Raw genomic sequence first — 261,136 nt, forward strand, 5'->3', positions numbered from 1 at the left:
TGTGTGTGCCTATGAATTTGTTTTATTTGTTCATTTGTTGCGTTTTGTTTTATATACCACATATGAGTGAAATCATGTGGTTCTTGTCCTTTTTCATCTGATTTACTTCACTTACCATGATACTCTCAAGATCCATTCATGTTGTTGCAAATGACAGTATTTCATCTTTTTATGGCAGGGTAGTATTCCGTTGTATACATGTACCACATCTTCTTTATCCAATCATCCATCGAAGAACTCTTAGGTTGTTTCCATGTCTTGGCTATTGTGAATAATGCTGCAGTGAACATAGGGACACATATTTTTATGAATAAGCACTTTCAAATTTTTCTGATAGATACCCAGAAGAGGGATTGCCGGGTCATATGGTAGCTCCATTCTTAATTTTTTGAGGAAGTTCCATACTGTTTATCATAGAGGCTGCCCAATTTACATTCCCACCAGCAGTATACAAGGGTGCCCTTTTCTCCACATCATCTCCAACCCTTGTAATTTCTTGTCATGTTGATAATAGCCATTTTAACATGAGGTGATATCTCCTTGATAGCACACTGTCTTGATTACTGTAGCTTTATATTACGTCTTGAAGTCAGGCAGTGTTAGTCCTCTGACTTTGTTTTTCTCTTTCAATATTGTGTTGACTATTCTGGGTCTTTTGCCCCTCCATATAAACTTTAGAATCAGTTTGTCAATATCCACAAAATAACTTGCTGGAATTTTGATTGGGATTGCATTGAATCTATAGGTCATGTTGGGAAGAATTGACATCTTAATAATGTTGAATTTTCCTGTCAATAAACATAAAATAGCTCTCCATTTATTTAGATCTTCTGTGATTTCTTTTATCAGAGTTTTGTAGTTTTCCTCATATAGAGTCTTTACATATTTTGTTACATGCATACCTAGGTATTTCAGTGATTTAGGTGCTAATATAAATGGCATTATGTTTTTAATTTCAAATTCCAATTGTTCATTGCTGGTATATAGGAGAGCAATTGACTTTGTATATTAACTTTGTATCCTGCAACCACTTTGCTATCATTGCTTATTAGTTCCAGAAGTTTTTTTTGTTGTTGATTCTTTGGGGGTTTCTGCATAGACAGTCGATCATATCATCTGCAAACACAGACAGTTCTATTTCTTATTTCCAATATGTACATGTTTTATTTCCTTTCCTTGTCTTAATGCATTAGATATGATTATGATTCTGAATAGTAGTGGTGAGAGGTGACATCCTTGTCTTGTACCTAATCTTAAGGAAAAAGCATCAAGTTTCTTATCATTAAGTAAGTTAGCTGTATGCTTTTTATAGATATTGTTTAGGAAGTTGAAGGCTTCCTAGTTTGCTATTCCTAGTTTGCTAAGAGTTGTTTTTTTTTTAATCATAAATGGATGTTGGATTTTTCAAATGCTTTTTTTCTGCATCTTTTGATATGGTTATATGATTTTTCTTCTTTAGCCTATTGATCTGACAGATTACATTAATTGATTTTCAAATATTGGATCACCTTTGTATACCTGGAATAAATCCCATGGGTCATGATGTATAATTCCTTTATACATTGTTACATTTGATATGCTAATATTTTGTTGAAATTTTTACATCTATGTTCATGAAAGATAATACTCTGTAATTTTCCTTTCTTATAATATCTTTGTCTGATTTTGGTATAAGGTAGTGCTAGCCTCATAAAATTAGTTAGGACGTGTTCCTTCTGTTTCTATTTTTTTAAAAAGAAATTTGGTATCATTTCCTCTTTAAATGTTTAGTAGAATTTGAAACCATTTGGGTCTTGTGCTTTCTATTTTGGAAAGTTATTAATTGTTGATTCAATTTTGTTTAATAGATATATTAAACAAATAAATGTATTTGTTTAATGATCTATTTCTCCTTGTGTGAGTTTTGGCAGATAGTATCTTTCAAGAAATTGTACTATTTCATCTAAGTTATCAAATTTGTGGGTATAGAATTGTTCATAATATTCTTTTATTACTGTTTTAATGTTTGGGATCAGTAGTGATGGTGCCTCTTTTATTTCCAATATTAGTAATTTATGTCTTCTCTTTTCTTGGTTAGCTTGACTAGAGGTTTATCAACTTAATTCATACTTTTGAAGAACCAGATTTTAGTTTTCATTGATTTTTATCTATTGCTTTCCTATTTACAATTTTATTGACTTCTACTCTAATTTTAGTTTTAATATTCTGCTTACTTTGGATTTAATTTACTCTTTCTTTTTTCTAGTTTCCCAATGTGGAAGCTTAGATTATTGATTCTAGATCTTTTTTTCTTTTCTAATATATGTATTTAATGCTATAAATTTCCCTCTAAGCACTGCTTTTGCTGCATCCCACAAATTTTGATATGTAAGAGTTTAATTTTCATTTAGTTCAAAGTATTTTAAAATTTGTGACTTCTTTTTTTGACCTATATGTTATTTAAAGGCCTGTTGTTTAATACCCACATAATTTGGGATTTTCCCACTGTCTTTCTGTTACCAATTTTTTAATTCCATTGTGGTCTGAGGGCTTGTTATGGTGAGAACATTAAAACTGTACTGTCATAGCAGCTTTCAAATATATAATATAGTATTGTTAACTATAGTCACCTTGCTGTATGTTGGATCCCCAGAACTTATTCATCTAATAACTGAGCTTGTGCCCTTCGACTAACATCTCCCCTCTTTCCCTACCCCTTAGCCCATGGCAACCACCATTCTACTCTCTGTTTCTAAGAGTTTGATGTTTTTAGATTCCATATATAAGTGAGATAAGGCAGTATTTGTCTTTCTCTGTCTGACTTATTTCACTTAGCACGATGCCTTCAAGGTATGTGAATGTGGTTACAAATTGCAGCATTTATATTTTTATGGCTGAAATATATATACAGAGGATGCCACAAAATGTACACACATTTTAAGAAAGGAAAAACTGATTAAAATTGTAATAATATATACCGATAACAAAAGATGAATACAAATCATGTTTGCCTTCTGCAATTACAAGAGGTGCTCAAAGTGGTTACCATCAGTGTCCAGACACTTCTGATTATGGTGAACTACTGCTTGAGCAACGTTGACCAAAGTGTCCACTTATATACATTTTTTGACACCCCCTGTTCACACACACACACACACACACACACACACACACACACACACACACGGGATGCCAAAAAATGTATACACATTTTAAGAAAGGAAAAAACTGTATTAAAGTTGTACTACTCAATATATACTGATAACAAAAGATGAATACAAGTCATGTTTGACTTCTGCAGTTACAATAAGTGCTCAAAGTGGTTATCATCAGTGTAATTTTAATACAGTTTCTCCTTTCTTAAAATGTGTATACATTTTCTATCTATCTATCTATCTATCTATCTATCTATCTATCTATCTATCTATCTAGATGTTTAGGTTGTTTCCATGTCTTGGCTATTGTGAATAAGGCCGCAATGAACATGGTAATGCAGGTATCTCTTTGAGATAGTGATTTCATCTCCTTCAGAAATATACCCAGAAATGGGATTGCTGACTCATATGGTAGTTCTATTTTTAATTTTTTGAGGAACCTCCATACTGTTTTCCATAGTGGGTGTACCAATTTTCATTCCCACCAACAGTGCCCCAGAGTTTACTTTTCTCCACATCTTTGCCTGCATTTGTTATTTTGAATTCTTTGTCAAGCAGTTACTATATCTCCATTTCTTTGGAGTCAGTTACTGTGTTCCTTTGGGGGAGTCAGTTTTCCCTGATTCTTCATGGTCTCTGTAGCGTTGTGTAGGTGTCTACACATTTGAAGAAGCAAGTTCTTCTAGACTTTATGGACCTGCTTCAGTAAGGAATGACCTTCACCTGCAGGTGGGGGTATGCTGGAGCATGCTGTGGCCCTGGGTCTGGTGGTGCAGGGTGACAAGTGCAGAGGCATCTAGTGGCTCAGTGTCCGGGAGTGCCTGATTCTTTGGCTCAGGCTCAGGCTGCTTGCATCCACAGAGTCAACAGCTGTGTGGTTCTTGAAACACTGGGGTGTGTGTGTGCAGAGGTGGCAATGGCTGTTGGGGTCTTCAGTAGTACCTCCCAGTCCAGCAGGTAGGGACCAGGGTAGGCAGCATTGTTGGCTGGAGCTGTTGGTGTGCACAGTTTTTGCTGCAGGGCCAGCTCCAGATGTAGTGGCAGGGACCAGTTATAGACACACACGTAGTGGTGGGGGCCAACGCAAAGAGCAAGGGCTGGAGCCAACTGTGGACACTGGCAGTTATGGGGTCCTGGCTGTCAGTGTGCAGTGCTGTAGCTACTGGTTCTTGCCATAGGCACAAGTATGGAGCCCAGTGTTGAGAGGTTGGCCAGGGGCATGTAGGTTCACAGCTGGAGGGGCAAGCTGCAGGTGAGCCCAGTGATGTAGGCCCGTGACAGGAGACAGAGCTGGATCGAGGCCCACAAGTAGCTGTGGGGATCCTGGTGATTGGTGTGCACTCCTCCTGTGGCTGCACAGTCTCCCCCAGGGTGTGCACATGGCAGTGGAGGCCAGTGATGGGGGCTGGGCCTGGGGTGTGTGGGTGGATAGCTGGAGGGGCTGATTGCAGGTGAACCCAATTGTGAAGGCCAGTGACAGGAGCTAAGGTCAAATTCAAGCCCCCAAGCAGCTGTGTGGGCCTTGGCATGCACTTCCATTGCTGTAAGATCTTGCCATGGGTGTGCACATGGCAATGGAAGTTGGTCAAGTGTATGGGGCTAGTAGCGCGCAAGTGCACAGCTGGAGAGGCTAGCCTCAAGTGCACATAGTGGTGGGGGTCAGCTTTAGGGGTCTAGGCTGGTGTCTTTCACTTGCGCAGCTGCAGAGGCTTGGGATGGCTGCCAAGGGGGGGTCCCTGGACTCAGGCAGCTGGTGTTAGTGAATACAAATACCTGTGGGAGGATAACTGGTGAAATTTGCAGAGACTTCCATGGTAGCTGTGCTGGCTATTGGTTTCTTCAGTGGTGAAAGCTGCTGGGGTTGTGTGCGGAGCAGGTGACTGGGAACCACGGTAATTCCTGCCGAATGGCTGATATTGGTAGCCCTACTTTTCTTCCTTGTTCTGAGCCATCTATACAGCTCAGTTTTTCACCTTTGCTGGTCTCTGGGTAGGGTGAAACTGAAGTGGTTTTTTTGTGCAGTGTCCAAAAGTCTGGCGAAACTGGTCATTCACCGTTCTGCCTTTCCCAGTGAGGGAAACTTTCTAGCTGGGGAGTTTTCTCTTGGCGCTGAGCAATCCTGATAGGGCAATGGGATGATTCAGGCAAAAGGAAGCTGCTCTTTCTTCCCTTTTTGTGTGGTGATTCTTAATTTTGTTTTGTTTTGTTCTTCTCTGTTGCTGAAGTTTCTTAAGTGGAGTCCAGGGCTTTTTTTGTACATGGATAGTGTCTAATTGTTGATTTTTGTGGAGAGATGGAGGCTGGGGTCTCCTACTCCGCTATCTTCGTGACATCACCCCCCCCCACCACCACCTTAGGTGATACATGAATGCTAGACAAGCTGGATTTGGGTATTTTCTTTCCCCCATGTCAAAGGCTAGAAGGAGATGGAATGGAATATTTTTCTCTCCCCACATTGGTTAGGCTCTGGTAAAATAATTTCTTTTGAGGGCAGAACTTTGTTAAAGAGAACAGAACCCTCTGGGTATATTTCTAAATGGTCAGTTTCCCCCGCCTCCCGTAGGCAGCATGATAAGATTTTTCTGGAGTAAAACTCGGGAAATTGTGGTGGTTCCCTTAAAACGGAGGCCCCAGAGTTTTTAACTGTCAACCCAGTGCACACTGAGCCTCCAGTAATTTGTCAAACACAATTTAAGTGTTCCTACAGCTACTGGCTCCAGCAGGGGGTTTCTGCTCCAGATACTCTGTGATTCTCTGTATCCACCTCTCCAGTTTTTGGGCCAACAGCTTGCCCTGTGACCTCAATTTTCTGATAGATATGAGAAGAGTTGGTCTTTGGTTTGGTCAGCTGTGTTCTTTTCATTAGGATGGTAGCGATGTATTCCAAGCTCTTTAGATGTCAGTGCAGAAACCAGAAGTCTCTTTGTTGGTGCTACTTTTATCCCATCTTTTTACTCATACACGTTTTTCAAATAAAGAATTTGGAAGTTTACTTTTTTATGTGATCTGGAATACTTAAAAGAGGGATCTGCAGTGCCTGTGTTTGCTTTTACTCTCTGTGATTCCCTGGAACCTATCACTTTGCCTGGCACAATACAGACATTGAAATAGAATGATACTGGGCGGCGAGATGGCTCAGTTGGTTGGAGTGTGAACTCTGAACAACAGGGTTGCTGGTGCGATTCCCACATGGGCCAGTGAGCTGCGCTCTCCACAACTAGATTGAAGGACAATGACTTGGAGCTGATGGGCCCTGGAGAACACACTGTTCTCCAATATTCCCCAATTAAAAAAAAAATAGAGGCAGAAAAATTCATGCTTTCAACCATCATCTAGTCTATGGAATTTCAATGGAGAAAAATAGCCTATTATACGTACCCATATATTTACCATTTGTTTTACTTCATTTCTGATGTTCCAAATTTCTCTCTGGTATAATTTCCTTCCATCTGAAGAAATTTGTTCAGAATTTCTTTTAGAGCAGGTCTACTAGAAATGAATTGTCTTATTTTTTCCCTTCATCTGATAATGTCTTTATTTTACCTTACTTCCTGAAGAATATTTTTGCTGGATTACTGAATTCTGAATTGATAGTTTTTTTCTTACAGTGCTTTAAAAATGTTGCGTTTCTCCTGGCCTCTATTGCTTCTGATAAGAAGTACATAGTCATTTGAATAGTTGTTCACCTATGTAAAATGCGTTGTTTTCTCTGATTGCTTTCAGTTTTTTTGTTTTTGTTTGCCTTTAGTTTTCAGCAGTTTGTTAATCATGTTTCCGGGAATGTATTTCTTTGATTTTGTCTTGTTTGGGTTTTACTAAGCCTCTTCTTTTATGTAAGTTTATCTTTTGCCAAATTTGAGAAGTTTTCAGTCTTGAGTTCTTCAAATATTTTTCTGCTTCATGTTTTTTCTCTTCTTCTGGGACACTGATGACACAAATGTTAAGGCCCTTTGGTATTACCCTTCAGGTATCTGAATTTTTGTGGGTTTTTTTGGTTTGTTTGTTTTGTTTTAATTTATTGGGAAACAGTTTGTTTTTCCAGTACCTATCAGCTCCATGTCAAGTTGCTCTTTTTTCAATCTAGTTGTGGAGGGCACAGCTCACTGGCCCACGTGGGAATAGAACTGGCAACTTTGGTGTTATGAGCACTGAGCTCTAACCACTGAGCGAACCGGCCGCCCTTTTTGTTCTTTTTATCAATCTTTTTTTCTCTTTTGTTCAGATTGGATTCTTTCTCTTGGTCTATCTTCAAATTTGCTAGCTTTTTTCTCTGTCATAGCCATTCTGCTATTGAGCCATCTAATGAATTTATTTTAGTTATTATATTTCAGTCTGATATTTGCAGTTTGCATTTGGTTCTTTATATCTTCTATTTTGTTGCTGATGTTTTTTTATTTGTTACAAAATTGTTCACCCTTAATTCCTAGAGCCCAATTATAATTTCTTCCTTAATATCTTTTGATAATTCCAACATCTGAGTCATCTTGGAATTGGTGCCTATTGATTGAATTTTTCTTGTGATTTGAGAGTTTCTTGGTTTTTCACAAGAGAGTTTCTTGGTTTTTATGCCACATAATTTTAGATTTCATCCTAGACACTTTGAACATTATATTATGAGATTCTTGGTCTTGTTTATATCATAAGGAGAATGTTGTGGGTTTTTGTTTCATTTTGCTTTAGCAGGTGATTGACCAGGTTAGGTTTAGGCCTCAAGTTTTTAACCTGCCTCATGTTGACTTTGGTTCTAAAGTCAGGTATGTTTTCAAAGTGATTGAAGTACTGTTTGCAGCGGGCCTGCAGGTGCGCCACCCAGTGGTCAGTCCTGGACCTGGGCAGTGGGGTACTGTACCTCTCAGCTCTTAAAGCCTGTAGTATGCCATTTAGAGTGAGATCCACACATCTTGGAGGTGAGCCCATGAGTTTATATTCAAGTTCAGGGGAATCACTCTTCTGATCTCCATTGCCTTCCATGACTCTCTGGGGCCTTTATTTCTGGTCCTTCTGACTGAAAGCTGAGGTTTCAGTTTCCCGTCTCTACCACAAACATCCCATGATGGTGTCTGCATTCAGGACCAAGTAGATAGATGACAGAAATATATTTAAAAAACAATGGGGCTGTGTTCAGTGTTTTTAGGACTACAGATTCTCTGGTCAGAGAGAAGGCATCCCCTTCCTCAGAGTTTTAGGCACCTGTCTGGTACCTGGGGATTGGTCAGGAAAGAAGGGAAAAAAGAAAAAAAAAAGACACACATCCCACTATCTCGAAGCTCTAGTAGTCTGTTTTCTGGTTACAAGACCAGTAAGAGAAAGATTCTGTTGTAACTTTTTGTTTGCAGCTGGTGTGCACTTCTGAGTTTCAGGATGCTTTTGGGTCCAGGCTGGGCAGTATCAGAGGAGGAAGAGAGTGCTTGTTTAGCGGAACTTCAAATTTTGGTCTCCTTCACAAATCTGACTGCTACATTAACTTTTCAGAGACCTCAGATAGCTGCTCCGTGCATTCTGTCTAGCTAGCATTTATAATTGTATTCAGTGGGAGAATGCAACTAGTCAGGGTGTAGTGTAGTTACTCCATTTTCCCTGGAACCAGAACTTCTTTTTAATTTTTATGCTATCGGTTCCATCAGAATCTGCCTTTTTAAAAAAAACAGTTTGATTGCTTTAAATTGGACAAATCAAAATTGTCCCATAATTTGACAAATCACTTGTGAAACCAAGATCACAAGTGTCATATTTGAGAACAGATTTAATTTTATTAGGTATGACAATCCCATCATCAAGAAACATGAATTGTATTTCCTATGTGGAATAAATGCCTAAGATGCTCATCTAAGAATCTGGTCTGGTAACTATTCTTTTGGGCTTTTGGATCCTAGCCTTACAAAGAATAAAGAATACTACTACTTCCTGGCAGGCCAGGAATTCTAGCAAATTTTGGAAACCTAGAGGAAAGATTTCACTCACATTTACTGGAGCTGAAGACAAAACCTGATTGAGATGAATATCTTGATTTGGGTTTTCTAACATTGAAATAGTTGAGCAAACAAGAATAATGACAATATCACTGAAAGACAGAGGCTATTGAAAATTCAATCTTAAATTCCTTACGTAATATCCTGACAGCTGTTAATTCTGTGTACCTAGCAGTTGCTCATCACTGTATGTAAAAATCTAGATTTACTGACCATGAGTGTTAGTGCATTCCCTTTGTTTCATCTATGAATCTAATCAATCCATCACCACAACAAAGCCTGCATAAGACAGCCTTTTAGTGATGAAGAATAACATTTTGGAATTATTCATAATCACATTGAAGGATTAAGAAAAATCCAAAACATGGAAATGAAGCAAAAAAAGATAACTGTCTGCCCTTTCAAAATAATTTTAGGGCATTTTCTACAAGTATCTTTAAGGATCATCTGATTTTGGACAGGATGTAACTTAGTTTGCATTACTTATTAGAGGCCAGAATTTTTTCAGTTCTTCAAATCTAATTATTATATAATAATTTCTGTCAAGTAGAGCAATTAACCACCAACGTTTTGTCTTTCTGGTGGACATTAACCAGTTCGGAATTTAATTTGGCAATCTTATTTTAGCATTCTTCCCATTCCCGATTATAAAATTCACATTTATCTTCTTGTCTTTGGCCAACTTTGTCATCTTGCTGTTTCCATTAGCAATGAGTTAAACAAAATTGACCAGCTCACTATCTATTTTTATGAGAATTATTTTGAGACAAAATGCAGAAATTAACATCCTGATTTTGTATCCCTGTATGCACCTGTATGATAATTTCTTTTGGATGCAGCACTAGAATAAAACTGATGGTTTATAGAGTATTCTACTTAAGTAGCTCCAGTTGGGCTTCAGAATGGCTGCATCAGACTACACTCCCAACAGCAATGCATGAGGTTTCTTTTTTATTTCCACATTCTTTCCCACGTTGGGAATTACTAGCTTTCGTATTTTTGGCATTCTGATATAAAGCATTATATAATTTTCTTTTAATTTTCATGTATGTGATTATTAATAAATAATAATAAAGATTAACTTGTGGAGATTGTTTTTTTTTTGAGATTGTATTTTATATTACATCTTTTCTTTTGATTTTCCATTGTGGTCAGTTGACTGTCTTGTCACTGTCATTCCTGTTTTTCTTGTTGGTTTCCTTTATTTTCCAGACATTAGTTACTTGTTTTTTCAGACATTGCAACTATATTTTTTTAAAATTAAAGTTTATTGGGGTGACAATTATTAGTAAAGTTACATAGATTTCAGGTGTACAATTCTGTATTACATCATCTATAAATCCCATTGTGTGTTCACCACCCAGAGTCAGTTCTCCTTCCATCACCATATATTTGATCCCCCTTACCCTCATCTACCATCCCCTGCCCCCCTTACCCTCTGGTAACCACTAAACTATTGTCTGTGTCTATGAGTTTTTGTTTCTCATTTGTTTGTCTTGTTCTTTTGTTGTTTTTGATTCATATACCACATATCAGTGAAATCATATGGTTCTCTGCTTTTTCTGTCTGACTTATTTCGCTTAGCATTATAATCTCAAGATTCATCCATGTTGTCACAAATGGTCCTATTTCATCTTTTCTAACCGCCAAATAGTATTCCATTGTGTATATATACCACAACTTCTTTATCCATTCATCTATCGAAGGACATTTTGGTTGTTTCCATGTCTTGGCCACTGTAAACAAAGCTGCAATGAACATTGGAGCACACTTGTCTTTATGTATAAATGTTTTCAGATTTTTTGGGTAGATACCCAGGAGAGGGATTGCTGGGTCATATGGTAATTCTATTCGTAATTTTTTTAAAAAAAGATTTTATTGGGGAAGGGGAACAGGACTTTTATTGGGGAACAGTGTGTACTTCCAGGACTTTTTTTTTTTTTCCAAGTCAAGTTGTTGTCCTTTCAATCCTAGTTGTGGAGGGCGCCATTCAGCTTCAAGTTGTCCTTTCAGTCTTAGTTGTGGAGGGCGCAGCTCAGCTCCACGTCCAGTTGCCGTTTTGCAGGGGGCGCTGCTCACCATCCCTTGTGGGACTCGAGGAATGGAACCGGCAACCTTGTGGTTGAGAGCCCACTGGCCTATGTGGGAATCGAACCGGCAGCCTTCGGAGTTAGGAACACGGAGCTCCAACCACCTGAGCCACCGGGCCTGCCCCTGTTTGTAATTTTTGAGGAACCTCCACACTGCCTTCCATAGCGGCTGCACCAGTCTGCATTCCCACCAACAGTGTGTGAGGGTTCCTTTTTCTCCACAGCCTCTCCAACACTTGTTACTATTTGTCTTGTTGATGATAGCCATTCTAACTGGCTGGAGGTGATATCTCATTGTGGTTTTTATTTGCATTTCTCTGATGATTAGTGATGTTGAGCATTTTTTCATACATCTATTTGCCATTTGTATGTCCTCTTTGGAGAAATGTCTATTCAGGTCCTCTGCCCATTTTTCAATTGGGTTGTTTGTTTTTTTGTTGTTGAGTTGCATGAGTTCCTTGTATATTTTGGATATTAGCAGAGGCATTGTTTGCAAAAATCTTCTCCCATTCAGTTGGTTGCCTCTTTATTTTGTCGATGGTTTCTTTTGCTGTGCAGCTTTTAAGTTTGATATAGTCCCATTCATTTATTTAACTTTTACTTCCCTTGCCTTTGGAGTCAAATTTATGAAATGCTCTTCGAACCATAAGTTTAGTACCTATGTTTTCTTCTATGCAGTTTATTGTTTCAGGTCTTATGCTTAAGTCTTTGATCCATTTTGAATTAATTTTAGTACATGGTGACAGATAGCAATCCAGTTTCATTCTTTTGCACGTGGCTTTCCAATTCTGCCAGCACCATTTATTGAAGAGGCTGTCTTTTCTCCATTGTATGTTTTTTGCTTCTTTGTCAAAAATTATCTGTCCATATTTATGTGGTTTTATTTCTGAGTTCTCAATTCTATTCCATTGGTCCATGTGTCTGTTTTTCTGCCAATACCATGCTGTTTTGATTATTGTAGCCTTGTAGTACAAGCTAAAGTCAGTGAGTGTGATATCTCCAGTATTGTTCTTTTTTCTTAAGATTGCTTTGGCTATTCGGGGTCTTTTGTGGTTCCAAACAAATCTGATGATTTTTTGTTCTATTTCGTTAAAACATGCCATTGGGATTTTGATGGGGATTGCATTAAATCTGTATATTGCTTTGGGTAATATGGCCATTTTAACTCTGTTCATTCTTCCAATCCATGAGCATGGAATGTCTTTCCATTTCTTTGTGTCTTCTTCAATTTCTTTTAAAAATGTCTTATAGTTTTCAGCATATAGGTCTTTCACATCCTTGGTTAGTTTATTCCTAGGTATTTTGTTCTTTTTGCTGCAATTGCAAAAGGAATTATTGTTTTTATTTCTTTTTCTGAGATTTCATTGTCAGTATATAGGAATGCAATGGACTTTTGTACATTGATTTTGTAGTCGGCAACTTTACTGTATTCGTTGATTGTTTCTAATAGCTTTTTGGTGGAGTCTTTAGGGTTTTCTATATATAGCATCATGTCATCTGCAAAGAGTGACAATTTAACTTCTTCATTCTCAATTTGGATGCCTTTTATTTCTTTCTCTTGCCTTATTGCTCTGGTGAGGACTTCCAACACTATGTTGAAAAGCAGAAGTGATAGGGGACAGCCCTGTCGTGTTCCTGAATGTAGAGCAAAGGGCTTCAGTTTTTCACCGTTAATTATGAGATTAGCTGAGGGTTTGTCATATATGGCCTTTATTATGTGAAGGTATTTTCCTTCTATACCTATTTTATTAAGTGTTTTAATCATAAATGGATGTTGTATCTTGTCAAATGCTTTTTCTGCATCAATTGATATAATCATATGATTATTGTCCTTTATTTTGTTTATGTGATGTATCACATGGATGGATTTGTGTATGTTGAACCATCCTTGTGCCCCTGGGATGAATCCCACTTGGTCGTGATGAATAATCTTTTTAATGCATTGTTGCATTTGATTTGCTAGAATTTTGTTTAGGATTTGTGCGTCTGTATTCATCAGAGATATTGGTCTGTAGTTTTCTTTTTTCACCAGGTTTTGGTATCAGGGTAATGTTGGCCTCATAAAATGAGTTAGGGAGTCCTGTTTGAGCAGGATTGGTATTAGATCCTCTTTGAAGGTTTGGTAGAATTCACTAGCATCTGGTCCTGGACTTTTGCTTTTGGGAAGGTTTTGGATGACTGATTCAATTTCGTTACTGGTTACTGGTCTGTTTAGATTTTCCAATTCTTCATGGTTCAGCCTAGGAAGGCTATATGTTTCTAAGAACTTGTCCATTTCTTCTAGGTTATTGAATTTGGTGGGCAACTGTATTCTGTTTTTTATTATTATTACTGGGGAAGGGGAACAGGACTTTATTGGGGAACAGTGTGTACTTCCAGGACTTTTTTCCAAGTCAAGTTGTCCTTTCAGTCTTAGTTGTGGAGGGCGCAGCTCAGCTCCAGGTCCAGTTGCCGTTGCTAGTTGCAGGGGGCACAGCCCACCATCCCTTGTGGGAGTCGAACCAGAAACCTTGTGGTTGAGAGGACACGTTCCAACCAACTGAGCCATCCAGGAGCTCAGTGACAGCTCAGCTCAAGGTGCCGTGTTCAATCTTTAGTTGCAGGGGGCGCTGCCCACCATCCCTTGCGGGAGTCGAGGAATTGAACTGGCAACCTTGTGGTTGAGAGCCCACTGGCCCATGTGGGAATTGAACCTGCAGCCTTCGGAGTTAGGAGCATGGAGCTCTAACCTCCTGAGCCACCGGGCTGGCCCTGGGCAACTGTATTAACTGTTGTCTGTTCACTTTGCCATGTTTTTTTTTCACTGACAAAATCCTTTATTATTATTATTTTGTGTTTATTATTATTATGTGTTCCAAGACTTAGTCCTTAGCCCTGTTCTCTACTTTTATCTATACACATTCCTTTGGCAGTATCATTTAGTCTTATGATTTTAAGTAATATTTACATGCCAATGATTCCCAAACTTATTACTCCAGTCTATATATTTCTCTCAAAGTGCAGACTCATACATCTAACTGCAAACTAGATATTTCCACTAGGAATGACTGATTTACATCTATAATTTAATATATCTGGATCACACACTTGATTTTTCTCCCACAAACCTGCTCTCCTCACAGTCTTTCCTATTTGAATTGAAGGCAACTCTATTGTCTTCATTGCTGAAGCAGTAAACTGTTGAGTCATTTTTGGCTCTCTCTTTTTAAATCTCAGCCCAAAAGTAATATATAAATTTCGTTATAATAATTTGTCTTATCAATAGATATGTATTGAGCATCCGTTATGTACTAGACACCCAATTAGGCAATGGGTATATATCACTGAACAAAATAAACAAAAAGCCCAACATTTGAGGAACTTTTCTTATGAGAAGGAGAGGCAAACAATAAATAAGAAAATAACAAGCAAATTATATATGGAGAAGATAATATATGCTTTAGAACAAAGAAAGGGAAGAAGAGATTAGAAGGATCAAGAATCTGTGAGGGATGGGAGGGAGGTACACATTGTAATATTACATAGCTAAAAATGATAGTCATGGTAGGTCTCATTAGGAAGTTAAATTAAAGACTTGAAGTAGGCAAGAGAGTTAGCCAAGCGATTTTCTGGGTGAATATATTTCAGGCAGAGGGGAAAACCTAGAGGCGAAGCCCTAAGGAAGATGTGTACTTGGTGTATTTAAGGAACAGCACAGAGGTTGGTATGGTTGAAGCAGAGAAAGGATAGTCAGGACAGCAGTAGGAAATGAGGACAGGGCGGTAATGGGAGAACCAGACAATTTGGGTTTTGGTATGGTAAAGCTTTGCCTTGTACTCTGAGTGAAACAGGATGCTAGAACTTCTCTTTTCACGACAGGCGTGATATAGCTAAAGTCAGTCTGGCTGCATATTGAAAACATAATGTAGGGAGGAAATGATAAAAGCAGGAAGATACAATAAAAGCCTATTTCAGTAATCCCAATAAGAGATTTTGATGACTTTGACCGAGGTGGTAGCAGTGGGAAAAATAAGAGTCAGATTCTCAAGATTTTTCAACTGTTGAAAAACGTCAAATCTACAGAAAACTTGCAAGAATAAGACAATGAACATTCATATATCCTTCACTTAAGGATCATTAATTGTTAACACTTGCCATATTATATATAAATATACATGGAGATATATATTTATATCTATATATCTATATCTATAAAGAGAGGTTGAGTGTTAAATATTTTTTGCAATGTTACATGAATTTTACAAATGTTAAATGATTTTATGGTCAGTTAAAAACATAACACTCATATTGCAATTTTTCATGTACCTGTTTCCTAAGAACAAAGACATACTATGATGGTTAATTTTGTATGTTAACTTGCCTGGGCCATGAGGTGTCCAGGTATTTGGTTAAACATTATTCTAAGTATGTCTGTGAGAGTGTTTCTGGATGAGATTAACATTGAACTGGCAGAGTGAGTAGAGCCGATGCTTTCTCCAATGTGGAAGGTCCACAAAGAACAAAAGGCTGAGCAAGAGAGAATTTACTCTCTCTGCCTGATGGTCTTTGATGTAGGGACATTAAATTTCTAATGCTTTCAGAGTCAGACTGGAACTCACACCATCAGCAACTCTCCTGGTTCTCAGGCCTTCAGACTGTAGATTTGGGGGCTTCTCACCTCCTATTGTCATGTAAGCCAATTCCTATTTATTGTGTTGATTTAAAATTCATTGATATTTATTCTTCTGTTAAATTTTAGATTAAGGTTATCTAGTTGCCTTAAAAATCCAACTGGAATTTTGATGTCAATGATTTTTAATTTATGGATTAATTTGGGGGAGATTATATTTTATATTAATGAATGGCATCTAAGCATAGAATGTTTATTTATAATCTTCTCTGTTCTTTAAAAGTATATTATATTTTTCTTCATTGAGATCTAGTATATTCTTAGTTATTAATAATTCCTAAATGCTTTATAGCTTTTTTGAAATTGTGAATGATATATTTTTAATATTTTCTACTATTGATAATGTAGTGAAATACTATTAATATTTTAAAGTTGATCTTTATTACAGAAAATTTGCTGATATATTTTGTTAGTTCTTAGAATTTGTCTTTTGTTTACATTGGTTTTTCTAGATGATAGTTTTATCTCTTTCTTTTTATATCATTTTTCCCTTTATAGTGATATGGCCAGGACTTTCAGCACCATGTTAAACAGTAGAGGTGATGGCTAGCATCCTTATATTATTGTCAATCTTAAATAAAATACATGTAAAATTTCTATATCAAATATAATTTCTACTGTAGATTTTTTGTAGGTTTTAATATGTATTTTTCCAAGTAAAGAAATTTTCCTAAGAATTTTAAAAATCAGAATTATGTATTGAATTTTATTGAATGCTATAGTGGCCTCAAAAGATATGTCCATGTCCTAAAACTTGGCCCTTCTGAATGTTAACTTATTTTGAAAGAGTCTTAGCAGATATAATTAAATTAATGATCTTAAGATGAGAACATCCTGGGTTACCCAGGTGGATCCTAAATCCAATATCAAGTGTCCTTATAAGAGACTGAAGAAAACACAAAGAAGAGGAGACATCCATGTGAAGATGGAGGGAGAGATTGGAGTGATATAGCCACAAAGAATGCTGATAACCATCAAAAGCTGGAAGAGGTAAGGAATGGATTCTTCCCTAGAGCCTTTGGAGGGAGTGAAGTATTATTAACACCTTGATATTATAATGTGGCCTCTAGAACTGTGAGAGAATAAGTTTCTTTCTTTTTTTTTTTTTTAAACCATTTATTCCCCATTGTGTATTCTTGGTTCCTTTGTCACAAGGTTTGTTGTTTTTTATAAGTTCTTTATGTATTCTGGATTAAAGTCCTTCATAGAAATGTGATTTGCAAATATTTCTCCCAATCCGCAGCTTGTCTTTTTTTTTTTTTTTCAGCCTTTTATTTTATTTTATTTTTTACAGGACTTTATTGGGGGACAGTGTGCACTTCCAGGACTTTTTTTCTCCAAGTCAAGTTGTTGTCCTTTCAATCTTAGTTGTGGAGGGTTCTGTTCAGCTTCACGTTGTTGTTCTTTCAGTCTTAGTTGTGGAGGGCGCAGCTCAGCTCCAGGTCCAGTTGCTGTTGCTAGTTGCAGGGGGCACAGCCCACCATCCCTTGCAGGAGTCGAACCGGCAACCTTGTGGTTGAGAGGATGCGCTCCAATCAACTGAGCCCTCCGGGAGCTCAGCGGCAGCTCATCTCAAGGTGCCATGTTCAATTTTTGTTGCAGGGGGCGCTGCCCACCATCCCTTGCGGGAGTCGAGGAATTGAACTGGCAGCCTTGTGGTTGAGAGCCCACTGGCCCATGTGGGAATCGAACCGGCAGCCTTCGGAGTTAGGAGCATGGAGCTCTAACCGCCTGAGTCACCCGGCCAGCCCCAAGTTTCTTTTGTTTTAAGCCATCAAATTTGTGGTACTTGGTTACAGCAGCCCTAGGAAATCAGTACAAATGATTTTCTGCATTATTTGATTTTTTTAATCTTTTAGTTTATTTATGTAGTCAATCTAGTCAGTGTTCAAGGCCAGAATCTAACAATTACAGGTATTTTTAACTGGGAGGATATTCATATGGGAAATTGTATGATTACAAGATAATTGAAAGGTTGTAAGTAATAAGCTGCACAAAACTAGCCTACTAGTAAAACTAGTCCCTCTGAGAATGCCATTAATACCACTAGAGATGTACCAGTCTAATTCTGGAGTTTCTTCTATTGCCACAATAGCCTTTGTACTCAGAATTAAGGAGAGTGGACACTAAATATGTAATCTAGGAATTAAAGAATCAGATTAAGAAGTAATACACTTGACCTTAGGGCCTCTATTTTTAGAAAAGACTGAAAATGTGTGAAAGCATGCTTGAGAGGTGCCAGGTATCTCAAAGGATTTTTTTAACCCAAATTATTATCTACAAAAATGACCACTTATAGACATCCTCTCATTTTATAACACATAATTCGTAATAGGAACTTCATGTAAGAAATATCATAAACCCATTCTTTTTCAAAATTGAGAGAAAATTTGCTCTAATTAGAAATGGTGTGATCATAAAGAATGTGGAATTACCTTCAGTAATGAATATCAATTTACTCAACATCAGAGAACTCATACTGGTGAAAAACATAATGAACGTAAGGAATATGAAAAGATGTTTAAATTCAATACAGTCCTTACAACACCATAGAGAATTCATACTGTTGAGAAATTTTATAAATGTTAAGAATATGAGGGGCCGGCCCGGTGGCTCAGGCGGTTAGAGCTCCGTGCTCCTAACTCCGAAGGCTGCCGGTTCGATTCCCACATGGGCCAGTGGGCTCTCAACCACAAGGTTGCCAGTTCAATTCCTCGAGTCCCGCAAGGGATGGTGGGCTCTGCCCCCTGCAACTAAGATTGAACACGGCACCTTGAGCTGAGCTGCCTCCCGGATGGCTCAGTTGTTGGTTGGAGCGCGGGGCTCTCAACCACAAGGTTGCCAGTTCAATTCCTCGAGTCCCGCAAGGGATGGTGGGCTCTGCCCCCTGCAACTAAAAAAAAATTGAACATGGCACCTTGAGCTGAGCTGCCGCTGAGCTCCCGGATGGCTCAGTTGGTTGGAGCGCGTCCTCTCAACCACAAGGTTGCCGGTTCGACTCCCGCAAGGGATGGTGGGCTGTGCCCCCTGCAACTAGCAACGGCAACTGGACCTGGAGCTGAGCTGCGCCCTCCACAACTAAGACTGAAAGAACAACAACTTGAAGCCGAACAGAACCCTCCACAACTAAGATTGAAAGGACAACAATTTGACCATTGTTCCCCAATAAAGTCCTGTTCCCCTTCCCCAATAAAATCTTTAAAAAAAAAAAAAAAAAAAAAAAAGAATATGAGAAAGTCATTATTTGCATGGATAATTCAGTGAACACCAAAAAATTCATCCTGTTGAGAAATCCTGTGAGTATAAGAAATGTAGGAATGTTTTTAGAACCAATTGAGTTCTTTCTTCAAACCAGAGAATTCATACTGATAACAAACTTTATGAAATTACTAATGTAGGAAAGCCTTTATTATGTGTGGACAAGTTACTTAATATTGAGAATTTATAATGATAAGAAACTTTATGAATATTAGTAATGTAGGAAAGCTTTTATTGTGTGTGGGCAAATTATTTAGCATTGATAATTTATACTGAATTTATAATGTAAGAAATGTAGAAGGATGTTTAGACTTAATTCAGTTCTTACTACATATTAGAGAATTCATACTGGTGATGTACTTTATGAATATTAGAAATTCAATAAAGCCTTCGTTGTATGTGGACAATTTATGAACATCAGAGCATTCATACAGGTGAGAAATCATAGGAATATAAAGAGTGCAGAAAGGTCTTTAGACTTAATTGAGTTTTTTCTTCAAGCCAGAGAATTCATACTGATGATAACCTTTATGAATTTAAGGAATGTGGGAAAGCTTTTATTGTGTGTGGACAAGTTACTCAATATCAGAGAATTTATACTGGTGAGATACCTGATTAATATAAGAAATGTGGGGGAGATATTTAGACTTAATTCAGTCCTTATTATATATTAGAGAATTCATACTGCTGAGAAGATTTATGAAAATAAGAAATTCAATAAAGCATTTATTTTGTGGACAACTTATTCAATATCAGATCATTAATATTGGTGGAAAAAAATCCCTATGAATGTGTAATCAATGTGGGGAAACCATTAGTGTATATTAAGTTACTTGAGAATAGAGTATTCATATTGGTAAGAAGCTCTTTGAATGCAAGGAGTGTAGGAAGGCTTTTAGATATATTTCAAACCTTAATATATGTTGGTGACTTTATACTAGTGTGAATTATGATGGATGTAGGGAATGTGAGAACACCATTAGTCAAGGGAGATACCCTAACACGAAATAAAGAATCATACTGATGAAAACCATATAAATATAAAATATGTGGAGAGACCTGAAATAGTGGCTATCAAATTACTCAACCTCAGAGAATTCATACAGGGGAGAAACTCTATGAATGCAAGTTATGTAGGAAGACCTTTATTCATGTTACAGATCTTAATTTTCATCAAATAATTCATTCTGGTAAAAGTAAATTTAAGGAATGTAGGAAGGCCTTTCAGCACCATTTACATCTTTCTGAGCATGAGAAAATTTATAATATAATTTAATTAAGAAAGCCTTTACTTTTTTTTTTTTTTTTTTTTAAGATTTTATTGGGGAAGGGGAACAGGACTTTATTGGGGAACAGTGTGTACTTCTAGGACTTCTTTCCAAGTCAAATTGTTGTCCTTTCAATCTTAGTTGTGGAGGGTGCTGTTCAGCTTCAAGTTGTTGTCCTTTCAATCTTAGCTGTGGAGGACGCAGCTCAGCTCCAGGTCCAGTTGCCATTGCTAGTTGCAGAGGGCACAGCCCACCATACCTTGCGGGAGTCGAACTGGCAACCTTGTGGTTGAGCGGACGCGCTCCAACCAACTGAGCCATCTGGGAGCTCAGCGGCAGCTCAGTACAAGGTGCCGTGTTCAATCTTAGTTGCTGGGGGCGCTGCCCACCATCCCTTGCGGGCCTGGAGGAATTGAACTGGCAGCCTTGTGGTTGAGAGCCCACTGGCCCATGTGGGAATCGAACTGGCAGCCTTCGGAGTTAGGAGCATGGAGCTCTAACCGCCTGAGCCACTGGGCCGGCCCCAGCCTTTACTTTTTGTGTGTCTGTTTATAGAATATCAGAATATCTATCCTAGAAAAAAATTGGAAAAATGTAGAAACTCTGCATGCTAATTTAAGCTCATATCTCTGGTGCAATTTTACCAGGTACAAGTTGGAATTACATTGGTTATTTTGGAGAACATTTGATGTGGACTAGATTGTGCATTTTGAGGCATCTTAGAACAAAAAGAAATAATTTTTCTACTTCCCAATGGCATGCTTTCTTTAGTTGGTATGAGGAGTATTTCAACTTGAAATTGGACTTAAAACTATCTTACTAAGTAATTCTTTAGGAAAAGCAAATTAAAAATATGAGAAATTTAGAACTGTCTCATTTGTAGATCCCCCAAAATCCAGTTCCATTTCTTTTTCTATCTCTCTTAGTTTTCCCTTAACTCTCCTCCGTTTCGAGGACCTGTTCTACTCTCATTGATTCCTTACCTTTACTGGTCCTCCTCCTTTCACTCATACTGTATCCCAAAGTAAAAAGAGAAAAATGTCTGTCAAGATGATCACATGGTTTTTGTCTTTTATTGATATGGAGTATTACATTAATAGATTTTCAGATGATAAAACGACCTTTTGTTATCAGGATAAATCATCACTAGTCATGATTCATGATCTTTTTAAAAATACCAGTGGTATCAGTAAGTTGGGAAATATTCCATCCTCTTCTAGTCTTTGGAAGGATTTGTGATGAATTCGTATTAATTCTTCTTTAAATGACTATATGATCCTGGGCTTTTCCTTGTGGGAAGTTTTTATTATTATTAATTCAATCTCTTCATTTGGTATAGGTCTGTCCAGATTTTTACATTTCTTATTGACACAATTTTGGTAGTTTGTGTCTTTCTAGGAATTTTAAAATTTCTTCTACATTATCTAATTTGTTGGCCTACAGTTCAGAATATAACCTATTCTTTTTATTTCTATAAGATCAATAGTAATGTCTCCTCTTTCATTTCTGATTTTAGTAATTTGATTCTTGTCTTTTTTTCTTAGTCAGTCTAGCTAAAGTTTTGTGAAACTTATTGACCTTTTCAAAGAACTAACACTGGTTTCATTGATATTTACTTTATTTTTCTATAGGCTAGTTTATTAATATCCACTCTAATTCTTACTATTTTCTTCCTTCTGATTGCTTTGGTTTAGTTTGCTCTTCTTTTTTTCCTTCAGTATCTTAAGGTTTATTGATTTGAGATCACTCTTCTTTTTGAATATAATCATTTCTTTTCTAGCTATAAATTTCCCTCTAAGCACTTGTTTTCCATAAGATTTAGTATATCATTCTATATTTTTATTTAAATCAAACTATTTTCTTATTTCTTTTGGGATTTCTTCTTTTACCAATTGGTTATTTAGTAGTGTTTTATTTAATTTTTACACATTTTGGCATTTACCAAATTTCTTTCTGTTATTAATTTCCAATTTCTATTAAAGGGGAACATCCTTTTGTTACTTCAATCCTTTTAAATTTTTTGAAGCTTGCTTTATGACCTAGCATATGGTATTAGCATTCTCTATAACCTGGAAAATGTTCTATGTGCACTTGAGAAAATTTTGTATTTTGCAATTGTTAGATGGAGTTCTCTGTACAAGTTCGTTAGTTGTAGTTTGTATAGACTGTTGTTCAAGTCTATCTTGTTGATCTTGTTGATCTTCTGCATAGCTGTTTTATACACTATTGATTGCAGAGTATTGAAATCTCTCTTTATTGTTGAATTATTTCTCCCCTCAATTCTGTCAGCCTTTGCTTCATGTATTTAAGGACTCTTTTGTTAGGCAGATAAATGTTTATAATTTCAAAATGAAGTGACACTTTTATCAATATAAAATATTACTCTAGTAACAAAATATTACCTCTAATAACATTTTTGTTTTAAAGTCTATTTTGTCTGATATAAGTATAGCCACTCTAGATTTTGTTGGGTTACTGTTTGCATGATATATTTTTCCAATCCTTTACTTTCAATCTTCTTGTATCTTTGAATCTAAAGTGTATCTCCTGTAGACAGCATAGAATTGGATCATGTTTTTTTTTTAATCCATGTAACCAACCTTTGCCTTTTGAATGGACAATTTAATCCATTTACATTTAGAATAATAGTATATTGATATGGAAGTATTTACTTCTGTCCTTTTGCTGTTTGTTTTATGTGTACCTTATAGCTTTTTTGTCCCTTATTCACTCCATTACCAGCTTCTTTTGTTTAGTTTAATTTTTGTAGTCACATATATTGATTCTCTTTTCATTTCCTTTTGTGTTTTTCTATAGATAGCTTTGTGATTACCATGAAGGTTGCATATAACATCCTAAAATTATAACAGTCTTATTTGAATTGATACCAAGTTAACTTAAATCACATACAAGAATTCTACTCCTGTGCACCTCCATTCCCTTTACTTTATGTTTTGATGTCACATATTACATCTTTATACATTGTGTGCCCAATAACATAGATTTAAATTATTTTTATGCATTTGTCTTTTAAATTATGTAGCAAAAGAAAAAGTGGAGTGACTTACCCAATTAAAATAATATTGTCTTTTATATATGCCCATGCATTGACATTTTCTGGAGATCTTTATATCATCATTCAAGTTCAGGTTACTATCTAGCATCCTTTGATTCAGCTTGAAGGACTCTCTGTAGCATTTTTTTTTGTAGGACATGTCTAGTGATAATAAACTCCCCTGCTTTTGTTTATTTTGGAATGTCTTAATTTCTCCCTCATTTTGAAGAACAATTTTGCTGGGTATAGAATTCTTGATTGACAGCTTTTTGTTTCAAAATTGTAAATATAACATCTCTCTGCCTTCTGGCTTCCAAGGTTTCTGATATGAATTCAATTAATAATTTTATTGTTCATTCCTTGTACATGACGAGTAGTCTTTTTTTCTGCTTTCAAGATTTCCTCTTTGTCTTTTGTTAGTTTGATTATAATGTCTTAGTGTGGGTTTCTTTAGATTTACTCTACTTGGAGTTCCCTGATCATCTTCAATTTGTAGGTACATATATTTCATCAAATTTGGGAAGTTTTTAGCCATTATTTTTTCAAACAATTTTTCTACCCATTTGTCTTCTCCCTCTGGGAGTCCAATAATGTATATATTTGTAATCTTGATGGTATCCATAATTTCCTTAGTGTTTTATGCCTGTCTCACTCTATCAATAAATAAACTTGTGGTTGAACTGGCCCTAGTGGTTCTTATTATGATTGCAAGATGCCCTTTATCAATAGCCATCAGGAAACTTTGGAAAAATAAAGGTTTATTACATATATATAGGACCTGGAAATTATATAGCACACCTGGGGCCACACAGCAAGGTCACAAGGAGATGGAGGGAGGGAGATAGGGAGATATGGAGAGAGAGAGAGAGAGAGAGAGAGAGAGAGAGAGAGAGAGAGAGAGAGAGAGAGAACCTGGGGTTTTGCTTTTATTGGGGTCAAGGGTGGGAGCCTAAGGTTTCATGGGCTCACTCTTTACTGATGAATTTAAAACATGAGATCAGCCATTTGTGACAATATGGGTGGACCTAGAGTATATTATGCAAAATGAGATAAACCAGAGAAAAACAAATACTGTATGACTTTGCTTATATGTGGAATCTAAAAAACAAAACAAAACAGAAACAGACTCATACATACAGGAAACAGACTGATGGTTACCAGAGGGGGTAGGGATTGGGATTGGGTGAAATAGGTGAAGAGGTTTAAGAGGCACAAACTTCCAGGTATAAAATAAGTAAATCATGGGCTGTAATGTACTGTATACGGAATATAGTCAATAATATTGTAACAACTTTGTATGGTGACAGATGGTAATTAGACTTATAGTAATCATTTTATATTGTATGTACATATCAAATCATTATGATGCACACCTGAAATGAATAGGATTTTGTATGCTAATTCTACTTTAATAAAACATAAGAGCAGGAAAGTAAAGCACTGAAAGAGAGGGGAAAAAAAGTGGCCTAAATGGTCAGTTATCAAAATCAAATGCTGCTAATATTTATGTAAATGTTTTTGTATGGCCATAAGTTTTCATTTCTCTGGAATAAATGCTCCAGAGTGCAATTATAAGTTTTTGTTTATTTTTTAAAAAGAATCTGCCAAACTATTTTCCAGAATGGCTGTGGTATTTTACATTCTCACCAGCTATGCATAAATGATCTAGTTTCTCTGCTTTTTTACTCTGCTTTTTTTTGTCACAATTTTTTATTTTAGCCCATTCTGATAGATATGTAATGATATCTCACTGTAATTTTAATTTGCATTTCCCCAGTAGTTAACTGGTGTTGAAAATATTTTCATGCATTCCTTTCCCATTTGTATATATTCTTTGGTGAATATGTCTCTTCATGTGTTTTGCCTAGGTTCTAACTGAGCTGTTTGATTTTTCACTGTTGAATTTTAATTGTCCATTATACATTCTAGATATGCATACAAGTTCTTTGTCAGATATGTACTTAAAAGTTTTGTCCAAAATTTTTAACTTTTCTTCTCATACTCTTAATGATATTTCACAGAGTAAAAGTTCTTAAAATTTTCATGAAGTCCATTTTATCATTTTTCTTTTTATAGACTGTACTTTTGGTGTCAAGTCTAAGAACTCTTTGCCTACCCTAGGATCCTGAATATTTTCTCCCATATATTTTTCTATAAGTTTTAGAGTTTTATGTTTTACTTTTAATTTTGTGATCCATTTTGAATTAATTTTAATATAAGCTGTGAGATTTAAGTCAAGGCTTTGCCTAACAAAGTCCAGTTGCTCCAATGACATTTGTTGAAAATCTCTCTCCTGCATTTAATTGCTTTTGTACCTTTGTCAAAATTCTGTTAGTTCCACATATTTGCAGGGGAATATTTTTGGATTCTTTATATTGTTCCATTGATCTACAAGTCTATTCATCTGCCAATACCACAGTCTTGATTTCTGTAGCTATGTAATAAATCTTAAAATAGGGTACAGTGATTTCTTCTACTTATTTCTTGTTTTTAAAAATTGTCTTAGGTATTCTAGTTCCTTTGCCATCCCACATAATCTCATCTATGTCCACAGAAAAATCTTACTGGAATTTTGGTAAGAATTGTGTTAAATATGTATATTAATTCAGGAAAAATTGACATGGTCCCATGACACGTTGGGTCATCCAAATCAATAAATGGAGAGAACACAGTATATCTCTCCATTTATTTAGATATTCTTTGATTTTTTTCATCAGTGTTGTGTAATTTCCACAAGACAAGTCCTGTACATATTTTGTTACATACATACCTAAGTATATTTTTTGAGCTAATGTAAATGGTATTTTAAATTTAATTTTGGTATGCATATTTTCATTGAAAATATATGGAGATACAATTCATTTGTGCATGTTTATCTTGTTTTCTGTGACATGCTGAACTCACTTATTTAGGAAGTTTTTGTTTTTTTGATTCCTTGGGATTTTAATGTACATAATTGTGTCATATGTAAATAGGGACAATTTTCTTTCTTTTTTTCTCACCTGTGTGTCTCTTCTTTCATTTTCTTGCTTTATTGCACAAGGTAGAACTTCTAGAACAATGCTAAATAAGAGTAGTGAAGTCAGACATCTTTCCTTTGTTACCAGTCCTAGGGTGAAAGCATTTAATCCTTCACTATTAAGTATAATGTTCACTGTAGGTTTGTCATGGATGCTTTTTATCAAGTTGAGGAAGTTCTCATGGTTTCTGAGAAGTCAGATATAATTATTATCTTTGTTCCTCTATAGGAAAGGTGTTTTTTCCCCTTTGACTTCATTCAGGATTTTAAAAATCTTTCATTCTTTAGTTTGAAATTGATATGCCTAAGTGTAGATTTTTGGGCATTTTGCCTGCTTGGTGTTATCTGAACTTCCTGGATCTGTGATTTGGAGTCTGATATTAATTTTTGGGGAAATTCTTAGTCATTATTTCAAATATTTCTTCTGTTCCTTTCTCTCTTTCTTGACATAGTATTCCCATTACATGTATGTTATACCTTTTGTATTCCCACAGTCCTTGGATATTCTGATCTGATTTTTCAGTTTTTACTCTCCTTATTTTTTGGTTTTTGAGGAGTTGATTGATATATCCTCTAGCTCAGGGATTCTTCCCTTATCCACACCCAGTCTACTACTAATGAGCCCATCAAAGGCACCCTTCATCTCTGTTTACATTGCCCATCTGTTCTTGCATTCTGTTTACTCTATCCATTAGTGCCCCTAGCATATTAGTTATAGTTGTTTTAAATTCTTGTCTGATAATTCCAACATTTTTGTCATGTCTTATTCTGGTGTATGTTCTGTCTTTTCAAATTGTTGGGTTTTGTTTTGCTTTTTGGGATGACTCATAATTTTTTCTTGATCATTGGATCATTGGACATGATGTACATGGTACAAGGAACTTCTGTAACTAGGCCTGTAATAATGTGGTGGTGAGGTGGGAGGAAGGGAAAGCATTCTATAGTCCTATGATTGATTAAGTCTCAGTCTTTTAGTGAGCCTATGCTTTTGGACTGTGAATTTCACAGGTGTTTCTCAGTTTTTTTCTCCTCCACTAGGGGGACAGGATGTCTAGAATGCACTGGAGCTGGGTTTTTATTTTTTATTTTTTTCCCATCACTGGAGGCCAGAGCCTGCTGCTGGAGTTTGATATTTCTTTTCCTTCAAGTCAGTTAGGCTCTGATAATAACCCAACCTGTTTCTCATTAATTAGTTTCTTCTAAGGGAAAGCCTTGTCAAGAACAGAGAGTTTTGAGTATTTCAAAATGGTTTCTTTTCCCCTCCCACTGCCAGAAGCATGAAGTGATTTTTCTCTGGCATTTACTGTGGGAATCTAGTCAAGCTCCTAGAGTTAAATCTCAGTATATTGTGCCCCTCCTCCCCATAACTGCTTCTTCCTGAAGTCTTCAAGTTTCAGACTTATCCATACGGAGCCTCAAGAATTTGTCAACTACAGTTCAGATTTTATTACTCCAGCACTGGTTCCCACAGTGCTTTCTGCTCTTGAATCTCTGCATTGGCAACCTGTGACTTTCTGTATTTTCCTGGCTGCCTCTTTAATATTGGGTGGAGTCTTTGCCTTGTGTCCTTTCCTCTCTTACACATCCAAGAAGAATTGTTGATTCTTCAGTCTGTTCAGCTTTACTTTTGTTAAGATGAAGTAGTTATTTCCATACTCCTTACATTTGGAAGTGAAACTGGAAATTCTTGATAGTTTCTTTTGATGGAAAAAAATTTCAATTTTTATGAAGTCTAATTTGTCTATTTTTTTTCTTTTGTTGCCAGTGCCTTTGGTATCATATTCAGAGAATCATTGCCAAACCCACATCATGAATGTTTTCTTCTAAGAATTTTATAGTTTTAGGTCTTACATATAGGCAATGGATCCATTTTGAGTTAATTTTTATATGTGGCATTAGGTAAGGGTATGACTTATTTTTTTTGCGTGTGGACATCCTGTTTTCCCAACACCATTTGTTGAAAAGACTATATTTCCCCCCATTAAATGGTCTTGGCACACTTGTTGAAAATTATTTGACTATATATGTGAAGATTTATTTCTGGAGCCTCTATTCAATTCCATTGGCCTATCTGCCTGTCTTTGTGCCAGTACCATACTGTTTGGATTACTGTAGCTTTGTAGTAAGTTTTGAAATTATGAAGTGTGAGTCCTCCAACTTTGTTCTTCTTTTTCAGGATTGTGTCAGCTATTTAGGTTCCCTTGAGGTTCCATTTGGATTTTATAATGGATTCTTCTATTTCTACAAAAAAACTATTGTGGTAGGGATTACATTGAATCAGTAGATCAATTCGGGTATTATTGACATCATAACAATAATAAGTCTTCTAATCCATGAACATGAGATGTATTTCCACTTATTTATGTGTTCTTTAATTTCTTTCAGAAATGTTTTTGTATTTTTCTCAGTTAATTAATTCCCAAGTATTTTAATGATATTGTATATAGAATTATTTTCTTAATTTCCTGTTCAGATTGTTTATGCTTAGTGTATAGTAATGCAACTGATTTTTATGTGCTGACTTTGTTTCCTGATATTTTGTTGAATTCATTTATTAATTTTTAAATGTAATCTTTAGGGTTTTCTACATATAGGATCATGTCATCTGTGAACAGAGATCATTTTACTTCTTTCTTCTCAGTTCAGGTGCCTTTTATTTATTTTTCTTGTCTAATTGCTCCAGCTACAACTTTAATTATTATGATGAATAGAAGAGGTGAAAGCAGGCATCCTTGCCTTGTTCCTGATCTTAGAGGAAAAGCTTTCAGTTTTTCACCATTGAATATGATATTTGCTCTGGGTTTTTCATATATGGCATTTTATGATGTTGAGGTAATTTCCTTCTATTCCTAGGATTTTTAGTGTTTTTTTTTAATCACAAAGGAGTATTGAATATTGTCAAATGCTTTCTGAGCATCTATTAATATGATCATATGGGTTTCTGTTCATTCATTCTGTTAATGTAGTGTATTACATTGATTGAATTATTTGTGTTGAAACATTCTTGCATTCCAGGAATAACTCTCACTGGCTCATGGTACATAAGCCTTTAAACATGCTGCTGAACCCTGTTTTCTAATATTTGGGGGGGATTTTTAGCATCAATGCTCATAAGGGATATTGATCTGTAGTTTTATTTTCTTGTAGTGTCTTTGTCTGGCTTTGGTATCAGGGAATGCTGGCCTCACAGATTGAGTTAGAAAGTGTCCCTTCCTTTACAGTTTTTTGAAAATGTTTAAGAAGAATTGGTATTATTTGTTCTTTAAATGTTTGATAGAATTCACTAGTGAAGCCATTGGGTCAAGGACTTTGTCAGATTTATAAAATTGCTGATTTAATTTTCTTAATGGTTATAAGTGTATTTAGAGTCCATAGTTAATTTCTTTGTGGTTACCATGGAGATTACATTTAATATCTTAAGTTACAACACTCTATAATTTGGGTTTATACCAGCTTAAGTTCAATAACATACAAACATTCCTAGGATTTTATAATACTTCTTTTTCAGTATTTGATAATACTTCTTTTTCAAGGCATTATACTCTCATTTGTTTTTTTCCTTGAGGATAGTATTGTGTAGCTTTTTATCTTCATGATCACTACCATGTTAATGAAGTCCATGGTTAACTATTGTTTTGTTTCAATTAAGAGTTATCTGATCATTGTAATGAAATTTTTCTAATACTGAAAATATCTTGAAATTGAGCAATTTTCATCAAAAGAAAGACAGATGATGAAACATTATACTATGGTTTATGGTTGAATTATATTTAAAGATCATTGTAGTTCTCAATATTAATACATGATAATTATATAATTTTCAGTTAAATATAGATATGTTTTAAAGGTAAAGTAAGCTTTTAACTGTAGAAAATAAAGTATATTTCATCCAGCAGTTTTATGTTTGAAATATTTGAATGCCAGTGGATTCTGGTTAGCATTTAGTCTATATTTTCTTCATAGTAATAAAATGTATCTCAAGGAAATTTATAACATATTAAGGTACCTTGAACATTCAAATATTGACAGTATTGTTAAATCTACTGACATTTAGAAAAGTTCCAAGTTCTGAATTAGCTTCATTTTGAGAATAAGAGAATATTGATGTATCTTATATTGCTGTACCTTTTGTAATAAAGTAACTACATAAGGGGAAGGTGAGAGGTTTTGGGAACGTACAGAGGGATAGTGGATGGGGGAAGGGGGGTTCACACAGTGTGAGGGATATAAATGATAAACGTCTAATTTTTGCTTTGTCTTGTGCACCTGAAACTAATTAAAAAACAAAAAAAAATAAAAAAAAATAATAAAAAAAAGAACTGTATTATACGGCCAACCAAGATTATACATATTAAAATACTTCTTTTTCCTGGCAAAACAAAAAACAAAAAACACACACAAATAAAACACTCATAGACGGTTATCAGAGGGTAAGGGGGGTAGAGGGTGGAAGATGAGGGTAAGGGGGATCAAATGTATGGTGATGGAAGGAGAACTGACTCTGGGTGGTGAACACACAATGGGATTTATAGACGATGTAATACAGAATTGTACACCTGAAATCTATGTAATTTTACTAACAATTGTCACCCCAATAAATTTAGAAAACAACAACAACAAACTCATAGACACAAACAATTGTTTAGTGGTTACCAGAGGGTAAGAGGGGTGGGGGTGGTGGTAGATGAGGGTAAACAGGGTCAAATATATGGTGATGGAAGGAGAACTGACTCTGGGTGGTGAACACAATGTGATATATAGATGATGTATTATAGAATTGTACACCTGAAACGTATGTAACTTTACTAATCATTGTCACCCCAATAAACTTTAAAAAATAAAAAATAAAATAAAAAAAGAAGAATGCACTGATATTAAAAAAAAATAAAGTAACTACAACACTGAACTATTTAAATTATAATCTGGTTTTTGAAAAATAAAATAGCATTATATTTCCCCCATATATTAGTTATCAATTTAAACAATGATTTAGGCTTTATGATTAGGATGACATAATAGATTAATCCTTATTAATATTAATAGGAGCCAACCCAGGGGCTCAGGTGGTTGGAGCTCCGGGCTCCTAACTCCGAAGGTTGCCAGTTCGATTCCCACATGGGCCAGTGGGCTCTCAACCACAAGGTTGCCAGTGCAACTCCTCGAGTCCTACAGGGGATGCTGGGCTGCACCCCCTGCAACTAGCAACGGCAACTGGACCTGGAGCTGAGCTGTGCCCTCTACAACTTACTAATATTAATATTCTTAATATCCATAGTACTTAAAAAAGAAATGTTAAAGACATTCCTTTACAAATTAACTAGTGATAATTTATTAAGACCACATAGTCAAATTTTGATGTAGCTATGGGTTTCTGATTATGAATTGGACTAAAGTTGAAGAAGTTTATTAATATGTTATTCCCAAATAGTTTCTTCTGAAAACCTAATCACATTAAATTTATATTTAAAATGTTGACTATGGATTATTATCAAATTTTCAGACATGTGTACTTGATATTGATACAGTATTCCTATTATTTTAAATGCAACATGGTTTGTCTTAATAAGAAAAAATGATATAGCTGGAAAAATAAAGATCCAATGGATACTAAATTCAGTTTGGAATAATGACTGTTGAAGGTCAAAAGTCATAAGGTCATCACTTAGATGTTATATAACAAGGAACAAAGGGAAACGTCCCAAATATCACTATTCTAAGAGTTAAAGTATCAGAAAATGATGTCGTTGTTCATACAACATTGAAGGAATCTTAAATATATTTCATGAACATTTCATGTGTAAGTAACCGATGACATATCATTTAAAAAACAAACACTCAAACTATCCTAGAATAAGGTAATTTTAGTGGTCAAAGTGCCTTATTTTAAAACTCCAGTATTCAGTTACAAATATTTAGTAATAAAAATATATGAGCTGATAGATTGTTTGAAATAAAAAGATGTAAGGTTATTTCTGCATATCTTGATTTCCCCAAAATCCAATTGTAATATCTTTGTGAAAACATGTAAAGGAAAATACTGAATTACATACTCTCAAGTGATATTTGAATTGTCTGAGTCGTTAACAGGACCTAAAATTGAAAATGATTGCATTGAGTAAAATTGCAAATGAATATAGAGACTTTTGGAAATCAATGAATGGATCTTACACCATCAGCCACATGATGTCGCTGTACACCACAAAGTCTTGTGAATGGAAATGTACTGATCACCAAAACTAAAGGAGGGAGCTTCATTTTGTCACCGCCCCAGAGAAGACAAAAACGCTAAGGAGATAAATGATTGGAAATAGAGTTAAAAAGTATGATTTTGAAGTAAGGTGAGAGAGGTAGGATAGGTGTAGTGCTCTTGCGATGCTGTTTCCCAGGCGAGGAGGCAAGGGATCCCGGCGCCTGCTACTCCCGCTTCTGCTCTTCGCAGCCTGGGAGGCTGGGAGCGGCCAGGTCCACTACTCGGTCCCTGAAGAGGCCAAACACGGCACCTTCGTGGGCCGCATCGCGCAGGACCTGGGACTGGAGCTGGCGGAGCTGGTACCGCGCCTGTTCCGGGTGTCATCCAAAGGCCGCGGGGACCTTCTGGAGGTAAATTTGCAGAATGGCATTTTGTTTGTGAATTCTCGGATCGACCGCGAGGAGCTGTGCGGGCGGAGCCTGGAGTGCAGCATCCACCTGGAGGTGATCGTGGAGAGGCCGCCCCAGGTTTTCCATGTGGAGGTGGAGGTGAAGGACATTAACGATAATCCACCAGTCTTCAGAGAGAGAGAACAAAGGTTATTTATTCCTGAATCTAGACTGCTGGATTCGCATTTTCCGGTAGAGGGCGCTGCTGATGCGGACATCGGTACCAACGCTCTTCTAACATACACCCTTAACCCCAGTGATTATTTCTCTTTGGATGTACAGGCAAGTGATGAATTGAGTAAGTCACTTTCGCTTGAATTGAGGAAATCTTTGGATAGAGAAGAAACACCAGAACATCGTTTATTACTGACAGCCACTGATGGGGGCAAACCAGAGCTGGAAGGTACAGTTCAACTTCTGATTACGGTGCTCGACGTTAATGATAACGCCCCATTGTTTGCCCAGGCTGTGTATAGAGTCCACTTATTAGAAACTATGGCTAATGGAACATTAGTGGTCACAGTAAATGCCTCTGACGCTGATGAAGGTGTAAATGGAGAAATTATCTTTTTCTTTGGCAGTGATGTTCCTCTTAACATTAAAAAGAACTTCAAAATTGACTCCAACTCAGGAGAAATTAGGCTAATTGGTAGACTGGATTATGAAGAAACAAAATCCTACGAGATTCAGGTAAAAGCAGTTGATAAAGGAAGTCCTCCAATGTCAAATCACTGCAAGGTCTTAGTGAAAATTCTGGATGTAAATGATAACGCTCCGGAACTGGCGGTCACGTCACTGTCATTGCCGGTGAGAGAGGACGCGCCACTCAGCACCGTCATCGCCTTCATTTCCGTGTCCGACCGCGACTCGGGTGTCAACGGGCAGGTGACCTGCTCACTAACACCTCATGTCCCATTCAAGCTCGTGTCCACCTTCAAGAATTACTATTCGCTGGTGCTGGACAGCGCCCTGGACCGCGAGAGCGTGTCGGACTACGCTGTAGTAGTGACCGCGCGGGACGGGGGCTCGCCTTCGCTGTCGGCCACCGCCAGCGTGTCCGTGGAGGTGGCCGACGTGAACGACAACGCGCCGGCGTTCGCGCAGCCCGAGTACACGGTGTTCGTGAAGGAGAACAACCCGCCCGGCTGCCACATCTTCACGGTGTCTGCGCGGGATGCGGACGCGCAGGAGAACGCGCTGGTGTCCTACTCGCTGGTGGAGCGGCGGGTGGGCGAGCGTGCGCTGTCGAGCTACGTGTCTGTGCACGCGGAAAGCGGCCAGGTGTACGCGCTGCAGCCGCTGGACCACGAGGAGCTGGAGCTGCTGCAGTTCCAGGTGAGCGCGCGCGACGCGGGCGTGCCGCCTCTGGGCAGCAACGTGACGCTGCAGGTGTTCGTGCTGGACGAGAACGACAACGCGCCGGCGCTGCTGCCGCCTGGGGCGGGCGGCGTGGGCGGCGCGATGAGCCAGCTGGTGTCGCGGTCCGTGGGCGCGGGCCACGTGGTGGCGAAGGTGCGCGCGGTGGACGCGGACTCGGGCTACAACGCGTGGCTGTCTTATGAGCTGCAGCCGTCGGTGGGGAGCGCGCGCAGCCTGTTCCGCGTGGGGCTGTACACGGGCGAGATCAGCACGACTCGTGCCCTGGACGAGGCAGACGCGCCGCACCAGCGCCTGCTGGTGCTGGTGAAGGACCACGGTGAACCTGTGTTGGTGGCCACGGCCACCGTGCTGCTGTCGCTGGTGGACAGCGGCCAGGCGCCGAAGACCCCCTTGCGGATGTCTCCGGGGACCACAAGCGTGGACACGGCTCTAGTGGACGTGAACGTGTACCTGATCATCGCCATCTGCGCGGTGTCCAGCCTGTTGGTGCTCACGCTGCTGCTGTACACAGCGCTGCGGTGCTCGGCGCCGCCCACCCAGGGCGTGTGCGGGCCCGGGAAGCCCACGCTGGTGTGCTCCAGCGCCGTGGGGAGCTGGTCGTACTCGCAGCAGAGGCGGCAGAGGGTGTGCTCTGGGGAGGGCCCGCCCAAGGCCGACCTCATGGCCTTCAGTCCTAGTGTTCCTTCCGGTCCCAACATGTCAGAAGGAAACGAACATCCAGAAACAAAGTCGGACCTTTCCGGTAATGTAAGTTCAACTTTCAAGCTTTGGCTTTAATTTTTTTAAAATTTAACTTGCATAACCATCTTTTCAAATATGACTTTTAAAAACGTATTCAAAGTGTTGACTAAAATTGCAACAAATCTTACCATTTCATGTTAGTATTTATTATTTGCAGCTGCATCTTGAATAGAACATGGAAACAAACAAAAAACAAATGTGGGGACTAATTGTCGTATTCCTTGATTGAAAAAGTAGAATATTTTTTAAAAATATTGAAACACTGAGTAGTCTTAATTATATTTAACCCAGGATCTCAACGTAGTCAAATACAGTGACATTTTCAGTTTATTTATTACCTTAATCTTGTAGTGAAATGTCAAGCCCTTGACAAAAAATTACAGGCAAAGTTACAGAAACCATCTGCCTTTTTTTTTTAAGGTTTTAAGTTTCAAAGTGGCCAATAAAAATCATTTTAAGCAAATGTAATTTAAAACATATTTATTGGGTTATATTTTAATTCTTATGTTTAAAACATACAACCATTACTTCATTGTCATTATGGACAATATCCTGATGCCAATGGTCTAGAGTTCTCTTGGGTCTGGAGGGCTTAATGTAGAATGAATTTGTTAGAGAATCTGGTTAGGAAATATTTAGTGAGCTCTTTTCATTTACTTACTAATGTTCTAAAACTATATTGTTTCATCTCAACCTTTTCAATAACTTTGTGAAGTGAATACTTTAGTCTCACTTTCTTGATGAAGGTGCTGAGGCTCAGAAAAACTAAGTTCAGTACTTTTACTAAGTTTTCTCCAAATTTCCCAAGGATATCCAAAGCTTACTTGTTCTAATGCACTTTATTGCCTTTCATAAAAACATTTAAAATAGTTTACCATGGAAGAAATTTATTTGCAAGAGCAAATTTTTAAAAATCTGTTTAAAAGCCAAAGTGAAAGATCAACAGAAGGGTGGGAATAATTTATACAAAAGTAAAGCATAGGTTCAGTGCTAATCCTAATAAATACCTTCCTGAAATGAATGCAGAAATTTGAAAAATAACAATAAAAGGAAATTCTCTAAACTAATTATTCAGGAAAGAAAAAAATTCTCTTCCTGCTGTAAATTCAAGGACGATTTGATTACTGATTATTCTGTAAGGGTTTAGCAATACACTGAACAGTATATTCGATAGCAGTTTTGTAAAACCAACTGAAGCATATTTAATACAGGTATTATTGTATTTGTTAGTCATTCAGTCAAGAGCATAATGTTAAACTTTATTGCTTATGTTTAATCCTGAAGTTACATAAATATTAAAGGAATGTTTGTAAACATTCAAATAAATATACAGAAAAAGTCCCATGAAAGTCCCCTTGTGAAGACATTCCATAAAAAAGTAGTATACTTTGGTAGTTTTTTCCAGAGATTTGAATTGACACAGAGCTGTTGCTTAGTGCATTATAAGAAATAAACTGTAAGCTATTCTGTAACTTTTCAAATATTAATGATCATACCTAAACTTTTGGCAACAACCAGCAGAAAAATAATTTTAAAGTCGGGTTGCCAAGGAAACTTCCTGGTTTCTTTAATATGAGATAAACTTTTTCAGGATTATAAAATTGGGAAAGATAGATTAGGGAGTCACAAAATAATTTTTCTTGCCCAAGTCACATTACTATGTACTCACAGTTACATTTGCTAATTATATTAATGTCCAGGCTTAGGATTTCCTCTAGAGACATTCAATATTTACTTATGGATCCACTCTACAAGTACATATGGAGAGCTTTCTATATACTAAGGCCTTCTATATACCTAGGGACACAGCAACAAAATAGGCAACGTCCCTGGCTTCAAGGGGACCACCTTTTAACCTATTTAAAATAACAATGGGTTATGAAAAGTCATAACCCAATTGGATTTGGTATAACATTGCTTTTTCCATTTTCGTTGTCTAATCAGGGTATCTAGAAAGGAAGATCTTATTCTATTCATGATTTTTTAAAAAGAGGCAATAAAATGCTGACTGTGACTAGCAAGTTTTCTAGAAACAAAGCAGATGAAGGTTTTCACTCTATATGGTACTCAGAAAACTACCATGTTCCCCCAAATAAGACCTAGCAGGACCATCAGCTCTAATGTGTCTTTTGGACTAAAAATTAATACAAGACCAAGTCTTATATTATATAACACCCGGTCCTATGTTACATTAAAATAAGACTGGTCTTATATTATTAATTTTTGCTCCAAAAGACGCATTAGAGCTGATGGTCCGACTAGGTCTTATTTTCAGGGAAACACGGTATGTGCATTTCTCGTTTCCTCAGCTAAAGAAAATATAATCAACCAGAGGGAAATGCCCTGCAAAGGGGAATTAAAATGAACAAACAATTGGGATGGGGAGAGAAAACTATATTTTGAGGCCAAATTAAAAATAATAAATAGCATGGGAAAGGTAAATATATGTTTTCTTCTATCAAGCCAAACAAACTTGAATTAGAGGCTGCCAATTGAAGTTAAAATGATACAACTTGTTTCTTCAAGAATTATATAGATTGAAAAAGCAATTATTGGAGTGGCCATTAGCTCAGTTGGTTAGAGTGTCGTGCTGATAACACCAAGGTTGCCTGTTCGATCCATACATGCACTGTGAGCTGTGCCCTCCTTAAAATAAAAATAAATAAATAAATAAATAAACAAACAAACAAATAAATAGCAATTATCTAACAGTACTTTACTGAGAAGTTAACAATAAGATTATCAATACAATCGAGCATCATTTGATGAATGCCAATAGCCTCTTAAATTTGGCGTGAAGACATTCAAGCATCCCTTCGCACTACATTGGTATCACTGTCAAAACAGAGTTTTAGATTGATGCATTATGCATCTAAGAACAACCAAACAATTCTTTCTGTATTATGATTATTGTTGTAAAGGTGAAAAATTTTCTGGGTTAGTTGAAAGTATTAACTTGGAGGTGAATCTCAAATATTAGTTAATGATCACTAAACCAAAAGAAGTGGGCTTAGGACTACAAAGTTTGAAAATAGATTTTTTATGAAAAGGTAATTCTGGAGTGGATGAAAAGATTATTGTGGAGGGTATTGTTACTTAGTATTTATTTTAATATAAATATGAATGGATTTCCCATTGGTAGTTAATATTTTTGTCTCATTCAGAATCTTCGTATAGTCAACACAACTTTCAATAGTTTTGTTTTCCTTTATAAGATTTCTTCCAGGAAATGTATTGTATTACTTCCTCTCTTTATAAAGATGAACCAGTTGTTTTATTATCCTACTTTTCCACCTGTTCTTTCCTATGGTTAATATGTTATTTATTGAATATTTTAGTATTAACAAAAGCATAGAATAATATAGATTTATGGCAAAATTTATTCATTAGTATTTATTTCATGGTATGTTTATAATTCAAATTAGTCATTCACTTAGGAAATTCATTGATTAAAAAGTGGTCATATCCTCACAAAAGGAAGATATATATGCTGAGATCTTTTAACAGATTATAATTATTATTATGCAGTTGGATTAATTTTGGTTAATATTTATTATCCATTAATGTTAGTAGCTTCACGTCTTTGTTGTCTATCTGAAAATGCTAGGCAAAGATCATCATGCTGTGCATACTGAGAATAACAGAGTTAGTCTCATTTTTCTACAGAAGCTCCAATTTTCTAGCACCCCAGTGGAAACAAAAACTGTCTCTGCTTTCGGTAAAATCTTGGTAAAACATATATTATTTTTCGATTATTCAATTTCAGTTAATAGTTTCCATTTCATGACTATGATTTTAGGAATTGTAATTTTATTTTCAAGTTAACTTGGTATGATACCAATGTAGTTTAATTTGCAGGGAAATAGTATTTTTATACCCCATAAAATACAAGACAGAACACTTGGGAATACTATTTCTTGATATGTTCCTTCTCTTTCAAAAGACTTCCTTTCTAAGATTAGAATTGTAATTCTATTTTCTGGTATTAAAATAAGTAACTAGAAAAGTAAGCCATCCCTTGAGGCACCTTTGAGACTTATGGTCAGTCAAGAATACAAATAGATAAGCATTAGAAATAGTTGTTTATTTTGGTAACAATATCTCTTTTCTCCTCCTGAGACTACTGGAAGATATCACTTCCCTGTTAACTTGAGGTGTGATTTTCTTTGACCAACATAATGTGAATGATGTGTGTCACTTCCAAGCAGAAGTATATAATTTCCAGTGCTGCTTTTGCTGACTTCTGCTGTCTTTTGCTATTGCAGCAATTATGAAAGCACAGGTTGATGTTGAGGTGCTATAATATCAAAGCAGTCTGGGATGCTGAGCCAACATGTGGAGAAAAACTGACCTAGGCAGTCTCGCATAACCATAGAAGACTTTGAAGGAGCCAGAAATAAAACTGTTTATTTTAGAAGGAAAATTTAAATAGTCAATGTACAGCAACATATTCATTGGGATTCCACTGCCAAGTCACATTGGGATTCAATGTGAACAGAATGAATTTTAAGAGGAGAGTATTACAAGAGATAATATAACTGATAGAACATTATTATTGACCTTTTCACTAAGGCATCTGACCATTAAGCAGATTAATAACTTGGATCTCATGGGAAAATATATTGTGTTGTGATTTCTTTTTCTTACATATAAAAAGTAGGAGAAGAAAAACAGTAAACTGAATTAAAATGTTTTAGGCACCTCTTCTCTTTTTGTCTTGCCTAGTATTCATTCCCCCTGCTTTTTTTTTCTCCCCTTCTAGGACATTGTTGTAGTTTTGTGAAGGACTGGGATGAAGACTTTGCAAGAATAAATGCTCAGACACATAAACTTTAGGGAATTAACAGTTTGCTTTGATAAGTACGAAGGGTATAATTTCAGCAATGCATACTATATTAGTTTCATAGGGCTGCTGTAACATATTATCACAAACTTGCTGGCTTAAAACAACAGAAATTTATTCTCTCACAGTTCTAGAGGCCAGACATCCAATATCAAGGTGTTGTCGGGGCCACATTCCCTCTGAAGACTCTAGGAAAGAATTCTTCCTTGCCTCTTCCAGTTTCTGGTGATTCCTGGCAATTCTTGGCTTACGGCAACATAACTCCAATTTCTGCCTCAGTCATCACATTTCTTTGCTGTGTCTCTGTGTACCTTCTCTTTTTCTGTCTCTTCTAAGGACATCTGTCATTGGATTTATGGCCAAGCCTAATCTAGGATGACGTTAGGGTTAAGGTTACCTTAACTATATCTGTAAAGATCTTTATTCCAAATAAACTCACATTCTGGGGTTCTGGGTGGATATATCTTTTCAACCCACTACAGATACCCACTACAGATACTATTCATCTCACTACAGATACCAGGAGATGTCGAATTTGGTGGTATCTGTTGAGCATGGCTTCTCAGTTTCCTTTCCCCATTGGGGAAATGTGCTTGGATTTCTGGCAGTGGCACTCTCTCTCTCTGAGGGAAGGAGTGAGATATTCTTGGTCCTCAGAAACCCTGAATCACAGCAGAATATGCCTCGTACCCTCAGACATGTCCTTCTGAAAATCCAGCAAAATTACCTCATAGGATTGCAAAAATTGCCTTAGGCAAGCTATGTTTCCTAGAGCCAATACCTGAATTCTAGGTATTGCCAGTTGCCAACATGTTAGCTACTAATTAGTATATCAAAATTACTGGGTATTGTAAATGTGCAGTTTCATTGCAACTACGTCATGATGTAATGCCCAGTCTGTAGCTATGTGATGAATCAGTTTAAGCTTCCGGAGAAGTTGGTCACATGAGGCCTTATACTGGCCTTCACTTCACAAGAACCAACCTCCTCATTTTCAGTCTACATAATTTAGTTATGGCTGATTTCATGTCCTGGCTTCAACAATAAATAAGCGACCTGTATCAGGCCAAGTAAGAACCATCACAACTATTGACTAAAGGAAAGATATGTCATCTAAACTGGGTCAAAAGAAGTGATATTCTAGGATTTTTGCTGGGGCTGTTAGAAAAGGGCATTTTCTTTCTGTTGAGAGTTTCTAAATGTAGCCTAAAAATATGTAGCCTAAAAGCTACTTTGGCCATTTTGCCATGACATGGGGAAAGCCCACCTGAGAAGAAGGTAAGCAGAGGAAAATAAACCATAAATGTGGAAATATTTTCCTTATGGTATTATTGAAGTGTGTATACACATCTCTGCCTGAAACCAGTAAATACTTATCCATTTCAATGTATAAGACAATAAATGATGCTCTGCTTTCTTGATTAAGTCAGTTCACTAGGAGTTCATTGTTAGAGTATGATTAATATAAATATACATTTCCATAAGTGGTGTGAATAAGTATTGTAAGATATTGGACTCAAGGGAGAAATTAGTATTGGTTTTCAGTACTAGGAAAAGCTAGTTTTTCTTTAGCAAGAATTTTTCTTTTCTTTCTTGGAGACTGTAAATTTTGCAATTAATTTTGTTTTCCTCTTTGCTAACAAAAAAATTTGTGACCTCTTTAGAGTAACTGAAAATTACTATTATGTATTTTGAACACTGACCCATTCCTCAGTTCATTTTATTTCATCCATATGTTTATCTTATTTTCATATTGTTTGTGTGTTGAAAGGGCCAGCTAAGAACTACTAAAAGAAGATATCTCAAATAATTAACACTAAAAAAAGAGATAACTTGTACTATTCAACTATCCAAATGTAGTAGAAAACAGAATATTCCTAAATTAAGAACATATTATCCAAGTGAGAAACAAATTATTAACTTTCAAACATTGGCAAACAGTTCAGAAAACAAAATTAAATGAAAAACCCAACAATGGAATAAATAAATGTATTTCCAATTAACTAAAATACCCTTTGAGTCCTATTTGTTTCATTTGAAGAAATGGTAAAAAAAAAAAGAGGTGATGAAGCCAAAATAATTGAAAGCAGGATCTCACAGAGATATTTTCATAGTAACATTGTTCACCTATGTTCATAGTAACATTGTTCACAATAGCCAAGAGGTGGAAACAATCCAAATGTCCATAGACAGATGGATGAATAGATACATAAAATGTGGTATATACATATGTTAGAATATAATTCAGCCTTAAAAAGGAAGGAAAGCCAGTCACATGCTACAACATGGGTGAAACTTGAGGACGTTATACTCAGTGAAATAAGCCAATCACAGACAAAATAGTATATGATTCCATTTATATGAGGTATCTAACGTGGTTAAATTTATAGAAACAGAAGGCATAATGGTGGTTGGGGGTTGTGGTGTGGTGGTAGAAAAGCAGGAGTTGTCTAATGAGTATAGAGTTTCAAATTCACAAGATGAAAATTCTGGGTATCTGTTTCACAACAATGTGAATATACTTCACACTTCTTAACTGTATATTTAAAAATGGTTGCGATGGTAAATTTTATTATGTGTTTTTTTTTAACACAACAAGAAGGGGAAAATGATATATTTTAGAGTTTAAAAATAGGTATTTTTCCAAGATGAAAGTTATGAGTAAACTCAGGCCAGACAAATCTAGTTTTAAATCTACAGGATAAAGAGTAGAGCCTACAATTTGGCCACATGATGTCGCTGTCTACCACAGAGTGTTCTCTAAGAAGAAAACCACCCAGAGCCCCATTGTCACGCTAGAGAAGCAGAACAAATAAGAGAAGCAGCAGGACTTGAGCAGAGACAAAAGAAGAGTATTTTAAATTTTGCAAAACATGATTTTCTAATTGGATCAACTCACTGAGGATTGGTAATGGTGTCTTCTATGAGAAGGGACGGGGAGGTTGGGCGCCTGCTTCTCTCCTTTCTGTTCCTGGTAGCCTGGGAGGCCGGGAGCGGCCAGGTCCACTACACGGTCCCCGAGGAGGCCAAACACGGCACCTTCGTGGGCCGCATCGCCCAGGACCTGGGGCTGGAGCTGGCGGAATTGGTGCCGCGCCTGTTCCGGGTGGCGTCCAAAGGCCGCAGGGACCTTCTGGAGGTAAATCTGCAGAATGGCATTTTGTTTGTGAATTCTCGGATCGACCGCGAGGAGCTGTGCGGGCGGAGCCTGGAGTGCAGCATCCACCTGGAGGTGATCGTGGAGAGGCCGCTGCAGGTTTTCCATGTGGATGTGGAGGTGAAGGACATTAACGACAACCCTCCCTTATTTCCAATGGCTGTAAAGTATATCCGGTTTCACGAATCGAGGCTGCTTGATTCGCGGTTTCCTCTAGAGGGAGCATCTGATGCAGATATCGGAGTAAACGCCCTTCTCTCCTACAAGCTCAGCTCCAGTGAGTTTTTCTTTCTAGATATACAGACAAGTGACGAACTAAGCCAGTCTTTGTCTCTTGTGCTTAGGAAATCTCTGGATAGAGAGGAAACTGCTGAGGTTAATTTGTTACTGGTGGCTACTGATGGGGGCAAACCTGAGCTCACCGGCACTGTTCAATTGCTTATTAAGGTATTAGATGTGAATGACAATGAACCTACCTTTGACCAAGCAGTGTACAAAGTACAATTGTTAGAGAACACCGCAAATGGAACATTAGTGGTTAAACTAAACTCTTCTGATGCAGATGAAGGATCAAACAGCGAGATTGTGTATTCATTTAGTAGTGATGTGCCCTCCACTACAAAAACCAAATTCAAAATAAATCCCAGCACAGGGGAAATCAGAACTAATGGACAATTAGATTATGAAGAAACGAAATCCTACGAGATTCAAGTCACTGCATATGACAATGGAAGTCCGTCAATGTCTGGGCACTGTAAAATTTCAGTAAAACTTGTAGACGTCAATGATAACATACCAGAAGTCTCAATAACATCTCTCTCACTTCCGATCCGAGAGGACGCTCCGTTGGGCACAGTACTCGCCCTCATCATGGTGTCTGACCGCGACTCCGGTGCCAACGGGCGGGTGATCTGCTCACTAACACCTCATGTCCCCTTCAAACTGGTGTCCACTTTCAAGAATTACTATTCGCTGGTGCTGGACAGCGCCCTGGACCGCGAGAGCGTGTCGGACTACGCTGTAGTAGTGACCGCGCGGGACGGGGGTTCGCCTTCGCTGTCGGCCACCGCCAGCGTGTCCGTGGAGGTGGCCGACGTGAACGACAACGCGCCGGCGTTCGCGCAGCCCGAGTACACGGTGTTCGTGAAGGAGAACAACCCGCCCGGCTGCCACATCTTCACAGTGTCTGCGCGGGATGCGGACGCGCAGGAGAACGCGCTGGTGTCCTACTCGCTGGTGGAGCGGCGGGTGGGCGAGCGTGCGCTGTCGAGCTACGTGTCTGTGCACGCGGAGAGCGGCAAGGTGTACGCGCTGCAGCCGCTGGACCACGAGGAGCTGGAGCTGCTGCAGTTCCAGGTGAGCGCGCGCGACGCGGGCGTGCCGCCTCTGGGCAGCAACGTGACGCTGCAGGTGTTCGTGCTGGACGAGAACGACAACGCGCCGGCGCTGCTGCCGCCTGGGGCGGGCGGCGTGGGCGGCGCGATGAGCCAGCTGGTGTCGCGGTCGGTGGGTGCGGGCCACGTGGTGGCGAAGGTGCGCGCGGTGGACGCGGACTCGGGCTACAACGCGTGGCTGTCTTATGAGCTGCAGCCGTCGGTGGGGAGCGCGCGCAGCCTGTTCCGCGTGGGGCTGTACACGGGCGAGATCAGCACGACGCGCACCCTGGACGAGGCGGACGCGCCGCGCCAGCGCCTGCTGGTGCTGGTGAAGGACCACGGCGAGCCGGCGCTGGTGTCTACAGCCACCGTGCTGCTGTCGCTGGTGGACAGCGGCCAGGCGCCGAAGACCCCCTTGCGGATGTCGGTTGGCGCCGCGAGCGTGGACACGGCTCTAGTGGACGTGAACGTGTACCTGATCATCGCCATCTGCGCGGTGTCCAGCCTGTTGGTGCTCACGCTGCTGCTGTACACGGCGCTGCGGTGCTCGGCGCCGCCCACCCAGGGCGTGTGCGAGCCCGGGAAGCCCACGCTGGTGTGCTCCAGCGCCGTGGGGAGCTGGTCGTACTCGCAGCAGAGGCGGCAGAGGGTGTGCTCTGGGGAGGGCCCGCCCAAGGCCGACCTCATGGCCTTCAGCCCCAGTCTTCCTCAAGGTCCAGGGTTATCAGAAGAACGACAACCCTCAGAATCAGAACACTTAGGAAAGGTGAGTCTTTTAATTTTTTTCCTGTCAATTTTAGAATTGTTCTATTTCCTTTACTTACGATTCTATTAGTTATTTTGATTCAAATCTCTGCCGTTATTTTATATCATTATCCTATTGTGCAATGTTTCAGGAATGGGTTGCAGAGCAATTCCTTGAATTGAGAACAATTTCCTTAAACGATTAAAAAAATTTTTTACATTTTGGCTTTTCCATAATTAAATCTTTCCATGAATAATAGGACCTTTAAGGATTGAAAAACACTCAAGCAAAATTTGAAAACTAAGTATTACCTACAAATGTTTCTTCTCAAAATTAAAAAAAATTACAAATGCTAAAATTTATAGAGTATGATTATATAATACTTATTTTCCATTTACACCATCCTTACATTCTGTCAGAGTATTTGAAATAAGACTATATTATGTATCTGAACATGTCCTAAATTATTCTTTCATTCAAGAATTCATTATCTGTTTATACAACAGTTAAAAAGTTCATTTTCCTTTTCTTTGTGTTTGAAAGCAGCCTTAATGGATCTTTTAATGAATGCCAGGACCTCTAAAATTATCTATCACCGTGTTTCCCTGAAAATAAGACCTAGCCAGACCATCAGCTCTAATGCATTTTTTTGGAGGAAAAAATAATATAAGACCGGGTCTTATATAATATGATGTTATATAAGACCCGGTCATATATTAAAAATTGCTCCAAAAGACGCATTAGAGCTGATGGTCTGGCTAGGTCTTATTTTCGGGGAAACACAGCATATAGGTCATTACCACACATGACATCACTTTGGAATAATTGCTCATTTTAGATATGACTTTCAGTAGTAAAATAACTTATTTTAGATAGAGATTTCACACTTGCAAAATCCTAGGAATTTTAAGGCATAGTAGAGAGTTAATTGAGAAAAGAGCCCTCTCTATGTTTTGTTTAATTAAAGCATCTTAACATTTAAAAAAAATCACATAGTGGGGTGGCCAGATGGTGGGACTTTTTCTTCATATAAGTGAGAGTACTATAACCCAGTGTTTATGTTAGCTGGTTGCTGAGTCATCCTTCCAGTATCAGTATTACTGGGCTAATGTATGCAGGCCTTCCACTGTGCAGAGATTGACAGCCTTCCTCTGGCACCACACTCTATACCTAGATAACCTTTTCCGTGATGTGACTGTGAGCTCACTCAATTTCACCTGGCAACACCCATATTCCTAATGAAGTTGAGTTTTTTCAAAAGTTAAGGACTGGTATTGGATGACTACATTTTCATTGGAAATTCCCGTGTTAGATAAGTAAAACACTAAGCTTGGCAAGTAAATGTTATACTTGGAAAGAAAATTAAAAAAAAAAAAATTCAACCAAAAGAAGATGTCGTGGGGTGAAATAACTGTCTAAAACTGTCTTCTACTATTTGGTTCTTAGTTACTTGCTTTTTTCTGCTAAATGTATTTGGATATCGAGGAATCATAGAAATAGTTTCTACTAAGTGATCCTAGCCATGGCCATTTCACAGATAGGCTAGAATATCAACTTCATCTGGGATCTTCTTTTACAGGAATTGAGTTTGGTTGGGAAATCTTGAGTCCATTTAAGGGTAGTCTGTTCCTATGGGAAACTTACTAGCTCCTTAGCATTGATAAGCCTCAAAATTCAGAGTATGTATTTCCTGGGAATCAGAAAAGTTCATCTGAGGCCTTATATCTTTATAGAGAAAAACAAATAGCTTGAACAAATGCGGAATAAGCTTTTTCTTTGGAGGAGTCGTCCCAAAGAAATCATAGAGTATCATAGCTATTCACCACCTTCTTGAGACTTGTGTGCAGAATGATGAGTGGTCAGGTGAAATCCTTCACACTCGAAGTCTGGCCATTGTGTTTTTGCTGTGGTAAATGGTAAGCTTTTAAAACTATATACCCGTGTGCCTAAGTATCTTCAGGAATCACAATCTATTGCTATATAAGTTCCTAGGTTTTCTTATTCCTTATTTACATTTTTCTTATGTTGTCTTAGTACACTCTTAAATGTCATAAAATGTATATTATTACAGTAAGTTGTCAAAGGTATGTCATTAATATGAAGTCCATGCTGTTTTAAAAATCTGTTTGTCTCTCATTTTAATACTAGCTATTACCTTTCAAGATGCATCAAAGCACTAACTAGCATATTGATCTCTATAATTATTTTCTAGATCCATGCTTTTCTAAAATAATTCAAAAGTGTTTACTTACTACTTCATGAACTAGTACAATAAAATCCGTTTGAAATTATGTAAATTTGATATTAACAAATATCATGAATATAACTTACCTGTTTACTTATTACTTGAGAAAATTTATTTAAAATATTTATTCATTAAAAATTGATAATTCATTCTATTCTAAATATAAATGATAAAATATGAGTAAGTTGCAATCCCAGCTTGCATTCAATGTGTACACAGAAAAAGAAACTGGCATGAAAACTTTTCTCCTAATACTTAAATCATGTATTTGATTTCATTTAAAAGAGGTCTGACTATAAGTAAAAATGTGGACATTCTCTTACCTCTTCAAATTCAACCTCTTCCCATGGATTTTCTCTGGTTAACTTCCAAATGCTCAGAGAACTCATGCCTCACTGAGTTCACTGAGATCTTTAGAATATTTTACTGCCTCGTCTTACATATGTTGAATAGTGAAGAATGTGCTAAAGATACTTTTTCCCTCTACTGATTGATTAAATAACCAATTCTTTCAAGTAACAACTTTTTAAGAAACCAGAATCCAGAAATTCATCCAGAGAGGAGATGATTAAATACACAGTTATTTCATGTTGTGAACATTTTAGGATACACAGATAAATTAAAATGTATAAATGGCATGGATATGTTAAAAACAAATATACTCTTACTTGGTGTGATGTATGTAACAAAAATCCAAACCATATAGTATTGTCATGCAGCAAATAACAAATTTACAAAAGAACTGCACTTGCACTGTAAAAGACTGACTTTGGTATCCTTATATAAATAACAGTTAAGACAGCTAACAGGGATATAGTCGTTGGATAAAGGACATAAGACATACTACAAATAAATAAATAATAAAGTGAACATATTTTACAAATTAACAATTGCCAAAATAACATAGAATATATGGATATATATTCATACATATTTTCAATGTTTCGATATATTGATGGCCACAAATATCAAAGGCATGCTTTTTCTATAAAATGTAGATTTCGAGGCCAAGTGGTTAAAGTTTTGGCTCTTGAATCGGATTGAGATCCCATCCAACCACCACCAGTTAATAGAGTTTTTAAGTTATTTAACCTGTATATGCTTCTACTTCCTTGTTTGCAAAAAGCGAAACATTAATACTCACCTCAGAGAGTTGTGAGAATTTAATGAGGTAACCCTATTAAAACAAATAGAACTATGCTTGTCTCATGGGAAATATATCCAATAGATATCCACTGCTGTTATAACAGTAATCACTATTTTACTATATTTTACTGCATGTCATGGATTGGCAGAATTGAAAGTGATGAATTAGTATAAAAGTTTTAAAGATACATTTTGATAAAATATAAAGACTTTGAGGCGTGCTTGAAGGAAATTACAATGAAAATAGAAATTTGGGAAAGTTCAAAGTATAAGGAAAAGAAGATAATACATTTAATACTTACACATTTAGCCACATGATGTCGCTGTCCTCCACAAGGTCTTTCACCACAAAAGAAATACAGCGTGCATTACGTACTCAGATGCTGCTTTTCCTCACCATCTCTGAATGTGGGGAAGGTAAGGTTATTTAAGAAATGAAGAATAAGGAATTTAGATTATTTTTAAAATTTTGGACCAATGCAAGAGCGACCCAATATTTGGAAAAGGTTTGCAATGGTGTTTTCCTGGAGAGAAGGTCTAGGAGCCGGGCGTCTGCTGCTCTTGCTTCTTCTGCTCCTCACAATCTGGGAAGCTGGGAGCGGCCACGTCCGCTACTCGGTCCCTGAGGAGGCCAAACACGGCACCTTCGTGGGCCGCATCGCCCAGGATCTAGGGCTGGAGCTGGCGGAGCTGGTGCCGCGCCTGTTCCGGGTGGCGTCCAAAGGCCGCAGGGATCTTCTGGAGGTAAACCTGCAGAATGGCATTTTGTTTGTGAATTCTCGGATCGACCGCGAGGAGCTGTGCGGGCGGAGCCTGGAGTGCAGCATCCACCTGGAGGTGATCGTGGAGAGGCCGCTGCAGGTTTTCCATGTGGATGTGGAGGTGAAGGACATTAACGACAACCCGCCGGTTTTTCCAATGGCAGTGAAAAAATTGTTTATTTCCGAATCCCGGCCGCCTGGTTCTCGGTTTCCGCTAGAGGGCGCATCAGATGCAGATATAGGAACCAATTCGCAGTTGACTTACAGCCTTAATTCCCATGAATATTTTACCTTGGATGTTAAAAGAAATGATGAGGAAATTAAATCCCTTGGACTCGTGTTGAAAAAACTTTTAAATCGAGAGGACACTCCTGAATATCACTTACTAATAATGGCAGTTGATGGTGGGAAACCAGAGCTCACTGGCACTACTCAACTGAAGATCACCATTTTGGATGTAAACGACAACCCCCCAGAGTTTGAGAGGACGGTCTACAAAGTGAGATTATTCGAAAATGCAGCAAATGGTACCCTAGTAGTGATTGTTAACGCCTCTGATTTGGATGAAGGAGTAAATAAGGACATTGTATATTCTTTCAATACAGACACCTCAGCAGATACTCTGTCAAAATTCCACTTAGACCCGGTTAATGGATACATCAGTGTAAAGGGTGACATAGATTTCGAAGAAACTAAGTTGTATGAAATCCAGGTAGAAGCGACAGATAAAGGAACTCCTCCAATGGCAGGTCACTGCACTGTTTTAATAGAAATTTTGGACACCAATGATAATGTACCTGAGTTGGTAATCAAATCACTATCGTTACCTGTATTAGAAGACGCTCCACTTGGCACGGTCATCGCCCTGATTAGCGTGTCCGACCTCGACACCGGTGTCAACGGGCAGGTGACCTGCACCCTGACGCCCAATGCCCCATTCAAGCTGTTATCCACTTTCAGAAATTACTATTCACTGGTGCTGGACAGCGCCTTGGATCGCGAGAGTGTGTCGGACTACGCTGTAGTAGTGACTGCGCGGGACGGGGGCTCGCCTTCACTATTGGCCACCGCCAGCGTGTCCGTGGAGGTGGCCGACGTGAACGACAACGCGCCGGCGTTTGCGCAGCACGAGTACACCGTGTTTGTGAAGGAGAACAACCCGCCCGGCTGCCACATCTTCACAGTGTCTGCGCGGGATGCGGACGCGCAGGAGAACGCGCTGGTGTCCTACTCGCTGGTGGAGCGGCGGGTGGGCGAGCGTGCGCTGTCGAGCTACGTGTCTGTGCACGCGGAGAGCGGCCAGGTGTACGCGCTGCAGCCGCTGGACCACGAGGAGCTGGAGCTGCTGCAGTTCCAGGTGAGCGCGCGCGACGCGGGCGTGCCGCCTCTGGGCAGCAACGTGACGCTGCAGGTGTTCGTGCTGGACGAGAACGACAACGCGCCCGCGCTGCTGCCGCCTGGGGCGGGCGGCGTGGGCGGCGCGATGAGCCAGCTGGTGTCGCGGTCCGTGGGCGCGGGCCACGTGGTGGCGAAGGTGCGCGCGGTGGACGCGGACTCGGGCTACAACGCGTGGCTGTCTTACGAGTTGCAGCCGGCGGCGGGGGGTGACCGCAGCCCGTTCCGCGTGGGGCTGTACACGGGCGAGATCAGCACGACGCGCACCCTGGACGAGGCGGACGCGCCGCGCCAGCGCCTGCTGGTGCTGGTGAAGGACCACGGCGAGCCTGCGCTGGTGTCTACAGCCACCGTGCTGCTGTCGCTGGTGGACAGCGGCCAGGCGCCGAAGACCCCCTTGCGGATGTCGGTTGGCGCCGCGAGCGTGGACACGGCTCTAGTGGACGTGAACGTGTACCTGATCATCGCCATCTGCGCTGTGTCCAGCCTGTTGGTGCTCACGCTGCTGCTGTACACGGCGCTGCGGTGCTCGGTGCCGCCCACCCAGGACGTGTGCGGGCCCGGGAAGCCCACGCTGGTGTGCTCCAGCGCCGTGGGGAGCTGGTCGTACTCGCAGCAGAGGCGGCAGAGGGTGTGCTCTGGGGAGGGCCCGCCCAAGGCCGACCTCATGGCCTTCAGCCCCAGCCTTCCACCTGGTCCGTTTAGCCGGGATAGAGAAGAGCAACTGGATGTGGATGTTGATCTTTCTGCCAAAGTGAGTAATTTTAAAAATCTTTTCAGTGTCTTTGTTTTTTATCCCTCCATATTTCTACTGCTTTGGAAACATTTTAACAGTTAATTACTCTGTTTTTGGTAATTAGAATTTTCCATGTCCTGGTTTTATGGTTAAAATGTTTGAAAATCTTGTGACTAATGTTTTTAAACCGAATCAGCAATAAGTAGTGTCAACCAAACTTACTGTTGTTGTTGTTGTTCTTAGATGGAGTAATAGAATTATTTTATCGCTAAGGTCTGGATAGGAACGAAATATATTTTCCTGGATGAATGCACTGTTTAGAATATTGACTCCAACTGTGGTGTACTAATCCCTGCACAATGTTTTAATAGCTTTTGCCACTTTTCATTTAGTGTTCTTACTGGATTTTAGTCCAAATGTCACTGGCCCATTTTATGAATTCACCCTAAATGAATTCCTTATTTTTTTTTGCTATTATTTTATATCTTCAATTTCAAATATTAGTTTTTCAAACCTGTTATCTCTAATGGAGTCTCTATTACTCACTGATTCATTTATCTGGAGTCTCAGTTTTTCTCTCTACTTACACATGATTTGTTTCAGTCCTTGTGCTCACATTTGGCAATATGTGTATTGCTGATAATTTCCCAACTGGGTAAAAAAATATAAACAGAAAACTTTTATTGCTTTTAGAATTGTATCTTTGTCCATCTTCAGTTTCTCAGTCCTTCTATTAGTAAGCATTAAAAAAATCAATAGGAAGTGAAATTTTAATACTCTCTTTATACCATGATTTAGAAAATACTCCTTTTGAAAGAATATTATTAATCTTAATGATTATTGTTTTCCATCTGAACAATTTGTTGAAAGTAATACTTATACCTAATTTAAAAATTATTCTACTATCAAAACTTATTAATCATTAATGTCTTTTGCATACAGTATTAAGGATGCTAATGTCCAAAAAGTTCAATAAGTCAATGTCATTACTGCTAGTCTTCCTCTGAATACCAAGCTGTTTATTAATGTGCCAGGTAGTAAGTACAAAGATCTAAATAGCTTCCCCAAATAAAATTGAAGTGAGATTGTTGTTTTCAGTCAATTGCCTATTTGGTATTTGATCATTTCTCCTAGCAAGTAGTTGGGCTCCCATTCAAGTTTCCTTGCTGCTGGAAACCAAAGCTTGGGCATATTAAAGACTGTAGAACAGTCAAGTATTTCTAAACCATAAGAGAAAATGAGAATATCAGCCTTGCTCACGGGAGGTATATGGGTCCCAGTTTACGTAATTAAATGGAATGCTTTTCCACACAAGTTATAAACTATAACTTTCTACTTCCTTGTTCAAGCTTCCTTACTCAAACATGGTTAATACTCAATGACATTGTGGGGAGGCTAACATAAAAAATAGCAAGATAGTCTCCCTTTTTCCCATTTTCCTTTCCTTTTTCTGGCACCATCCTTTGCTGCTTCCTGTCTAGACAGTATTAGCCACAGCATTTCCAACCTCAGTTTACTATTTATTTTATTAGACCTCATTTTCATCCTATTGTAAATAATAGGGTCATGCAAAGTTCTTGTCTCCAAGATAAGGGACTTCAGTCTAAAAATTCCAATTTTCCTCTTCAAATTCTTGACTGAGATGATTCTGAGCTGATTCTGATAAGAAATTTTAAAGACTTTTGAGTTTTTCTCTTGGAGGTGTATTGCTGCTATACCAGATGAGTGCTGAATAGTTCCCAAATATATATCCTTTTTATTCTTTGCATTCCTCATCTGTGTTTTTAATTATTTTACAGAACAAAGTAAATGGATAGAGTCCTTTTCACTTTCTTCCAGTGTGTTTGACACCTATGATCACTTTGTACAAATCTACAGTTTGGGTCCTCAAACAGTGAAGCTGCTCTGATTTATGTTTTAATTCAGAAAAAAGCACCTGATTGTGGGTCTTCATAGAATGGAACCCTAAAGCTATTTTCACTACACTGATTTCTTTTTTGTCCTAGACAACCATGGGTGAAAGAGGTTTATGGACATAATAGGCAAAGAAAATCTGAAAATGGCTACCATCATGTCCTTCTATATTAAGTTTCTTTATGTCAGAAAAATATATCATGCTCTATTTTTTGGGACTTATTCATTACCTATTAAAACTCAGATGTCTCAAAGATCATGACTGACAAGAACTGGAATGAAAACTAAGCTAAAAATCCAGGTTTTCAAGATGGAAATTGAAATACATATTAATTAGGGCAATATCTAAGGATAATGTTTTTGTATCTCTGGAAAATTATAGAGGCTGCTGAGATATCATATTTTCCTGACTAGCTATGTGATCACCTTAATTTAATGTGTTTTATTAGTCAGTTGGAGGGAACCAAACTATTCTATTAGGTACCTATTCAGCGAATACTAGTTAAGTGTTTTGAGCTATTAAACTATTAACACAAACTATTCTTTTTAAAGTTATACATACATACCAAAATGCCTACAAAAGAGAAATTAATATAATAAATGGCCTAAGTGATTCATCTGGATTCATAGTATATAAAAGAAAGTAAAGATACCTGCCTAATTGGTTTAATCATGAAAGTCATCATTAGTCAAGGAAGTTTAAATGGTTATGAAATGGGGGAAATTGCTTTGTGAAGCATTTGGAAATGATGGATATTTTTCAGGTAGGGGACAAAATGAGTATGTTTGTTTAGTGATAGTTTTTGTTTGATACAGCAAATTGTCCACTTTGACTAAAATATATGAGCAACATAGGAGAAAATAAAGTTTAGGCATATTAGACACTGGAGAATGGGCAAGTATTCATAAATCACAAGAGACAAAATGAGAATATCAATGTTGATGAAATGAAATGAATATGTTCCAGTGAATAAAATTATTTGGAATAATTTTCCACACAAATTAAATACCACAACATCCTACTTCCCCGTTAAAGCTTCCTTGCACCTTCCGCCCATAGATGATCTAAGGAAGACTTTCAACTAAATGCTGATGGTCTGTGTTTCCTTTTTCGAACATTTTCAAAATTCCCTTTCAATGGCTTATTCTTGGAATCAGAGGTTCCCAAGAGATGGGTTCTCTGAAGTCTTCAACACCTGGATTATGAAATCCAAAGAGGAACAGTGTCTCCCCATTAATAACAACCTTCCCACATTCTTGGGAATACATGAATTTTCCTAACCATCACTTTAAAATTGTAGGTTTACAAAGTGTATATTAACTACAATTGGGTCTCTGTAAATACTTAAAAACCTGTATGAAAAAAAGGATTTCCACTGGAGTAAAAACTGCCCTTGTGGTGAAACTAAGGATCACATTCAATCAGTAGTACAAAATGTGTACCCCAGTAGTAAAATGTGATTCTATTCTCCCAACGGCATTAAAGTATGTGGAATGGCTGAAAGAATAAATGAGAGGTAGCAGTTAAGAGCATGGATTTCCAGAATCGATTACTTACTGTTTGGAGCCACATGATGTCGCTCTGTACCATAGAATGATCTGACAGAGAAAAGAAGAAAAAAACTTTTCTGTTCTTACTGTAAAGAAGCGGCATCCACCATTCAGATGCAGAAAAATGGAGGATGCAGAGGCACTGAACTGAATGGTCAGAAGATATCGCTTGATTTTGAAATAAGATTCCTTAATGAGAATAAAGCACTGCAGGCTTGCAATGGTGTTTTCCTGGAGAGAAGGTTTAGGAGCCCAGCAACTACTGCTTTCACTTCTGTTCCTCATAATCTGGGAGGCTGGGAGCGGCCACGTCCACTACACGGTCCCCGAGGAGGCCAAACACGGCACCTTCGTGGGCCGCATCGCGCAGGACCTGGGACTGGAGCTGGCGGAGCTGGTCCCGCGCCTGTTCCGGGTGGCGTCCAAAGGCCGCAGGGACCTTCTGGAGGTAAATCTGCAGAATGGCATTTTGTTTGTCAATTCTCGGATCGACCGCGAAGAGCTGTGCGGGCGGAGCCTGGAGTGCAGCATCCACCTGGAGGTGATCGTGGAGAGGCCGCTGCAGGTTTTCCATGTGGATGTGGAAGTGAAGGACATTAACGACAATCCGCCTGTGTTTCCTGGAACACAAAAGAATCTGTTTATGGCGGAATCCAGGCCGCTTGACTCTCGGTTTCCACTAGAGGGCGCATCCGATGCAGATATAGGGGCCAACGCTATCTTGTCTTACAGACTGAGCCCTAGTGAATATTTCTCGCTGGAAAAACCATCTGATGATGAGCGGGTAAAACGTCTTGGGCTAATATTAAGGAAACCTTTAGACAGGGAACAAGCTCCGGAGATTTTTTTAGTGCTCACGGCCACTGATGGAGGCAAACCTGAGCTGACTGGCACCGTTCAGTTACTCATCACAGTGCTGGACGCCAATGACAATGCCCCAACTTTCGATAGAACACTCTATGAGGTGAAATTACCGGAAAATGTTCCTAATGGAACGTTGGTAATTAAACTTAATGCCTCAGATTTAGATGAAGGTTCGAATGGGGACATTATTTATTCATTTTCCACTGATATTTTACCAAATGTGAAATCCAAGTTCCACATAGATCCGGTTACTGGAGAAATTACGTTAAAGGGATATATTGATTTTGAAGAAAGCAAATCCTATGAAATTCTTGTAGAGGGTATTGATAAGGGACAGCTTCCACTCTCTGGCCATTGTACAGTTATGGTGGAAGTTGAAGACACCAACGATAATGTTCCAATAATGGAATTCAAGTCCTTGTCTCTCCCAATCAGAGAAGACGCTCCACTGGGCACCGTCATCGCCCTGATAAGCGTGTCCGATCTCGACTCTGGTGTCAACGGGCAGGTGACTTGCACCTTGTCACCCCATGTTCCCTTCAAGCTGGTGTCCACATTCAAGAATTACTATTCGCTGGTGCTGGACAGCGCCTTAGACCGCGAGAGCGTGTCGGACTACGCTGTAGTAGTGACCGCGCGGGACGGGGGCTCGCCTTCGCTGTCGGCCACCGCCTGCGTGTCCGTGGAGGTGGCCGACGTGAACGACAACGCGCCGGCGTTCGCGCAGCACGAGTACACGGTGTTTGTGAAGGAGAACAACCCGCCCGGCTGCCACATCTTCACGGTGTCTGCGCGGGACGCCGACGCGCAGGAGAACGCGCTGGTGTCTTACTCGCTGGTGGAGCGGCGGGTGGGCGAGCGTGCGCTGTCGAGCTACGTGTCTGTGCACGCGGAGAGCGGCCAGGTGTACGCGCTGCAGCCGCTGGACCACGAGGAGCTGGAGCTGCTGCAGTTCCAGGTGAGCGCGCGCGACGCGGGCGTGCCGCCTCTGGGCAGCAACGTGACGCTGCAGGTGTTCGTGCTGGACGAGAACGACAACGCGCCGGCGCTGCTGCCGCCTGGGGCGAGCGGCGTGGGCGGCACGATGAGCCAGCCGGTGTCGCGGTCGGTGGGTGCGGGCCACGTGGTGGCGAAGGTGCGCGCGGTGGACGCGGACTCGGGCTACAACGCGTGGCTGTCTTATGAGCTGCAGCCGTCGGTGGGGAGCGCGCGCAGCCTTTTCCGCGTGGGATTGTACACGGGCGAGATCAGCACAACGCGTGCCCTGGACGAGGCGGACACGCCGCGCCAGCGCCTGCTGGTGCTGGTGAAGGACCACGGTGAGCCTGCGCTGGTGGCCACGGCCACCGTGCTGCTGTCGCTGGTGGACAGCGGCCAGGCGCCGAAGACCTCCTTGCGGATGTCGTCGGGGGCCACGGGCCCAGAAGTGGCGCTGGTGGACGTGAACGTGTACCTGATCATCGCCATCTGCGCTGTGTCCAGCCTGTTGGTGCTCACGCTGCTGCTTTACACGGCGCTGCGGTGCTCGGCGCCGCCCACCCAAGGCGTGTGCGAGCCCGGGAAGCCCACGCTGGTGTGCTCCAGCGCCGTGGGGAGCTGGTCGTACTCGCAGCAGAGGCGGCAGAAAGTGTGCTCTGGGGAGGGCCCGCCCAAGACCGACCTCATGGCTTTTAGTCCCAGTCTACCTGACTCTGGGGACAGACAGGATCAGCAGCCAGCAACTAGGGATTCTCTTTCAAAGGTTAGTTTACGTACATGCCTTATTTAATCTGAACATTTAATCTGAAGTTTTATTTTCTTTTATTCTCTTAATGTCTTCTTATTTTAAAAGATTTCTCAGAGTGAAATTTTCTGACATATTCATTTACTCTTCTTAGCCATTTTAAGTAAAATATTTTAGAATTACCGCACACCCAGGTAGTATATGTTTTGTTTTAAATCTTCATTATTAAATGCATACTTATAAGTATAATTATAAATTTTGTGTCTACTATATTCACCTATTTATTATCAATTGTAATAAACTTTTTAGAGAGCATTTGCTTGTTATTTGCCTATAATTGAAAAGTGCACAGACAGAATTATATAGATCAATCAATTATTTGAAAGTAAAAACCTCCATTCCAGAAGCCACTTAAAGGAACCTGTCAAAACACTTTCCTTTTTTTCTCCTCCAAATATAGCTACAGTTTTAGCTTTATAACTATGGTAAATTTTGACCTTTTTCTTGAACTTTATATAAATGGAATTTCAAAAAATGTGTTATGTGTGTGCATGTGTTTTGTATTCCTCTTATTTATCATTCATCGTTCTATAGGATCATCCATAGTGCCATGTTAGAATTCATTTATTTTATCTCTAATAGTTTATTTTATGAATAGAGCATGAGTTATTTATTCCACTGTTGAGGACTTCTCATTGTTTCTCCTTATGCCTATTTTAAATAATGCTACCATAAATATGTTTGTAGAATTTTCAGTGCCGTGTGCACACTTTGCTCTATTATTTAACTAGGAATGAGATTAGTGGAACATAGAATATGGACATGTCTTCATTGTTAGTAGATATTGCCAAACAGTTCTCACAAATGCATTTACCTGTTTATATAATACTTGTGCTGGAGTGTATGAGATTTCCTATTGCTCTACATATCTCCAAATTATTTACATGGTTGCCATTTAGCTAGGTGTCTTTAGTATTCCCATTTTATGTTTCCTGATTTATAAATGAGGTTGAGCCCGTTTCTGTATTATTATTGACCATTTTTATATCCTATCTGTGCAATAGTTACGCAAGCCTCCTTCCTATTTTTCCATTCTGTTGTATTTTTTCTATTACTTTTTACAATTTTCTTATGTTTTGTACATAAACCTTTTCTACTTTGTGGCTTGGGATCAAGATTGATTTTCCACCAAGGACATTCAGTTGAACCAAGACCATTCCTTAAAAATGAATTCCACATATTTTTACAAAACAACTATCCATTATGTAGGCATGGTGTTTTTATATTCTAATCTATGAGTATTTAACTTATTTTTTGTTTGTTTTTGCATTGATGCCATGTTGCTTCTTTCATTTCCACCTAAATTTGTATATAAACTTCATAAAGACAAGTTGGTGAGGTTTTTATTTGGATTGCATTGAATGTAGGATTGAGGAATGTGAACCTAGTTGATATCTTTACAATAATGAGTCATTCAACTTTGGAGCATGTGCTTTTTATCTAAATAATCTTCAATGTTTCTTAATATTTTAGAATTTTCTGTGTAGAGGTTCTACACATCTTTCTTTAGATTTAGTCTTATGTATTTGCCATTTGTAGTCATTATAAATATCAACTTTAAGTTAAAATTTATTTCTGTTTAATCATGACACATATGAATATATGTTGTATTTTTGTATTGACATGTTACTAATTCTAGTAATTTATATGTGCTTTGTATTTTTCCATATAAGCAATCATCCAGTCAGCAAATAATGTGGTTGTATTTTTTTCTTTCCAATTCTTAATACCTTTTATATCCTTTGTGTCTTATGGCATTGGGTAGAACCACTAGTACTATGTTAAATAGAATATTAATGATATTAATATTTCTGGTGGTAAAGAATTCTGTTTGTATGTCAGAAATATACTTATTTCAAAATCACTTTTGAAAAATAGTTTTGCTGAGTATCAAATTCTTGTTGGAAGTTATTTTTTCCCCAGCACTTTCAAGATGACATTCCTTAGCCTTCTTTTGAGAAGATGGCTATCAAGTTTATTGTTCAGATATTGTGCGTTTTTTTCATCCGGCTGCTTTTTATAATAGTTTTTGATTTTCAATGGCTTTATTATATGCTTAGTTTAATTTTCTTTGGCTTTTATCTTGCAGTTTTTAAAGTTTCTTGAATATGTCATTTGATGTCTTTCATCAGTGTAGGAAAAGTTTCAGCGGTCTGCCTTGAAATATTGCTTCTGCCTCATGTTTTTCCTAGTCTGTAACTCAAGGGATATGTGTATTAAATTTTTTCACCATACCTCTTGTATCTTCTGTGCCCTGTCTTTTATTTTAAATCACTTTTGATCCTTGTATTACATGCTGGATTTTTATTCTGACCAATCTTCTGCTTAACCAATTTTCTCTTCTTCTTAGTTCAACCTACTATTAAAATCATTAATTGAAGTTAAACTTCAATCATAACACTTTTTAGCTTTAGAATTGTAATTTTCTTTTGAAATAGATTACAGTTTTCTGGTGAAATTCTTTATTATGTATTTATTTCTATACATTAATCACTATTTATTTGTGATCTGCTGGATTACTGTAATAATTGGATTATCTGCATGTCTTTTTTATTTTTCATTTTTTCTCTTGCTTGGTAAACCTGATAATGTGTTGAATTCTCGATATTATGCATGGGAAGTTGCAGTTGTTCTGTATGTAGTTATATTCCACTAGAGACGGATAAGGAACTTTTAAATATCTGACATATATAGATTTAGGGCATTTATGGAAAGACATGAATTGAGATAAATTTGTTTATCTTTTCATTTTTTTAACTAGTACAATGATGTCTGACATTAAAAAATCTTCTGAACTTTTTCAATCTCTTCTCAGCCCCCCCCAGTTCTATTTTGTAGTCTCACATAAAGTTAGTACAATACAGATTTTTAACTTACTTTAAAACCTTCTTCTTCCCCACCACTGAATGATAAGAACCAAGATTTTTGAAGTTGATTGCTGTCTAATTACCCTTTTTTCTTTTTTCCCCTGGATACTGGCTAATACTATGAGAATCCTATATACCTCACCAAGTTTCCACTCACCTGATCTCGGATTTTAAAACTGATAAAATACCTACAAGATTGTCATTTCTCTCAATTTAATGATAAGTAAACTGTGCCTCAGAGACATAAAAAACTTGCCTATGGTCACATGGATATTAATGTGAATACAAAGAATAAACCCAAAGGTTCTGGATTTAGAACTTGTCCCTTTCTACCATTAAGTGAGCTCATTTGGCACTAATGAAGGCAATGGGATTCCGAATACAAACTAAACTTAATTTACTCTCAGGTACTTTAAAATTTCTCTTAGATTTTCTCTCGAGAATGCAGTATAATATGAATATTTTAGCTCAATATTTTACAGGTAAGTTGAACGTTTATAAAAGTAATGTAAATATGTGTACCATATGCACACAGTGTACTTTCATAGGATAAAGTATTTTCCATACATAATCAAATTTTTTGGTCAAATTTGGTGCAACTGTATACATTGTTTATAAATCTTTAAAACATTGCTTCAACTTCATCTGGTATTTCTCAGCAGTGGGGTAGACCTATGTAATTTTCTGCAGATAGGGGAGAAATATAACTTATTAAAATTTTAGTCTAGTTTTGTAGGAAATAAAGTACATCTAGACTCTAAGGCAAAATTAAATTTTCTAGTGTAAAATCTTCCAGAGTGCTTCCCAATAAATTAATAAACACACCTCAAAACACTGCCTGGTTTCCTTAACCTAAATACATTGTCAAGAAGAGAGTTTTATTTCTGCAATGGGAGTTAAATTTATAACTGAAATTTCCAGGGAAACTAGCTAATAAAAAGATCAATCAATAAGGTAATCTATAATATTTATTGAAAGAATGGTTTGGAAAAAGGTTTAAAGAATTTTCTCTACCTATGGAGTCATCTATGGAATTAAGACTAGAGAGTCTATAGTTGTTGAGAAGGTAACCTCCAAAAGAAGAGTTCAGCATTGAAATACAAGTGCAGGTGGTAATTTAAAAACTTAATATAATCTAACAGATATGAAGATGGGTCAAATGTCAAGAGTCTTGTTTTTTCCAAAATACCTTTATATTTACATGATGTGTCTCTATATTTACAAGTGCTATACAGCAAATCAACTGGAGTATTGAAAGAGATAAAATTCACATAGAATTAGCCTGGTTAATAATGTGATTTATTTTCAATGTTTTAATTTTTACTGGAACCCAAGCATTTTATGGAGTAGTATAGTATATCTACAGACAGCATTAGGATTTTGATTTGCTGCATAAAAGCAAAGATATGTACTTTCACAATTTATATCAACCCTGACTTATCAATAATAACAACTTGAAGAAATGCTGTCTAGATCCATCTAATTTGCAAATAGTGCCAAGATGCTCACCAAAATTGATTGACTATGATTTTGGCTTTTAGGAAATTTAAATCTCCACATTATGATTTTTCAGTCAATACTAAAGTAGGTAGGTGATATAGAGAGAAATGAAATGGATTTTCAGCAATTTGAAAATCAGACTTCCAAAATGGAACTCAGTCAAGAATGTTTTTCAAATAGTTTTACTTTGAAAATAACATCAACAAAAGCTAATATTAAATGCTGCAAATAGGAATATAAATTTGTTTTATGAGTAATGTAAAAGTAGTGTACAAACATACCATCAAAATAATAGAGAAAAACTCAAGAATCTTAATGATATATTTAAATATGGAAAGAAATGAAAAACGAAAACTTTTAAAGTCAGTAGGGAATATATAAAGCCTCTCCCTAAATGGAATAGACCAATACAAATCACTCTAGTAAAGATTGGTGTGGCATGATTTCAGTAGTATTGATTTTGTAGTATTTAATGAAAATTGATACCTTTTATTAAAATTTTAATGGTATTCTTGATTAGAGATAAGGGAAATGAAGAATACATGAGTCACTGAAATAGGGAAATATTTAAGGAATGTAAGGTAAATAAAGCATAACGAAGTAAAATACCCTTTCAGCCACATGATGGCGCTGGAAACCGCGTTTGTATTTTTTATTTAACAACAAAGGAATACAGTGAGTTTATATTTCTTTGAAAAGAAAAAGGCCACTCCATTCTTTACTCTGGTGCTGAAGCTTGAAAGGTCAGGATATTAAAAGTTATAGCAAATTGGGAATTAAATTCCCCAAAGCTATTGTGAGGTAGTGCAAAGTCATTTGAAAATTGCACCAAATTTGCGATGGTATATTCCCAGAGAAGTCTGGCAGCCCGGCGTCTGCTGCTCTCGCATCTGCTCCTTGCAATCTGGGAGGCTGGAAGCGGCCAAGTTCACTACTCGGTCCCCGAGGAGGCCAAACACGGCACCTTCGTGGGCCGCATCGCGCAGGACCTGGGACTGGAGCTGGCGGAGCTGGTGCCGCGCCTGTTCCGGGTGGCGTCCAAAGGCCGCAGGGACCTTCTGGAGGTAAATCTGCAGAATGGCATTTTGTTTGTGAATTCTCGGATCGACCGCGAGGAGCTGTGCGGGCGGAGCACGGTGTGTAGCATCCACCTGGAGGTTATCGTGGAGAGACCGCTGCAGGTTTTCCATGTGGATGTGGAGGTGAAGGACATTAACGACAATCCGCCAAGGTTCTTCCGACAAGAACAAAAATTATTTATTTTAGAGTCAAGAATAGCTGATTCCCGATTTCCGCTAGAGGGCGCATCTGATATGGATATTGGAGCAAATGCAGACTTGAGATACAAGTTAAATTCTAATGAATATTTTGATTTGGATGTTAAAAGAAATGAAGAAGAAACAAACTTTTTAGAGCTAGTATTGAAGAAGCCAGTAGATAGAGAAGAAACCCAAGAACATCATTTATTATTGATTGCAATTGATGGAGGAAAACCTGAACTAACAGGTACAGTTCAGTTATTGATCAATGTATTGGATGCAAATGATAATGCCCCGGAATTTGATAAATCAATTTACAATGTTAGATTACTGGAAAATACACCGAATGGGACGTTAGTTATTAAATTGAATGCTTCAGATGCAGATGAAGGCATTAATAAGGAAATAGTGTACCTCTTTAGTAATCTTGTTCTTGACAACGTAAAATCCAAATTTATAATCGATTCTAACAGTGGGGAAATAACAGTTAAGGGAGAACTGGATTACGAAGACTGTAATTTATATGAAATTAATGTTGATGCTGTAGATAAAAGTGCATTCCCATTAACTGGACACTGCAAAGTAATAGTGAAACTCTTGGATGAGAACGATAATACTCCGGAGATGGTCATAACCTCTCTATCTCTGCCTGTCCAAGAGGATGCTCAAGTGGGCACTGTCATTGCCCTGATCAGTCTGTCCGACCGCGACTCCGGTGCCAACGGGCAGGTGACATGCACTCTGTCAGCGTCGCACATTCCCTTCAAGCTGGTGTCTACCTTCAAGAATTACTATTCGCTGGTGCTGGACAGCGCCCTGGACCGCGAGAGCGTGTCGGACTACGCTGTAGTAGTGACCGCAAGGGACGGGGGCTCGCCTTCGCTGTCGGCCACCGCCAGCGTGTCCGTGGAGGTGGCCGACGTGAACGACAACGCACCCGCGTTCGCACAGCCGGAGTACACGGTGTTCGTGAAGGAGAACAACCCGCCCGGCTGCCACATCTTCACGGTGTCTGCGCGGGATGCGGACGCGCAGGAGAACGCGCTGGTGTCCTACTCGCTGGTGGAGCGGCGGGTGGGCGAGCGTGCGCTGTCGAGCTACGTGTCTGTGCACGCGGAGAGCGGCAAGGTGTACGCGCTGCAGCCGCTGGACCACGAGGAGCTGGAGCTGCTGCAGTTCCAGGTGAGCGCGCGCGACGCGGGCGTGCCGCCTCTGGGCAGCAACGTGACGCTGCAGGTGTTCGTGCTGGACGAGAACGACAACGCGCCGGCGCTGCTGCCGCCTGGGGCGGGCGGCGTGGGCGGCGCCGTGAGCCAGCTGGTGTCGCGGTCGGTGGGCGCGGGCCACGTGGTGGCGAAGGTGCGCGCGGTGGACGCGGACTCGGGCTACAACGCGTGGCTGTCTTATGAGCTGCAGCCGTCGGTGGGGAGCGCGCGCAGCCTGTTCCGCGTGGGGCTGTACACGGGCGAGATCAGCACAACGCGTGCCCTGGACGAGGCGGACGCATCGCGCCAGCGCCTGCTGGTGCTGGTGAAGGACCACGGCGAACCTGTGTTGGTGGCCACGGCCACCGTGCTGCTGTCCCTGGTGGACAGCGGCCAGGCGCCGAAGACCCCCTTGCGGATGTCGTCGGGGGCCACGGGCCCAGAAGTGGCGCTGGTGGACGTGAACGTGTACCTGATCATCGCCATCTGCGCGGTGTCCAGCCTGTTGGTGCTCACGCTGCTGCTGTACACCGCGTTGCGGTGCTCGGCGCCGCCCACCCAGGGCGTGTGCGAGCCCGGGAAGCCCACGCTGGTGTGCTCCAGCGCCGTGGGGAGCTGGTCGTACTCGCAGCAGAGGCGGCAGAGGGTGTGCTCTGGGGAGGGCCCGCCCAAGGCCGACCTCATGGCCTTCAGCCCCAGTCTTCCTCAGGCTCCCAGCTCATCAGACAATGTGAGTTTCAAAAATTTTATTCATAGCAATTTTTCATCATAAGTCTTTAATATTACATACTTAATATTTCCTTCCATCTCTCTTTTTACTTTAAATTCTGGCCAAATACTTAATAACTGCAGCATTCTTTTAGATGTAAATTTTCTGTTGGTAGTAATTCATTGACTTAAAATTATGCTTGAAATTCATTAGTTTGTTAGAGACAATTGCTTTACACTATAGAGTTTATTTCAGTAACATTCCCCCTTTTTATAAGGTTTTTAATATGGAATTAATGGATTTGTGTCTTTCCATGATATATAGTGTTTTCAAAATTAAATTTTAATAAGTATTTTAATTTTCAATCTTGAGGAAATGTAGGAAGGTACTTGTAAGATATATTTAAAGTTATTAGTTATTCTCAAAGTCTCATATTATGGTACATCAAAATGTTTTTATATTATTGAATCAGTTTGCCTTTTGTTCTTTATTGAATATAAAATATTTTAGTGTTGTTTTACACCAGTTTATTTCTTCAGTAATATTTGTGCACTGAATGATTATTTTCAAGTTAGTCTAAATTGTTAGTCTTTGCATACTTGTGATGAATTTAACATGAGTAGTTAAAATTTTTAGCTTGAAAGCCTTCATTTTATTCATTTTTGAATAGGAAACACATTTACATGGTTTAAAATGTTTCCCTTCTACTTCCAATAACAAGCCACTTAGTACACCTTCTTGGTTATTTCAAACGTTACAATATCTTCGTTATCTTTCTGAAGATATTTTCTTCATCTACAAATCAACTGCCCTCTCATATTTTAATGCATAATATTTGTATTTCCTTTCCTCTTGTTTTCCTTGGTCAATATATCATAACATCATTACCTAAGATTTCTCATTGTTTTCTCCAGATCTATGGTGTCCCATTTTGCAGATATATTATGATCCCACCCTTTAATGTCAACATTTAGTGGAAAAATGATTAGGTTTTGTATAATTTGCATTTTTCAATTTTCAAATTATTATGTTGGTGAGAAAAATTGTGAACTCCTACATTTTAGAAAATCCTAACATTTTCAAATTAGAAAATTTTGGATTTATTGTTGCTTTTTGGTTTTCAGATTAAAAAAATAAGTATCATGATACAAACTCCACTCTTGAGTTTGTTGTTTACCAATACAATTGTGTGTAAGAAAGCTATACAATTGAATCTACCATAGGCAAGGGTACTCTCCATCTCAAATATTACAAAGAATTGTTTTTCTGTACTTCTTGAAAAAACAGTGGTGGGTTCAGCAGGTAATAAATATTTCACATTTCATATGATAAAATATCAATTCTCCCTTTTATTGCTTTGCCTTATTTTATTGCTTTATTTTCTTGCATTCTCATATACATTTAATTTCATAAGTACACTTATATCATACTATTCAAATATTTCTAATACCCCATTACTTTGGGAGAAGTCCTAGACATTGAGAAAGGAGTTCTCACCATTGTGAAAATTATAGTTAACTGTTGTCAGATTTTAAAAATCAAGTTAATTTAGTTTTAAAATATAAACTCTTTGATTTATATTATAACTGAAATCTTTCCATGCTGGGGAAGTTGTTCATAGACTGACTAAACCTTTTTTCTCTACATATATTCTCCCTTGACCAGAATGAATTGTTTTTTGCAAATAAATGAACAAAAGTATAAGCTGTTTCTCATGAGAAGACTAATATTTTCCTTTTCCATGTTAATTTATTTTACATGAAGTATTTCAGTAACATTGTATAATTTTCTACTGGAGCCAATAAACAGAATTATTACAACTTTCCAATAAATTGGATTATTATATTACAAACCTTCTGGAAATTTCTAGGAACTGCAATGGAGTGATAGATTTGATACTTAACTTTAATTAACTAATTTGAAAGTTGAAAATTGAAGACTCTTCACTTAGGGCAAATTTTTTGAAAAACCTTAACCACTACCAGAAAATCTTCAACAATAAGACTGCAGGTCAATACATCTTTTTTCAAGGCTAATCTTCCCTCAAGCAAAGGAACCTGTTTGTTTTAGGGATTATTATTGGTTAGCAAAAGAACTCTTTGCTTACGAAAAAAACAAACCTGCAATGATAAGGACTACTACATCCTCATAGATCTAGGTTAATTATTTTAAGCTGGAACTTTTGGGGGAAGCTTTGTATTACAGTTGTCTGTGAGGATTTTACAAGTATATCCGAATTTTGAAAGAAGGTGGTGTTGACATGTGTCCATTTGAAAGTCTTTTGTGTGATTCTTATTTTCCCCTTTTGAGAAAGAGTTTAATCACCTCCAGGTGATGATGTTAAGGATGAGTTCATAGTGAAATTGACATTTTGGCTTTACTTTAATATGAGGGTAACATTTTTACAGGTAAAGATGGAGGTAATTTTATAAAACAGCTTGACCAAAAATTGTATTGAGGAAGAAGACAAGCAAGTGATGTATATTATCTGCAAAACATAATTCACACTGGAGAGTAGTTGAAAATAACACTCGAATTGTTGGCTTGTGATCACATATCAGGTCACATAGAAGTGATACTAATGTCTTAGAATTTCTGTGTTTAGTGAAATTCAGTGAAAACTAGCCATGAAGATAAATACGGTGGTGTGTGAAAAGACACATGGACTGTAGGCACACTTTGAATAGGACAGGTGAGGAAAAGGGGTATTAAAAATTCATATTGGTGACATGTAGAATGTTCATGCCATTAAAAGAAAATGAGAATTTCAAGGGTTTGAATTTGGGGGTTATTAATGATTTCTCTTCATAATCTTAAAATTGTAATTAAATTATTTTCTAGGAATCACCAACATGTATGGGTGAAAATGACAGTTATAACCATAGAAAGAAGGGAGAAGCTATAAGTTTGGGAATACTTTCAATAAAACTTATTTGAAATGTTGGAAGTGATGAGAACACTTAAAGGAAAGCATGTAAAAGGTTGAGATTAAGAGAAAAGGATGAGGTCATTCAGGAACAGCTGAAAGATCAGAGCAACAAAGAACAATGGGTAGAAACTCCACTAGAATTTGCAATGATGGAGAGGTATGTGAAGGGAAATGTTTTGAGGGGGAGGCCTAATATAAACTGCAGGGAAATTAAATGTAAAGAATATACACTAAAATTTTTATTTTCCATTATTAAATAGAAGAAACATCTGTAGGAGTATTTGATATTCATTGAACAAGAAAGAGTGGACTTCAATAATCTATAAGGTTTTTAAATTTTGGATAAAATTTGTTAATTTAAAATTACATTCTTTCCCCAGAGCAAAATATAACAGCATGTCCTGTGACAGAAATATATGTGCATGTTTTTTCTCTACATAAAGTGTGTAGGGTAGTTTGTATTTCTAATTCCCACACCTACTTCCAATCACACTTAAATTCTTTAAACTGCTCGATAACTGTTTAAATTATTGAGAGGAAAGTTGTTTCATTATGAATAATTTGATCTCTTATCCTACTCTAATAAAAGACGTCAAAAGATATTAAACTGACTCTGCAAATTACAAACATGAGTAGATTTACTATTAAAATACGGCAAAAGAATTTTTTTTTACTTTGAAGAACTACATAGCACAGCACGGTTTTGAGAATCATTTCTTGCTTACCCTTTGAAGCCGCATGATGTCGCTGTTTACCATGAAGTTACATCTAGCTGTTATCCAAACACATTCCTCCCATTACTTACTGCATCCTTCCACGAGTGCTGAATGATGGCGGGCGCAGAAGAATTGGATTAACAGACTCGGATCATACAGTATGTCATCTTAATGCCGAGAGAAGGTATTCTTATGGAAATAAAACAAGTATTTGACATGGTTATTAACCCGGAAGGCCGACTGGGATCACGGTGTTTGCTGCTCTCGCTTCTGCTCCTTGAAGTCTGGGAGGCTGGGAGCGGCCACGTCCACTACTCGGTCCCCGAGGAAGCCAAACACGGCACCTTCGTTGGCCGCATCGTCCAGGACCTGGGGCTGGAGCTGGCGGAGCTGGTGCCGCGCCTGTTCCGGGTGGCGTCCAAAGGCCACGGGGACCTTCTGGAGGTAAATCTGCAGAATGGCATTTTGTTTGTGAATTCTCGGATCGACCGTGAGGACCTGTGCGGGCGGAGCCTGGAGTGCAGCATCCACCTGGAGGTGATCGTGGAGAGGCCGCTGCAGATTTTCCATGTGGAGGTAGAAGTGAAAGATATTAATGACAATCCACCTGTGTTCCTGGTGAAGGAACAAAGAGTGCTGATTTACGAATCAAGGCTGCCAGATTCTCTGTTTCCACTAGAGGGCGCGACGGATGAGGATGTTGGCTCAAATTCCATTTTAACCTATGAATTGAGTTCCAGTGAATACTTCGTACTAGATGTGAAAACAAACAGTGATGACAGTACACAAATTGGACTCGTGTTAAGGAAGTCTTTGGACCGAGAGGAAACTCCTGAACATAATTTAGTCTTGACGGCTATTGACGGAGGCAAACCTGAGCTCACTGGCACAGTTCAGCTGCTGGTCACTGTGCTGGACGTAAATGACAATGCTCCCAGTTTCGAACAGCCTGAATACGAAGTAAGAATATTCGAAAACTCAGACAACGGAACAATAGTTATCAGATTGAATGCTTCTGATCCCGACGAAGGAGACAATCGGAAGATTTCTTACTCTTTTAATAGACTTGTTCCACCAATGGTTATTGACCAGTTTAGCATAGATACAAATAGTGGAGAAATAACAATTCGAAAGAATCTGGATTTTGAAAAAGTGAATTCCTATAAAATCCGTATTGACGCCACGGACAGAGGCCACCCACCGATGGCAGGTCATTGTACAATTTTGGTAAAAGTGTTAGATATTAATGATAATGTCCCTCAGATTTCCTTGACTTCGTTGTCCCTTCCAGTCAAGGAGGACGCTCCACTCGGTACCGTGATTGCCTTAATCAGCGTGTCCGACCAAGATGCTGGTGTCAACGGGCAGGTGACCTGCTACCTGATGCCCCACGGCCCCTTCAGGCTGGTGTCCACCTTCAAGAATTACTATTCGCTGGTGCTGGACAGCGCCCTGGACCGCGAGAGCGTGTCGGACTACGCTGTAGTAGTGACCGCAAGGGACGGGGGCTCGCCTTCGCTGTCGGCCACCGCCAGCGTGTCCGTGGAGGTGGCCGACGTGAACGACAACGCGCCGGCGTTCGCGCAGCACGAGTACACGGTGTTCGTGAAGGAGAACAACCCGCCCGGCTGCCACATCTTCACGGTGTCTGCGCGGGATGCAGACGCGCAGGAGAACGCGCTGGTGTCCTACTCGCTGGTGGAGCGGCGGGTGGGCGAGCGTGCGCTGTCGAGCTACGTGTCTGTGCACGCGGAGAGCGGCAAGGTGTACGCGCTGCAGCCGCTGGACCACGAGGAGCTGGAGCTGCTGCAGTTCCAGGTGAGCGCGCGCGACGCGGGCGTGCCGCCTCTGGGCAGCAACGTGACGCTGCAGGTGTTCGTGCTGGACGAGAACGACAACGCGCCGGCGCTGCTGCCGCCTGGGGCGGGCGGCGTGGGCGGCGCGATGAGCCAGCTGGTGTCGCGGTCGGTGGGCGCGGGCCACGTGGTGGCGAAGGTGCGCGCGGTGGACGCGGACTCGGGCTACAACGCGTGGCTGTCTTATGAGCTTCAGCCGTCAGCGGGGGGCGCGCGCAGCCCGTTCCGCGTGGGGCTGTACACGGGCGAGATCAGCACGACGCGCACCCTGGACGAGGCGGACGCGCCGCGCCAGCGCCTGCTGGTGCTTGTGAAGGACCACGGCGAGCCGGCGCTGGTGTCTACAGCCACCGTGCTGCTGTCGCTGGTGGACAGCGGCCAGGCGCCGAAGACCCCCTCGCGAATGTCGGTCGGCGTCGCGAGCGTGGACACGGCTCTAGTGGATGTGAACGTGTACCTGATCATCGCCATCTGCGCGGTGTCCAGCCTGTTGGTGCTCACGCTGCTGCTGTACACGGCGCTGCGGTGCTCGGCGCCGCCTACCCAGGGCGTGTGCGGGCCCGGGAAGCCCACGCTGGTGTGCTCCAGCGCCGTGGGGAGCTGGTCGTACTCGCAGCAGAGGCGGCAGAGGGTGTGCTCTGGGGAGGGCCCGCCCAAGGCCGACCTCATGGCCTTCAGCCCCAGTCTACCTCCCTGTCCAGTAGTGGCGGATTTGGGCGAACATCATGATTTAAATGACGATCATTATGCCAAAGTAAGTCTGAATTTTCATAATTAACAGTTATTAGTTATTTTGAAATATTATAGTTGTTTTCCAGTGTTTCTCTTTACAGTTTCCTTCTTAAATATTTGAATATTTCCACATTATATACATCTTTTTCTTTTAATTATCTTTTTGTTATTAATCTTTTTTTAAAAATTATTATTTATATTAATTTCCGGTTGGTTTGTTATCTGTCTTAGTTTATAGTAGAATTAGACATTATTAACATCATTCTACACCTTAAGATTTTTTGTCTTCAAACTCAAAATACTTGAATATATCTATTTCTTGTCTATTTTTTAATTGGCATAAATAGTATTTTTTCCAATTAATTCTGTAGAATTACAGCTTTCCATCTGAACTTCAGGAGAGTTGTCTCTCATTTTGTCATTTAAAAATAATATATTGACATTTTAACACTTTTACTTATTCTTTTACCCTTTCTATTTTTCTTTTCTTCTTTTTGGCTGGTAAATTTTACTTAGCCAACACTTCAAGTTATCCATTTTGTGTAAGGACTCTGTCCATCTTATTTTATTCTCTAGATTCCCCTTTGGACCCGGTGATTCCAAAGGCTGTAGTGGTCATTTATTGTTGGGCCTTTAAACCATTTGGGAAAAAATGACAGACATTAGTTATCAGACTGAGTACTTTTGATCTGGATGAAGGTGTGAAAGGGGAGATTTAATACTCTTAGTTACCATGTGACACCCATGTTATTGCTCAGTTTGTCAGGCATCCAAACATGGGAGAAATAGTAATTTAAGGGAATTTGGACTTTGATCAAATAAATCCACATAAAATCTGTGTTCCTGAGACACTGCAAATTTGTTGTTTGTGTTTGAGTTTTATTTGGATTTCTTTTTACGGAGAGCTATATCTTCTAACTTAATACTTTCACTTGTTCTTTCCATATTATGATTTTAACTAGTCACTATTTCTCTACACAAAAGCAGCAGATCCTAGTGTTAAGTGTCATGAGTTTTGAAGCCATCCTTCCTTGCCTAAATTCCATCCCTACCAATTTGTTTTGTGCAGCATGGATAATTGTTTAACCTCTCAGTTGGAATTGTATAATTCCAACTTTTCTACCTGTAAAGTTGGAATGATTGACAGTAGTATCTATCACAAAGAATTGTAAGTATTTAGTAAATTGATACTTATAAGGTACCATAATAGTATTAGCTAAATAGTAAATGCTGAGTAAAATTACGTATTATTTTCTGAAGAGGTATAGTAAAATCTAAAATGTCAAAGTTGTCAGTATGGCTTCCTATTATTTTAATTTTATGTAAACATTACATGTTTTGTTATTCATAGGGAGATCATAATTACCAAATTAATCCAAGATGACTCTAACGTTTTGAATGCCGAGTACTACACTGAAAAAATAATTTAATATTGGTTTTTTAAAGTTGAAAATTGAATTAAGACTTTGGCAATGGAAAAGATGCTTGGATTCAAAAAAGACTATGTTTAATTGGAATGGTGTAGTTTCCCGCATTTAAAAGTTGCCCAAGGTCCGACATCTGAGGACTTACTTGGGGTTTATGCTCCCCAATGTGCTCATTTTCCATTCTTGAAATTGCAAAAACCATTAACAATATTTTCTGTTTTTTAAAAATATGTAAGCATACAATAATTTTAAAACACATACTTAAAAGTGACAAAATAGGCTATGGTTATCAATAAAGAGTGTCATTTGTATAGCTAGTTAGATATAACAACCTTAAAAACCAAATGCTGTTTTAGGAAATAGCAAAGAACCATAACCATCACTCTTGAGTAACCATTTTTAAAAGGTTCTAGGTGGGTCTCTAAGAGCATGATAATGAGCCATGTCTCATTGAATTAACAAGACCCATTGCCTGGCTTCAAGAAGTTTGTCAAAAATTAAAGATACACATCACACATAAATATGACCATTTTAGAAGGCAGAATATTACAAGAGGTGCAAGAAATGTGAATCACTGTGATTGGAAATGAAAAGAAAGATATGCCTATTTCCTTTGTTGAAGGAGCCTTTCAAAAGTTATGATGTTTTTAGTGGTATTAAAATGGAGAAGTTTCCCCTGGGAGAGTATTGAGTGTCATAAGTATTCTTGAGAACAATGGAATTAAGTAAATGAGTACACAGAAAATACCACATGTGCCTGGAAACAGAGAATAGTTTGCTTTCGTCAAAACATGGTTTTCATAGGAAAGAGTATGAGATAAGGCAGGAAAAAACAATATGAGAAAAATATCTTGGGTAACGTTGAGTACTACCGTAAGAAAGTTTAATTCATCTCTAATGCCCATTGAAAACTTGTATCAAAAAGTGTTAAGCAATAGGAATAAAAGGTGTTTTTCAGGAAGATGACTGTCAGGATTAAGTGAAGAATAAATGAGGTTGTGACAAGATGACACAGTTAGAAGCAATTTCAATAATCCAAGATAGCAGCAATATTTAAAACTCCTTTAGTCAGGTGTCAAACTTGGAAAGCATTTGAATGCAGATGTAATTATTTTACTTACAGTTAGGAACATGAGAGTGAAACATTTTTTTAAAAAACTTGCTCTGTTAAGTACTAGAACTAAAAAGGATAAAACACCCCAGTCTTGATTAAATACTGCTCTGAGTATGACAGATGAGTACCAACATTTATCTAATGAAATAAAGTTATATTGTAAAATAAATAATCTAAATGGTATTGGAGATTGTAAAAACCGTGATTATTCATAAAAACATGAGGCTTAGAAAGGATGGAAAGAATAAAGAGATATAAGGACCATAAACTCCTGAAAAAGAATACATAAATTCTGATGAAAAGAGACTCAGAATACTTTCTGATTCTCTGAATAGTCTCTGATGAAAAGAGACTCAGAAACTCAGAATACTTTCTTCTCACAAAATTCAGTTAATATAAATTACACCTCTACAAATATCCCCAAGCCTATCATTGTGTTTTCTTAAGAAAAATAAATGAATGAATTGCTTATATTCCTTGCTTCCTAAAAACAAACAACCTTTTAAAGTTTTTCTTCCATTAGTAGATTTTTGAATCCTGGATCCCAAGAGAGACCATGAGTTTTCTTAACAGAAATCTAAGAAAATACAGTTTCCTGAATCTGAACACAGGATTTTAAAACTTAGTGTTACTAACACAATTTGCTTTATTGTCACTTAAATTTTAATCTTTATTTTAAAACTTTGTGGAAAAACATAATCAAGGCATAAGGAAACCACAATTATGGTCACACTAAACATTCAGAAGTTTCCTATGAATGCCTTCAGCAAGAATGAGAATGTTCCCTTTAACAAAAATAAAGGAAAAAATTCAGAGGTTGAAATAAAACTTTGTATCTTAATATAAAGTTGATTTTTGTACTTCGTACTTACTATTTGGGCCACATGATGTCGCTCTTTACCGCGAAATTCTCTCATCTTCAAGACAAAACTAAGTCATCCCTTTCACATTGGAACAACTCTCCACGCTGTTACACTATCCGGAAGTTTAACAATGGAGAGCAAATCAGGATGGTAAAGAAGGGATAAGAAGATTCCTATAAATTTTGAGAGAAACCATTCTGCTTAGAGTTAAAAAAAACACAAAAATTTGAAATGGTGGACTCCAATCGAGGTGACCAGGGGGACCGGCATCTACTGCTGCTGTTTACTATAATTCTCACAGCCTGGGAGGCTGGGAGCGGCCAGGTCCACTACTCGGTCCCGGAGGAAGCCAAACACGGCACCTTCGTGGGCCACATCGCCCAGGACCTGGGGCTGGAGTTGGCGGAGCTGGTGCCGCGCCTGTTCCGGGTGGCGTCCAAAGGTCGCGGGGACCTCCTGGAGGTAAATCTGAAGAATGGCATGTTGTTTGTGAATTCTCGGATCGACCGCGAGGAGCTGTGCGGGCGGAGCACGGTGTGTAGCATCCACCTGGAGGTGATCGTGGAGAGACCGCTGCAGGTTTTCCATGTGGATGTGGAAGTGAAGGACATTAACGACAATCCGCCTATGTTCCCGGGAACGCAAAAGAATCTGTTCATTGCGGAATCCAGGCCGCTTGACTCTCGGTTTCCACTAGAGGGCGCATCCGATGCAGATATCGGGGAGAATGCTTTGCTGACTTACAGACTGAGCTCCAATGAGCATTTCTCTTTGGACGTTCCGACTACCGACGAACAGGTAAAACCTCTTGGACTTGTATTACGGAAACATTTAGATAGGGAAGAAGCTCCGGAGATTTTTTTACTGCTCATAGCCACTGACAGAGGCAAACCTGAGCTGACTGGCACCGTTCAGTTGCTCGTCACTGTGCTAGATGCCAATGACAACGCCCCTGCTTTCGATAGAACATTCTATGCGGTGAAATTACCAGAAAATGTTCCTAATGGAACGTTGGTAATTAAACTTAATGCCTCGGATTTAGATGAAGACTTGAATGGGGACATTATTTACTCATTTTCCAGTGATATTTCCCCAGGTGTAAAGTCTAAGTTCTACATAGACCCCTTAAGTGGAGAAATTCTAGCAATTGGACATATCGATTTTGAAGAAAACGATGCCTACAAAATTCGAGTAGAGGCGATTGATAAAGGCTTCCTACCCTTGGCTGGTCACTGTACAGTTCTTGTGGAAGTTGTGGACGCTAATGACAATGCCCCACAGTTGACTGTCTCTTCCCTGTCTCTAGCTATATCAGAGGATGCTCAGCCGGGCACAGTCATAACCTTGATTAACGTGTCTGACAGAGATTCTGGAGCGAACGGACAGGTGACCTGCTCACTAACACCCCATGTTCCCTTCAAACTGGTATCCACCTTCAAGAATTACTATTCGCTGGTGCTGGACAGCGCCCTGGACCGCGAGAGCGTGTCGGACTATGAACTGGTGGTGACCGCGCGGGACGGGGGCTCGCCTTCGCTATTGGCCACCGCCAGCGTGTCCGTGGAGGTGGCCGACGTGAACGACAACGCGCCAGCGTTCGCGCAAACCGAGTACACCGTGTTCGTGAAGGAGAACAACCCACCCGGCTGCCACATCTTCACGGTGTCTGCGCGGGATGCAGATGCGCAGGAGAACGCGCTGGTGTCCTACTCGCTGGTGGAGCGGCGGGTGGGCGAGCGTGCGCTGTCGAGCTACGTGTCTGTGCACGCGGAGAGCGGCCAGGTGTACGCGCTGCAGCCGCTGGACCACGAGGAGCTGGAGCTGCTGCAGTTCCAGGTGAGCGCGCGCGACGCGGGCGTGCCGCCTCTGGGCAGCAACGTGACGCTGCAGGTGTTCGTGCTGGACGAGAACGACAACGCGCCGGCGCTGCTGCCGCCTGGGGCGGGCGGCGTGGGCGGGGCGATGAGCCAGCTGGTGTCGCGGTCTGTGGGCGCGGGCCACGTGGTGGCGAAGGTGCGCGCGGTGGACGCGGACTCGGGCTACAACGCGTGGCTGTCTTATGAGCTGCAGCGGTTAGCGGGGGGCGCGCTCAGTCCGTTCCGCGTGGGGCTGTACACGGGCGAGATCAGCACGACGCGCACCCTGGATGAGGCGGACGCGCCGCGCCAGCGCCTGCTGGTGCTGGTGAAGGACCACGGCGAGCCGGCGCTGGTGTCTACCGCCACCGTGCTGCTGTCGCTGGTGGACAGCGGCCAGGCGTCGAAGACCCCCTCGCGGATGTCAGTTGGCGCTGCGAGCGTGGACACGGCTCTGGTGGATGTGAACGTGTACCTGATCATCGCCATCTGCGCTGTGTCCAGCCTGTTGGTGCTCACGCTGCTGCTGTACACGGCGCTGCGGTGCTCGGCGCCGCCTACCCAGGGCGTGTGCGGGCCCGGGAAGCCAACGCTGGTGTGCTCCAGCGCCGTGGGGAGCTGGTCGTGCTCGCAGCAGAGGCGGCAGAGGGTGTGCTCTGGGGAGGGCCCGCCCAAGGCCGACCTCATGGCCTTCAGCCCCAGCCTTCCTCCCTGTCCTGGATCTATAGATGGAACGGGAGATCCACATGCTTCTTTGGAATCCTCTGGAAAGGTGGGTTGTTCCTATAGTTTATTTATTATTATACTTATTTATTTAGTCTTGAAAATATTCTTATTACCCATATGGGTATATATTAAATTATATACCCATAGGAGTTTAATTAAAATAATTTTTATTTTAGAGATATGCCAGAATTTAAAATTGTATTACCAGAAAGTGAATCTTAAGTTTATAGCTAATTTTGTGTTTCCACTTCCAAATGAGAATCATGATAAACCATACGTTGAATGGGTATTTGTTGAGTACTGAATCAACTTATTTAAAACCTGTTATGGGAGTCATGTTGAATTACTAAAGCAATGCTTTCACTGTACCTGAGAACTATTTGGTGAAAATAAATTTAGTTGTTACACATTAAGTAAACTTCAACACCATTTTATTATTTATTCATTTCTAAAGTGTGCATACTATTTTAGTCTAATTCCACTGTTTATAAGAAACCTCATAGCAGAAATAAGTAGTAACTGTTACCTTGTCAACTCTGTAGTTTTCTACTTTTCTCTGGATGGAGATGGTCTAGAGATATGGTTGGCCAGCACTACTCAGTGTCTATAATTTCAGTGACTAACTTCCAGTATACCCCAGAATACACGTGCTTTAACTTTAGGAATCTAGTTCTGACAATAAATATTACAAATATAACTCTCATTCAAACTTGTGTAAAATATGTTTTTATATGTCTAACAATGTAGATCTTAAGAAAATGTTGATTTAGAATCTTTTTACACTTAGAAAATGTCTTGAAATTAATATTTCAGGAAATATATTGGAAAAATATATTTTGGAAAAAATACTGATATTGGAAAAAATACTTGCTGACATGTACTTTCTTTCCTCAAGAAGACTTTTTTCTTTTCATTGAAATTTTCTGTTAGTGACATAATGCTTGGGCATTAAAGATCTGCCTACATTCTACCCGTTGAATTCTCTTGAAATTCATCCTCTGGAACTTAAAAAAATTACCTCTACCAGTTTAGATGAGGATGTTAAACTTATATTTCCTGAATTGTGATTTGGGACTTTCAAGTTGCTGGTTCTCCACACTCTTATATTTAGTTCATGCTTTTATTTTATTTTCTAATTTATATTTTATAAGCTTCCTTAGTCCTTATGTTGAGTTTTTGTGATATGATTTGTATTTCTATTCATGTGTTTTATTTTTTATTGTGTTAGGTATTTTACAAGGTCAGAGTGGCATTGAGAATAAAGCCACAATATAACCATAAAATGTAAGCAAAATTCACTTAAAATATCTCAGTAATTTTTTATTTTACCCTATAGGACACATGTTTGGTATATGCTACAAAACAATATCTTTTTTCATTTTATTTCTTTCAAAATTTGAATATTTTCTGAACTTCTGTGGTCAAACCTGTCTATGTCTGTCAGCACAACTCACCTTAAATCAATGACTAAATCCAGACATACTTTCAAATATCTCTGTCCTTGCACTTTGGTCAGATTCCATATGCCAGGTAAACTCGGGCCAAGGTATTTAGTTACGTTATATTGATGAAGGACTGCTAGAAATGTCATTTCCCCCCTAAACCCCACCTCTAATCTCTTAGAGTTAGTATTATTTAAGTACTTACTATGTCTTCTATAATTACAAATTGTATTATTTATTATTGATGTCTATATTGATATAATTGGTTATTTAGTCTTTTATATTAATCTTTATTATCTCCCAGATATGGGCTGTCATCATATGCAAATTTTCAAAAGATCAGTGAACATCTTAGTAATGAATTTATTTTTGGGGTCATCAGGAAGTATGAGCACACTGGGATTCAGGGAGGTTAGGATTGAAAAAGCTGGGAAGTTCAAAATGAAGCGGTGAAAGTATGGAAGACACTTAATTACTGTGCCTAATAGCTGTCCCTCTGTGCTTCAGTAGGTAACAGTCTTCAATTCAAGCCAGAATAATGAAACAAATAATGAAGCCCCTCTATGAGTATGCCAGTCTCTAAATTGTAGTTTCTAAATAAGGCTAGCTATCTAAGTTATAAGCCAATCTCAGACACATTTGCAAGTAAAACAGGCACTATAAATAAGTATACAAGACTACAGCATTAATAGAGCATATCTCAGGCAAATTGGGGTCAGCCTGTTCTTAGATCTGATAATGCCAACTGCATTAGCAATACCTCAAGTCCTGGTTCCCTGACTCCATCTCAGAATTTCTAAAATAAGTGGGACTGGCAAATTTACATATTTACAACACTCCAGGTGATTCTTATCCAACTGAAGTTTTAGTTCCAATAGCCCTATGGAGATGCTTGGCAAAGCAAATGCCTACTATACGACGGGATGTAGTTTAGCTACATCCTATTTTTTATTCAGTATTGGAGATTTACATGGGGACAGTATTCATCCCTATTTTTTATTCAGTATTGGAGATTTACATGGGGACATTTATGTTATTACCTGGTATAAAATGCACATTAACAGGAATGAAGTTTCATTTATATCATTATCTTGTGTTGAGATGATAAATCATTGATAAACTTATTTTAAGATTCCAGATAGTAGCTCAAAATGAACATTGGTATTGTGGGTAGATAGATAGCTCATTACATTTTAGTTTATGCTTATTAGAAAAGTAACCGTTAAAATCAACATTTGAATGGACTTTGACCCCAATCATTCTAAAGGAGTAGAGATGTATAAAAACAAAATTTAGTAGCACACATAAGTTAATGAACCCAGTGACCCTCATTTCTGTAAATTTTCTTCTTCATAAATGTTGCTCTAGTTTCAGCTCAAATAACAACTAAAAGAGTTCAAAAATTTCCATCTCTTAAAACTAGCTCTTTTATAAATCACAATATCATTAAAGTAAAGAAATTAACCTTTGGATAAGACCAAAGGTCCTATTAAGTTTTCCTGTTTTGGAAAAAGAGAAATTTCATGTTATTCAGTAGTATACATATATTCATGGCAAGTTTCAGTTATTGAATATTTTATTCCATGTTTTGAGAGCAAGAGAAAATATTTTTATGGGAGGTGGTGATGAAAAACTTTATTGACACTGATAAAACTATTAGATGATTCCAAAACTGCATTGGTATATTTGAAAAGCTTAAATATAACAAAGATGAAGGCAGTTGTTTCTGAAAGTGGAAATCGTGCGTTTTTGAATTAATTTATTTAGAATCATAATTAAGGTTTTTTTTGCCCATGTAAGATGTATATAAAAAAGTAAACTTCTCCCTGTATAACTGATTTTTCAATAAAAGCACCTTTCTGTTTTCTTGAAGACAGGAACCACCACTGAGCCTAAGCAGTAGCAGTAATGAAGGCATTGTAAAGTGACAATATTCTATTGGTAGTAATTTTGCTAAAGGAACCAATTTTGGTCTTGAGCATTGTGAAAATGAATGTGGCTTCATTGAGTCTTGAGAATAATTGCCATTTATGAAGCATTCACTTTCCTTAAGATGCTATCCTAAGCACTTGATTCACACAACCACCATATTATTATTATTATTATTATTATTATTATTATTATATGAAAGTTATGAAAGTGGAAACTGAGACTGAGAGAGGTTAAATTATATCCCCTAAGTCACACAACTTGTAAGTTGGAGAATAGGAATATGAATGGAGAAATTTCTGATGTTTAAGCTAGAGATCTCTTTTAGAAGTTGCAAACACCTCACAGAGAATTGATGCTTGAGATTTGTGTCTAAATAATGTTTATTTAATCTCAAAATAATGACAAAGAGGAGTTAATTAATTGTGAGAACTTGAAGATACCTAAATTTGTTACCAATGAAATACAAGTACACTCAGTATTATATAAATATTAAGGGTATTTTCAAATTTAGCTAATTAAATGATAACATCGTTAGGGGAAGAATTACTCCTCTGAGATTCTGCATTCACTAGGGATCTGCTTTAGGGATCAACTGTGATTGTTATTATTTACAAAAGAGACACGATGTGAGGCTTTGAGAGTCCATAGAGATACAAACACATAAAAATAGAATTAAAAGATACGAATAAAAGGAAAGTTGTTAAACTCATGGAATTGTACTTACACATTTAAGCCACGGGATGTCGCGGTCTTCCACAAAATAGCTTTTAGAACAAAGGCATAATCCTGGGTTTCTCAAGGAGTAGAAAGGAGCTACATTCTGAGATCTCAGGCATTTCGATAAAACTGGATGTAAGAAATCGAATAGGAAAATTCGGAGCGTGTGTGTCTTCTAGACCGCTGATTCATAGATTTGTAAAACAGGAGAAAGGTATGTATGATGTTGGTCTACAGACCCAGCGGCCTGAAAGCTGGGCGCCTGCTGCTTTCTCTTCTGCTCCTCCTAAACTGGGAGACCGGGACCTGCCAGGTCCACTACTCGGTCCCCGAGGAGGCCAAACACGGCACCTTCGTGGGCCGCATCGCCCAGGACCTGGGGCTGGAGTTGGCGGAGCTGGTACCGCGCCTGTTCCGGGTGGCGTCCAAAGGCCGCGGGGACCTTCTGGAGGTAAATCTGCAGAATGGCATTTTGTTTGTGAATTCTCGGATCGACCGCGAGGAGCTGTGCGGGCGGAGCGCGGACTGTAGCATCCACCTGGAGGTGATCGTGGAGAGGCCGCTGCAGGTTTTCCACGTGGAGGTGGAGGTGAAGGACATTAACGACAATCCGCCGGTGTTCTCTGTCTCAGAACAAAAGCTCTCAATACCCGAATCTCGACTGCTTGATTCTAGATTTCCGCTAGAAGGCGCATCGGATGTGGATGTTGGAGAGAATGCAGTGCTTACTTACAGACTCACTCCAAATGAGTTTTTCATTCTTGATATTACAAACAAAAAAGACAAAGGCAAATTCCCAGTGCTTGTTCTACGAAAACTGCTGGATCGTGAAGAAACTCCTCAATTTCAGTTGTTATTAACGGCAACTGATGGAGGGAAACCCGAACTTACCGGATCTGTTTCTCTGCTGATCTTGGTGTTGGATGCAAATGATAATGCCCCTGTATTTGACCGACCCATTTATGAAGTTAAGATGTATGAAAATTCAGCGAACCAAACGTTAGTAATATGGCTAAATGCTTCTGATGCAGATGAAGAGATAAACAAAGAAATGATATATTCATTTAGCTCTTTGGTTTTACCTAGCATAAGAAGGAAATTTCAGATAAATGAAAGGACGGGAGAAATAAGAATAAATGATGCTATTGACTTTGAGGATAGTAGCACTTACGAAATTCATGTAGATGTTACAGATAAAGGAAACCCACCTATGGTTGGTCACTGCACTGTCCTAGTGGAAATCATGGATGAAAATGATAATTCACCGGAGGTGGTTGTCACTTCGCTGTCTCTCCCTGTGCGTGAGGATGCTCAGGTGGGCAGTGTCATCGCCTTGGTCAGCGTGTCCGACCGTGACTCTGGCGCGAACGGACAGGTGACCTGCTCACTAACACCTCATGTCCCATTCAAGCTCGTGTCCACCTTCAAGAATTACTATTCGCTGGTGCTGGACAGCGCCCTGGACCGCGAGAGCGTGTCGGACTACACTGTAGTAGTGACCGCGCGGGACGGGGGTTCGCCTTCGCTGTCGGCCACCGCCAGCGTGTCCGTGGAGGTGGCCGACGTGAACGACAACGCGCCGGCGTTCGCGCAGCCCGAGTACACGGTGTTCGTGAAGGAGAACAACCCGCCCGGCTGCCACATCTTCACGGTGTCTGCGCGGGATGCGGACGCGCAGGAGAACGCGCTGGTGTCCTACTCGCTGGTGGAGCGGCGGGTGGGCGAGCGTGCGCTGTCGAGCTACGTGTCTGTGCACGCGGAAAGCGGCCAGGTGTACGCGCTGCAGCCGCTGGACCACGAGGAGCTGGAGCTGCTGCAGTTCCAGGTGAGCGCGCGCGACGCGGGCGTGCCGCCTCTGGGCAGCAACGTGACGCTGCAGGTGTTCGTGCTGGACGAGAACGACAACGCGCCGGCGCTGCTGCCGCCTGGGGCGGGCGGCGTGGGCGGCGCGATGAGCCAGCCGGTGTCGCGGTCGATGGGCGCGGGCCACGTGGTGGCGAAGGTGCGCGCGGTGGACGCGGACTCGGGCTACAACGCGTGGCTGTCTTATGAGCTGCAGCCGGCGGCGGGGAGCACGCTCAGCCTGTTCCGCGTGGGGCTGTACACGGGCGAGATCAGCACGACACGCGCCCTGGACGAGGCGGACGCGCCGCTTCAGCCCCTGTTGGTGCTGGTGAAGGACCACGGCGAGCCGGCGCTGGTGTCTACAGCCACCGTGCTGCTGTCGCTGGTGGACAGCGGCCAGGCGCCGAAGACCCCCTTGCGGATGTCGTCGGGGGCCACGGGCCCAGAGGTGGCGCTGGTGGATGTGAACGTGTACCTGATCATCGCCATCTGCGCGGTGTCCAGCCTGTTGGTGCTCACGCTGCTGCTGTACACGGCGCTGCGGTGCTCGGCGCCGCCTACCCAGGGCGTGTGCGGGCCCGGGAAGCCCACGCTGGTGTGCTCCAGCGCCGTGGGGAGCTGGTCGTACTCGCAGCAGAGGCGGCAGAGGGTGTGCTCTGGGGAGGGCCCGCCCAAGGCCGACCTCATGGCCTTCAGTCCTAGTGTTCCTCCTTGCTCGAGTTGTGGAGATAATGGAAAACAACAGGAGATTTGCGAGAATGTAAGTACAGTACTCTGGGATGTATTGCATGCCTTTAATGTCAATCGCATAGTAATTCACCAACATATTGGTTTTTGCCTTTTTTTTTTTTTTTTTTTTTTTTGCGATAGCTTATTTTAAAGCATACTGGAAGCACACTATTACTTTTCACACAGTCTTTATGAATACACCAGGAATATTATTTAGTTGGTAGAAATAATAATTGTAGTAATAGCAGTAATGAAATAGATGGCTAAAGCCTCCTGTAGATGTGGACGGTTAAGTGAGACCGGAAGGAGGCAAGGATCACTGATGAGAAATGGAGGGTGTGGGCAGGGCTTAATTCTTCTACTTCTCAATTTTTACCGCAAGTTCATTCTTCTTATTCATTTTCTTACTCTAAGTGGTATCCTCCATTTATTATATTTACATATTCAAAGTTATAATAATGCATAACTTCATAATTTAGTTAATTTGAGTTCAAACATGTTTAAGTTCTTAATTTCCTATAATCTGTAAATTTACCTGTTACTAATGGGCATGGGCGGTTGAGGTGGCCTCATTTTATAAATCACTTTGTTTATAATCGGTGGCATGTCTTTGAAATAGCGGGTGAAGTTTTACCCTATTTTTAGGGATAGCTTCACTGTCTTTTGTCTTTAATTCTCATAATTTCAAGCTCATTTTCTTCATAGTCTTCAGCTACTTCAGATAGACTTTTTTCCTTTATTCCCCAATATAAAGGAAAGTTTTGCTAATTGCCTGTTGAACCCATTGCTGCTCTCCAGATTAATTTGTTGAACTCTATTTTATTTGGAAGATTTATTTGAGCATTGATCATACTTATATTTCTTTCATTCACCGCACCTGTCATGAGGCTGTATGGAAATGATTTAGGGCAGGAAAATTCATACTTTTTTTGTGCTTTGAGTTTAAGAGAGTCTTCCCATGTATGAGGAAGTGTGATAACTGCTGCCAGTGTTCACCGAGTTGCTTGGACTTCAAAATAACATTTCTTCAAATAACTTAAGCATAACAACCACAGAGCTTCCACTTGACACTTCCACTTAGCATTAGCATTTGACAATGGTGTTGTTTATTGCATTTCAGAATTTAACCTTGTATACTTTAGATACATTTGATGCAAACAATTTTTTTGTCACAAAGTTATATTTGTGTGAATTGTTTAAAAAGGTCACAGAGAACTTGTATTTAGGGCTGTAAGGGTGTGACTCAAGTAACATGGAAGTTAATTTTTTTCTTTTTGGCTCCAGTATAAAATTAAAGACCACCTTAATTGGATTGTGTGGAGAAATAAATTATATATGATAATTTACATGTGGGAGGAGAACCATGTTATAATAGATAGGGGGAAGTTAATAGGAATGCTGAGAAGGCATTAGCAGTTATTTTCTTTAAGAATGATTTCCATGAAGATGAACATTAGGAAATCTTCAGTAAAGGAAAAGCCATACCCTAGTTATTGTACTGGAATTCTCTTCATCCTTAGCTATGGAATAACAAGAACAAACATTGGTCACTAACTGTAATAAACCACCATGATACGAGCTATTTCTATTTGTTAGACATGGTGTTAGAGGGCTTAAAATACATAATTTCATTTAATTCTTATAACAACTTGTAAATTACATGTGACTATTCAAATTTTAAAGATGAGATAAGAGACAGTACGATGTCTGTCTTGTCCACTGCCATCCAGCTAGCACATAATAGAGATGATATTCAAATGCATATCGTTTAGATTCCAGACCCATTCTTTTTATTCACTGTAGAGCTTTCTATAGTAAATCTTTTCTCTGATCAGGCATAGTTCTGGCTAGGAAAACCAAGTACAAGCTGTATATAGGTGAATCCTCCTTTCTGATTTGCTTGGAATAAAAACCTTCATGATTATCTTCATTATTAATTTTGTACAATGCCATAACTGAGATAGGAATTAAGATTTTTGTGGCTAAGTGATTTTTTTCATGAAGAGTTCATGATCATCATTATCATTTGTGTTAATGCCACATTGGGATAGATATTTGTATTATTCAGTTGGTAAATATTTAAGAGTTGTCTTATAAGGACTGTGGATCAGTTGTTTGAAAGTGATATAAATAAGAATCATTTAATATATGAGAAAATTTAGAAGACTGGGGTTTGTAATGTTCTTGCAGAACACCAAAGTCAAATGACACATACAAAAATGACCCTGTCCTTTTAATACTGTGAATAAGGATAATGTTTTGGACAAACATAAGTGGTAATATGATTATTTCTGGGATCCTGAACATCAACAAAGGATTCAATATGTGTTTGCAAAATTGCATACTTCAATACAGCTTTAATAGTATATTTTTCCCATGAAAATTTTTGCATGTGTTTAGGTCTTTTAAGATTCAGTCTTCTTCAGTCTTATTGTTGTCTGAGAGATGTGTGCCAACTGAACAAATGATCTGTGATCAAATAACTGTGTACTTGAATAAGTCATGATAGAGCAGGGTGAACATCACTGAGTATATCCTATAATTTTGTTAATGCAGTGTTGAATAATACTTCTAATCTACTGATTTTGGAGAACCTCCTGGGTTTCCAAGAATGATTTCAAGATTTATTTCTCTGTTTTATGTTTTCAATAAGTAATAGTACCAGACCTATTATGGAATATTCGTGGATGATGAGGACTAGTAGAACATTAAACCATGCACTATAATACATGACTAGCAGGACATACAGTTGGAACTTAAGAATAACCAAATTGGTTTAGTAAAGATCAGGCACAAAGTTGCTCAGTCTTTTTAATTGAGTTTACAAAATCAATGTTAACAATGATATTGATGTGACTTCTTGGCATTCGCGTATTGCCAGCTCTCAGGTCCATCACCAAAGATGAGTTCAAAAATAGCATAATCTCTTCTAAAGGGGCTAGCTGAGATGGTGAAATCTGAAACATCACAGCCAAAATGCAAAAGATGAGTCATTGTTTCATACAATATATAAAACTCTTTTAAGATTTGGTGTTTGTCCAGTGTCACTCCATTTACTCACAAAATAACCACATTACTGGAAAATAATTCTTAAATTAACATCTGATTTTAATTCAGACATGTAATATGATCATCTCTCTTGGGTAAACGCTCATGTCCATCTCTCTATCTACCTTTGAAAATTCCACATTGCATGTCACACCTCAATCCTAATTTCCATAATGAAGTGGTTGGAGGTCTGTTGCTTCCCTTTTCTCCAAAATAAATATGACAGGCTTCAAATATGTTAAATCTACTGTTATCTAGTGTAATGTTATATTTTGATTAGAGGCCCATATGACTGATTGTTTTATGTGTAACAGAATTCAGTGTCATAAAAGGTGATGAGTCTGCTTTACAAGTTTTTAAAGAAAGAATCTTGCATTTACTTTAAGAATTCTAGAAGAACAATAATATCAGTAAAAGAATAAGTTTGAAAAAAGTGGACAAGATATGAAATTAGCAATAGAATATATACATATAAGTATGTGTATATTCAAGATAAAGAAAATATTAACATAAATATACTAGTATTTTTTGCGTATGTCATTACAGTATTTTATATTGGAGATGAACCATCAAAACTATACAACAAAATACTCAAGCTAGAGTGCTATTTATTCTGAATCACTTTCTGCTCCAGTATTTCCAGTGCATTCTCTTCCCCCTCCCCCTTAAATCCCAAGGCCATATGAAAATACAAAGGACATGCAACCAAATTACAACTTCAGGCAATAAAAACTCAACAATTTCCACTTTCTACTTAGTATTTTATGAGATTGAACTTCCACAAACACTAAGGTCATTTGCCATTTGATTATTTGATTATTTTCTATGTGTTTTTTAGTGCATTATTAGGCAGAGGAGATATAATTAGAAATCATTTCCCTTGTTTTGGATAAATTATGATCTTAAACCCAAAAATTCTTTCAAAAAGAAACAGTTCAGCTATATCTTGACTAGATAAACAAAAAGCAGTGTTTGTGACTTGGAAATACCAATATGGTACAGACATTTTCATGGTGATTTTTATTTATTTCATAGTGATAATAAATTCATTTTATAATTTAAAGATAGTTATCTTTGATAGTTTAAAGATAGATATCTTTCATATCATTGACCCCATTACGTAAAGTATCATTTTAATACCTCATGCTATACTTTTAGCAATGCAACTTACATGAGAATATGAAATTTACATAAAGTAAAAATTTCCTCTACATCAGTGGATTTTTCCCTTGTGATTTCTATGTTCTAAACTACTAAATTCAAAAATATATTTTTGTTTTTCTTATTGTTTTTCAATGGATATAAAGTTGTTTGCAACAAGAACACAACTAAATGTAAATAACAATAAGGAATCAGAACTAAGGGAAATAGGAGTAGAAGGAGAGCACAAACAGATAAGAACACAATATGCAGGACTTTAAAACTAAATAGTTATTAAGACTTCAAATTTATCTTTGAGTTTCCTAGCAGCCAAAGTAACAAGAGAGACTAGAATAAAACAATTCAAATTTGGTAATATTTTATCTGAGGAACAATATCTTTAATATATGTATGTAGATAAGATAAAAATTGTATAACTAAATTGAACATAGGAACAAAAATTTAAATTTGATGCTAGTCAAGAATAAAATGACATTTCCCAAGTACCATCAGTTCTAATATGGCTTAAAATCTGAATATTCCATAAATAAGCACTTTTGAAATAATATCTTGGGGTTAAAATAGCATGAAACACGGGAAATTTTTTTTTCTCTTTAAAATTCTATGGTATTGGATGTAGTGTACAGTACTCACAATTTCAGGCACAAGGTGTCGCTCTTTGCTCGGTGGAAATAGTTTATTCAAGGGTTGGTCTGAACATCCAGGAAATCACCACAGAACGATTCCATCATGCCGGACGCTACTGTTAACGGATCCTTTGAAACTTATAAAATATTCAGCGAGATTTTAAACCCGAAACAGGAGTCTGTGGTACAGTAAGTGTAAAGACCCTTATTTTGCAAGTCAATGTCGTATGCGATGTTCCGGTCTCTAAAAGGAGGATTGAGCACTAAGCGACTGCTGCTGTCGCTTCTGCTCTTAGCATTCTGGGAAGCTGGGAGCGGCCAGGTCCACTACTCGGTCCCCGAGGAGGTCAAACACGGCACCTTCGTGGGCCGCATTGCCCAGGACCTGGGGCTAGAGCTGGCGGAGCTGGTACCGCGCCTGTTCCGGGTGTCATCCAAAGGCCACGGGGACCTTCTGGAGGTAAATCTGCAGAATGGCATTTTGTTTGTGAATTCTCGGATCGACCGCGAGGAGCTGTGCGGGCGGAGCGCGGAGTGTAGCATCCACCTGGAGGTGATCGTGGAGAGACCGCTGCAGGTTTTCCATGTGGAGGTGGAAATAAAGGATATTAATGACAATCCACCGGTGTTCTCTCTCAGAGAACAAAAGCTGCTGATTTCTGAATCTAAGCAACCTGACTCACATTTTCCTCTAGAGGGCGCTTCTGATGCGGATATAGGAGAGAATGCTCTATTGACCTACAGACTAAGTAAGAATGAGTATTTTTCTTTAGAATTACCAGCAAATAGTAAGCCGACTAACAGACTGTCACTTGCATTAAAGAAGCCTCTGGATAGAGAGAAAACTCCGGAAGTTAGTTTGCTACTGACAGCTGTAGACAGGGGGAAACCGGAGCTCACCGGCACGGTTCAGCTTTTCATCCGCGTCTTGGATATTAACGACAATGATCCAGAATTTGAGCAATCAGAATACAAGGTGAGATTAATGGAAAATGCAGCTAAAGAAACTTTTGTGATAAAGTTAAACGCTACAGATCGCGATGAAGGAGTCAATGGGGAGGTAACATACTCCTTGATGTCGATTAAGCCCAATGGAAAATCCTTATTTACAATAGATGAAAATAATGGAGAGGTGAGAGTCAATGGAACTTTAGATTATGAAGAAAACAAGTTTTATGAAATTGAAGTACGGGCCACAGATAAGGGAAATCCCCTGATGGCAGGTCATTGTACAGTCTGGGTAGAAATCTTAGATGCCAATGATAACGCTCCTGAGATCACGGTGACTTCCCTGTCTCTCACAGTAAGAGAAGACACTCAGACTAGCACGGTCATTGCGTTGATTAGTGTATCCGACCGCGACTCCGGTGCCAATGGACAGGTGACCTGTTCTCTAACGCCCAGTGTTCCCTTCAAGATCACGTCCACATTCAAGAACTATTATTCGCTGGTGCTGGACAGCGCCCTGGACCGCGAGAGCGTGTCCGTCTATGAATTGGTGGTGACCGCGCGGGACGGGGGCTCGCCTTCGCTGTCGGCCACCGCCAGCGTGTCCGTGGAGGTGGCCGACGTGAACGACAACGCGCCCGCGTTTGCACAACCCGAGTACACGGTGTTCGTGAAGGAGAACAACCCGCCCGGCTGCCACATCTTCACGGTGTCTGCGCGGGATGCGGACGCGCAGGAGAACGCGCTGGTGTCCTACTCGCTGGTGGAGCGGCGGGTGGGCGAGCGTGCGCTGTCGAGCTACGTGTCTGTGCACGCGGAGAGCGGCAAGGTGTACGCGCTGCAGCCGCTGGACCACGAGGAGCTGGAGCTGCTGCAGTTCCAGGTGAGCGCGCGCGACGCGGGCGTGCCGCCTCTGGGCAGCAACGTGACGCTGCAGGTGTTCGTGCTGGACGAGAACGACAACGCGCCGGCGCTGCTGCCGCCTGGGGCGGGCGGCATGGGCGGCGCGATGAGCCAGCTGGTGTCGCGGTCCGTGGGCGCGGGCCACGTGGTGGCGAAGGTGCGCGCGGTGGACGCGGACTCGGGCTACAACGCGTGGCTGTCTTATGAGCTGCAGCCGTCGGTGGGGAGCGCGCGCTGCCCGTTCCGCGTGGGATTGTACACGGGCGAGATCAGCACGACACGCGCCCTGGACGAGGCGGATCCGCCGCGCCAGCGCCTGCTGGTGCTGGTGAAAGACCACGGCGAGCCGGCGCTGCTGTCAACCGCCACCGTGCTGCTGTCGCTGATGGACAACGGCCAGGCGCCGAAGACCCCCTTGCGGATGTCGTCGGGGGCCACGGGCCCAGAGGTGGCGCTGGTGGACGTGAACGTGTACCTGATCATCGCCATCTGCGCTGTGTCCAGCCTGTTGGTGCTCACGCTGCTGCTGTACACGGCGCTGCGGTGCTCGGCGCCGCCCACCCAGGGCGTGTGCGGGCCCGGGAAGCCCACGCTGGTGTGCTCCAGCGCCGTGGGGAGCTGGTCGTACTCGCATCAGAGGCGGCAGAGGGTGTGCTCTGGGGAGGGCCCGCCCAAGGCCGACCTCATGGCCTTCAGCCCCAGTCTTCCTCCGGGCCTTGATAGAGAAGATGGTGGGGAAAGGCAGGAGGCAGGATCAAATCACCCTGGGCAGGTGAGTTCTATGGATTCCCTCTCTTTTGAAGTGTAAGTTTAAAATTTTTAAATCCAGTTTATTTTACTGAAAAATCTATTGAATACTATGTATTTTGAGTATTCTTTTAAAGAACAATGTCTCTTAGTGAAATGCCATATGATGCACATATCCAGTTTGGATCATATGAAGAATCAGTTATTTTTTTTTTAGCCAATAAATGTCTTATTTCTCCTAATGTTTTTTAAGAAAATGTTAAAAGAAGATGCAAGATTGACTTTCCTGTTATCACTTAATTAGAAATAACTTCTAATCATCACTGATATACTTAAGTCAGTCACTTCATTTCATCTCTAATCCTCAGGAATATTATCACTATGGATTATCTCATCCTCTTTGTCTTTTAACAGCCGTTTGCCTTGATGTTTTCATGTTATTAGATCACTTGACTTTTCTCACTTCAGACTTTTATCAAAGATAGAACACTGTCTTCATTAGGTTTGAAAGGATTTACCTTTTTTTTTCTTGTGGTGTTAAACATTCATCATACATTTATTGTCCATTAGGTAATCTTTAGTTTTGCCTCCACTGATAAGATAAAACCTGCTTTCATATTATTTGCAGTAAAAATGGAGTTTTGCATTCTAGTATGCTGCTTACATTGAAATCATATAACTAAAAGTTCTGTTTATTTTTATTTTGTTCCATGAAGTGGGTAGAGATTTATTCGTATATACTCCATAGTCAAACTGAACTCCCATATTTATGCTTCCAAAGTAAACTAGGCAAATAAAGTTATTTATATTAATCAAGTAATTCAAACTTGCTAAAGGCATGGGTATAGGCTTATATGCTATTATCTGCAACATATGCTATTTGGCATTTTTCTTAAGTGTTTTGGATTCATCTAGAAATGAAAATGATAACTACATGAAAGTGAAGCCTATTAACAAGGATCAGTTCACCCATCTCACCTTTTAAATTTCTTAAATGCTTTATCTCTAATGTTTGTGAAATTTTCTTTTCATGCTTTTAAATTACATCTGAAGATTCTAGCAAAGGTCATTTACATCCAGGTCAGTCAGTTTTCTAATGCAGTGACTCTTAACTACAGGTAGGGTGGTGGAATCACTGACTTCTTTGAGAGTCTGAGAAAAGTCATATGTAGCCATTCTCCCCTTAAACTTACACAGAATGCCTTTTGGCATATTCCAGGACCTCATTTTTGACCTCTGGTCATGAAATTATGTATCTCAATATTAATTGGCTAAAAACATTCTGTATTTCAAAGTAAGCAATCAGATTAAAATAAATACTTCAGACTCAAAAGTGATTAAACCATCACTCATATCATTTATGAAACTGTAAACACAATAAATGTAATGTTAGGTAGGGCACGCATTATTACCTCTCTCCAAATGAAGTTCTTGGAATGTCATTTAAATTTAGTAAACAAAGATATTGGAATGTTTTAAGAAGTTTAAAATTTTGCAAATCATATTTACAGTACATATGTAATCAATGCACACTTTCAATAATTTTAAACTACATGGATTAATTTCTACAAATTTAGTGTCTTTTATACTTATTGTATTTCAGGATTATAGTCTATGTTGTAAAATTATAATTTCAATCTATTTTCTAGTTTGATTGTTTAGGTGTTAAGCTAAATTTAGATGTTCCTGTGTTTAATAATTTAATTCTGCTTAACAGTGTATGAGGACTACATAACACACTACTTTTTCAGTAAAGTTCCTTAGCAATTATGGTACATTGACTAATTTTGAAAATGGAAGATAGAAAATGAAGCGTGGTCTGATTGCATCGAATTCAAAATTAATCAATGTTTTTGATTAATTAAGAGTCAGTTTTATATTTAAGTTATCTTATATTTGTAGAATCATTCTTGGTTATTATTTTCTGGTTCTGTAAATATTTTATATCTCAGTCCCCTTTATGATTATATGTGGAAGGAATGGTGACAAAGTATTGGTTTAAAGATTTTTGACTTGAATTTTAGTGAGTTTATAAAATCTGTATTTACTTGTTCACAACTAGCTATGGGATGTTATTTGTGTTTAATTTTTCCTTAAAGCTGATCTTGAATTAATGAATAAAATTATGAAAAGTTCTTTGATTTTTCCTTGCATCATAGTCACCATTCTAATTTTCTGAAGAGAGGAATTTTCTGAGTAACTATGAACTGCCCTGAAGGGAAAAATTTAGAGGGAAACCTAAAGGCCATGATGAAATTCATATTATTTTGACTTTACTCAGTGAGTTGGGGTCCGAAACATTTTATGAGATCTTTCTCATATTAGTGCTTTAGTGCTACTAGAATATTGTGAAATTTGGAGGCTTTGACTTAATATTTACATGAAAACTCTACACTTTCTAGAATAAAACTTTCCAGAACCCAAGCCTTATTTTATCTTAATATGTTATGGAAATGAGAGCAGTTGTATAAAAAGTCATCACATTTGAGCATCAAAGAACCAAAAACAATGGCATCTTCCATATTTATGATGAATTCTAATATTCATCCGGTTTTATGAATAAAATAATTTATATGAATGAACTATTTACTTTCTTTTCCTTTACTAAACGATGAAATTCTTTACTTTCTCCTAAAGTTCTGCACTGAAGTGCTTCTGTAGGATAAAAGTCATTATACGTGTGAATTGTAAGCAATATAGAGGCAGCAGTGATGTATATTATTTATTTTATTATTCATGATAGCTAAACAATAGCTTCTGACATACTGTATTTCATTATTATTTTATGATAGACTTTGAAGCAGAATGTTTTTACAAGCTGCAGTATAATAGAAGTATGTGTCCTTTGTCACTAATATATATTTAAAAATAGGCATTTACAAATAACCCATGAAAGTATTCAAAAGTCGAAACAGTTTAAAGTGACCTGGGAAGTGGTTAAACAAAAAAGAACCTCAGGATCTTTCTTGTACATACACAGTCAGTCACATGATGTCGCTGTACGCTCAAAAGGTGAAAAAGGAATCCGCGCCCAGATTCTAACAATTCACAGAATAGGGTTGACTCCATATCAACTGGAATTCTGGGTAAAATTTACTAAACATACTTACAGTAAAGGGAGACTGCTCATAAAGGTTCACAGGCAACCGATCCCTTAAAACTGACAATCCCATCTCAGAGATCTCCTTATCTGCAATGGTGTTTTCCTTGCAAGGAAAACCAGGAGCACGGCGCCTGCTGCTCTCGCTTCTGCTTTTCTCAGCCTGGGAAGCTGAGAGCGGCCAGGTCCACTACTCGGTCCCAGAGGAGGCCAAACACGGCACCTTCGTGGGCCGCATCGCGCAGGACCTGGGGCTGGAGCTGGCGGAGCTGGTGCCGCGCCTGTTCCGGGTGTCATCCAAAGGCCGCGCGGACCTTCTGGAGGTAAATCTGCAGAATGGCATTTTGTTTGTGAATTCTCGGATCGACCGCGAGGAGCTGTGCGGGCGGAGCCTGGAGTGCAGCATCCACCTGGAGGTGATCGTGGAGGGACCGCTGCAGGTTTTCCATGTGGATGTGGAGGTGAAGGACATAAACGACAACTGGCCGGTATTCAGAAAAGAACAAAAGGTACCTATTTCTGAATCTGCACCTCTGGACTCTCAGTTTCCTCTAGAGGGCGCTTCTGATGCGGATATCGGCGTAAACTCTCAGCTGACTTACAGATTAAGTCTAAATGAGTATTTCACTCTTAAAATAATAACGAAAAACGATAAAAGTATATTGCCTGAACTGGTTCTTCAAAAGTCCTTGGATAGAGAGGAAACGCCAGAACTTAATGTATTGCTGACCGCCCTCGATGGTGGTAAACCCCAGCTAACAGCCTCTGTTCAGATTCAAATAACCATCCTGGATGTGAATGATAATGCTCCAGAGTTCGATAAACCTGTCTATAAAGTCGTGCTGTTTGAAAATGTCCCAAACGACACGAGAGTGATTCAACTGAACGCTTCTGATCCAGACGAAGGACTGAATAAAGAAATTTCCTATGGAATCAGAATGGTTTTGCCAGCGAGTGAGAAATGCATGTTTTCAATAAATCCAGAAACCGGTGAAATCAGAATTTATGGGAAACTGGATTTTGAAGAGAATAATGAGTATGAAATTCATGTCAACGCCATTGATAAAGGGACTCCTTCCATGGCAGGTCACTGCATGGTCCTGGTGGAAGTTCTAGACGTGAATGACAACACACCCAAGGTAATGGTCACTTCGCTGTCCCTCCCGGTGCTAGAGGATGCTCAAGTGGGCACTGTCATTGCCGTGATCAGCGTGTCCGACCTCGACTCTGGTGTCAACGGGCAGGTGACTTGCACCTTGTCACCCGACGTTCCCTTCAAACTGGTGTCCACCTTCAAGAACTATTATTCGCTGGTGCTGGACAGCGCCCTGGACCGCGAGAGCGTGTCGGACTACGCTGTAGTAGTGACTGCGCGGGACGGGGGCTCGCCTTCGCTGTCGGCCACCGCCAGCGTGTCCGTGGAGGTGGCCGACGTGAACGACAACGCGCCGGCGTTCGCGCAGCCCGAGTACACGGTGTTCGTGAAGGAGAACAACCCGCCCGGCTGCCACATCTTCACGGTGTCTGCGCGGGATGCGGACGCGCAGGAGAACGCGCTGGTGTCCTACTCGCTGGTGGAGCGGCGGGTGGGCGAGCGTGCGCTGTCGAGCTACGTGTCTGTGCACGCGGAGAGCGGCAAGGTGTACGCGCTGCAGCCGCTGGACCACGAGGAGCTGGAGCTGCTGCAGTTCCAGGTGAGCGCGCGCGACGCGGGCGTGCCGCCTCTGGGCAGCAACGTGACGCTGCAGGTGTTCGTGCTGGACGAGAACGACAACGCGCCGGCGCTGCTGCCGCCTGGGGCGGGCGGCGTGGGCGGCGCGATGAGCCAGCTGGTGTCGCGGTCCGTGGGCGCGGGCCACGTGGTGGCGAAGGTGCGCGCGGTGGACGCGGACTCGGGCTACAACGCGTGGCTGTCTTATGAGCTGCAGCCGTCGGTGGGAAGCGCGCGCAGCCCGTTCCGCGTGGGGCTGTACACGGGCGAGATCAGCACGACACGCGCCCTGGACGAGGCGGATCCGCCGCGCCAGCGCCTGCTGGTGCTGGTGAAGGACCACGGTGAGCCTGCGCTGGTGGCCACGGCTACCGCGCTGCTGTCGCTGGTGGACAGCGGCCAGGCGCCGAAGACCCCCTTGCGGATGTCTCCAGGGGCCACGAGCGTGGACACGGCTCTAGTGGATGTGAACGTGTACCTGATCATTGCCATCTGCGCGGTGTCCAGCCTGTTGGTGCTCACGCTGCTGCTGTACATGGCGCTGCGGTGCTCGGCGCCGCCCACTCAGGGCGTGTGCGGGCCCGGGAAGCCCACGCTGGTGTGCTCCAGCGCCGTGGGGAGCTGGTCGTACTCGCAGCAGAGGCAGCAGAGGGTGTGCTCTGGGGAGGGCCCGCCCAAGGCCGACCTCATGGCCTTCAGCCCCAGCCTTCCTCAGTCACGAGAAGATTGTTTAAATACATCCAGTGAAGTAAGTCATGCATATCTATTTGTTCCCTTTAAGAACTTTCTGTTAAGGTATAAATACATCCTCTTTTTTTTTTTTCCTTCACATTATCCTTTAAACCGTCCATATGTCCTCCTCTGTGGTAGACTCAATCATTCTTAGTCATTTTGACTTTTCATGTATTTGCCCCATTTTTCATGTATTAGCGAATGAGATTACACACACACACACACACACACACACACACACACATATGAACTGCAGGCCATTGATCACCATGCTTTAAAGTTTTATAGTTCTATCATTTTCCCTATTATCTATGAATGATTAGCCTTGAAAAATATTAGTACTCCACAGTAAAATTGTATAGGTCTTTGGTAACTCTTAAATTTATTTTTAATTTCAACTTAATTTTATGATTACAGATATTTGCAAGATTAATACAAAGAGTTTCCAAATACCATTATCTGGATTCCTTTACTATTGTTTATGTGCATAGGCTTGTAAAATAGCCTCCGTGATCCCTGGTGTAATTTTAATACACTCTTCTTCCAGATATTATAACAAAATAATTGTATGTTATTAATTCTAAGATGAAATATTTTGTTGTTCATAGGCAGTGCCTTCTTTCTTTGAAGTGGGATTGACTACCACCCTTATTTACATAATATATAACAAAGTCATTTCATATTTAAAATGTTTTAATAACCACCCAAATTAGGATGCATCTTATAATTGATGGTTTGCAATAATTTACCTAGCTGTTTTCTTTCTTGGTAGCACATAAGTAATGGTGCACCTTACAATTAATAAGTTTTTTATTCAATAAAATATAAGAATAATTATTGATCCCCTATTAATTTCTAGGACCTGTGCTAAGATATTTATTATCTCATTTAATTATCAAGTCAGCCCTATATACAGGTACAATATTTATGATTGTCATTTTACTTATGAGAAACCTGAAGCTTAAGCCACATAGACAGTGAGAAGTAGCTTAAACTCAGTTTTGGAGGATCTCAAACTCTTTACGGTGTATTAACTGCTCTGAGACTATTATCAGGTGAATGTTCTAAAGTGCATTTTACATGTTGTAATTTTCTTCCAAATATTCAGAGGCTTCTCTTTGACTGGAGTGTAAAGCCTTAAATTCCTCAGCCTGGGAGCGAAGGCATTACACTTTCCTGCCCTTTACCTACTACAGTCTCACATAGCTTTAGTTTAGGACATGGAATATAGCATATGTTCAATCAATAATTTTGAAATAAATATATTCTATTGAAATAAACTGACTGGGTGAGTCCCTCCATTGTAGAAGTTGGAGTGGGCTCCAGAGGTTAAGCAGTGTTTTAGTGAAGAGAGCTTGAAGGATAGATAACATTTCAACAGGAAAGTATTACAGATGGACAGATAAGTGTGAATAAATGAGCACTTTGTTCTAGTGAATGTGTACTTGAAGGACTGGAGCAGGGGAGATTCTGAAGGTAGGAAAAGCTGGTAAAGATTCTTTGATAATACTTTAGGTATTAAGTAAGAAGAATTAAATTATGACAGTCGAAATGGATTGAGAGAAATGTATGCAAGCAGCATTGGCAAAGGGAAAGCAGCCAGATAATGACAGACTCAATATAATGACAAGAGAAATAAAAAGTGTAAGATGACACTAACTTTCTTAGTTCAGTTACCTGGGAGGATGAGATCGCCATTAATGAAGATGCAGAATAGAGTTGGAGAAACAGTTTGTGTGTGCTTGTGCAGCTAGGAGATGGAGAGGAACATACAAGAAAATATTACTCTTAAGATTCTAGGAGAATACCATTATGATTGGAATTGTGGATCTGGAACTCAGGGGAGATTACACATGTAGCTTTGTAATTCCCTTAGGGAAAAAATAAATCCATAAAAGTATAAAATTACCAAAGAGAGATTGAAAAATGAAAAGCAATGTGTCCAAATAAAGAATTTAGGTGGGTTGGTGTGTTAGTTCCTGGGGTTGCTGTAACAAATTATCAATAACTGGAAGGCTTAAGACAACAAAAATTTATTCTCCCACAGTTCTGGAGACCAGGAGTCCAAAATCAAAGTGTTGGCAAGGCTGTACCTGCTCTGGAGATCCAAGGGAGAATCTCTTTTCTCTTCCAGCTCTTGATGGCTGTCAGAGTTCCTTGGCTTGTGGCTGTACCACTCCAATCTCTGCCTCCATGGTCACATTGCCTCCTCTTGTGCTCCATATGTTTGTTTTATAAGGATACATGTGATTATACTTTAGGGCCCACATGCATAACCCAGGATAATTGCCTCCTCTCAAGATCCTTAACTTAATCATATATTTTGCCACAGAAAGTAATATTCACAGGTTTCAGGGATTAAGATGTGGGCATATCTTTATTTGGGGGCACCATTCAACCTACTATAGTACTTAAAATCGTAAGATAGTTAGACAACATACTGCTGAAATAAAACTTAAAGTGCAATGTATTGAGTAAATGTTAGATGTGAAGAGGAAGAGATAAAAGACTTTTTTTCAGAAGTAGTAAGTTTATATATTAATAGTTAAAGACACTTGACTGTTTTTGTAGTATGAGGGAAAGAAGCAAGTGAAGAAGAAGATATTGAAGATGAGACAAGCAGAGAAAGAATGAAAATGAAGATGAAAAGTATGAAGAATAAAACAGATAAAAATTTTTAAAGAGTGTAGGGTTGGCCTTAAATGTGGGGACCATTTTTCCTTAGTGGTGAATGAAAATAGAGACTAGAAAGAAAAAAGTTGATATAAGAAGAGAGTCATTATGTTCATATTGATGACTTATCTCTCTGGGTAAATCATCTGAGAACCAGGTGATTGGAATGAGGTTGGGAATTTGAGAAGAGAGGGGGAAAGAATATAGAAGACCCTCTGTAGGTATGAAGGAAAAGTTAATTATGAATTCATTTGAGGGCCCAATCAAGGTAAAGTTGAGAGTAAACTGTAGAGAATATAGTCATCAGGGTTAAGTGACTTTCTTATACTGAAGCTCAATAGGAGAAAAGAACAAAATGGATATTAGGCTGTGTGTTGGAAGCTAAAGTGTTAGAGGAGTAATATAAGTAGGTGAGTGCTTCTAGGGTGTGTGGAAGGACATGTTTTAAATGATTGACTATGTAGTCTAGATTAGGTGGAGAGGTAAGTGAGACAAAGTAGAGCCTGATAAACAAGAACAATTAGAAAGAATCAAGGGACTATTTCCCTTATAAGAGTAAAACTATGTTAATAAAAGTAATGGAGCAGGACAGGAGGATGAGGGTAAGAATACCAAACACTCTACTCAAGTTTCAGAGCAGAGCAAAGATACATAAATGAACCCAAGTATTATTTACTGCAGAGTTGTGCACAGAACAGGCAAGCGAATTATTGGAACTATGCTATATGTTTCATGGCACTATTTGGCCTTGAACTTTGGGGCCTGATAAAGACAGTTATTGCAATAGATAAAAAAGTAAGATTCCCTTCCTCTCTTCCTTGTTAAAGATGTGTTAACATCTGTGTCAACATGATGTTGGTTGGAAAAATCTGTCAATTTAAGTGATAGTAAGATTTTCCCCAGCGATAGTGTAAGATGGGGAAGGGAAGAGGGAAGTTTAACCTATTGTTTGTTGTTTAAATTCAAATACATAGGATGCTAATTCTTGGCATGTTTTATACAAAGAGAAACCAGAACTTTAAAGCATTATTATATCTAAATGGTCTAAATTATTGTGTGTTTTTGAAAATTGTGTTTAGCACGCACACACTCAACACATAAATTCATACACACATTGACTGGACACTTACCTCAAATACAAATATTTGATCCTATTTTATCCACACTTCCCAATCATATTTGGGGGTATTTATAAACATGGTGTACTTATTTGAAAGCGGGTATATCACTTACCAATATTTTCCATGTTCATCATATTATGTAATTGGTTATGTTTCCATTTGGAATCAATGGCTGTTGTGTGAACAGGTCTCAAAAAATACCACAGGAAAAGGACATTCCCACCAAAACCAACAAAGCTTTGCAGAACTAGAGGCTGATTTCCAAAAGTGAACATAGAGTATTCCCCCTCTTGAAATTCTGCACGGAAGTTTTACACATGCAGACGTGTATTTGTGGAAAAATAGGACTCATCAACCAATTTTCAACTAGCATCCAATGCTGAGAAGAATACAGTGATTTACTGTTACTGGAAAGAAAAACATTTAATTTTCAATTACGTATTTGCAGTGAAAAACGTCACGAAAAGCAAGAAAATAAACCTACATCAACAGAAAATATGAAGACGGAATCATTTTTACACTTACACATTCATGCGCATGGTGTCGCTCTTGACTGAGAACGTTTCCCCAAAGAAAGCCTCCGCTTCTTCCTTCCTGCAGAAGATTTGGCATATAGTGGAAAACCTCTAGCGAATCCTCCCGCAATAGAAGGCCGTAAACTTGGACCTTGAGAGTCAGTTTGAGGTAAGGTATTCTATATAGTACGTTAGATATCTCTGAAATTTTTTGAGTGTACCATGCTGTTTTCCTGGAGAGGAGGACCAGGAGCCCGGCGTCTGCTGCTCTCGCTTCTGCTCTTCTCAGCCTGGGAGACTGTGAGCGGCCAGGTCACCTATTCGGTCCCCGAAGAGGCCAAACACGGCACCTTCGTGGGCCGCATCGCGCAGGACCTGGGGCTGGAGCTGGCGGAGCTGGTACCGCGCCTGTTCCGGGTGGCGTCCAAAGGCCGCCGGGACCTCCTGGAGGTAAATCTGCAGAATGGCATTTTGTTTGTGAATTCTCGGATCGACCGCGAGGAGCTGTGTGAGCGGAGTCTGGAGTGCAGCATCCACTTGGAGGTGATCGTGGAGAGACCGTTGCAGGTTTTCCATGTGGAGGTGGAGGTGAAAGATATTAACGACAACCCACCTGTGTTCCCAGAGAGTAAGAAAAGAATAATCATTGCAGAAACTAGACCTCCGGAAACTCGGTTTCCACTAGATGGCGCATCCGATGCAGATATTGGAGTAAACTCGGCCTTGACTTACCGAATCGATCCCAACGATTATTTCGCTTTGGACGCACAAAACAACCGTGAACAAACGTCTTCATTAACACTTGTATTGAGGAAATCATTGGACAGAGAGGAAATTCAGGAACATAGTTTATTATTGACAGCCAATGATGGAGGTAAACCCCAGCTGACTGGCACAGTTCAGCTGCTGATCACAATTCTGGATGTGAATGACAATGCCCCAGAATTTGACCAATCCATTTACAAGGTGAGCGTTATAGAGAACCCATTTAATGGAACATTAGTGATCAAGCTAAATGCCACAGATCCTGATGATGGTATAAATGGAGACATAATCTATTCATTCAGAAGGCCTGTATCTCCTGTAGTGTTAAATGCATTTATTATAAATCCCAATAGTGGAGAAATTAGGACAAAAGGTAACCTGGATTTCGAACAAAAGAAATTGTATGAAATATCGGTGGAGGCAATTGACAAGGGAAATATTCCAATGGCCGGTCATTGTACCATTTTGGTGAAAGTACTAGATATAAATGATAACGCCCCAGAAGTTACTATCACTTCTCTGTCTCTCCCTGTGCGTGAGGATGCTCAGGTGGGCACTGTCATCGCCTTGGTCAGCGTGTCCGACCGTGACTCTGGCGCGAACGGACAGGTGACCTGCTCACTAACACCTCATGTCCCCTTCAAGCTCGTGTCCACCTTCAAGAATTACTATTCGCTGGTGCTGGACAGCGCCCTGGACCGCGAGAGCGTGTCGGACTACGCTGTAGTAGTGACCGCGCGGGACGGGGGCTCGCCTTCGCTGTCGGCCACCGCCAGCGTGTCCGTGGAGGTGGCCGACGTGAACGACAACGCGCCGGCGTTCGCGCAGCCCGAGTACACGGTGTTCGTGAAGGAGAACAACCCGCCCGGCTGCCACATCTTCACGGTGTCTGCGCGGGATGCGGACGCGCAGGAGAACGCGCTGGTGTCCTACTCGCTGGTGGAGCGGCGGGTGGGCGAGCGTGCGCTGTCGAGCTACGTGTCTGTGCACGCGGAGAGCGGCAAGGTGTACGCGCTGCAGCCGCTGGACCACGAGGAGCTGGAGCTGCTGCAGTTCCAGGTGAGCGCGCGCGACGCGGGCGTGCCGCCTCTGGGCAGCAACGTGACGCTGCAGGTGTTCGTGCTGGACGAGAACGACAACGCGCCGGCGCTGCTGCCGCCTGGGGCGGGCGGCGTGGGCGGCGCGATGAGCCAGACGGTGTCGCGGTCCGTGGGTGCGGGCCACGTGGTGGCGAAGGTGCGCGCGGTGGACGCGGATTCGGGCTACAACGCGTGGCTGTCTTATGAGCTGCAGCCGTCGGTGGGAAGCGCGCGCAGCCCGTTCCGCGTGGGGCTGTACACGGGCGAGATCAGCACGACACGCGCCCTGGACGAGGCGGATCCGCCGCGCCAGCGCCTGCTGGTGCTGGTGAAGGACCACGGCGAACCTGCGCTGGTGGCCACGGCTACCGCGCTGCTGTCGCTGGTGGACAGCGGCCAGGCGCCGAAGACCCCCTTGCGGATGTCTCCGGGGACCACAAGTGTGGACACGGCTCTAGTGGATGTGAACGTGTACCTGATCATCGCCATCTGCGCGGTGTCCAGCCTGTTGGTGCTCACGCTGCTGCTGTACACGGCGCTGCGGTGCTCGGCGCCGCCCACCCAGGGCGTGTGCGGGCCCGGGAAGCCCACGCTGGTGTGCTCCAGCGCCGTGGGGAGCTGGTCGTACTCGCAGCAGAGGCGGCAGAGGGTGTGCTCTGGGGAGGGCCCGCCCAAGGCCGACCTCATGGCCTTCAGCCCCAGTCTTCCTCCATGTCTTAGTTCTGCAGAGGGAACAAGTGAAAGAGAAGCAAATTCAGAACTTTTGAAACAGGTGAGATCGCCTTTAAAGTTGTGTTTCTATTTTAATTTGTCTTTCTAATTTTGCTTGTAGTCGTTATGACATTTAATGAGTGTTCTGATATGAGTTTATTTTTCAGATTGAAATCTTAAGTAAAAAGTCAGTATAAATTGTCAATAACACTAATCCTTTGTTACTGTTGTATTTTTTTTTTTTTTTTTAAGATTTTATTGGGGAAGGGGAACAGGACTTTATTGGGGAACAGTGTGTACTTCCAGGACTTTTTTTTCCAAGTCAAGTTGTTGTTCTTTCAGTCTTAGTTGTGGAGGGCGCAGCTCAGCTCCAGGTCCAGTTGCCGTTATTAGTTGCAGGGGGCGGAGCCCACCATCCCTTGCAGGACTGGAGGAGTTGCACTGGCAACCTTGTGGTGGAGAGTCCACTGGCCCATGTGGGAATCCAACCGGCATCCTTAGGTGTTAGGAGCATGGAGCTCTAACCGCCTGAGCCCTGTTAATAGTTTATAAGTATTTATTATGTATGTAAGCGTTTACAAGAAACCACACATTGTGAGTAGTTAAGCATTTAGAAAACGTTTGTTTCAATGAAGTTAACCATGATTTAAAAACTTTAAATCTTTTTATTAAAAAGAATTATAATATACCCACATACATGTTTTATTTTAATGAGCATCAAAGCTTTTAATATAAATGTCTATTTAAAGGTGCAATTTTCTTTATTAAAAAAAAATAGGTTGGTGCCTTCTGGTTTTTGTCAAGGTACATCAGCATTCCCCCTCTGGTATCAGATAGGAAAACCTCTTGTGATTTTCCTTTCACATTTTTTTTTTATTGGGGAATATTGGGGAACAGTGTGTTTCTCCAGGTGCTCATCAATCTTGTTGTGGAGGGCGCAGCTCAACTCAAAGTTCAGTCACTGTTTTCAGTCTTAGCCGCAAAGGGCTCAGCCCACCATCTCATGCGGGGAATCGAGCTGGCAACCTTGTTGTTGAGAGCTCACCCTCTAACCAACTGAGCCATCCGGCTGCCCCTTCTTTCACATTTTTATTTGCAGTCACATATACATGTATATACCTAGTGAGTTTTTGTTATTCTTTCTTTTTGAAAATTTATTAGCCTAGATAATGCATTTTACTTTCTTTTTAAATGGATTTCTGGGGGCAATTTTTTAAATTAAATTTATTGGAGTGACATTGGTTAGTAAAATTATATAGGTTTCAAATGTACAATTCTATAATACATCATTTATATATTGCAGTGTATTTATTGCAGTGTATTTACCAGCCAAAGTCAATTCTCCTTCAATCAGCATGTATGTGACCCCCTTTACCCTCTTCTACCACTTCCCCTCCTCCCTTACCCTCAGGTAACCACTAAACTGTTGTTTGTGTCTGTGAGTTTTTGTTTGTTTGTTTATCTTGTTTGTTTGTTGCTTTCAGTTTTATATCCCACAGGCTTTCTACCCAAAAAATATTGTGGAAATTCCTACAAATCTGTTACTTTTAATGGCCGTACAGTACTTTATAGTGTGGATGTATCATTTATATATTCAGTTATTAACCTGTTGGTGAGCACTTTTTCCAAGTGTTATTTTGCCCTGACAAACCATGCCGTATTATAATTTACATATTCCTAAAATATTGGTGCTCTTATTTCTACAGAAATTATTTTCAGATGTGGAATTGACGCATCAAAGAGTAATAATTTAATTTTAAAATGTGTTGTTAGATTACTTTCCAAGTATTTTGTAGTACTTTTAATTTGCAGCAACAAGTTGTGAGCACTCTCCCTTTTATCTCCAAAAGAAATGGTGGTCTTGCATTCTGCCACTTTGATCTCTATAAAATGATATTTCATTATTACTTTAACTTTCACTCCTATCTACCATCGGTGAGTTTGCACATATTGTCATTTGTATTTGCTTTTCTTTGATTTATTAATTAAATTATCCATTTTTTAATTGAAAAAAGTTTTAGTTTTTCAATTTGGGAAAGTTCTCTGTAAAATGCAGGTATTAACTTTCACCTCCCACCTATATCACAATATATTTTGCCCCTATATAATTTATATTGATTTATTTATAGTATATTTTGCCATTTAAAAGTATATTTAAATTTCTATATTAAAATATGTCTATTTTTGTCTTATGGATTTTAAGGTCTCCAGGTTTAGGGGAGATCTTCGCAACTCTTATATTGAACATTCATTAATGAAATTCATTTAATAAACATTTATTTTTAAAATTTAATTTAATTTTTAGATTGAGGTATAATTGATATATACCATTACTAGTTTCAGGTGTACAATGTAATGATTTGATATTTGTATATGTTCTGAAGTGATCTGTACATCAGTCTAGTTAACATCTATCACCATACATAGTTAACAATTTTTGTTCTTGTTGTGAGAACTTTTAACATCTACTCTTTTAGCAACTTTCAAATATACAGTATAATGTTAACTATAACTATGATTGCCATGCTGTACATTACATCCCCATGACTTATTTATCTTATAAGTGGAAAATTTTACCTTTTGAATACCTTCACCCATCCCCCATCTCCTGCATCTGGCAACCACAAATCTGTTCCCTGTATCTATGAGATTTTTTGTTTGCTTGTTTTAGATTCCATGTAAGTGAGACCATTTTTCTTGATGTAGACATTTATCATTATAAACTTCCCTCTTAGAGTGGCTTTTGTTGAATTGCATAAGTTTCAGTATGTTGTGTTTCCATTTTCACTTGTTTCAAGATTTTTTTTTAAATTTCTCTTTGATTTCATCTTTGATTCATTGGTTTTTGGGAGTGTGTTGTTTAACTTACACATATTTGTAAAATTTCCAGTTTTTCTCCTGTTATTGATTTCTAGTTTTGTAGTCAGAAAAGATACTTCATATGATTTCAGTCTTGAAATTTACAAAGACTTGTTTTGTGACCTACATATGATCTATCCTGGAGGATGTGTATTCTGCTGCCTTTGGATGGAATATTCTGTATATATGTCTGTTAGGTCCATTTGGTCTAAAGTATAGTTCAAGTTCAGTGTTTCCTTACTGATTTTCTGTCTGGATGATCTACCCATTAATGAAAGTGGGGTTGAAGTCCCCCACTATTGTGCTAGTGTTGCTATTACTTCCTTCAGATCTGTTAGTATTTGATTTTTATATTTATGTGCTCTGATGTTGGGTGCATATATATTTACAACTGTTATGTCCTCTTGATGAATTGATGAGTTGACCCCTTTTTCATGATAATGACCTTATTTTTCTCTTATTAAAGTTTTTTACTTAAAGTCCATTTTGTCTGATATAAGTGTAACTACCCTTGCTCTCTCTTTTGGTTTCCACTTGCATGAAATATGTATTTCTATCTCTTCACTTTGAGCCTATGTATGTTCTTGAAGCTGACATGAATGTCTCAGAGGCAGCATGTAGTTGGGTCTTTTTTTTTTTTAAATCTATTCAGTCACTCTATGCCTTTTGAATGAGAATTTAGTCCATTTACATTTAAAGTAATTACTGATTGGTAAGGACTTATTATTGCCATCTTGTTAATTATTTTCTGGCTCTTTTATAGATCCTTTGTTTCTTTCCTCCCTTCTTGCTATCTTCCTTTGTGAATTGATGATTTTCCCTAGTGGTGTACTTTGCTTCCCGTTTCTTTGTCTTGTGTGTCTCTACTATAGTTTTTGTTTGTTTGTTTGTTTGTTTGTTTGTTTTGTGGTTACCCTGTGGCTTACTTGAAACATCTTATAGATATAACAGTCTATTTTAAGCTGGTAACAGCTTGACTTTGATCACATACAAAATCTCTACTCTTTTATTCCCCCTCATTTTATACTTTTGTTGTCACAATTTACATCTTTTAATATTGTTATATTCATTAATAAATTATTGTAGCTATAGCTATTTTTAATATTTTTGTCCTTTAACTATAATAGAGTTAAGTGGTTATCACACCACCATATTACATTGTTAGTATACACCTTTACCAGTGTATTGTTTATTTTCATATGTTTTCATGTTACTAGTTAACATCCTTTCATTTCAACTTGAAGAACTGCTTTCAGCATTTCTTGTACTGCAGATCTAATGGTGATGAACTGCTTCAGCTTTTATTTGTTTGGTAAAGTCTGTATCTCACCTTCATTTCTGAAGGACAACTTTGCAGGATAAAGTATTCTTGTTTGGCAGTTATTTTCTTTCACTTCTTTGAATATATCACCCCACTCTCTCCTGGCCTGCAATGTTCCTACTGGGAGATTCACTGTTAGCTTTATAAGGGTGCTCTTGTATGAGATATTTTTTTCTCTTGTTGCTTTTAAAATTCTCTTTGTCTTTAATTTTTTACAGTTTTATTATAATTTGTCTTGGAGAAAATTGTTTTGCATTGAAATTTGTGGTGACCTCTTAGGTTCATGAACTTGGATGTCCAAATCTCTTCCCAGGTTTGGGAAGTTCTCAGTCATTATTTCTTTAAATAAGTTTTCTACCCTTTCCTGCCTGCTCTCTTCTCCTTCTGAAATTCCAATGATTGTTTCTTTTAATGATGTTCCATAAGTCCCATAGGCTTTCTTCATTCCTTTTCACTACTATTTTTTTTCTTTTGTTCCTCTTGACTGGATAATTTAAAATGATCTGTCTTGCTCCCTCTAGTGTCTGTCTGCAGCATTTTAATTTTCTGGTTCTATAGAGGCAACCTGCTCTCCCTTGTTCTCAGTGGCCACTAGGCATCCAAAGTATGCTGGTTCCCTGTCAGCATACCAAGTTATAAGTCAGCTGAGACAGATACCAGTCCCTTGAACAGCCCTCATGTAACCTGAAAGGCTGGATGCATACTCATTCCTCTTTCTCCTTTCTGAGGAAACAGGCTGCCCCCTGCTCTTCTTTTTTCGTCATGGCTTCCAGTCATCCATCAGTTCTCTGAATGAGAAGCTGAAACGTTGGACACATGCTCTACTCTCCTCTTTCTCCTTGAAGGTGAAGTAGCAAGCCAGGGTGTTTTTTCCTGCTGCTGAGCTGTGTCAGCTTGAAGGAGGGGCTGGTGTGAGTAAATTAAAATTACCCTTCTTATTTGTTTCAAAGTAGCTGTTTCCACTTTGTGCTTACCTGGGGTACTTCAACTTCTCAACTGGATTCTGAAATTCTCATAAAGGTATTTTGTCTATATGTCATCAATTGGTACGTTTATGGGGGAATGAGGTCTGGGACTTCCTATTCTGAAATCTTGTTGGTGTCATTTTGATCCATTTTGATTTAATTTTGTATATGGTATGTGGTAGCCATCTAACTTCATTCTTTTGCAAGTGGATATCCAGATGCCCTGGCATCATTTATTGTAAAGAACTATTTTCTCCCCATTGAAATGTTTGGGAACCATTGTTGAAAATCAATTGACCAATAAATGTGGGAGTTTATTTCTGGATTCTAAATTCTATTCCATTGATCTATGTGTCTATCTTTATCCCAGCACCACATTCTTTTACTTATTGTAGCTTTGTGGTAAGATTTTAAATCAGGAAGTATCGTTACTTCAACTTTGTTCTTTTTTTCAAGATTGTTTTGGCTTTTCTGAGTGCCTTGCATTTCCACAGGAATTTTAGGATCAGTTTATTGATTTCTGCAAGGAAGCCAGCTTACTTTTGATAGTTTATTGAAGCTGTAGATCAGTTTGGGGGGTATTGACATCTTAACATTATAAAGTCATCTGATTCATGAACATGGGACTTTTCCCCCATTTATTTAGATCTTTAATTTCTTTCACAAATGTTTTGTAGCTTTCAGAGCATACATTTTATATTTATTTTGTTAAATTTATTCCTTAATATTTTTATCTTTTTGATGCTATTGTAAATGGAATTATTTTGTTGTTTCATTTTTTTGTCGGTTAATTTTACATTGGTTTGTGTATAAAATATAATTGATTTTTGTATATTAATCATTTATTCTATACCCATGCTGATGTCATTTATTAGTTTTGTAGTTTTTAGTGGATTCTTTAGGATTTTCAACATACAAGGTCATGTCATCTGTAAATAGAGATAGTTTTAATTTTCCTTTCCAATCAGAATGTCTTTGGTTTCATATTCTTGCCTAATTGCCCTGGCTAGAACCTCCAGTACAATGTTGAATAGAAGTGGTGAGAACATCCTTGACTTGTTTCTGATCTTAGAGCAAAAGCATACACTTTTTCACCTACAATGTTACGTGTCAGTAGGTCAGTAGTAATGTTCCCTCTTTCATTTCTGTTTTTAGTAATTTTAGCCTTGTGCCTTTTTCTCTTGGTCAGTCTAGCTAAAGGCTTGTCAGTTTTGTTGGTCTTTTCAAAGAATCCATTTTTGAATTCACTGTCTTTCTCTGCTGTTTTGCTTTCTTTATTTCATGAGTGCCCCTATCAGAATGAGGAAATTTCCTTCTGTTCCTACTTTGTTGGTTGATTTTATTATGAAATGGTGTTGGATCTTGTGAAATGATTTTTCTGCATCTATTGAGATAATCATGTGGTTTTTGTATTTTAATCAATTGATATGTTATTATGGAGTGAATTATGCCCCCCCCAATTTATATGTTGACACCCCCAGTACTTCACTATAACCCCCAGTACTTCAGAATGTAATTATATTTGCAGATAAAATTCCCGAGTGCAATATTTTTGGTGTTCTTATAAGAAAAGGAAATTAGGACATCAACATACACAGAGGAAAGACCATGTGAAGACACAGGGAGAAGATGGCCATTTACAACCCAAGGAGAGAAGCCTCAGAAGAAACTAACTTTTTAGACACATTGATCATAGAATTCTAGCTTTCAGAATTATAAGAAAATAAATTCTGTTTTTCAAGTCACTTAGTCTGTGGTACTGTGTTATGGCAGTTCAGGCAAACTAATACATATGATGTATTACATTTATTGATTTTCTTATGTTATACCAACCTTGTATTTCTGGGATAACACCCTCTTGGTCATGGTGTATAATCCCTTTTAGATATTGCTGAATTTGGTTTTCTAGTGTTTTGTTGCATTATTTCTGTGTTTATATTCATAAGAGATATTCGTCTGCAGTTTCCTTTTCTTGTAATATCTTTGGCTTTGGTATCAAGGTAATATTGCCCTTAGAATGAGTTAGGAAGTGTTCACTCCTCTTCTGTTCTTTGGAAGAATTTGTAAAGAACTGATATTAATATTTATTTAAATGTCTGGTAGAATTCATTCATGATGCTTTTTGGTCTTGCTTTTTGTTGTTGTTGTTTTATATAGTTGTATTGTTACTAATTCAATCTCTTTACTTTTTATAGATCCATTCAGATTTTCTGTATCTTTTTGAATCAGTTTAGGTATTTGTGTATTCTAGGAATTTTATCATTTAATCTAAGCTACATTGGCATACAATTGTTTATAGTATTCTCTTATAATCCTTTTTATTTCTGTAAGGTCAGTAGTAGTGGCTCCTCTTTCATTTCTGGTTTTAGTAATTTTAGTCTTCTGGCTTTTTCTTTGGTCAATCTAGCTAAAGATTTGTCAGTTTTGTTGATCTTTTCAAAGAACCAATTTGTGGCTTAATTGTCTTTCTCTACTGTTTTTCCATTCTTTATTTCATTTACTTCTGCTCTAATCCTAATTATTTCCATCCTTCTGCTTATTTCCTTTTGGTTTGCTTTTATTTTTCCAGTGTTTTAAAGTGGAAGTTTAGGTTATTGATTTGAGATATTTCTTCTTTTTCAGTGTTAACATTTATGGCTATACATTTTCCTCTAAGCACTACTTTAGTGTATATGTTTAAGTTTTCATATGTTGTGTCTTCATTTTCTTTCATCGCTGAGTATTTTCTAATTTCCATTGTTGTTTCTTCTTTGACCCATTAGTTATTTCAGCATTATGTTATTTAATTTCCACATATTTGTGAATCCCCCAAATTTCTTTTTGTTATTGATTTCTAATTTCCTTTCATTGAGGTAAGAAAGCATACTTTGTTACCCTTGGTATTTCACTGGCTGAAGACAAACTAGACTTACATTGCTGAAAGCTGAAATCCGAAGTTTATTTGTATCTGAAAATTTTTTCTTGAGTGTCTGGATTTTTTTTGTTTTTGTTTTTTGTGTGTTTTTTTTTAAGGATATCTATTAGGAGTATGCTAGATCTCCTTTTTCTGTGTTCCAAAGCTATATTTTCCCTTTTAATTATTTTAAATTACTTGTTTTTTCCATTTGTTTTTCTCAACCTTCTTAAATGTTTCCTCTTGTTCTGGACTGTGTACCAGACAGAGCTTGTTCACCTTTTTACTCTTTCCAATGTGGCTTTAATTTCTGTGATGATTTTACATTTCTCTTCCATTTATTTCATGAATTGTGCCAGTTCAGTTTTCATGGTCTTCTATGGCCTTTTCATTTTCTCCTTGAAATTCTGTTTTTGGTTCTTAATTCTCTGAGACCCTTTGAAATTGTTTGTGAATCTTTTGACTAGAGCTCTCGTCAAAAATGTTATTTGCTTGGTAGTAAACATTTTCAGGTGTGCATTCCTATCTGTAGTTTTCATATTTATTTTCTTATTCTTTCTTATAATATTTATGTAGAGCCTATGTTGGCTCTTTTTAAAAACTTACTATTTATATATTTGAGAGGAATTCCTTCAGGACCAGCTGTCTGCAAGTGGAGAATGTAAATGGATGGGTCAGTAGTGCTCTGGACTAATGTGAACATTTTCTTATTTTCCTTATTTAATGTGTACTTTAGCTTTTAAATATCTCCAACTGATGAGAACTGGCTGCTGCAGAGCAATTTGTCATCCAGTTGTCTCTTTAGCTTACCACATCCTTAGGTTGACTCTTGAAATGATAGTGCATCTGCTCACTATCACATTCAGTCCAGCTTTCTCTTTAGTTTTGTGCTGAGAAATAGGATTGTGGGGGAATCCTGCCTGGTTCAGCCTATGTACGTAGATCTTTTTGTTTCAAATCAGGAGTCATTGGTTTTGCATCTCAGTGTGAACCACTACTTTGGAAAACTTCAATCTACCAGCTCTTCCCAAGGTCTCCAGTGGCAGGAATCCTCTCTTAGCATTCTCTTTCATCTTGGTCCAATTTTCATGGTACTTGGGAACTTTTCTTCATATATGTTGTGGTGAAGTTCAGATGTTTTACGGAGTTTCATCAAAGATGTAATTTTATTTTATGTTGGCTGTACTTTTTGTTGTTTTGGGTAGGTTTTGTGGAGGAGAAGAGACATTAAAATGCCCATTTTCACTAATCTATAATTGGTTGAAATCCCACTTTTCGTCTAGTTATTGCAAGTATGTAGGAAAGCTGTGTTCTTTTTTTATTTTTAAGCTAATCATCTCACTGAACTCTTTTTAGTTCTAATTATTTTTTCTGTAATTCTCTGGGATTTTTTGAGTAGAAAATTATATTACTTATAAATTTTTCAGGTAGCATTTTATCCTCTTTTCTAGCACACACACATACACGCACACACACATACCTTTATCTTATCTAGAATATACAACTCAGTATTGAATAATAACTATGATGTGAAGTGTCCTGTGATGCTCATGATTTTTCATTGGAATAATTCTGGTGTTTTACTGTTTAAAATGAAGATGGCCATTGTTTTGTGATAGCTGCCAAATTTTTATCAAATTTCCTTTTAAGCAGCTATCACAATGATGATCTGGTAAGATTTAGTTTAGCATTTTTGGAAACTATAATATAATGTGAGATTTATGTAGTCTTTTTTGGAGACTGTTGATAGTACCTTTGTCAGATTTTTATTTCAGGTTAGACACTATCTGATGTCAGGTAGGGTGTTTGGTAGTAATTATAGGCCTTCCTTTTCAGTCCTACTTCATGAAAATTTTCATCTGTAGCTCAGAAGATCTAGTGTGACTGCTTACCAAATATGTAGGAATGTGCAATTTGAATGTAGGTAAAGTATTATGTGACTGAACCAGATAGATTAGCTCTTAACACAATGACATGCAGCAAATTTAAGTATGCAAAAAAATGTAAGTATAAAAGTCTAGGACTTTTTGATCTGTGGCTTAATAGCATCTAGGAAAAAATGGATGTGAATTTTAGTTTTCAATTCATCGTGAAAAAAGTATGTGATGTAGCTGTTAAAGAACCATATGCAATTTTAAACTCTTACTTGATATGTAGTATTAGAATCAAAGGACCAGATCTCCATTCCTTGGACCTGATTTGACCAACCTGGAGTATGACTTTAAGTTCTGAGGGCTACACTTGGAAGAAGAAATAGAAAGATATTTTTATAAAAGGTAATTTTTGAAAAATTGGCACACAATTATAAAAAGTAGTAAATACGGCATAGAGTTAGAGTGAAGATTCATAAAAAAGAGGTCCAAAAAACTTTATATGGTATTATGTGATAGAGAAAACCTAGTTCCTTGGTACTAGACACTTGAAAAAGAAATTCTGTAGTAATGTGTTATTGGTAAAGGGTTCAAGTGAAAAATAAAAAGAGAATGACACAGTGATACAGATTTCTACTTGCAAAAAACTCCCACTCTGTTAGACTTGATTTGGATACTTTATTAAGCTACTTTACAGGATCAAAATTTGCTTAATGTAATTGTGATGTCCTGTCTTTTAATTTAGTTTCCTTAAGTACATAATATACTCTCAGGGAATAATCTTAAGCACTAAGAAAATCTTGTTTAAAGAACAATATTCTTTTGCTGACAAGTTCTTTGGTGCGTATCAGATTTACTATTTTCCTGTTTGGCTTCAAGATCTCTAATAGGAGTTTATGCATTATGGCTAGAAATCTTTTGAATGTACAGCTTATGGCCAAGTTTGGTGAGAGAGCTTTGTAATACTCATGGCAATAGAACCCAGGCAGAAATCAAGACTATATTTTTGCATAGAGTCCACTTAAAGTTGCACTTGTACCTAATTAAAAGCCTGAAAATGCATGAATTAGGAGAAATTATGGAAAATGCCATAAAATGACAAAATGAAATATTAGAAAGGAATGGTTCTGCCAAATAAAAGTTTTAATTCATGATTTTAATGTGTACACAGTCATCTTATACAAAAGGAAAAGTTCTTGAGATTTTTCTCATCTTTGGGATAGCCAAATATCTCCTAAATATTGCCTTCCCACAAATCACAGTTATGTCTAAACATGTGGAGGCAGATGGTGAGCTAAAAGTCAGGGCATTCTAAAAGTTGAGTAAATTTCTCCAAGTGTATTTCATCTGCTGCTAATGGGAAAGTGAAAAGTATAACCTTTCACCCCCAAGCAGTTAGCTTGGTTAGCAGTATTAAAAAGAAATGCAAATTCTATTCTCTGGCACTAAAGTAGATACTTAGTTTTGGTTCTGAAATTTAGTGAAGAATAAATTTCATTTTTATGGGTCATTTCAATCCTAATGAAAATCCCCAAAGATGGCTATACTACCGATATGACTCTACTAACACTTTAGTTGGCTGATATGTTTCCTGCTTTACTTTTGTCCAAGATTTAGGGTCAGTGATTATTTTGTTCTTTAATTCAGAGAGACAAAATTAGGAGCATTTACTATTTACATTGCCTTATGTTGCAGCCTGACCTACTTCCTTGGAAGAGATAAGGGAAGGGTTTGTGACATTCCTTGGAAGTGATTGGAGGTGATTGGTTCTTAGTAGCACACTGAAGTTACCAACCCCACTTTTAGTCTTAAAACCAGAATGCTGGAGCTGCCTGCTCCCCACTCCGTTTTAGTCAACAATTTAAAAAGTTATTATAGAAATATTCAAACATACACTAACTTTGAGAGAAGTGTGCAATTAACCCCCATGTATCCTACACTCAGCTTCCATAATTAACAATACTTTTAAGCAGAAAATAGAGTGCCCTGAAAGTTTCAATTCTTGATCTCTGGTCAGCTTTCATCTTTCAAATTTTGGGTTTTGGGGCTTTGAATACTGCAATTGTATTAAAAGAAGGATTTGAGTGTGAGGAATTTAGTGTTTAACAGTCATTTAAACCCCTCTCTTTTTCAGCTCGCCTCCCTCAGGGAAAGCCACTGGTTGTAGGGTGGTAGGCGGAATTTGGAGGTATTTCTTGTAGCTCTGAGATGTTTTTCATAGAACTGATCACTGTCCAGATTTCTGTGCTGAACACAGGCTTAAAAACGACGTTGGAGAAGATATGGGTATCTAGCCTGTTCTTACCCTGTCTCATTACTATTTTCTAAATATTCACAGAAAGTAAATTTGCAGGGTAGTTTCCTGGTCACACTCTGGAGAGTAGCTCAGTACTTTCTCTCCCCTCCACTTCGTACATCCTGTGGGGATGATGAGTTGTCAATCTTTTTGAGTTTCTGGTGCTTGGTATTGCTTGGTTCCTAACCTCCTACCTCACCCAGAGCGTTAAGGGCAGCTTGCAAAGCACACTTCCAGTAGGGCCTCCTGGGGAAAGAGAAACTGCTGACTTGCAAAAGGCGGAACGTAGGACCTTAAGTCTTGCTCTCGCTCACTTTATTACCTCGCAAAGCAAGAGTCCGGGGGAAACTTGAGAAGAATATTTCCCTCGCTAGCTGCCTCTACTGAAACCTTGGAGGCTCCTGGGATATAAGAAAGTGAAGGAGAGACTTTAAGCCGCAGCGGAGAGACTGGGAATCCAGCACCGAATGCACTACAGCACTAGGTGTGGGGGCAGCTGTTTCCTTAAGTCGCGAAGGCGTGGTCGTTCACGGTCACGGATCCGCCTCTCACAGCCTCCGCCCCGCGGTTCCTCTCGGAGTTCCGCCGCTCCGGCGGGCACTGTAGGAGGTCATTGGGTCCAAGCGCCCGAGATTCGACGCTCCGCTGTCCAACAGTTGACGAGAGAAGCCCAGTTAAACTCAGCCCCAGTTACAAGCCGTCTTCAGGCAGAGGTTGTGGAGGTTAAGATCGGGGCGGTCTCGGGGCGTTGTCCTAGGAAACGCCATTTAAGGGAAGATGCATTAGTTTCTCGGAGCGTGTTCTCTGCCCCGCTCCGCGTCCGCTGCCAGGGCTTGGGGCTAGATCCCAGCCGGCAAGGAACTGGGAGACCGCGCTTCCTGAACCCGGCCGTTTACCTAGTCTCTGCACCCCTAGGCGGCGCTGCGCTCCTCCGCACCCGGCCTCTCCGCTTTCCCAGACGGCTGCCAAGCCTCCAGTCTAGCAAGGTTGGTCCCCGCGGGCCAGCCCCGGGCAAACCCGGTATTCAGGAAGCGGAACGTCGGCGGTCTCTGCACCTCTAGCCGGCAGCGGCGGCTGGCCGACCCTTGCTTTTTTTTTTTACCACGGCTCGTGCTCTCCGGGAATCCGGAGCATGGTCCCGGGACGCCGCTTGGTGGAGCGAGGATGCTGGCAGGGAGGATGGTTGGCTGGTGGGTGGCGGTTCTATGTTTGTGGGTCTCCTGCGGTTCTGCCGCCGGACAGCTCGAATACTCAGTGTTGGAGGAGACCCAGCGGGGTGTAGCCATAGGCAATGTTACCGCGGACTTGCAGCTGTCAATAGCAGCTCTGTCTTTGCGGAACTTTCGCTTACTTTCCAGCCACAACAAGCCTTACTTCGGGGTGGATCTGGCCAGCGGTAGCTTGATAGTCAGAGAGCCGGCAGACCGCGAATGGCTGTGTGGGGCCAAAGCTGCCTGCGTCTTGACCTATGAGCTGGTGCTGGAGGACCCTCTGGAGCTGCACAAGATGCTCGTTCACGTTCTGGACGCCAACGACAACTCACCTCTCTTCCCTGCCGGCGACGTGCAGCTGCACATCCCTGAGTTCCTGATGCCTGGGGCCCGCTTTACTCTCCCTAATGCCCAAGATGCCGACGAGGGAAGCAACGGGATGCTAAGCTACAGCTTGAACCCCAGTCAGCACTTTCGCCTGGACATGGGCTCGAGGGTCGACGGCAGCCAATACCCGGAGTTGGTATTGGAGAAAGCACTGGATCGGGAGGAGCGCGCCACCCACCGGCTGGTGCTCACTGCTCGGGACGGCGGGCAGCCTGCGCGCTCTGGAGACGCACAAGTCGCCATCATCGTAGTGGACACAAACGACAATGCTCCTGTATTTGAGCGCACAGTGTACCGTACCAAGGTGCCAGAGACGGCACCCAACGGGACTGTGTTATTCCGAGTTCAGGCCTCGGACCCCGATGAAGGCTCCAATGGGGAAATCCGGTACTCCTTAAGCAATAGCACACAAGCAAAGCTGCGACACCACTTTCACGTGCACCCTAGAAATGGGGAGGTGCGGGTAGCTGCTTCACTAGGTCCGCCTGAAACGCTGTTGGAGGCATATATCGAAGCGAGGGATGAAGGCACTTTCGCTCTAGCTAGCACCACCAAACTGCTGGTGGAAGTGACAGACGTGAATGACCATGCCCCCGAGGTGAACCTTCTGACTCTCTCCAGCCCAGTTTCTGAGGATGTCGCCCCTGGCACAGTGATTGCTCTCTTTAGTGTAAGGGATGAGGACCTCGGTCCCAATGGTAAGGTCATTTGTAGCATGTCCAGTAGAGGCCCTTTTAAGCTGAAGGCTTCCTTTGACAATTACTACAGTTTGCTGACTGATGGGCCCCTGGACCGGGAGCAGGTCAGCGAATACCAGATCCTGATCACCGCCTCAGATGGTGGCTCGCCCCCACTTAGCACCCGCAGGACACTGACTGTGTCAGTTGCTGATGTGAACGACAATGCACCAAGCTTTCCTCAACCACAACAGGAACTTGTTGTGGCTGAAAACAATGGCCCTGGAGCCTCCCTAGGCCGTGTGTTTGCCCAGGACCCTGACCTGGGGAAGAATGGCCTTGTCTGCTATGAACTGTTGGATATTATCGCTGAAGGGCAGACAGTATCTAGTTTGGTGGCTGTAGAAACATCAAGTGGGGCTATCACTGCCAAAATTTCCTTTGACTTTGAGCAGCTCAAGGGGTTTAGCTTTCAAGTGGAAGCCAGAGATGGTGGCATTCCTTCCAGAAGTGCAGCAGTGACTGTGAACTTGTTTGTGGTAGATAGGAACGACAATGCTCCAGTCATCTTGTTTCCCTTACCCAGAAATGGCTCTGTCCCAGTGGAAATTGTGCCCCGCTCTGCCAGAACTGGACACTTGATCACAAAAGTGGTAGCTGAGGATGCAGACAGTGGCTCCAATGCCTGGCTTTCCTACCACATCTCTCAGGCCTCTGACTCTAGCCTATTCAGAATCTCAGCCAATATGGGAGAGATCCGTACTGCTCGCTTAGTTCTTCCCACTGATGCCGTTAAACAAAGGGTGGTGGTAGTGGTTCGGGACCATGGAGACCCATCACTTTCCTCCTCTGTCACACTGTGTATGCTGTTGAGCAACTCTGTCCCTCAGGTCCTTCCAGACTTTGAAGATGCCTGGGAAATAGGGCACCTTTCCACCCAGAACCTGTATTTAGTAATTGCATTGGCTTGCATTTCCTTTTTATTTCTGGGGTGCCTACTTTTCTTTGTGTGTATCAAGTTGAGCCAGAGCCCAGGTTGTTGCTCTCAGAGCTGCTGTCGCTCTCCAGAGGAGCTGAGGTATGGAAGGAAAACAGCTTCGAATCCTTGCATGACATCAGCCACAATAGATGTCACTACGGTTGAGAGACTTTCTCAGACCTATTTCTATCGGGTCTCTCTGGGACTTGGTTCTGATAATAACAGTTTGCTGTTGTGTGGGGAATACAGTGCTGCTGACCTGAGAAATGTGACCACTGGGGTAGGAATGAATTTGCCAATATCCTGTATTCAGATTCGGAATAGGAAAGGAGATCACGCAAATGTCAATGTCATGGTAAGCAAATTTTTTGGGATTTGATTCCCTTGACCAGGAAATGGCCACCTGCTATGTTCTTTTCTTTTTCTTTTTCGATAAACAGTAGTATTTGTTATTATCAGTAAATAAAACAATGGGAAAGGGTATGGAAGTCTTCAGAAGCCTTGAGAGTAATGCTGAAAAAGTGGGGGGAAGAACGGGTTGGAATAAGAGACTTAGAAAATGGGTAGATCAGGCTAGGACACTAACCCAGAGTTTCCTCCAATTTGACTGCTCATGTGATTCAAATGCTTGTTAAAAATACAGATACTAGGCACCGATCCAATTCTTGAGTCAGAATCTCCAGGGGCAGGCCTGGGCAACTGCATTTTAAGAAGCCCCTCCAATAATCCTTTTCAAAAAGTTTTTATTTTTAATTACCATTGACATACAATATTACATTAGTTTCAGATGTACAATATAGTGACTAGACATTTATATACCTTATGAAGTCATCCCCAAAAGTCTAGTACCCAACTGGCACCATACATAGTTATTACAATATTATTGACTATACGCGTATTCACTGTGCTGTACTTTACTTCCCTGTGTGACTGTTTTTAGAACTGGCAATTTGTACTTCTTAATTGCTTTTTTTAAAAAGGATTTTTATTAAAACATAGCTAACATACAATTAGTTTCAGGTGTACTTTATAGTTATTCAACAGTACCCACCAAGCACTATAAAGTATGTTCTAAAATGTTTCTTAGATGAGCCTTTGGCAACATTTAATCCTTTGAGTTGAACACTCATGCTTTTTATACCCCCTGTGCTAAGAATTCTGGGAGTATAGAAGTATTAAAAGACTGTTCTTGGCCTTAAGGAGATTATAGTTTATTTTTGAGAAACAAGGGTAAGAAATTCAAATGTATTAAAGAACAATAAATGTAATATAGCATAAATGTCTAAAATTAAAAATAATAAAGCACCAACGTTTCTGGCATGGATAATAAATGACCAGAAATGTCTTTAAATAATTCTTTTTAGGAATTCCTTTAAGGGATTTAAAGCAAATATCCCTTCATTCAAAAAAATAGTTTTGAGCAATGGATGTGTGTAAGGCATTCTGATACCTAGTGGGAATGAAAAATACATGAGTTTTGCATAATATATGCTTAATATAATGGAAGATGAGACATTTACTCAAACTTTACAACACATGATTTGAAATGATGATAACCTAAAACATGTAAAAATAAATTGGAATGGATATTTAAAGAAGGAAGAGAGAGGATATGTGGGCTTGGAGGAGGGAATCAGGGAAAGCTTTGTGGTAGAGATGGCATTTGAATTGGATCTTGAATGATAGACAATTTAATAAAATGCAGCATATTTTCTAGTCTATACTTTACATGAAAACCACTTGGCAAAAAAAGTCTGTTTTGAGACTAACACTTCACAACATAGCTAATAGCTCCATGCAGTGTTTGTAAGTACATCAAAATTATACGCATGTCTGAGAATACCTATTTGTACTCATAGACAATAACACTATTGTGTATAGGACTTGACAACCTTTAGTGTGTTTGAATTGTTTCACAAAGAAGAAAGATGACTAATTGTTATGTCAGAAACATGGGTGTGTGCGAAAGTGCACTTACTATTCAAAGTCCATTCAACTTGGATTTAATATTTTTATTATTTTAGAAGCCAATATACTTAGACATAATAAATACCATATTTGAGAGAAATGTGTCTAATAAAAGTTAAATTATTCAAATACTTCAGTTTAACCATAGTGGCTGTTGGCATTTCAAAACTTTTTTAATAGAATGGGAGCAACTGGGACAGCAATTTTACAATGTTACTTTTGGACTTTTCATAGCAATTGTGGATAGAAGGGAAGGAGATGTACAGAAATTAAGGAAGGCAATGGAAGATTCCCTGTTTTAGTATTCCAAGTAATAAGGGGACAAAGGGGTTATGTTATTTTTTCCAAATAATGATGTTAAAGAAGATTTACATCCATGATAATTTTGCATATTTAATATTCACACATGATGTAATAGAAACCAGTATATATGATATGATTAGTAAGTACTTGCTGAATGAATGAAATACATTTGTGCATATATGAATTGGAGGGTAACACTGTTCAACATAGAGGGAAAAACATTAACTTTTCTGTTTTTCATTTGTATATAAAGTTAACAGTTTAAGGGTCATTCTCTAATGCATTATTTCAGTGGTTATTTTCTTCTTCATGATGTATAATAATGAAAACAACGTAACAGAGGGATTTTCTGGGCCTAGAGCTAGCATGAAAAACCTCAATGCTGTTCTGGGGCTAAAGATGAGTCTAGTTCCTGTGATAAAGTGATTAGTAGGGATGTACGCATATATCATTACATTGTGAAATTTGCAGTGAATACAAATTAAAATGCAGTTCTTTTTCTAAGGGAGAAAATTGGTACACAAAATGTTAATATTTCAGGTATCAAAACAATGCATAAATTCTCTTCCTATCAAGAAAATTCACCATTTCTTCTATTTCATTGCTTTCAGTAACAAGGAGCGATGAGAATATGAATAACGTCTATGAAGTTTGGGAGTCAGGAGTTGTTTGAGAAACACATTTTGACTAGGCTAAAAAGGAAATATAAGTAAGTGATAGGAAGAACAATGGATCTGGGAGTTGCAAGGAAAACTAGCTATTTAAAAGGAAAAATATAGCTAATAACAGAGAAAAATGTCCCCTGTGACCAAATTTCTAAAATTTATATGAGGGATAAATAAAGTAATGGAGCGATAAATAAAGTAACGGAGATACTCTGTTCATACATGCAGGAATATCGTGCCCTCCCATTCCTTCAGTTGAGCGATCTTTTTCCATCATTGTTGATATTTCACTTTTTAGGTAGTTCATTGTCTGCTAATAATTTTTATGGGCTGCATACTTTCTTATAAAGAAAGTATGATGTATAAAAATGGGGTAAAGTAATTTTTATAAAGCTGGAATATTTGTAATTCACACAGGCATTTATTATTTATTTTTTCTATCCAATTGCACATTGATCCAATCTTGATTCTTTAGAAAAGAATGCTTGTCCTAGTGCTCATTGAATGTCTTAATAACAACGATAGAATTCTAGAAATGAAATATTTATTGCTTGAATTTTACAAAAGAAAAATCCTTTGAAAAGAATACAATTTTGTAATATTTTAACTGTATGCCTTGAATGATGCATAATCATCTTGATACATGTATTTATATTTTGTTCAAATTTTAAGCTCTTCTCTCTTAGTTTACAATGTATTTTACCATAATTTATAATACTAAAATCTGTCAGTTTAAGAATTCAGGAAAACATTCATATCTGTATCTCTCCTTTGATAATATTTAACAGATATAAACAAAATTGGCCCACTGTGCAACAAGCAGAAAACATGTGTCTCATGTAAATTTTTTGTTAGGATTCTTGATGGGCAATTTAATTTTTTTAGATTCATATCTAAGATGGTACCTCTGAGATATGAATTTCTACTTTGAATTGAAAATGAATTGCATTGGCAATTTTTCAGATAATAAATATTAATGTGGCAAAAATGCACAACAGCATACAACTGACTTTATTAAATATTCCACATGAAAATTATAGGTTGAACATACCAATGTTATATTAGTGTATTGTTCTTCTGGAATTAAAACAGTTTCTTTTGCCGGGATATATAGGGTATAAGATAGTTCCTCTTTGCAATGTCATTTATTAACAGAGTGGTGGAATGTTTTTGGCATTCTGAAGTAGATTTTTTTTTATCAGTTTCAGGTGTACAAAACAATGTGATAGTTAGACATTTACACCCCTCACAAAGTGATAAACCTCCCTTCCCCAATCTACTACCCCTCTGACATAATATATAGCTGTTACAATTCTAGGTGTTTTTATTTGTTAACATATGTTCCATAAGTAGACTTTTCTATAGCCTAATTAGAGGTTTCCTTATGTCTATTTTGGCTTTGAAGCCGATAACCATGCTTTGAAAAACTTTAGAGTGCTGTAACTAAGGAAGTTTTCACGGCCAGTGAAATATATTCAGATTAAAAAAAAACATGTAGACAATACAATAGTATTTGATGTATAATATAATAGAGAAACCTCAAACTATTAAAAAGGAAGGAAAAGAACATCATAACTTGAGTGGACAGAAAGGAAAATGTATTTGTGGGAAAGATTTTTAACAACATGTCTGATAATGTTAATGGCCTATTGATTTTTGTTGCCTTCAGTATTTGCAGTTAGAGGAAACAATAATATTCCAGAGACTAAATACACTTAACTCTGTTGGGGTGAAGGTGGACTAAATTGCTAAAAAGGTTTTTACATTGCTCAAATGCATATGATATGAATATCAGAAATAACATTTGGCAGAACATCAAATGAATATAGATCCCAGTCTAGGATTCTGACTAAAGTATTATGGGAAACAAGGAATTAGTTGGTAAGGGTTATTCTTAAAAACCAAAACTAATAGCCATGGGGAAATGAAATACAGTTTGGGGAATATAATCAATAATGTTGTAAAGATTATGTAGGGTGCCAGATGGGCACTGGACTTAGTAGGGAAACCACTTCATAGACTGTGTAGATGCCTGACCACTGTACTATACACCTAAAGCTTAAGTTGAATAATATGGGATGTCAACTATAATTAAATATATGTATGTATATATATACACATATATATATTTATATACATACATACATACATACATACATACATACCGGGGATACCCAAAAAAAGTATACTCGTGTGTGTGTATACATATAATAGATATATATGTGTATATATATCTATATATCTATATATCTGTATATAGATGTGTGTGTGTGTGTGTGTGTGTGTATATACATATATATATATATAGTCATGGGATGTGGAGTACAGCATAGGGAATATAGTCAATGGAATTGTAACAGATATATATATATATATATATATAATATCAGAGAGGTAGTAGATTGGCGGGATTATCACAGTGTGGGGTGTAAATGTATAACTATTACATTGTTTTGTACACCTGAAACTAATTTAAAAACCCCAAAACTAAATGATAAAGATGGTTACTCATTTTGTTCCCAATTTTAATTTATGATACAAGAATGGTTCAAGATAGAAATAAATTACGTCTCTTTTTTAGTGCATTTATGAAAAAGAATTAGGATAATAATTTCTTCCTCAAGCTATAAACACGGAAGGTCATTATATACTCATCTGGAACTTGTCCTGGAATCTAGGAATGAATATGCAATCACATATTCTCCTGAGCTGCAGACAAAGAGAAACACCTTTGTGTACCATCCCAAATTCTTGGCTGTTCTTAGAACCATCTGGTTGCCATGTACATATATACTGTTTTAATAGCAGAATTCTAATGACATACCCTCAAAAATGTGCTCTCTGAATTCAGGCACATCATACTTATTCTTTTGAATCTTTGAACAAATATTACACCTGTTTTGTTTAGAGTCAAAATGATGTTCATACAAAATAAAACCAACCAATGAAGACCTCTTAATAGTGGGTTTTTGCATCTATATTAGTCACTTGAGATTAGCTTGTAATTTTCCTTTCTTATAAGGATTTGGTATCAAGGTTAGGCTGGCCCTATTAAACAAGTTAGAAGTTTTTTTCTCTCTTTTTTTCCTCTTCTCTAGAGGACATGTTTGCTAAGATTGATGATATTTCTTTCTTAAATATTTATTAGTATTCACAGTGATGCTCTCTGTTCCTTAAGTTTTCTTTGTGGAAAAGTTGTACATGATATCAAATTTCTTTGTTAGAAATAAAATTATTTATGTTTTTATTCTTGTTTCATTTCAGTAAATTGTGTTTTTTCCAGAAATGTGTTGATTTCCTCTAAATTTTCAAGTATTTTGGCATAAACTTATTTATACTGTCTGTCCTCTTGTGATCTTTTTAACATCTGCAGGATCTGTAGTGATATGCCCCTTTTCAATCCTGATGTTAATTATTATCACCTCTCATTTTTCCTGAATGGATTTGGAAGTAGTAGTTTACTAATTATATGACCCTTTCCAAGGACTAACTTTTGGTTTTTAGGGTTCTCTTTCTTGTATATTTGTTTTCTATTTTATTGATTTCTGCTCTTAACTTTATTTCCTTCCTCACTTTTTTTGGTTGTTTTTGTTTTCAATGTGCTATTTTTTTCTAGCTGTTTAGTTTAGTTTACTGATTTTCGGATTTTATTGTTTGTAATGCATGGATTTAAAACTGAAAGTTTTCCACTAAGTGTGATATTAGCTGCTTCACAAAATTTTTACTTTTTAAAACTTTAATTGAAGTATAACATACATAAAAGTTCATATATCATAAGTGTATGGTTTGATGAATAATTCAAAGCCAACACAATCATGTAACTACCACAGAGGTAAAGAAGTAGAGCGTTACCAGCACCTCCAAACTCCCCTCAACCTTCCCCTTTCATTACTCCCTTCTGAAATATAACCATTATCAGGAGTTCCAACACCATAAAAATAGAGTCATATGGTATGATTATGTTTTTCTATCTGGCTTCTTTCACTCAGTATTATACATTCATATAGGCTTCTGTGCATAGCAATAATTCATCCATTAAATTGCTGTATATTGCATATGTGAGAGCTGATATTTAGAGAGAGAATCTGGACAATAGTTGTGCTTATTGCTACAGGGTTTCTAGGTATTTTCGGTTTAGGAAATACTGGCTCACAGATTTGTAGGTATTTTCAGTTTGGGAAAATACCTAGTCTCTAGGTATTTTCAGTTTGGGAAATACTGGCTATACAGATCTTCCAAATGGAGACACATTTTATTATACAATAACAAAAAAATCACATTTGTCAATACCAACACTAATCTCATGAGACATTCTTTTAATGTTGGAAAGCAACAAGCTCACAGTGGTAGACACAAGTTTTCCCAAATGATAATTCTCATTCAAAATCTTAAATTTTATCATTTGCAGTAAATACTGTCAGTTGTTTCCCTTGCAGTGACAAACTCATTTAATTCATTTTTAAGAGAATGTCTGCTTTTTGGTATTACAAGTATCCAGGTTCATCTTCTAAATTTCCTGTCTCAGACCTGGAGTCAACTAACTATTCTCCAAGGATTCTTCAATTCTTTTTTGTGAGAGCTGATATTTAGAGATAAAATCTGGACAATAGTTGTGCTTATTGCTACAGGGTTTCTAGGTATTTTCAGTTACTGTGCATTTTAAAAAAGATAAAGTACATCACAAGTTCATCACTAATCTTTCCAAGTTCAACACTGTAGGTTTTTACTTAATTTCCTCAGTCTTACATTTGTATCTCCTGTCTTCTACAACAAAGATCCCAGTTTTTATTTACATCAACATAATTACTCATTTGTTACCTGACACTACTCAAAAAACAGACTTAGAAAACAATACCAGTACCACACCAACAATATGATTACAGTAACAGCTTAATATTGTTGGCATTCTTTTCATTTGTACGCCGTATCTCACTAAGCATGTATGGTAGAAATTATTGTATTTTGAAGTATCTTGGAATAGTTCGTCTTTGTGTAATTACATGCAAATTTGCATCAATTACATGCAAAGTTAGGTTCATTTGTTTCAAGTTCCTTTCAAATTTTGGGCTTGCTTTTTAAAATTTAATTTCCTTTTAGTTATATAAAATATTTACATAATTCCAAAATAAGTTTATCAAACAAAGTATATTTAGAGAAGTCTAGTATCTACTGTCCCTGTTCCCCCATTCTAGTCCTTTTCCCCTCTTACAGGTAATAATATTTTATGGTTTATCCTTTCACTATTTTTCAGTGTTAGTATATATGAAATGTAAACAAATATGTGTGTCCACTGCTTTTTAAGATAAATTATAGCATACAATACACATTCTTCTCTACTTTGATTTGTTTCACTTAAAAATATAAACTTGTCATCACTTCATAGTAGTACATTTTCTACATATACAGTGCCATTTAATAAAAAAGATCATCCTTCACTATTCTGCAGAGATACCTGTGTCATAAACCAAGTGACTAAATTTGCGTCTATTTCTGGATTCTCTATTTTGTTTTATTGGTCTATTTATTTTGTGCCAATACCATTCTGTGTTAAACACAGTAGCTTTTAATACATATTAACATACAATTGTGTAAGTTTTTTCTCACTTTGTTCTTCTGCCTCAAGATTAATTTAGCTAGTATTTTTGGCCCTTTGCACTTCTATTTATATTGTAGAATCAGTTTTTCAATTTCTATATAAAAAAAACTGCTCTGATTTTAATGGTATTACATTAAATCTGTAGAAAATATGGGGCATTTGACATATTTTATTTGGATTTTTACTGACTCCATAAAAATATGGGTTTATCAACATAATGACAATGTATCCATAAACTTCTCTTCCATGAACATGGTTATATTCTTCTATTTATTTTCTTTCAGTGTTTATGTGTGTTTGCATGAGTGTGTGTATAAAGATATTGCACAAATTTCATTAGATATTTGTTATTTTGATGCTATTTTAAAATTTTGATTTTATAATTTGTTTTTGTTGTAGGAAATTGATATTTTTAAATTAAATGTATTGGGGTGACATTGATTAGTAAAATTATATAGGTGTCAAGTGTACAATTCTATACCATCTATATATTGCATTGTGTGTTGACCACCCAAAGTCAATTCTCCTTCCATTACCATGTTTACCCTTTACCCCCTTTAACCTCTTCTACCACCCCTCCCCCCTTACATATTAACTTTATATCCAATGTCCTTGCTAAATTTATTTTAAAATTGAACATTTTTATATTATTTTATATTTTCTGCATATGATGTCATTCCATCTCCACATAATGTTAGTTTTATTTATTCATTTTTAACTTTCTTTTTTTAAAAAAAGATTTTATTGGGGAAGGGGAACAGGACTTTATTGGGGAACAGTGTGTACTTCCAGGATTTTTATTTTCCAAGTCAAGTTGTTGTCCTTTCAATCTTAGTTGTGGAGGGTGCCGTTCAGCTTCAAGTTGTCCTTTCAGTCTTAGTTGTGGAGGGTGCAGCTCAGCTCCAGGTCCAGTTGCTATTGCTAGTTGCAGGGGGTGCAGCCCACCATCCCTTGAGGGAGTCGAACCAGCAACCTTGTGGTTGAGGGGACGCGCTCCAACCAACTGAGCCATCCGGGAGCTCAGCGGCAGCTCAGCTCAAAATGCTGTGTTCAATCTTAGTTGCAGGGGGCACTGCCCACCATCCCTTGCGGGACTCGAGGAGTTGAACTGGCAACCTGTGGTTGAGAGCCCATTGGCCCATGTGGGAATTGAACCGGCACCCTTCGGAGTTGGGAGCATGGAGCTCCAACTGCCTGAGCCACAGGGCTGGCCCCTGCTTAGACTTTTAAAAATGAGTTTATGATAGAAATTGGCTTGTAATTTTCCATTTTTGTAATGTTTTTGTCAAAGTTATGCTGGCCTTAATAGTAAGTTGAGAAGTATTACCTCTTTTTCAATTATTTTGAAAGTGTGTAAATTAGTGGTTTTTCTCCCATAAACATGTAGAAGAATTAAAAATGAAGTCTTATAGGACTAGAGTTATCTTCATGAAAATGTTTTTAATTATAAATTCAATATCCATAATAGTTATAGAAATATACAGATCTCTGTTTCTGGTCATATCAGTTTGGTTATTTGTGTTTTCCAATAAATTTGTGCATTTAATCTAAATTTTTTCATGTATGGGCTTATAATGTATGGGGTTTTTTTCCTCTTTTTTGGGATGTTTTGCCAGAGATTTGTAGATTTTTATTAGTTTTTCAATGAACTAACTGTCTTTTGACCACCAGAAAATAAAGGATATATTAGCTTTAAATTAGCAATGGTAAGGACTGACAACTAAGCTTTCAGTTAAAAAAAAAGGGAAACCAGAAAACAATGAAATGAGATCTTCAAAGGCTTCAAGAAAACATCTGCAAACCTAGAATTTTATACCCAGCAAAAATATCCTTCAAAAGGAAGGTAAATTAAAAAAGAAAAAAAGGAAAGTAAAGAAAAATATTTTTAAATGAACCAAAACTAATGAAATGCATCCCAAGCAGATCTGCACTGAGGGAAATAGTAAGAGATTTCTTTAGGTATTTGGAAAATATTCCCAGGTAAAAGCATAGAAATAGGAAGGAAGGAAGGAAAGAAGGAAGAAAGGGAAGGGAGGAAGGAAGGCGGGGAGGGAAAGAGACAAAGAGGGAGGGGAGGAAAGAAAACAATGGTAAAAAGAAGGAAGCAGAGGAGGTAATATATTCACTGAATAAAACAACAATAATGCATAGTAGAATTTAAAATATAAAAAGAACTGAAATATATGAGAACAATAACAAAAAATATGGAGAGAGGTAAATAGAATTAAAAGATTTTAAAGCCATTGCATTGTTCTGAAAGTGATAAAAGTCAAAATTTATATTAGATTTTAATAGGTCAAGAATACATATTTTATCTTCTAGGGTAATCCATTTAAATATTAAAATAATGTGTAAACGATAAGTTAATAATGGGGAGACAATATCGTAAAAATATACTTAATCTAAAAGAAGGGAAAAAAGGCAAGTTAGAACAGACAGGATTAAAAAAATAGTTAGATGACAGATTTAAATCCAAGTATATCAGTAGTTACATTAATTATAAACAGACTAAACACTCCAATTAATAAAGATAGTCAGACTTGTTAGAAATTAAACAACCATATGTCATTTATTAGAGACATATCTTTATTAAAAGGATAAAGAAAGGTTGAAAGTAAAAGTATAGAAAGAGATACCATGCAAACACTTATCAAAAGAAAACTGTATAGGGGTAGCTGGTTAGCTCAGTTGGTTAGAGCATGGTGCTCTTAACAACAAGGTTGCTGGTTCGATCCCCCATGGGCCACTGTGAGCAGCGCCCTCCACAAGTAGATTGAAACAGCTACTTGACTTGGAGCTGATGGGTCCTGGAAAAACACACTTAAAATAAATAAAAGGTTTTTTTTTTTTTTAAAGAAACTGTATAGTTAGCTATACAAATATCATTAATAGTAGACCTTATGATAAGAAACCTTATGTATGTAAATAGGACATTACATAATGATAAAAGGGTCAATCCACCAGGAATATAAAACAATCGTAAATTTCAGTGCAATAATATTATGTTTAATTACATTAAGCAAAAATGACTGAACTCCAAGGAGAAATAGAGAAATTCATAACCAGAATGGGAAATTTTAACATATTTTGTTCAGAAAGAGAACAAGGAGACAAAAGAAAATCAACAAGGATATAGAACTTTTGAATAATAGGAATAACAACTGTGTGTGCGTGTATTAAAAAAAAATCACCCAACAACTGCAGAATACAACTCTTTAAAAATGCCTATAATACATTAACCAAAATTAAACATAGTCTGAGCCATAAAGAAAATCTCAATAATTCCATCACAAATTTTCATATGTAATATTTTCTTTATCGAGCATTCAATATATTTTCTAATTTCTTTTGTGATATCTTTGACCCATTGGTTATTCAGATTTTTTTTTTCAGTATCCAAGCATAGAGATACTCTACACATAGAGATAATCTACAATCTTTTAGTTATAGATTTCCATTAGGTTGGTGCAAAAGTAATTGCAGTTTGTGTAACTTTTTAACCTTTAAAACCGCAATTACTTTTGCACCAACCTAATAGTTACATCCCACTGTCATCAAATCATGTCCAGTGTTTTCAATTTTTTGATATTGTTGAAATTCTCTTTGCAGCCCATCATATAGTCATTTTTTTTGAAAAACTTGTTGTTTGTTCAAGTATTATATATATATATATATATATATATATATATATATATATATATATATATATATATAAAAGCGCACACATCATAAATGTACAGGTGGACAAATGTTCACCAATTGAACATACCTATATAACTAGTAGACAGATGTAGACACAGACATTGTCAGCACTCCAGAAGCTCCAGTCATAATCCTCCAAGGGTAATCACTATTCCGACTTATAACGGCTTTGATTAGTTTTGCTGTTTTTATACTTTATATATATGGAATTACACAGTATATACTCTTTTGTTTTGCCATAGTTTTCTAAATATGATTACTTGTGAGATTCATCCATATTGTTGTGGGTAGCTGCATATCATTCATTTTCGTTGTATAGTATTTCAGGCTGTCAATTTTTGTAAATGTTCTGCATGTTCATGGAAAGGCAATATTCTGAAATTGCCTGTAGTAGTATTCTGTATTGTTTGTTGTTTTTGCTAATTGTGTTGTTCAAATATTCCGTATTCTTTTTTATTCTTTTTATTTGCTCATTTTCTGTGACTCAGAAATTTATGTTAAAGTGTCGTGCTATGAATGGTGAATTGTTCACTTCTCCTTGGATTTCTGTCACTTTTTTGCTTCATATATTTTGAGGCTATTTTATTTTATTTAGATACTTAACCAAATTTAAATTTGTAATATCTTCCTGCTAAATTGAAACTTAACATTATGAAATGACTCTCTTTATCTCTACCTTACCTAGTGATGAGCTATTTTAGTTTTTGTTTGCCTGAAATATCACTATTAATAGATATTTTCCCCTGGATGTAGATTTCTAGGTTGGCATTTATTTATTTTGGGCACATTCAAGTTATCTCCTCAGTATCTTTTGGGTTCCACTGTTGTCTCATTGTGCTGTTTTATGAGTAGTTTCTTATTATATTTCTTTCAGTTTTACTAATTTTGTCCCCTTGTATGTCTAGTATGCTACTAAAAGTATCCCTTGAGTGTTTTAGTTTAGTTATAATGTTTTTTATTTTAAAATTGTAATTGTTCAAATCTGCTGTGACTTTTTATCATTTTTTTGTTTGCTGTAAGCTTGCTTTTTATTTCCTTAAATATATTAAATCCCCGTCTGATAATTCTAGTTTAAAGTCTCCAGGTATGTTTTTGCTGTGTGTCGCTTCAGCTAGTTTTTGATCACAGCTGCATATTTCTGTGTGTGCCAGATTTTTTTGACTTGCGATGGTAATTACCCTGCAAATAATATTTGTCAGGATATCCTGAGATCTTGGATAAAAGTGCCTTCCTTCAGGATACATTTTTAGTTATATCTGCCAGTTTCTGAATACTACTAGTTGTAAACCACTTTAAACCAAGCTCAAGACTTGAAGGTCCTTGACTACTTAGACCACCCAGTATACCCAGCTAAAAATCTTCAGGATGTCCAGTATCGAACCACAAGTTTATAGAATTTTTTCCTTTCCTGTTTTCCTTCTGTCCTGGTTGGTGCCAAGTCAAACTCCCCAGCAGTTCTCTGGACTGGAGGATAGGTAGGTTTAGCTTTGCTACACCATCACCTGGAGAGAATAGTCCCTGGGGTTCCTGATTAATGTAGATACTATAAGACTTTCATCTTAATGTACATCCTGGTCCTTAATTTCTGTCTTCCTCACCCCACAAGTTATCTGAATTTGTGCCCAAGTTTGTGTTGGCAAATGCTTTTAGAACCAAAAGAAAGTTCAATATTCTGCTCACCTCTCTGGGTTTAAGTTTCCTCCAGAATTTGTCCTCACAGTTCCTCGTTATCTTGTCAGATTTTCATTGCTTTTAGGTAATTGTTTTTAATATTTTATCCAGAATATTTAGTTGCTGTCAGTAGGATGGCTGCTCTGAATAATTTAGGCTGCCATTACATGAAATTCCCTATCATACAGTTTTATCACAAGCAGATTATGTCTAAGTAATATTAAAATGCTTTTATATGTGTCTTAAAATATTTGAATTACTTTTCCTTTGAAAACAGCAGTATCTTAAAATTTCCCCCCAAATCCTGATAGGGAGATTTAATTCCCTCATTATTAATTTTGGGAAAAACATAATTCATAGATCAGATCTACTATGAAAGACTTGGTAACTGAACCAAGAGAGCACATGGTTTCACTTAAAACATTTATGTAATCAACTTTTTTTGAACATGAGACATTCAAAATGTGGAGACAAATAATATATAATCCATAACATTAAAAGATAGCTCAACAATAAACAAGTAAACCATCAATTATAATACAATCAGTTTTGAGCGATAATTGAAACAAATACATGTAACCTAGGAAACCTAGGAAGCATAGAGGGGAAGCAACTAACTCAGTATGGTGTTTGACGGAGGGTATGGACAGGCAGGGAAATCTTCCCATGTAAGACGTCTCTTTAGCAGAATATTAATGGATGATTTGGGAAGCAAGGAGGTAGAGTGGAGAATGAGAATTTCAGGCAGAACAAAAACCATAAAGGCCTAGAGGAATGATGAGAAAGCATAAGAGAAGCTGAAAATAGTTTGATTTGGCCAGAGCCTATTGTACATGTGTAAGCATGGAAGAAGTTGAAGCTAGAAAGGTAAATAAGAATCAGATTAAGAAGATCCATTAATGCAGTGCTTAGGATTTTAGACCCTGCTATGAGGAGATAGGGAGCCAGTAAGGATGAAAAAAGATCTAAAAATAAACTTCCCATTAAAGAGTACCACATGATCATTGCAGACATTTTAGGAAAAGAAGAAATCACCTGTAATCCCAATATCCAAGTACAGTCACAATTATACTGTGTTTCTGTAGCTTCTGTAAAACAGTATGTTCCATGAATATTTTACAAAATAGTTGTAATAATATGTACATATATGGTGTTTTATTATAAAGTTAATGTATCATTTTTTTACATTTTATTTATTTATTTATTTACTTTAACAACAAAACCACTAGTTTAATTTTTTTCTTTTTCTTTTTTTTATTAAAATTTATTGGGGTGACAATGGTTAGTAAAATTACATAATTTTCAAGTGTATAATTCTGTAATACATCATCTATATATCACATTGTATCTTTATTATAGAATATAGTGAAATTTAAGAAAGCATATACATTTTAAATTCATGCTTTTCCTCACTAAATATTGTTACATAGGGTCTTACGTTATTATGAACTCTTTCTCAGCATAATTTTAATGACCGTATACATTCTACTAACAGAATGTATTATAATTTGGATTATTTCCAGATTTAAAAATATGACTATATAAATTATTTTTACATTAATATATATGTACATTAAGAATGGTGAACTGTGTACTTAGGAAATCAAAGTAAGTTGATTAAAATTATTTGAGTTATCTTGCATCAAGTCATATAGCGGTACCAAGGTAGATGATGTGTGTCCAAATAATTATAGTGTTTATATTTGGCAATGGTAGAAAATAAAATGGCAGAGATCTCACTCAGAAGAGCCATAAACACAAAATACCTAGGAATGACTTTAATGAGAAATGTGAAGGAATAGTATAAAATTTGTTGGAAAATATTTTAAAATGTTATATAACTAGAGTGGTCTACTGTATTCTTAGATGGAATACACAAAAGTGTATTTTCCCCAAATTAGTTGGCTTTGGCCCTATGTCAATAAAAATTCCACTGAGATTATTATTTTATCTTAACATGACAACATTTGTTTTCCTCTAAAATTTACCTCTAAGAATAGCAGCACACAGGAAAAAAATTGGAAGAGTTTAAGATGTAGAAGTTCCATGATCACAGTTAAATTTTGGTTAGACATTATTAGTTATATTATGTAGTATCCCTTGGACAGGGCTACAGTGAAGGAAGGGAGTTTAAACTACTGCTAAGATACCCAGGTAAGAAATGATGATTTAAACTGAGGCTAGAGGGAAGAAATTTAATCTAAGGAGTAGACTTGATAAAGATTGATTACTAAATGTGAGGGATATAGTAAAATAATAAATAGATGCTATCAAGGTCCATGGAAATGATGAGTTCAGTCGGGAAATGTCATCTAGGTAGAGGTAGACAGTAGTGATTGAATTTGTTGAGCATACGGAGGTCAGAATTCTAAGTACCGATTTTGAGACATCTGTGTGAATGAAACTATCTATGAACAATGTATAAAGTGAAAAGAAAAAAAAGAGAGACAGGTCATAATTTTGTGGACCACATTTAAAATTCTGAGAGAATGAAAGTCCATGACCTAATGGAGAAGAAGCAATAGGAGATGTAGGGGAAAAAATCCAGGAAGTGGTGCTTTATCCAAATCAAAAGAGGAAAGTTTCAAGAAAAAGCGGTTGGTTGCAGTTGTAGGAAGTCACAGGAAAGACAAGTTAGAGGTTGCTAGAGTGTTTACTGGGTTGGTAATTATGATGCCAGTAAACACTTTAGCAAAAGCAGTTTCAGAACTGTTGTTGGAAGCAGTGAATTAAAGAATGAAGGGAGTTAAGAAGACATGGAACTACTGAGTACCCTTGAAAACAATTACCTTCAAAAGGGGGAGCCATCAGATTGGGATGTTAGAGGGGCTTCTGGTTAAAGGTAAAGGAGACCTGAATGAGTTTATATAGAGAGAACAGAAGACTAATAGAAAAGAGAAGGTCAACAATTAGAAGAGTTGCTAATTAAAGGACTGATGTCAGGTTGTGGGAAGAAATGTATTTCCGCTTTAAATGATTTAATCAATTGTTTGGGCATTTGGGGAATCACAATTTTTCTGACATCTATAGAGATCACTTCAGAATTTTCCTAGTAGAAGGTAACAGAAGTATATTCTAGTGTTCTCATGGAGTGTGGATTGGGATCCATCCTCCTTAATTTATGCACTCTATACATTCTCACAGTAATTATCAGATTATCTGGCCTTAGAACACCCGAGGAAGTTGAGTGTTTAAAAGGAAAAATATCTCATTCTCTTCCTGTAAATGCAAAGTACTTTTGTATTTTACAAGTCTGTTGAAGCTCTAGAGTGATTTTTGTCTATTTCCTCATAGATGTGAAATGAGACATTAGAACCGTCTCTACGCATATTTCTCTTTGCCATCTATTCCGCTGTATAGTTCTTACCGTGTTTCCCCGGAAATGAGACCTAGCCAGACAATCAGCTCTAATGCGTCTTTTGGAGCAAACATTAATATAAGACTGGATCTTATAGTGAAATAATATAAATAATAAATAATATAAATAAATAAATATAGATAATATAAATAATATCATGTAAATAAGAATAATAACATAGTAAAATAAGACCAGGCCTTATATTAATTTTTGCTCCAAAAGACACATTAGAGCTGACTGTCTGGCAAGGTCTTATTTTCAGGGAAACATGGTATCGCTCCAGAAACATCTGTTTGTGCTCTTAGCTCCTAATATTGGTTCATTTCTTCTGTAGATGATTGTGAATAAGAGCACGAGTATTGTCTTCACCTCTCTGCTGGATCTGCTTCTGTAAAAGCTGTAGATCATGAATTATTCTCTCAGATATACTTTTCTCTTTGGTCCCTTTTTCTAGCCACATTTGAGACTATTTTGGAAAATACTCAAAATACTATTCAATCAGTTCCAATAATTAATTGCAAGTTACCCAGCTGTGCCAGATTGTCGCTAGTCTCCAACTCGGTACCTAGAAGTAGCATAAACATCCAGGAAGGTAATAACAGAACATCGTTTCTCATTCCTGATCTTTTGAGTTGGAAAATGTCATGTACATGTAATAGGAAAGAGATTTTACATTTGGCTCCTTCTCTTAAAAGGAGGGCATAGTCTACATTTTCAGCAAAGCCTTTGAAGGATACCTTCCTAAGGTTAATGATAGACTGAGAAGGAGTTAATTACTGATGTGTTTAAGATTAAATGCAGCTCCCAAGCAACTTTCCACTACCACCAAGGATTAATTTAAGTATTGGGAAGATTGTAGCCATGCTATGCATTCTGGTGCGTTGTGAATCAGAGCTGGTGACCTGTGATACCTCTCAACTTCCATTCAACTAAAAATCAAATAGGTCTAAATGGTCACGGTGCTCCGTGTAGCTCTGTGGAAAGCAAAGAGACTTATAACTTTGAAAGCATAAGCACTAGCCTTTGCTTCTTACATGGACTATTTAAATTGTTTGCCCTCGCCCTTTTTATTGATTTGAGTGTCTCATTGTTATTGAGTTGTAAAAGTCTCTAGACAAGTCCTGTATCAGATACGTATACTACAGATTTTTCTCCTGTTCTGTGGTTTTTCCATTCATTACCTTAATAGTGTCCTTTGAAGACCAAAGTTTACATTTTGATAGTAAATTTTTGTTTTATGGTTGTCTTTTGTATTCTAATTAAGAAACTTTTGCTTACCCCAACTTCACAGAGTTTTCTCTGTTTTCTCCTAGAAGTTTTAATTTAGCTTTTAGATTTAGTTCTATGATTCATTCAAGTCAATTTTTGTGAATGGTGTGAGGTAAGTGTCTAGGTTTATTTTTCTCTATTTGAATATCCAATATATCAAATATCCAATATAAAGACTTACCCTTCTTATTGAATTATATTGGAATCTTTGTCAAAAATCAATGGACCATATACCGGGAATACCAAAAAAATGTATACACATGACTTGTATTCATCTTTTGTTATAGGTATATGTTGAGTACATATTACAATTTTAATGCAGTTTTTTTCATTTATTAAAAGGTGTATACATTTTTTTTGGCACCCTCTGTATATGTGGGCCTCATTCTGGATTCTGTTTCCTTCCTTTGATCTATATGTCCATCCTTTTACCAATACTAGCTTGTCTTGATACTGTAGGTTTATAGGTTGGAAATTAACTGTGTAAGATTCCCAGGATTTTCTATATAAACAATCATATCACCTGGAAATAGAGACTCTTTACTTTTTTCTTCCAATCTTTATACTTAATATTTCTTCTTATTGCATTATTGCAATGGCTAGATCTACAGTACAATATTGAGTACAAGTGGTGAGAGCAGGTATCTTTGTCTTATATCCAGTTTTAAGAGGCAAGTGTTTAATATTTCACCATTATGTATTAAGGTAGCCATAGATTTTTCATAAATGCTTTATCAAATTGAGGAAATTTCATTCTCTTTCTAGTTTGCTCATAATTTTATCATGAGTAGTTGTTGAATTTTGTCAAATACTTTTTTTCCTCCCATCTAATGAAATGAAAAGAAGATTTTCTCTTTATTACATTGTGAATTACATTGAATAATTTTTGAATGTTGAAACAACCTTCTGTTCTTGGGATAAACCTCACTTAGACAGGATTATTATCTTTTTATATATTGTTGGATTTGATTTGTTAGTATTTTGTTAAAGATTTTTACATGTGGTCATATAGGACATCTAGATGTAATTTTCTCATCTTTTTTTCTTTTTGTAGTTTTTATTAGGTTTTGGTATTATCTAACCCAGTAAAATGACAGGAGCTGTTCCTTCCTCCTCTGTTTTGTGAAAGGTTGTGTGTAATATTGGTGTAATTTTTTTCATTGAATGAAACCTTCTGTAGCTAGAGTTTTCTTTTTGGGGAGGTTTGTGAGAATAAATTCAGTTTCTTTAATATATTTTTTATTAAAAGTGGAAACACTTCATATTTTTTGTTTCTTCTTGTGTTAATTTTAAATTGTATTTTCCCAAGGATTTGTCCATTTCATCCAATTTGTCATATATGTTGGCACAAAGCTGTTAGTAATATTTTCTCATGCTTTAATGTCTGTATAATCTGTAGTGGTAATATCTCTTTCATTCCTGATATTGTTGATTTGTGTTCTGTCTCTTTTTCTTATCAATCTAGCTAGGAATTTATCAATTTTGTTGATCTTTTTAAAGAGACAGCTTTTGGTTTTATTGATATATTCTCTATTGTTTTTCTATTTTCTATTTCATTGATCTCTGCTTTTATCTTTATTACTTTCTTCTATGACTTTGGGTTTACTTTGCTCTTTTTTACATTCTTTAGGTTGATTCGTACATAGCTAATTTTAGACATTTTTTTCTAATATAAAATTTAAAGTGATACATTTTCCTCTAAGTACTGTTTATCTGCATTCAACAATTTTTGGTATGTTGTGTTTTTATTTTCATTAATTTTAAAACATTCTAATTTCCCTTATGATTTACTCTTTCACCCATTGATTTCTTAGGAATATATCAAAATTTACAAATATTTATAGTTTTCCTAGATATCTTATTGCTTTTGATTTCTGTTTAATTCTGTTTTGGTCAGAGAAGATACTCTGCATGTTTTCAATCTTTTTCAATTTACTGAGACTTGTTTTATGACCCAGCATAAGTCTATCTTGGTGAATGTACCAAATGTACTTGAGAAAAATGTGTATTCTGCAGTTGTCAGGTGTCATGATTTATAATATAAATAATTATTATTTGACTTGTCTACGTCTTTAATGATTTTTTGTCTAGTTGGTCTATCAGTTGCTCAGAGAACAGTATTGAAATCTTTATTATAATTATGTTTCTCTGTAATTGTGTCTACTTTTGCTTCATGCATTTTGAGACTATTGTTAGACATACACACATATATGATTATTACAAACTTCCTGATACTGATCCTTTTATCATTATGAAATATCTCTTTGTTGCTGGTAATACCCTTTTCTTAAAAAAAGTATATTTTATCTGATATTAAAGTGGCCAGTCCAGTCTTATGTTTACTGTTTGCATAGCATATCCGTTTTTTGTGTGTCCATTTACTTTGTTTCTCTAAATTTAAAATGTGCCCTTGTAGACTTCAAATTTTTGAATCTTCTTTCATCTGTTTTGATATTCTATGTCTTTTAATTGAAGTGTTTAGTTCAGTAACATTAGCCTAATTATCGATATGTTTGAATTTGTGTCCTCCAATAGATTACCTTCTATTTGGCCCCTCTGATTTTGTTCCTCTGTTCCCCTTTCAAATATTCAATTATTTGAATATTGTTTATAATCCCTTTAGATATACCTATCTTTAGATGTACCCATTTGCATTTTTAGTGGTTGTTCTAAGGATTATAGCATACATCCTAACTTTTCTCATTCTACTTAGAGTTACCGGAGTACCACTTTCATAAAATGGAGTAACCTTGCAATCATATAAGGCCATTTAGCTCCTCCTGTACCATTGCTTATGCTAACGTGGTCATTTGTGTTAAATCTCATACAATATTAACCCCACAAGACAAAGTTATAATTTTTGTTTAATCCGTCATTATGTATTTTAGAGAAATTAGAAAGAAAAAAGTAGTCATTTACATTTACCCAGACATGTACCATTTTTGGTGCTATTAATCCGTTCCTAAATAGTTGAGTTTCCCATATATTTTCAGTTCAACCTGAAAAAACTTCATTTAGCAGTTCTTGTAATGCATATCTGGTATAACAATTTCTCTTAGTTTTCCTTTATTTGAAAATGTATTTCTTTCTCTTGCATTTTTGAATGATACAGAATTCTGGGGTTGATAGACTTTCTTTTTCTTTCAGCATTTTAAAGCTTTTTATTCCACAGTCTTCTAACCTCCATGGTTTCTGATGAGAAGTCTACAATCATTTGAGTCATGTTCCTTTTCTGTAATATGGATGTTTTGTTGCTCTTTGGGGGGGCAGGAGTCGGTCTTGGTGAGGGGCACTGATTTCATGGCTTTCTACTTATCTTTGGTTCAGAGGTTTGACTATGATGTGTTTATTTGTGGTTTTCTTCATATTTATCTTGTTTGGAGTGTGTTTGGGCTATGTTTATTGAATCTGTAAATTTATGTGTCTTTCACCAGATTTTTGGTCCTTATTTCCTCAAATATTTTTGGTTCTATTCATTTGCTCACCTCTCTTTCTGGACTCCAGTGACCAATATACAAGACTTTCTGATATTGCCTGCTTTCATTCTAGTAGAGTTGAAGCTTGGGCCTTTAGGAATATTCATTCCTTATATTCATATATTGTCCCATAGGTCTCTCAAGCTGTTTATTTTATTTCGATTCTTTTTTTTCTCACTTCTTCTGATTTGATCATTTCTATTGCTTTATTTTCAAGTTCACTGACTTTTGCCTCTATTATCTCCATTCTTCTATTAAGCCCACCAGTGAATTTTTATTTCATATATTATATTTTTTAGTACTAAAATGTCCATTTAGCTCTTCTTTATTTTTCTATTTCTCTGCTTAGATTTCCTTTCTTTTTATTCATTACCAATGTGTTTTTCTAACCTTATTAAATATAGTTTATAGTAGTTACTTTAAAGTCATCGTCTGCCAACCCCCGTATCTACATCATCTCAGGTTTGGCTTCTTGGTGATCTTTATTTACCCTTGAGAATACATCACATTTTTCTGGTTCCTTTTATGTTAAGTAACTTTGAATTATATCCTCGATATTATAAATGTTTTGTTGTGGAGATACTGCATTTTGTTATATTCCTCCGAAGGGTGTTGATGTTTTTTGTCGTAGTAGAGGATAAACTTGGTTAGACTAAAAACACAAAATTCTCTTTTACTTGTGATGGGCAATAGTTCAAATTTCAGTTCAGCTCTTTTAGCCTTAGCTCCCTATATGTGGTTTAGGGGTCTGCAAAAATGTGTGAAAAATTCAAGTACAGAATGTAGAGATAGAGCCCTTTCTCTGGCTCTCTCCCCTCAGGGATTCCCCCCACCCCTCCTCCCCTCCCCTGCAACCTCCAATGGTTATGATTGCTGCTGGCTCTCCCACTGTTCCTCATGCCAGGGAAACTGAGGACTATCTATCGGAACTTTAGCTCTCATGCTGTGCCACATACATGATCTGTCCTCAGGCCAAGCTACAGAAACAGCCAACCTACTAATCCACACTAATTCCTTTCTCCAAATTTTGGCTCCCCCTCAAAATCTGCCTACTTTCGTTTACTCTCAAGAGCTCTTGGAGAATTGCTTTATGTATTTGGCCAGAGGCTACACTTGTTATCTTCGGAAAGGCCTCTCTGTTGTGAGCTTACTTAGATATACTGGAATCAGCTTCAGGCCTCATGTTTTAAGTTTTTCCTTATATATAACATACCCAAGAATTAAGTTTAATAGTTTTTAAAATTCTGGGTAATGGGTTCAATGAATATTTAGAGAGTTGGATATCAAGAAATGCATATTCTTAAAGGAACATACTTTAACCCTGATGGATATAGGGTAAAGATGATATAAAAACACAATGATAAAACCAGTCTATTTAAGTGAAATAAATTTAGAGATGTGAGATGACTTTGTCAGTGAGTATTTAGGCATTTATGGGGGTCATATGAAACACAGTCATATGAAGTATTAAGGAAAACAAAATATTGCTGTGAACATGATTCTATGTTTTTTTTTACTACATTATTAATTAAGAATTTTGGAGACAAATCAGAAGCAAATGAATTAGCTCATTTACCATTTATTGAGAATATAAATTGACACAAAAATTTGGGGAGGCATTTTGGTATGTCTAATCAAAATTAAAATGTGCATGCTTTTAATAAGCACCTCTCAGAATAAACACACAGGCATTACATGCACATACTTTTGGAAATGAACCTAAATATTCAATCATGGAATAAAAATAAATTATGAAATATCCATATAATTAATATTATGCAGCCATTACTAAGAATGAAACAGAATTATATGTACTGACACAGAAGGATGTCCATCATATGTGTTAAATAAAAATAAAAAAGCAAAGTTGCACGATAGTGTGTAGAGTGTGGTTACATTTTGGTAAAGTATATAAATGTTTACCTTTTGCATAGGTAAAAGTCTGGAGGGATATGCAATTATCTGTTAATGGTGTAGTCTGTGGGAGAATGGGATTAGAAAGGGCTTTCACTTCTTTTTGCATTTTACAATTTTGGAAGAATTGAATTTTGTACAAGCAGCGTATATTTGTAATATTGTTGAACCTAAATAAAATGAATAGAAGACCAAGGAAATATAAAAATAAATCACACAGGAGGTGTAAATTTATATCTTTTATAAACCTAAAGTATATGCTATATTGTATTCACTTATTCAAAAATATATGTACAACAGAAGCTTTATTTTACAGCAGTACAAGCAAGTATACTTTTACTGGCTAGTGGTCACCAGATGTTTTTACCTTCATTAGTTGCTTCTAGGACTATCCAAAGCACCAAGTCCCCATTGCTTTGGGTAGGTCATTGATTCTGCACAGCTTTGTAACCACTTCAGGATGGGAACTATGTATAATAAATAAGGAACGTCACTGCAGTAGAAAAGATGAGTGAGGCCAGTACAAAAAGTGCTATTAAAGGATAAAGGATAACTTCTGCCACTTTGCCCAGTGTCTACATTCATTCAGAAAATATTTATTCATTTGTCATTTTAGATGCTTCAGCCCAGACCTTTCTGCTGAGTTCCAACTCTCATGTACCTAACATCTCTGCTTGGCTTTCTCTCAGGCAATTCACACATGTCTAACATTGAACTGTTGGTTTCCAGACCTGTTCAGACCATCTCTTCCCACAGTCTTTTTAGAAACTGATACCACTGTCTACCCAGTTCTTCGTTCCAGGAACTGGGAAGTCATTCTTGACAGCTTCATTTCTCAAGGGGAGTTTGTCCTCTCATCAATCAGTCCTGTAAATTCTGTCTTTGAAATTTAGCTTACAGGTGTCCATCCTCAAATGACAACCAGTACCTTGGTCCACGTTACCATCTTATCTCCCCTGGATGCATGCAATAGCCTTGTAACTGGTTTTCCTGCACCCCTACCCCCACCCCTGCTCTCCACGGGCCATTCTCTATGCAGTAGTTATGATAATATTTAAAAATATACATTGGATCACCTCACACCCCTGTTTAAAACCTACAATAGCTAACCTTGGAATATACGGAATAAAATCCAAACTCTTTATGGTCATGTACAATACCATGAAATCTGGCCCCTGGTTGTTTCTCACCCATCTCTGACACTCTCTGATTGCTTCCTATGCTTTATCACACTGGCTGTCTTTCTAATCTTCAAAGTGTACCCTGGCTTTTCCTAGGTTAGTGCCCTCACACTTGCTGTTCCCTCAGCAGGGAATGCTCTCCCACTATTGTTTCCATGGCTAGCCTCTTCTTCCTCTTCAGGTCACAATTTAAATGTCACCTCCCAGAAAAGTCTTCCCTGATGTCCATATCTAAGTATAGTTCCTTCAGGTACCTTTATCATTATTTCTTGCTTGTTTCTTTTATGACATTCATCACTCTTCTTGCCTACTTTAAAGTTATTTATTCACTTGTTGGTCATCCACCTCCCTCATTGCAGTAGTTTGTGATGATCAATATCATGCCTGTGTCTTTGCCGTGGTGTCTCCAATAGCCGTCAGAATGTCTGACACATAGTAGTCATTCAATCAACATTTATAGAATGAGTGCGCCAACCCTGTCCTTAAGCATGTTGGGCAGGGGAGATAAGTTATATACACACCTCACTCTAATAAAATATATAAATTGAAACTATACATAAGAGGTACCAGGAAAGTGTTACAAATGTTTAGGGTTTAATTAACTTTGTCACAAAGTTAATGGTCAACAATGTTGACTGAATGAAAAGATCACCAGCATCAGAAAGTGGACATGTTTTCTTTTAATAAGAGTGTAGTAAGATTGTTTGGTTCTGGTTTATCTCTGAAATTAAGATTCTGACACTCTAACTTAAGGCAATATTTTTTATATAAATTCTGAGTTTTAAAAATAAAAAGAGAAGGTGAAAATACAGTGCAATAACATATTACTCAAGGTTAGTTTCCAAAGTGTGTATGGTGAATATTATGTTTAAGTAAAATTAAGCTTGAAAACTCACATAAATCTTTCCCAGTGCAGTTTCCTGGTTGCATTGGTACCACCCTACCAGGAAATTCTCATGTACATTAAAGCTTGAAAACAACTAAACTCATCCTACTCAAGGAACAAAATAAATGTCTATATTTAAACACTTAAACTTTTCTGCTTTTAAGATAAATGAAGAATGGGGATTGTTGGAGAATTATAAAGTGCTCTTGCTTGCCTACAGGGTTTACTCCATTCACTTTTTTTCATGAGATACAATTGATATATAATGTTAATTTCAGGTGTACAGCATAATGATTCAATATCTATATATATTGCAAAATTATCATCACAATCAGTTTAGTTAGTATTTATCACCACATGTAGTTACATTTTTTTTCTTGTGATGAGAATTTTAAAGATCTACTCTTCTTAGCAACTTTCAAAAACATAATACTACAGTATTATTAACTATAGTCACCATGCTGGACATTATATCCCCTTGACTTATTTATTTTATAATTGGAAGTTTGTACCTTTTGACCACATTTCACCCATTTTGACCATTCCCCACCCTCCACATCCTGCTTCTGGCAACCACCATTCTGTTCTTTGTGTCTATGAGTTCATTTATTTCCATTGACTTTTGATGTTGACTCAATAACCTTTGATGCATATTAGAGTATTTCTTTCATGAGAATTACATTTGGTGATATACTTGAAAACCCTTAGCTCTGGGACTGTCACATACTAGATACTAAATGAATGCTTGATGAATTTGAATTTAAATCTTGCTTCATTAGACCAACATACAAGAGTTTTTAAAAGAGTTATTATGGAGACAAATGTGATTATCTGCTTCCTGTATTTCCAAGGTGGAATTTCCTGTTGTAACACTGTTGAATCCCTTTGTGAATTTTTTCAAAATGTATTGGGGTGGGGGCATAAGAATAGGGAGTAATCAGTGCTGTGCCTACTCCCAACATACAATTGCCAACTTTCCAGAATTATATTATAGCTGGCTTTTTCATCCAGGGACGCAACATTCATCCATGTATCCAGGATACTCACAGCCTGACTTTATCAGGGTAGTTGCTACTTTCTTAGTACATCATTATTGACTTGCAAAGCATGACTTTTGGTAAATTGAAAATCCCCTTTATTCCTCAACTCCTGCTAGCTTACGTCGCACTAAATCCACATGTCCTAGGAGGCATAGCTGTCCAGTATATTCTATGTATACATTGATTTATGAACTAATAAATGTTTCATGTACAGTTGAGATTTTAAATGAGCTTCTCATAATTGGATCAAAGGAATACTAGTCTAGCTTGAGAGTACTGCAGAAAACCAATCATGGGAGGCTATTATGAAATTTTAATTATAAAGGATATTGAATATCCTAGGGTGTCAACTCTGTTATAATAGATGTAACATTGAATTAGAAAGAAAGTGAGATTTTTACCCAGTTCTGCTTGAAATGAACTCTGTATTTCTAGTAAATTATTGAATCATTCTATGCTTCAATTTTATATCTTCATTCAAGTTACTACCCCATTGTCTTTGGTTAACTGGATTTATTAGAGAATTGCCCAGGAGATTTAGATAAAGAAAAGTCACAAGTTAACATCTTGTTTGGGGAATTTTGTGTACTTTTCCCCCCATTCAGTACTGCAAAGCTGAAGTTGGCATCAACCAATCTCAAGTTGTAGATGCATCAAGTTAAATGATTTTAAGATCTTGGAAACCATTAGTTCAGAGATGCTGTGTAAACAGAACCAGTACTAGATTTTCTTTCTCAATTCCGTCAGTCGAGTGGAATATGCTTCATTTGTTTGTGGTAGAAAAAAAGAGAATGTGCAGAAGCTTGGATTTTCCATTTCTTTTGACTCATCCCTCTTTTCTCCTCAGGTTATTTGGATAATTTCATGAGACTTCTACCCCCATACCGCCCCCTCTTTTTTTCTGGCCAATAATCATTGAGAATTTATATAATGCAATTTTTATATGCTTCATCTCAATAAATGTCTAGCTGTAACTATTTGTAGTAAGTACTATGTTTTCCTTATTTTACTAAGCTTGTTGTAAATACTATGTTTTTCTTAATTTACTTTTAATTACTAGAGAAATTAAACAACTTTCTCAAGGACACATAATTAATAAACACTAGAGCCTGATCGTGAATATTCGAGTCTGGTTTTACATCAAGCAGGAGTCCCATAAAAAGGCTCTACCTGGGTTCGTGATCTAAGCATACAATGTGATTAAAAACCTTGAAGTGGGATTGTGGTCCGTAATTGCTAGTGGAATTTAATTCTAGCTCTTACTACCTAAAAAAATGCTTTGTAAAAAATCCTGAGGTTATCAGAAAATTGAAGACTCTATAAGTCCTTTCTAAATAACTTTAATAAAATGAGCTTTGATAAAGAAAGCTTTAGGTAACATTAATTATCTCATCAGAATGCCTTAAAGGATCTTTTAATAGTCACAGACAACACAGTATATCTCCATTTGTCTAATTTTTAGAGGATTTATATTTTATCCATTTTATGTGTTGTATACATAACTGCTGAAGGAATTATGTAACAAAATCTATCATAAAGAAAAACATGAGTGGGATTTATATCAGGAAAGTTCAAGTCATATGTAAAACCCCGTTATTCAGGCAGAATATTGTAGGTGGGAAGATGGTACTGAAAGAAGAGATTGGGAAATGAAATACAAATCTATTTAGCATCATGATTTTGCTAAGGCCAGCCATTTAAGAAACATATGCAGAAGATCCAGTTGAAATCTCTAAAAGAAAAAGAAATTTGTAGTTGTGAAAATACTTGAATAGGATCCCATATAAAATACTTGGAAATTAATAGCTTGAGACCAATAATACAATTCTTTTTATTTAAATTGAGGTATAATCAACATATAACATTGTATTAGTTTCAGGTGTACAGCATAATGATTCAGTATTTGAATAGTATGATTTTTTTAAATTAAAATTTATTGGGGTGACAATGGTTAGTAAAATTACATAGGTTTCAAGTATACAATTCTGTAATACATCATCATGTATATATCATTTTGTATGTTTACCCAGAGTCAGTTCTCCTTCCATCACCATATATTTGATCCCCTTTACCCTCATCTACTACTCCCCTCCCCCCTTACCCTCTGGTAACTGCTAAACTATTGTCTGTGTCTATGAGTTTTTGTTTCTTTCTTTGTTTGTCTTATTCCTTTGTTGCTTTGTTTTATATCCCACATATCAGTGAAATTATATGGTTCTTGACTTTTTCTGTGTGACTTATTTCGCTTAGCATAACGATCTCAAGATCCATCAATTTTGTCGCAAATGGCACTAACATAAGACCTGAAACAATAAACTGCATAAAAGAAAACAGGTACTAAACTTATGGACCTTGGGTTCAAAGAGGATTTTATTAATTTGACCTCAAAGGCAAGGGAAGTAAAAGCTAAAATAAACAAATGGGACTATCTCAAACTTAAAAGCTTCTGCACAGCAAAACAAACCATTGACAAAATAAAGAGGCGACCAACCTAATGGGAGAAGATATTTACAAGCAACACCTCAGATAAGGGGCTAATATCCAACTATATAAGGAACTCATACAACTCAACAACAAAAAAACAAATAATCCAATTAAAGAATAATATGATTCTAATTAGGAGTGCATGTGTAGTGGTCAGATGTTGTATTATAATCTCAAGAAATGGGCATGAAAAAAAGCTTTCTGGAGATTCTAATAAATTCCCTCACCTTTTGAGGATCCAGTTTCTTCATCAATACCAACCTCATGGGGCTTTTGTGAGGATTACATGAAACAATATGTACAGAAATAATATGTTAACTGTTAGTGCTAAGGCATCAGGATGTAAAGTGGACCCAAAAAGCCAACAATTACTTGATACGCATAGGCAGAGGTATAGGTTGGTTTAGTTTTTTCCATGCAGCAAACACAATACTGTGTTTCCCCGAAAATAAGACCAGGTCTTACATTAATTTTTGCTTCAAAAGACGCATTAGGGCTTATGTTCAGGGGATGTCCTCCTGAAAAATCATGCTAGGGCTTATTTTCCAGGAAACATGGTAGTTATAGAAAGGAGAAACTGAGGCCTTCATTTAGACTGACCTTTCGTCATATCTTGGAAAACAGTTCAAATTCAAGGTACTTCAACATATCTACAGTTCTTAAAATAGAAAAAAAATGTATCCAAATCAATGAATGCTTTGGCTAAAACCCACTTGGGAACAAAGATGTACTTGAGTGCCAAACTACCATCTTATTTTATTCTATGGCTGAAATCCCAAGAATTGCAGGGGAGAAATAGGGCCAAACAAGGTTTTCTATTAAAATAAAAGGGCCTGAATGATGAATGGAAACTTGGAACAGGTTTTAATGGTAATACCAGAAGCCAGAAATTAGCTTAAATACAACTTACAAATTTCTGGCATGTATGAAGCCTCAAATAGAATATTGGTAGTAATTTTAGTGAATTAGAAATATGGCTTACTTGAGGCAGTTGCTACTCTTATTCCAAAGAGCTCAACTTGCTGCTAAATTGGCTTGGAAATTTGATGCTTCCTTGTCTTGAGTCATTGATAAAAAGTAGAATGGTGGGTGGATATCTGCAGTCACCCACTAGACTTCTTTTTCCAGATTGAAGCATTCCATTTATGGATGCTCTTTGGCACTGTTATTCAAACAATTATAAAACTACCTAACTATAGTGTCTTGCAGCCTTTCTTTCTTCATTGTGTCTGCAAGGGTATTGGGGAAATTCTTTAACAGCTCCATGAATTCTACATAGATTGTGCCTGTAGCATTTCCCTTATCAATGATTCCAGCAACTGAAAATCTTAAATGCCTATGTAAATTTTTTTCTCTAGTCACATTTGTAAGGTCATTATCTTGCTACATACACTTGACTTCATTATAGCACGTTTATGTTTCTTATCTCCTCACTGATCGTGAGGTTCAAGTTCTACTTAAACATTTTCTTCAGTGAAAATAAAGAGATTAGGTGAGATAGTTTCTAAATATCTCTCACCCTTTAACATTCTATGATTCTTGTTAGGCCATCTCAATTGAGAATACTGATAGAGAAGCAAACCCCCAAAATAATTGACTAGTTTGATTTTGTCTACGAATATTGCACAATCTGTCCCAAGCCTTTAATCTACTCTCCCTTTTTATTGTTACTTTTCCAAAGATAGTTGGAGTCCCTTTGTTTATTCTGAGCAATTTTCCAATGCATCAGTCAAGAATCAACAGTATATTAGTTTTGCAGAACTAAACATTTAGAGGATCGTTCCCTAAAAGTTAATATGTTCCCTCTTCAGGGAAGGGAATGTGAAAAAAATTTTAGCTATCATGTTATATGAAAAATCTTTTTTTTTTTTAATCTCCCCATCCACTGGATGCTATACCTGTAAAGAATACTGTGGTCATATTGGAATGTATTTTCCTTCTGGGGTTGCATAAAGATCAGAAGTCCTGTTCCTTCCTAATAAGATGGAGTTTTTTAACTACCTTGGACCACACTAGACACTGGGATGATGAAAAGTAAGGTCCTGGGCCAGCCCGGTGGCTCAGGCGGTTAGAGCTCCGTGCTCCTAACGCCGAAGGCTGCCGGTTCGATTCCCACATGGGCCAGTGGGCTCTCAACCACAAGGTTGCCAGTTCAATTCCTCGAGTCCCGCAAGGGATGGTGGGCTCTGCCCCCTGCAACTAAGAACACGGCACCTTGAGCTGAGCTGCCTCCCGGATGGCTCAGTTGATGGTTGGAGCGCGGGCTCTCAACCACAAGGTTGCCAGTTCAATTCCTCGACTCCCGTAAGGGATGGTGGGCAGCGCCCCCTGCAACTAAAATTGAACACGGCACCTTGAGCTGAGCTGCCGCTGAGCTCCTGGATGGCTCAGTTGGTTGGAGCCTGTCCTCTCAACCACAAGGTTGCCGGTTCGACTCCCGCAAGGGATGGTGGGCTGTGCCCCCTGCAACTAGCAACGGCAACTGTACCTGGAGCTGAGCTGCGCCCTCCACAACTAAGACTGAAAGAACAACAACTTGAAGCTGAACAGAACCCTCCACAACTAAGACTGAAAGGACAACAATTTGACCATTGTTCCCCAATAAAGTCCTGTTCCCCTTCCCCCAATAAAAATCTTTAAAAAAAAAAAAAAGAAAAAAGAAAAAAAAAGAAAAGTAAGGTCCTTCCCTATTTGGCAGATATTCTCATAATGGTCAACCCAAAGCTTTATCAAACTAATGAGTATGTCTCCTTGCCCTGTGGCCAAAAGACTCCAGATTGTTTGGTTCCCCAACATAAAATGATTTTTGATGCTAATGACAGAGAAAGGAAAATTTATGTGAATTAGGAGAGTTCATGAGGTACCAGTATTTTTCTTGTAGGCTTACTACAGATGTGTTGTGATTGGTTTTGCTCCTTTGCCCAGTGACCTCAGGGTAGATGCATTTTACAAATACAACTAAGGGATACTATCAAAGTTCATGTCTAGCATGGGGTAAACAAAAACCATGTCTTACGGCACTTCTCTTATCATGTCATTTTTCCTGTTAGTTATGAGCAAAAATAGCTGTTTTATAATTTATAATTATAAAGTAGAGTGATAACATAATACTTTTGGGTAGACCCTTTTTTAGAATAATTTATTTCTAATCTGGAGAACTGAATCCCACTGATAAAGGCGCTCGATTCTAAGAAAGGGTCTACCCAAAAGTATCATGTTATCACTCTATTTTGTATTTCAAAATTTAAAGGAAGAAAACTATAGTAAAATCATTGCAGGCTCTTGAGCCCTCTCTCCGTTAGACACAGTCTGTCTATACACAACAAAGGGAAGTGCCTGAATTGTCGCAGTTCTTGAATTTGCTAAAAACAAATCTGAAGAAAATGAACCAATCATCACTTATTATTGAGAGTTTATGAGGCTTCCCACACTGTGAAGAATACACAAAAATATAAGAGTTTGCAGGTTGCTTATTGAGGTAAAGAAATAATATTAAAGCATTTTGATGAATTAAAGAATGACACTCTTAGCATTCAGAGATATGTGGTAAACTGTGAAAGAGAAAAAAAAGACCATTATATTTAGAACACGATGTTTCGTGGATTAGATGGGTTTTAAGATGGACCTTGAAATATATATAAGATTTAGAAAGGGGGAGGGAAAGGAAGGAGCTATTTCTATTTGAGAGAATTACATAAGCAAAGTTGTAAATTTAGTTTTGTTCAAAAAACATTAAGTACCTCTGTGCCAAGTCTATACTGGGTGCTGGAGATGACGGCATGTTTGGGAATTCTTCTGTACTTTGTGCAAAAGTATTTTCACATCTCCCAAAAAGGTGAATCTCTTATGAGGAAATAAATCTCCTGAAGGAATCCTTATGACAGAAGTCCCTTTTCCTTGGTGACCTAGAAAGGGACTGGTTTTTGTTTTCAAAATATAGGCTAAACTCTAGAAATAATTGGGAAAGCATAACTTTGGTGCCCCCTCATCTTCCCTCATCATCACCTTCTGTCTGGCATCGTTATGGGGACTATGCTGTATGTAGACTGTCAACTAAGGGGTTATCTGATAATAAATCATTGCAGTTTAATAATAATAGTAATAATGTACTTATCAGTCACTATGCACATTGTTTTATATACATCATCTCATGTAATCATAATGACCCTATGAGTTTTCCTTAATATTATCTTCCCCAAAGAAAATGAGTAAATGAAAGTTTAGGTTAAGTAATGTGTCCAAGGCCACACAGGTAGTCATTGCCAGGGGCGTGACTGACTCCAGAGTCTATGTTCCTAATCACTGTGATATCCTGCTTTTTATTTATTTCAATGTTTTTTCTATCCTGCTTTTTAATTGTGTTCAGGGAAAGGGAATACATGGTGCTGCAGTTGAGGCATTAGCATAAATATGTGTAGACGGGGTCCTTACCAGCAGTGCAAGCAATCCCATTACACCAACTAGTAAGGTTGGCAAGAGTCTAAGTACAATAGCGTGAGGAACTAAATCACTATACTGCCAAATATAGAGTACACCATCTCTTCAGTACAGTGTCTTTGAGGTGGCTGATTTGTGTTGGCTCTATGTTTGCCTTCTCAGTCACTGAGGGAGTAAATACTAATTGAAATAAATCCCTTGACACATCAAAATGGACAACCTGGAAGGTGTTCTTGCTGGAAGATGACAAGATTACTAAAAGACAAGTCCGGGGTTTTCTCCCAAGATGTGACACTTGGGGGCTTCCATTAAAAACATCACCAAGCCTCTGTCACTTTAATCTCTTCCTTAAGTGCCTGTGATCTTTTCTGGGGCACAGGTCCGTGCATGGTCAATACCCAGTGGCCAGGTTTCTGAGCTGTGGGCAGTGGAGGCAGCAACTGTGAGGGCCTGGGAGGAGATGAGGGAAGAAAAGGTCACTCTTCCTGACAACTTATAACTTGATTCCACTTATAAGCCATTTATTTTCAGAAATAAGTAATGGGTGAAGACAAAGGCCAGGCCTACAATTCATGCACTTGCGAATTTAAGGCTTTCTGAGATCAAATTACCACAGCAGAGACAAAGTTACTGTAGGGACATTTTGGAAGTAAGCAGACAGAAAGGGAGAAGCCAGAGACCTAAGAAAGGAGACAGGAATAGAATGTGATGGAAATTGCTTCCCACTCTGCACCCTTGAGAGAACAAAGAGGACAAATAAGCAGCAGTGACAGTAGGAAGCTGGGCGCGTCTGTGGAATACAATGGTTAGGTTGGGGAGTGTTGTCAGTGAGTGCACTTGGTGGGTAGAAGGAAGGGATGTGTTAGTCCAGGCCTTTGAAATCTGGGTGTCAGGATCATTGCCTTGGCCCCTTCAACTCTCCTCTCAAGAAGGGAAGCATGCCAAATGTCGGGTCTTAGTTGGGCTATGTTCCAGTTCATAGCTAGAAAATGACCCACAGAGGAAAAGCTAGGAGTACGAGGCTGCTAGGAGATGAAGAAGAGAAAGGACATTTTAGCGAGTGCTTTTTGCATGTGGGGCAATGGATTTTAAACTGTGGAAGAGATGAGAGGGCCTGGGAAGAGTGGATGTTCAGGAAAGAGAAACAGAGGCAATGACAGCACGGAAAGGCTTCCTCTGATCCGTCTCCCTTCTTGCTCATTGAAAAAAAGTGGTTGGCTTTTTGTTGCCTCTGCAGCAATGCAATGTGGAGTCTTGGGGGAACCCAGCCCAGAGATGTAAAGGAGCCTTACATTTATGAAAGATGACCTGCAGCCATTGACATTGTTGGCGATTGTAAGAAAAATCCCAGCCGCCCACATTTCACTTCATAACAGCAGACTTTTCACTGTAAGGCATTAATGGAGTCCGGATTCCAGCCAGGCTTGGGAGCTCAAGAGTAACGCTCTTGATTGAATGGTTTTGCCGGTTCTTGAAGACATTGTCATCTTTTAGAGAAAAAAAAATTAAATAATTCTTGAAAGAACAAAGAAAATGTCTTGGGTGATAAATGAAAAAGATCTGAAGTAAAATAAGGAAAAGCTTGAGGGAAGGATCTCTTTAAAATCTTACCAGATTTTCCCCACTATGATCAAAAGGGGTCAAATAAGAGCTTTGCCTGCAGCTTCATGGAGCCAATTTTTAAAAAGAGAGAATTAAAAAACCTGAAGTATTGGTTATTTGCCAAAGCACACACTGAAAGGAAGGGCCACTTGGCTAGAGCAGAATTGAGTTGGATCTCAGGATATTAGTTTTAGACTTGCTCAGAAAGAAGATGGCACTTGCCACCCCCTCCCTTTGCACGAGGAGTCGAACACTTTTTACAGTACTTACGAGTATTCCAGAGAAAATGTTGGAGGTCAGGTGAATAAATAATGAATCCCCATCATCAATAACCCCAGAGAGCTTCCCCTCCGTTTGTTTCCTTTGAACGTGGAGCCTCCGCCTCAGGTGCCCCTTCTCAGCTAAGGCCTTCAGTTTATTTTATTGAATTGCGCTTGGAAATCTTTTCCTGGGGAGCTGTTAGCCTGAGTCCTAGAGACAACGGCTTTTCCCACAATAATCTCCTTACAGGACCCGTTAAGCAGCCGAGGGACCATGGAGACTGGAAGAACAGGACGGTGGGGGCAGGGAGAAAGGGAGTGGCCCGTATTCCTGCGGTCTGCTGGGATCCGGTGGGTCTAGGGTGAAGGAGTTGGGGCTGGAGTGGCAGGAGCGACTGAGAGAGCAGTCCGGGATGCAGTCGGCTGCCTCCGTGCGGAATCCGAGCCGGACCCGCTGAGCACTGCTCCCCCTCCCCTTCTGGTTCCTATTCCCTCCCCCTGGAGCAGCAGCAGCTGCGGCGGCAGCGGCGGCAGGAAGCGAAGCCAGGTTGAGCTACTCGCACGCGAGCCGAGGAGCTGGGTGATGGGGAGTCAGCGGGGCAGCGGGGCCAGGAGCCCTACGGAGGGCCTACGAGGGAAGCGGTCCCCGGTGTTGGCTAGCGCGTGAGCCGTGGGGAGCGGGCGCAGGGCGGCAGGAGCGGAGGCGGGGCCCGGGCGTGGAGCACGGCTGGGGAAGCTGCTGCCTCCGGCCCTGCCCCGCTGCCTCCGCCGCGGCCGGTGGCTATGGAGCTGGCGGGCACCAGACCTGGGGCGACAGACCATCCACGACTCCGGCCGCCCATGTCCTGGCTGCTACTGCTGCTGCTGCCTCTCCTGCTGCTGCTGCTGCTGTTTCCCGGTCCAGCAGCCTCCCAGCTGCGATACTCGGTGCCGGAGGAGCAGGCGCCCGGCGCGATCGTGGGCAACGTGGCTAACGCGCTGGGGCTGGAGCTGCGGCGCTTGGGGCCCGGCTGCCTGCGCATCAACCATCTGGGTGCACCCAGCCCGCGCTATCTGGAGCTGGACCTGACAAGTGGAGCGCTCTTCGTTAACGAGCGCATTGACCGGGAGGCGCTGTGTGAGCAGCGGCCTCGCTGCCTGCTCAGCTTGGAAGTGCTGGCGCACAGCCCCGTGGCTGTGAGCGCCGTGGAGGTGGAGGTACTGGACATCAACGACAACTCGCCGCGGTTCCCGCGGCCCGACTACCAGCTTCAGGTAAGCGAATCCGTGGCGCCTGGAGCGCGCTTTCACATAGAGAGCGCGCAGGACCCTGACGTGGGCGCCAACTCAGTGCAGACCTACGAGCTCAGCCCCAGCGAGCACTTCGAGCTGGACCTGAAACCCCTGCAGGAGAACAGTAAGGTGCTGGAGCTGGTGCTGCGTAAGGGCCTAGACCGCGAGCAGGCAGTCTGGCACCACCTGGTTCTCACAGCTGTGGATGGGGGCAGCCCAGCCCGCTCCGGCACGGCACAGATCTCTGTGCGTGTCCTGGACACTAACGACAATTCTCCCGCCTTCGACCAGTCCACGTACCGCGTCCAGCTTCGGGAGGACGCGCCCCCAGGCACCTTGGTGGTGAAGCTGAATGCCTCAGATCCGGATGAGGGCTCCAACGGCGAGCTCAGGTATTCCTTGAGCAGCTACACGTCGGACAGGGAGAGGCAGCTCTTCAGCATTGATGCCAGTACGGGGGAAGTGCGCGTCAGTGGGGCGCTGGATTATGAAGAAGCCTCTTCCTATCAGATCTATGTGCAGGCGACTGACAGGGGACCAGTGCCCATGGTGGGTCACTGCAAGGTGCTGGTGGACATCGTGGACGTGAATGATAATGCACCAGAGGTGGTGCTCACGGACCTGTATAGCCCAGTGCCTGAGGATGCTGCACCCAACACAGTGGTGGCCCTTCTCAGTGTCAATGACCAAGACTCAGGCCGCAACCGGAAAGTGAGCCTGAACCTGGAGGCCACCCTGCCTTTCCGACTGAATGGCTTTGGAAACTCCTATACGCTTGTGGTGAGTGGCCCACTGGACAGGGAGCGGGTGGCAGCCTACAACATCACAGTGACAGCCATTGATGGGGGAGTACCACAGCTCACATCCCAGCGGACTCTGCAGGTTGAGATCTCTGACATCAATGACAATCCACCGAGCTTCCTGAAGGACGCCTACTCCATCTATGTCCAAGAGAACAACTTGCCAGGGGTCTTGCTCTGCACTGTGCAAGCCACAGACCCGGATGAAAAGGAGAATGCAGAGGTGACCTACTCCCTCCTGGAGAGGGAGATTCAAGGGCTGCCAGTCACCTCCTATGTCTCCATAGACAGTGCCAGTGGCAGCCTTTATGCTGTCAACTCCTTTGACTATGAGAAGTTTCGGGAGTTCTTTGTGACTGTGGAGGCCCAGGACAAGGGGAGCCCCCCGCTGAGCAGCACTGTGACCGCCAATGTGTATGTGGTGGACATGAATGACCACGCCCCTTACATCCTGTACCCTACCTCAACCAATTCCTCAGCAGCCATTGAGCTGGTGCCTCGAACTGCCCCTGCTGGCTACCTGGTCACCAAAGTCATAGCCATGGACTCAGACTCTGGGCAAAATGCTTGGCTCTTTTACCATCTGGCCCAGACTTCTGACCTGGACCTCTTTAAAGTAGAGCTGCACACAGGAGAAATTAGGACTACCAGGAAGATGGGAGATGAGAGTGGAACCACTTTCAACCTGACTGTGGTGGTCCGAGACAATGGCGAGCCATCGCTCTCAGCCTCTGTGGCCATTACAGTAGCTGTGGTGGATAGAGTGTCCAGAATCCTCCCTGATACTCAGAGACATGTTAAGAGTCCTCGGACATACTCTGAAATTACACTTTATCTAATAATAGCATTAAGCACAGTGTCTTTTATATTTCTTTTGACAATCATTGTTTTGAGCATCATCAAGTGCTACCGCTATACTGCATATGGCACTGCGTGCTGTGGAGGCTTCTGTGGCGTGAGGGAGCGGTGCCCTGCAGAACTGTACAAACAGGCCAATAACAATATTGATGCCAGGATACCACATGGCCTCAAAGTGCAGCCTCACTTCATTGAAGTGCGAGGGAATGGCTCCCTCACCAAGACCTACTGCTACAAGGCCTGTCTGACAGCAGGCTCAGGGAGTGACACTTTCATGTTTTACAACACAGGGGCACAGACAGGACCTGGGCCTGGGGGAGCCCAAGCAGCAGCAAGTGACAGCAGGCACCTCACAGGCCAAAGTGGACAGAGTGCCGGGAACCTGATTATTCTAAAAAATGAGGCTGTTTCTCAAAATGAGGTGAGCTAGTAGTCAGGGGGTCTTCCACAAAGTCACGCATTTTTCGCATTCCTCAGTCCCCAGTATCATGTGTTTGGCGTTACTGAGTTATTAACAGTGACGGGGGTTATCTGGTTAACTTCGTATGTATAGTACCTGTGATTTGATTATACTCTACTATGTGCCCTCTCTAGAAAAACGGTACTAGAGAATTGTTTTACTTCCCATTTTCTTTTCAGATATATGAAGTCTTGACCATAAAATTGTTTGAGATATGAGGATAAGTCTTAAATACTTGATGTTAGAGCACAGCTCTGTAGAGAAATAGTATAGGCTTGAAAACAAGATGATGCTAGTATAGGGCATAATGTTATGAGATTCAAGGAGAAATGGCCTCTGCTGTGTCATAGACAGGAAAGTTCTCTTTTGAGATGCTGTGAGTGCTATTTTTAAAAAAGCTCTGAGACCTCTAGGGGCAGTGGTGGTCACCTCTATATGCTGTCCCTGTTTATACCTTGAACTGTCTACACTGAAAATTATCCAGTTAATATTTCCAGTAATTGCACTGACCTAATGGGATAGGATCTTCTGGAAATTCATGGCAGAGCTAATAAAGCCATAGAATGTGGACCTCACCCTGAAGCCAAAGTTTGCTTTGGCTGTTTGATGTGGTAACTCTTCTGTCGGGGGCTGTCAGAGAAAATGAATGATGGTAAACAGATAGACCAAGAAACAGTTCGTGTCTGGTTGAGCCAGGGAGGTATTAGAATACTGTGAAGACCACAACAAGCTGGGGTTGGGGAGAAAGAGAAGGGAAAAGAACTCTTACTAATCACCTTTCTTGGCATAGTGTGAATTCATTGTAAGAGGATTTCCATGCATTTAGCTTAGATGCAATCTGTAATCTTCTGATTTCCTGTTGATAGCGCCTAAGGTTTTGATGAGATGTGAAGCAGCCTATTTAAGCCCCGCATATCTTTAAGTTAAAGGACAATACTTCAAACAATACTTCAACATGTTCCAAAGCACACATTCATTTTCTGGATCTAAAATTTAGTGTGCAATAGCTACAAAAGTCTTGGAAAGGGGATGGCTTACTGTACACGAAAGATAGTATTAGTAAATACCCTGGTTTTAAGTCGGCATAAGGCCAGCTTGCTCATTATTATGAGGAATGTCTATAAATTATTGGACAGTGCATGAATGTCTGGATATGTTTGTATAGTGTATTTGTCTCCATATGCATGCTTGAAATAATAGAGATTTGCTTTGTGATTCTTTAAACTTGGATTCATCCCATAAATTTTATCCCATAAATAGTGATGAATTGTTATCTTCCCACACAACTACTTTGTAGTTAGGACTTTTAGAGCTACTACAAAATGAGTTACTAATAATTGCCCCTGCTATATTTTGGTGATATATTTTCAATGACATATTGCTGTGTTTTTATGAATGTCCATAGTTTCACATTCTAAATTCATGCTAAGCTTGAGGAAAGTAATGCATACACACAGAAAAAAACAGAGATGGATTGAGAGAATTTCCCATGTACACTGTTGGCAGATTTATCAGAAGAGCTTGATGCTGGTCAGTGCTGAGGAGCCATGGGAGGCAGATAGCAGATTAAGAAGAACAGGGTAGGAAATCAAGGAGCTTCTAGAATTCTTTAGATCATAGCTTTTGGAAGCATGTCAAAGGGCTTAGCTTTAAATAAGAATGTTGTAGACATTTGCTTAACAAATTCCTGTGAAGCCCTTTTGGGCCTGGGGTGGACTGCAGATGGTGATGAGGCATGGAGAGCAGGCCAGACAAGCTTTGCCATCAGCTGTGAGCTGGAAGCTCAGGGGAATGACATGCCTACCCTCCCTCTCCTAGCTCAAAGCTTGGGGCAATTTGATACATGAACTATTTCTGTTTTACATTGACCTGTGTGTTAATTTGTACTTTGGTACACAAACCTTTAATCTAAGGAGAAAATTATGTCAGAAAAGTGCTTTCTCTTATGGGATTTTGCCAGGAGAGTACATGATTTTAATAAAGGCAAATTTCTGCCCAACAATTTCAGAAATCTAGTGAAGGGCCCTAAGACCTCCAGCTCCTGAAATTATTACAGTGATGGGAAGAGAGTGTCGCGTTGTCATAGCATGGCAAAATGGGAACAAAAATCACTCAACTCTGAAAGTCATCACTGCTAGATCAACCTGCTCAATTCCCATGTTAGGCTTTCTCTTTTCCATACCTAGTTACTGCAGATGGCAGGAGAGTCCTGGGGTGCAATTAATGCCATGTGCCTACATTAAAATTAGATTGGGGTTGGAGAGGATGAATAAGGAAATCTGCAGTCACTGCTATATAAAAATGTTCTGCTTTGCAAGAGAGGTATGGTTTCATTACATGTAAGTCACACATTAAACAAACACTTACCAACATCTAGCACATGAGGAAACACTTAACCTCAGGGAGGTTAAGTGACATACATAGTCACTCTGCTAATGGTATTTTAAGTCGTGTCTAACTCCAAAGACTGCTTTTGAAATAACATTATAGATAAAAATCCCAATGTTTCTATTCCTTTTGATATGGGATCTTCAGGAATTTAGGCTACCACTAGTTCACCTCATAGTGTAAATTAACTGCATTGGGAAAAAGAGAATTCCTTGCAGAGAACTAGGTCACAAATGGGAGGCTCAATGAATAAAAACGTTACTACCAAGCTAATATATTTTTATTTGTTTTACTTTTGGCATAGCCTGTTAAGATCTTTTTTATCTGTTCTTTCTCTGATTTCTCTCTTATTGCTTATCAAACATCAGCGTTTAACACAAGACTCTAATCCTTTGGTGGATTTTACCCCCAGTGAGCTTATTTCACGATCCACTTGTGCAATGAAGTTTTTGAAGTAACTGTTTGGCAATAGGGCAGAATTTCTCTTTGGAGATTTCTGAAAACCCAGTACTGAATGTGGTTGGCACTGCTTTCAGAATCTCCAGGAAGAGGAACCGAATCTTAAGGTGAATTCTGTGCATTTGTGGTCCTGTGACTGCTAATGAGTCACTTTGAGTGCTCTGGGCAGATTTGTCTAACTGTGCCTCAGTGGGACCAGTTGGCACAAGATGTGGAAATCCCAAATGAGTTAAGTTTGCATTTACTTTCACTTATTTTAAACCCATTTGTAGTCACCAAATCTTCAGACATTTCTGTCATTGTATGTACCTACTTACCCTAATTCCAGGTACAGGGACCTGAAAGAGTTAATCCTTCTCTTTAAGTGGCATTTAATTTGTTTTCCCCAGGACTGACTTTTCTCCCTGATGACTCTGTCCTGGATTAGAATTTACACTTCATGTAAAGAGACATGGTGGTAAATTTACAAAAAGTGCACAATGGCCAGAATAGGCAAAAAAATTGTGTCTGTGAACTTTTATTCTACTGTTTCACCCTCTGATAGACACTTTTGAATGGGTGGGGCTGTTTGTTTTGCCATTTCCATATTGGTCCTAGGACTGTTCTTCTGAGAAAAGGTTTATTTTCTTTGGTCTGGTAATATAATCATTTCTTTAAATTACCTCCTTCCTCCCTTTTTCTACAGATCTGCTGAACCAGATGGAATTATGGCAGAGCTCTTCTCTGTCTCTTTATCTTGTACATATTCTGACTGATGAAGAAATCTGTTTACTGTAGCTTGAATGTCATTGGCCTACCCTTTCCTCTGACCCAGGAGTGAGCCGTCATATGGGCATCTGGTCTACCTCAGAACACTCTGCAGGGACACAGCCTGGCATATTATAAATTGTCTATTGGCATGCTGTTTGCTTGACAGAAGAGCAGAGTCAGTTCTGGATACTTGCCTTGATTGGCCACCAATGTTTGCTCTCAATGAGAGGTTAGGATGATGTTCGTCTGCAAATGTTTGAGGAAGAATTGCCATCACCAAGCCCAGAAGTTTAGCTAAATTTAATGGGGACTGAAGGTGTCTTTGAATCTGACTTTTGTAGGACTTCACTAGGCTCAGTATTCCTGTGTGTATTATCATGTGAATATAAATTTAGCTTATTCATATCATAATATTTGAGCATTATAATCTTTAATCATGATTTCGAAAATCAAAGGTCAAGAGAATTCCTTAGCAGTGTTTTAAATCTGCTAGCCTAAATATTATACAAATTTTCTTCTTTCAAGAATTTGAACTTGAGAAATGCAAAGAATGATCTGACATTGCAAAAAGGGAAGAGAAATGTTAGTTCCTTGGCACATAAGCAACATCAGTTCCTTTCTGGACTTGCAGGGTCAGAACTCTGGGCTCCAGGGAAGTGAAACTGTGAGTGAGAGAGTAACTGCTGTGTTAGCAGGCTGTGCATCCAGAATTAAGCAAACCTAGCATTTTCTGTTGTACTAAAACCTGTTAGGTATGTTTTAAAGTCATATTTATTTTAATTTCATGCTCTGTGGATTAGGGGTTGTAAATGATTTCAGAGGGAAATATTTAACCTAGAATTCTCAGATTTATCATCTTTTCAATTTGCTTTACTTGAAGACTAATAGGTAACATAACAATGATTATTTTAAATGTTATGTTCCTTTTTGCTTTAATAACCAACAGTTTATATATTCATTTTCTATTGGTTTGTAACAAATTACCACCAATTAGTGGTTAAAAACAACACTCATTTATTATCTCAGAGTCCTGTATGATATGACTGGATTTTCTGCTCAGGTTTTTACAAGGCTGAAATCAACATGGCAACTGCTCTGAGTTCTCTGCTGGAGGCTTTGGGGAAGAATCTGCTTTCAAGCTTATTCAGGTAGTTGGCAGAATTCAGTTCCTTGAGGGCTAAGATCCCCATTTTCTTTCTTACTGTTGGCTGGAGGTCACCCTCTGTTCCTGGAGGTTGCTCTCAGGTCCTTGCTCCATGGCTTCCTGCATCTTCAGAGGTAACAGTGGAGGATCTTCTCTCATGTGAAATTCCTCTCATGCTTCAAATCTGATATCTATCTCTAATCTCGAGACCCAGATTTAAAGGGCTCATGTGATTAGGTTGATCCCACCTGGTTGATCTCCCTTTCTTAAATCCAATTTACCTAATCATGGAGGAAGAGCCATCATGTGCAGTCTTGGAGATTATCCAGGGCATATATACTAGGGTGTAGGGGATTTGGGGGCCATCTTAGGATTCTGCCTGTCATCGTTTATATCAATGTTCACAGAATATCATTGTGAAAAACCAACAGCGGATACATCCTTAATAGAGTCCTATTAGGAAGGAAAAGGAGCTGCTCCACCTCGTCGCATGTCTCAGGGGGCCATTTATTGATAGCTTCAACATGGTAGTGTATTATTTTCTGAGTAGTCCTATGAGTGTATGAATAGCGTAGGGTTTTCTTAACCTATTTTATGTTAAATCTGTCTTGGAAGAGGTGAATCACCTCAAATATTCTATGGTATAATTAATAAAATGTTACAGAATATATTAAATCTTTGCAATAATTTTGATAGAAACTTAAATGGGTTCTTGTTCTTCAGTAATACTGCATCACCCATATGCACTATGTAATTCACTTTCTCCACATCTGGAGTTTAGTAGCTATTATTCTACTAATAGTTACTACTGTAACAACAGAACATTCTGGGGCTTTTCACCAATAGAAATTAAGCATAGTACTGGGATGTATCTTCCAAGTATTGGGTAAGTCTCCATTGTGTCGGGTGTATCAGAAGTCAGCCTTTCAACTTGCATTTTTCCAAGTTTAATCAAATTTTGGATGAAACCCATGTACATTTTATTATTTTTAATTTTGTATCATTTAAAAATAAAGCACTATCTGGGAAACTCAAAAGGAAAAAAGAAAAATATATGTCATTCCACGTAAATTTATTTAAAACACAGACTTTCACATTAGGGAAACATGACTATCACTCAAGTCCACCAATCAGGCAAGTAACTTAATCTCTCTAAAGCTCATATTTCTCATTTTTACAATTTAAGTACAGTAATGTTGCCCTTGCATGATAGTTCATTTATTCAAAAACATTATAAAAACCTACCAATAACCTGAACCCTGCTAGGCTCTGAGGACATAGCTATGTATTGTGAATATCTGAGGATATACATATGTTTTATGAATAAAACAGATATCCCTTTTATAGAATTTATAGTCTGACAAAGAACGTGTTAGGATAAATGCAGTACAATATATAAAGTGTTGTGTGGATACTTAAAACATTAATTACTTTCTTCTTTACCTTTCCCGTGCCTGATCTTATTGCCATAAGATGTCTCATAACTATGATTCTGGCAAATGAATCTCAGAAGCATCTTATTGCTGATGGACTATTCTAGAAAATAGAAGCATGATAAGTTAAATGTTACTGAGGAAGTGAGTTTACGTAATGAACTGAATTTCCTGGTCAGTCCTGCCAGAACTGTACCATTCAGCAAAATGAGGTTGATGATTTCATTCCAAAGATCAAGTTGCAGCAATTTTCATCATGAATGTTACCCAATCATTGAAAAATTGGCAACATTGACTCAACAGATGTCAACGTCTTTCTTGAAGGAAGGTTCTTCAGCTGACAAGCTGAAACTACTGCTGCTAATGGGAAGGGGAGAGATGGTGATGATATGATTTATAAAAAGTATTTCAGTCATATTTTCACGTTTACAAAATGATTTGCAAATATGTTCTCTTCTGTTCCCTCTAACACAACTGGTAGAAAATGGGAACCCATTCATTTTGTTTGTAGTTTTATGCTACTTTATATGGAATATCCATAGTATTTTGTGAATTTAAAAACCAAGGATGGAACAACTTGAATATTCAGATCTTGCCAACAGAGTGGAAGGGGACCAAAGAGGGCAGTTAGTGTATGGGGACATTTGAAGGAAAGTATCCTAGAGTTGTAACTTTTTGTGGGCCTTGACTTTGGCTAAGTCTTTAAATACCATTTAGCCGTTCCAGAGTCTGTCTGGAGAGGTGCTGATCACTTCTTCTTTGGATGATATGAAGAAGCGTGTTTATGAAATATTGTGCATCCCGTGAGTGAACTATAAGAATAAGAATTATTGACTTTTGAAATAGTTTATTGGTATTATGGTTGCTTTGTGTCTGCCCAATATGATAGTTATAATCCAGAGGGAAATATAGAACACAAGCTGTTTCCTCATCTTTCCACTCAAATAGACCTCAGCTTTTTTGTGACAGGACCACTTTAATCTCTGCCCATGAAAACACATCAAGAGGAACATCTATCACAGGTTTTTCATAATAAAATTTTTGCTACTTGATACACGATAGTGATGGTCATTGATTTTTGTCCCCATTGATTCCTGAGTAGCTTCTACTCAGCACATAACTCCCCAAGCAATCTTTAGGTGCCCATAGTTTCCTCTTTGTTCCCTCCACTTTAGCTTGACTGTAACGGATCTTTTCAACACATATGTGGTGCAGAGTGAGTCAGGTTCCTTTTGGGTATCAGCTATTCCCTATGAAGCAATCAGAGCTTAGTGAACAATAACTGAGTGAGGAGGCAAAGCACTCAGAAGAGCAAAGAACAAATACAATTTTATGAAGAGGATTATGTAGCAAAACAAGGTCAAACTCCATCGTGCTTTGTTTTCTTCTCTGTAGCATTCATTCCTCTTCAATCAGCAGAAGAGATGGTTATCAGTTGCTGGCATTATGACTGGGCACATCCATCCTGGGTCAAACATGCTGCAGTCTGCAAAGACAGCAGCAGATTGCAGTCCTCTGCAGTCCAGCCAGACCAGCAGAACTCGTATAGCTGTGTGCCTTGTTATAGCTAGAATACCAAATTGGGATGTCCCTTAGGGCATGTGAGGGCAAAAATAATGAAAGCTTTTCCTGTCTCAAAACAGACAGCCCTTCCCCAGTGCTGCTTTCAGAACATAGACCTGTTTGGGGCAAGGCGAAGCCCAAGCTGGTCCTCACAGCATCATTAAATTTGGTTTTCCATGATATTTTGCTTGTGCAAGGGTGCTGATAAGCTAATTTAGTGTTCTGAAGTGCAATATGTATGGTTTACCATATCAACCCTTTCCCAGTTGAATTAGTGCTTTACTTGAAAAGTACCAAAGTGATGAGATGTACTTTTAAAACGACATTTAAATTAAAATACTAAAACATGTCACTTCCTTATCCCATTTTCAAATAAGAAAAAAAGGATGAATGTGCTCCTATTCAGGTTTTAATTAAGATATTGTAAGATTTCAATAGGATAAGAAATGAAATAAAAATTGAAACTAAGTGTAATTTATTAGAGTTGCACATAAAATGGCTCCTTGAATACTTTTTTAAAATGCATGGAAATACTTAAGAAACAAGTAATCAATTAACATCATCACTGGGAGCTCATTGTTTGGCCATAGTAACAAAAACTCCCTTTGTGATTTTGCAGCCACGACAGCCCAACCCTGACTGGCGTTACTCTGCCTCCCTGAGAGCAGGAATGCACAGGTATGTATTTCTCTCCTTCCTTCACTCAGAAGTATCTTGAACTTTGTATGGCTCAGATAAGCTATGTTTCTGTAGGCCGGAAGCAGCTGTCAAAACTAAGAAGCTTTAGACACTTTGCCAAGGGAATGCAATTATTTTTGTCCCTGTGTCTATTCCTTGAAACATTGGAAGTGGTCAGTGCCAAATGCTTATCAAGTGCTGCCAAATAAGAGTCCTTTAAAATCACAGAGACAGGCTGCTATGTACTTTCTCAATCAGAATTTCTATAAGGAAGTAATTCTAAGTTCCTTCATCTCTTCTCTATCTATAATTTCTGTCCCTCCCTTAAAAATTATAATTAATACTGATGCTTTTGGACTTGAGTACATTGTGTATATGTATGTGTTGTCTACCTTGGTTTTCTGTCAAACTTTGACTGTTATAGCCTATCAACCAGTATAATTACAATTATTCTTGTTCATGTTCACCCCTATTAGAGTCTCCTTATATCTTCCATCTTGTTGTTATCATATGGCCATCAATGGCATGGGCTCTTCAGAGGATGAGTCACGTGAAGGGCCTTTATTAAATATCTGGAGACCAAATCTAGCTTACTTTAAATTAACCTAGAGTAATAGCATTACTCTAAGACTCAGATTAAATATAATTTTGCTTTCTCTACTTTGCCTCTTTGACAGTAATTGATTAACTACCATTATTCCCAGAGCTGATCTAGCATCCATCCCATGGGGTCAAATAAAAGATTCATTATTTGTGAATGTCTTTGGAAACCAAATGGAGAAGGCTAAGAAATTAATGATCACTACCACCAAAGGATTTAGTTTTAAAGAAGAAATAAACTTCCAACTTAAGCGCCTCAAAATAGCTGGACAACTCTTAAGTTGATCTTCACAAAACCTAGATCAAGTTCTGAAGAGAGAGCTTACAAAATATGTGTTGAGTAAATGAAAAATTAGTTTTAGTCCAATAAAAATGCATTCAATTAAAATAAATTAACATGTTTTCAAGTATTACATTACAAATTGAGCAGAAATCATTATAACAGCTGCTATTTCTGAATGAGAAGTAACAAGGGAAGAGCTGAAGATCATAGTTGACTTGGTGGGATGTCACATAGGAACCTGGGTCATAATTTTAGGCCAGAAACATTTATGCAGATGACAGAATACTAGGCATCAGAAAGATTTTTTATGTATGTTAGAGACCAACTATGCTTTTTCCGACATCTGAGCTACTGGGGCAGAGCCACGCAATAGGAAAAAGTGTGGTTTACCGTACCAAATCTTTCCCAGTTGAATTAGTACTTTACTTGAAAAGTAGCAAAGTGATGAGATATCTCTTAAAAGCGACATTTAAAATAAAGTGCTAAAACATATCACTTCCTTATCCCATTTTCAAATGGGGAAAAAAAAGACAAATGTGCTCCTAATTCAGGTTTTAAATAAGATACTACGAGATTTAAGTAGGATAAGAAATGAAATAAAAATTGAAGCTAGATGTAATTTATTCTTTAAAATGTAATACATTGATTATATACTGGTATTAGAGTTGTGAACTTAAATAATACTCATCTTTTTCACGCATGTGCTTGGCTTCTTGGCCTTTCCAGCCTTAAACATCATGTAACTGTTCCTTTGAAAATTCTGTTTTGAGTTGAGCTGGTTCAAGGGTAGTTACTCTTCAAAATTAATCTGATTGAACCCATATAATTTGCTGATGGGATCCAGGAACATGTGAAGCATATTAATATTTGGAAAAAAGAGGAGATTCTAGGGTATACAAGAAGGGAAGAATAGCAATAGGGCAGAGCTTAATGACTGAATTTCCAAAGAGTAAGAGAATACTGAACTTATAGATGGCCCTCCCCCACAATAATTCAATTTTGCCTGCTCTGTTTCCTCATATAACCCCATTCAGATGGTAGTATACGTTTTACATTAGTAACTTAATTTGCAAGATGAACCAATGTCTAGAGTCCTCTAATTTTGGTGAAGGTTTCCTTGGATGATATTTACTCTTAAAGTCTCATTTCTTCCTTCCTTCCTTAATTAATCCAATAGATATTTGAGGGTCTAATATGTGCTAGCATAAGATATACACAAATGACTATGATGTTCTCTCCACCCTTGAGTAGTTTATGTTCTAGCTCTACTTGCCTCTAACGGTCTCCCAGTTTACGTCTCACTCTCTGCCATATTTCATGCTGAATTGATGTCTTCTGAACTGGAGTCCATGCGTGGTGGTGTTAAGCTTCCTCTAGTCCCAGAAAATGTAGGGTGGGTCAAAAATAAGGTTAAAATTAATTGAGTAGCCAAACCGGAATAATACTACAGTTATCAGCAGATAATTTTTGTGTGTTTTCTCCTTTGCTATAGAGCAGGGGTGTCCAAACTGCGGCCCGCAATCCATTTTTAATTGGCCTGCAGCAAATTCCAAAAGTATATTAGTTTACTTAAATAAACCAGATGAGGCAATACGTACTTTACCTCGAGTGAGTGGCCCGGCTGTTTGTGTATTTTACCGCATATGGCCCTTGGTGAAAAACGTTGAAAAAGTTTGGATACCCTTACTATAGAGGATCCAGAAATAAGAGATCCAGCAAGAGAGACTTGGGGCTTTTGAGAATAAGTTCTCCTCATTTGCTTCAGCACTGAGATGTTAAAATGGCATTAGCCCTCTGATGGGCTTCCAGTTAGATTAAATGAATACCACAGCATTAATGAAAACCAAAGTTGCCATAAAGATAAAACATGTTTATTGCCTGAAAGGTACAGCAGGCAGTGAGTCTGTTTTTGCAGTTTATGCAAGGTGACGGCTCAGCAGTAATTGCTTCTGTTCAAGCATGAGTAGAATGTGTTAGCTGCAGCCCTTCCTCCAGAGATGTAAACATTTTCTAAGGGTGGAAGGAGATCTGGAAAGGCATTTATGGTCTGACCATTGTTTGGGTCTATGTGTTTACTCAGCTCTGTGCACCTGGAGGAGGCTGGCATTCTACGGGCTGGTCCAGGAGGGCCTGATCAGCAGTGGCCAACAGTATCCAGTGCAACACCAGGTAAAGACCCAGGGTCTCTCCCTTCTTGCTTGGGCTCAGGAAAACAATCAGATGACCTGTTTTTGTAAGATCAGGAATGTTAACAGCTCTCTTTTTATCCTTTCTTCTTTTCCTTGCATGCATGACTTCCTTACATACGTGGTTATTTTGATTTTCTACTTAATGTCCTTCAAGAGTTCAAAACAGATAATATAAGTGTGTGTGTGTGTGTATGTGTGTGTGTGTGTAAAGTTATATTCTAAAATAACTAGGTAACTTTCAAGTGCTTAGGTTCTCCAAGTTTCACAGAAAAGACTTTGTGGCCTCATGCAGAGAGATAACACTGTTAGCAAAGATCTTTTGGTTAAAGACAATGGAAATCCTCTCAAAGTAGTGAACAAAAGGGAGATAGGTAGGTAGGTAGATAGATAGATAGATAGATAGATAGATAGATAGATAGATAGATAGATAGATAGAATGGTGTTTCTCATGGAAGTGGAAAGTTATCAGAACCAAGGCGCCACCCTCTTTGACTTTTTTTTTTTAACATTTCCCTCTTTGACTTCTGACAGTCAAAGTCAGATCTGCTTCCTTCGCACTCCACATCATTCTGCAGACTGACCTCTTTATTGCCTTGACATGCATGTTGCCCAACATGACCGCCTCACAGTTTCTTAGTTCAGAAGACCAATTCCTAACCCAAACTTTCAGGAAAAAGAATCTGCCAGGTTGAATCAAGAACCCAGTGGCTGGGTGAGCACAGAAAAATTGCTTCAAGTCACATTTCCTGAGTTTCTTATTCTTGCCCAATCACTAAAGCAGTGTCATATCGAAAAATACAGCTTCGGAGGCTCATCCCTGTGGCAGTTTTCAGAAAGGAAGGATTGTGGAGGCTGAAAATGGTGTCTACCATAATCCTCCATGAATAGAACATTATGATGATGATAATAGTTAGGAATTATTGAGCCATGACATACCCACTGTGCCAAGCACCTTACATGTGTGATCTCATTTGTTCCTCATGACAATCTTGCAAGGAATTTATTATATCTATTTTATAGATGAGAAACTAGAGACACAGAGAAGTTAAGAAACATACCCAGGTTCATATAGTTTTCAAGTAGCAGAAGTAGGATTCAAACCCAAGTGTGTCTAGCACTTATATTCAAAGCATGGCTGGCTTGCACGAATCCATCCAAATTTAAATACATACACACATACATAACAGAGGACATAAGTGTGTGTGTGTGTAAAAAGTACTTTCCAAAAATAATCAGGTGCCTTTCAAATGATTAGGCTCTCCAAGTAACATGTGCAGCTAAGGGCCCATTTTTGCTGGCAACTCTAAGGGCTTTCGTTGATTCTAATCAGCCAGCATTTGCTATTTATGAATGTTGCATAATTCAACTAAAAGTTACATTTGTCAAAAAACAAATGCACAAGTTAAAGCAATTCATTAGAGGACTAATATTGCCAGATGGCAAGGGGAAGAACATAAATTAGTTCATTGACAAATCTGCAGCCCCAATGCCAATGATGGAGTGACGAAGTGATGGAGGAGTAAGTGGGTTTAGACTGCCAAGCATGCAGGATGGGGAGGCATCTGGAAAGGTGAGAAGTATCCAATCAAAGCAGCCACATAAAATCATGCCCTGCTATCCTGCCTTCATGTCAGGGTTTTTCTTGTTCTCCTAGAGGCTTTGTAGGTCAGTCTGGTAAGCCAAGAACTCACTTTGAATACATTCTCCCTTTCATTGATGATGCTGATTGGTGTATATTCCTAGGAACTGTCTACTGATTATTTCATTTGCAGCTGGCCCAGGTCTCTCCTTCAGATTCAAAAGAATGTTAGGAACCCATCTTTTTGACAAAAGATAGGGAAGGAGTCTCCATTGCTCCCCTTTCCTACTGTCTAAACCCCTCTTCTATAATCCCTTCCCTCCAGGACTGTGCCTCGCCGATGACTCATGAGTCAACAGTCCTTATGGACTGAGGTGGACAGAGCTTACATCTGCCAATTACTCCATGGGTGACCCAACCATACTTTTCAACATACCTCCGTACCAATGATAGGAAGTTAAAGGGATGCTCCTCTGCCTTCTGCTCTGTCTTTTTGGTACTTTTAGGTTTTAGGACTCAAAATATGTTCTGCACTGGAGGGAATATGCATAAAGATTAAGATTATGATTTGGAGTCAGATCTGAATTGAATTACAATTCCAAACTTACTTGCTGGGTTAAGCAAATTGCTTAAATTCATATTTTATCAATTGCACCATTTGTAAATTGGGTATAATAATAACATCTGTCTTATCGAGTTGCCATGATAACTAAAGCAGAAAGAGCTGAATATAGTGCTTGACATATAATATTAATAAATGTCTGATCATTTTACTCCTTTTTTGCTGGGATACTTTTGTATGATCTGTGAGGTGGTCTTGGCTGATAACCTGGTGGCCAGGATTCAGTAACCCTTACTTCTAAGCCCAGATACAGACCCTCTAAGGTTTTCTGGATCATCTGGACATCTATACAGTCCAGTCATCTCTCAGCTGCCCTCTTAGAGATGAAAAGTGGAGGATTTATTAGTTCTGCCTAAAGAAAAGGAAAATACTTCAGAAAACTTGGTTGTTTCCAGTCCCAAGTAGAGCCTGCCTTTCATTGATTCTGTTCCCTTAGTGCTTCATGATGAAGGTGCAGTTGCTTCCAAAAGGCTTCCTCTTGGTGCCCAAGTCTTCTTACACTTGTGTCTGAGTCCTTCTCATGAACCAGTACCTTCTCATACCAACCCTACAATAGCTGCAGTCGTGGGCATAAAGGAAGAGAGGCCTGTTGTGCAGTATCCTCATTCATAAGTGTCCCTTGCAGTTGTTTTTCCTCTGAAGATGAATTCTTTGCTTTGTCCCTAAACTTCATTTATTTTCACAGCTCACAAAAGCCTAGGATAAGATGCCATGCTCTGAAGGGATTAATGGGGACATCACCAGGTGATGTTTCCTGCAAGATAAATAAGTTAGGCATTAAATCCGTTAATCCTGATTACTGGCCTCTTTCTCCAGCCTCGTTTCTGTGTAAGCAGACCTGGACTACCAGCTTCTTGCTTCTTTGACAGCTTCCTGTGAGACTGAGCAGAGAAAGAAAATGAGCTAAATAGTAAATGCAGGACATACAGTTAACAGCCTCTTCTCCGGATGGAGGAATGTGTTTTGGGAAGAAGGGCATTAAAGGGCCAGTCCTTCACATTTACAACTCTACCTTGCTCCATATGAATGTTCTGAAGAGGTTTTAATGAGTGCCCTCTTGTGCCCGTTCCTAGAGGGAATTCTGAGAGGTTATAAAAGGCTGCCGGACTTCAGGACACCAGGCTGCTTTGCTATCTTCCACTGGTTCATCCAGGCTCCTCTTTCTACATTTCATGGGATCTCAGGACTTACTGAAGGCAACAGTCAAATTATTTTTGGAGTGAGACCTATTCACTATTTTCAGAAGAGCTCAGGGAATTCCCAAATACACAGACAGCACTGCCAAAAATAACTTTACAGCTTGTCAAGCAACACCCCTGGGGATCCGGGACTGGACAGTGAAAGATTAATTAGGTAGGTAAGGCAACTAAGGCGCTGAGGCTTAGTTAGTGAACCTTAGTGGGGAGTGACTAGGCAGTGGTCCTCTAAGGCTGGTGTCCAGAGCAGTGGCACTAACCATACCTACTGAACCAGAAATTCTCAGGGTGGGCCCGGACATCTGTGCTTTAACCAGCCCTGCCTGTGATCCTGGTGTACCCTAAAGTTTAAGAACTGGTCTAGGGAGTCAGGAGTAGATATTCCTAAGGTTGCTATCTTTGGAGGCTCAGAAACCATGCAAAGAAGCATCTGCTATGGTTCTTGCAGAAGCAGGAAGCCTTTCCCCATGTCAAGGAGGAAATCACTAAGAGCTCAGGCTTTGGGTCAGATCAGCTCTTTGGATTCTAGCTCTGCCACTCAGCAGGTGTATATCCCTGGGACCATTACGCAGCTTTTCTGATTCCCAGTTTCTTTCCCTATAAAATGGAGATAAAAGCAGTGTCTACCTTATAAGGTTGTTGCAAGAATTAAATGAGATAGTACACACATATTACAAAGCCTGGAGAACCATGTTTACTAAATGGTAGCTATTTTTATGATTTTTCAAGGTATGAGTCTATCCTTCAGCTTCAGAATATAGGTCTGAGTTGTTCTGAGTAGTCTCTGTGGAAAGGCTTTATTATACAGATTTTTTTTTTTTTTTAAGTACCTGTCTTTTTGTGTCCTTGGGGACTGTTTTTGCCCTGGTTTGTCATATCTCTTTGCTCTGTGGAAAATGGACACAGTTCATGTATCCCGGTTTTAAAGAGGGGTTTGGGCTCTTATTTGTCTTAGGGATTCTTACCCCTGTGACAAAATCAACTCCCCATGGAGGGCCTCCATGGAAACTCCCATCTCTGACTCTTCCCCAGAAAGAAGCCATGATCCTTAAGTTTTTTGGAATCCATTTAGGAGAACTGCCAACAAGAATTTTTCCACTTCATGAGTGAGTGCAGCCTCAGGCGTTGTTCGAGAATTTAGAAAGCATGCCGTTCCACTAACCCGCTCACCCTCAATGTCAGCTGTTGTCATGGCAATGATAGTCCTGGGAGGTATGTGCGTATCCTTATTAGGAAAAAAAATGAGATCAGCGGTCTCTGTGGGTGGGGCAGCTCCCTCTGGTCAGCATCCTCCATTCTCACCTTGCATCTCAGCCCAGGAGAGCCAGCTTGGCTCAGAGGTCTCTGGATGAGGAAAGTGAGTCCTTCAAGATGCACTTTTACTTTCTGGGGGTGTGGAGCTCATCATGTCTTTCAGAGTTCTCTCCGTAGCTCATGTTATGTGTTCTGACCTAGAAGGAGGAGGGAACAAGATGAAGTGGAAGGGGAATTAGAATCCTCCACGTAGCCATGAAGCTCAAGTGTTCGCTCATCCATCCATCCATCCATCTGTGACTTTCTTCATATCCTAGAAGAACACTCTGCATCTCCTATTTTTAATGGGATGGAAATAAACAACTAGAGTGAAGACTTCCTGGTTTTTCTGAAATGAAACATGTCTGTGAGCTATAAAGATTCTGATGTAGTTCTTTCCCTCCATCCTTTAGTTCGTGTTTTTCCTACACCAAATCTCCCGGAAGTGGTAGCGCTGGGCAGAAAGAATGCCGTCAGGGCTGGGACCATGATACATAATAAATGAATTTCTTCTCTAACAGTGCCCCAAAACAGAGATCATATGTCTCTTGAAAATCCGAGCCCATGTGCACCCAGATGTGTGCTCCTGGACAGGCTACCTAGAGACTGCAGTTCCCTCCAAAGCCCATAGATGCAGAGAAACCACTAAGGCAGGGTCAGGAAATGGAGACTTGGTTTACTGTTCCTTCGATTATCACTGATCCCTGTAATGTGCTGCTAGAGCAGTGCAGTCTGGCCCCTGAAAACGTCATCATTTGAATATGCCTTAGGAAACTAATACACCTTATCCTTCTTTTTTTAAGAGTGTTGCATGGGCCAGGTGAGTTTCTGAATTACCCTCCCTTCTAGCTTTCTCTATACCCCATCCTTTGTAGCTGGCTGTTTAAGCCCCTTATCAAAAGGGAAATTCAAGTTTCTACTGGGGAGATCCTCGTGTCAGAAAGGGCCAAAGAAGGGGGGTCACCAGTTCTGCCACCTGGCTCAGCTCAAAGATGACAGGCTACCTATGTATTTGAGAGCTTTGTGGGGAAGAAGTGGGAAACATTGCTTGCAGTGCTGGAATTGGTGGGCTTGGAGCTCTTCCTGGGAGGGGCTTAGACAAGAAGGACTTACTTGGGACCTGGGCTGAGGGCAGGGGAGTAGTGATAGCTTGTAATTCGTTTAAGTTTTCCAGTTCCAGCAAGCTTTGCCCTCAGCCTCACTGATTCTAGTAAACTAGAAATGAAAGCATGTCCCCAGAAACAGCAAGGATCTTTAATGACAAATATTTTCAGAGGAACTCAGAAATGAACTTGAAAGGTCATTTTCACAGAGATAGTCAACTTTGCAGTTGAGAAGGTCATTGCCTAATCTGGAGAAACATATTCAGGTCAAGCACTGCTAGAGACTAGGGGCCTCTAGGGAAGGGTCATAGAAGAGATCTAGTGCATCGCCAGGAAGCCAGAAAATGAGCATGTGGATTAGAGAGGAGCCTCTGTCTGCCTCAGCACTTGGAGCTTGTTACTCACAGTCAGAAAAAAGAGAGGGAGCAGAGATCGATGCTCTTCCACTCATGTCTCAGTGAGACTAAGAGCTTGCTCAGCTGCAGCCCTGCCTAGAATGGTCTATCTCCAAAGGAGTGGGCTAGGTGAAGGATGGGAGAAGGTAGTCCTGAGGATGGTGATACCAAAGGAAATCAGAGACAAAAGGATGTCTGTGCTGGTATTAAAACAGGAAATTGAGAGTTTTGTGGAAGTCATACTCAAAAGGTATAACTCTAGAAGGTTAGGATATGAAAAGGTAACTTTTAGGAACCAAATTTGGATCCACAAGAGAACAGGGATGATGAGAAGTTTATTGTTACTAGAGTTGTGTTCCTTGATTGCTGAATCCCAAACAGGGTACCCTGGGCCTCCAGATTAAAGCTACCATTGAATGTAAAAAAGCAACCAAACAAACTTAAAAAATAAGTAAAGCCTGTTCTGTACAGAAGAAGGTCTGAGCAAACAAGTTTGTTGTTGATGGTCCAAGAAAGTCCACCAGCTTCAGCTTGCTTCCATCATTGGGTCAATCCTGTGTCCATAGATGTTGCTGTAGGTAACATCATGGGCCAAGGTGAGTAGTAAGGCCTGAGGATGTACTTCTCGCATCTTTTTGACCTGCATCATAGATACTGTCTTACCCAAGAACACATGTGTCACATCTCAGTTCCAATAGTCATCTGGCGTCACCTAAAGGTCTTGCAAGACTGGAAGCCTCAGCCAGTGTGAATGCTGCATGTCAGAGGGTTTGGGGGGGAGAATAGCATCACCAGGTATGCAATCATCGCAGAGCTGGACACCTTTGAGCCTGTGAGCTTGGCTCTGGGTTTGATGATAAGCCATGGAATACAGAGTTCCCTTCTCTTAGCCAACGTCTATTAGCAAGGACGTGTGCGTATTTGTATCAGTAGGATGGTCTTTGTTGTTGAAGTTTCACAGTCTTTACATCATGTGCTGTTGCCCCTAGGTTGTAGAAATAGTCTTTTAGAACAAGAGGACGGAAGACTTAATAATAGCTACTATTTAATGAGAACTGTGATACGTACTTTACATGCATTGCCTACTTAAGCAAGAGAGAAGTATATTATTATTATTCATGTTTTAGATAAGTGAGACTCAGGAATCAAGTGACTTCTTTTCAATCCAACAGTGTTTTTTGGTCACCATTATATTCGAAGTGTCTAGCACACAATGGTGCTTAGTCAATACTTTGTTGAATTCATTAATGAATACAATGGAAAAGGCAATATTTGAACCCCTGTCTGCCTGCCATTGAACCCTGTGCACTTAACTAACACACTACTGTTACTTTATGCCAATGGCAGGTGAAGGGAATAGTTTGGTAACTTGGAGCAGACTGTTCACTGAGTTCCAGGCTGACTGTAAGGTCTGTATTAGTTTCCCATTACTGCTGTAACAAATTACCACAAGCTACGTGGCTTAAAACAATATAAATTTATTATCTGACAGTTCTAGCAATCAAAAGTCCAAAATGGGTTTCAGGAGCCTAAAATCAAGGTGGAAGCAATGCTGCATTCCTTCTGGAGACCCGAGGAAATGGTCCCTTTCTTTGCTTTTTCCAGCGTTTAGAGGCTGCCTGCATTTCTGGGCCCCTGGATCCTTCCTTCATCTTCAAAGCCAGCAGCCCAGCATCGGCAAATCTCTGGTTCTCCTGCCTCCCCATTTTATGTATAAGGACCCTGTGGTTACATTGGGCCCACTTGGGTAATCCAGAATAATCTCTCTATCTCAGGATGTTTAAGTCAGTCACATCTGCAAAGTCCCTTTGTCATGTAACATCACATTTTCACAAGTTCCAGGAATTAGGACATGGGCATCTTTAGGGAACAGCTATCTGTCTACCACAGGGTCTTTCATGCTCAGGCAGAGATGGCTGTATGTGTCTCTATGTGTGTGTAAATTTCAGTAGAGGTGAAGGTAAAATAAGGTGCGTTTTGGGACCATGAAAAGGGTGTGGCAATGTAGACTAGACTTTAAATGCTTTTGAAAGCTGCTTATTGACAGAAGTATGGTGCAGATTAGTTAATCACTTTGCTTTCCCTCCAAATCTTTACAAATTAAGAATAGATGCAAGGGACTAAAGAATAAAAGTTTAGAATCAAGTTTATTATTGGTCTGGAGAATATGATCTCCAACCTCCAAAATGCAAGGGAAGAAAATGAATGACAGACCTATCCCTTGGTGAGGATGGGGAAGTGTCCTGGGTTGATTACCAAACAGAGAAAGAATTTGAGGTGAGGTATGTCAGAAAAGAATAAATAGTGACTGCTGATGCTAAATTTGTTCAATCAAGAAGCACAGTCCATTTAATGTATGATTTATAGTAATCTCCCCAATTAGATAAACAACTTTTCCTTCCTGGGAAGAGTAAATAAGGAAGTGGAGCTAAAGGTGAGAGCTCCCTCCCTCGGCTACTCCCCACAGGACAGAAATGTTGGTTTGGTGGGTGTTCCCTTCTCTGTGGGCAGAGGTGGAAATGTGGAGACAGGAGGAAAATGGTTCCTACTACATTATTAAGGGCTAAGAGATTGTGCTGTCCCGGGCTTAAGAGTATTTTTCCAAAAGTTGGGGAGCAGTCAGGAAAAGACAGTACTCTGGGTCATCCACAGGCTAATCTGGAAGGAGTCAATGAAAGGGAATGCATGGTAGCCAGAGGCAAAGTCTCTGTCCCTAGAGTGATGCCAGGAGACGGGCAATGCATATTGCCTGTCCTGTATGCATCTAGCATCTGTGTATAGGTGAAAGGCAGATTAAAATGTACATCCATGGACCTTGAAGAAGAAAGTGCGGAGCCTGATCAGTGTGTTGGGGGTTGTGAGCAGTGGGGCAGAGGAGGTATTTCAGTCAGTATTCCTAAATCTCACTTGCTTTTCCTCAACGATACATCCTGTGTCAGGGTCAGGGGTTTAGGGTGGTTATAGGCTGATTTTATGAATGCACATATACCAGGATTTGTTTGTTTTTTTAGGTGCATTTTGCTTAACAAACCTGTTCTCATACTAGCTACCTCCTTGAGATCCAGACAGGTTAGGCACTTCCAAAGCCTGGAGCGTCTCAGCACCCTCAGCAGAGCAGCTCTGGTTGGAGACTTAATCACCCCTCATGCCTCTGACAGTGATTAGGCGTAAGACCCATGAAAGAGCTTCCTTGGAGGTCAGCATCCCCTGCAGGTTTCTTGTGTCACCAACATGTCCATCCAACTGCTGTCCCTGTAGTCTGCAGTCAATGGGGTGGTATTTAGTCGATGATCAGTGTCATGTCCATTTTCCTCTATTGCGCCAAGTATAAATTGAGTCTAAATATCTGCCTTGGGGAAATTCCTTCAGGGAGGATAAGCTCTTAAATATGCTCCCTCTAAATCTAGGGATTTAGAGACATAAATTAGCTGCCTTGGTCTTTTCTCACTCAGGTCGCAACCTTGCCTCAAGGATGCTAGCCTTGTAAATGATCGTGATTTGAAGGGAACTAGGAAGATCCTTACAAAACCCACCTCACAGACAGGTCCCTAGAACTCCACTTTCAACCAGCACCACCAGCATTATTTTTAAAATCCTTTCATTTATATACTCATTCATTCATATTCTCTCTCTCTCTCTCTCTCTCTCTCTCTCTCTCTCTCTCTCTCTCTCACACACACACACACACACACACACACACACAGATAAAGTAGTAAAATATTAGAACATCATGTCCAGGAAAGTACCTTGGCTTGGCTTTAATATAGAATTTGGTTGGAACCGTCTATATAGTCATTAAACAAATATTTATTAAGCACCTACTTCAGGCCAATCTCTATTCTAGGTGATGCAAATACAATATTGAATATAACATAGTACTGTCCTCATAATCTAGTAGGAGGGTGACAGAACTCTAAAGAAATAAGATAGAAATATTACAGTGTCATGTGATAAGGACCATAATAGTGCCATCATAAGCAGGGCCAATGAGAGGGAAGAAAGCTGGGACAAACCACTAGGGCCTGTCTGTCCAGAATGGGATCCAGAGTCTGTTCTATGTTGTAATCAATACAAACCCCGTGTAAATGTGGTATGCTGCTTCACCTTTCCTGAGAGGGCCCTCTAAATTGTTTTCATAGGGCCCAAACCTTCCCTCAGCAACCATGAATATCGGACATTGTGGGAGCCCAGAAGATTGAACTAGGAATTTAAGGAACCAGGTTAGATACTATGTGACATTTAATATTGTGTATTGAAGGATGGTAAGCAGAATGTGGGAAGGAAGAGAGTTCCATGCACAAGAAACAATACATGCATTTAAAAAAAAACCATTAAGTGCATTATCTGGGTGAATAGAATGAGAGCATTTGATGGGCCGGGTGGGATGGAGCACTGCTGGGAAATGAGATCAGAAGGGGAGACTGGAGTCATTTTGTAGGGCCTTAAAAATCCTGCTAAAGAACTTGTAGTTTCTTTTGCTGGCAATGGAAAACCACCAGAAGATTTGTTTGTTTGTTTACTTGTTTTTAAGAAAGGAGGCTCTGTGAACCCCCTTTGCTCTCTGAGTCTTCAAAAATCACGAATAATCAATTTAGTGTTTTTCTCTACCTAAACCAAGCATTGGAAACTAAGTGTCTAGAAATTTGGGCCCAAAAGGGAGGTGGTGAATGCAGCATTTTTGTAAAAAAGACTGGTCTTGGAAATGTTCTTAGTAATTCTGTGAACTTGGTTGAGCATGTCTGAGAAAATGTGGAGACTGAAAGGCAGGTTTGTTTACATTTTGCCTTGTGTGAGCTTCTTAAGGAAGGCAGCATGGCATTGCACACTGCTTCATATCCCTGTTGTACCACTTAATCATTGTGCCTCCAATTTATTAATGTGTGGAAGAAGCGAGACTGTAGGCTGCTATAAGGATTAAATGAGACAATGCATGCAAAAATGCTTGCACAGTGCTTAGCTCAGGAAGCATGCAAATATGTTAGGATTTACTAAATTTAATACTCCTGGCACTTAGCACAATACTTGCCACACAATAAATAGGATTCAAATGTTTTTGCTAAAATCGGTGGAATGGTTTTGAAGAGTGGGGGATAGTGGTGGTGGAGAGGGTTCTCCCCGACGCCACTCGTTCTCTTGCTCCCTCCCCTTCTACTGCAGTGTTCTGACAGCACCTCCATTTTATGCCCTCAATGCAGGGATGTCACTGCTTGTCTAGAAATGGCTGCTCAAGGCTGAGAAGTGACACAGCAACACAGTGCCTGGGGTTGCTGCCAAATTTAAGAAGCACAGATTGTAACAAAGTAAGGAGGGAGGATGGAGAAGAAAAGTTTGAAAACCCAATCAAAGCCAGAAGCAGTGTTATTGTTAGGTGACATGATTATGCCTCACACAGTTTAGGATAGGACAGACAGTGTGAAACCGCTGGGAAGAGTCTCTGTCAAGTTGTGGTGCTGAAGGAGGAACCCAGCAGTGGGCTCTGGGGTCCAGGCAAAGCTGCTTCCTAGGGCTCTACACTTAGAAAGGCCCTGATTGGTTTCATATGATGCTGTCACCATCTTGAAGTTCTTAATGATTTTTAAACTAGGGACCCCCACTTCTATTTTGCACTGGGCCCTGCAAATTATATAGTGGGTCCTGGGTGCAGGCTATCTGGGACAGTGAAATTTTGTTTCAGTTTTTGAGCTAGTTTTTTTAACCTGCAGCTGATTAAAGAAGTAATGGCTGGGCTCATATCTTTTTAATCTCTCTCTGATTTAATTACCAAAGGGCAAAAATCATAACAAATTAAATCTGTACAGAAATAAAATGAATAGTGCCTTAATCCCAGCTCCATTCATGCTTCCCAGAAGTAACCACTACAAATAGTTTAGCATATATCCCCCAGATTTGTTATAAGTATAAACTTTTAAATACTGTATTATAAAATAATATGCAATGACCTTGTTGATGTAAATATTAAACAACACAGCATCATTTGCAAGAAAATATTCAAGTTTCCCTTAATCCCACTCCCCGTCAGTGAGGCAACCACTGTTAACAGTTTGTATGTATCCTCCAAAATTTTTTAAAATTAAAATATCTTTTTTTATAGTAGTTTTAGGTTCAGGGCAAAATTGAGCAGAAAGTACAGATAGTTCCCTCTTCCCCCTGTCCCCACACCCACACAGCCTCTCCCACTATTGCTATTGAGCACCTGAGTGGGACATTTGCTACAATCATGAACACACATTGACACATCATTACCACCTGAAGTTCACAGTTTACACTAGGGTTCACGCTTCCAAATATTTTTCAAATTAATTTTTAATCACATGATTTATGTATGAATGTTCTTTCTATGTTTATTAACAAACATGTGGGCTTTCAAAAAGCAAAATGGGATAAAACGGAATGCAAATTAAACAAATAAATTGTGGGGTTTTTTTGTTTTTTTTTAACAAACACCTTTCCACGTCAGTACATGAAGACCTACCTCATTCTTCTTTAATAAGGGTATGGTATATTGTATGCCTACATTATAATTTATCCAGTTTCCTATTGGTCTTTAGTAGCTATATTTTTTAAACAATGCAATGCAATTTTTATACATGTATTTTATGCATTCCTATTATTATATAGGATAGATTTCCAGAAGTGGGATTACTGGGTTATAGGATATGAACACTCTTTTATCGGGGTTGGACTACACTTGTACACTTCCCTCTGACCCCAACCTCTAGCTACTGCTGTGTGTCCCTTAACTCAGTGACATCATCACCACGGGACTTAGCCCTCAGGGTTGAGAATACTGGAACCAAGAGAGAAGAGAAAGTACTTGTGAATAATAATCAAGTAACCTCTACTTAGCACTTAACACATGTTTTGTGTACTTAAGCCAGATGTTGTTCTAAGCACTTTACATTAACTCTTTAATCTGTATATGCTCCCCCAGAGAAGAGTCTATTATTGTACCCATTTTAATGCTTAGGAAACCCAGACACCTAGGGTTACGTAAGGGCACACGTATGTCTAGTAAGTGGTGGGGCTAGGATGTGAAGCAGCGCTTCAATTTCTGAGCCTGTGCTCGTAAGGTCTGCACACATTGTCTCTCCACAGTGTAATGCCATCTTTATGCCCCAGTTTCTCTGCCTTGTTTATTCCTTAAAACAATGTTGTATCTATTCATTTACTTATCTTATCTTTTTGAGGGCAGGGTACCTGTCCTAATGTTATTTGTATGCCTATACCTGATTCCTAGCACAATGTCTAATTTATTGTACATAACAAATAAATTTAGTTGAATGAATAACAATGCCTCTGGGAGGTAGCTACTATGTCCATGTTACAGCTCAAGCAGCTGCAAGTCAATGTCACCTAAATAGTGTAGGAGAAAGAGTAGAAAGCAGAATGGCGGAGCTATGATTTTGAACCCTAGGCTTGTGATACCTAGTCCAGTGTGCTGTCTGCCACGTCCAAGCTGCCTCTTCCTGCCTGCTTCTGACGGCTCTGGAGAATGGCTCCCCACTTAGCAACCAGTTCTAAGCTGGAAATTTTCCCAGCTACACATTTTTAATGATCCTGGGGAGGGGCAGAGTCCAAGGGGAGGAGGGCCCCTGGAAAAGAGAACTCCTGGAAGTAGGGCGTCCAGGAATAGGTTGTTAAAGGGGGAGTCAGGTTCCTCCGAGGAATTCGCCTTACGAGTAGTAATAACACTAATTCTTTATTTCAGTTTCTGCATGCCAGACATCTTTCCCTATGATTCATAAGCATTGTCTCTGTTTAATGCTCATAATCCCCTCAGATAGATATGGTTACCTTTGTTTTACATATAAAAGAATGGGGCTGAGAGGCCAAGTGACTTGGTTACACACAAATAAGTGGTATATCTGAGATCTAACTCAAATCTGTTTGATCTCAACGTTTCGTTTTAAGCATCAGCTGCCCCAGGATATAACCCTACCCCCAGGCTAGCCGCGCAGGCAGGAGGCATTGTGAGAAGAAGGCCATAAGGGGAAATTGCCCTTCCTAGACTCTGGAGGACTTTAGCAACCAGGAAATATTGTAGAGAAAAATGTACAGCCTAAGCCCTGCTGGGTTAGAGGTCACAGAAAGAAGAAACGGGATTATTTTTATTTTTTTTAGCTGACTGTGGAGAGCTAGCAAGATTTGAGATCAGCCATTCTGACTTTTGAATCTGGCTTCCTAGCATGTGATGTCTTTATACTTTTAACCTAGAAATGGCAGAGTTATTTTGGGCACAAAGCAAGAGCTGTGGCTTTAAAAATATGCCACTGTATTTATCTCTTCCGCTCCAAGATTACTGAAAATTAGCCCAGCTGTGGCCTGAGGCACCAAGCAGCCACAGAATCTTCTTCCAGATCATTCAGCCCACCAAAGCAGGTGAAACCCAGGAATGGCAGCCTCTGGGGAGTGGGATCAGATCAGCTTCCCCATCACTAAACCACGCTTACCTTCTGATCACCCACACCGTCCGTTTCCAGCTACTCTAGGGATCAGAATGCCAGGCCTGTGAATCAACTCAACTCTTTCTCCTCCCCCCATCCTCAAAGCTTCGAGGAGTAAAAAAAAAAAAGCAATAATAATAATATTATTAAGCTGAGTAGTCAGTGTGAGAGAAATGTTTTAGCTTTATTACCAAAAATTTTATTACCAAATATTTAGCTGTATCCCTCTGTGATTCAGAGCAAATCATCTTGGCTGTGATTTAAGCCTTCGGTTTCCTTATCTATAAAATGGAAATCTTTGTATATATATATATATATATATATATATATATATATATATATATATATATATATATATAATTCTTAAATGCCTGACCCATAATAAGCAATCGATCAATATTCATTAAACAAATGAATAAATCTTCTGCTGCTCTGATCTTACTAAGGAGTAAACTGTACTGAGTTGTTACTTTGTGCCAGGCACTGCCTTATGTGCTCTGTAAGGATAATTACACTTAATCCTGTAACAACCCTATGAAGTGGGTGCTACTGTCTATTTTACACATGAAAACTGAGGCACAGAGATACTAAATAATTCGCTACCTAATTTACATGATGTAGCCAGGTTTAACTAGTGTTCTGATTGTAGAGCTTAAGGTCTTTCAGAAAACAGGGAGTGTATTTTTACATGGCTTGTTTCCATGGAAAATCCTTTCCACTGTCAATTGAAGGACTAAGAAGCAGTGGGGAATTGCTGGAGATGCTAGCCCAGGTGGTTTGAGTTTTCTCCCCTTCTCTCTGAGCCTGGACAGGATTTGGATTTCAGACATGGTTCTGCTGTGTTTGTGGGCTGTAATTACTCACATTAACGTTGCCCAATTCATTAAGGATTGAGGAAGGGAGAGGAGGCGGGGCTTGTCTAAGCAGTCCATAAACCCCACAGATGGCCGGATAGGGGGTGGGGAGGGAGCTAGAAATGTTTTACAACCTGGTCTTTCAGCGGGTTTGATGGCGGATGCTTTTTGCCTTTTGGTCAGGCTGAGCATGTATAATTCTACAATCTGCCAAATTCTGGTACACACACACACACACACACACACACACACACACACACACACACACACGCTGAGGAAGAGAGACAGAGACAGGAGACACAGATATGAAAATAGTTGCGCAAAGCCAAAGAAGGCTCAAATGAAATCGGAGCTGCCTGAGAGACTGCAGTGGCTGGCTCGGGTGGGGAGAGGAGTCACGGATGGGGTTGCGGGGGGCGGGGGGTGTCCCTGTGCAGAAAGCCTGGATGTTCACTCGCAAACCCCAAATCTGCACAGCCTTCCAGGTCCCAACTCTTCCCAGCACAGCCAGAGGCGGGGCATTAGTGCGGGAGAAAGAGCAAGCGGTACAGGGCAGCTGTTTGGTTGGGCCGGAAACGGCTGTAATAATTTAATAGCCTTTGCTGGCTGCACTGACCTAGCAGAGTGGGCGGTAGGCAGGCTCCAGAGTGCTGTCTGCCAAGATTGTCCTTGGCTTTAATCAAAATGATGGCTTTTCTGGAAGCTCTTTATTAACCTTAGCACCAAAATCCCAGAGGTGGTAACAAAGGGATGAATGGGGAGCGAAGAGGAGGGGCTGAAACCTGCAGACTGGGCCCCTCCTCCGAAGCTTGTCACTCCCCCTCCCACGCCCCTTCCCCCACCTCCACTCCTTTCCACTGATTCTATTATAACTTCGAGTCTCCTGCCGGCATCTGTCTCCCAAATGGTGACAAAACAGATATAATTATAGTAATTGCTATATTTGTATAATGCTTCAGAGTTTTCAAAGGGCCTTCATATATATCTCAGGATGTGGGCCTCATAATTGGAGTAAGACTGCCTAGATTTGAGTCCCAGACGCCACTAGTTAGTAACCATGTGACCATTAGTCCTCAGTGTCTTCATTTATAAACGTATATCTATAAAACACGTGGATACTGGCAGTATCTACTTCATAGGGCTCTTGTGAGGAGCAAACATTTTACTGCATGCAGCTCTGCTTAGTCCAGTGCCAGGCACAGAGGAAGTAAATGTTGGCGCATCCTCAACCTTGATGTAGACAGCAAGGTGATCATCCCCATATTTTATGCGTGTGGAAACTGAGGCTCAGAGATATTTGTGTACGTTGCCCAGGACTGTGTACTATTAGGTGACAGCCAGGACAGGCCCTCAAGATCAGAGGAGCAAAGCAAGATGAAGAGAGGACTGAAACACCTCCAACCTCCTCCAGCTCGTGCCCCTCTATGAGCTTTCCTGAAAGTAACATCCTTGGCCGAAATGACTTTGTGTTGTTCTGCTAGAGGAAGTCAGTGTAAATCAGACAAACCTCTCGTGGCCTTAGTCGATTGTCCAGGGCAGTTCAGATTAGGGCTTGGGGGTGAGTTTACAAGTCTGGCATTTGCTTCACAATCTTCAGGACCTTCCCTGGCATCTGCATTGGCAAAGCGTCCAGCCCAATCATTCCTAGTCACGGAGGCTGAACTCCAGCCATTGTTGGTTTAGCATGAAAGAGCTAGGAGGACCCTGGAGAGTACCCGAGGGAAGTACCTAAACTGGGTTATAGGATTAAGTGAAGTGGTCAGCCACCTCCCGAGGGCAGTTTTTAAAGTTGCAGATCTTTAAAGTATGTCGTTCTGGTTTTTAAATGTATCTTTACCTGTTGTGGAGAAATCAGCCAATACAAAAAAAAAAAAGCAAAACCATTTACTATGATGATCATATTCCATCAAAATTTTCATATCCCATTGGGTGGTAATCTGAAAATCAGAGAAGGGCTCTGCCTAAGAATCCAGACCTCCATCTGCTTGATGTGTGTCTGAAATCTTCCTAGGCTCTAAGCGATCTATTCATTTGAGTCTTGACTGCATTTCAGTCTTGCCTTTGTCTGCTTGTGAGCTAGGTTCCTGGGAGCAGAGGGGCGGGGACTTGTGGGAGGTCCCCGGAGAGGGGGGAAGGGAGGCAGCACTGAAAGAAGAAACTCCCTTGAATGACCTTTTGCTGGGACTGGCCCTGGGCCTGGGCTAGGGGCAGAAAAGGTGTGTCTTCTTTTCTCATCTTCTTCAAAGGGGAGTATTTCTTTGATTTTGCCCCAAAGTCACAGCATTTTATAGGCAAAGCCTGCAAAGGGTTTCAGTGCTTTTGGCTAAAAGGGGCTTAGATTAGGAGGTCAGTACATGTTGTTTGTCAGATCGTTAAGCTATTATTTCACCTGAATGAGTCCTCAGAGGTGTTTGCTTACACATCAACCAGAATAGGTTGGGCACAACTGTCTGTGAAGGCCTGGGGAAAGCAGATCTTGTTCCACTCTGCAGGCGCTGAATAGAGAGAGGGTTGTCTCCTCAGCCTAGGAGGTTAGGCTGAGTCAGACCCAACCAATACCCAGCAAAGGCCAGAGAGGCTAAATGACATGTAAAAAAAAGCTCTTAACTCCTAGCAGCCCTGCTCTGCCCGGTTCCCTTGGCCAATAGGCAGGGCCATTAATGTTCTTCAACTCTGCGAAAGAAAGATGTGTCTGCGCTCTGCACCTCCCGGTGACAGTCCTGAAGGCCTCATGCAGAGTCCTGGCTGTGGTTGGAAAAAAAATTTCCATCCTAGGCTCTGTGAGATCAGTTAAAGGACTGAGGAGTGGTGTTGAAACCCAATTCTAGACGCCAAACCAGAGGCTTTTAAACGCATTACTCACTTTCATCTCCGTCTCTCACAGTCAGGGCCTGTATTTGAAAGGTAAACAAGCAGATTCTGGCTGAGCTCAATTACAGATTTGATTATCTTAGATGAATCAAAGAAAGTAGTCTCAGAGAAAAAAAAGTATCTATTGCCCTCTGTCCACAGGGCTGTAGTATCAGCTCTGCCAGGGGAAGCATGGTGTAGGGAAAGGGGTTTAGGGGAGAGCAGAAAGCTTCTCATGCCCTTTCCCGACTGCCTGCTGGTACCTGGACTAAATTTGCAACATCCTCACCCTTCGAAGAGCTGCACCATACATAGTTGCCCATGTGAGATTCCATTTATTGAGCTCTTACATTGTGCAGAGTCAGGCTTAGCACTTTACATGCATTACTCAGTGTCTTCAGGGACTCCAAAAGTGCCATCAATTGGAAGTTGTTTGATCTGCTAAAGAGTGGGCACCACTGCGACTTCTCATATCAGTCTTTTCATTCAATCATCCAGCAAGTATTATTAAATACTTATTATGGGCCAAGAATTGTGCTAGATACTGTTTAGACACTGGTGAATAAAACAGATGCATTTTCTACCTCTGTGGACCCTACCTGGATGGAGACAGAGGTACAGGGGGTGATGCTTGGCCAGGATGGTCATAGATGGCCTCTTCAAGGAGGTTACATTTAAGCACAGACTGGAAGAATGAGGAGTCATGCTAAGAATAGAGGGAGATCATTCTAGAACAAAGGGAAACCGTATGTGTACGGATCTGAAGGCAGAAACAATCCTAAGGGGTGTTTCGGGAACTGAAAGACGGCCTGTGTGGTCGGAGGATAGTGGTAAGATGGAGATTAGAGAATAAAAAATACCAGATTATTGAAGGGCCTTATATACCATGTTAAGGAGTTTGATTTTCTTTTTGTTTCTTCAAGGCAGTAGAAAGTCTGAATAATTTTAAGCAGAGGAGTGATAGAATCTGATTTCTGTTTTGTTTTTTAAGATTTTACTGTGAGGGTAAATGGGATCAAATATATGGTGATGGAAGGAGAACTGACTCTGGGTGGTGAACACACAGTGTAATATACGGATGATGTATTAGAGAATTATACACCTGAAATCTATGTAACTTTACTAACAATTGTCACCCCAATAAACTTGAATTAAACAAAAAAAGATTTTACTGTATTGTATTACTTCAGTTTTTTAAAAGGGAGAAAGACTAAGGAGTAAAGATGACTGTAGCTGTGGTGTGGAGGGTTAGAGAAAGGCAAAAGTAGAAACAGGTTGAACAAGGAAGGGGCTACTGTTGTAATTCACATGTAAGATAATGGTGCCCCGAAAAAAGGTAGTAGCACTGAAAATGGTCGGAAGAAGACAAAGTCAAGGTATGTTTAGGAGGCAGAACTGACAGGTCTTGTGAAGAATGAAGATTAAAGAAAAATGAAGAATGGCTCGGAAGTTTCTGGCTTGAGCGTCGGGGTGAATAGAGTGTCATTTATTGACTGCAGAAATTTAGAATGGAATAGCTGAGAGGAATCATGAGTTTGATTTCAGATTCCTTCAGTTTGAGATGCCCATGAGACCTCCAAGAGGAGACACCAGATAGGCAGTTGGATACATGAGATTGGAGCACAGAGTGATAGGGGCTTTAAATAGAAATTTGGGTCTCATCAGCCAATTTAGATAGTATGTGTACCCATGGACATGGCTGAGATCCCAAAAGGTGAGAGTAAAGAGAAAGAAGAAAAGAAAGTCTGGGGCCAAACCCAAGGACACTCCAACACATGGGTAAGAAGGATCCTGCACGGAAACTTGACAAAGAACAGCCAGAGGGAAAGGTCAGGAGAATGGACAAGGACCTGATAAAAAAATAAGTGCTTCAAGAAGGGGCCGACAAATGCTGCAGAGAGGTTCAATAAGAGGAAGACTAAATGTGACCATTGGCTTTGGCAATAATATAACTAGTGAGCTTGACGTGAGCAATGTTAGAAAAGTAGTGCTCAAGGATGCCAAATTCAGGGAGATTGAGAAGTGATAGGACGAATAGCAAGTGTAGAGAATCCAAAACTGCAATCAAATATAAATGATTTATCTGGTGGAAGTTTCACGACTCCACGAAAGGAGCAGAATACTGCTGTGATGTCAAAGGTGCCAATATCACGGCCACTGGGATTACGTGGCCCAGACAGGCCATTACTTTTCTCTTTAGCTCTGACCTCTACTCTTCTAGAAGTCATTAATATACTTTATGGTGTGTCTTCCAACTAGACTCTTGGGGAAGTCATGCATTGAAAATCCTTGTGGTGCAGATTTTCCAAATATCAGTGCAAATATCATCTCTCCTCTGGAATCTCCTTTGACTTTCTCAAGTATAATTAATAACTTTCTCTTCTGGAGTCCCATAATGCTTTACATGTACCTTGGTTATTGCAGTTATCAAATTGGTGTATAATTGCTTGAGTGTAAATCCCAACTAGACTGTGAGCACGTTAAGGGAGGGGACTGGGTTTGGAAAGTATAGTTGGCCCCCAGTGCTTTATGCAAACAAATAGGTCCAATTTACAACAGGATTCCATCCTCTTATGCTGTGTAGTATCCCTCTATACCTGCACTTCTTCCCATCTCTTCTCTGCTTCATCCCACCACCCTTCAAGGTTGTTACAATAGAATTAGTTTCAAGTACAGTTGACCTTTGAACAGTACGGTTTGAACTGCAAGGGTCCACTTAAATGTAGATTTTTTTCAATAAATACATACAGCACTGTAAATGTATTTTCTCTTCCTTATGATTTTCTTAATAATTTTCTTTTCTCTAGCTTACTTTATTATAACAATACAGTATATAATACATACAACATACAAAATATGTGTTAATTGACTGTTTATGTTATTGATAAGGCTTCCAGTCAACAATAGGAGGTTAGTAGTTAAATTTTGGGGGAGTCAACAATTATATGCGGATTTCTGACTGTGGGGAGTGGGGGGGTTTGGCACCTCTAACCCCTGAGTTGTTCAAGGGTCAACTGTAATTAATTCAGCTAATTTATCTTTTGTTTTAGAGTAGGTGTCAAAATACATTTGTAGCCAAAGTTTTCTCTAATTCATACACTAAAAGCAGCATTTCCTTTTTTTTACATCTTACACTGCATCATGTATCTCTAGTTTAGGGGTTTTATTTTGCCCATCACCCAAAGCTAATTAAGTATTTGGAGTACAACTGAAGGTGAGAGTTCTGAAATCTCCCAGCAGTCCTTAGTTTGGGGCATGCCACCCAGATGATGGAGCATATTCTACGTCAGCTGCCTTTTATGTTACCATCATTATTGAAACCTCTATTTAAAAAATCCTAACAGAACTTGGAAACCTCAGAGGTTTTGATCAACAGTAGTGTAGTACATGCCATCAGATGGATTCAGGTATTTCAGTCTGTGAATACAATTTTAAAAGTCCCGGGGTGTCTCATTGTAGAAAGAAGCTAACAGCACTGATTGCTCCAGGGAATGCCCCATTTACAGTAGCTCCTAGGACCTCAGGTTGTTTTGGTTTGTTTTCTTATTTTTCTGAAAAAGATTCTCTTTAAATATATATATATATATATATATATATATACACACACACACACACATATATATGCACATACATATGCACATATATATACACACACATACATACATACACACACACATACACACACACGGTGCCAAAAAAATGTATACACATTTTACACATTTTAAGAAATGAAAACTGTATGAAAATTGTAATACTCAATATATACCGATAACAAAAGATGAATACAAGTCACGTTTGACTTCTGCAATTACAAGAGGTGCTCAAAGTGGTTACCATCAGTGTCCAGACACTCTGATGATGGCAAACTACTGCTTGAGCAATGTTGACCAAAGTGTCCACTTGTATATATATTTTTGGCACCCGTGTTTGTGTGTGTGTGTGTGTTTATAAATAAGGTATAATTGACATATTTTATTTATTTATTTATTTATTTATTTATTTATTAAATTTTATTTTATTAAATTTATTGGGGTGACAATTGTTAGTAAAGTTACATAGATTTCAGGTGTACAATTCTGTATTACATCATCTATAAATCCCATTGTGTGTTCATCACCCAGAGTCAGTTCTCCTTCCATCACCATATATTCGATCCCTCTTACCCTCATCTCCCACCCCCCACCTCCCGCCCCCCTTACCCTCTGGCAACCACTAAACTATTGTCTGTGTCTGTGAGTTTCTGTTTCTCATTTGTTTGTCTTATTCTTTTGTTGTTTTTGGTTTATATACCACATATCAGTGAAATCACATGGTTCTCTGCTTTTTCTGTCTGACTTGTTTCGCTCAGCATTACTCTCTCAAGATCCATCCATGTTGTCACAAATGTTCCTATATCATCTTTTCTTACTGCCGAATAGTATTCCATTGTGTATATATACCACAACTTCTTTATCCATTCATCTATCGAAGGACATTTTGGTTGTTTCCATGTCTTGGCCACCGTAAACAAAGCTGCAATGAACATTGGAGCACACGTGTCTTTATCTCTAAATGTTTTCAGATTTTTTGGGTAGATACCCAGGAGAGGGATTGCTGGGTCATATGGCATATTTATTTATTTTTAAAGATTTTATTGGGGAAGGGGAACAGGACTTTATTGGGGAACAGTGTGTACTTCCAGGACTTTTTTTTCCAAGTCAAGTTGTCCTTTCCGTCTTAGTTGTGGAGGGCGCAGCTCAGCTCCAGGTCCAGTTGCCGTTGCCGTTGCTAGTTGCAGGGGGCACAGCCCACCATCCCTGCACAGCCCACCATCCCTTGCGGGAGTCGAAACCGGCAACCTTGTGGTTCAGAGGAGGCGCTCCAACCAACTGAGCCATCCGGGAGCTCAGCGGCAGCTGGGTTCAAAGTGCCGTGTTCAATCTTAGTTGCAGGGTGAACTGGCAACCTTGTGGTTGACAGCCCACTGGCCCATGTGGGAATCGAACCGGCAGCCTTCGGAGTTAGAAGCATGGAGCTCTAACTGCCTGAGCCACTGGGCTGGCCCCTATTTTTTGTCTTTTTGATAGTAGCCATTCTGACTGGAGTAAGGTGGAATCTCATTGTGGTTTTGATTTGCATTTATCTAGTGATTACTGATTTTAAGCACCGTTCCACATACTTGTTGGCTATCTGTATGTCTTCTTTGTAAAACTGTTCAGATCTTTTGCTCATTTTTTAATTGATTGCATTGTTTTTTGCTATTGAGTTAGATGAGTTCTTTACTTATTTTAGCTATTAACTCCTTATCAGATATATGATTTACAAATATTTTCTCTCATTTAATAGGTTGCCTTTTCATTTTGTGGATGAGTCTTTTTTCTGTATAGATGTAGTCCCATTAGTTTCATGTATTATAGTTCCATTGGTTTATTTTTCCTTTTCTTGCTGTTGCTTTTGGTGTGAAATTAAAAAATAATAATAATTGCCAAAATTGAGGTCAAGCAACTTATCCCTATGCTTTCTTCTAGGAGTTTTATGGTTTCAGGTCTTATATTCATGTCTTTAATCCTTTTTGAGTTAATTTTGTGTATGGTATAAGATAGTGGTCCAGTGTCATTCTTTTGCATGTGGCTGTTCAGTTTTCCCAACACCATTTATTGAAGAAACTGTCCTTTCCCTATTGTATATTCTTGGCTACTTTGTCGTAAATTAATTGGCCATAAATGTGCGGGTTTATTTCTGGCCTCTCCATTCTGTTCCATTGGTCTTTGTGTGTTTTTATGCCAATACCATACTGTTTTGATTACTATAACCTTGTAATATAATTTGAAATCAGGGAGCATGATGTCTCTGGCTTTGTTCTTCTTTCTCAAGATTTCTTTGGCTATTTGGAATCTTTTATGACTCCATACAAATTTTAGGATTGTTTGATCTATTTCTGTGAAACACTGGCATTGGAATTTTGATAGGGATTGCACTGAATTGATAGATTACCTTGGGTAGTATGAACACTTTAACAATATTAATTCTTCCAATCCATGAGCATGGATTATCCATTTATTTGTGTCTTCTTCAATTTCTTTTATTTTCAATTTCTTCTTACAATTTTCAGCATATAGGTCTTTCACTTTCTTGGTTAAAGTGATTCCCAGGTGTTTTATTGCATATTCTGCTTTAATCCAGTACACTTTCCAGGCAAGATAATCACAAACATGTCCTTTAGGAAATTCTTTGCAAAGAACCAAAATATTTTACTAGAAAATTAGATTTGTGGACCCTCTGGTGCGAAAATCTGCCTTCCTGCTTGTTTTCAAACATTGCCCTTGTCCTCGGGCTTGAAGAATGACCCACGATTTCTTGGGGCCCCGGCCTGTGTAACTTTTCTGTATTCTACCCACGTATGTGGCGTGGAAGGCATGTGCTGACTGTTACTGACTTTTGATGTTTTGTCTTTCAGAACCAGAGGCAGGAGAGGTGTCCCCTCCAGTCGGTGCTGGTGTCAATAGCAACAGCTGGACCTTTAAATACGGACCAGGCAACCCCAAACAATCTGGTCCCGGTGAGTTGCCAGACAAATTCATTATCCCAGGATCTCCTGCAATCATCTCCATCCGGCAGGAGCCTACTAACAGCCAAATTGACAAAAGTGACTTCATAACCTTCGGCAAAAAGGAGGAGACCAAGAAAAAGAAGAAAAAGAAGAAGGGTAACAAGACCCAAGAGAAAAAAGAGAAAGGGAACAGCACGACTGACAACAGTGACCAGTGAGGTCATGTAATGGAAACAAGCCACTTAGCCAGTTTTTGTAATAATGGCAAATCTCTCCCATGTAGCAACTCCCTACTCTTTTCTCCTAGCCCTCTCATAGACCTCAGAAATCTGCAGAAAGTTCCCTGTGTCTGTCTAGATCTCATTTAACAGGTTTTGTCTTAAAAGCTTTACTAAGTCTGGTGTTAACTCTTTCTCTCCACTCTGGCTTGTTTTCAGAACCTAAAAAGCAGACCCAAGTTTCCTTTCTCCTCCGCCGCAAAGGAGAGGCTTCCCAGCCCCGCCAGTGAGAGGTTGGACTCTCTGCCCTGTGCTCCGGGGATCCTGTCTTGATGACACTTGCAGGGCAGGCTGAAAGGTTTTGAGATTGAGCAGCTTGAGTATCTGTGGCCACTGGGTATGTGTGGCCACCGGGGGTGTGTGAGTACCAGACATTGGCTGGGATGGGCCAGATTAGACCAGTTGGTTCAAGGAGGGCTGGGAAACAAGGGCAAATAAACAGTGGGAGGAGTTACCAGTACGGAGGGGAAATGCAAAACGTAAAACGGACCAGACTTTCTAAATCTTACAACTCAAGAGGTGGTGGCCACCCTTTAGCAGACAAAACTGCCCTTACTAATAAGGCTCCAGGAGTCCCTTAAGTCTGTTGGCTATGATGTCATTATACCCTAAGCCTGCATTGTATCTACAAGCCAATAGTTCAGTGTTTAACAGGGGGCCAGCCAGGGCAACTGAAGCAGATCTGATGTGTTTCCTGTACATGTCCTTTGTGCTCACGTTATTAAAAATTCTTTTGCACACAATGCTTATGAAAAAGCCAGATCCCTTTCTAATAAACATATGCAAAAGCAAAAGAGAAAAAGAAAACCCCAGCACCTCACTTATGCTGTTTGTTGTTTGATAGATTTATTTAAAAAAGAGAAAATCTATAACTCTAAATCTTTAAAGAGAAATATGATGAAGACAATTCCCCTAAACTCCCCTCAAAAGAGAATTCAGCCTACAGCCATTTAAATGATCATTGCTGCTACAGAAGTGCTTTAAGAGAATTGTCTGAAACATCTGTATTATACCGGCCACCTGCCAATCACAGCTTTACTCTTTCAGGTCACTCGGGGGCTGCCTCTTGCATGTATTAATTACTAAATAAAAGAATCTTTCTCTCTCTCTTTTCTAAGAAACAATTATGTGCACTTTGAATACATAACCTTCTCTAGCCAACTATGTCAAGACCCAGAAATTGAAGAAAAATATTGTTTTCTCATACATACAGTGAGCGGACTTTTCAATCCTCTAATTCTGTGATTTGTCTTGGTGTGCTAGCCTACACCTTCCCTCTGGTTTTGTTTAACTTTTCTATAACACTCTGAATTGCTAATCTTGCTGACACCTATGATGTTACCTGAAATCAATCTCCCATATGTATGCTGTATGCTATTATAAGACTCCTGAACTATACTTACTCTGTGCTTGTGTATGTGAATGTTTATGCAACTATTACCTAGAGTGAAATTTAAGCTTTATTGTTGAATGTAATTCCATTATATTTCCTTTTGTACACCTGTGAAAAAGTGGAGTAGTGTTTTTTTAACCATTGTTAATCAATCAGCTTTTGTGTATGTAAGACACAGTAAAATTTCTTTCTTAAATCAAGATACTGGTGATTCAAAGAATTTTATTTATGGTCAGCCAAGAGCCGTCTCTTGCCAAGACTCCTATTGGCAAGGGAATGGATAAAGCTGTTTTTTTCTAGTAACAATTCTGGAATGAATATTGAGGATATTCCCTGAGGGTGTGCAAGCACAAAATTTACCAATCTGACCTCTTTGAAGTTGCAGAATGCTTTGAAATTCTAATGATACCTGGAATATCAGCTCATAGAGAATAATAAAATTTACTGTCACCTTAAATAAGAAATTTTAACTTTGTTAAAATGTACAATTTAGAAGTTTGAGTAATTATATTATCTTTTAAAAGTGAACGTAAAAGAGGTAGGAGTCTGTTGTTAAAACAAAAGCATGAAATCTCAACAACAAAAAAAATCTGTTTTCTACTTTTAGCTTCATTCTCCCATATTTTGAAGGGTGTGTAACTCAGCTCTGCAGGATTGCATGGGGTAAAACTTGTTGCCAACACATGTGAACCATTGCTACATTGTAGATTGTGATCATTTTGCCCCACTGAAGCCCATGTATCTGACCTTACGTGCCTTTTGAATACTAGGAGAATCGGGCTAATTTATTAATGATGATAATTATAATGTATCTGTACAGCACTTTTTACCTTTGCAAAGTGCTTTCCAATCCATGTTAGTTACTAGTTATTACAGCTGTAAGGATAAAACACGTCATGTGGATTCATTTTTAATTGGTGCTATTGGTATTGCCTCTGTTATTGCTAATAAATGGAAAATGGTGGTATGAAAGAAATGGTGGTCATTTCTAAGTATAAGAGTAGGAGAAAATAGAATAATGATTATCCTTAGCTATTATTATTGAAAAAAGTTTTAGAATGAAACTTACTGTGTCACTCTCTGGCTATCTCCCTGGCTTTTACGACCATTACAAAGGCAAAACACCCAACGGAATCAAGAACCAAACGCCACAATATCACTAGAATGGGCAGCCAGGAGGTTTCTGGGTCACTTCCCAGTACACTATTTCAGTCTTCTCTAATAAGACAAACCAATTTTTATCCCTAGAGCCCTCCAGTCATCTTGTTCATTATTTGTTTAGCCCTTGTACTTCTGTACAGTTGGGAAGTCAAATATGCCCCCAAGAAATTAACTTTTACTGAGTACAGGGTTTCTGCCAGCCACTGCAATAGGTAGATTCAGTCCATGGTACATGTTCTGTAACAAATAGACTATATTTTCCTTCTGTAGTTAAATTGTTATGAGCATAGGCTTTTGATGCAGTGATTCTCAACTGGGAACAGTTTTGCCCCTCAGGGGACAACATCTGGAGACATCTTTGGTTTTTGTTACTTGGGTGAGGGGTGCTACTGGCATCTAGTGGGTCAAGGTCAAAGATGCTACTAAACACCCTGCAATGCACAGGACAGCTCCCCACAACAAAGAATTTTTCAGCCCAGAATGTCAGTACCAAGAATGAGAAACCTTGAGATAGAGTGACCATTTAATTTGTTATCGAGTCCATTTTTGAGATAGAAAGGAGATACCATTAATAATTATTCAGGATATAAGATGTAGGCTGGGACTATCCCAGGCAAACTGGGATGTGTGGTGGCTACTTACAGAAAGAAATAAACTGGTACAGCTCTGCAGCTTCCTAGCTGGGGAACCTTGGGCAAGCCACTACTCTTAGTTTTTCAACCTCAATTTTACCATCTATAAAATAAGAAAAATTACAGTACAGACCTTATAAATTTGTGGGGAAGATATAGAAAGATCTTTAAAAGGTTTTAGATGGCTGGCGCACCATAATGCTCAATAGATAGTTGTTGTTTTTATTATTATTATTATTATGATGATGATGATGATGAATCATTTTCTTCTATCTCCTTACCCCTTTTTCACAGATTTAGCTGTTACACTCAGGACACTTTCCCTATTGATTAAAAATGTGAATGAGTGATGGTAAAATAAATCAGCATAGACTTTGCAATAAAAATATTTTATTCCTTCACTTTTTTACTCACCCTTGAAGGAAAAGAAGTCAGTTTCCTACCTCTTTACTTACTTCCATTATGAAGAATAATCAGGTCTCTAAGTAAGTGGTCAAGTGACCAGTCTCTTTATAGCTGTTACATACACATCAATGGTCAGTGAGCTGAAAGGCAGGGACCAAAAGACTCTGCATGTTCAAATGAATAAATTCCAAGTGAGCCTAAGTACAACAGCTTGAGAAGAGTCACCTCCAAGAACTTCTGACAGATGGGCAACACACCGAAAGATCTCCAAATCTGCCTAGTGTCCTATCACTCATCAGAAACAACCCAAATTCAGTCTCTTCTAAGGGCCAGGCTACTTGATATGGATCTCACGTATACAGAGTGCAGGATTCACTTTATAAAGAATTGCAAGTCATCTAATTTTAAAGGGTGAGGCTACCCAGTGTGTGTTCAGAGCTTTGGCTGTTGGCTTTTAGGCTGCTAAGTAAGATTCTAAGTTTCAGGATCTCGTATTCGTGTATTTTATGTTTTATAAATTCAAAACTCAATCCTAAATCACAAATATAATTAACCAAACATTAATGCAATTCTAGTGTTAAATCTAGATTTTAAAACCACCAAAATATCAAGAGGTACACTAAAACACACAAGAAACTACAGATATACTTCCCTGGGACTTGAAAGCCCCAAGAGCTCCCATAAGAAATGGCAAGTTGGCTACTCCTTGACCCCATTTCATCATCTTTTCATGTGCTTCCTCTCCTTGTGGAAGGAGCTGATCACATAATTTCTCCCAGAATTAGTTTGGCTATTGGCTAGCAGGACATATAACTTGCAACCTGAGAAATCCCTTTGGGTTTTATGTACACACACACACACACACACACACACTCTTCTATTATTAGTAAATGAGCCTGGCACTAGTCTCCCTTTGAAGCTGTCCTAAGAGTGGTATAGAGTAACCCTAATGTCAGAACTAGTTAGGTAACATGTATATTGGTTCCCATTTTCTCTTGGGGTTGATTCATGGGGAAATGCCTGCAAAAATATTAAATCTTAAAAGTCTTTTGTCTCAAAAAAAAAAACCAAACAAAAAAAAACCGTCTGTGAGTTTGTCTGTGAGCTTAAGCTCCGATAGACACCGGGGATAGATTTAGTTCCACAGCATGGAGTCTAGTCTGCATAAAGAAATGAGGAAGAGTGGGTTGTGAAAAACATAAAGGCCAGCAATTTGTTAGGTTATGATGTGACCTGGGAATCATAAACCCACGAGGAACATGAACGATTCAGACAAGCATTCAGTAAGTTGCTAGTCTTAGAGCAGAGCTAAAAGAAATTGACAACCAAGGCATAAACATACAGGAGATTGATTGAATAGTTCCCGTTTTCAATCCATGCTTTCACTAACTTTATTTAATTTTATGTGACATTGCAGTTTTAGTATAAAAGTAACACATGTTCTTTTATAATAAATCAAAGAATCCAAAGGCATAGAAATAAAAATTATTAATCGGCTCACCAGTTTCTTTCAATTCTCCCTCACGCAGGTATCCAGTGTTAACACTTTAGGTGTATTTTTCCACACTTTTCTCTCTCTACACACACACACACACACACACACACACACAATACACACGCACACACACACACTCACACGCCTATTATAATTAGGATGGAGACTTCAGTCAATGAGCCTGGTGCTCGTCTCCCTTTGAAGTTGTGCCTACTAGTGTTATATAGCAACCCTATTGTCATAACCATTTAGGTAAAATGAGTGAGATCTCTCTCACGTAAGCTCAATTGCTTTCTTTTTAAAATAAAACCAAGATTATACCATGCTCACTACCCTGAAGCTTTTTTTTTTTTTTAAACTTACAATAGCATGCAGATTTCTCCAGGTCAATTATAAATCATTCTTGTTAATTCCTGGACAAATTCCACGGAATGGCTAGCTCATAATGTCATAATGCATTTAGCGTTAATGGACAATTGGGTTGTATCCAGATTTTTGCCACTAGAAACAAAAAATAGCTCTTGTGTGCAATGATAAATTCAGTACCTGAGCTTTATAAAACTTGGGTTAGGTGTATCCCAAAGAGGAAATTTGGAAGGCCTGTGTAAAAGATAATACTAGTCTTACTTTCTGCAACATGCTTTTCTCCATATAAATATAAATCTTTTCAGTTATTTGCATATATTCCATGATATGGTTATACTATAATTTATTTAACCAGACCCTGTTAATAGATATTAAAGGTTTTTCAAAATTTTACTACCGTAAACAGTGCTACAGTGAACACTCTTTTACCACATTTGGCATATTAGTCCAATATTCCTTCAGGATAAGCTCCAAAAAGTGGAATCACTAAGTAACAAAATATGCACATTAAACTTTTTATACATACTACAAAATTGTCCCCTGGAAACACATATACTCCTACCAACAGTTTATGAGAATTTCTACACTTTGCCTAATATTTAGATATTATCATTCTCATCTTTGAAAATATGATAAGCAAAGCACTGTGGTTTAATTTGTATTTCTTTGATTAGCATAAAATTGCACATTTCTTTCCATCTCTTCTATCAGAAGATTGTGATGTGACTGGTCTGATTGATGGTTGTAGTGTAAGCCCTGACAGTAATGCAAGTGCCTAATTTAAGGTTTGATTGGTGAGGCATCCACTTCAAAGATGTGTATTTTGAATAAACACGTTGCCAGCCACTTGACTGGATGAAAAGCTAGGCTACGCCCCCATTCCTCCCCAGACTCCTTTGTTTCAGAGATCTTGGTTGATTTTGATAACTGACCATTTGGGTCACTTGTTTTTTCCTCTTCATTGTGCTTTAAATTCCCATTTTATATTTTATTTTTTCCAGTTTATTTTATTTTATTTTTTAAGATTTTTATTAAAATATAGCTAATATACAATACTGTATTCATTTCAGGTGTAGCCATAATTATTCAACATTTATATAACTAAAGAAGTGATCACCCATCATAAGTTCAGCAACCATCTGACAACGTACTATGCTATCACAATATTATTGACTATATTCCCCATGCTGTACATTACATCCCCATGACTTATTTGTTTTATACCTGCAAAGTTTCTGTTGAGAAATCAGCTGACAGTCTTATGGGAACTCACTGGTACATAACTAACTGCTTTTCTCTTGATGCTTTTAAGATGATCCCTGTCTTTAACCTTTAGCATTTTAATTATGATGTGTCTTGGGGTGGCCTCTTTGGGTTTATATTGTTTGGGATTCTCTAGGCTTCCTGGGCTTGTATGTCTATTTCCTTCACCAGGTTAGGAAAGTTTTCAGTCATTATTTCTTCAAATAGGTTCTCAATCTCTTACTGTCTCTTTTCTCCTTCTGGTACCCCTATGATGCAAATGTTGTTATGCTTGATGTTGTCCCAGAGGTCTCTTAAACTATCCTCATTATTTTTTAATTCTTTTTCCTTTTTGCTGTCCCAATTGGGTGTTTTCTGCTACCTTCTCTTCCAAATCACTGATTCAATCCTCTACTTCATCTCGTCTGCTGGTGATTCCATCTAGTGCATTATTCATTTCAATTATTGTATTCTTCACTTTGATTGGTTCTTTTTTATGGTTTCTATGTCCTTTTTTAGGCTTGCTATCTCTTTGTTGAAGTTTTCACTAAGTTTCTTTCCCTCCCCTCCACCCCCCAAGTCTCTTGAGCATCCTTATAACCATTGTCTTGAACTCTGTATCTGGTAGGTTGCTTGCCTCCATTTTGTTCAGTTCTGTGTCTGGAGTTTTCTCCTATTCTTCATTTGGGACATATTTCTTTGTTTCCTCATTCTGGCTGCCTCTCTGTTTGTTTCTATGTATTAGGTAGGTCTGCTATGTCTCCCAGTCTTGGCCAGGTGGCCTTATGTAGTAGGTGCCCTGTGGGGCCCTGGCACAGTCTCCCTGGTCACCTGCTTCAGGTGCTCCAGGAGTGTCCCTTGTGTGGGTTGTATGTGCTTTCCTGTTATAGTTGAGCCTTGATTGCTATTGGCACATCAGTGGGTAGGATTGACCCTCAAGCTGATTGGCTATGGGGTTTGGCCATATCCACAGCTTATGGACTGCTGTGCTGGGGAGCTTATCACATAGAGCAGGATTTGTCCCAGCAGGCTCTGGTGCCTGTTGAGACCATCCTTTGGGTGTGCCACTTGTGGGGCTAATTGGGTGGTGCTCTGCTGTGGTCTGAAGCCAATTTCCAAGTATGTTGGTTCTGGGGCTTCTTGCAAGGGGCTTCAGTGCAGGCCCAGGTCACCCACTGCCTGTGACTGGCCAGGGACTACCTGGTAAGAGCTACAAAGCAATCCACAGTTGTTTATTGCCTTTGCTAACCCTGCAGGCATATGGAAGAGGCCACGCAGCGAATTGAGGAAGGCTGCTACCAGTACCAGGCTTAGGGTAACTCCACAAAAAGCCAGGACACCCCAAGGCCTGCTGTCACCTTCCAGTTCCCTTAAGGTTCAACCCCTGATAAAGCCTTGTGCAGTACATGAGTTAGGTGGGGCAGGGTCTCAGAGAGTCACTAGAGTGGGAAGAGTTGTGGTCAACAGGTTAGTGTAGACTCTGGTTTGGTGTCAATGCTGAGCCTGGATTTACTCAATGAAAATCTCAGGGCACACTGAGGTCAGCTGCTGCCCACCTGGCTCCTGCAGACACTGATAGTTTTTCAAGAAATTGTGCTATGCGGGCAGGGCTGGATGCCCTCAGAGAAGGTGCCTTTGGTGTTGGGCCAGTTGGGTGGAGCCAGGTCTTAGGGAGTCAGCAGGGTGGAGCAGCAGAGCTCACTAAACCAATCAGATTCAGATTTGGCCTGTGCAGGGGAGGGCTCAACACAGGAAACATGGAGCCCGCCTGCTGTCTGCCCGGGAAGAGGACCTCACACAGTAGTTATTTTAACGAGTGTCCTTCAGCCCTCACTTTGAGCCACACACCTCAGTCTGCCCCTGGGATGCCTCCGATGGCCCCCGAGTTACTGTCCTTCTACTAGAACCCAAGGTGAGTGCCTTTGAGTGAGAGAGTCTGTGCACTGGCTGTTTAAGAGGATGCCTGGGTTTCCCGCAGTTTTCCGCCCCACCCGATGGTCAGAATCCCTACTGTTTTTCACAGCCAAATGTTGTGGGGGCTCCTTTTCCTGGCACCAGTACTCCGGGCGGGGGAGGCTGGTGTTGGGCTGAGGTCTCTTGCTTCTCCAGGGGGAAATTCCATGGCCTAGATTTCCCTCCCAGTTCTCAACTGTCACACGGAGGTTTGGGGCCAGCCTGTTTTGCATCTCCACTCCCCCTACCAGTCTTTACGTGGCTTTTTCTTTATATCTTTAGTTATAAAACTGTGGGGACAGAGCCAGGAAAGCAGTTTCCAGGTTCTCGGCCTCACGTGGAAAGGTGCTGGCTCAGGTAGTAAATGGCCATCAACTGTGACTGGGTGGCCATCAGCTGTGGCTAGTTGGGCATCAGCTGTAACCAGTGAGCCATTGGGCACTAAAATAACTGCTGTGGCTACGCTAACAGAAAATGGGGGTTAGCAAGAAGATGGTGGCTGAGCTAGCAAGTGCGGATTGCAGTTAGCACGGCGGATTGCAGCTAGCGAGGGGAGTCGGTCAGTTGGCAGAAAAGCGGACAGCAGGTCACATGTCGTGTGAATCCAGCCTCCAGTGAGACTATAGTGGTGTGACTCCCCTACCTATGGCTCCGTGGGTGTTCCTCTTTGGCCTTACCATGTCCTGCATTCTTATACGGGAAGCGGGACCAGAGACCCCGCATCACACCCTGCATGACAAAAACTTTTGTTCAGCCAGACTTCAGATGGTTCTCCAGGTTGGTTGTTGTATAATTTAGTTGTAATTTTAATGTGTTCACGGAAGGAAGCAGGCATAGTGTTTATCTGTTCCACCATTTTGGATCTCCTCTCCTCTCTTATGTTTCAAATTCACCAATAGAGACTAAGCCCATGAAACCCTAGGCCCCCATCCTGAAGCCCAATAAAAGCAGAAGCCCAGGACTGTGCTCTCACACATGTCCTCTTTCTCTCCCTGAGACCTCACTGTGTCGCCCCAGGTGTACTGTGTAATTTCCAGGATCTGTAAGTAATCGTTCCTGCCTGCCCCCATCCCCCCAAAAAAAAGTTTCCTGATGGTTATTGCTGAGGGTGTGTTTCTGTCATAATAACCACAAGGGCCTGTCCAACCACAATATTGGTTATGGATAAGCTAAGACCGGCACAAAACAGGTGTCAACTATTTACCAGAATACAAGATGCCTTTAAGTATCTGAGTAGCAAAATTGGCTTTAAACATCAATTTAAAATTGATGGTGTTATTTGGCTCAGTAGATATATTAGATAGATTACAGTGTGTGATCTCAGAATCAATGATCAGTCCATATATTCGTGCAATGGATAATTACTGTAATAAATGCAGACTTGACATTTCAGTGGAAGGAACATAGTGCATTAGGCCTGTGTCCCAGAGGGCTTGCTGGATCAGGAGCTGAAAAACCATCGAGTATAGTGGGCCAATTACCTTGTTTCTAGAACTCTACCCTTCAGTCTTAATAGTGACTCGAGATCAAACCAGGGCATGCAACACACTGTCTTCCATTTTCCTGAAAATGAGCCCACATATCATTGTTCAGAAGTTTCATTGACTCCCCAAGTAGCAGACCTGGAGGTTGTTCTGTGTGGGTCTTAGATTTATTAAAAGAGTTGGTAATGTGTGTTAACTATACCAACAAAGTGAATTTTGACGCTAATATCTAATCATACACCAGGAGAGATAACTGGGTTAAAAGAATTAATGTAAAGATCTTAGAACAGGGTCAGGCACAGAGGAAGCACTTAATAAACATGAGTTATTTTTTTAAAGTTAACAACATGGCACCTGAGCCCAATTTGGATGACTGGGAATCAATTTCTGTTTCTTTCTCTTCCTTCCTTTCTTTCCCCCTTCTTCCAATTTTCCAATTCATTCTCTTTCCCATAGGCTTTCCCTCCCCGCTGATTTATTTCTATTCCTCCTCACCATTTCTTCCTTTCCTCCTTATCTTTGCTCTTTTCTTCTCCCTCCTTTCCATACTAACTTTATTAAACCCCTTTCTCATCTTCTCATCTCCAGTGAGAATCAGGTTATGGTTGAACCTTTCAATAATTACTCAGAAAGTCAACACACTGCAAAAAATCCATTTACATAAAGTAAATCTACCTAATGTTTAATTGGGTTAAAATTTAATTTCTCCAATTCAATGCATTTTGTATGGGACACGCGGAGTATACTCTTTTCTCATATTTACATGCTTTAACAGTAGGTTGACATTTTCTCCTTTACATTTCAAGAGTTTCTATTGGATACTTTAGTACTTTTATTTTCATTTCAAGAAAACATGCACATTGTAGGCTACTAGGCAGAAAGGGGAAGTGTCCAGAAAAAGTTGGTCACTATTCCCTTCTGATTATGAAAACAAAAGTCACATAATTTTGTATTTCTTTTTCACTTTGTTCCCTCACTCTTTGCTTACCTATGTGTGTAGTGAGAAAGCAGAGGGCTAAGAGAAGGAAACTTGAAGATATAGGTGGGCTGCAGGCAGACAAAAAGGGTTTTCATCCATACCACACAATAAAACATAAATGCCATCTGGATTAAAGGGTTAAATATAAATTAAACCATAGAAGAACTGGAGTAAAACAAAAGTGCATGTCTGTCAACACCTGTCAGGGTAAGAACCTTCTAAGCTTAAAGGCAATAGATGGAAGTACAAAAAAGTAGAATTAATTTTATTACACAAATTCATTTTATGTCCCTAAGTTAAAATGTAAATAGACTTGCAAAAGTATTAACAGAAAATAAAGGATAATTTTTATTGTATAAAGTAATTGTACAAACTGATAAGAAAAATGCTCAGGCTCCCAGAGATATGAACAGACCAGGGAATTTTAATGTATTTTGGAAAATGCTCAACTGTTCAACATCATTAATAATCAAAGATAAAAAATGAAACAATTAGATACCATTTGTCACCTATTAAATTATTATATATTTGTTAAGAATCATAATTTCTGATCTTTACAAAGATGTGATGTACTTCTCCATTTCTTTGTCTATTCTGGGGGAGCTCTCATGACTTGGTCTTTCCAGTCTCTACTGGATCACTCACTCCTTCTTAGGGGAAAAGACTTATCTGATAGGAGGAGTTGAAAGGATAAATTGGTATGCACAGACCATCCTTGCTCTTTCTTCTTCCTCTTGGATCAAACTCCTCACCCAGAGCCCATGTTCTACTTCAGTCCTGCTGGTGTGAGGCAGAGGCTTACCCTGGGTTTCATTCTAGAGATCAGTACCTGTTTCCCCGAAAATAAGACTGGGTCTTATATTAATATTTGCTCCAAAAGACACATGAGGGCTTATGTTCAGGGGATGTCATCCTGAAAAATCATGCTAGGGCTTTTTTTCCGGATAGGTCTTATTTTCGGGGAAACAGTATAAGAGGCATATTTTTCTGAATATATAAGCACATTCCCCAATATCAGATTTATCAATGATAAAGGTGCTTTTTTTGGTCTCCATTTGTTATTTTTTTGTTTTATATCTGTATTGCTTTAGATATTGGCCACAAAGAGGGGTACTACTTATTGGGGCCTGTCAAAATCCAACACTTTATCACTGTGCACCCAAAGCTTTAAAGATATTCAAAGGCTTTTATCCATTTCTGGAAATTACGTTTAGACAAACCTTTACGTGCTATGATCTTCATTATGTTTTTATTATTAACGATACAATAATGGTTAATGAACCTATGATGTGTCCACTAGCAAAGTTGTCACTAAACAGCAAAAATTAAGATGCAAAAAAATATACATCATTCACTGAACCAATATTTTTTAGCTTGTACTATGAGCCAAGAGCTTTGCCATGTAAAGTAAATTACAAAGAAAGAAGACTAGAAGGAAATATATCAAAAATCTTTACAATGTTTATTTTTAAGTAGTAAGACATGCTTTTTTGTGTCTTTTAAAATTATCCTGTGCTACCTTTCTGACTTTATAAAAGTATATACACCAGAAGAAATGTAAAAGCAAATGTGATACATCAGTTAGAATTAGTTCAGGTTAATATATTTTTAAAAGACTCAAAATAAAAGTGATGGAAATTACATCCCCCTCATAAAAATAAGTCTGGAGGTAGAGAGTCAAAGCTGATAGGGTAGATTTACCTGTGTCATTAGGGACATACGGTCATATCTTCTGCTCTGCCATCCTTGGCATGAGACTTCTTCATTGTCAAGGTCTTCCTAATTTAATATGAATACTAGGTCTGCAGCCATTTCAGGAACAGGAAGGAGGAAGGGAAGTCTTTTAAGAAAGTTTCCCATAAGTCCCACCTAACATTTCTGTTTACATCTCACTGAAAAAAAAAAAAAAGATCACATTGTCAAAGCTAGATGCAAGGATGTGACCAACTAAAAAAGAAGAGTTCTCTATCTAAAGAGAAGATAGAATATTGGGGCTATAGCCTCTACCACAAAAGGGATGAATTTAAAAAAATAATCTCAAAGTGGGGAAAGATTTTATAAATATGACAGAATACTAAAAAGACATAAAAGAGAAAATATTTTGTATAAACAGTTTTTAAAAAATCGTATTGCAAAAACCACCATGAACAAAATCAAAATATAAAATATCTTTCTATTAATATCATAGATAAGGGCTAATTTCTACACACATAAATAACTCCTACAAATTAATAAGCAAAAGCCCTCAAAACCAACAGAAAAATGTGCAAAGGACATTTTACAGAAAAGGAAAATACAGATGTTTAGAACATATGGTTCAAATAAATTCAAAATAAAAACTCCAGTGAGACAAAACTCCATTTTTTTCACCTATTGATTTAAAATGGTCAAGAAGTTTAACAACTGTGTTTTAGGGTGCAAGTCAACAGGTACCTTCGTATGCCATGTATCTGATACTTCTTGTGCCTCACCTCATATTTTCTAAACTTCACCTCTGATTTCAGCTGTTGCTGTGTTAAAAAAAAAAAAAAAATCCTCTGTGGGCTTAGACTGATTTCCTCTAAGTCTTTTGCTTTCTTTCCTGGAGCTTTTCTGATGTCTCCTCACGGGACACTGGTGGTTAAAGATACAAGTTTACTATAGAAGTGTAGGACTTAAGACTTCTGGGTCAATCTTCAACCAATGAGGAATGATGGACAAATTTTTCTTCTCCCTGTTGATCCTTGGGTGAACAATATCAAGGGGCATCCTACATCCTCCGCTGAGGTTCCTGGCTGGCTGGAGCCCCAGCTGCCCACAGTGGTGATCTTAATAATGCACCCTTGTATTGGCTTTTCTCTGTTTCGCTTTTCCTAGTAGTTCACTTTTCCTTTGGATCACCTCCCACACTGATTACCTGTGTACAACCCTTGCTTCAGGCTTTACTTTTGAGAGTAATCTGAGCTCAGACATATGGCTAATGGGATATAAATTGATAAGAGTAATTTGACAGTATTTACTACCTTTTAAAATATTGACCTAACACTTTAGGAATTTATTTTAAAGATATATACCAATATTTTAGCATAGGAGAAATGATGGTTGTAAAATAACATGCACTGCAGCATTGTATAATAGCCAGGAATTTTTTTTAAAAACCCACTGAATTCCCCCAAAATAAGAGATTGCTTAAATAAATGCCAATATATCTGTACAATGGAATAAATAGTAAGTAGGTGTAGCTTTATATGGTAAGACCTTTAAATAATGATGTAGATTTATATGGTAAGAGCTTTAAAAATTGACACAGAGCAGTAAATATTGTTATCATTACACACACACACACACACACACACACACACACACACACAGAGGGTGCCAAAAAAAGTATACACATTTTAAGAAAGGAAAAAACTGTATTAAAATTGTAATACAATGAATGAATGACACCAGCATTCATTTGATTAACTCCATCTTTTGAGCAAATGTCATACTGCATATTGCTACAGTAATTCAATTCAACTTCAGAAAGTAATACATAGATAACATCTTTTAAAATGTGTACATTTTTTTTTGGCACCCCTGGTATATTCATTTCCTGGAAAGAGACACACGGATATGACATCAGTGGGTTATCTCTGAGGAGAACTTGATGGCTGCAGGTAAATGTGAAAGAGAGAGACTCGTTTTTATTTTATATAATTTTGTATGTTTAAAATATTGTGCCATGTGAATGTACTACTTATTCAACTTATATGTCAAGTAAAAATTTTTTTTGGTTACTAATATGTCATGATTTAGTATTACTTTGCCATTTAGAACACTGGACCTGCCTGAATGCCTGTCTGAAAGGTCTATTACATCCGCTGATTTTTTAATGGGAAACCTGTATCAAAAGTTACAAGTGCATAAATTAGAACGAATAGTACAATGAACCCTATGTGCCCATCATCTTCTTTGAACACTTATCACCATTTGGCCAATTCTCTCATTTATCTCCACACTTTTCCCCCAGAGTGTTAAAGCCAAATTTAGATATTTATCATTTCACCTGCAAAAATCTACTGTTACTTTCAAAGCTTCAATGCTTAACTCATTGAGCATGACATAATGTTTTAAAATTCTATTAAATGCACAAAGGAATACAAAACAACATCAGCAAATAGCAAAAAGGAAGTAAATACTCAAAAGGGTTAAATTGGATGAATCACATGTTTGAAATATTTATTAGAAATATAAAATTATAGATATTTTAATAGAAACTAACAGGCTAAAAATGAATTTTTGAACTGCCTAGAGATGGGAAAAATATACTTTTAAAACCTGCAAAGTTATTCAGAAAACTTTTTAAATCGACCAGGTCCAGTCTGTATGATTGACACACACAAGAGCAGTAGTTGTTAATCCTGGTCAAACCTGGAGTTTCAGGTAGAGTTGCCGAATTTTGCAAATAAAAATATAGGAAAGCCAGTTACATTTGAATTTCAGATAAATACTCGTAGCAAATAATTTTTTAGTTTAACTATGTCTCATGCAATAGGTTTCATGCAATATTTGGGACATATTTATACTAAAATATTATTCTTCGTTTTATCTATATTGTCTGTTTATCTGATAATGCCACAGGCTAAATGAATCAGAAACTCTGCGGTTGTGACCTGGACATTAGTATTTTAAAAAATTCCCCAGGGCAGAATCACCTAATTCACAGCTGGGATTAAGAACCACTGCTTTAAAAAATGCTAATTTTAGCTGAATTAATTGGGTAAATTGGCATTAGGAGAATTGACTTTAGGTGAAATGGTATCAGGTAAGCTAAACCCCCATCACCACCTTAGCATGCTACTTACAAAAGGTTGCTGGTTCCTCTCAGTGCATTGTGTCATCTAAAAACTTAATTCATTTTGTAGGTGTTACTTGCAAGAACCCACTTTGATTTTTGCATCTGCCTCTGGCTGTCCTCTTTGCATAAGTGAGGTCTCTTCTGAGAGGAGCAATTTGTGTTTCTTGTCTATTAACTAAGAGGCCTGGAACTGAAAATGTGGACATTCCTTCCATCTTGGAGGTTGAAACACCCTGGTCTCAAGTCAGCAATGGCTCAGAAATCCCCTTTGACATTCATGGGCACTTTTATTTTTCACTTGCATAGATGGAGAGACTGTAAGAGTAAGTGGGTGACTTGTAAGTGTCAGGGACAGAACCAGGGGCAAACTCAAGTATCCTAACTCCTACTTAAGTTGATTTAAGAAAAGAGGTCATGGTCAGAGCCTCCAATATTGCTTAGTGTTGCTCAGAAAAATAGATCAGACTTTTACATTTGCAGACATTTTCCAAAACAAAATGTCACCTGAAAGCACGTCTTTCTCCTTCTCTGTAGCTAAGGTGCTATCTGCCTCCTCATCAGCTCCCAATGACCAGTGTGGCAGAGAAGAATAGGCTGTTATTTGATGCCAAATTGGATCTGCAGAGATTCAGTAAACTAAGACTAGAGAATTATTACAGTGACTCAGTATGTGTGTGTCTATTTGTGATTTTTAGCAGCGATAGCAAGCAAGACTTACTTTTAATTTCCTTTTAAATATTAGGATGTTTCAAAATGTTCACAGTTACTGATTAGGGCATTGTGTTTCTGATCTTGGTGATAGAAAGTAGCCAACTTTTAAACTAAAAAGAAATTAATCTGGGAGGCTCTAACTGAACTTTTCATGTTTCAAGAGTACCCTTCCTAGTCATGGGGAAAACATGAGTACTGTTCAGCTCAGGGCTACTTTTACAACACCCTTGTCCTTTGGTTGTCACAGGCCATTGCTCCATGTGAGAAGAACTGACAGCACAACTATCATTGCCGTGTTCTGATCTCCTGAGAATCATTGGCTTCAGGAGTGGATTTGTCTTCAAAATGCATAGAAAGCCAGAGGTAAGTGGTCTCTAACCTCCAAACCTGCCTTGGCAGGGGTCACAGGGGTCTCTATGTGGCCCTGTGCTTACAGGAAGAGTCCCCGAATTCTGAATGTTTCTGACAAGATCCCTACCCTTCACTCCCAAGTCCTAGCCTTACCAATACTATCTGCCCTGGGGACTAGCAGAATCATCCTTACAGTTTATGTCAGCTTCCAAAAGGTCAGAACTCCCCAGTAACTCTTTGCCGCCAGAGAGTTACTCCCATGTTGTTCCATGGATTTCTTTGTCTTGTGCTATTTCCACCCTCTTCACCCCTGAAACCCTTCCACTGTGCCCCGTGGTCAGTCAGAAAAATCTCCTATATCCTCAGTCTCTTTTTTGAAAATTCCACCTTCTTACTAAAACCTGGCTCTGCCTGAGGACATTCCTTCTGTTTATGTTTCTCAAAATGTAGCTGTGGTTTCTCCTTAGCCCTCATACTGCTGGGCCTAGAGAGAAGAAATTCTCTTCTTTGCTGTCATCACCACTTCCAGATCACTCTCCCGCCCTTCTGCCTAACACCATTCAGCTTAGAATCTCATGTCATCAAATTTTACTACCCACTACCTCTCCTGGTGGCAGTCGTCTACTGACCCATGCCACGCTTCCTCATTTCTTGAAGATTTTAACTGCTGGTTCTTCATGGTCCTCTCCAGTGCTATTCCATCACAATTCTTGGTGATATCGATAGCCACATAGATGTTTCTTCTAATAACCTAGTCTCACCATTCCTTGACCTTCTTTCTTTCAATTAGCCAACACTCTACCCACCTCCGCCACTTACTCCCGTCCAAAGTCAGACACAGACTTCATGTTGTCGATACCTGCAACGCTTTCCTAATGTCAATTTCAAGCATCCCACTGTCTGGCTACCCCTTCCAATTTGAAAGTGAGTTTTTAAAATCATGACACATTACTGCTAAATAATGTAGTAGGCACCTCCTAAATGTAAGGACATTCTCCTACATAATCATGATGATACTTTCACACATACAAGGAAATTAATATTATTTCGATGATTCTACCTTATACACTGTCAGTATTCAAGTTTCATCAGTTGTCCCGAGAATGTAGTTTTCTTTCAGTTCATGATCCAATTGTGTTTCACTCATTGCATTTAGTTACTATTGATGTTCATAGTCTCTTTTAAGTTAGACTACTTTCCCTACCTTATTCGTTTTTCATATAATTGATGTAAAAAAATTTTAAAGTCCTTGTTAGTTATCCTGTAGAATGTTCCACAATCTGACCTTGTCTGATTCTGTCCTCTCATGATCAGACTGAGGTTAAACACTTTTTGCCAAAAATACTACGTATGTATAATATATAGTGTGTATATATAGTATCCCTACACATACATTGCTTCTTATCAGGAAGTATATAGTAAGTATCAGGTTGTTCCACTATTGGTGATGATATTAAATTTGGTCACTTGGTAAAAACAATGACCACCACATCTCTCCTTTGTAGAGATATATTTTCACCTTGAAATTAGTAGGTAATTTGTGGGGTGATAGTTTGAGAACTTGTGATTACCATGCTCCCTAAATGATTTCCTCCAATTGTTTTAACATCCACTTACATTGTTCATTGATATCTATTATGTTGGGGGTTACCAAATGTTAATTTTCTAATTCTATCCTTTCTTCTTCATTTATCAGCTGTTGTTGTTTTTTTCTTTCTTTTTTTTATTTTTTGTATAGAAGAATTTTCCCTATTCCCCTTCCTCTCTCTCTCTTAAGTATGAATATGGAATAACAGACTTATTTTCATTCAAGGTGTTATAATATATTACCATCATTATTATTTTTGGTGTTCAACATCTCTTCAGTTTGGCCAGCGATATCCCTTTCAAGTAAACTCTGTGTCCTTTTGACATGACCTCCTTATTCTTTGAGAATAAATAATAAATCAGGCTATGCCTGACATTCATTCTTATAATTCTCCACTAGCTACATTTCATGCATGACTACATAAAACAGTCACTATTTGTAGGCATCAGTAATCAGATGAACCTGAGTTATTGCAAATATGTTTTACACCACCTTCTGAATTCTTGCTTTCTGGAAATATAATGCTTCAGACTCATTTTATACTTATCTTGCTCCAAAACTGGAAGCAGGTCTTTCTCCAAGGATCTCTGATTCCTTTTGGTGGGAGATAGTATTTAGAAACCCAAATCTAGGTGATACATGTGTTCATTGCTCTTAGGCATCTGTGTTTCTGGGTTCTTTTAGTGGACTTGCATTCATGAGTTAATTCTAATATTTCCAGTTAAAATGCAATGGCTTATGGTTCTTATATTTCCCTTCTCTTTCAGTGACAACTTTGGTTCCAAACAGCACTTACATATTTACTCATTTCTTTCTATTTTACAATACACACAAAATAGTTTCAGAACTATACTACCAATATCACTGGCAACAACAACAAACCTTCCAAGTAAATATTCCATCCTCTCTTGAGCCCACTCTAATCATGCTTTCACCAATTCTCAATTCTCAGTTCTCATCTTACTTGACCTTTCTGTAGCACTTACCATAGTTACGCCCTCTCCCTCCTTGAAACACTTTCTTTACATGGTTGTTACTGGTTTTCCTCTTATATCACTGGTTCTCCTCAGTCTTCTCTGTTAGTCCCTCATCCGCACCACAACTTCATGTTGGAGGGCTGCAAGGATTGGTTCTTACACCTCTTATCTCTTTTAGCTCTCTTCACTTCCTTGGATATTTAATCCAGTCCCATAGATTTATAAACCCTTTATTCACTGACTACTTCCCATTTTACTCAACATCTCTATATGACTGTCTAAAAGGTATATCATATTTAACATTTCCAAATGCAAATTATTGATATTTCTCCCCCAAATCTCCTCTTCCCTATGGCAGTTAATGGCAACTCATCCTTCCAGTTGCTTAGGCCAAATTCCAGAGTTATCTTAGATGTCTCTATTTTTTTTTTTTTTATCACATTCAATTCAACAGCAAATCCTATTGTCGTCATCTTCAAAATTTACTAAGAATCCAACCAATTCTAATTATACCACTTTTACCACCCTGGTAATCTTTCACAGATTGTATTTATTACAATAGCCTCCAAAGTGGGTCCCCATGCCTTTTCTCTTGCTCTCTTCAGTTGATTTTTAGCACAGTAGTCCTAGTGCTCAGGTTAAAACATCAGTCAGTTTTGATCATTCCTCTAAAATCTTTCCATCTCTCCCAAGTAAAATCCTAAGATATAATAATCACCTACAAGGCTCTACATGAGCTACTCCTTTCTAACGTCTCATCTCCTATTATTCTACCTTTCACTTTGATACAGCTACTCTGCTCATTTACCTGGAATGTTCTTACATGTCCACACATCTTGCTCCTTCTTCACTTGTTCTGGTTGTTACTTAAATGTTACCCCCGCCCCCCTTTACTGTCCTCCTTATGCTCCTTCCCTATCTTATTTTCCTTTATAGAGCTGTTCACCATCTAACTAATATATTATTTACTTTGTTTTTTTCCCCTCCTCCCATCCCATACCAAGAATATAAACTCTGTGAAAGCAGGATTTTTGTTGCCACTCAGCTTTTTATTCTATTTGGTGCCAGAGAGCTATTTTCTGGAAGGTAGAGATGTTATCTGTTATTTTTGTTAGTAGCAATAGCCCTCTGCTATCGCCATGGGGTATAATAGCTAAGCTCACTCCACCTAAGTGCACTCTAATGTAAGACATTTCTATTTTTCAAACATTTGGGAAGATACTCTCAAATTTTCAGTTGAAGACTTCTATGTTGATAAAGTAATTAATAAATTTCTATCGAAGAGTTCTGTGGTTAATAAAGTAAATGAATGATTTTTCATCTGTTGTGAAATCAATCCAGCATGCCTAGAAAGGAAAATGTGGTCAATCAAAGATTATAAGTAGTAAGTAACCATATCTACATGCAATTTACTAATTAACAGTATTCAAAGAATTAGAATAGTATACCACTAAACTAGACCAACCATGACTGAATCTCTCTGAGGTGATTCAGAAGGTGGTGTAAAACATATTTGCAATCATTCAGGTTCATCTGTATGCAAATAATGATTGTTTTATGTAATTGTGCATAAAATGTGGCTAATGGGGAATTATAAGAATGAATGTCAGACATAGCCTGATTTATTATTTATTTTAAAATTGTAACTATGATATCTAATAACCTATTTTCATTTACCTCTTTCACACCCAGAAGTCCAGAAATAATAAGAGGATGAATCATCAGATATGTGTCATTTTGAATTTATTAAATTTTAGAAATAAATTGCATTTCTTTCAGTGTCATATTCAGAGCATATTAAAAATGAGGCCTCATTTAATACATATTTATTAATAAATTATTATACTTATCATGGCTCTTATTGTGGAATTGGGATAAGGGGAAGTGCTTAATATGTACCAGTATTCCCCAGAGCCTCATGAGAGTGAATTAATGAACAATTAGGTTGGTTAGGAAATCTTGTAAGAGTTAGAGAATAATACTTTTAAAATATTCCTAAAATTATCTTTAAAAACTTCAAAATATTAATAAAATTTGTGCTTATCTGTATTAGGTATTGTGTATCAACAAATGAATATTGATTACTGCATAAAAACACATATCCTTTAAAGATAAAAAATAAATTTTAATTATCCATAATATGGATAATTCAGATTTTTCATATGTATCCATGTATTATTAATGATGATAATAATAATAATAATAAATTTTAAGGTAGTTTAAAAGTCACTAAGAAGTATTGAGGCAGGTCACCCTAAAGGAGAGAAAAATCATGATAAAATGCATTCCCTTTTTCATAGTGTTCCTCAAATGCACTATTCTTCCATTCTTCCATTGCCTCCAAACCTGTGTATATGCTTTTTTCCCTATTACTAGGTCCCTGTTTACCTTCCTGGATAACTCTTCATCTTTCAGAGCCCAGCTTTTCCTAACCTTCAACCCCACACCTTCAGCTCTGAGTTCTTCTATTGCCCTATATGCTTCTAATGGTAGTCTGTAACACATTGATTGTAACAACCTAATTGTCTATGGTACCTGTATCATCCAAGTTGTGTGAAGCTGGAATGGTGCTCATTTCATTCAGCATCATATTTCCTGATTCTAGGATAGGCCAGACACATAGAAGGTGCTTAATAATGTTTAGTAACTGAAGACTATAATGCAGATTGTGAGGTGAAATGAAACAATCTTTAGAAGAGAAGTCCCCTGATTTAACACTTCTGTGTAAAGAGCTGGCACAGGCTTCTTAGAGATCGCATTCTTAAACTTCTTTCCTGGACTCATGAGAAGGACTTAAGAACTCTGTGTAAAAGTGGGTGGGTGTGGGGTGGCAATAGAGAACTGTTTTAGCTACAACAAGTGGAGGGGAAACCATAAACTACCTGTCCATTATGTAATAGACGATTTCTGTAATGTCCCCTTTTATCTAGATTCTTCTGCTATAGGAATTAGACTTACAGTTTCATAATGTACAACAGTTTTTAAATGCCTCTCCTTTAGAATATTAAATATTGTACCATTGAAAAAAAGAGCTTTATGGAACGGATAATTTGCAAGATTAGGCGGCCTGGTGATCACAACGGCAAATGTTGGAAACAGCCTCATCATGGTGTAAACACAAGTAATACAAAGAACTAGTTTGCAAACATCAATGTGTCATATGGAGGTCTTGGAAAATGCTTTGAAAGCTATTAGTTTGGATAAATACAAAATTCAACAAAGACCTCTCCACAAGAAAGTTTATTTCTCTATTTTGAGGCACAGAGTAGGTATCTGTAACAACTTCAGAAGAAGGGGAGAATTTAAAATTATGATTTCCATGATTACAAATCATAGGTAGAGAATAAAGTAGTATTTTCAGAGCTATGAATAAACTGCCTCAGTATTTCCCTCAGGCAGCCACCATTACAGTGAAGCAATCTATATACATGTATTTTGATCTAACATCAATGAATTGTGAATTCAGAAGTTAACTAATTTATTACATGTATATATATATATACCATCAACCTTGGCAATTCATATAATCTCTACTTCAAGTGGCATTATTTAGAAGGAATCTAAGCTGTATAATATTTACATAATGGATTATCACATCAGATCAGATTTTTTATTTTATCACTTCATTGAATCTGCTTTACCAAGGTCACAAGGGACCACCATTTTTTCATCTCAAGTTTCATTTCCTAAACTCCCAGCAGCATTCCCTTCCACCTTTTTACAACCGTTTCTCCACATGACTTTCAGGGCACGTTGTCTCCCAAATTTCCTCCTACCACATTGACTAGTCCCGGTCAATTTCCTTTGCTGGCTTCTCCCTATTTTCTAGACCTCTAAATGTTAATACACCCTAGGACTGGCCATCTTCTCTATCTTCACTAATTCCCTAGATGATCATTTCTTTTCATTGTGGTTTTCCTAATCTTTAAAATTCATATTTCTAGATGTGACATCTCTCCTAAGTCCTCAGACCCAAATATTCAATTGCCCAATCAACATAATTTAGATAGTTAACATGCATTTCAAATTTAACATGTCCAAAATTCTTAATTCTCCACCCCAAAACTGACCTGACTTTCCCCATATCAGTAAATGGCACCACCGATCACTAAGATACACCAAAGAAACTAAGGGCTATTCTTTCTTTTGTTATTTAACATTCTACATCTAAATCCATCATCAGATTATATCCATTTTATCTTTAAAATGTGTACCAAATCGAACCATTTTTAAAATTAACTCCAGCACTATCACCCTAGTTCGAACTACCTTTATTTTTTGCCCATATAACTTCAATGGCCTTCTAACTGGCCATTCTTCCACTCATACAACAACCAGATTTATCTTTTTATAACATAAATCAAATCTCCATTTAAAACTCTCTGTTGGTTTCTCACTGTTCTCTTTCTACTTTATAACACTTGCCATAGCTCACGTAATATTATGTATCTATTTATAAGTTCTCTAAAGGCGGGACGTATTATTCATACTGTGTTATTCATACTGTGTACCCAGAGCCTAGAAGAGTGCCTGATGCTTAATAGATGATAAATAAATATTTGCTGACTAAATGAATAAATCACCAAGTATTTTTTTAAACTTTGGTGTCAATATTATAGCCTGGTAAAACAGACAAGCAATGATCACACTTGTCTTTGTAGCCACTTCCTAGGATCATACTTAGAGCCCCAGTCACCATATTTTTTCTCACATAACTGTAAAAAGAATTCCAACTCTTCATCACAGATTATCTTTTCTTCAGCAGCATGAACCCTGTGACATGCGATTTCCTAGTGGAAGGTAACTATTTTCTAGGAGGGGGTAGGTATCCTTCTAAATGCAATACAAAGATGAAGATATCTATGTGACTTATATGGGCCTCTATCTGTAGGCATGATTTTTTTTTTTTTACAGTGAGTGAATATGATGGAGAACTTGAAAAATCTATGCTGTGATTCCTTCAGAAATTCCCCTCCTGCCAAAACACAATATGTATTTTTACATAAGAGGGAAAGATAAAAATGAAACAGAGCTGTTAAGTGTCAAAACATAGACTTAAACTCATAATCATTTATTTATCTCTTCCACAAATACTTATTGAACTACAGTGTGCTAGGCAATATGCTGAGCACTGAGGAAACACAGAGAACAGACAGATTCTGTGCTCTCACACAATTTACATTTGAGTGGGGGCATTTAAACAGTGAACAAGTAAACGAATATATAAAAGGACTGAAAGTTGTGATTAGTACTCTTAACTTTTTACTCTTTACATAACAAGGGGCAATTAATGTTGTTTATCAGCTGACTTTGAGATCAGGAAATTATCCTGGATTATCTTGGTGAACCCAACATTATGATAAGGGTGGACAAACAGAGGCAGTGAGTGGACAGAGTGTCAGAATCAGAGAGGGATTTGAAGATGCTGCACTGTTGACTTTGAAGATGGAAGAAGAGGCCAGAAACAGCTGGAAAAACAAAACAAAAGGGGAAAAAAAAAACACCAAATAGGGTATGGATTCTCCCCTGGAGCCTCCAGAAGGAAAACACTCCTGCTGTTATTTTGGTTTTAGCCCAGTGAAACCTATTTCGGACTTCTGACCTTCAGAAGGCTAAGATGATAAATGTGTGTTGTTTAAAGCCACTAAATTTGTGGTAATTTGCTACAACAACAAATAGAAAAATAACACAGAGATATTAGATAGGAAAGTCCAAGAAAACTTCTCTAAAGAGGTGTCATTAATCTGAGAGTTAGGATTTAATGAAGGATTAAAAAGAGCATATCGTGAAAAGAGCATTCCAGGCAGAGAAAACAGCCAGTCCAAGGGCCCAAGATTGAAAAGAAATTGATATGTTCTAAAAACTGATGAAAGGTCAGAGTACTTCAAGTGTGGTCACTGAAAGAGAAAGTGGTTAATGAGAGACTGGAAATTTAGATACAATTAGTTCAGGCAGGGCCTTGTAGGCTATATTAAGGTATTTAGAGTGTACTGTCCATGTAAAGGGAAGACATTGAATGGTTTCAAACATGAGTATGACATGATCTGTCTTGTGTCTTTTTAAAACTATTCTTTTTTATTGCAGTATAGTCTACATAACATGTACAAATCACACTGTGTAGCTCAATAGATTTTAGAGTGAGCACACCTGTGTAACCACCACATAGATCATAATATAGAATATTATAAATACCACTAAAGCCTCCCAGGTGCCCCCTCCTAATCTTTGTCTCCATCAAAGGTAACCACCATTCTGACTTTTATCATCTTAGAGTAGCTTTTCCAATTGTTGAGCTTTATATAAATAGAATCATGCAAAAATTTTTTATTCCTGATTTTTTCTGCTGATTATTACATTTGTGAGATTTATACATATTGTTGCATATAGTAGTAGCTTCAAAAATTATCATTGTTGTGTATATTTCTGTATATGGCAATGATAATGTACTTATCCATTCTATTGAGGTATATTTGAATGGCTTCCAAGTTTGAGCTATAATAAACATTCTTGTATGTGTCTATTTGTACACACATATGAGCATTTCTATTGAGTATGTATATATACCTAAGGATGCAATTACTGAGTCATAGGGTATGCATATATTGGACTTTAGTAAATGCTCCCAGTCTTCCAGAGTGAATGTACCAATTTACACTCTGCCAGCAATGTGTGACAGTTGAAGTTGCCTCATCATTTCAACACTTGAACAATGTCAGCACTTATTATTAATTAATTAAGTCATTCTCTTGGGTAGGAAAAGGCATTTCGTTTTTGATGTGGTAAAAGTCCATTTCTTTGATAATTAATAATGTTGAAAACCTTTTCATATGCTTATTGGATATTTGGATATTCTCTTTCATAAAGTTCTGGTTCACTAATTTAGTATTTTGGTTTTTGAAAGATAATTCTGGCTTCATGAGGAGATTATATTGGTCAATTGTAAGCACTTGTTTGGATCTTGGTGCAACATAAATGAAGTTTGGTATATGCATAGAAAATTTATTTTACAAGTGCTTGTGTACAGAGGGAATGCTACAGAAACAGGTGTGCAACACAATACTGTCAAAGTGCAATTTATCTGTAAGGTTAATCAAGAAACTGTGAATCCAAAGTGCTTTCTGAAGTGTTGATCTATCCTGTTAAGACACCTTACTCTTGTCCTTCCTATTACCAACTTGATGAGAGAATCATGCCCTCTCATGAGTTCAATTTATTAATGAAATGGTGTCCTTTAAACACAAGCTTTACAGAAATTTAATGATTGAGGGAGAGAAAATGTAATCAATGCTGCATACAACTTAATGGCCTCCAGAAAAAAAACTAATTTTACTTGTATGAAACCAAGTTAGATGAATTCTGAGACATAAATATACGAAGAAGAAAGGGTATGTGCAATTAATGGGATTTCTGGCTGCCTGGCGAAGGAGATTCTGCAAAATCTTACAATACAAGGGAGAAACCCTCTGGAGCAAATAGCATGCCTGAACAGAATGCAGGGGGCTCCACCCTACAATAAATTTACTTTGTACAGCATGCTTTATTTCTGGGCCCTACATTCTGGCAGGCTTTCTTTCTCATTGTCTCTCCCCTGGAGTGGCTTGCTTTGCTTGTTCTGTTTTAAAGATGACTCAGCCTGACTCTTACTCTTTCCTCTCATCTCCCCCCCCCCCCCAATTTTCATTCCTAGAGTAGCAGCAGAGCCAGAGCAGAGCCTTTTTTTGTGGATGTTCCAGCATACTGAACTACTGGCCCTGAGAAGTAAACTGCTCTTTTTCTATTTTGAACCGTCATAGGTTACAGTCTTTGTCTAACTAGGCTACCTCTGGTCCTCTCAATTCTCTGAAGCTTAATGATCCCAAATATCCACGGCTCCTGGGGGTGGGGCTGCTTTTCATCCCTGCCCCCTCTTGGGACAACCACTGCAATTCCCTCAGCAGCCCCAAGCAAAGAGACACACGAGCAGCCACAGATCTGAGGCTGACAGGGCGGGCACTCTGCCAAGTTCTGTGTGCTGCTCTCCTTCCACCACACCTTTCCAGGGCTGGTCTGTATTTGAACAGCCTAGTAAATTAATTTCCCCGGGGCAAGGGATGGGCGGGGGACTGTGGTGGGGGGAGGGAGTGTCTTAGATTGGAAAAATACAGTCGACTCGCCCTCTGCTGGTTAAAGATCTGAATTATCACCGCTAAAACAAAGTAGGGAGAAAGCAATCCGTATAACACGGATAAATTACAGCTGCAACTCGGCTTAATTTAGCCTATTTGTCCATCTTAAATAGCCTCTTGTTTCCCTTTAGCACTATCTGCTGCCCCAGCACTGAGATTTAATTAGATTCTGGTTCTAAGCCTTACTCCCACTTAATGTGATGCAGTTCTGAGCCCATTTTCATTTACTCCTGTTTTTTTTGCCGTTCTAAGACAAGAATTAAAACCTGCAAACGTACTTTGTGTAATTTGTTGCTAGGCAACTGGAAAGTGACCTAAACCATCACTTCTAAGAGCACATTTGTGCTTCAGCCCAATCAATCTTTCCCTAAAATAGTAATTTCATGCGAACAAAAACAGCTGTTGTTTGTATTTTCAAGAGTAATTAATTGAAAAACTGCAGCAAAAGCAGTCCGTCTCCATGCTGATATCTTAGGAAAGCTGACTGGCAGCTTTGTGCAAAACGAGGGACTGGCAGCCATAACTCACACAGACTTTTGTACCGCCTTTGCTGTCTTACGCATTTTGTCAGAATAAACCAACACACCGGGGTTGGTTAATCTACTGTCCGTCGCACAGCAAGACAGCATTTACAAGAATGCACTTAGAATCCGGCGGGTAAGGAGAGAAAAAAAAATTAGGATTTTGCAATATGGGATATTATTTAATATCACCTGGTTCCCCTACTAATCTAAATGTCCCAAATCAAGGGGTCCTTACCCCCCTCCATTTTCGGCATTATAAATTAGTCGGTCATGCGGCCCTTGGAACCAGTTGTTATTGGCCAGTTCCTTTGTCAGGTGAAAGTCTCTGCAGCGAGTCATGGGACTAAACTAGGCGGTGTCGCTGTCCGCATCTAGGGTGCTGAACTCTGGGCGTGGCCAGAGAGGTTTTCGTTACATGACAACTTCCGGTAGGGCGGGGTCGGGGTGGTGCTCCAAAATGTGGATCCACCTGCCACCTGGTGGTAGATGAGGAAAATGCTTTTGATAAAATTCAAAAAGGACTTAAAGACTAAACTCTGAAGAAGCAAATAAAAGGGGTTTGGAATCTTGGACCTCAGGAGATGGTTTTGGGGAGATCTGCTTATTTTTAAAAACCATACAGAGGTATAGGAAAAATTTAGAATTTTCAGAGCGATCTCTCACTTCTAAGAAAATAATTTACAAATATGTTTAAATTTTCCCAAGCATTTCTTCCAACACATCTTGTTACCAGATAAGTATTTGAAAAGTATTTGTATATATAGGCATTTAGAAATAGTTACTAAAATATTAACAGGGTACATTTTACTAAAAGAAATGCTATTGAAGTTCTATTACTAGTCAAATACATTCAAGGAAGCTTAGTTGAAAGTACTGCTCTGATTTCAGCTTTTGGAAAGAAAAATAAAGTGTAATTACATTTGGGAAGTGGTAAGAGGTAACAGGAATTCTAGGAGGAAAACTCATATTTCTTTTTCTTCTAGGACTAGTATATAAACTATCAGAGTGTTGAAAATGATATGCTTGTTATTTTTACCTTGTGTATTTTTACAATTTTACTCTGTATACTGTTACACAGTGGTGATTAAGTCACTGTGAAATATTAAGTTCAAGTTCAAATGAGGAGACCCTTAGGCTGCTAAGTTAGGAGAGATTCTTTGATAGATAACAAGAAAAAAAAACAGGAGCAAGAAGTAATGAAATGCTCCATTTAAATGTTGTTGTTTTTATAAAAAATACTATGGAAAGGTAGGTACACTTGTTTTAAGCTATGAAGTCAAAATTCCAACTGACCATACATTTTTCTATGTCTCTCATGGTAACCTCTTTTTCCTAATTAGTTTAATATCATTCTCCCCATCTTTTGAAACAAGTAACTGCTATATAGCCAGAGTCTTACTGTATGTTCAGATGTATGAGTTACACAGTATAAAACCAAGTCTAGCAAACTAAGTGTAAAGTAAATTTCTTTCACAAACTTATCAATTGCAGAAAAACAATAGACCTATCCAGGAAACACACTTGGCTTTGTCAGCGAATTCAGTTAGTATTTAGTATTCTTATAGATATTTTCTCATTTACTGTTCTATGGATCTTAAGACAGAAAATATAGTTATCATTTCTGTGTTAAGGTATAAAACATTATTTTTAGAATAATTTCAATAAAAATTTAGGTACTGAATTTGGGGTTGTCATTTGAATCGTCTTTAATTATAAAAGGAAGAAATTGATCAGATTGTAATGAGAAAAGCTATCACTCTAACCTCAGTTTCATTTTATTAAATTGGGAAGTTTCCTAAACACTTGTCAGAGTTCATGGAAAGACACCTATAATCTATGCTACCAGACAACATGGAAAACAAATAAGCATGAATAAGGGCATGAAAGCCATCTGTTTAAAATAAGAGTGTAATATAAATCTGGTCTATAAATGGTATTGGTTTATATTATGGCTTCTTATGTTACTGTGGGAGACAGAAACCTAATAGGCACATGCACATGGTGAACAATAAGAGGCATTGTCATTTAAAGCAACAGATGGTAGGTCCAAAGCACCTAATAAATTGAGCTGCCTAAGACTTCTGGACCCCTAAAACCTTGTGTTCCTGCTAAAATGAATAAGAACCTAAAATGCATGAAAAGACAATGGAAGAATAGAATTCTAAAATAGTAGGAAGGTCTAAAACTGCAGGTGTCAACTCAATGTTTTAAAATACATCTGCTCCTAAAAATAGACAGCTTTTTAAAGACTTACAGAGTATATATGAAAGAAAATGGGAGGGAATTCCAGATATTATTACACTTATAAATATGGCTATAACAATAAATTTTAAAACTCTACTTGAAATTTGGATACAATAATAGAAACAACAATTGGGGAGATTCTCCAATAGTTGATTAGGGTTTTTTTCTTCTGAAAGAAGTTGAAAATAGTGACAAAATTCTTAGCATTTCAGAAGCATTTAAATCTGTGATGTAAAGGTAAATAAATAAACACAAATGACATATTTTACATAAATGTTAGAATAGATTTTAGTTCAATGTCATTTCATTATAACATTGATAAGATACCATAGGAATTTAATTCTTGTTTATATCAATTAGCCTGTGGTAAAATTGATTTTAAACATAAGAAGCCATAATATAAACCAATACCATTTTGCTTAAAGTCACAGAACCTATCAGTGATGTTAAGTGAGGACTTACTGTATAAATTAACATTTATTATTCAAAAATAGCCACTCTCCCCTTGAATGTCTATGGGAGTATACCTCTCTGCCCCTTTGATTTTCAGTTTGGTCAATGATATACTTTGACCTCACATTGGATTTAGTATACTTCCCCATGCCTTGACTTTGTGCTTCTCCATGTGAGTTGCTTTGGCTAATAGGACATTAGCAGAGTGGATGGAAGTGTGTTCCCCAGAAAGATATGTCGAAGTCTTAACCTCTCTATAGATAATGTATAATATTATACGTGTGTGTATAAAAAAGAAAGAGGAAGAGTATACAAATGTAGCAAAATTGGTGAATCTAGGTGAAGAGTTATATGGTCATTTACTATTATTTATTATGTCAAATATAAGCAAATCCAGATCTAGGAAAGGAAAGCACTGTTCAAAAAGACTACTGAAATAGCAGAACTCTCTGACCACAAAATCTGCAAATGCCTCAAAATCAAACAGAAAAAAAAGTTTTGTTCTTTTTTAAAATAGGGAGAGGTAAACAGGAGGACTAGCAGGAACTTTGGGAGTAGAGCAAGGGGGATAGAATGAGCAAATGGAATAATAGGGGTGCTTTCACAGGAAATGGGTTTTCCCCCTGGGATCGGCCAGTTCTCAGAATGAACCATCAAGTGGGGATGTTCTGCATTTTAGGGCTTAAGTTTTGGGGCAAAGTAAACTTCAGGGCGTTTGGGGAGAAGAGAAGCCTGACTAAAGTTTTGGTCAAGCCAAATCAATGCATAAAATAATGGGCCGTTGTAAGCATTCCTGTACCTTTAAATTATTTCAAAATAAGATTTTTAAAAGCTTAGAAGTTAGTACTTAGATATAGTTTGGGGATGGATGTTTGTTCTCCCAAAACCTTATGATATGCTACCAGCACCTCTTCCCAATATCTAGATTTTGAGTAAAGACCCTGACATCACAACCTAAAAAGATTATAGATTTATTCTGTGGGCCCTTAGTTCTACCTTCAAAGGAAAGAATGAAGACTTTTCAAAAATACCACCATGTTGAAGGTTTGCAAGGTTTTCAGAGGGAAAAAAATATTTTGGAATTTAATCCCATCAAGCAGATATTACTACATACCCTGGGGACTAATCAAACAGATTAAGAGTCAATCCAATTGAAGAGCAGTGTTTCTTGCATTTCAACTCAAAAGAATGTATTTTGTTCTTTCAATCTTAGTTGTGGAGGACGCAGCTCAGCTCCAGGTCCAGTTGCCATTGCTAGTTGCAGGGGGCACAGCCCACCATCCCTTGTGGGAGTCGAACTGGCAACCTTGTGGTTGGAGAGGACGCACTCCAACCAACTGAGCCATCCGGGAGCTCAGCGGCAGCTCAGCTCAAGGTGCCCTGTTCAATTTTAGTTGCAGGGGGCACTGCCCACCATCCCTTGCGGGACTCGAGGAATTGAACTGGCAACCTTGTGGTTGAGAGCCCGCGCTCCAACCAACAACTGAGCCACCCGGGAGGCAGCTCAGCTCAAGGTGCCCTGTTCAATCTTAGTTGCAGGGGGCAGAGCCCACCATCCCTTGCGGGACTCAAGGAATTGAACTGGCAACCTTGTGGTTGAGAGCCCACTGGCCCATGTGGGAATCGAACCGGCAGCCTTCGGAGTTAGGAGCACGGAGCTCTAACCGCCTGAGCCATCGGGCTGGCCCAAGAATGTATTTTTTAATTTATAGGTTTTGAATGAATTATTTGGAAATTGATTATATTAAGACTTCCTAGGTGGTGACTATAGTTAGTAAAACTGTATTATATATTGCAAATTGTTAAGAGAGTAGATATATTTTTTTAATTAAAGTTTATTGGGGTGACAATCGTTAGTAAAGTTACATAGATTTCAGATGTACAATTTCAGGAGAGTACATCTTAAAAGTTCTCATCACAAGAAAAAATTATAACTATGTATGATGATAGATGGTAACTTGACTTATTGTGGTGATCACTTCACAATATATACAAATATCAAATCATTACGTCGTACATCTGAAACTAATATAATGTCAATTATATCTCAATTAAAAAAAGACTTCCTAGGATGCCACAAGCTTCTGCATAATGTGTGAATCACTAGAAGAAATATCTCCTTTTTTTAAAAACAAAAACTGTAAGATATATATTGACTAAGAATAAACATGTCTCTTTTTCTTATATATAAAGAGTATTCAGGACTCCTATTCAGAATATATGAAGAACTACTACAAATCAATAGGAAAAAGACAAACAACCAAGTGTAAAAAATGGGCGAGAATTGAACAACCCTCCCCCTACCCAAAGGATAGCCAGATGACTAAAAATATAAAAATAGTGCCTATCTCATCAGTAATTAATAATCAGAGAAATGCAAATTTAAAAATAGCAACAAAGGTTAAAACTTTGAAAGACTAGTAATGCTAGGTATTGGATAGAATTTGAACAACTGGAAGTCACACTGCTGATGAGAATGTAAATTGGTACAACCTCTTAGAAAGCAATTTGGCAATATCAGGTAAAGTAAAAAAAAAGCATAACTTATGACACCAATGCCACTTCTGGGTGTGTGCCCTCACCTCCCAAATGTACACACATGTGCACAAAGTGATGTATACAATAACATACTGCTATGAACAGTAGAACAATAGAATGAATAAGTGGGTTTTGCTGTATTCACACAGCTAGGAGCTGGCCTGATACTCAGAGCTGGCTATGGTGTTCTCCTGTGAAATAAAAACAATTTCATAGAAGAACATGTGACTCCGATGGATCAAGAGAAAAGCAATAGCATGCCATAATCATGTCTGAACACAGACGAAAAAGAACATTTTCCAATCCACAAAAATGACCAAATATCTCTCTGTCCTCGCTAACATTAATTAGCAATCACAGTTTGTTTACCAATCACAGCTTGAGCTTCCCCCTGTGCATCTCACCTTTTACATATATTTATTCATATACCCCATCATAGAATTAACTGTTTCTGATAGCTTCTAATCCAGAGCAAAGCCCTGCTTCGAACCACCCCCAAATCACCTTGACCAAGACTAAGTACCATAAGTCTTTTCTAACACCTTCTTACTGAAATGCCCCATGATTCTCTGTGGTGCAGCCTCCCTTGTTGTAATAAGTCAGAAAATACAACTTTGTTCAACAGCAGGTGTGTGTTTGTTCCTAATAGTCTGTGGCCAAAGGGCATTGACAATAACTGGAATTCTATACAGCAATGGAAATGAATGAACTATAGCTAACACAACAACATCAATCTCACATTGTGCTAAATAATGAAGGAAAGAAATCAGATTCAAATGATTACCTACCGTAAGCATTATTTTTTTACCATAATTAAAAAATGTTACCTTCTGTACACTTTACATACAGTTTTTTTTTTTTTAAAGAGGCAAAATTAAACTGCTTAGGGATGCACACGTCAGCCAGATGTTAAGAGCTAATGGAGTTTGAGGGATTTGTTAACTCCTTCATGTCAGTATGTCATTAATGTTATATACACTACTTTCATTCACTTTTATCTCACTTGGAAAATACGGTTTAGACGTGTCTTAAGTCTATTTCCATCGCATCTAGCACATAAAATGCTGAGCACAAATGCTTTTGATAATGAGCATGAGACAGAGTGTTAGAAGACAGGTTCTAGTTCTTATACTGCCATGAGTAGCTGTATGAACTTTCATCATTTGGGCCTTAGTTTCTTTAGTAAATAAGGGAGGGGGAGATTGGATCTCATATTTCTGAGGTGCTTTATCATTCTTAAACATTCTATGATCCTATGATTGCAAAGAAACTCGCAACAAACATTTCCCATATTTCTATCAGGACATTTTCAATATATGTAAATAGTTTATTATTTCATTTACTTTAAAATCCAAAGACAAATATTTGCCTTCATTTAACTTATCCACTATATTTTCTGGCAAGCAGAGTAGTATACTGATTAAGAGCATTAAGAAAGGTTTTTTAGTCAAACAATATTAAATTGAGTTACTTCTTTAACATTTACTAGGTAGGGGACATTGAAGTGACAAAATCTCTCCAGTCTGTTTCTTTGTCTGTAAAAAAGAAATGATAATGTGTACCTCATAGAATTGTATTATAGCAAGGATTAAATTAGATAATGCATGTAAATCACTCAACACACTACCAGTATATAGAAATCATACCCAATAAATATTACTGCCATCATAATCATTTAATCGCCAAGCCAGCTGCTTCCTAACCGTTTGAGTGTTCTGGGAGAGAAAAAAATGGATTTATGCATCTAGTGGTTAGTTGACCAATTCCCCTATCCGAGTACTACTGGACCCCGGGTTCCTGAAAGATAACGTCTGCCTGTCCCCTTTTCTTTTCCTACCGATCACTTCCTCCAAGCCCCTCTCCCAAACCCCCACCCAGTCAGTTGAAGCTTCAGAAGACACTGCACTTTTTTTTTCTTGTCTCTCCCTTGGTCTCTGGGCGTGCGGAGTAACTTACTCCGCGCTGTTAGTGGGTTGCTGCAGCGGCCTCCGCGGTCTCGCAGTTACTGTGACTTCTGCGTGAGCGAGTATCCTCATTGGCTTCTCAATTCCCAAGGAAATTTTTTTTTCTGAAACGGAGGTACAAGGCGAGTCTCTCGTTGCTTTGGCAACAAACTTTCAACCTCTACCTAGCTCTCCGGAATGAGGCCATATCTATTAATACATTCGATAGCTAGGGAGTTGAGTTACTCAATGCAAATTTTCTTCCAAGTGCAAAACAGCTTACCGGGCTCGGCTGGCCATTGGCAGCTCTGCGGTTAGAGGCTAGTAAAGCCGACAGCAGCAGTTGCAGGAACCTGTTGCTGGAAAAGAGAAAGTATCTCCGCAACAGTTGGCGGCTGCTGCACAGAGAGTGCGCTAGTAGGGACGGATGGCGGTTGCGCGCAGAAAACTCTTGCAAAGCAGGCAAGTGGGGTCTCTTCTCCTTTTTCTGTGCGTTTCTCTGGCGGGTGCCGCAACCATCCGCTATTCGGTGGCGGAGGAGATGGAGAGCGGTTCGTTTGTGGCTAATGTGGCTAAGGACCTGGGGCTGGAGGTAGGGAAGCTGGCTGCGCGCGGGGCGCGGCTCGTTTCCGAGGGCAACAAACTGCACTTCCGGCTCCACCGCAAGACGGGGGATCTGTTCGTGAAGGAGAAACTGGATCGGGAGTCACTTTGTGGCAAAGCCGACCCGTGTGTTCTGCACTTTGAAATAGTCCTGGTGGAGCCGCTGCAGTCCTTCCGTGCTGAGGTCAGGGTATTTGATATCAATGACAATGCCCCGATTTTCCCAAACAAGGAGCCACTTTTGAAGATTCCGGAGAGCACCCCATTGGGTTCACGGTTTCCTCTACAGAGCGCCCAGGATCTGGACGTGGGTCTCAACGGTCTCCAAAACTACACCTTGAGTGCCAACACCTATTTCCACCTGCACACCCGCTTCCGCAGCCACGGGCCCAAATATGCTGAGCTGGTGCTGGATAAACCCCTGGACAGAGAGGAGCAGCCTGAAGTCAACTTGACCATTATGGCGGTGGACGGCGGGTCGCCGCCCAAGTCTGGCACTGCCCACATCCGCGTGGAGGTCCTGGACGTGAATGACCACGTGCCCCAGTTCTCCCGCCTGGTGTACCGTGCTCAGGTACCAGAAGATAGTGCCAATGGTTCTTTGGTGGCCACAGTGACTGCCACCGACCTAGACGAGGGCTCCAACAAGGAGGTAACTTACTCTTTAGCTCAAAACCCAGAAGCAATTCTCCAGACATTTCAGATTGACTCTGAAACTGGAGAGATTCGACTCAGAGGGCCCCTAGATTTTGAAGCTATTGAAACGTACGACATTGACATTCAAGCTACAGATGGAGGAGGCCTCACTGCCCACAGCAAAGTCCTGGTGGAAGTGGTGGATGTGAATGACAATCCTCCTGAAGTGATGGTCTCCTCTGTGTCCAGCCCTCTTCCTGAGGATGCCCCACTACAGACGGTAGTGGCCCTTTTCTCTATCCGAGACAGGGACATTCGGGTGGGAGGAAAAATCACCTGCTTCCTCAAAGAAGACCTTCCCTTTGCAGTCAAACCTACATTCCAGAATTCTTACTCGCTGGTCACTGACAGAGGCTTGGATCGAGAGGAGGTTTCAGGCTATAATATCACCCTTGTTGCCATGGATACTGGGCCACCCAATCTCTCCACAGAGACTGTGATAGAGGTGCTAATATCTGACATTAATGACAATCCCCCATTATTTCAGGAAGACTCCTACATCTTGACAGTTCGAGAAAACAACAGCCCTGCAGTTTTTATTGGCAAAGTCCATGCTGAGGATCTAGATTTGGGTGAGAATGCCCAAGTAACATATTCTCTGCTGCCTCCAAAAAGTGGAGATCTGTCGGTCTTTGCTTATATCTCCATAAATTCAGACAATGGGAAGCTTTATGCATTGAGAACCATGGATTATGAAGCCATTCAAGATTTTCAGTTTGTGATAAAGGCAACTGATGGGGGCTTCCCGTCACTGAGTAGCCAGGTTACTGTCAGAGTGGTTGTTTTGGATGATAATGACAACCGCCCAATGATCTTGTACCCACTGCAGAATGGCACATTGCCCTGCAATGATCTGGTGCCCAGGTCTGCAGAGGCAGGCTACTTGGTGACCAAAGTAGTGGCTGTGGATGGTGACTCAGGTCAGAATTCTTGGCTTTCATATCATCTACTTAAGGCCACTGACTCTGGGTTACTCTCTGTTCAACAACAAAATGGAGAAATTCGTACATTGCGGCAGATATCTGAGAGAGACCCCATGGTGCAGAAACTGATCATTCTCGTTCAGGATCATGGCCAACCAGCTCTTTCCACTACTGCCTCACTCAACATTCTGCTGGTAGATGGCTTTTCTGAGCCCTTTCTGCGGTTCCAGGATCCATCCAAACATCCTACAAGGGTAAATCCATCCACTAAATATTTGGTCATTGCTCTGGCTGTGCTTTCCTTTCTCTTTCTCCTCTCTGTCACAATGATCTCCATTATACACATCTACCAGAAAATTAAATACAGAGAAAAGATCACAGTCCAAGAGCATTTCTATGATGACTGTAATTTTCCTAACCATCGGGTACAAGGAGGAGCCAAAGGAACTTTATCCCAGCCTTGTCCCTATGAAATGTGCTCCGCCACAGGCACTGGTACTAGTGAGTTCCGGTTTCTTAAGCGCTTTATGCCCAACTTCCCCTTCCCCCCTGGCACTGGGGAGGTAAAAACAGAGGCTGGGTCCAGTTTACCCCTCAGGAATAGGTCTCAGGGGCTAGAGGGCCATGCCCGAGCATCTGATGACTATATGTAGCTCATATCCATGGGCCTCATGTCATCCTTGTTCATGTCTCCCTTCCAAGTTCATTAGTCCTGGAAATGCTTTGTTCAAGGGAGATATCCTTTTATTTTGCCTTTAAACTATTTTCCAATAGAAAGGTATGCGTGTATAGGGAAGAGAACGAGCTACTAGTTTTGATATAGTATCAGAAAGCAATTAGGTTTGAGAAACAGGAATGTAGTTTATTATTATTCAGAACTTTCTAGATTTTTTTTGTCCCTTAATGAGTGGAGATCATTTTTGAATCAACATCTTGCATGCCACCATTCGTAATCATGCAAATGCCTGGTGAATGGATGGTGGCCGTCACAGATAATCAGGTGGGAGGAAGCGTAAAGGAAAGTAAAAGGATTTGCCTTAATTTACAAATGTGAGTAAGAGCAGATATAAGACTGAAGACATTCAGTTCAGGAATGTCCTCCAAAATTAAGTTACATGTAGATTTCTTAATTGTTGTTTGGAGTCTTAGGCAAGTTCGAAATCTCTGTATACATACATGGCTATCCCATTCTTATCAGAGAGCAGTTATTTGAATGTGGGGGATGAAAAGTGGATGAGAAAACAATATATTAGGCCTGGTAACAAGTGTCATTGATCAACTACAAAATAAAAAGATACAAAAGGAAAAAGAGTTCATTAACATCAACTAAGTGGCTTTAAGAAAAGATACATTTTCAGGTATTACCAGATTCGATTTTAAGCCACTTTCCCTGGTGAGCATTCTGAAGTGATACCACGGAAACTGAGAAAAAGAGGTATTTCCTGGTAAATCATTTGTAAAATGAAACAGAGTAGGGAAACAAGTTAGGTTTCTTTTTGATCAGCACTGTTTGCCTTCATAAACTATTTTAAGTTCTTTCATTCTAAAATTAAAGAAACCAATATTAAAACATTAACATATTTCAAGGATGCTATCAATACTACTACTGTGCCTTAAATGTTAAAAAAAAGTCTGCTTTAATTAAGTGCCTTTTAAAATACAAATGTGTGTAAATTTAGACCCATAAGGATAGATCCTGCACAGAAGGGCACAATATTTGTTCCTGGAATTCCAAGGATAGAGCAGTACCTCTTAAAATATTTCTCAAATATACCAGATCACATTTATTGATATAGCATTATTCTTGGAATTATGCCTGATAACTAATGGCACCACCCGGCTGTCTGTCTACGTGGTGGCCAGGATATACTAAAAATTAGTGCTAAGTTATTTTTTAAATGTTGGAGCTGCCTAGGGCAGAACTAGTGTAACCTATGGCTGACTTCAATATTTTCCTTAATATTTTGAGAATAGATGAAGCAAGTGCAGAATACGAATAAATTGTCTTTCTGATTAAAATGAAATATTTTCTACAAATTGAGTTATAATCCTGCTCATTTGGAGTAAAGGTCTTTCTTGCACAAAACATACAATAGTGTTCCAGTGTATTTGGATTAGGATTAGTTAAGGCGTGCTGAAATCAGAGGTTTTAAGAAAGTAAAGGACATAGAATTAACTTTTATGGGTAAGGAGTAGTTAGTTAAAACATTATTAACTAAAAGCCACTGGATTAACTGCATTTGATTACATAATTGTGTTTGATTACATTTGATGATGTGAGCATAATTAATGGAGCCTATCTTGATGTCAAGGCTAAGGAAAGAAAATGATGTAGATCAGTGACTATAAGACTGAATTTCAAACAGCAGTAAAATTAATACACACACACATATTTATACAAAATCAATAGGAGATGTAGATCTGTCAACTTTTGATTTTTCCATGTATGCACATTAAATTAAAATGAAACAAAACCTATCATTTTATACCATTATTTCATAAATGAAATGACATTTTTATATAAAATAGACAGCCTCATAAAGGAACTATCCTTTAAATTAAAAAAAACACATAGTTCTGTGTAAAATGTATTTTGCCCTTATTTTTTCATTTTTGCCTAGACCAGTGAAAATTTTGCCACTGACTTCAGATTGGGAACTACGGGGATAAATGATGATCTAATCTCATTTTTATTCAGGCTTAAACTTCCCAAGAAAATTCCAGTTGTACCTGATGATTAAAAACTAAGAACATCTCTGTATCAATTTGCTGAATATGATGTGAGCCATTTGTATTTGGAGAGACCTATTAATATATACCAGCTGAGATTAAGTCCAGGTTTCCATTCAGCAAATTAACACAAAGAATGGAAATAATTCGGACAGTTACTCTCCCTCAAATGTCAAGCGACATTAGAACTATCTGTATTTATTCAAAACTATAACCCAAGTGCCTTGAAGTACTCTTGTATAAAAAGGCCCTGATAAATATTTAATTAAAAATATCTAACTAGTTTGGGCAAATTGTTTCCATTACTGATTTAACTTTAAAATGTATATAGATCTATATTTCTACTGGAAGTTTGTTTGTTTTATTAGTTTCAGGTGTAAAAAACAATAGAAATAGTTACATTTACCTCCCTCACAAAGTGATAATCCCCCTCCCCCAATCTACTACCCCTCTGACATCATATTCTCTGTTACAATTCTATTGGCTATATTCCCTATGCTGTGCTCTACATCTGTGTGTGTATATATATATATATATATATATATATATATATATATATATGTAATTATAGTTCATATTCAATATTATTCAACTTCAGCTACAGGTGTTTAGTGCAGTAGTCAGGCATCTACACAGTCTATGAAGAGATCTCCCTAATAATTCCAGTGCCCATCTGGCACCCTATGTAATCTTTACAATATTATTGATTATATACCCCAAACTATATTCCATATCCCTGTGCCTATATTGTGACTACTTATTTGTATTTTCTAATCCCTTTACCTTTTCCCCCTTCCCACCTCCTCCCGTCTAGCAACCATCAGTTTTCCCCCTATATCTCTGAATCTATTTCCGTTTTATTCATTTATTCCATTCTTTAGATTCCACATATAAATGAGGTCATATGGTATTTGTTTTTCTCTGTCTGACTTATTTCACTTAGCATAATATTCTCTAGTCTATCCATGTCGTTGCAAACAGTAAGATTTCATTCTTCCTTATGGCCGAGTAATACTCCATTGTATAAATGTACCACAGTTTCTTTATTCAGTCATCTATCGATGGACATTTCAGTCGTTTCCATGTCTTGGCTATTGTGAATAGTGCTGCAATAAACAGGGATGTATATGTTTTTTCAAATTAGTGTTTTGGATTTCTTTGGCTAGATACCCAAGAATGGAATTGCTGGGTCATAAGGCAGTTCCATTTTCAATTTTTTGAGATACCTCCATGCTGATTTCCATAGTGGCTGCACCAATCCACAATAGCACCAACAGTGAACAGGGGTTCCCTTTTCTCCACATCCTCGCCAGCACTTGTTGTTTGTTGATTTATTGATGATAGCCATTCTGACCAGAGTGGAGTGCTATCTCATTGTGGTTTTTATTTGCATTTTTCTAATGATTAGTGACATTGAGCATTTTTTCATGTCTGTTGGCCATCTGTATGTCCCCTTTAGAGAAATGTCTCTTTATGTCCTCTGCCCATTTTAAATTTGGTTGTTTGTTTTTTTGGTGTTGAGTTGTATGAGTTTTTAAAATAAATTTTGGATATTAACCCCTTATCAGATGTATAGTTGGCAAATATCTTCTCCCATTCAGTAGGATGCCTTTTTGTTTTATTGATGGTTTCCTTTGCTGTGAAATACCTTTTAGTTTGATGTAATCCCATATGTTTATTTTTTCTTTTGCTTCCCTTGACCAAGGGGCTATATCAGTAAAAATATTACTAAGGGTAATGTCTGAAAATTTACTTCCTATATTTTCTTCTAGGAGTTTTATGATTGCAGGTCTTACATTTAAATCTTTAATCCACTTTGAGTTTATTCTTATATGTGGTGTAAGAAGGTGGCCCAGCTTTGTTTTTTTGCATGTGTCTGTCCAGTTTTCCCAGCACCATTTATTGAATAGACTGTATTTACCCCAGTGTAAATTCTTGCTTCCATTGTCATAGATTAAATGACCACATAGGGATGGATCTATTTCTAGGCTCTCTATTCTCTTCCATTGATCTATGTGTCTGTTTTTATGCCAATACCATGCTGTTTTGATTACTATAGCCTTTTAGTTTGATCTACTGGAAGTTTTAAGTTATAAAGAATTTAAACTCTTTTGAAAACTTTTTATTATGAGATAATTTTAGGCACAAAACTGCATGAATAGTATAGAGTTCCTGAATACCCTTCACCTAGATTTCCTTAATGTTAACATCTTACATAACCCTAGCACAGTTACCCAAATTGAGAAATTAACTTTGGTACACTTCTATTAACTAAACTACAGATTTTACCAGTTTTTTCATCACTGTCCTTTTTCTTTTCAAGGACCGAGTCCAGGATCCCACAGTGCATTTAGTTATGTCCTACCACCCATCATAGTTCCTTAACCTTTCCTTGTCTTTCATGACCTTGAGACTTTTGAAGAGTACTAGTCAGCTATCTGTAAAATGTCCTTCAATTTTTTTCAGTTTTATTGAGATATAATTGACATATAGCACTATATAAGCTTAAGGTGTACTGCATAACGACTTGACTTATATACATATATTGTGAAATGATTACCACAATAAGTTTAGTTAACAAACATGACCCTCAATTTGAGATTATCTGATGTTTTCTCATGATTAGATTGATGTTATATATTATTGGGAAACATACCCCAGAAATGCTATTGTGTCCTTCTCAATGCATCATATTGGGGGTGCATGATGTCAATATACCATGTTAACTGGCGATGTTAACTCTTTTTATTGTAGTAAAAAACATAACAGAATTTACCATGTTGACCATTTTTAACTGTAAGTTCCGTAGTGTTAATCACTTGGTTAAGATAATATCTGCCAAGTTTCTTCACTATAAAATTACTGTTTTTCCCCTTGTAATTAATAAATACTTGGAAAAAGAAAATTTGAAACTATGTAAATATGCTTCTGTTTAAACTTTTGCCCACTAATTTTAGTATCTATTACCAGATATTTCCTGTGGCAATTAATACCGTGGCAAATGAATGGTGATTTTCTGTTTTCCTGATTCCTTTTACATTAATTAATTTAAATTCTTCTATAAGAAATACTTGCTACTTCTCCCCAATTTTTTATTTATTCGGTTATTTCTTTATATATGGATTCATTGATATATTATTTGGGTTATAATTGAATGCTATCATTTATTTTGTTGTTCAGCAAACCCTTTTATCTAGGATGAAGAGCATATTTTTAAGACTTGAATTATTTACATAGAATAGATTTTGATCAAAATTAGTATTTCGTTGTAACACTATATTTTAGATTATATTAAACAAGCATACATTTCTTTAATCTTAAAGTTGATTTATGATGATGTTTTAACTTTAAGTGAAAATTACATTAGGTTGATTTTAAATTTCCATTACAGTTATAAAATGATTAAATAGATATTAAACTATGAAAATTTTAAATGTTATTATGTAGACATGTTTATATATTTATAAGCGATGTATAATAGAGATGGTATTTAAAATAGATTTATATGCTGAAATTAGATATACAGGTATACAAGAAATGGAACTGGTCTGTCTGGTTTTATTGAATTCTCCTAAAAATAAATAAATATTTTTTTCTCTGTAATGTCCATGTATTTTGTTGTGGTGGTTGTTTTCTATTTAAAGATGAATTTGTCTCATTCTTGGAAGCCAAATTCATCCATATAATTCTCCCACATAAAGGTCTATTTTCTATAGAGTTGAATATTATTAAAATATCAACCAAAAATTTGACTTCATTTCCAAATCTATGTGACATTTTTGAATATTATTAAAACATTGGTTTTGTTTATGTAACAATGAAAAGTAATGTTAAAAGTCAAAATAACAAGGGTTTTCTGGTGAAGCTGGTAAAGCAAGCTTACACTCCTATGCACCTTGCTGGCCCCTAAACATAGAAATTATAGATAACAATTAAAAATAGAAAATTAAAAAAAAACAGAAATGAAACAAACATAAATAGTGAGCGTGGATAAAACCCTTGCATTTCTGAGCTCCATGATGGGAAGCTGCCATTAGTTACTATTAGTTTGACTCTTATGGACTATGAGGAGTAAAATGTTCTCCATGAAAGATGGAGAATAAAAGTTGGCATCTCTGCTCAGAGCCACAAGCTAGGATAGGACTGTCTTGTTCATGAAAAAAGGTTGAAAAATCACTGCCAAAAGATTCATGAAGTTATACATTATAGTATGTTTCAGACCTATGGAGGCTGGAGGACACAGACTATGTACAGAACCTTATAGCCAACAGGCTGAATGAAGTCAGCTGTACTATTTTTAGTAGGTTAGGCCAGAAGCCCATAATCACTATTATAAGACCTGATTCTAGACCGTATCTGAGTGGTCTAGGAGATGAGCATAGGTGGGGAGAGCAAGTAAAGAGAAGACAACATTTTAAAAACAGTACTATTCAAAATAAAACTTAAAATTTTTTTCAAATTACAGTTGACATTCAATATTGTATTAGTTTCAGGTGTACAGCATAGTGGTTAGGCATTTGTATAATTTATGAAATGATCCCCCCAATAAGTCTAGTACCCACCTGGCACCATATATAGTTATTACAATATTGACTGTATTCCCTGTGCTATACTTTATATCCCCATAACAATTTTGTAACTAACAATCTGTACTTCTTAATCCCTTCACCTTTTTCACCCAGCCCCCCAACCCCCCTCCCATATAGCAACCATACAGAGGTATCTATGAATCTGTCTCTGTTTTGTTTATTCATTTATTGTGGTCTTCAGATTCCAACTATAAGTGAAATCATATGGTATATGTCTTTCTCTGTCTGACATATTTCACTTAGCTTAATACCCTCTAGGTCCATCCATGTTGTTGCAAATGGTGAGATTTTTTTTTTTTAGATGTCTTGCTAGTAGTGGCGGCTTCATGTTCTCATTAATTATCATAGCACGACATATATTTAGGACTATGTCAGTTTTGGTAGTGGACATAAATCTATATATATTCTTGATAGAATACTTTTCTTTTTTTTAAAGATTTTTCTTTTTTATTATTGGGGAAGGGGAACAGGACTTTATTGGGGAACAGTGTGTACTTCCAGACCTTTTTTCCAAGTCAAGTTGTTGTCCTTTCAGTCTTAGTTGTGGAGGGCGCAGCTCAGCTCCAGGTCCAGTTGCCATTTCTAGTTGCAGTGGGCACAGCCCACCATCCCTTGCGGGGCTGTGGGAGGAGTCGAACTGGCAACCTTGTGGTTGAGAGGACACGCTCCAACCCACTGAGCTATTAGGGAGCTCAGCGGCAGCTCAGCGGCAGCTCAGCTCAAGGTGCCATGTTCAATCTTAGTTGCAGGGGGCGGAGCCCACCATCCCTTGCAGGACTCGAGGAGTTGAACTGGCAACCTTGTTGAGAGCCCACTGGCCCATGTGGGAATCGAACCGGCAGCCATTGGAGTTAGGAGCATGGAGCTCTAACCTCCTGAGCCACCGGGCCGGCCCCGCAAATGGTAAGATTTCATTCTTTTTTGTATGGCGAAGTAATAGTCCTTTGTATATATGCACCACATCTCCTTTATCCAGTCATCCATTGATGGGCACTTAGGTTGCTTCCATATCTTGGCTGTTGTAAATAATGCTGCAGTGAACATAGAGGTACACATATCTTTTCGAATTAGTGTTTTGGATTTCCTTCAATAAATACCGAGAAGAGGAATTGCTAGGTCATGAGGTAGTTCTATTTTTAATTTTTTTGAGGAGCCCCTATACCATTTTCCATAGTGGCTGCACCAATTTGCAATCCCATCAATAGTGCATGAGGGTTCCCCTTTTGCCACATCCTTGCCAACACTTATTGTTTGTTGACTTATTGATTATAGACATTCCGACAGGTGTGAGGTGATACCTCATTGTGGTTTTAATTTGCATTTTTCTGATGATGATCTTGAGCATTTTTCATGTGTCTATTGGCCATTTGTATGTCTTCTTTGGAGAAATGTTTATTCAGGTCTTCTGCCCATTTTTTAATTGGATTGTTTGGGTTTTTTTTTTAAGTGTTCAGCTGCATGAGTCCTTTATAAATTTTGGATATTAACCCTTTATGGGATGTATCATTGGCAAATGTCTTCTCCCATTCAATAGGCTGTCTTTTCATTTTGTTGATGATTTCCTTTGCTGTGCAAAAACTTTTTAGTTTGATGTAATCCCATTTGTTTATTTTTCTTTTGTTTCCCTTGCCTGAGGAGATATATCAGAAAAAAATATTACTACTGTGTTTCCCTAGAATAAGACCTACCCCTAAAATGAGCCCCAGTTAAGATCGTCAGCTAGATGGACACATTTAGTATGTTATGACAATATTCCAGAAGTTGACATGACTGTATTTGAATAAATGTAGAATGTTGTACATGAAAAAATAAGACATCCCCTGCAAATATGCCCTAAGGCATCTTTTGGAGCAAAAATTAATATGAGACCCAGTCTTATTTTCAGGGAAACACAGTAAGAGCAATGTCAGACAATATACTGCCTATGTTTTCTTCTAGGAGTTTTATGGTTTCGGGTCTTACATTTAAGTCTTTAATCCACTTTGAGTTTATTCTTATATATGGTGTAAGAAGGTAGTATAGTTTCATTTTTTTGCATGTACCTGTCTAGTTTTCCCAACACCATTTATTAAATAGACTGTTTTTTCCCTTTGTGTATTCTTGCCTCCTTTATCATAGTTAATAGGCCATACAGGTGTGGGTTTAGTTCTGGGCTCTCTATTCTGTTCCATTGATCTATGTGTCTGTTTTTATGCCAGTACCATGCTGTTTTGATTACTATAGCCTTGTAGTATACCGTATTTTGCTGTGTATAATGTGCATCCCCATTTTTGGCCCAAACTTTCAGGGGAAAAAAATCTTTCATTTTAATTTTTTAATTCAAATTTTTATTTGGTTACATTTAGAACTTGTTTTTTGTATTATAAAGGAATTTTAGCATTTATGTTTTTTAACATATTATGGTACAATAAATTTTATGTAACAAATAATTACAAAACAGAAGAACAGATACAAGGTGCAAGAAATTTTATGTACCGGTAACAAATTTACGATCTTTACCCATTATAGAAGGCCAAGAACTCTTCGTTGTTGCAAGTTCTTCATTGCAAGTTCTTTGTGAGTTCAACAAAACCGAATATCGTATTCCAGGGTATTATTTTGCATATGTATATCGTTATTGATTTCTAGAGTTACACTCTTAACTTATAAGCACAAGTAAAATAATTAAAAACATTGATATAGATACAGAATTATTATTGCCCATGTATAATGCACATCCTTATTTTTCCCTCACAAATTTGGGCAAAAAAGTGTACATTATACATGGCAAAATACCATAGTCTGATATCAGGTAGCATGATAACTCCAACTTGTTCTTTTTCTTAATTAAAGTTTATTGGGGTGACAATTGTTAGTAAAGTTATATAGATTTCAGGTGTACAATTCTGTAATACATCATCTATGTGTCACATTGTGCGTTCACTACCCAGAGTCAGATCCCCTTTATCCTCATCTACCACATCCCTCCCCCTTTACCCTCTGCTAACCACTAAACTATTGTCTGTGTTGATGAGTTTTTGTTTCTTCATTTGTTTGTCTTGTTCTTTTGTTGTTTTCAGTTTTATATACCACATATCAGTGAAATCATATGGTTCTCGACGTTTTCTGTCTGATTTGTTTCGCTCAGCACAATAGTCTCAAGATCCATCCATGTTGTCACAAATGGTACTATTTCATCTTTTCTTATGGCAGAATAGTATTCCATGGTGTATATATACCACAACTTCGTTATCCAATAATCTATCGAAGGATGCTTTGGTTGTTTCCATGTCTTGGCCACCGTAAATAGAGCTGCAATGAACATCGGAGCACATGTATCTTTACAGATAAATGTTTTCAGATTTTTTTGGCAGATATCCAGGAGAGGGATTGCTGGTCATATAGTAATTCTATTCTTAATTTTTTGAGGAACTTCTACACTGCCTTCCATATGGCTGCACCAATCTGCATTCCCACCAGCAGTGTATGAGGGTTCCCTTTTCTCCACAGCCTCTCCAACACTTGTTATTATTTGTCTTGTTGATGACAGCCATTCTAACTGGTGTGAGGTGATATCTCATTTGTAGTTTTTATTTGCATTTCTCTGATGTTTAGTGATGTTGAACATTTTTTCATATGTGTATTGGCCATTTGTATGTCTTCTTTGCAGAAATATCTATTTAGGTACTCTGCCCATTTTTTAATTGGATTGTTTGTTTTTTTGCTGTTGTTGAGTTGTATGAGTTCCTTATATATTTTGGATATTAATCCCTTATCAGAAACATTGTTTGCAAAAATCTTCTCCCGTTCAGTTGGTTGCCTCTTTATTTTGTTGATGGTTTCTTTTGCTGTGCAGAAGCTTTTTAGTTTTATATAGTCCCATTCATTTATTTTAGCTTTTATTTTCCTTGCCTCTGGGGTCAAATTCATAAAATGCTCTTTGAACCCAAGGTCCATAAGTTTAGTACCTATGTTTTCTTCTATGGATTTTATTGTTTCAGGTCTTATGTTTAGGTCTTTGATCCATTTTGAGTTAATCTTGGTACACAATGACAGATAGCAGTCTAGTTTCATTCTTTTGCATGTGGCTTTCCAATTCTCCAAGCGCCATTTATTGAAGAGGCTGTCTTTTCTCTATTGTATGCTTTTGGCTTCTTTGTTAAAAATTAGCTGTCCATATTTATGTGGGTTTATTTCTGGGTTCTCAATTCTATTCCATGGGTCTGTGTGTCTGTTTTTCTGCCAATACCATGCTGTTTTGATTATTGTTGCCCTGTAGTACAAGCTGAAGTCAAGGAATGTGATACCTCCAGCATTGTTCTTTTTTCTTAGGATCACTTTGGCTATTCAGGGTCTTTTGCGGTTCCATACAAATTTGACACTTTTTTGTTCTATTTCTTTAAAAAAATGCCATTGGGATTTTGATGGTGATTGCATTAAATCTGTATATTTTTGGGGGTAATGTGGCCATTTTAACTATGTTGATTCTTCCAATCCATGAACATGGAATGTCTTTCCATTTCTTTGTATCTTTTTCAATTTCTTTTAAAAATGTCTTATACTTTTCAGTATATAAGTCTTTCACATCCTAGGTTAAGTTTATTCCTAGGTATTTTATTCTCTTTATTGCAATTGCATAAGAAATTGTTTTTCTTTTATTTCTTTTTCTGAGATTTTGTTGTTAGTATATAGGAATGTAATGGACTTTTGTACATTTATTTTGTAGCCAACAACTTTACTGTATTTGTTTATTGTTTCTAATAACTTTTTGGTGGAATCTTCAGGATTTTCTATATATAGCATCATGTCATCTGCAAAAAGTGACAATTTAACTTCTTCATTCCCAATTTGGATGCCTTTTATTTCTTTCTCTTGCCTGATTGCTCTGGCGAGGACTTCCAATACTATGTTGAAAAGCAGAGGTGATAGGGGACAGTCCTGTTGTGTTCCTGAACGTAGAGCAAAGGACTTCAGTTTTTCATCATTAATTATGATATTAGCTGAGGGTTTGTCATATATGGTCTTTATTATGTTAAGGTATTGTCCTTCTATACCCATTTTATTAAGTGTTTTAATCATAAATGGATGTTGCATCTTGTCAGACACTTTCGCTGCATCTATTGATATAATCATATAATTATTGTCCTTTATTTTGTTTATGTGGTGTATCACATTGATTGATTTGCATATGTTGAACCATCCTTGTTCCCCTTGGATGAACCCTACTTGGTGGTGATTTCAAATCTTTTTAATGCATTGTTGCATTTGACTTGCTAGAATTTTGTTTAGGAGTTTTACGTCTGTATTCATCAGAGATATTGGTCTGTAATTTTCTTTTTTTATGTTATCCTTATCAGGTTTTGGTATCAGGGTAATGTTGGCCTCATAAAATGAGTTAAGGAGTATTGTCTCTTCTTCAATTTTTTGGAAGAGTTTGAATAGGACAGGTATTAAATCCTCTTTGAATGTCGAGTAGAATTCACTAGTGAAGACACCTGGTCCCGGATTTTTGCATTTGGAAAGGTTTCGGATGACTGATTCAATTTCCTTACTGTTGATCGGTCTGGTTAGATTTTCCAATTCTTCGTGATTCATCCTAGGAAGGCTATATGTTTCTAAGAACATGTCCATTTCTTATAGGTTATTGAATTTGGTGGCATATAGTCTGTCATATTATTCTTGGATGATACTTTGTATTTCTGTGGCATCCATGATAACTTCCCCTCTTTCATTTCTGATTTTGTTTATTTGTGTCTTTTCTGTTTTTATCTTATTGAGTCTAGCCAAGGGTTTCTCAATTTTATTAGTCTTTTCAAAGAACCAACTCTTTGTCACATTAATTTTTTCGATTGTCTTTTTGTTCTCTATTTCATTTAGTTCTGCTCTGATTTTTATTGTTTCCTTCCTTCTGCTGACTTTGGGTTACATTTGTTCTTCTTTTTCTAATTCTTTAAGGTGAAATGTGAGGTTATTTACCTGGGATTTTTCTTCTTTCTTGTGATAGACTTATAATGATATAAATTTTTCTCTGAAAACTGCTTTTGCTGCATCCCAAAAATTTTGGTAGGATGTATTTTCATTGTCATTTGTATCTTTTGATCTCTACTCTTATTTCTTCTTTGACCTGGTCATTCTTTAAAAGTATGTTGTTTAATCTCCACATATTTGTGGTTTTTCCTGCTTTCTTTTTGCAGTTGATATCCAATTTCAAAGCCTCGTGATCAGAGAATATGCTTGGGATGATTTCAGTCTTCTTAAATTTGCTGAGGCTAATTTTATTTCCCAGTATATGGTCTATCCTTGAGAATGTTCCATGTACACTAGAAAAGAATGTATAGTCTGATGTTTTAGGATGAAATGCTCTATAAATGTCACTTATATCCATTTAATCTAATGTATCATTTAGGGCTGCTATTTCATTATTTATTTTCTGTTTGAATGAACTATCCATAGCTGTCAATGATGTATTTAGGTCCCTTATTATAATTGTGTTTTGGTCAATTTCTCCCTTTAGTTCTGTTACTAGTTGCTTAGTATATTTCAGTGCTCCCTGATTGGGGGCATAAATATTGATGACTATTATGTCTTCTCATTGTATAGTCCCCTTTTGTCGTGTCCAGCATGACATGGGCAGTGAGAGAACGAGAAGGGGTGGCAAAGGGTTAAGAAAGAAACAGAAGTCAAGAAAATTATGCACTAGGGGCCAGGGGTCTCACAGCCTCAAAGGACTGGGAGCCCTGAATTGGGCCACCATGTGGCTTTTGTTGATGTACACACAAGGAAGTAGCATTGTTTTTTCCACGGTCTGTGAGTCTCATACATCATACCAGAAAACTGATTCAAACCAGTCACCCTTGCCTGCAAGCCTCCGGTACTGAAAGTTCCATGATGTATTAGTAATTGCTGTATGTACCTCCCCAAGGGATAAAACCTTTATGCTGAAACTTACTAATAAGAATAGGTGGAGAACTGATGTTATCACATCATTGAATCACTTTGCTAGCAGGTTGTGGGAAGGAATACAGCCACAGAGGCAGAAGCTCTCCTTAGACAGGGGAAGGTGGGGGTCTATGCCCACCTCTATCAATCCCATGAGTTCTCCTGATGGCCCCTATGCGACTGTGCCTGTCTTAGGTTGTTCCTTCCTTGAGGAACCTTACCCGTCATTGACTAACCAGCCATCCTTTGGGGCCAAACAGGGAGACATAAGGTGTAAGCACAAAGGTGAAGCAAAGTTCCTGAAAGGATCAGTCTCACAGACTCTTCTTTCTTTAGGGGTAGGCACGAGGGGACAGACGGGTAGGCTGCTGCGTGACAGCACCCTTTATCATTATGAAATGTCCATCTTTGTCTCTTGTTACCTTTTTTATCCTGAAGTCTGTTTCATCTGATATCAGTATGGTACACCTGCTTTTCTCTGGATGCCATTTTCTTGGAGTGTCAGTTTCCACCCTTTCACTTGAATCTATATTTGTCCTTGTAGCTGAGATGTGTCTCTTGGAGGCAGTATATGGTTGGGTTTAGTTTTTTGATCCAATCTGCTACTCAGTGCCTTTTTATTGGTGAGTTTAGTCCATTTACATTTAGGGTGATTTTTGATATATGTGGATTTCCTATCATTTTATCTTTGGTTTTCTGGTAAGACTGTGTCTCCATTGTTTCATTGCCTTTTTTGTTTTTGTCTATTCTATTCAGTGTGGTGGTGTTTCCCTCTATTTCTTCTTTTTTTGTTATGTATTTCAGTTCTGGATTTTTTTTGAGTGGTTACCATTAAGTTTATATAAAAGAATGTTTCATATTTAGAGTATGCCATTTTCTTCAGTATGCTTACTTTCTCCATTCCCTTGTGCCTGTTCAGAACTTTACTCTCTCCCCTTTTATGTTTTTTTCTGTTTGTTTGTTTTTGTTTGTTTGTTTTTAATGGTTTTGTGGTCAAACAAGCAAGGGAGCTCTGTATACTATATATTTTTTTTAATTGGGGCAGGGGAATAGGACTTTTATTGGGTAACAGTGTGCACCTCCAGGTCTTTTTTTTTTCCAAGTCATTGTTGTCCTTTCAATCCTAGCCACGGAGGGCACTGTCCAGCCTCAAGTTGTGGTCCTCTCAGTCCCAGCTGTGGAGGGCGCAGCTCAGCTCCAAGTCCAGTTGCGGTCTCCAGTTGCAGGGCGCACAGCCCACCATCCCCCGCGGGAGTCGAACCAGCAACATTGTGGCTGAGAGGATGCGCTCCAACCAACTGAGCCATCTGGGAGCTCAGCAGCAGCTCAGCACAAGGTGCTGTGTTCAATCTTAGTTGCAGGGGGCGGAGCCCACCATCCCTTGTGGGACTCGAGGAGTTGAACAGGCAACCTTGTCGTTGAGAGCCCACTGGCCCATGTGGGAATCGAACCCACAGCCCTCAGAGTCAGGAGCATGGAGCTCCAACCATCTGAGCCACCGGCCAGCCCCTCCCCTTTTATGTTTTTGTTGTCACAATTATCCCTATTTATGCTGTGAGTTGATTTCTGTTCCAGTAGCAAGTTGTCTTTTTCCTCTTTTTTTAAGTGTTTTTTTTTTCTTTACCCTGTATGTTATGTTTAAGTATATAGTGTCCTATTTGGTGTAGGGGTTGCCATTTCCTGCTTCTGTCTGTTTGTAATACTACTCATGGTTTTGTATTCTTTTGCTTTTTAGTTTCAGGTCGAATAGCCTCCTTCAGTATTTCTTATAGTGCAGGTCGTGTGTTAGAAAATTCCCTCAGCTTCTGTATGTCTGGAAAGGTCTTTATTCCTCCTTCATATCTAAAGGATACCTTTGCGGGATATATTATTTTTGGCTCATAATTTCTCTCTTTCAATAGTTTGAATATTTGATTGCACTCCCTCCTGGCTTGTAGACTTTCTGCTGAAAAATCTGATGGTAATCTAATGAGCTTTCCTTTGTAGGTTATCATTTTCTTTCCCTGGCTGCCTTGAGGATTCTTTTTTTGTCATTAATTTTTGGCAGCTTCAATACAATGTGCCTTGGAGAAGGCCTCTTGGGATTGAGGTAATTATGTGTACTATTTGCTTCTTGGATTTGAGGATCCAGTTCTTTCCACAAGTTTGGGAAGAAACTGTTCCCTTCTCCCTTTTTTCTCTGTTCCCTTCTCCCTTTCTTCTCCTTCTGCTATGCACACTAATCTTATATTGCTCTTTCTGATGGAGTCAGAAAGTTCTTGTAGAGTTCTTTCATTTCTTTTAACTCTCAAGTCTCTCTCTTCTTCCATCTGTGTCAATTCCAGATTTCTCTCTTCGATGCCACTGATTCTTTCCTCCATCTGGTCAACTCTATTACCTAAGCTGGTGATTTCATTCTTCATTTCTTTTATTGAGTTCTTAATCTCCAGAAATTCTATTTGTTTGTTTGTTTTTTAATTTCAATTTCTTTGCTAAAATGTTCATTTTGTTCTTTGATTGTGTTTCTGAGTTCATTAAACTGCCTATCTGTGTTTTCTTGAATCTCGTTGAGTTTTTAAAGAACTGCAATCTTGAATTCTCTGTCATTTAAGTTGCATATTTCCATGTCTTTAAGTTCATTTGCTAGAGACTTTTCATTTTCTTTCTGAGCTGTCTTGTTACCTTGGTTATTCATGGCAATTAATGAATTATTATTTCTCTTCCTAGGCATCTGCAGGAGTGGCTTCTGCAACAGGTTGATAGGAGGAGGTCTTTCTTTTGTTTTCCTATAGGTGTTGGTAGAATGTTTTATTTTCTCTCTGGCTGCAGCCTTTTATTCTCTCTCACGCTGTAGTGTTATATTTTCTCTGCATTGTTCCAGCTTCTTACACAATGGGGGTATTCCCTGGAAGGTGGCTTCTCCTCTGTGAACAGGTCACCTGGGTCACAGGGTACCACCTCTGTGGGGCAGTGTGTAGAGCTTCTGAAGTTCCAAAGCTCTTCCTGCACCAGTTTCAGAGCCTGTGTATTTCAGCAGCTCTGTTTACTCCTGCAGAGATCTGCCCCGATAGGTGTGGACAGGGGCAGGGTGGGTTATGCAACGTGGCCCAGAGCAATGGCAGCGACCTACCAGCACAGGCAATACTAAACCCAAGGCTCCCTCCTCTTCGCAGGAACTAGTTGGGCTGCAAGTCCATAGCTGTGGGCTGCAGTTCTCAGAACTGCAAATATTCTGTTCTTTTGATCTGACACTGCTACCATTCCACTTCTAGCATTGGGAGGGTTGGTTTAGGGCAAGCTCTGGGATGGTGCAGAGGGGGCTGCCAGGCTCCGGGCCTAAACCTTCCATCCTTTGCTTGGCAGTGAGGGCTTAAGCTGCCATTTTCACCCTTCTTCTCTCAGTCTTTGCTCCGAGGTCTCTGCCGTGAGCGTTGGGTTCAGCCGTGTTATGTGCTGATCCCTCAGGTAGGACTGTGGGCCGTAAGTGGAGCACTAGCAGTCCCAGTTTTTCCCTCTCCCACTATGGCAGTAGCTCCGGAATGCAGGGAGCTTGGAGCTCCGAGCTCCAGTCTGCTCCTGCGCCCATGTGGCCCATGTCTACACATTTCCCCTGCCCTTCCCCACTCATCCAATTTGCTCACCTTTGGATGATTTCAGTTGTGTGCCTCTAAGTTTTGCCTGTCTGCTGCTCAGGGAGTCCTTTATGGAATTATAGTTGTTCAATTTGTTGTAAATTCCAGGGGAGATTTCAAGAGGCTCATCTCGCTCCGCCATATTTATCACCAAAAGGTCCAACTTGTTCTTCTTTCTCAATACTGTTATGGCTATTCAGGGTATTTTGTGGTTCCATATAAATTTTAGGATTATTTGTTCTAGTTCTGTGATAAATGCCATTGGTATTTTGGTGGGGATTGCACTGAATCTATAGATTGCTTTGGGAAGTATGGACATTTTAATGACGTAATTCTTCCTATCCATGACCATGATGTATGCTTCTGTTTATTTTCATCTTCTTCGATTTCTTTCTTCAACATCTTATAATTTTCCAAGGACAGACTTTTGCCTCCTTGGTTAAATTTATTCTTAGTTTTTTTGTTCTGTTTTTTTTTTTTTTTTTTTTTAATGCAATTATAAATGGGATTGTTTTCTTAATATCTTTTTCAGATCATTTTTTATTGATGTATAAAAATGCAACTGATTTCTGAATATTAATTTTGTGTCCTGCTACTTTATTTAATTCATTTATCAGTTCTAATAGGTTTCTTTTTGGTGGACTCTTTAGAGTTCTCTATATATAGTATCATGTCATCTGCAAATAATGACAGTTTTACTTCTTCCTTTCCAATCAAATTAAAACTTTCAAAGATACTTATAGAGATGAATTCAGGAGTTATACCCACAAAATGGACAATATATTATGAAAGAAACAAAAAAATAAGGGACTGAAATAAATAGATGGCTATAATGAATATAGCCTATTAGAAATTTTAAAAATGATGCATAGGTACATATATACAATGGACTGTTACCCAGCCATAAGAAAAGATGAAATACTGCCATTTGCAACAAGATGGATGAATCTTGAGAATATCGTGCTAAGTGAAATAAAGTCAGATGAAAAAAGTTGAGAACCATATGATTTCACTCATATGTGGGATATAAAACTGAAAGCAATAAACAAACAATATAAACAAACAAAAATTCATAGACACAGACAACAGTTTAGTGGTTACCACAGGGAAAGGGGGTAGGAGGGGAGGTAGAAAAGAGTAAAGGGGATCAAGTACATGGTGACAGAAGGAGATTTGACTTTGGGTGGTGAACACACAATGCAATATACAGATGATGTATTATAGAAATGTTCACTTGAAACCTATATAATTTTATTAACCAATGTCATCCCAATAAATTTAATAAAAATAAAAATAAATAAATAAAAATGAAACATAGCCATGTAATAAAACTTCTGCAGATGGGATAAAATTTAGCATGGGAGCCATTGAAGAACAAATTAGTAAATTGGTATATAATTAAGAAATTCATCAATAGCACAGGACAAAAAATAAAACTTATGAAAGAGTAGTAAGAGATGTTACAGTTATCAATTGTTATGTGACAAACCACCCCAAAACTTAGTGGCATAAAACAGTCATTTTATTATGCTCATGGACTCTGCAGGTCAAGGATTCACTGGGGGCCCAATGGGGATGGATTGTATGCTCCATGATGTCTGAGGCCTCAGGTGGAAAGGCTCTAAGACTAGAAGTGACATGGTTGCTATGAGCTAGTATCATTTGGTGGTAACTTCCCTTACATGATGGATGCTGGCAGTCAGCCAGAATACTTGCATGTGGCCTGTCTATACAGTCTGTGCATCTTTACAATATTGTGGCTGGAGACCAAGAGAAAAATATCACTTCCACATTCTTTCTTAAATTTGGTCAAGCAGTCAGAGACCATATTCCAGGGGAGGAGACATAGGTCCTACTTCTTGAATAGAAGAATGTAAAAAAATATTGGAACCAGGTTTTAAAACTGCTACAAAAGACATGGAAGATAGGTTATAAAACCGTAACATAGACCCAACAGAAGTTCCAGAAGAAGAGAATGGAGAGGAAGGCAGAAAAGAGAAAAATAACATTGATTCTGATTCTTGCCGAGATGACAAATTAGCATGGGCTACAGATACCATAGTCTTTGAAAAATCATTGGTCAAAACATCATGGGCCTTCCAACAAAGAAAAGCCCAGGACCAGATGGTTTCACAGGTGAATTCTACCAAACATTTAAAGAATTAATACCAACCCTTCTTAAACTCTTCCAAAAAATAGGAGAGAACATTTCCAAACTCATTTTATGAGGCCAGCATTACCCTGATACTGAAAGCAAGACAAAGACACCACAAGGAAAGAAAACCACAAGTCAATATAGATGCAAAAATCCTCAACAAAATACTAGCAACCAAGTTTAACAGCATATTAAAAGAATCATACACCATGACCAAATGGGATTTATCTCTAGGATACAAGCATGGTTCAACATATGCAAATAAATGTGATACACTCCATTAATAGAATGAAGGATAAAAATTATACAATCATCCTAACAATGTAGAAAAAGCATTTGACAAAATTCAACACCCTTTCATGTAAAAACTCTCAACAAATTAGGTGTATAATAAATTGACCTTAACACAATGAAAGTTGTATAATCCTGTAGCTAACATCATACAAAATGATGAAAAACTGAAAGCTTTTCCTTTAAGATCTGGAACAAGGCAGGGATACCTATTCTTGCCACTTCTATTCAACATAGTACTAGACATCCTAGCCAGGGCAATTAGGTAAGAAAAAGAAATAAAAGGCATCCAAGTTCGAAAGAACGTAAGATTGAAAAAGCACCCAAAGAAAAAATGACTGAGAACTCCCCAAAGTCAGCAAAAGAGATAAACCTGGATATTCTAGAAGCTGAGCAAATCCCAAATAGGATAAACCAAAGAAATCCACACCAAGACACATTGTAGTCAAACTTCTGAAAATTAAGACAAAGTCCTGGTACCAGCTAGAGAAAAACGACACCTTATCTATAGGGGGAAAAAACATTCAAATTATGGGAGATTTCTCATCAGAAACTATGGAGGCCAAAAAAATTGGTACAATATTTTTATTGACTGAAAGAAAAGAACTGTCAGCTCAGAATCCCATATGCAGTGAAAATATCCTTCAGGAATGAAGGGAACATCAAGGCATTCTCAGATGAAGGAAAACTAAAAGATTTTGTTATCAGCAGACTTACCCTAAAAGAATGGCTATAGGAAGTTCTTGAAACAAAATAAATGATTGAAAAGGTAACCTTGGAACATCATAGAGGAAGAAAGAACACAGTAAGCAAAAAATGGTGAATACAATAGGCTTTCTTCTCCTCTTGGGTTTTCTAAATTACGTTGAAACAAAAATCGTAACACTGTCTGATGTGGTAATGAAAATATATACAGGGAGTAATTAAAACAATGATATTATAAGTAAGAGAGAGTCAAGAGACATAAAAGGAGGTAATATTTCTGTATTTCAATGATGACACCAGTAGACTATGGTAAGTTATCTATATATAATGTAATACCTAGAGCAGCCACTAACAAAAAACTATATAAAGTGATGTACTAAAAAACACTGTAGATAAATCAAAATAGAATTTTAAGAAATGTTCAAGTAACCACAAAGGAAGTTAGGGGGAACAAAAAGAAAAACAGAACAAACATAAAAGAATAATATGGCAGAATTAAGCCCTAATGTGAATAATTACATTAAATGTAATACACCAGTTAAAAGACAGGTTGACAGAATAGATTACAAAACATGACTCAAATACATAATGTCTATAATAAACTCACTTAAAACATAACAGGCAAGTTGAAAAAGGAAAAGGATGGGAAATTATATATTATGCAAACATTAACCAAAAGAAAGCAGGGGCCAGCCCGGTGGCTCAGGCTGTTAGAGCTCCATGCTCCTAACTCCGAACGCTGTCGGTTGGATTCCCACATGGGCCAGTGGGCTCTCAACCACAAGGTTGCGGGTTCAGCAACTCGAGTCCCGCAAGGGATGGTGGGCAGCGCCCCCTGCCACTAAGATTGAACTCTGCACCTTGAGCTGAGTTGCCGGCTAAACTCCCGCATGACTCGGTTGAAGCGTGTCCTCTCAACCACAAGGTTGCCGGTTTGACTCCCGCAAGGGATGGTGGGCTTTGCCCCCTGCAACTAGAAAATGGCAACTAGACCTGGAGCTGAGCTGCGCCCTCCACAAGTAAGATTGAAAGGACAACAACTTGACTTGGGGGAAAAAAAGGCCTGGAAATACACACTGTTCCCCAATAAAGTCCTGTTCCCCTTCCCCAATTAAAAAAAAAAAATCTTTAAAAAAAAAAAGAAAGCAGGAGTGGCCATATTAATATCAGATAATGTAAACTTGACAGAAAAATTACCAGAGACAGAGAGGAACATTGTATAATTATGATAAAATAGTCAATGCACTGAGAAGACATAGCAGTTCTAAAAGTGTATGCATAAACAACAAAGCCATTGTGGGGACAGAGCCCCAGAGAGTAATTTACAGGCTCTCGGCCTCATGTGAAGGGGTACTGGCTCGGGTGGTGAATGGCCATCGGCTGTGGCTGATTGGCCGTCGGCTGTGGCCGGTTAGCCAATTGGCCGCTGGTATAACTGCTGCGACTACGGAGGACTGCCGAGGATTGCCGAGGAGCCAAGCAGAGCCGAAGAGAGCGAAAAAGGAGAGCCGAGGAGAGCAGAGAGAGAGAGAGAGAGAGAGAGAGAGAGAGAGAGAGAGAGAGAGAGAGAGAGAGAGAGAAACAGAGGAGAGAGTGGAGAAGAGTCGTCGGTCGGTCGGTTGGCGGAAAAGCGGACGGCAGGTCGGCGTCCGGTGGGCCCAGCCTCCAGTGAGACCGTGGTGGTATGGCTCCCCTACCTATGGCTCCGTGGGTGTTCCTTGTTGGCCTCACCGTATCCTGCGTTCTTATGTGGGGAGCGGGACCAGAGACCCCGCAGGCTGCCCCGCACGACAAATGGCGCAGCGAGCAGGGTCTCCCGCACGACAGCTGTAAAATGTGTCAAGCTAAAATTGATAGAACTGAAAGGAGACATAGACAAATCCACTATAGTTTGTAGACTTTACCACATCTCTCTCAATAGCTGACAGAACAACTAGACAGAAACTCAGCAAGAACTCAACAATGCCAACAACCAATATGATCTAATAGGCACTTATAAAACACTCCACCTAACGAAAACAGAATTAGACTCATTTCAAATGATCAAAGAACATAACCAAGACAGATTGTATCCTGGGCCACGCAACAAACCTCAATAAATTTAAAAGAATTAAAATGACACAGAAGGTGCTCTGCAACTGCAATGTAAGCAAACTAGAAATCAATGATGGAAGGATAAGATGAAAAATCTCCAAAACATTTGGAAACTAAATAATTCACATCTAAATAATCCATGGGTCAAGAAGAGAGTCTCAAGCAAAATTTAAAAATGCACTGAATTGAATGAAAATGAAAATACAACATATCAAAATTTGTGGGACACAGCTGAAACCATGCTAGGAGGGAAATTTATAGTACTAAATGTATACATCAGGATAGAGAAAAAGTCTCAAATCAATAATCTAAGTTCCAGTTCAAGAACCTAGATAAAGAAGAACAAAATCCAAAACAAGAAGAAGGAAGTGAAACTTTCATAATTTACTATATGCTTAAAATTTTTAGATTTTTACATAAATAAGAATGTGCTGTATTTCCTAGTGAGTTAAGGGGGGGTGGGGATGATTGAGTGTAATACAGGAGTCATTTACTTATTTTTATAATGCAAAACATTTATATTGACGAAGCACTATAGCCAAAGATTTACACACATGAATAAGCATATGTAAACATATTGGGATGTTTTCTAAAATATGCTAAGATTTATGAAGTCTGGCAATAATCCTTTTGCATTTTCATATAAAAACAGCTGCTCATTCTCTCTGTGACTTCTAATAGCCCAATTTACTGAAAGTTGCATCAATATAAATGTAGAAGACACTCCATTCCAAGAAATAAAATTCAAAAATGGAACCATCGTTGGATTAAATCTGTGCAGGCCAGAAAGTTGTCCTTCTGTTTCTGTTCCTTTTGCATCCCTTCCAGATACAGAGAATCATGAGTCCATTCAGGGTTTTAGCCTCAGCTCTGAAATAACCTCCTGTGTGAACTAAGGCAAGCTATTCCCCCTTTAAGCTCTCAAATTCCTCAAAATGGGTATTCAGGATTAGATTATTTCTAAAGTTCAACCCAATGTTGCCATTATTTATTCTATAGTTCTAATGTTTAATAATTACCTAAGGCTATGAATTTACACAATTCTTCAAAATAAATGAAGGAGCCAGAAAGCCACTTTTGTTTCCTCATGGACTTTTAGTTGAAAAGGAGTTAAAAGACATTGTAACAGAAGTAAATAATATCTCTCCTGCCCCTTTCCCTGTAAAAGTCTGATTGAAATAACTGAAATGATTGTTTTTACACTTCATATAATTATCTGTTTTTTGGTGTGGTGAAACATTTAAGATCTATTTTCTTAGCAACTTTCAAGTATATAATACAGTATTGTTAGCTATAGTCATCATACATTAGATCCCCAGGTCTTATTTATCTTATAACTTGAAGTTTATATCATACAGTATTTGTCTTTCTCTGTCTGAGTCATTTCACTTAGCATAACACCCTGAAGTTCCATCCATGTTGTCACAAATAGCAGGATTTCCTTCTTTTTATGGCTGAGTAATATTCCATTATATATATATATATATATATATATATATATATATATATGAACATTTTCTTTATCCATCCATCCATCGGTGGACACTTAGGTTTTTCTGTCTTGACTATTGTGAATAATGCTTCAATGAACATGAGGGTGCAGCTATCTCTTCGTAATAGTGATTTCATTTCCTTTGAATATATACCTAGAAGTGGGATTGCTAGTAGATCATATGATAGTTCTATTTTTAATTTTTTGAGGAACCTCCATACTGTTTTCCATAGTGGCTCCACCAATTTACAGTCTCACCAACAGTGCACGAGGTTCCCCTTTTAGAAGTTATTTAAACTTATATTTGTTTGTAGGAGTTAACAGGGCAATGTAGATAAGTTCCTGTTTTTATAGCATTATCATAGTATTATAATAGTTAGAATTTATGAAACACTATAATGTTCCAGGCACTAGGCTGAACATTTCATTGTTTCACTTAATCCTCACAACTTCTTGAATAAGATAACATCATTATATCCATTTTTTCAGATGAGAAAACTGAAGTTGGAAGAGATTAAGTAACTTTTTAAATACAACATATATGAAGTAGCAGAGTCAAAACTTGAATATGAGTCTTCCTGACATAAAAGTCTATGTTCTTAATCACCATTTTAATTTATCTCCTAAAGATATTGTTAACAAACCACTCACAGATACACATACTCAAGCTGCAGGACTCTCCTTTAAATTGAGTATTAGATATATGAGTCAAATTCAAACTGGAAATAAATGACCTATCTCTGGTCTTTGTCACCTCATTCATACAGGGTTGTGTGCTGTTTGACTTGAGAGACTGCCTTCCACATACGCCATAATGTTCCCATCTTTTGAGAAAATCTTATTTCCTGAAAAATCAGAAATACTTTATCTGCAGCAGAAAATAATTTTAATAGATATGTATTTAAGTTGGTACCATAAAATGTAACTTTGCTCAAACCTTCCCTGGTAATCTTTCCCGATACCCCATTTCTGTTCTAACTTTTAATATCCCTTTTGAGTGCCTCACAGTGCCTGTGCAACTCCCTATCTTAGCACTTAGCACTCACTACAGTAATTGTCAATTTACTTGTATCACACTGCTAAGCTGTAACCTCTTGGCGTGTAGGCACCAGGCTTTAATAAATTTTTTAGCTCCAATGCCTTTCAACAGTGCCTGATAATAATCTCAAATAAACATCTGCCGATGAATTAATAAATTCAATGAATGCAGAACCAATGACTGGCCTACCTGAAACGGAAGAAATCCAATTTAAGTTACTCTCAAAGGAAATTGTACAGCTATGATACTATGATAGTAAAATAATTGATATATGATAATAAAACCGTACACTAATTAACAATTGTTTTGTTCACATTGGCGAAACCAAAACCCGGAGGAATAATTTAACCTATCAGGAGTAAGAATTGTGCCACTAGGCGACCTAACTATGACCAGACTTTGACAGTTTCTGAGCGAAAAGTGCTGTAGATACCAGGTTTTCAGTTCCGTCGCCTGGTGGTGCTATAGGCTAAAAAGTAGGAGGAGGAGGAGCCGGGCGTTTGTCTCAGACTCTCCATCTTAGAAAAGACAAAATCTGAAAGGTGCTACTTATGGACGCGGCTTGGGAAACGTCGGTAGCGAGCCCAGATTTTAAACCTTTCCTTCAATGAATGGGGTCTAGGCATAAATTGGTGTCCCTCTTACAAGACTTCCGAAGGCTTCTTTTATTGAAGACAACGCACTCAGAAGATATGTAGGAAATCACGCGAGAGAAAAATCTGTCAGAAAAGGCAAGTGGTGAGTTTTCCATTTCTTCCTGGGCGTAGCGCAGGCGGCCCAGGAAGAAGAAAGCTGCTATTTATCGCCAGAGTTTCTGGAGGTTTGGTGCTGGCAGCCGACAGGGGAGCGTCCGCGCAGCAGCAGGAGGACAAGCGAAAGACGCAGGGTTGTTTCCAAAGAGATCAAAGAATGTTTTAGATTCAGCCACAAAAGAGCCTTTGCTTCCTAGTAGGACACCACACCTAGAAGAGCTCTGCATTGCCAAGTACCAAGTACTTCTTTTTGGTTCTCTGAGAAAAATCCATGAGTCTGAAATGTTCCACCTTGGAAAAATTCTTCTGAATGTTCCAGAACGTACACTGGGAACATGCGTGAGATTTTGGTGAATTTTTCATCATTGAAAACTACACAGTTTAATTTCCATTTTCACAATAATGTGCGCTGTAAGGGTAAGTAATTTGCCCATTCCTGAGGGAAAATCGCTGAATTAAGGTAAGTTTGACTCTCACAGAAAGGAATGGTAGGTGTCAACACTCCTCGGGCACCTCCCAAGGTCCAAATTGCAACAATCAGTGACAACCCGTGAGATGCATGCCCCTCAGCAATCGAGTTGTTGAAGTTTCAGCTGAAGACATAGTCTCAGTTAATAATTAAGAAATGGCTGGGTGAATTCTTCAGGCTCACTGAATTCTCTAACTTCTGGAGAATACTCACCAAACATTTTAAATACCGCTCATACCTGTGCATTATAAACATCCACTGCAAGAAAATTATCAAGAATTTCATGGCTATGTGGCAAATACTGAGGCAAGTCACAGCGGAAATAGTTTCAGAAATATCTTTATGAGAAGGATGTTGGGTGATAATTCCACAGAACTGGTCATGTTGATACGTATCTGCTCGTCCTAGAATCTTCACCTCTTTAAGGATTATAATTTCAGGACTCAGGAATAAAAAGAAAATGCTTTGACCCTTTCTTCCAGAGTTTCCTTTTCATTGAATGTTAAACATATTCTGCCAATCTAACGCAGGACAGAGAGAAGAGATATACATGCAACGTCACTTTATCGCCAATGAAATTAGGTTCCTAGAAGCTGAAAACAAGACAATAGGTAGAGACAACTATCATCCTTTGCATTCTTGCTTTTGGGCTCTAGGTAAGAAGTAGAAGAAAACATCTCCTTTCTAAATAACATTATAGTTCTTGTTTTATGGCTCTAACTTCAGTAGTGTTTTCTTCTGAAACATAAATAATTGTTAATTTATAGTCAACAAATACTGATGCCTTAGCTATTTTCCTTTTATTTACTTCACAAAGTTCATTGTTTAGAAAGGCAGCAGCCTCTTTATTGTTAAGTACAGAAAAGAAATGCAATTTTTTCTGCTCATACCTAATTTTCTTTGATCTTCCTTTGATCTACCAAAGGTAAGTTACCTCTAAGACTTTGTGTAGACTATCCTAGTAGATATCCTGAAGCGTAACAAGAAAAAACTCATCCTAGATCTATAGATAAAATGATAGTCTTTATAACTTCCCAGGGAAGGTCAGACTATGAGTATTTATTTTGAAGTCATCTTTTGCTTTTCTTGAACTTCATAGATGATGACTGATAAATTATGATAGTCTACTTTTCAGCAGGATTGGTCTCCATCAATTAAATTCAAGTAACTATTTATTTGATTAATATTATGTAGTTGTTTTTTATTTGAAAAGAACTCGTGATGATTTTTGATGACACAAAATCAAATACAGATATAAAACTACAGTTGTCCCTTGAACAATGCAGGGGTTAGAGGCATTGACCCCCGTGCAGTAAAAATCCCTTTGTAACTTTTGACTCCCCCAAAACT

At 38.7% G+C, this 261,136-nt stretch overlaps 3 protein-coding genes and 2 long non-coding RNA genes across 16 annotated transcripts; 4 read left to right on the plus strand and 1 right to left on the minus strand.

The window, feature by feature from the left end:
* The first annotated feature begins 12,930 nt into the window (after window positions 1–12,930).
* LOC141567275 (uncharacterized) lies at window positions 12,931–18,454 on the plus strand. The gene is made up of 3 exons (XR_012489804.2): window positions 12,931–15,863; window positions 16,361–16,852; window positions 17,465–18,454. It is a non-coding gene; the product is annotated as an uncharacterized LOC141567275 (long non-coding RNA).
* A 13,738-nt stretch (window positions 18,455–32,192) lies between these two features.
* LOC109451776 (protocadherin alpha-C2) lies at window positions 32,193–197,651 on the plus strand. Of its 12 annotated transcripts, XM_019740256.3 has the most exons (5): window positions 155,665–158,624; window positions 167,020–167,078; window positions 170,042–170,130; window positions 194,923–195,024; window positions 195,453–197,651. In XM_019740256.3, exons 1-5 carry the CDS (start codon window positions 156,057–156,059, stop codon window positions 195,521–195,523), a joined length of 2,889 nt encoding a protein of 962 aa, XP_019595815.2. In that variant the 5' UTR covers window positions 155,665–156,056; the 3' UTR covers window positions 195,524–197,651. The 12 variants fall into 12 exon arrangements, with proteins under 12 accessions (XP_088654790.1, XP_088654788.1, XP_088654789.1 ...); XM_088798664.1 differs by lacking the exon at window positions 155,665–158,624 and adding an exon at window positions 32,193–35,228 and having other exon boundaries at window positions 194,923–197,651; XM_088798662.1 differs by lacking the exon at window positions 155,665–158,624 and adding an exon at window positions 49,212–51,644 and having other exon boundaries at window positions 194,923–197,651.
* On the minus strand, window positions 46,673–50,449 carry LOC148758282 (uncharacterized). The gene is made up of 2 exons (XR_016021351.1): window positions 50,323–50,449; window positions 46,673–49,786 (listed from the first exon to the last, which is right to left on the minus strand). It is a non-coding gene; the product is annotated as an uncharacterized LOC148758282 (long non-coding RNA).
* On the plus strand, window positions 73,213–76,338 carry LOC141567346 (protocadherin alpha-7-like). The gene is made up of 2 exons (XM_088798666.1): window positions 73,213–75,713; window positions 76,222–76,338. Exons 1-2 carry the CDS (start codon window positions 75,147–75,149, stop codon window positions 76,255–76,257), a joined length of 603 nt encoding a protein of 200 aa, XP_088654792.1. The 5' UTR covers window positions 73,213–75,146; the 3' UTR covers window positions 76,258–76,338.
* A 33,336-nt stretch (window positions 197,652–230,987) lies between the features above and the next one.
* PCDHB1 (protocadherin beta 1) lies at window positions 230,988–235,745 on the plus strand. Its single transcript, XM_019740213.3, has one exon. It carries the CDS (start codon window positions 231,147–231,149, stop codon window positions 233,592–233,594), a length of 2,448 nt encoding a protein of 815 aa, XP_019595772.2. The 5' UTR covers window positions 230,988–231,146; the 3' UTR covers window positions 233,595–235,745.
* Window positions 235,746–261,136: the final 25,391 nt, after the last annotated feature.

The sequence above is a fragment of the Rhinolophus sinicus genome, chromosome 5 (genome assembly GCF_057876585.1).
Source record: "Rhinolophus sinicus isolate RSI-liver-muscle chromosome 5, RSI-T2T, whole genome shotgun sequence".
NCBI lineage: Eukaryota > Metazoa > Chordata > Mammalia > Chiroptera > Rhinolophidae > Rhinolophus > Rhinolophus sinicus.

Coding starts and splice junctions, on each gene's coding strand:
- LOC141567346 (XM_088798666.1), top strand. CDS start 75,147: ATGGTGGACTCCAATCGAGGTGACCAGGGGGACCGGCATCTACTGCTG. Junction 75,714..76,221: donor TTCCGACTACCGACGAACAG/GTAAAACCTCTT, acceptor CCCTGTCTCTAG/CTATATCAGAGGATGCTCAG.
- LOC109451776 (XM_019740254.3), top strand. CDS start 156,057: ATGGAGCTGGCGGGCACCAGACCTGGGGCGACAGACCATCCACGACTC. Junction 158,625..167,019: donor AGGCTGTTTCTCAAAATGAG/GTGAGCTAGTAG, acceptor GTGATTTTGCAG/CCACGACAGCCCAACCCTGA. Junction 170,131..194,922: donor AGTATCCAGTGCAACACCAG/GTAAAGACCCAG, acceptor TTTGTCTTTCAG/AACCAGAGGCAGGAGAGGTG.
- PCDHB1 (XM_019740213.3), top strand. CDS start 231,147: ATGGCGGTTGCGCGCAGAAAACTCTTGCAAAGCAGGCAAGTGGGGTCT.